This window comes from Plectrocnemia conspersa, unplaced genomic scaffold (assembly GCF_051122295.1).
Source record: "Plectrocnemia conspersa isolate PC_06_02 unplaced genomic scaffold, ASM5112229v1 ptg000006l, whole genome shotgun sequence".
In the NCBI taxonomy this organism is placed as follows: Eukaryota; Metazoa; Arthropoda; class Insecta; order Trichoptera; family Polycentropodidae; genus Plectrocnemia; species Plectrocnemia conspersa.
In genome coordinates, this window is record NW_028277170.1 from 7,460,137 (window position 1) to 7,708,274 (window position 248,138).

Genomic DNA, 248,138 nt, shown 5'->3' on the forward strand with positions numbered 1-248,138 from the left:
AATATTATGAATTATTTAATTCCACTTTTTGAGATTCAAGAAGATATATAATAATATTAATTGAATTGTTATGTAAAATAAAACCACGTTTTCCAAGTAATTATGAACTTTATAAAGATACTAAAAATAAACATATTTTTTTTATAAGCTCCACAATTTTTAATCTTAATAGACTTTAATAATATTGTCTTTTAATAATATGTACTTGAATTCATGTTCAAGATTATATTTTACTTTTTATAAATATAAGTTTGAAATGTAATATCGTAATTCTGAGAAGTTTTAATCAAATGCAGTCGGTGAACTTTCCTAGAGCAGTTAAACAGTTACCGCTTGATGATAATACAGTTGAAAATAATTAATCATATATTTTAATATATTTGCAAATAGTTAGTAAGTACCTTGAAATTAGCGATAAAATTAGATGAGGCATCGCATTGGTATATAAAAATGTTTCTGAATCATTTCATTGCACGTGTATTGTTCATCACCAATTTTTATAAGCTTGTTATTTTATTATTTCAGACATATTTGTTATAAAACTAAAATTTATGTCATCAGTCTCAAACATATATGTATTTCAATTTAGATGATGACTGGAGGTCTTATTACTTTATCGGCAAATTTGTTGTAGCTGATTCCACAATATTATCAAATCCACATAAAAAAATACTGAGCATATACTCGTAATTTCTTAAATAATAATATCTCTTCTGAAATTCTCGTATTAAATTAGTAGTTTTTTGCGCATATTTAAAAAAATGTTTTCTGTCATTATTGACTTTATGTAGTAATATTAACTATACTTTTATAAAGTCTTAATTTTGTTTGAATGCTTTTATATTTTAATAACAATCTGTAATCAATTTGATTTCACTTTAAAGCTGCTTATTGATTTCGTTTATTTCCATTGTGATGTCTCTATGAAAACATTAATCCAAGATCCATTGTTCATCGTATAATTCGTTCTGGTAATTTTCAGTATTAAAAATTTGCCTCTCTTCAAATTACAAATCTTTTCAAGCATTTTCCGCGACTTAATTTTAAGTCAAAAAGTACGTTGTACTCAGATTTCAGTTCTTAAACATATCAACAGATTATTTTTTATTGCGGTAACTAGTTCAACAAAAATTGACGTATCATGATTTATATTAAAAAAAGGGCACATACATTTTTAAAGTGAAAAAAACAATGAAAAAAGAAAAGCTTTGAAGATTTAGAGTATTCTGTTATAGCATTTTTATGCTCAAGAATATAGCTTTTTTATATTTTTTTCGGTAGTTGTATCTTTCAAACTCATAACATATAAAAAAATTTCAGTCACATTTATTTCAATACCTTATATTCTTCCGGAGCAATTTCTTCTGCTGCAGCAATAATTCTTTGATGTATTCAACATCCAAAAATCAACTAATTTTTTCCCTAATAATATGTGATATTTGCTTGTAAAATTATAGAAAATTGTGAAAAGGAATAAGCTAGTTGGTAAAAAAAATAGAGCTCGGTATCATGTAAATTTGGTACATTGTCCAAAATAAAATTAAAGGTATTTGTTATGTTTTTTTATTGTCTATTATTTCAATCTAGACATTTTATGGTTATTTTCCGTTTCCAACGAAACGTTTCATACTTTAAGAATTAACCAAAAATAAAGACAAAGATCGCTCGACAATATTGAAAATACATTAAGGTAATTAAGGATCATAAGCTTGGAAGTGACGAAAGTAACAATTTACGAAAATAGGAGTCTAGCACAGTGACTGGTAACCTTGGGCTATAGAGCCGCATGTAAGTTATAATTTTATTTGTTGAAAATAGATATATAATATATCTTATCTAGATGGGTCGACTGCTAATGTCTACGGATTGATAGCTAATTGCTTTGAATTCCATATGAACCCTATTAGTTTTCAATTTATAATGTGATTGAATAAGCAAAATTAATAATTATTATTTAATTTTAATTCCGATCACAGATTAAATTTTCGTTGATGTTTATAATCTTTTTATAAGCTTTTAAAAGTGACATCTAATATTAGGATTTTTATGACAACATTGTTTATCTTTGCTGGTGTCCCATACTCAGAATTATTCTTGATTAAATAACTATTGAATATTTATTACATTTTTTTCATGCATTTTCGTATAAATTGTTTATTTGGTAAAAATATGTATAGCAAAAGACGTATTAAGGTACCAACGGCCAAAGTTCGACTGATTTAAATTTATTAAAAAACGACATTTATTTCCGAAAAACCTAATAAATTGATTGTAAGCTGTATTACTAGTTAATTAATCATGTCAATAATTTACAAACATTGATTTTAATATGAGGTCTCGCTAATTATATTTTCCTACAACGAAAGATTAATATTAAATAAATGTTATATTTGGTACAGAGTAGATTTTCGTCTGCAAAGTTCATTCTACTCGATTTTTTTGATAGCCTGCCATTTTAAATTTAAATGTTAAAAATCGATGTCTAATTGTTAAACAACAGTATGTTACTTAAATAAAAATACGATGGATGTTTGAAAACATACTCACCTTGTAACATTTGAGGAATATTGTATTCAGTGAATAATATTACTGTTTTCGTGACATGGCATAGTTTACCTAGCGTAATTCGTAACTGCTTATGAAATGATTTTTTAAGCAAAGAGATATGTTGTACAAGAATATTGTTAATTCAAACAGTATCAAGTAATGTCTATGATTAATAATTTAGTGAGAAAAGTCTAATTCATTGTCAAGTTGTCACTGATGAATTTATGTTTTTATAGGTTATTATTTAGTTACAATATCAAACAATATACTTTTGGAAATCATATGACCATAGAATCATAAAAACTCTTTTTAAGTATAACTAAATGGTTTCAAGTGACCATATTACAAAGTAAATACAATTGTTAAAATTATTGTAAGTTATGATATTAACAAAAACATTTTTTGGAAACATATTTTTTAAATATTAATTGACAAATAAATGTCGACCACTGGTTGGGTTGCTTAGGTGAGAAAATGTGTCTGTGGGTCGCTTCTATACGAGGAGGGGCTATAGTATGGGGCAATGTAGGAGTAAGAACCATTGTTATTTATGTTCCCCTTTGTGGTGGTTCTATTCCCAAACGCGTAACATTATTGCAATACTAACTCATACAGCTGGCCGCATTGCTTTGTTTAGCTTACCGTAGCTCGTAGCTCGTAGATCAACAAGAGTGGTGTGAAAAATATTAGTGATTAAATCAAAGATTTGAGTGATAAAAAGTTTATCGATTCATTTTGCTTAAAGGCTGACTTTAATATATTTTTATTTCACAATTCTATTTATAATTTTAATATCAACGGCTTTAATCCAAAGTGCTAAGCTTTTTCTAATTGCCTTAAGATATTTCATAAAATAATGCATATGTATATGTATTTATAAATACATTTTTTTATTGTTTTAAAACGTTTATTTTAAAAGAAAATGTTATTTGACAAACATTCAATTATATATAATATTTGTAGTGATCTATAATTATTTTTATTTTTGCAATTTTGTTATTAGGTACAATACAAAAAAATATATTATATAATAAAACGTTGGTTTTTATAATTAAATATAAAACAAACAATAATATTTTATTATTAATGTGGAAAAAAAATAAAAAAAGAAGAGATGGAACTTATAATATTAAGTGCTAATTTAAATACATTTAGCTGAAAATCTAAGACTATTGCTGTGTTATTAAGTCTCTAGAGCAGTGGTTTTTAATCGGGGGTGCCCGCACCCCTGGGGGTGCGGGAAGGTATATTGGAGGTGCGGGAGAAGCCCGTAACAATATAAATTATTAAATATCATTTATTAAATTTTTGTTAATGAAATATTTTAAAACTACAGTACTCACCACAATAACGCGAAAGTCGGGACCGCGTTATTCGGGTATTGAAGCTCGTACAAAAACTAGTGTTATGGGTTTTTCGCAAAAAATAAATATGTGAATGAAATATTTCGTTGCTATGCATGCGATCACCGACACATACATAGGCAGTCGTTGATCATTGTTACATCGGGCGCGTATTGGCAAAATGTGCCGATTACTAGCACACACGAGGACATAATAAGTGCGAACGAAGTTAGGTAGATCTCTCCAACAAAAGATAGTGATGCTGGGGGACCATCAGTAGCTTCAGACCAGGAAACCAACCGCGGTCGTCCAGACCCAGGTTGTTACTGGAAGCGGACTATCGGTCCTGTCGATGGGAAACATGTGCTCAAGTGCTAGGGTCGCTAATGAGCCGAATTTGGCTTACCCACGACCTGAGGAAGCGGGTGAGAGCACCCAGGACTGTCGTCCTCCTTTCTTACTCTCTACCTAAGTCTACTATTGTTTCTGTGTCATCGGCAGTTTGTCGAGAAACCTCTTGAAACAAACACGTTTACGCATTTAAACATCCGATTATGAACATTACTACCTATTTAATACATTATTAATTGGTCAGTGACTCGAGCCGAATAGGATACATTGATAATACAAACGTAAGAATTTTTCTCACTAATTTGAAATAATATTTTGTTATTTTTTTTAAACGTTATTTCTAAATAATTTAATTGATTATTGTGAACCCTACTATGTAAAAAAATGCCAATAGAACGACAAGTATGCTGCTTATGGATTCACTTGTAAAACAGAAAAATATGGTACGCAACAACCTTAATCCATCTTATGTTCCATAATATTTTCAAACTGCAATCTCAAGCCATCAAAATTATTAGAGCATTTCAACCATCTGCATGGTGGTGAAGGTGTGCATAGCATGAACAGTTTGAAGTCAAAAAAAGCTCGATTTGATACCAGTGGTACTATCTTAAAATTATGCGAGCCAGAAATTCAAAAGCCCTTGTTAGAAGCGTCCTATCAAGTGGCATATCTGTGTGCAAAGAAAAGAAAACCTCACACGATCGCTGAGGAATTAATAAAACCCTGTGCATTAATAATAGCTAAAACTGTATTAGATTCTGATATAATTCGATCGCGAATTCAAGATCTCAGTGAAGATATTTTACTGCAAATAATAAGACATAAAAGTCAGTCCACTAAAAGTAAGCATACAACTTGATAAGTCAACTGATGTTGATAATTGCAGCCAGCTTTTGGTATTTGTGCGATATGTAAAAGAAATGATATAAGAATTTCTATTTTGTGAGCCACTGGAGTTGACTTCGAGAAGAATTGATGTTTTCAATTATATCAAAGATTTTTTTCTAAAATATCAATTACCAATGAATATTATTGCCTCAATATGCACTGATGGGGCCCCAGAAATGTTAGGCAAAAATTCCGGATTTTTTTCACACATGAAAAGAGAATTGCCGCAAGTTACACTAACGTATTGCATGTTGCATCATCATGCACTTGTGTCAAAAGCTTTGCCAGAAAGTTTAAATCAACACCTAATTACTGCAAATAATATAGTAAAATATATCCGTGAACGACCGCTAAATCATCACAATTTTCATTACTTTTGTGAAGAAATCGGTGCTGATCATACCGTGCTTCTATATCACACCGAAATACGATGGCTCTCTAAAGGCCGCATGCTTAACAGAGTTTTTAAATTGCGTGAAGAAATTATTCAGTTCCTGACTAGTCAAAACTGTGATTTAGTAAAAGATTTTGAGAGTAAGGATATAATTCTGAGTCTAGCCTACTTAACATATATATTTAGTTAATTTAATGAATTGAACATATCAATCCAAGGATTTGATAAAAAGAATATGATAATAGCTAGTGAAAAATTATCTTTATTTATTGGAAAACTAGAAATTTGGATACGTCGAGTTGAAAACGGGAATTTTGCAAACTTTTCCTTGCTCGATACAATTATTGTGGAAAATGAAAAAAATACAATTATACCTGACATTGCAATACATTTGAAACGATTGAGCGAATCATTCAATGGATATTTTTCTACTAGAAATATTATCAAAACTCAGAAATGGATACTGGATCCATTTCTATATAACCTAAATTCGATGGATGATAGTGATTTAAAAAAAGACAATCTTTTTGAAATGCGAGACAATGGACATATTCAAATGGAATTTGAACAATTAGAATTACAACAATTCTAGTGTACACAGTTAGAATGTTATCCACAGTTGGCGAAAGAAGCATTGCAGTCACTTCTACCATTTGCCACCACTATCTGTGGATTTTTATCGCTTTTGCATATAAAAACTAAAGCGAGAAATCGCTTAAATGCAAGCGATGATTTACGCGTGTCTCTTTAAAAAAAAGACTCGCTTCACAAATATTATAATGAACAAGCAACAGCGGCCTATCTATTGATAAAAATAATATTGTTTTGTATTTGATATATAAAATTCAATTTTTTTTAAATAAACATAAATTTCGCAAAAAATGTATTTTTATAAATTAAAAAATCGAAGCACATTTTTCAATGGGGTGCGGAGACCAATTTTCAGATTCAAGGGGGTGCGGCTCACTTAAAAGGTTAAGAAACACTGCCTAGAGCAATATGTGCTTTGGCATTTAGTGCTTATAGTGAAAATAACAATGTTCTGTAATTGTTGGTATTTGTAGGCTATTATATTATTTTTATATCTCTATTTTGATGTTTATATATTAAGATTTTATGTAATAAGCCCGCTTTTTATAATGAATACCAATGGCGGCCAGCTCTTTAGAGCAAAGTTTTAAAATGTGTATAAAATTTAAGCCCTGTTTACTATGAAGAGGCGATGGAAAAGTTTGTCTTGGTTTCATATATATATATATTACTTTGTTTAATACTGATTTTAATGTAAATATGTATTTAGGTAATTTAACGATTTTTATGTATATAAATTAATGTATTTTTAAATTTCAAACTATCATTCGTATCAAGTTAAAGAGAAACGGCCCGAGTAACTCGAACTGAAATATTACGCGATATCGAGTGTTTATTATTTAGTTCAAAAACATTGCTTTTACTTCTCAGTTATAAGCGTATTAGGCGTAACAGATAGTCTCAGATCTTATATTTGTACAATTTGTAAATCAAATTATCATGCAATTCCGTGTCGAAAGCCTTTTATTAATCTAATATTAAAAACCGTACTCTTTTTTTATATTTTACTAATTAGCTTGTCAAAATTGTAGGATCCTTATCAGGTTACTTTATCAGATGAATCTTGTTGCTTTTACTAATGGTTATCAAAATCACTTAAATTTTTAAAATTTGCCGCTGGAACGCGGACAACCAACTAATAAAAGTCAATCGGTAAAAATATTGGAACGCAGACAACCGATGTTTACTTTCTTAGACACTCGGATTTCAAAGCATCAGCACTTTGCAATAGATCTCCATCTTGGACTAATGATCTTTAACAAGAGGAGGCTGGCATTAGACCACCGCATAAGCCACCACTTATCTCTGCATCTCCTGTTTTGGTGACGCTCGCTATTAATTGTTTGCACAAAAATCGAATAATAAATAAAAAAGTTTGTCGTAAAAAATAAACATCCCTGACACGAAGGTCAGAACAAGAGCATTAATCTTCACCCGGTAGTCAGGTCGGCGACAAATAAAACGTTTTTTTATCTATTTTTTAATGAGCGTTTATATTTACTAAATATGAAGGAATGAGATGCTTCTGAATTTATTTAGTGGGGCATAACCATATTAATAAAATATTTGCTTCGAATATTGTACCTGCATGTGAAATACAATTAAAATTCTTACCCTCGAATGCAAACCTGTAATGAAATGCAAAGTACTGACTAACAACCATTTTTTGTTTACAAATAAGTTACACGAATTAGTAAAATACGATTATCTTATTTTTAATTTAGTTTAAGTTTAAGAAAAATACATAACCTTATAATTTTTTTATACGTTGTACGCTGGTCTAGACGATTCCAGTCGCACTAGACTGGCAATCCAGTTATTGGATTGGATCTAGTGCACTGTAGTGAAATGGTTACAATCCAGCACTGGATTCGATCGCTAGACTGGAATGTTACTGAAATAATGTTACGAGGCTTAATTTACTTAAGAAGAAGTCTGATTATAACATTGTTATACTCCCTTATTATTGTGGCGACCACACATATAGGAACATTTAAATGGGCGGTTGTCTCATTGCTAATGACCGTGACCAAAAACGTTCATTCATTAACAATAAGACAAACATCAAAGCACAAGAGGGATTTCTTTTGACCACACAACACGGGTCGTTAAGAGAATCTTATTTGTGACAAAACGGTACGGACGAAATCAATCACCACAATGCAAACCCTTTCCGAAGAATTTGAAAGTCTGGAGTCAAGAAAAAAACTGGCTTTCGAAATACACATACGATTTCTCGAATTCTAAGAATGCCACTGCAGCGATTGGCTAGAAGATCGATGCACAGCGTGCATTCCCCTAAGGGCCCATACGCACTGTCGGCTAGCCGCCGGCGACTAGGGACCGCCGGCTCAAAAACGCAGGTAGCTAGGCTAGGCGGCTAAGCCGAGCGACTCGAGGTCGGGTAGTACATTCGCGAAGAAATTGCAATATTAATTTTAAAGAGAAAAAAATATTATTTTATTTTCAATATAATATTGAATTTCCCTGTATGAAACGCTTTTTGTTTCCCAAATGCAATTATAAATGTATCTGTATTATGTTAATAAAATTAATTTAAATTGAGAAGCAAGAAATAATATAAAATAATTATACATATTATTTCACAATATTTTTTTTTCGTTATCAATATTCATATAAAATTATTGTAAACGATTCGGGATTCAATTTCTACGATGGGCGTTTCTGTGTCGAATCCATTTTTTGTGAATGATGTATAAGTTGCCTCGAAAGTCGCTCCTCGTGCGAATGCACTCATCTAAACCCATGCTTTTATAGGTTGCCGCGACAGGCAAGTCGCCTGTGCATCACCTCTGCGCAGGATCGCGCCTGACGCTCCGGCGACTCGGCGCCTGCGTGCGTATGCACCCATTTAAAACCATATAAAGTACAGTCGCCGGGCGGCTAGTCGCCGGCGGCTAGCTGACAGTGCGTATGGGCCCTAAAGGATTTAAGCCCGGACTCCGACGAGGAGAGGGCAGACGGTTCGAGATACGAGACGGCTGAGGCACGAGACAAGAGACGTCGATAGCAGAGCATGCGACGCAGACGACCAGAGAGCCAAGATCTACCAGCAGCCATCCGGAAGAACCAGCCACGCACCTTCACCGACAGACCTAAAGATCACACTCGCCGCACGCAGCCACAGATCCCTGAGACATCATCACCTGCACACCTTCATCGCGAAAAACATCACGCTGCAATCGTCCATATTCAAAATTGTAATTATAACTTAATAAACAATCTAATAGAATTCACTGAGGAGTCTCGTTGGCCGCGAGGTCAACCAGGGCTACGCCCCCTAAATTATTTTATTATCTAAAGACGTAATTTTAGGATCTCGTAGAAATCATTATTTGTAATTTTTCTAGAGATTTGTTCACCACTAAATCGCGTTTTTATAGCAAGTAAATTTTATAATTAATCTTTGATAAAGTTTTATGGTCTATTGAGATTTAGACTTAGTTTTATGATCTATAGAAAGCTGTTTATGTACTGAAAAGTTGTACTCCAAAGGCGACAACGTTGAACTTGTTGTAAGTAACCCTATACCATTTTAAATTAAAAGTTCGAGAACTTTTTAACCAGCCCTCGTATGCCAAGTTCCAGAGGTCATTACGCAGCGTTGCGAAAGAAAGTTTTGCGTGAAGCTTACTAGTCTAATTAACTTAATGTAACTATTACGAACGTGTACAATAATTTAGATACGGTCAACTTTCACTCCCACGTGTATACTTATGTTTTGTATTATATATTATTTACATTATTAAATGGCTCGGGGTTGCGTAACCTATTGTGCTATAAACTACGATTTGTACGCGTGGACAGACACCCTTGATACGTTTGGGAAAGATCTATACGGTTATTGTTGTGTTTTTGTTTTCCAGAAATACAGACCCTTCTGCCCTACGAATGGGCGATCTTAATTCCCTCCGTACGGTTAATTGAGTGGTCCGTTATTCCAGTCACGGTTGGCCGCAATCGTAAAGACGGCCATAATACTCTAAGAATTTATTTGTCATGCCGAAGCTATTCTCTCGTATATTCTATATAATATATTATAGTGTGTGCGTCGAAAAAGTACCGCCCAACACCTACACACGCGTATGTATTATATGAAACAGGACGATCCATTGGTAATTTACCATAAAATAATAATATAGGTAAGTGAAAACAATATTCGACGTTCATTTTATTAAATAGGTCGACACGCATGACAGAAACAATTCATATGTATTACATATATTATAGTATTCATAAACGCTTTTAAATAAAAATAAATCTGTAAATATGTAGATATTTTTTATATGTTATTAGAGTAATAAATATTTTACGTTACTAAATTAAAATAAGCCTTACTCTCCTTTTTATTTGCCATTGCTTATTTTATTTTATTTTAATTTATAATATTAAATATTTAATATTACAACTTCAATTTTATTTGGTGTATGTTTATGCATCAGTTCAAAAGATATTTTATCTTATTCAATTAGGGATGTAAAATAATCAAATATCATCGTCACTTGTTTCAGTAACTTGTGCGGTGTATATAACTGTACATATATGCTGATTGAAATGTAAGCAACCTTTTACAGTCAGCTCTCTCGTGTACAATTATTATCTCAGGGGTGACATCGATATTATTTTCAAGTGTAAAAACACTGAATGATATTTAGAGTCTGAATCCGGTGCCTACCCTTGACTAAGGCTATGTCTAATATTGGCGGTGTCGTGCTATTATTAGGGTTTTGCGTTAGTGGTTTATAATCTTATTTGTGTCATAAAAATGTCTAAACAGCTTTTTCACGGATTATTTTTTCTAGAATTAAAAATTCCAGTTCAAGTCACCTAAAATCGATTTGAAACAAGCTATCACGCTTGTTTTGAATCGTCACAGTTTTTTTTTTGAACCGCGAATTTTGTAGCTTGGTTATTATTACTATATGTTAATATTTATTATTTATTTTATTTTATTATTTTATTTAGCTTAATAGCTAATCTTTACATCTAACAAATTTACTAAACATATATAAAAAATACATAACAGAAATAAAAAATAAAAATATACAATAATAAAGTCTTAATATTATAATTTATTTCTATATGTACGAAGGTGTTTTTTTATTCCATTTATGAAACCCGTTATATTTTTGCTGTTTCGGATTTCTCTTGGAAGACTATTATATAAATCAAAACCGTACTCGTTTTCTTATACTTAATTATCTTTAAATTTTCTCTATTTCTAGTATTATATTTATGTACATCTTTATTTCTTATTAAATACTTATTAAAATATTCTGGTAACATATTATTTTCTAACTTATATATAAATACTAAAACATTCATACTCAATATTTCTTGAACATTCAACCATTCTAATCTATCAATCATACTTTTACAATTAGTTAATCTATTTTTATTTAAGATTACTCTCATTGCCCTATTTTGTAATTTTTGGATCATTTGTTTATTTAATTTATTTAACATATTTAATAGTGTTGCACAATAATTAAAATGGGGCAATATTATACTATTGTAAATTATTTTTTTTGTATTTATACCTAATATATTTCTTAATCTAAATAATAAACCTATTTTTCTACTAATTTTTTTTAATATGTAATTATTGTGGTGTTCTTTAAAATTTAATTTTGTATCAACAATTACTCCTAAATATTTTATATTATCCACTATTTCTATACTAGAGTTATTTATTACTATTTTTGTACTATTATCTAACACATTTTTATAATTAATAAACATACATTTAGTTTTATTCTCATTTAATTTAAGTACATTATTCTTTAACCATATTTCTAATATACTTAATTCATTATTTAAATTATTTACAATTTTTTTATTGTTATCACCTATGCAATACATTAATGTGTCATCCGCAAATAGATGAATTTTACATTTTTTCACGTTATTAACTATATCATTAATATACAAAACAAATAACAATGGTCCCAATTTAGACCCTTGTGGTACTCCATAAGACACTAATTTCTCTTCAGAATATACATTATTTATTTTAACTTTTTATTTTTTTTTATATAAGTAATTATTAAACCATCTTAAAACTATATCACTTATACCTATACTCTCCAATTTCTTTAACATTATTTTTCTGTCTATTGTTTCGAAGGCTCTCTTATATATTTAACTGACTTTGCTGCTTAAGGCAAAATCAAACGAGTAATGAGTTATGCTTTATATTATCAGAGAAATCAGTAAACCAGATTGTGGGTAATACTTGCTTTGTGGTACTGATTTAACTATTGAATTTTAAGATATTGGAAATAGACGCAGTATGTGGAAATTCATTTTTTTATGCATCTCTAGTACTAATAATTTATAATTATTTATCGGATAGTGTTAAATTAGAGCAATCAATTGGCATTATTCGTGAAAAAAATATATATTATTAGTTCAATTTTTTTTTTTATTATATTATATTTTCTGAATGTTTCGGAAATAATAAACTAAATAAAAGAATTCTTAACGATTCACCCTCTATGTATAAATCCCTACCTTTATTTCCTGCATGCAAAATGTACGACCTCATAGATATTGGCGAATGAATTTTCAAATAGGATATAAATGTCCCATCCGAATTTCCGTATTACGGAAACTGGCGGTGGCCGAATTTAAAAATATTTACATAGGCAATTTCGATTGTTATCTCAAAAGCCGGATTTTGTAAGGGTTGCGTGCGATTAAAATATTAGAATGTCACATATGAGATTGCGCATTTGATAGTTCAAATTTTGAATAAATTTATCATATATTTAGCCTAAAATCACATTCATGCTCCGACAGTTTTTTTGATTAAAAAAATATTTTGTATTGTCACAAGTATTCAAAATAAATAAAAATCAATATCATATTTATTAGTATTTTCACAAATGCGTACGCAAATACGTACATAAATTATGGTTATATAAACAAGCATAATGTGAGGTCGATTTTATAGATACAAGAAAGAACTATGTATGTAGTAAACAGCAAATAAATTTGTGAATTCAATAATGTGGTGAATAGGGTTAAAAATTCCACAGCTAAATTCAACGTCAAAGTGGGTTTTTAACTATGCAATGTGAGTCAAGCATTACCGAACATATTCAAAGTTTAAGAATTCTCATGAGTTTTAAGGGTACCTTGTTGAATAGCTATAAATATATGTATTCACAATATATATATGATATATCGAGCCAATACAATTTTTTTTTTAATAATGCTGTTAAAATAAACAGTAATTGTTTATTATATACTATCTAATTGTATAAATGGCAAATACACTTTTTGTTTCTTCAAAGCGAATAGTAACTTTTAAATAAATATGTAGTACGTGTTGATAGTGTATTATTTATGTATTTTGTAATAATGTGAACAATAAAATTTTCAAGATATAGTCGCTTCTTCAGTGCTAACCATTAAAATAACTGAGCACTCAGATCTTTAATATGCCTTCGAGAAGTTAAATCGAATTTGGCGTTCTTCTAGGCTTGATTTGCTTCCTGATTTAATTTTGAAGGGTTGCGAAGTATATTTTTCTGCTCTTTTGAAACATATTTTTGATTCGCACGACGACACGATTTCCTGATCCTTGGAAATGTACCAAAGTCATAAAAAATGTGATAAATTGTGCAAAGAACAATAGACCAGTCACAGTGATATAGCTCCTGCTTAATTGTTCAAATCAACATGGGTTTCGTACCACCCTTTCCATTGTTACTTACTTTGTTTTTTCTTTACTAAAAATGGTGACAAAATATCTTGATGGATGTCGTATATTCGGATTTTGGAAAGGCCTTAAACAAGGTTTGTCATGGGTAATTATGAAATAAATAGTTAAACCTTGATTGCTTGAATGATTTAAAGTATTGCATGATCGTAAACACTTTGTAACCTATGGCTCTTATTAATAACATAAAATCGGTAGTTACAAATTAAAGTTTTATTCTGTATTCAGTTGATTTAAAATTGTTTAAATGCATTTGATATCTTGCAGACTCTTTATCTCTGAAGGATATCAGGTTATCTCTGAAGGATATCTGTCTTTTAGTATCACAAACTACATAATTTTGCCTCGAGCTCAACGACGTGCCGTTACATTTTAAGTAGAATCCATTACTATTTGCCTCTTAGCTATACACCGTGAGAGTGTAACTCAATAATCTTATCAGAAACATAATCTGCGCAAAGTGCGCGGTAGCGGTAAATGTATTTTTAAAAAGAGACATTTATACATATTACAAGAATAATGTAATATGTATTTCATAAGTATTATTGCGCTGTCACCCGCAATTACATTATTTATGCTAAATACAATTTATCTAAAGAATAACATATTGCCTTTGGGTTAATAATACTATAGTTTAATATAACATTCATATAATAGTATACTTACAATGTTAAAATGTCGTACTATAAATATTAGAAAAAACTACATTTAATTAAAAAAAATATATTTTAGCTCATTTGAATTAATTAAAAATAATAATATTATATTTAGTGTTTTTATTTTACAAAAATATTTAAATTTCATTCATTTGTATGTCTAATTATTTTATTTTATTTATTAAATCTTCTGTTGTAACTTGACAGGCGTAAGCCCAATGCGTTACTATGGGAAAATATGTACCATCTGAGTGAGTCAATCAGACATAATGAACAAGCAAAAGCGCTTTTTTGTATAAATAAAAATTTGAGTGCCGCTGCCGGGGCTCGAACCCGCAACCTCAGAGTTAATAGTCAGATGATATGGACTACGCTATTCCGACCTTACTATAAACACCAAAAATGAGAATCATTGCTTAAAAAATAAATATCTTCTAGAGTAGTAGAGCATATAATCTGTGTTTCTTAATTTTTCTGTGTACAAATTCCATATTAACCTCTGATGTAAATATATTATTATTTACTATTTAACTTTTGTGTAGATTTCTGCTTTTAGCGCATTATAAATAAATATTTTTTTGCTAGCTGTTATTAGTAGGATCACATTTAATAGTTTCTGTATTAAAATTGTACCTTTTGTAACCATTTCACCTACACATATAGTAAAATATTAAAATTCGCATTTAAATTAGGTAGTGTGTGGTAAATATACCTTGATTGTAATCTGTAATACTTGCTTATAATTTATAAAAAAGATCTCACTGCTTTTATTTTGTCTGATGTCTCATTACTTACTTATTAGTTTTTAATAGTGTATCGGATAAAGTATTTTATTTGCAATAAATAAATTTATTTGTATGAAAATGAGGCTTTTGTGGATAAATTTTTGATGTGTCGAAGGAGACGTAATTCAGTTCTTTGAAATTCTCAGCAATTATTTCGTTATTATAATATATTTCATAAAATAATAATTTAAGCAGGGGCGCGGCAGCGCAGGGTCTGTGTGTCTCTGTGGGAAAGGTTTATTGGAGTTTTTATTTGGTAGAGAATATATTCATTAAACACGTTTTGAGAAAGAAGTACTTTTATTAATATAATTATAACAATAGTATATTTATGTAATATAATTGAATTTGAAATCATTTGTAACCGCCGACAAAGGAGCAAATTAATTTAAATGAAATATAGACATATAGTTATGTTAATCTTAGTTATTATTACATATCATATTAATGTTACTGCAATAGAAAGGTGATTGTCATAATATCCACATACATTCAGTACATATCAGAAAAATATAAAATTTTATTTTATTGATAAAGAAAACGAAATATTAAATGTTGTCAATAGTGATTATTTACTATTTTGCATGTGTGATCTACGGATACATTTATATTATATACATATTATATTGATCTTGGGATGAATATTAAACAGTCAAGAGTTAAAATCATTTTTCTATTTTGACAAGCAATAACCGGAGCAAAGAAAACGTACGATATATTATTAATCTCAGTATACTAACGGAAAACACAGGACAGAAAGTTTTTTTATGTATTAAGCGACGTGCTTTGCCAAATTATACTTTGTTAGTATAAAACTTCGGTTCAAGATAACATATACTTATATATTAAATATATTTTTACGCCGACCTATCTAATGTTCTTCAAATACTATATAATATTTTTTTTTATATTATATCGAGTAAGACATAAACACAAATATATTTCACGTTACATATAATCTTATTAAATAACATATACACACATATTATATAAATTATTATTCGAATTTGAAACTCTTTATAAAGTGATATGTCTTAAAAAATTAGCTTTAGATTTAATAATTATAAAAAAATATGTTATATTAACTATTTCATGTATTTTTTATAAAATCGTTATTTTATAATTGAGATCGACCACGCTGTCATTATAAGCAATACATTGTTTATATTTATTTTTTTAGTATTTAATTAGTACTTATATATTATCGTTACAACGGATATTTAAATCGTCTAAAACGATAATAATTGTTCTGGAAAATAATAAAAATAATAACAATAGAGCTACAAACGCGGTAACCCTGTTTGCCAGAATTTAATTTTATTCATGTTTTTTATTGATTAATAATCTTTACAGTGAAAAATCGATATATTATGTACGCTTAATAATAATTAATAAGACCAAAAATGTGTAAGTCGATGCTAATCATAAATAATAAAAAAATTAATTGAAATATAATTCGCAATGATGTTACAAATTGTAAAAATAGTTTGAAATCCCATTAGGCCCATTTATGACCTCTTCAGATAATATTTTTCAACGTATTACGTTATTTCAGAAACGATTTTTGATTAGGTTAAATAATTCTTTAATATGACTATATATTAAGTTTATTTCATTAGAGTTGATTAAATATTATAAATAATAATAAAATGACCCTCCATATTTCTATAAATCTTCGAAATTAAAATATAATAAAATCACATTGTATTTTATGCACATACATGCTATAAACGGATCCATTTCGGTTTTATTTGACTTTAACTCAATAATGGTTTACATTACACTGGCAAACACGCGCGTGTTGAATATCGAATAAATATTTTTATACATCTGGATAACGATAGATAAAAAGTATTTTAATATGTCTTTCATGAAAATGCTTTTACGTGCATATTTTTATTTTTAAATATAGTTGAAAGTAGAAAAGTTCTAAATGCTAATATATTCTCAAATGAATGAAATATTAGAAATACCCAAAAATAATGTTTTTTAAACGTACAGTTTTTAAAATATGTTGAGAAGTAAGCACGTATTTCAAGCTTTGTGTTGAACTACAAATTGGAGACGCTTGGTCTAACATATTGTCAAAAGAGAAAAACGTGGAGTAAAGAGTTGAGGTTGTGCTATTAATTTGATGTTATTTCAGTGGTATTGTGTGCATAGAATTTTAGGGTTTCTACTGGGAGCCGAATAAATACGAAAATGTACTCTCGCCAACTGGTTCAAATGAAAGGATGCCACCATGTACCCTTAGTTAGTAAATTCCATTGAATATGTGTTTTACCGTGAAGCCGCTACATACGGACAACTTTCATCTCTCGCTAGAATATATTGTGAGATGTGTGATTTTATTTTCTATATTTGCTATACCTAGCACTATTAAATTATTTGTAAAATCCCATAAATAACATAATCTCCAATGAAAAAAGTGCTCTCTTCATTTACATTAAAAAAATGCGCTTTACTTAATTTAATTAAATTATCAGGAAAATTTACAGTTGGTGTATGTTTAATGACAAAGAAAATTTAGAAACCATTTCACCTACATAATTACGGAAATAGGAGAAATTTGACCAATATTTTTTTTTTACGGCACTGCATATTGTATGAATTATATATAAAAAGAAATGCAACAGCTGCCACTAAAAATATTTATGAAATTTATAGCGGAATATTCAACGCAAGGCGTTGCTAAAAATGGTGAAATCTGGTACTTAAGATTTTATGGATGAGTCTTGATTTAGACCCCACAACTTGGGAAAAGTAATAAATCTATGAGCTGAAACTGAAGTATATGCAACGGTTATTATCGAATAATTATCAATTATAAAGTAAGTAAGTACCCAAAGATGTTGAAAAAATATTGACAAGAGCTAAAAAATAGTTTTTGCGTTCCTCATGAATTGTCCGATGACAACGAGGATCAACACATGTACTCTTTTACGGAAAAATAACAATTATCGCCAATAGTCTAAAATCAGATCACCTGTAATAAATAAATGTCCTTTACTTGATCATTACTAAGAAAACAGTGGCCATATTACGCAGAAGGGGCAATTACAACGCCTTAATCAGGATTACAACTTGAAAATGCTTTTCTTTATGTATGCGAGGATTCCAAAGATATGATGTGTAAAACAGTGAAAGAAAAAAGTAGTAAAATATTATTTTTTTATATTGTTACATTTAGTAAAAAGAAACTATCACTCGTAAATATGAAAAAAAATATTCTCCAACATCACAATACACTGCAAAAATTGACCCTTTCCGACTACCAAAGTGTTTCTTTTAATTAATCATTTTTTAAGAGAAAAATATTTAATTAACTAGCAAAAGTAAAATTCATTGTGTTATTTAAAGCCCAGAAAAATATTATTTTAGGTGAATGAAGGTTATATAAAACGATCAAAGATGTAAAATAAATCTATTTTGGGTACCCTTAATATATTTTTAAACTCAAAATTAATATTTCAGTATTTTTATTAAAAATACAATAACACGGATAATTATTTTCATGATTAAATTATATATGTATATTAACATTTTTATAGCTTGGTTACTCATTTATATTTTTCGAAATCGTTTAAAACCGATGCTAAATCAAATAAAAATGATGTTGTTATGGTGACATGTTTAATGTATATAAGTTGTATTTTTGTATGTGCAAATGTAAAATTATATGTGGAAAAATTACACGATGGTAGAACATTTCCGCCATTGTAAATATGTCACATCGGTCAAAATTTACGATCCATTTGTTATCGACACGTTCATAAAATTTATGACGCGTATACGCATTCACAGAATAGACAGTGGATGCGACTTTGCATTTATTGTTAAAATGGGCAATAAAAATAAATAATAAATAAGGACATAGCGTCAAAACAGGACGCATAAAAATAAATAAATAGGTATACGAACCAATTTCGATTAATCTCGTAATTCAAGAATTTTTTCTTAGAATTTAAAAAATATTATAATAATAATTTATATATTGTTTTATTTTATTTAATTATAATTAAAACGTTGCTAACTGTGATTTATAATTTTAAATTAACGATTATAATTTGACTTAATAGGTAGTTGAACGCAAATCCGCAAATGTTTACAAAACGTGCTTTGAATATTCCACAAAATGACCAGATTTTAATTCAATTATGGCTGATTTCGAATTGAAAAAATAACACAAATGAAGCATACATACACAAACATATATCGTTTTTCCACTGTAAAGCTTAATCTATTAAGGTTGTTAAAGGTGTTAAATAGTTTTCATTTATTTTAAATTTTAGATTTAAAAAACAGATACACATACATTTTTATTTATAAATTAACATCAATTTTTTTATCGTTGAAAATGTAGAAGACACATTTTTTATATAAATTTAAATATGAAACGTCATAGAAAATACGAGAGAAATTCTGAAGCTTATAACTAGTTTGAATTTTTAAATATATAATACTTTATTATAATAAATACCTTGTTTATAATGCATACACAAATAGTGTTTCGTAAAAAAGGTGGAAACTTTGAATGTAGATAGATAGAAAACACAAAAACACAACAATAACCTAGATTTTCATTAAACAAATATTTTTAACACTAAGTATATAGCTTACGTAATACAACATTTATATGTTTACAAAAAAGATTTGACACTGAATATTTTTTAAATATACATTCAAAATTACTACCTTTTATCTTTGAAACATTTTTATAACCACATATATTATATTTTAAGAATACCCAGAAAATATGGTTTAACATTTGTATGTATCTACTTTTTTTAATAACAATATTTTGTATAGATATTTCAAATATTATTTTTTTCTGAGTATCCCAAGACCGTGAATAAAATAATTTAGTTTAAACCTCATACGTTTCTAACATATTTAGCGTACTTCAGTATAGAAAGCATTGCTTGTACATCCGCCGTTGTCATCTGGTGAATCTGGGTGTTCTTCTGGTTCAGCTCCAGCTGTTCTCAAATCGTCTCTCACCTGTTAATAACATAAAAAAACGTTAATACTGTATACAACAAATATTTATTTATATATGTAATTAGATCTAAAATATTATTGGTTTCATCATTTAAACCACTTTCTACCCAAAATTGGTAAAATAAAATAAAAAGGCCAGTACAACTTGTCTAAGAATAAATAGGTTTATTCGTAAAAACAGTGGGAAATCTTTCAACTGTTAAAGTCACAAAAATTATTGAAACTATTTAACCATAATATTTATCTGATAATTATTCGGGTTTTCTTTGCTGCTCAGTGTTGCCATATAATGAACTTCCAGTCCAGCGCAAAAGCAATAAAAACGCTCGATTATCAAGCGTTTATATTATGACTTCTTATAACAATAATACGAGTGAGAATCAAATAAAGCACATATAAACCAAATTTTGCCTAATAAGAGAGCGCAAAAAACAATTATCCTTCTCAGAAGTAAAAAATTCACGTCAAAAGCAATAAAATAGTGTAAAATATTAAGCAAACTCGGCAAAAAAAAGTTTTAGAGCCAGCAAACTTGATGCTGTTTTAGCTTATCGATATACTTTTATTAAGAAAATGATTTTTTTTATAAAATATTTACTTAATATGTAATACATAATTAATATTATAAAATCCATACTATTGATAAGGTTAGAATAATTTATAGTTATCTGTAACGCACTATTATTTTATTTACATATTTATATTTATTTTATTGTTCATTAGTTTAGTCATACATTAATTTTATATCCTATACAATTCGAGTAATAATTATTTTAAAATTAATATTGGTCCATAAACCCTAATATAAATACATTGGTAAACTAACTAGGTTCTGTCATATTTCTCTTTATATATCTGTCTATCTAGTTACCGTCATCAACAACGTCAAACGAACTTGCCAGCCCTAATATATTCTGACGAAATTGCCACGGTCACGGACGACTATGGCGTCAAACTCGCAATTATACGCTAGCAATAATCTGTTAAACCCCAAACAAGTCTGTAATTAATTCTAACCAGCCACCGAAATAATTTAACCTATTCTCCGAACCAGTATTGATTTGCCCTCCTATTCTACTACAGTTCTCCATAATTGCTTGTCGCCTCATAGAACGTTGCATCGACAGACGATTCCGAAACATGTTTGATTTAATTTAATTTAGCTTTTAATTAAGTTTACCAAAGGCAAACATGTGTGACTGTAAATTAAATTTTAAATACTGCTATATTTTATTATTCCATTTAATCTAAGATAAATCGATAATGATATATCGGTATCAGAAACACAGGTATTTATAAATCCTATGTACTGCATACGTTAAGATATATACACCCATACCTCGCTTTACGGCCTAGATACGTTCCACGAAACTTGGCCGCTATATATAATATAGCCGCCGTATAACGAATCAATTATTCTAATACAAATTCATACATTTTCAATGGGATCAGTTCCAAATTTGTTAAATATGTAACATGGTTTATCATTTAAAATGCATTTTATCTTTTTATTTCATTTAAATCATAAATACATACATGACAAGTACATACATTTGTACATAAAATAATAACAGACTCCAAAAACCAAAAATAATCCATAAACAAAAATGAAACAACTTCATGTTACATAAAATATGTGTATGAATACATAAGTACATAATTTTTTTTAAAATGGCTTTAATCTGAAGACGATGAAGAAATGGTAACCTGCAGATCACTGTCGTTCTCATTTTTCGCTGGTAAGGATGGGCCTGGCTTAAAAAAATTGTCCAACGTTGTTTGTCTTGCCTTTTTGTCTCTTTCGTTCTTCAGTGATTAATAACAGCTAATGGCTGAGTTAATTCTTCGAGAAACTTTAGCGCTACGTTCGACGTCAGGATCGTTTTCAAGGAAGATGTTTATTCCTTGTTCGAAATAGGAAAAAGCTTTTGACAATTTTTTCGATGTTAGCTGTTTGGATACAACAGGCTCTGTATCTTCATCAAATGCCGGTTCTGCTTGCAACTGAATGAGTTCCTTATATGAAAGGGGTTCCCTATCAGCTTCAAGTAGACCAAGCACATCACGTTCGTTCAAACCTTCAAAGCCGAGATCATGTGCTAGATCCAAAATGTTTTGCCTAATTTCAGGAAGGCAATTAACTTCTACATCAGTACTTTTTACACATTCTGGCCATATTTTTTTCCAAACATGGTTCATTGTTGTTATAATTCCTTCCATGAATAACTGATGCTGTCAACAGCGTCCTTGACGTTATAGTTTTTCCAAAATGTTTTAATTGAAGATTTACCATCGGTTTCCCTTATAAGTTGTCGAAAAGTTTGGCGTAGGTAATATGCCTTAAAAGTGGCTATTGCACCCTGATTCATTGGTTGGATCAGAGCTGTTGTATTTTTCGGAAGGTACTCAATCATGACATCTTCAGATAGTTCGGATAAATTAGTAGGATGCCCTGGTGCATTATCCAAAATTAGCAAAGCCTTGATGCTTAAGTTATTGTCTCGCAAATATTTTTTCACTTCTGTGCAAAAGTGATTTTGGAACCAATCCTCTAAAGTAGCTTTAGTCATCCAAGCTTTCTTGTTGGATCTCCATATGACGGGTAATTGATTTTTATTTAGTCCTTTAAGAGGCCTTGGATTTTCGGACAAATATATTAAAAGTGGTTTTAGCTTAAAATCACCTGCGGTATTTGCACCAAGTAGCAAAGTTAATCGTTCTTTAGACACCTTATACCCAGGCGCAGATTTTTCGGTTTTTGAAATGTACTTTGAAATGTACTTCCAATAAAGCCCTGTTTCGTCTACGTTAAACACTTGTTCAGGTTTATAACCACCTCTTTCAATAATTCCATTTAAAATGTTGGGATATTCCTTAGATGCGGCCTCATCGGCGCTAGCTGCTTCACCTTTCATTTTAAAATTATGCAAATTAAATCTATTTTTAATTTTTTTAAAAAATCGACATCGAAAAAAAGTTTTTACATTTTAGGCCGTTAATCGAAAACGTGCCTTAATTGAAGAGGGCCGTTATAGCGAAAGACCGTATAAAGAGCGGCCGTATAGCGAGGTATGGGTGTATATACATATATCAGTAAAACAATTGGTATATTTGTATTTTGTCATCATTGTGATTCATTTTGAAAATAGCGAATAATTGATTTTCTCATCAGTATTTATTTATTAATTAATTTAACTTTAGCGATTACGCCGTAAGCCATTACATTATGCAAAGCACACAACAAGCACTTTGTAAGACTTTAATCGATTAATCAAAGGTTTGCGTAATGTGGAATTCGACTAAGTAAGCTGAGCTGTACAAAGTCAAGAGGAACAAAAATAAAATGTAACAAGGGGATACGTAAGTAATCAATTCAAGAGAATAAATAAATAACGATATAAGTTGCAATAAGATAAAATAAAAATATATCGCTTATGTATCATAAAAAGCTTATGGATTACAATTTTGACTATTTTTATAATTGGGTAAATTATATTGCCGATCATTTTTTCGGAAAACACTATATAATATTATTTTTGTGTATTTTACTGCTTCTCTATTCGAATTATATATCAAGCTAGTTAGATAAAACATTAAAGAATAATTGGCACGCTTTACATTGTTTTAATGTTGGGCTTATAACCTGCTTTTTTATTTTCTTGAAAAAATTGTATAGATTAACATGCTTCACGAAGCGTATCTGTAAATATATTACGATAATTAATCTCGGCTTTTATATGCTTATGTATAATACATACGTGTAGAAAATCTTGTAGAATGTAATCCTAAAATTAATGTCGTTTAATAATAAAACAAAAAATATATAACATTCTCTTACCTCTTGGTTATTTTTTAAATTATATATAGTGTAAAATGTTGTAGTATTTGATTCAAAACAATTCGATTAATTTTGCATTTTGATTTTTTTTAGTCCAGGAAGTGTTGCATCGATCGAAATAAATGGTAATCGGAAGGAGCAAGGTCTTGAGAATATGGTGGATGACGATTTTTTTAAGCATTTAGCGAATAACTTATGAATCACCTACGCCGTAGTTACTGATTTTCAAGAAGCTTACATAACATGTAATTTTGTATAAATGGTTCACTTTTAAGCTCATTTTTTTTTTGAAAATTGGAATATACTATAAAAAGTACGACCAAACAGACTGAAAAAATTTATTTTGCGTTTACTAAATATTTTTTAATTATAAAAAAAATAATTTTATTAAAATGAATATATTTATTTAAAGCTTAAAATAACCGTCATTGGTTAAGCCAACAGGCTAGTTAATATTAATATCGATTTGAGTTAAATAAGCCGTGTGCTGCGTCGATCCGCAAAGAAGTTAAACAGTGGGCTTTAGCAGCCGACCGAACCCCCGTCGGTAATTGTTCTTTCCAAAATTCATCAACCCCCCAAACCGTCGAACCTACCTACCGGCCACCTTCCAGATAAGGTACTGCCTCCTCCCGCTTCCGACCCGGACTCGACCCGTGCGTGGATTGCTAAATCAGACCCGGTGCTTGATGCTGTACTACTTGGCCATTGCTTATTTATATAGCGCTACAAACCGTTCCCTACCCCCCCTCTCTCTCTTGCTTCTTCTTTCTATACAATAATACAAATGTAAAGTAAAATGATGCTTATTTAAAACTATTTTTTTTGTTAAAAACCTTGTATATAAATGAAAAAAATCTAAGCGCATCATTAGCAAACTCGTAGAATTTGATTGCTACTATTAGACTTTCTGGATTAAAGTTCAAGCGCCGATGTATTTATGATCGTTTCCCTTTTACGCTTAAACGTAATAAACTTATTTTTTTATACATACTTTTACAATTTTTACTCTTTTTACATTAGTTGTACAATAATAAATAAATTGATGCTGATAGTGTGATTAGAATAAAAAAAATAGAATCCCCATTGTAAGAAAAAAAATGGACTTGTGAATTGGTATCCAAGAACGTGTCATTTAACACTTTTGGTTTATTTTCTGTAAAGATATGTGAAGTTGCTAATCTACGTTGATAAACCAGAGACGAGCCAACATTAACCGCGTTATTGCCAAAGTGGTCGAAAATTGGACTTCCAGATTGCGCTTTATTCGAGTCAGCCGCGGCGCCCATATGCTCGAAATCACATTTAAACACTAATGGGATCAAATTATCTTTCCAATAAAGCAAATAACATGGCCATTACCACGATTTGTATGTAATTTATTTAATATTTAAGTTCTATATTTCTAAAAAATACACCCTACTTGTTTAGCTAGTCGATCTTGATTTGGTTAAATTAAAATTTAGGAATAATATGCAAAGCAGTTGTGATAGACACCGCTTGCTTATAATACAGTTAAAATAAAAATTTATAATATATATGAAAATCTTTTTGCTTATTTAATTGTAATAGCTATACTTATTCAATTGCATATATGTCATAAAAAATATATACAAGATGATAGAAGATGTATGGTATTTTTCAATTCAATTAATAGAAAAGCTGTGTTTAATAAAAAGGTACGCACCAAAATGTTTGAAAAAAATAACATTAAAAACAATCTTTTAATAGCTAGGCCGGGTGGAAAGTTGTGTGAAGATAAGATAACTAAATACACATAATTTACTTATACTATTGTAAAGTATATTGGCTTTCTCGTGCAAAGGCGATTTAACAGGCTTTTGAACTTTAAGAGTAACAATAAATTTATTTAAATAAAAAAACAGTTAATTAAAGCTTTTAGATTTTTTTTTATTTAAATACATCAATGCAAAGACCACAATAGCAATTATAATTACAGACTAATTATATTTGTCTATATTTTCAAAATTTTTGCGGTACAAATATAATCGATTTTTTGCAGACATCTTGAACATATTGATTTGATCTAAAGTGATTCCAAGATTTTTAGCAAATATTTCCATAGAAAAAAACGTACCAGTAAAATGACATATTACGTCAATTAACGGCATAGAATTTTTATAGAGAATCTCAATCACTTGTTCAGGTGAAATGCATCTGAACAATTTTAAATATTAGCGTACAAGAAAAAACTGGAATTTGTGCTGCTGTATTTATGTCATTACTAAATAACGAGAATATCAGAAGGCTACTGCTATATTAAAACACATTTTAGCTCCACACTCCATAGAACAAATTAAATCCAAAGAAGAGAAAGCCCCTTAAATGGAATTTCAACGGTTTCCAGTAATCGTTAAGCCGAAAAGATGTTCATTGATTATACAATATTTTATCGGATCAAAGGGCTTGAAAGGGAAATTATTAAAACTAGATATATTTCCGAATGTAATATCTGCTTCTATTACGATGTAATGTATTAAATCCAAGACTAGCGAGGGGGGTACAGGGTACATTTAAATAATTGGTCGTAATATTCGAGTAAATAAATAGTATTTCTATACATTTCGTTAGATGCAAAAAATTAGGTGTAGTCTCTTTTACGTAGTTTCTAAAAATTAATTGTATCGGTTCATTTTTACCTACTTCTTAGGACTTAAATAGAATTATGGAAAACGTAGTTTAGAAACGCAAAGTGGTAAAGAGATATTAATTTCGATTTTAATCTGGATTCGTAAGATTATTAGGTTAAAAATTAAATTTTAATATAAAAAAAATAAAACTATTTTTTAGATAAAATAAAAAGACTTATAGAAAATAATTTACCTTTCCTAGAATTGTTTTTAATTTCGTGATTTAAATGTAAAAAAATGTACAAAAAAAATTCTAGTATTTTTTTTTTGCTAATTTGTAATTGGAAATTTAGACGTAAAAAAATATATGTAAAAATTAAACGTGTAGCAGCAGGTTGTTGGGGTTTTAAAATTAGATCGATATAGAATAATACAGTAAGTAAGCAAAGAGGACCGGCTTCTTTGGGGCCCTGATCATTTTTTATAAAATAAAAAAAATCGAAAATTTTCATCGATCAATCGATACATTAATAATTTTTGTATAAATAAAATAAATATTTAGAGAAAAATAACAAATCGTAAAAGTTGTCATCTTTGTTTGTTTCGTGTGCAATTATTATATGATGTAGACCGACCAAGAAGTATAAATTGTTTTATTGCAGAGTCTGAGTTTCTGAGTACCGGATCTCCGTTCTTTTATCTATTAGTTTATGACTTTTTACAATTCTTCATGGGTCACAGTGAAAAAAATATGAAATGGTTTATATTTTTTGTTTATACAAGAAAACGTACAAGTGTGCAAATTGTGTCTTTAAATAATATATATTTTAGATGTCAAGTAATAACAATTGGCACTCGGACCTGATTTTTCCTAAGTGGTCCTGATTTGCAGGTTTGAATAAATCACTATAATATCTTGCTGCTTTCAGTGCTAATAAAACAAATTTTAAAGAGAGAGAAAGAGTTTTTTTAATACATAAAATTTTGACATAAAAGGTTGCTTTGCTAATATTCTCCACAATACAGCTTCCACCGCCGCCGATGTTATCTCAATTACTGATAATTCAATGGTCCTTAAAAAAATAAAGTTGGTATCGATATATACATCTTAAAAACTTTTGCCAGTATTGAGATCATATATATATTATTAAACTGTTCCAATACGGAAGTCGATGGCTACTACTTCCAGCTGTTGGGCTGTTATTAAAATTGTAGGAGGCATTGAAAGATTTTTATTCTACAGAGGAAAATTCCCCAAAAGCTTTAACCGATTATTTTTGTAATCATTTATAAGAACTTTACACTATGTTTGTACACAAACGTAATAACTGTGATTGAAGTGAAAAGTGTTCTGGACGATACAAAGTTATAACTGACAACCATATTAAACAATACATATACAGAAAAGCAATTGAGGCAAATATCTAAGAAACTAAAGAAAGATAGAGTAATCATGTCAACACAATCCAATACATTTGACAAATGTATTGAAGAATTTTTTAACACTGCCATTCATTATTTGTCAAAATTTGACGGTTTTTAATTTTTCGTGTGTTTGGTTTTATTTTTAGTAATTGTGACTAATTGTCATATATTTTATATTGATCCTTCGAAAATACTTAAATGCATATGAGTCTGATCTTACCACTTAAAATTCACTTCTTTAGTAAAAGCTGGTTAAAAAAAATGTTGATACGCTTAGCAATACTATTCGATGATAGATTAAATATATTGTTTATAACTACTAAGGGTTGGGTTTTTATGCTGCGGTTATCAATGATTATTGATGATCTAGGTGTTCTCCTGATTTCTAATGTTCACTGTTGAAAGTTAACCCGTTGTCGTTCGCATTGCAACATTTCTAATTCATTATTAAAATCTACCATACAACTACCGAAACCAAGTACCTTCATTTAACCATAAAGAGCATAAAAAGGTTTTTTAATATATTTAAAAGAATGTAATTATTCTGTATATGCGATATATAAATATACATATATATCCTGTATATTTATAAAAAAAGCTTCGCTAACCCAGTTGTTTATAGTATTAAAATATTATATTTTGCTCGTTAGGACTAATCGACGTTTTTATAGTGTTCATGGCGAGTGCGAAGGCGTGGACTGATGGAAAATCGATGAGCATTTGAGTCGAATGGGCGAGTAGGCTTTAGAGGAGCTTTGCCCGGTCATCTGTTGAACTAATCCCATTTACCATCTGCATTATGGATGGCTATGCTAGGATAATGAGCGTTCAATCATATGTCGTATATGTAAATATATTTTAATTTTCACATTATTCATATGCAAATTGCGGGGTTTGAAAATCCTGAAAACAGGGTTTTAATAGTTTTTTAATATTTAAGATAATTTTGAAATTAAGTTCCTTTGATTTTAAAATAGTTTCACTTATAAATTTTTTTTCAAAGTATATACAAATAACGTACTTTTTACTAGAATAAATATGTATACATTTGTGTTTGTGTGTATACATATATACACATATTATTAGTATAATATAATATAATCATCTGAACTTGCCTCGATTTATTAAATACAAATGTAGTCTTGAAAAGTTGTTTCGTTTTATGATAGACATTCTCAAAAATCTCCATGTAGCTACGCGTAATTAAAACATAAATATTAAGAACGATAGTCGTTCGTTTGATAAATTGCCTGAATCGCTTCACCTGTTGCAAGGGGTTTTAACAATTATTCAGACCAAAATTGTCGGTTGTAAAATTTTGTCCCGGTCTCTTGAGACTTAATTACGATCATACCAAAGATTTGTAATTTTATTAACATATTAATCGAGCTACATAATTTGATTGTTAATCAAAATAGTATATCTACTAAATTGTAAATTGTGTTATCTAAAATAATATTTAAATATTAGATAATCTCGAAATGAACGTCGTTTTTATATTGAAAAAAACACTGTTTATTTTTATGTTAATGATATAAAATATTCTTCTAAAGATATTACATACTTGCATCTCTTAATTCATTTTTATATTCCATTAGTGAAAAATGCATTTTAAAATTTTTGCGTCTAGATAGTATTGCATTGATCAAAATAAGTTATAGTCGGAAGAAGCAAGGTCTGCAGAATAAATTAGATGAGAAAAAACTTTTAAGCCAAGTTCCTTGATTATGTCGATAGTCAATTTTGCCACACGCATTGAAGTGTTATAGATTTATTCGACTTCTATTGGCAAGTGAATGCCTTTTTTTAATTTTTCTCGTACAAACGACTCAGCTGATTACAATAGAAACTTACTGTAATTGCTTAGCATGATTAAATAGTTTTGCAATGCACTATTCTTTTGCAATTTCACCATTTTTTTTACAGTTTCGAGGCATCGAGGTAGGTTTTGCTACTTGCCTCTTGAAGAACCACAGACTTACGATAATTGTTATTATACAATACCCATTTCTCCTCTCCGCTTATCAAATGATCGTGAAAAGGTGAGATTGGTAGGTTCATTTTTATCAATGTTTATATTGTATTATGAATGAACCAATGAAAAATTTCTTTGTGCAATTTAATTTTTTAATATAAAGATGTTATATAAAAACGTCTTAAAATTTGCACAGTTTTCTTAGATGTTTTACCTTAAAAAATTATCAAAAAATCTAAATAATTAGGGATATGCGGATACGTGGCAAATTGTTTTTTGAACCCATACACATTGTCTCCAAACCCTTTTCTTAATGTGTCTATGCACTGTTGAACCGGACTGGTTAAGTGTCTCGGCCAACTGATGGATAATTTATGTAGGATCTGGTTCAATTTCTGCAGTTTATTATTGATATCATAATTTATCAATTGCATTTATTTAAACCATCTTTAACGTTTAACGGATATTTAAAGAATCACCTATCACTTTACACATGTTTTTATTAGCCGTATTTGACAATATTTCTTTTAGAAATTTATGTAGCATGCAATTTTGTGTCTACTGTTAAAACTTTAATTAAAATAAACTGGTATTAAAATTAATTATTTGATTATTACATATTAAATAAATACAAAAATAATGCTTATGAAATGCAAAGAAACATATATTATTGCTTTGTAGTTAAAAATTATACCATAAGTAGCATAGTCCCCAAAATTAACCTGAATCTGAATTTAAAGATTAAGAAACTAAAGAATGGTGTTTATATTTTTATACGGTGCTTGCTTAGTTAAAATTGAAAATTGGATATTGGAATCTTATATAGTATATTTTAAAATCATTAAATGGTCAATTTAATTCATATTTAGGGTTGATTTTCAATTATTCTAAATATCTGTTTATATATAGAGCGTTATTCAGACATACCTTTTCAGCCCTTTGCATGACCCTCAGTAGGTTAAGTCCAGCCAAATTTTTCAGTTCTTGCACACTCCATTGGCCGCTGCGAAGTAGTTCGGCAAACAATTCTGGATACTTTGAAACGTCTTCGAGACCTCTCGGAACCCTAAAAAAATGAAAAACGACTATGTTATTTCATACGAAATATTAGAAAATTTAGTGTAGAATATGGTCTTAAGATTTTGGTATCGGTAATACTACAGAAACAAATTAAAAAAATATATTACGGTATTATTACCATATCTATTTTATACCAATTACTTAAAATTATTAACTTAAATTACCTGTTAACGCCATCATAATCAGCACCTAATCCAACATGATCTGCACCAATCATACGTTTGATATAGTGAATGTGTTCTGTAACAATAAATAAATATGCTATTAATTATTATATGGTTAACATTGCAAAATGTTTTTAATAATAATGTATTCTGTAGCAATAAACAAGAATATTTTCTTATATTAAAATAAAATAATGCATTAAGTTTTAACACCTCATATTTATTAAAAAATATTAATATCTTATTATATAAATATTATTAAGTATCTTAATTTAAAATATTTGCGATAATGGTTCACGATATATGATATATAGTACAATTTATTTTGGATTATTTTTCTGAGATTATAATTTTATTTTATTTTAAATTAAAAATATAAGGTTATATTATGGCAAAACCTAATTTGTCGGTATTATTATTAGCAGTGTATATCGAAATTGTTTCGTAGTATGTTTTGAAGTGAAATTTAATTAATGTTTTCAAGTAAAATTAAATACACAACAAATATTATTAAACAACATATAACGGATGTCTATTTAAAACAACTTGTTTGAGCTCAAGTTTATTAAAACTTTGAGCACGAATTTCTAATTGCATTATGTGCATTTATAGTAGAGTTATGAAAGTGAGATTTGCATGTAGTTACTTTAGGAAACTCAGAGAGCACAATGCACATTTTGCATCATATTAGAAAAACAAAAAAGTTAAGACAAAAATGATTAGTTTTAATTTTATTATAAATAGGGTGCTGTATTATTTACCAGGAAGTAATTTAAAAAAAAATATGTGCATTTAAATAAAAAAATTGTTTCTGCATTTGTATAATTATTTAATATTTTGCTCAATTAAGTTGTACTTATATAAATACACTAATTAATATCTACTTCTTATTGATATAGAATATGCAATATTTTAATTGATATAAAATATCATATTTTAGACAATGCTTTGCTATTGTTAAAATATGAATATATGTATATTTTTTTCTGTTTCTTAATCTTCAGCTTTAGCATCACCTGAATATTTTATGAAAACAATAAAATGTAAAATATTAATACAATATTAATTTATTCGAATTAAATAAATTTATAATAATGAATTATTTACCTTCAAGATATAGGATGTTTTTAGTAATTCCATTTAGCGCATATACAAACAAATCGCTTGATTTTCCTACACATGAGCATGCAACGTATAATTGACCATGAGAATAACATGGATTCTCCAAATTCAATCGACATACTTGCTTTAATTAACCTTGTGATTTGTTAATTGTAATTGCAAAAGTCAGTTTAATTGTAAATTGCAATCGTTTGAATAGGAATGGATTATCAATTCAAGAATTCAATTGGATAATCTATTGCTTTATCTTGATTTATAACAGTATCTACTGATTTATGAGTATATGTTTCGCCTGGTAAAACATGTTGAATGATGATGTTAATAAGATTTACATCCACGTTTTGTGCAGCTATTATTGCACGCTCACTTAACCATTGGTGACTATTGTAATGTGTGATATATTAAAATAAATTTAGTATAAGTTTTAGTTTATTTTTACAATAATAAAAATAGCATTGTAATATTTTATTTTATTTTTATTAAATCTTCCGTTGTAACCTGATGTTTTACAAATTGAGTTAATCAATCAGACATAATACTTACAAGTAAGTATTAACCACCAGACTGAAAGTCTCAGCATAGGTTACATCTATTCCTCAAGGATCCAATTTGGGACCTCTGCTTTTTGTGTTATTTATTAATGACATAAATACAGCAATTAAAAATTCAAGTTTTCTTCTGTACGCAGATGATTTAAAATTATATAAATGCATTCGATCTGTTGCGGACTCCTTCTTTCTACAAAGTGATTTAGACTCTCTGTGGAGATGGGCTTCCGTTAACCGTTTGCCCTTTAGTGTCGGAAAGTGCCATACTGTGTCATTTTCTCGATCCCGTTCGCCATCAGCTTATTTCTACCATCTCGGTGGTAACATTTTGACTAGAGAAACTTCCATTAAAGATCTCGGAATCACTTTCGAGGGCAAATGGAGGTTCTCTCTACACATACACGACGTATGTGATAAATCTTCCAAGATGCTCGGCTTTGTTATGAGGAATGCCTTTCACTTTGACGATCCGTCAGTTATTCGCATCCTCTATGACACCTTAGTTCGTAGCATTCTTGAATCGGGATCTATAATTTGGAATCCTCGAATAGCCAAATATTCCCTTTTAGTAGAAAAAATTCAAAAAAGGTATTTAAGATACCTTTACGAAAGGACATTTGGTTATTATCCGTTCTTATATCCCAGCGCCTTTCTTTTAGGAGCGTTGGGATATGATTCGCTGAATTCTCGCAGAAAGCTGTATGTCGCTAAGCATTTTTTCAAACTACTAAAAGGTGCTGTCGACAATCCAGCTATTCTCGAGGAATTCCAGTTTTGGGTTCCGGAACATTTTCGAGAATCACGGTCGAGACCTCTTTTGATGGCAGTTAGGGCTAGGACATCCGCACTTGCCGACTCGCCTATAGCTGTGGCCATACGGCTCCTTAATACGCTGGCATTGAAAATTGATTTATTTAATGTTAGCTACGAGGATCTGATCCGGTTTATATCTTTTAATTTTAATATTTTATAATTTTTTTTGTTAAGTTTAAGTATTGTTATATTTATTTATATATATACGTTTTTTATGTTTTATAAATTTATAATTTGCTTTCGACCATCGTGGCGCATTGGGGTAACCTGTTAGGCCACGATGGTCTTAATTTAATCGAAAAAATAAAATAAATAAAAAATAAAAATCTATATTATTAATTAAAAAATATGATGTGCTATACAACTTATAATCAATAGATGTCACAGCAGCTGGGACCGATTTTTTTTAATAATTTTTATTAATAAAAATTTGAGTGCCGCTGTCGGGGCTTGAACCCGTGGCCTCAGAGTTACTAGTCTGAGACGTTACGGACTACGCTATATCGTCCTTAATTAAGATTAATAAAAATATTTATATATAAAAATAATAAATTTAAAGTATCTTTCAATATTTTTAATTTGATTCAATACAATATTTTTTTTATGAGCTGAAGTAGCTCATTATTAAAAATAATTAAATACCTAATATGCATGACTTAGTTCGACTTTAAATAATTATCACAATATTTATCCGTGAGATTACGATGATATAGGTAAACATAATTTGTGATGATGGATCGGAATTTTAATTATAAATTTATATGCGATTAATAAACACAATATTCCCACAATAGATATTTGCAAAAAAAAATCAATAAAATCCCATAAAAATTATTCCTTATATTAAAAAAAAATTGTACTTTTTTTGCCTTAACGTTGAAAACTCTCAAAAGACACGTATTATTTATTGTACTCGCCAAAAGTATGACTTTCGCTCTTTTTATGCTATATACGTAAGTATAGCAGCAAAAAAATATATATAGGTATTTTGTACACGTTGTGTTTTTTAGGATGGAAAAATACGTAGGTGGCATTAATTCCGAGCCATTGTTGTGCATATCTCGAATGTACTCTGTACTAGTGTTGAGCCTTGTTTTGGGATGTGTATTGGTTCGGTTGTTCAAATTCTGGCCTTATTCCAAAGCCCAACGTTGCTTATTTATCGTAGCTGACGTCAGCAATGTTTATCCTGAAAATAATTTATATTTTGCATAATATAAAGTCGATGGTTGCACAGTAGTTAATAAGTTTGTTTAGGCAATTTAATAATAACTTAGAGTAGTGTGATATGTACACTATATAATAACTAACAAATTAAATAAAATAATTTATCACGTAGATGTAATATATCTAATTAATTAGAGTATTGATTTTGTGCAATTAATTATTAAATTAATATTTTGATTTAAATTTATATATCAAAGCTAAAGAGAAAATTGTATTATCCATAATAAACAACGCATATGATAATATATGTAATTTAACTGAGTCAAAAATAAATATTAAATGTGTTATGAAAAATATGGTTTATTTAAAATCAATAAAAAGTCAGAATAAACTCAAGAATCATAATAAAATAAAAACAGTAGTTTCACTGTCAAACTAAATTTATTTATTTGCAATGGAGAACTAGCCTGAAGATAGTGTCATCAATTGCCGGGTAGTGACAACAGCGCCCATAACATTTGCATACACACTGCTTTAAAATATCACCAAACGGCACACCCGAGGTCTCGCAAAAATGAACTGCGAAAAAAATAAAGGTCTTCCCCCTTGGGGGATTTTTCCTTTTGTTTGAATTTCTTATTGTTCACAAGTCTCCGTTTACACGAATGTTGACCTGCTTCTTTTTTTTCATTTTTTCTCCCCCGTGCTACGCACGAGCCATACTAAGTTGTGTCAACTTTTTCGTGAATTTTTAACGAGGCGAGTCGTTATCAAGAAAAGGCTCGCTCTGAAATGTGTGACGCGATATGAATGTGTATGCCACGGTTTGTTTATATATAATATATGTATGTAGTAGGTGAACGGAAAACTACTATGCACTATACTATATGCAGATTAAATTATATAATCCATAGATATTTTTACGATCACTGTCATTTACAAGCATTATTATTGTTACTAAATATATTAATACGGGAGCTTATGTGGATATTAACTATATGGATTTAAAAAAATAATTAGACAAAGTTCGTGATCTCGGATTTTCCAATAATTTTATTTAGTAATTGGGTACGGTGATCTTTAGAGTAGGGTGCGCAAGTAAGTCAAGTAGCAATTACACTTTCGTAAGCATTTAATAAACGAGTAATTGACAGCGGCAATACTTTCGGATACTCTTTATTTATAAATGTATAGATTCAAGGTTACCTAAGCAAAACAATTTGTAGTTCCGCAGAATTTCAACCTGGGATTACTGTTGTTTATATTATTTATAAGCTAACTGTAAGGTTCGGTAATTAAACCACCCTTCCATTTAACAATTGGACCACCCAAGTCTAAATTGACTAAATCTCTTTCAGCAAAATTTACAAACGTGAAAATCCGAATATATAATTAAATTAAATTATAAATAAAGACTGGTCTCAAATACTTTAAAAAAGCTGTACGTTCTAATTTGTTAATAATAAAATTTTCCACTCTTTTAAAATTCAAGTGCAGGTTTTACTTTTAAGCTCATCACTTTACTGCAGTAAAGTACAGTGTCTCAGTAGCTGCTTTGCAGAAAGTTCATAAATTTGAAATTAATAGTGATTTAATTATTTATATTTAAAAAAAAAAATTTTTAGTGACAATATTTTTTATTTTCACCTTTGTTTGATGTAGAATGCATTTGATAAAATTACAATAATTGATCTTTAATAATCATCATCCACTAGCTTAGGTAATCTTACCTTCATCCAACCTTCAGTGATTTTATTAAACATGTGATGGTTGGTAAATAAGCAAGATATTGCTAATGTTGCTTTTTTTGCTTTATACAAATTTATGAAAAAATTTGCATTTTAGTGAAAATAGAAGTCAGTTTTTCAGTAATATTGAATTTGTTGTTAATTCTTCGAAATAAGTTGTGCCGTTGTGTTTTTATTTTAAAATAATATTGTTAAAAAATAAAGTAAGCAATATTATTTTAATTTATATAATAATATACGTTAATGTTATTAGCACTAGTATGATCGACTAATAATGATATGACAAAAATGGACCCTGGTGTTTTTTAATTTCTATCGTATCTGGGAGATTGAAATTTGCAATTATTTTATAATTATAATTCCGATCGATCATCACAGATTAGCTTTTCCTATTTTCAGGGATTATTATCGTTATGAATAATTCAAATTAAATAGGAAAGGGTCAACTATTATTAAATTAAATATATATCATTGACTTTCATACATTGATTTAAGTCTAATGTCTCACTGCTTAGTAGTTATTGATTGTATTTTTTTTGTAATGTTTTTTGCATTGCGTTTGCAACAAATGAATAAATAATTGTTATAGTCTTACAAACAAAATTTATTATTACATAATATTAGGAAAAACGACATAATAAAAATGGAAATTAATAAAAATATATATCAAGATCCTTATATAATAGCAGAAAAAATGAATACATATTACATTGAGAGCATAGAAGAAATTGTGAATTTAATACCAAGGATTAGTAATTTAGTACAATATAATAATAAAGCAATAATTGTAAAATTTAGTAAATTTAAATCAATATCATTAGATGATATTCATAACATAATATGTAAATTTAAAAAAGGAACTAGTACTGATGAACTAGATATAAATATAATTAAAGAAACATGGGAAATAATAGAAACTAAATTAAATTATTTAATAAATAAAGCACTCTCCTTAGGAGAAATGCCTGAAAATTTTAAGATTGCTACTATTGTACCTATACCTGAAATAAAAAATAGTAAAAAAATTGAAGAAATGAGACCAATTAACATGCTACCGTATATAGAAAAAATAATTGAAGAAGTAGTAATAAAACAATTAAAGGAATTTATTACTTCTCAAAACATAATATGTGAACAACAATCGGGATTCAGAGAAAAGCAGTCCACTGAAACTGCATTACAAGTAGTGATAAATGATTGGCTGTTGGCTAGGGATACAAACAATATCATTGGAGCAGTTTTCTTGGATTTCAAGAGAGCCTTCGAAACAATAGACAGAAAAATAATGTTAAAGAAATTGGAGAGTATAGGTATAAGCGATATAGTTTTAAGATGGTTTAATAATTACTTACATAAAAGAAAACAAAAGTTAAAATAAATAATGTATATTCTGAAGAGAAATTAGTGTCTTATGGAGTACCACAAGGGTCTAAATTGGGACCATTGTTATTTGTTTTGTATATTAATGATATAGTTAATAATGTGAAAAAATGTAAAATTCATCTATTTGCGGATGACACATTAATGTATTGCATAGGTGATAACATTAAAGAAATTGTAAATAATTTAAATAATGAATTAAGTATATTAGAAATATGGTTAAAGAATAATGTACTTAAATTAAATGAGAATAAAACTAAATGTATGTTTATTAATTATAAAAATGTGTTAGATAATAGTAGCAAAATAGTAATAAATACCTCTAGTATAGAAATAGTGGATAATATAAAATATTTAGGAGTAATTGTTGATACAAAATTAAATTTTAAAGAACATTGTAATTACATATTAAAAAAAATTAGTAGAAAAATAGGTTTTTTTATCTAGATTAAGAAATATATTAAGTATAAATACAAAAAAAAATTTACAATAGTGTAATATTGCCCTATTTCAATTATTGTGCAACACTATTAAATATGTTAAATAAATTAGATAAACAAATGTTGCAAAAATAACAAAATAGGGCAATGAGAGTAATCTTAAATAAAAATAGATTAACTAATTGTAAAAGTATGATTGATAGATTAGAATGGTTGAATGTTCAAGAAATATTGAGTATGAATGTTTTAGTATTTATATATAAGTTAGAAAATATTATCTTACCAGAATATTTTAATAAGTATTTAATAAGAAATAAAGATGTACATAAATATAATACTAGAAATAGAGAAAATTTAAAGATAATTAAGTATAAGAAAACGAGTACGGCTAGGGGAATTATGTGTGGAGGTTTTGATTTGTATAATAGTCTTCCAAGAGAAATCCGAAACAGCAAAAATATAACGGGTTTCATAAATGGAATAAAAAAACACCTTCGTACATATAGAAATAAATTATAATATTAAGTCTTTATTATTGTATATTTTTATTTTTTCTTTCTGTTATGTTTTTTTTATATATTTTTATATATGTTTACTAAATTTGTTAGATGTAAAGATGAGCTATTAAGCTACATAAATTAATAAAATAAATAAATAATAATAATAATAAAAACAATAAATCAAATATTACCCTGCGTCTAAATTTTATACGTAATGGAATATTCAAGCATTGTTTAAGTAAAGTGCGCTGCAATTTTCATCTAAATTAAATAACCATTTTTCGTTTCAAGTCACAGTTACTCGATTTTACGTTTATTCAATGCTTTTACTTAAAGCATATAATATATAAGCGTACGATTGTATACACACAGATGTTATATTATTTAATGAGCTCAAAGCCATCCTATTTTTGAAGCGCCCTTTAAAGTACTTCCGTAATTTTTCCACCATGCACACATGGAAACGTAAGAGCAATTTTTATTAAATAAGTATGCATAATCCTTGTTCATAATTCACTCTACTATTAATAGGTATATATTTTGATATTCATCTGACAACAAAACAGGTAATAGTTAGACAAAAATAATATTTACACATTATTTTGAATAAAAAAAAAAACATATATTAAAATTATTTTTTAACGGTTAAGTTATTATCGACTGTGTATATTATTAAATTTATAAATCTTATTAAAAAAACCCTATAGTAGTAATAAATCAAATGTATACATACATACGAGAATATAAATACATTGCGTAGGTGGGTATAAGAAGCGGCGCGAGTCAGAAATTCCACTTTTTATTTTGCCCTTGTATTGAGATTTTTTTCTTTCAAGGCATAAAGGGTTTAGTTAAATCCCGTTACCGTGGAAGTTACGAAGTGTTTCGAAAGGTTAATGTCGAAAAAATATCATTGTTTTATTCTCTTCTTAGATTCATAACACTTTGTGTATTGATTTTCACTTAAAAACATATTTCATGCTCACTTCACAGTTGTCGAAAAGTTGATTTATTTTTAGATGAATAAGTATGTTTCGCGTAATGGTAAATGGCAATATAAAAGTTTAACAGGCTTTTATATAAATCGTACCTAATTTGAATGTCTGAGAATAAAATTAGTTCTAATGTCCTCCATCAACTCTCGACTAATATCAACCTTGGTTTTTGTGGCAATTTATATAACTGAAATAATGAGGATATAAGGCAAAAGAAACACGACTCTTAGCTACTCAAGAAGGCAAATATGTTAAAGCTATATATTTATTTATGTTTATAGATATTTTTTTTATATTAAGTTGAGTTTCTCTTTTCTACGCTTCGCCAAAAATATATCCACAGTAGGTTACCATGAGACTACTTTATTTATCCTCGCACAAATTAGTAAAATCGTCGCGTCTTGAAAGAGTTGGTATCCAATGATAATAATCACCAATATTATGATATTTATCATAGGGTAAATAAGAAATCTTTTATACATATGTATCGAAAAGGCTAAAAATAATGAAAGACATTTAATCTTAAATCAATAAATTATTTAAATACCGGTTTTGCGATTATTTATTTTTTATATTAAATAATTAAATTGCTAGAAGATATACTTCATTAGAGTTATTGAACGTAATCGTTTCTAGTTTCATATTATTTATAATATATATATATAATATTTCTAGTACTCAATTTTCATTGAAATTTCTAACAAATATTTTTAATAGTTGGATAAACACGATTGCTTTGAAATGATGATTGCACTGTCGGTATATGTCAAACAAATACGATCCGTGTTTGGTTTACTCATATAACTATAACGAGGGGTCAAAGTCGAGTGAACAATAACGAGGGTGATGAACTAATGATAACAGTTCGACAATAGTATTAATGAGGCATCGACTGGTTCTAGACACATACGCTTCACTAACGCGTGAATATTATGTTTTGATAATGTAAATTCCATTCATTGATAATCTAAAACGTATTTAGTATTGTTGTTTTTGCAATTACACTGAATTACACGGAAAAGACTGAATTTGCACCCCTCCTATTGAAGTTTTGATAAATGTTCAGTTATTTGTAAAATAAACCAAATATACAAATATAATTTAAATTTTTATTAGTTATTTTAATCACACTATTAAATTGTCAAGAAAAATAAACTGAATTTAAATATGATGTCTCTGTTGAATATGTAATTTTAAATGTAAGATGCTGTATATAAATATAACAAAAAAGTATTTCGGTAATTAAATAGTAAAAGGTAAATTACTATTGCAGAGGCTCTCTTTATTATTTTAATATCACAAAACCACCCTTCTCTATAAAATTGTTTTCTATTATTTTTACTATAAGACTAATAAAAAGGACTAACAAAAAAACTCTTACGTAACGTAACGTATTATGAAAAATGTTTCATCTAGTAAACGCCAGAGCTTTCACTTTTTATCCAAAACACACGCACGCTGGATTGACAACCAGTTACTGTGCCATTACTGTCATAAAACTTACATTGTGAAAAAATATTTTCGGAGTGTTATGTCCCATTTCAATGTACCGCTCTCATTGCCTACTTAATCTTTAAATGGGTTTTGTGAAATAGAATAGCCAGAGAATTTTGCATGTAAGAAAATTGTGTGAGATATATATATTTATATTTCAAATGAAAGAATTAAATATTATCTTGAAATTCAAATGACAATAATATATCATACATGTAAAATTGTTATCGACGCTGAAATATGCAATTTCCCGATAACAACTGTTATTGCAGCGCTGATAGAAACAAAAATAACACACAATCGTATTTTCACGCGATTTATATGACTTGCATGCGCGAATGTATGTGTGTAAAAATTGTAAGTCTTGGCGTTCACTGATCTACAATGTGCAATGGAAAGCACGATCATCACTAATTGCTGCATCAAGTCGTATGACTATGCAAATTATTAGTTTTAAAATAAATAAAATTTCTAATTTTTGGAGAAATTAATGTATTAGGTTTTGAAAATAATAAACGTTATTTATAAAATAAACAGAAAATAATGTAATATTTTATCATAAATATTGTTTATTTTAGATGCTAGATATTTTTACTAAAATAAAATTAGTCGCGCAGCAAGAGATTTTATCAAACTTTTGGTTGCTTATTTTGCCGTGCAGCGAGCTTTAATTTATTTACTAAATTATCTGAATTGATCCAAATAATACGCCATATCTTAATATGTTCGTCTATAGGTGCCATACCGTAAAAGTTCAGCAGCTTTTTGAACGACTATACGTATTTTCAGATAGGCTAGATATTTGGCCTAGAGCGCTAATTCTATGTCTGTGCATGATTGGAAATGAAATTCTGTGAAATGTTATTGACGCTAACGAGGCCGATTTATATATTTGCTTGTGTAAAAACAAATATGTAATGGATTAATTTGCTTGTTTATCTACCCTGTTAGTAGCGAGATCAATGAAGTTGAAAATAAATAAAAATATATAATAAACGTCGGATAATATTTACCCATTTTAATTGGGGTTATGAATAATATTTGTATTGAAATATATTCTATTCAAATGTATTTGTAGAAATAAGAAAATAATGTATACTTTAATACAAAAAATATATTATATAATAAATTTCGTGACAACAATTAAAATTTATTACTTTAAAGTGATACAATATTTTGCTAAAACAACTGTATTTCCACTTAAGTTTTAAATAAAAAATAATTCATAAATCTGCTTTATTTTTTTTATACAAAAATTAAAATTTTTCTCATAATAATGGAGTATTGAATTTATACCTGTGCAATTGATTATGATTGAATTAATTTTTATTATTAATTTATTTTGGTATAAATCAAATTAGAAAGACACTTCTCAAAAAAAACAGCTCATTTGCAGGCATGTGTGCTATTGGTGATACAAAAAAGATAACAGTTGGAGAACTATAGAAAATTAAGCTCTTTAGTTAATTACTGGATGCAATCTTTCAATAATGTTAATTTTTAAAATGCATTTAAAAATCTTTTTTGGGATTTCAAAAACAAAAACAAAGTGTAAAATCTTAAAAATTTGTAGAACTAGCGCTATTTATTGAAATAGTAAATTATAGAACTGTTAAAATTGTCTTTTTCTGAGTAAAATGCAATATTATTTCTCTACAGAACGCTCTAAAAGATCATGAAATGGTAGATTTTATGATTTTAATATTTTGAATAGCCTTTCAGTTAAATAATTAACTTAGCTATTCTTACGTATGTAAAAAAATATTTTCATTGATAAACCATATAAAGAGCATTTTAAAAAACCAAATCACCGATGAGACGTGTCTGAAATTAATAACTACAAGTTACATACCAAAAATACAGTAAGTGTGCATATTTTTTAAAGTTTTAAAGAATGCGTGTTAATTGTGTTTGTTTCATATTCTGTAAAATATATATACCTTTTTAATTTTTATAAAATTTTTTTTTTTTAATATATTCACATTAGTTTTATGTGAGAAATATTTTTTACTTAATGTATAAATAATTGTAGCATGCTTTAAATTTCTATATAAAAATATATTTATAGCTTTAAGAACTACTCATATTTGACTCCTTTAGGTCCAAAAGTTTTCCGACTTCTGTCCTAGGGCAATTCGCTCACGCTCTGCAGCAAAATGATAATTTTTTCGTCTTTCGAGATATTTCATTAAAAATAAATTTAAAGGAATATTTTCAAATAGTTACCAACCGCAAGCAAGTAATGGTTTAAATACGCTTACCACACAGTCGCATTTAGAGTTGGGTAGTGAATGAGGTGACAAATTTCCAATTAACATTTAACATTGTTTGACGTTGTAAGTTTTATAAATTACTCAAGGATTTACTGCAAGGAATATTATTCACTTAATAATGGTTATATTATCGAGCTTTTGACAAGGATTTGCTTATTAAAAAGGTCAATGTTTTGATGTGAATGTGTTATAAATCAAATGTTCTCATTTTTTGCAAAATATGAAAGAAAATATTATGTGATGAAAAATGACGTAAATTAAACATGTATTACATATTTTAGATATCATAATAAAATTATCATATTATTTTTTTTTAATGAATAATTCGTGCAAACTAAAGTTAAGGCATTATTACGATGTTTTTTTTAATTTTTAAAATTTGACACTCGATAAACTTTATACTTTGCGATTGGATTTGATTTATTTGGCTTACTTGTATTTAGTTATACATAAAAAAACAATATGCATATTTTTGTCGCTTTTTGTCCCTCGTTTCATAGATTTATTTAGATAATATAACGTTGGACCATATGTCATGAACTTGTTGGCTGGAGCTTTAGTTGACTAGATCTTTTGTCGTATACGTATAGTCGTTGGACCAAAAGGTCTGAAAGCTTTTGTTGTTACACGACTCAAGGTATGGAAAACATCGATAAATGAGAAACACTAGGGTCTAGCGCCAGTATACTGCGCGCACAACTGCGTTGCAAGGATATTTAGCAATAGATACGAGGAGCTAAAACAATTCATGTCATTAAAAATACATATTTCTCAATTATGCAAAATTATATATTTTTAATACTAAAATATATTATGAAAGGTATTTAAAATTCGAATGAATTTTATTCACGCTCCTTTCTATGAAACATATTGGATACCTTTATTAACGTTTCAGTTTTTTATGCTTTATCCAATCACCTTTGTAACTTTGAAGCATAGAGGTCGTATAACGTTAACGTCAACGTAACGTGAAAGTGCATTCATATGAAAAGCGACAAACTAAAAAGTGAAAAAATATCAGTAGTGGCGGACTAAATAACGTTTTATTCGCCTTTTATGTATGATATGAGCTTTGCGTGCCTGACGAATAAAATAAAAACAACAGTCTAGTTTCCAGTGGAAGCAAGCTTCAAACTAATTGTAATTAAATTTACAGGCTTCAGGCCATAAATACAATAAGCGTACCGTGGCTACGTATAATTGTTGCTGGGTTAGGTAAACTTTTTAGAAACACTTTCTATACAATATTTGTGAATAGCAAATAAAAATGGTTAATTTATATTTACTCTAAAAATATAGGTACAGAGCAATTGCTTTTGCGGATAGTTTAATTTTTTAAGTACACTTGCGTTCTAATTAAATTGGAAATTTAAAGCAATAAAAAGTAAACCTGAAAAAATACATTAATTGCCGATTATACGGAAAAAAAAAAATTTAAAATACAATATCGCATGTCATATGAATTTCTGAATTTAAAAAAAAATAGTTGTACTAAAACCTATTACTGTAACTGTTAAAAAGTTATTTTGTGTGTATGATGGGATTGTAAGGGGATTGTGCATTATGAATATTTTATTGTGATTAGCCGTATTGTTTCCATAATGAACTAAATAAATAGACCTGCACTTCTCAAAAAAAGTCGAATAGTTTTATAAGACGAAAACACGCGTCTCCGTGTGGAAAAATTGAAACTTTTCTGGAAGGTTTTATCTTATCCACCTGACTATCATTGATTTTATTTGATGTAACACAAAAATATGCAGATAATGTTGAAGAGGGGCTATTGGAATATTTTGAATATAGAAGGAAATTATACTTGAATCAAAAATGTGATTTTTTTTGCTTTCATTAAAACAAATACATTAGTTTCTATATTACCTAATATAACAATGAATCGATTTTAATTTAGGTTGATACTTGAATATAAATGATTGTGAGTATGTTTTTATTGTAAAAATATTTATTTATATATTTAATGGCGACCGTCATTACCTACCTGATTATCCTTAATACACCATAATGGCCAAAAACTATAATAAAATAATTTAATAGATAAAAAAATAATTTGCGTTAATAATGTTATTATTTTTTTATCTCTTGGTAATATTATTTATATTTCAACGCCATATATATTTCACTATATTTTAAAATATTTTTATTTTAATTAAAATATATATAATCCGTTCTTTTTAAAACATATTTTTTTAACGCTAACCTCATTTTCTATATAGTAATAAAATCAGAAAACGAGCATAAACACTAATTATTTAAACATATGTGACAAAGGCAAAGCACACACATTGGCATTTTAATCCGCAGGTTTAGTCAAAATGTGGATGACACGTTCTTTAATCCTTAGGTTTAAGCCTAAATATACAAATGTGGTTCATGTAATTGGATGAGTATTGCTTTCAGTTAGATACACATATGTTTAAGTATTGTATATATACAAACTCTTCATAAGCGTGTAAGGTAATTGTGGATGTGACATTGCCTTATATTTAAGAAACAATAAAAAAAATATTTTGATTTAGTAAATTGCTTTTTATATTCTCAATAAATTAAGTTTTATGTGTTGCGTATGTATTATATGTACATTTTATATATATACATATATAGGTATTTGTTCAAAAACTTCTCGAACTTTATTGTGACGTGTATGTACATATGTATATATATATATATACACAGATTGCGTCAGAACCAGCTATTTAATAAGTATATTTTCGGCTGAAATATGAACTGTTTTAATTTATTCTGACAGCAAAATCAATGTATATTGTGACGATAAGTCGAAACAAATCTGTCGAGAGTAAATTAATTTTAAAAACGTCATACAATATGTATTATATAATAATATATACTATATTTATACATCTGAAAGGCAGTAAACTTTACTGCTACAATTAAAAACAATTAAAAGCCAAATCAAAACCTTTATGAATATGTATAATGTTACAGTGAATGTGAATTACCAGTGAAAATATATTTTCACTAACATTTGAATTATCGTAATTATTATATAATTTTTAGGCTTTTGCGAAATAAATTACACAACATTTAAACGCTTTTTTGAGTTTGCTGTCATGATTCACTGACATGTAATTACATTTAACAATTAATAAGCGTTTCTTAAATGATTTGCATGAATAAATTCAGTGACTTTTTAATTTAAAATATCCAATTTAAAAAAGCGTTTTAAACTCGCGGTAAATCTAATCTAAGAGTTTATCTTCAGCATCAACTTTTTTCATTAATCAAAGTTTTTAGGTATACATAGTTTAATTTTATATAAAAAAGTAAGTGCGTTTGATTATTGAGATTGAAAAAGTCCATTATTATTACGATTTTTGTATGTTTTTGGTAAAGCTATTAGATAAGACTTTTCATTTAAAAATTGTCTATTTTTAAAACTGATTATCGTTATCTGATAAAAAAATTCTGATTTTATTATGCACAATTTTCATTGTATTTAATGACAAGGAAAATGATAATCTTGTCAATTTTACGATCTTTCTTTCAAATAATATTATGATCACTTTAAGTTAATTTTCATCAATACGTCAATAGCTGAGCCTCAAATTTAGTTATTTTTACATTTATTTACAATACTTATTAGTATTTTTATTTATAATTAAATTAAATTGCCATAATTTCTTTATTACATCCAGCCTTTTAATACATAACATTTTAATATCTAACTTACTAGCCAAATTTATTCATTGAACGTATTTCAATTAGTACTGCACGTGCAGTCGGTTAATTTATAACACAATGTCGAGTTTATCGAGTTTCTCGAAGCTCGATAATGGACCGTATAAGTTGTGAAAGAGCCGAAGAGGACAAATGCAATTTGCACATCGGCTGGCTATATTTCAAGGTGTTGAAAGTCGATGGCGAGGTATAAAACTGTACGAAGGCGTGAAAATATATTATACCTAGTGAAGGTATAGCTATGTATGGGTATTAGGAGTTCTGTGTCGAGACAAAACGGGAATTTTCAGATTTTTCGCTGTCACAAGTCGGACATTTCAAAAAAATCTAGACTTAAATTTTTATATATTTATGTATATTTAATACTTTTAATAATATCTACATATTTCAAAACAACAAAATAATCCGTAAAGAAGCAGGTATCAAGCGGACAGTTAAAAATAATTAGATTTACCTTTCGACAAAAAATATTCGGAAGGAAACAAATAATGATTTATTGTGGAAAGGGATTTGTTTGTATGAACGATAAAACCTTTTGAGGTTATTTGTTAAGTACGATCACTTCAAACGATATTTTTTGCGAGTAATGAAAAGTACGTTTTTTATTGAATTTGGCTAATAACTAATAGTAAACATGAAAATGGTTATAAACCAGTAACATGTATATTATATATAATTAGTTTGTCATTAAAATTATTTATATTATTAAAATAAACTTATTTAAAAAAACGCAATGTTTGACCAGATTAGTTGAAATTATTTTTGTATTCCGCTAGAAAGAATTTTGCATAAAAAAATTAAAGTAGGAAATTCTTATGACGCAGCTTCATGCCTAATCAGTAATTGTTTGGGTGAAACGAATCGATAAAATACACTTTTCAAAATATTATTTTTAATGTGACACTAAATATGTTTATTATAATGGCTTCTTATTCTGCACATGTGTCTTACAAAGTGGAGTTATGACTCACATTTATCTTGTGAGATTGTTTGTCAACGCTATTTGTACTTTTATTATATGGAATGACCCAAATAGGTTTGTGATGTAATGGTTTTTGCGACAATAACTGCCATGGTTTTAATTAGATCTAGTGAAAATCTAGTTAATATCAGCTGTAACAATTATACAACATATTGTTTAATCTAAAAAAATTTTTTTTGTGAAATTTACACATTTTTATATACAAACTAAAATATTTTTTTAAAAGAAGCCATTTTAAACAATGTGGCAGGTCAGATTTGCTATAAAACTAGATATATTTAAAATATTCATGAATAAAATAGCACTTTATAATCAATAAGAAATTTGCCACAATTTGATTGTAGCAACCCTATACACGCCCATGACGCCCTCTTTTTTCGGATTAAATTTGAAAGACTGAAATAAATGTTTTATTTTACAAGTTAGTGATAAAGAAACTCAGAAGGTATTTAATAAAATATTGTGCAGATTGCAATAGCATCTAACATTTGTCAAACTAATTAACGAATCGCAGAAAAAGCATCTGAACACAAAAACGCGATAAAAATATACAATAAGAATTGTAGACCAAGTTTTTATATTTTTTTATTAGGACTTTGATCAAAATAGTTATTAAAAATTTATGGTAATGCACAATGCACATTTCATTAACAAAGAAGACAACGTAAAAATTACTTTTAACTCTAAGACAATAATTTAATTAAAATAACAATAAAAATATCAAAAAAGTGACAACTAATATAATAAATAATAAAATAAATTTAGTATTAAATTTAATATTAGCTAAAACATAATTAAACTGAGAATATAAACTAATATTACTTTATAAATTGAATATTTAAAACATACAAAGGTCGACCTTTCTTTGTATATATTTAGGACTGTATAATACAATTTGATACATGTATATAATATTATTATATTATACATATTATAAGCAAATTAACACGGAGAGAATATCTCTTTAGTTATATAGCAGGACATTTAAAAAAACATTAATCAATGCATTAATTAATATAAAAAACTAAGCGTTGTAAAATAAGCTGGTTTCGTTTGAATCTCAATATACTTAAAGTAATTGTTATGTGACTTATAAAATATGCCAATCAATTGATATATACGTATAAGTGACGCACAAAATAATCATTACGTTCTGTAAAATATGCGTATATATTTGGGGTTTACGTATCTCTGGCGAAACACCAAAGAAGGAACAAAGGTCTTTGTGCTGCATTGAAATTATTTATAAAAAGTCAAGGAATTGTTCAAGACCGTAAAATTAAGTTCAAATCCACCCTTGTAATTTGTAATGTTCAGGAGTCAGCGAGAAAGATATAGGTCTACAGTTTTTCTCAAGGGAGGAGCCCTATAACGAGTAAGGAACAATACGAACCCCTAGGGATTCGCCTAGAGAAGATAGGTTGACATGTTGTCTACACGTTTGGATTAAAATTATTCACAAGAGAATTGAAATCTATCTATATTATTATACGCTTTAAGTTCAGGTGTATAAATATACAAATAGAAATATTATTATATGAGTATCGGTTTATTTTTAATTATTTTATAGATTATGTTTATTTTGGTTTTGATGTATCTGATAAGTTCTTAAGCTATATTCGATATCTAATCGATATTATTTTAATTAAATTAAATGAAATACATTTTTTAAAAAACGTTAATTTTAATGCAAATATTAGATTTATAAATGTAATTTAAAATAAAAGTATAAACTAGCTTTGAAATAGCTTTAGAAGCAATTGCGCAAAAGCTGCTGTAAAAACAAATCATTGAGAAAGCGTATTTCAACCACCCCACACTGCAAAAATACACCTGACTCTTACGCGGTTTAATTGCTGTACTGAAATGTTTTCTTAAGAAGGAAATAATGAAGCTTCTTTGAGTATTCAACGCTGCTTTCAGACTTATTACGTACTAAGACAGTTGACACTTGCAATAATTGTAATTTGTGAACTAGGAAAGCCGCTGTTTACCGAGCAGTATCATTATTTACATCGGTCTTAAAGATGTTTGAAATTTTTTATTGTAAAGATTAGAACCAGAAATTTAAGAAAAGAGAGTAATTCGTTAATAGATTAAATGCAGAGTATAACGATAATATTGAAAGTGAATTAGAAATAAAGTTTGCGATGCAAATTTCCGGAAGTAAATCAATCATAGTTGTAGTCGTAGCTTTAATTAAGTCTGACTTTGGAAATTACTGCCACTTAAACAACTCAATACTTGAGTGCAGGGTTGTCCAGCCCACGGCCTGCGAGCTTCAAACGGCCCACAACACTCGTTCATATTAATATTATTAAAAATTATCTTATTATTAAAAATTTAAAAAAAATTAGCATGGCTTCTACATTATCTGTTAATCAAACGGGTGAAATAAAAAGTCTAAGTCGTTAAAAAAATAAAACGTTTTTTTTGCAATGAAATAAAACCTAATTTATAAAGGTATTATATTTGAATTATTTTAAAATTTATTAGGCTGCTTAAAAAATTAAAAAAATTTACGTCTCAAAAAAAAATTTAAAAAATTACTTCTGAATCACAAGTAAAGGCAATTTATGTGGTAGCAAATTTGATTTCTACTTAAAGTAAATCCGTTTACTTACTAAGTATGTTTTGCAACCAAAAATATTTTAATACTAAAATACAGCAAATTATCTTTCGCTTAAAATTGTGCGACCACACATATAGGCACATTTAAAAAGGCGATTGTTTCATTGTTAATGACCGTGACCAAAAACGTTCATTCATTAACAATGAGACAAATATCATGCCACAAAAGGGATTTATTTTGACCACACACAACACGGGTCGTTAAGAGAATCCCTTTTGTCACAATCATCACAATGCAAACCCTTTCCGAAGAATTCAAAACTCTGGAGCCAAGTAAAAACCTTGCTTTTGGAAACATAACATCCGATTAATCGAATTCTAAGAAGCCACTGCAGCAATTGGTCAGCTAGCGTGCATCCCTCTAAAGGAGATAAGCCCGGACTCCGACGAGGAGAGGGCAGACGGCTGAGGCACTAGACAAGAGACGTCACCAGACAGCAGAGCCAGTGACGACCAGAGAGTCAAGATCTACCAGCAGCCATCCGGAGGAACCAGCCACGCGCCCTCACCGATAAACCTGAAGATCACAACTGACACTAGCCGCACGCAGCCACAGAGACATCATCACCTGCACACCTTCATCGCGAAAAACGTCACGCCGTAATCGTCCATATTCAAAATTGTAATTATAACCTAATAAACAATATAACAGGATTCACCGAAGAATCTCATTGGCCACAATGTCAACCACCCCTAAGGCTATGCCCCCTAAAAAATAAAAATTGATGGTCGCAAAATATATATAAAGCAAAAGCTAGCCAAGTATACGTTAAACTAAACTCTCTGATGATTTCATCTGTACAGCAGGACAAATCCTAAAATCCTGATAACACGTGTTGCACTCCTATGTCGTCCCAAGTCACACGTGTCTGAATCTGTGTGCGTGTAATCGAAGGTCCAATCCGACGGGTCTAAGCCGCATCTGAGCCGATCAATTTTGTAAATCTGAATCCTCGCGTGAAACTACTCCCCTGAGGACTGTCCGAAAGCGTAAGCATTTTTCGAAAAACGACTCGAGCATTCCTTCAAGTGTAATATAATATGTTATATTAAATATTGTACACACACATTTTATGAACACGACTCAGATAACTCATTTCTAGGTTAAAAAAATTATCTTTACCACGCAATATAACATATTTATTTAAAATAAAATAAGACCATCGTAGCCGGTTACCCCAATGCGTCACGATGGTCAAAAATGAAATTTTGTAATATTGCAATACCCAAAAAAAAATTATTAAAAATATATGTAGATTTTTAGAGGCCCGCGAGTATTATTATTAGTTGAATTTCGGGATTCATTGTGATTTTCAGTTACATTTTTTTTATATTTCGGCTGTGATGCTACAGCCATGATCACGAGTTTTTCGTAACCATTACGGAAAATTCGTATATTCATATAAATCTTTGAGATATGACTAATTAAACAGTTTAATTTTACTGCTAACATTTAAAATCCTTACAATGGTGACTGCCTGACGTGATTTAAACATACGATAAGTAAACTCACTTAAATCTATGCAATACACAACAGCCAAATGAGCCAAAGAAAGAATAAATAACTGCCTACGTGTGTTTTCTGAATTAAAATCACTGATAAGGTCATGCAACAGCTTAAGCAACAGCTGGCATGCGAGATCCTCACACTACAATAAAATTAACGTATTACAAAATAAATTAGATTCCAATTAAAATTTTATAATTTATTTTCACATCGCGCGACGCAATTTTAAAAGCGCTGATAATAATCAAAACATCTATAGGCACATATACGCGACAAATTGCACGTGTGTACATTAAAAGTAAATATTTTTGGGTAAATAAATTAACGATGGACAAACTTTCGTTCAAAGTACTATCAAAATGATACTAATTATTATTCTAATATTATATTATCATAATGACTCAGATCGAGATAGGACACACTTTCGTTTAAAATGCTAATATTTTGCGAATGAAAGCAAAATCGACAATTTTGGCTAACCTAAAGCGTTCAGTTTTTTTTTTAAATCTGTATAATGAAAAATAAATAATCATAGGCATTGTTTACCAATAGATTATAATTATAATATTTGTCATCCATTATATTGTATTTTTTTAATAAAAATTAAAAAAAAGTTGTAATTATAAAACATAAGACTTGTCTGGCTTTATCTCATATATTATATTATCACTCGAGTATCGTCACAAGATTTTCTACAATGAATCAGTGGCATTGCCACCCGATATTTATTTAAATTGTGAATATATTAATATATAAATTATTTAAAATTGCTAGTGAAGGAGTACCATTGCAAATATGTTACATTGGTAACAATAAATATTTTGGACTAGGTTAGTCGAATAGTCACTAATTTTTTATTGTTTCGCTTTGTTTGCGTGTAGTGTATTTATTTATATACTGATGCTAGAAATTCTATATATTTACGGTAATTTAAATATAATATATATTTAAATGCTTACAAAAAAATATGTTAATAAATTATTTCAACAAAAAAAACGAGTTATTATATTATATTTTTTTTTAAAACAGTAGCATAATTTTTTTGTAAAAATGGAGCTTTTAATGATATGAAATTAAACGGCACTTTAATTTTCAAGTATATATCATACGACCCATTACAAGTATTTGTTAATCCATTATATTTTTTCCAAGCATACCGTCACTTAAAAAGCAATATCGCAGAATCCTCGCATTCTTTTACAACGGATTTTGCCTTCCTCGTCACCGCATATTCTCGGCATACGTTTAATTTGAGACATTTATGGAGTGTGTTCATAAAAAATAGCATATTTTTTACGCTATTCAACTAACCCGAGTGCCGAGAGTTTTTGGTAGAAAATTTACAGCGAGGAAAATTCTTTCGCTTTTGGCATTTGGCAAACTTTGTTATCTGGCAGTTTGTCAGGGGTGGCAGCAGCGAGCCCGTCAAAGGGCGCCGAGCCGGTGTCAGGGCTGAAACCCTTTTGTTCGTCGAAACGAATATTACGTTTCCATCGACAACAGCGGTGGGGGTTGGCGGGCGTTTTCAACCCCCAAGCGTCAACCCACTTTTACTACCCTTATCTCACACCACGATAAGGATCCCTTTGCCGACCGCGGAGGGTCGCTTCGTGAAAATTTCAACGATCGACGAGCGTCACTTCATACGGACGGGTTAAATGTTGTTCGTATTCTACCGCATCGAAGGCTTTACATCGCCTGAGGTAAACATATTTATTTGATAAATGGCTTATGCTTTGCTGTAATTATTTACAAAAAAAAGCAAATACCACATTTTAATCGGATTGCTTTTTCAAAATCTTGGTTCTATGTATAAATTTAATTTTACAAAATAAAGTTATATAGTGAACTAGATAATTGAATAACAAACCCTGGTATATTGACACATAATTAGCAAGGGGTATTATTAAAATATATACATACGCGTGTGAATCATCGAATGTATTCGCTTAACGATGCCATCAATATAGTTGCGCTGGCAAATTGTTTGTTTTTATTAACGATAAATTTTCGATCAAGCACACGTTTACGATATTCGCAAGGCTCTAATAGAGAATGGAGCTAGTCTCTCTCCCTCTTACTTTCCTTCTCTTTCTCTTTCTATCCCGCGCTAATACCTACTATTCCTTGAATGTTTGTTTCACAGATTAGTCAACTAACTCGTATATTATACCAATTAGCAAATGCAATGCTACGTATTTTTCCAAATAAATAAATTAGATTAGGTTAATAAAAACCTATAAATAAATACATGCAAAATTTTCTTTAATAAAGGGTATATCAATTTAATTAGGATATATATTAAAAAGATAGCTATAGGTTTTCATAAGAAATTTAATTTTCACATTGATACATAGTCGTATATTCTTTGAAAACTATTAACGCACTGGTTTATTTTTCACATAAGATTCGATCTCGTTTTTATCTATTTTTTTGCTATCTTTTAAGAATACATCTATTTATTTCAATCATGTTTTAAGAGTTATGTAGTTTATGTACTAGAATAATTAGAATACTAGCAGATTATGTTTGTTTTTCTTTAATGGTTAGAATAAAAAGTAGTTTAAATTAGAAGATTGAAGAAAACTTGACAGATTAGACTGAATTTTTTTATTATTATTTATTATTTTATTTTATTAATTTATTTAGCTTAATAGCTAATCTTTACATCTAACAAATTTAGTAAACATATATAAAAATATATAAAAAATACATAACAGAAAGAAAAAATAAAAATATACAATAATAAAGACTTAATATTATAATTTATTTCTATATGTACGAAGGTGTTTTTTATTCCATTTATGAAACCCGTTATATTTTTGCTGTTTCGGATTTCTCTTGGAAGACTATTATATAAATCAAAACCTCCGTACATAATTCCCCTAGCCGTACTCGTTTTCTTATACTTAATTATCTTTATATTTTCTCTATTTCTAGTATTATATTAATGTACATCTTTATTTCTTATTAAATACTAATTAAAATATTCTGGTAACATAATATTTTCTAACTTATATATAAATACTAAAACATTCATACTCAATATTTCTTGAACATTCAACCATTCTAATCTATCAATCATACTTTTACAATTAGTTAATCTATTTTTATTTGGGATTACTCTCATTGCCCTATTTTGTAATTTTTGCAACATTTGTTTGTCTAATTTATTAACCATATTTAATAGTGTTGCACAATAATTAAAATGGGGCAATATTATACTATTGTAAATTATTTTTTTTGTATTTATACTTAATATATTTCTTAATCTAGATAATAAACATATTTTTCTACTATTTTTTTTTAATATGTAATTACAATGTTCTTTAAAATTTAATTTTGTATCAACAATTACTCCTAAATATTTTATGTTATCCACTATTTCTATACTAGAGTTATTTATTACTATTTTGGTACTATTATCTAACACATTTTTTTAATTAATAAACATACATTTAGTTTTATTCTCATTTAATTTAAGTACATTATTCTTTAACCATATTTCTAATATACTTAATTCGTTATTTAAATTATTTACAATTTCTTTAATGTTATCACCTATGCAATACATTAATGTGTCATCCGCAAATAGATGAATTTTACATTTTTTCACGTTATTAACTATATCATTAATATACAAAACAAATAACAATGGTCCCAATTTAGACCCTTGTGGTACTCCATAAGACACTAATTTCTCTTCAGAATATACATTATTTATTTAAACTTTTTGTTTTCTTTTATATAAGTAATTATTAAACCATCTTAAAACTATATCACTTATACCTATACTCTCCAATTTCTTTAACATTATTTTTCTGTCTATTGTTTCGAAGGCTCTCTTGAAATCCAAAAAAACTGCTCCAATGATTTTGTTTGTATCCTTAGCCAACAGCCAATCATTTATCACTACTTGTAATGCAGTTTCAGTGGAATGCTTTTCTCTAAATCCCGATTGTTGTTCACATATTATGTTTTGAGAAGTAATAAATTCCTTTAATTGTTTGATTACTACTTCTTCTATTATTTTTTCTATACACGGTAGCATGTTGATTGGTCTCATTTCTTCAACTTTTTTATTATTTTTTATTTTAGGTATAGGTACAATAGTAGCAATCTTTAAATTTTCAGGCATTTCTCCTAAGGAGAGTGCTTTATTTATTAAATAATTTAATTTAGTTCCTATTATTTCCCATGTTTCTTTAATTATATTCATATCTAGTTCATCAGTACTAGTTCCTTTTTTAAATTTACATATTATGTTATGAATTTCATCTAATGATACTGATTTAAATTACTGCAGAAAAATAATTAAAAATATTTTTTTGTTCACATGTATTCTGAACTCATACGTTTTTCCACATAATTTTTAAGACGTTTACCAAAATTCACTTTAGTTTTTGTATATTTCATTGCATTATAATAAGGATTATGATCACTGCAAGAATACCAGTTAAAATAAACGCCAATCATTTTGTGTTTCCATATCGTCGATGAAGGGTGTTTAAAGTTTTTGGACAGTAAAGCGAATAACGTCTCGATTATAATAGAGCTGCTATACAAAATCTGCTGTCAGTTATCGTATATGTTTGATACAATACAGAAACCTATAGTTTTGAACGTAACAAAGAATTACAAAAGAATTGGTAATAAATCGAGCAAAGCCAATGAATTACAGTTTGTATATGCTAATACCTGCCACATTAAAAAAATCTTTGTTAATGGCTTTATGATCTGTTCTCTCAGTAATAATGCATATATTCTAAATATAAATTAAAATACCTATATTTAATTAGCTTTAAATCTAAGACTGCAACGAGTTGAGTTGAATACATGTTAAAAGATAAATGTTAGTATAAATAAATATAAAATATTATGTTAATTTTCGTAATAGTAGTAATAATCTCGCTTTTCCTTTACCATATTTTTCGGGCGATATAATTTGCCGACGAAGAAATATGTCGCCTGCGCAATAAAAACGAAGTCGAAACAATGAATTTTTATTTGCGTCGTTTTCTTGCCGAAAACACTGTTGTTGCGGCATTGGAATAGCACATGAAAGAATACGAACACTAAACAAACTCATATTTATATAATACAGACCGTAAACGTTTGTGTTTATACGACCGGAGTGTATAAGTATATATATATATATATATATACGTCATCAACATATCTGAGTCAAATTTTGGGTTTTAAGGCGTTTTTTGTAAGGTTTCTGCTTTAAAGTATTCTATAAAAAGGTTTGCTATGGTAAAAGCAGCACACCCACTGGGGCTTCTTGAATTTGTTTTTAAAATTCCTCTGTATAAATAATATGCGTAGTTCAGGCAAATTGTGTTTATTAACATTTAGTTGTTAATACAAGGGTTTTTGTAGTAGGAATATTAGTGAAATAATATCAAAACCTATTATTATATGTTCATCCAATTAATTTTTTTGATCGAGTGTTTTACATAAGATTCCGTTTTTTTAGATTAATATTTACCCTTTACTGAATGGTTGTCAACTATATATACCTCTGAGCAATTCATAAAAGTGTTTAATTACATAAGCACTTATGCGCGTTGAAAATGAAGCGTATTTCATCGCTTTAATAATGAAAGTACTAAGAAACAGGAAAGTTGTACCCGAATTTATTGAAGTGTAAATACGCATTTTCGAGCCGCGATTCATTTCATTGGCTCATTATCATATAATGGAGCCAACTTTTTGTATACTACGGACTAGGGCATCATAAATAGTGTGCAACATTAAAGTATTCTTAAAGTAGCTCGCATTTATCGAGTTGAAACCGAGCATTTATTTTGATTTATTGTGAGTCTCTGAAATGTGCATGATGAATTTCAAGTGCTTCTTGCTAATATTTTTACCGTAAGTGTGTCATGAAATTTTTGAGCATGCATAAAAATCGTTTTTATACAAAGAAATTAAGCAAAAAACAATGTTTTTATTAAAAATGCGATATAAATTAAATGCTTTTGTGGCGACCACACACATAGGCACATTTAAAAGGGCGATTGTCTCATTGTTAATGACCATGACCAAAAACGTTTATTCATTAACAATGAGACAGACATCTTGGTACAAGAAGGATTTCTTTTGACAACACACCTTTTGTGACAAAACAGTACGGAAGCAATCAATCACTACAATGCAAACCCTTTCCGAAGAATTCGAAAGACTGGAGCTAAGCAAAAAACTCGCTTTAAAAATACACATCCGATTTTTCGAATTCTAAGAAGCAACGATTGGTTAGGCGATCGATGCACAATTGCGATTATTCAGCTAGCGTGCATCCCCCTAAGAATATAAACCCGGACTCCGACGAGGAGAGGGCAGACGGTCAAAAGACGGCCCAAGACAGACGATCCGAGATACGAGACGGCTGAGACACGAGACAAGAGACGGCCCAGACAGCAGAGGCAGCGACGCAGACGACCAGAGAGCCAAGATCAACCAGCAGCCATCCTGAGGAACCAGCCACGCACCCTCACCGACCTCACAGAGCCCTGAGACATCATCACCTGCACACCTTAATCGCGAGAAACGTCACATCAAAATTGTTTTTATAAATTAATAAACAATCAAATCAATCACCGAAGAGTCTCATTGGCCGCGAGGTCAACCACCCCTAAAGTTTAAAAAGTTTTAACTAATTTAAAAACTGCAGTTATTTCCTAACAAATACATAAATACACCCAGTGTATGCCTGCAAACAATTATTCAGTTCATTGACCACATTTCCGAATGAGAGGTATGTGTTAATGAACAATGGCAAAGAAAATCAATGAAGAGTAAGCTTTCACAGCTATATTTAAATGCAGAATACACACCATAAAAAAGGTACTTATTGATGATATCCACGACTGGAAAAAGAGTAAAAGTTTATTTTAAAATTTTTAGGAGCTCTTCAAAGAGATTTTAAGATTTAAAATAAAACATTTTGAAACAACGACACCGTGTTTTATTGGAGCGTATTTAAATCGGAAACGTTTTGTGTAGGGTAAGGATTATTGGATTATCTTTTGCGCGCGCCAAGCCCTTATGTAGGTATAAGTATATCGAAATATAAATATAGATTTTTCGAGGGCCTATTTGCATTACCAATTGGATAAAAAAAGTTTCGGGCCCCTCGAAATAAATTCCAAGAGCTCTCCCAGGAGGGCAAGATATCATAAATAATTAACGAGATCAGGATACGATAATCATTTAAGATGGACCGTGTACTACAATGTTTAGATATGTTGTTTCAAAACTTGTTGATTTTATAACTAGTGCTAAGTTTGGACTTTTGAATATTGAGTAAGAGGATTGTTACGATGTAATTAAGCAAGCGTCCGCTAGAGAAGCTCCCCAAGGCACCGTGGCTTATACGGGCTTAACTTTCGTGACACAACAGGAGCGGAAGGGTTTCATCGAGGTAACGAGCTTCAGCATTCGGACTATTTAAAAAAACAACAAACTTTAGTATATACTACGTTTCAATTAAGAATGATGTCGACGACGATATGGATGAGTACAGGTTTTAGCTTAAATCATTGCGATCATCTATGTAAAATATAAAAAAATTTAAGAATTTTTTCAAATCAAAAGTGGTAGAGATTTTTAAACTTAGCATTAAAAATAATAATAAGTTTATGGAATTAAGTTACCTTTTTTATTATTGGTGGTTAAAAATCATATGCAATGTAATCTAAAAAACATTGAAGTAGTTTTGATAAATATATATTGCCAGTATTATATTTCTTACAAATATTAAACTGATTGTTAATTAAATCCAACGTTTGTAATGTTTTATAATACGTTCACATGATTTACCCTACCATCGCCCAGCTTCACCATCCCTGCCCGGTTTTAAATGCGTGCGACCATGAATAATTTATGGTGGGACGTTTACGGCTATTCCTGTCGCAGATGGGGCCGTTATCGATGATTATCACATCTCGGCGTCCTTCTCTCTGCTTTGCGAGATTGATGAATTGATAATGTTCGCCGGAAACCACTTTAAAGTTTCGACGCGTCACGTCACAATTTTCAACTTTTGACCTTTGCGTCATCCGATTACGAAATCGGCTTTGAAAGGTTTTTGTTCGATCTGCTAGTGAATCGCATTTGCTAGGGTTGTATTATTAAATATTCAAAAAGACGTATTCGCATCTAATGTGCTAATGTAATAAAATCTAATCTATAATTAGATTACCCCGAAATATATTTTTTTAATTTTAGTTTTAAAAGTCAGGCGTGCTTTGGCCGTTATTACACAAATATGTGTAGGTGCATATCTAGACTTTTCGATATTTAAAAAAATTAGACCCAAAAATTTACGATGGCAGAATTTTTACCAAGTAAACAATTTATACCAAATTAAATTAAAATCGGCAGCTAATGCCACTAAAAACATGTGTGAAGTGGTAAGAGATTCATTAGATAAGTGGTAGGAGATCATTAGACGCACTGTCAACTAAACTGAGCGACTTGACTTGAGCAGTACATTCGCGCAAAATGGACGACAAAGAAATTGCAATATTAATATTGCTACTTTAAAAAAAAAAAAAAATAATAACAAAATAAAATTAAGTGCATCCTTTATTGCTGTTTCAAGTCATCGTTACTATTTTTCTAAGAATATTTAAACCTATGAAATTGTAAATAGTATACATAAATAAACAGCGGATTTGTATAATAAGAAAAGTATGAAAAGATAACATTTAAACACAATAATATATATTTCTTTTTGCTACACAAAAATATGATTGCTTAATGTAATATTATAAATTATCAAAGATTTCGTTAACTTTTTAATCATTATATCCTTTGTTACCTGTAGCAAAATATGTTCTAAAAAGGATTTATTTAATAGTAATAATTAATTAGTATTTAAAGCTTATACCATAAACATTAAATTAAAAGTTTTGTTATATCTTTTCGTTCTTATTATTATTACCAAAATGCTGCTGTTTATTTCTAGGTAAAATTTTATGTAAATCTCCCACGAATATGTATATTCATTTTTAATTAAAATATTATTTTGACCTTTGTTAACAAAGCTTTTACGTCAAGTTGATTTACGGTATCTTATTTTATAAATAAAATTATATGTATTATATACGCGTCATATTTTTAGACACTAGTGGGCGTAATTTTTTTATGGATAATTGCCGTCGTAACAAAGCGATATCAAAATAGCGCACCCACATAAGTGCGGAAATAATATTAGTCTTTCTATTTAAAAAAAAAAACTAAAAATAATGATTGCAAAATATCATCTGTTTCTTAAACACAGTAAAAATAGTGAACTAATGATGAAATTAAAAATAGTAATTGTGGTGATATAATTAAAAATTATACATTTTATAAAATTATTTGTAAAATGAAAATAATAGTAAGAGCTCAATACAGTTTACTTTATAAAAATGTTAATTTATAAAATACTTAGATATTCTATATTTTTAAGCAGTTTTAAATAAAAGATACAGAAAATGTCAAAATTATAATTTATTAATTTAGACAAAATTTCTGTATTTTTAAATTAAATTTAAAATTTTTAGGACAAATTGCATAATTAGGAGCTAAGGTGTCTTGTATTTGCTTCACTGCTTAAGTGTTTCAAATCAAAAAAATACAATTGCACCTTAATTTATATATTTTGTATATTACATTTTTATATTAAATTACTATAACTTTATATTGCTAGTAAGCTAATCTATACTATAATCGTAATCAGAAATAAACAGTCTTAGAATATTTAAGTCGTTGGGTGTAGATTAAAAAATCTTAATTAAAAAAAAAAAAAAAAATTTTGAAACAACGTAAACGTAATATGCCAATTAAAAAATATCAGTAAAATTTCGTAATATATACACAAACGCTGTTGACACAATAATCCCGCAACCAAATTAAAGATTTGAAATACTTCAGGTGTCACAATATTTTGCCTTTCTTACTTATTGGTTGAAATATAAAATTAGTTGACATGTAAACCTTCCAATCAAATATACAAGTGACTTAAACAAGCCAGAACTTTAAAATAAATAGTCAGTGTAAAAAAAATTGCTTTGGTTTCGCGGTCTTGGTGATAAATATTTTTTTTAAAGTCATACCAGAAATGAATTTCAGAAATATAATTTTTAATTATATAACAAGATCTAAAATTGAACCCAACATATTAACACGAAAATGTATATTCAATTATAGTTCATTTTTACTTGATAATTTAATTTCATACCCACAACAAGAAACGAAATATCTACATGTATATTTTAATTTTTTATACATATAACGAAACATTTATCAGAACTATTTCTCGAAATGGGGGTGTGAAAATTCAGGCACACATACATTCATTAAAAAAATAGTGAAAATGTAAATCTAACCTTATATAAGCATAGCTTAGTTTTGTTGTGTGTAAGCTTTATTTTTATATTATTATAAATGATTTATTCTAAAGTTTGTATTATTTTTAAAATAAAAAAAAACAATGTGTATTAAACAAACATATTTAAAATATATGTATGCCTTTAGTGTTTTTACTAATAATAATATTTTAAAATTTATTAATCCACTATCACTAAGCAACTGTATAAAATAAATTAATAAAAATATTGCAAATCATTTTAAAAATCAATTAATATTTTAAAATAGTTTATAATATTCATTAACCATTTTTACATTTTTGATTTTTTCTACTTTCTTATTATTAATATAATAGTTTTTCTTAAAAACTACTACTATATTTTATTTAAATATACAATGTGTATGTAGTATATAAAATTCAAAGCTTTTATGACAATAGGATGGGTAATTTACATTGAAAGCTTTTCGCATGCACAAGTAGCAATTTCTATGTTCGATACCTGAGTACTGTAGAATTTTATCATAAATACATATGCAAAGTTCATAAATACCGTGACTGATATAATACATAAGTAAATGGCTTAGCATCTTATTAAGGGAGCGAAGAAAACCAGGGCTCTTTAGAGGGCTTTGGGGAAAAATTTACTTGGTAACGGTCTATGTATATTTAACAAGACTTTTCATTATTTATATATAATGTTTGGGCATAGTCAAAGAAAATCTTTATTGGATATAAAAATATTGTTTTAACAATAATAAAATTGTTATTAAAGATATAAACTGAAATTACTAAAATATGACCATATATAAACTAATAAATAGATTATATATTTTTAACCATTAAGCACTACTGTCTATTTGATATTCAAAAACTGAGACATTAAACAATGAGCTAACAAGTTGTTATTTATGTGTTTTTATAAGTTATTTACGTTACATAAATAACTTACATTATTTACGTTAAAATATTGAAAATAAAAATTGCTGTCATGATAAATAAAAACTAATATGTTTAGCAATGGCACAGGTAAAACAACTTTATGTTGTTATTTACGTTTGCTTAATTTTATTGCCATACATAACTTTTTTAATGCATTATTTTATTTACTTAAAAAATCGCATTAAAACTAAATTTTAAAGGAATTATATTTAATATAACGAAAGAAATGTGCCGTATACAAAAAAATAAAGATCTGGAAAAATCTTATGTCTCAACAACAACTATATAACAAAATTACTTTTAATTTATTAATAAAGATAAGTTATGTTGAAGCAAATGTAATTACCAAACAAAGCTAATTCGTTTACTGACAATGAATTTATTAAAGTATATTTTAAAAGCGTATCAAAAATAATCTGTCCTCATAATATACAGTCGTATTCTAGAAATTGAAAACTAATTTAATATTACCGAAAAGCTGACTTCCCTAGTTTCACTAAAGGGCAATTTTTCTTACAGATTTGTATATAGCAGAAACAGCAAAAATCACAAGATTTCGCTTTTTTTTCATTATAAGCATATAAAAAGTAAAATTTAAACAAAAATATTAGACAAGCATCTTTAAAATACTCTTTGCATCGCTAAACAGATATTGCTGCCTTAAATAGAAAAGTAATGATATAAAGAATATTATATTAAAAATTTGTATGTGATAAGTAGAATTATAATCAACTTATTAGTAAATTGGGTTAAACTGTTGTCAAAAATATATACTTCATTTTAAATGACACCCTTGAGGATTTTTTGTAAGGCGATTCAAAAGGTTTTACACCCTTACACTAATGGTTAAACGTATGTATAATTTTCACTAGAATAGTAAATAATTTAAGTACTGCTTTTTAAAAAAACGCGAGATTAAATCAGCAAAAAGTGAAAGAAAGTAGTTGTTTGATTATAAATAAGTTCTTTAAAATAAACATTTACAACATAAATATATATGTACGTATATATATGAATAAAATTCGTTTTGTAAAAAAAGAGTTGTTAATTTCTAAATACATTTTTTAGAAGCTTATAATTTTATAATGAGCAAAAAAGATATAAATTTATTATATTTATTGCAATTTAAAAAAAAATAAACCATCACACCATAATAACTTTTCGCGTTAAATAATTTAAAAATAAATTCCGAACTAACTAAACTTTTTGGGGCGCTGCTAAAAATTTAGATAAAAAAATCATTTTTGTGCCCTTCTCGGCCGTTTATTACAAACCCAATTATCTGCCGAGTTTGTACGCTATTAGTTAAAAATGTATCATGTCGTAAACATGGAAGTACCCACAAGCTCATCCCATTGTGTTATGCACAATATTATAGTACAAGCTTGCAAAATATTTTGAATACCATTAATAGTTCACCTCCTTCGGCTAAGCCTTGAGCCTTCGGGGCTAAGATTAACAGAAGAGAAGACTTAGAAACTTTGAGGTCAAACTAATGGAAGTCTTGTTAAATTTACAAGTTTTACCGATAACAGTGATACAGTGTGTTTGTGACGGGTTGTTTTTGATTATCAACGTCGTTTTCTTTACTATGAAATGTTATTTTAGACCTAATTATGTTTACAAGGATCTAAGATCAATTTTGCTGTGTAACAGCTTATTAATATTTTAACTGCTATAACAAAATGTAAAACCAATAAGATAATGATATATTACATCTACCTATATTTTAGAATCAAATATTTTGAATCAAGAGGTTAGTGACCGTGAAATGACTTGGACGAAACCCGTGCTTGCCGACAGTGTTTGTGGCTAAATATGTGAGAAAGTATATATATAGGAATAATATTATGAACCAAGTCCATTGAATCTGTTGCTAAATAAAAAAACCTCGTAACACGATACTTGTATCATTATACAGAATAATTGAGCGAACTAGGATGGAATCTTGTTAATCATCTTTTATTTAGCCCTGATCTAGCACTATGAAATTAATTTTTTTTAATGATCTTTAAAAATAAAAAGGCAAACTCTAATATTTTATTTATAAATAAAGTATAGAAAAGTTGCTTTAATCTGAGGTGAAGTGCCTTAATTATAGAAGTATACGTTTTAATATAATATTGTTTAAGAATCAGTAAGTACTTAGCCACGGAATCTATTTCAAGAAACCAATAACTAAGGTATAGCTAGTGCTAATACATGTACATCTGTAGTTTCACATCAACATAAGTGTCATATATTATACTAGTAGACCCATATGTAAATTAGCTGTGTATCTTATTACAATTCGTGCACACAACAAATGTAGAAGGAATGATCGTATCGATATTTCAAGTGATATATTATGTATCAACCCATTGACGTGGTTAAGGAAATACATTTCAACACAAGTTTAAGCTATCATACAGGCACAGTGTGTTCCAAGAAAATTTAGGAATTAAAATGCATTTTATTTCTAATATAAAAATAACTTTGCATTTGCCTATTTAATGATTTCAATGTTTTTATGTACATGAATTAAAACATCGTGTACTTGTATATAAATATTATAAAGATATTAATATATGTATATAAAAAAGTACGCTTTTGTAAATCGCATAGTAAGTTAAGTTAAACCAACGTAGACAAAAAGGTAAAATCAATCGACTTGATAAAATTGTCTTCAAAATCGTGTTCAATATTCTTTCTTTTATAACACGCTTTAAACTTGTTCTTCTGGTTCGTTTACTCTCAATAAATGCTAATGCAAGAAGAAATGTCGAAGAAAATAATACATCAAAAAGAAAAATCTTTAATGCTCAGCCGACAGTAATGTATTTAAACGAATACTGATTTACAATACAATACTTTGTGGTTTTTAATATTTAATGTTAAATCTAATTTGTGCATAAAATACGTTGGTATTACTAACATTAAAACATTACTTTTAGATTTTATATATGGATCAAGGATAAAAGATCGTAACTGATATTTATTTTAAAAATGAGTAAAAATTAAAGGTTATAAAAAGGTTTAATACACATATTCTAAGGTGTTAAAATATGATTACTCTAGCTTTTATTATTAGGAGTCTACTTTGACTATAAGCTCTGCTAAATATGGTAATGTTGTGTAAGATAAGAGTATGGATTTTATATATTATACTAATATGTAATTTTAATCTTATTTTTTGAAAATGTCATATTAACTATTATTGTTAAAAACATGTTTTAAGCATACCAAAAATTAATAATACTTTACTAGTTCTTGGACTTTTAATATGAATGTAAGATCGAGAAGAAATGATACTTTTTTAAATGAGACCATTTGAATCCACTTTGTCGCTAAATTACATCATGTCAACAAGTCGTGGTTATAATTATTTTCAAGCTTGGTTAGTTCTATTATCGTTTTTATATTAATACAAAGAAAAAATTACGGAACGGATTTGCTGTATTTTGTGTTCTTGACATTGGACAAGAAATTGAAAACATAATATGCAACACAGATTATTAACGACATTTATGGAGAAGTATCTAGGATTTAAAAATACCATGGGTGGTTTAAAACAATTAAAAATAGTGATATGGGATTGAAAAACAAATCTAAATCAGAAAGACTTCTAAAAAACCAATAAATAATTATCAATAAAATCTATACCTCATCTGTAAAATATTTGGGTCCCGCACAAACTTTTCCTGACAGCTTTCAAAAAGCAATAAACTATCTCTATTGTTCACATATGAAACTGAATTATTTCTGAGAAGGATTGTAACTCGTGATTAGTAATGGTTCTTACACAACAATCCGAAGAAGAAAAAGTATTAAAAAACGTAACATATTGTGTTTTAGTCACATGATTTATCCGGACGAATATTTTTGCACTATATTTTATCGTTAATACAATGGAAAATTAGGGTCAATATATGATCTTTGTCGATAAGCAGCCAAGTTTGTTCAAAGGCAAACCTGCCACTATCGATCAATCGATCAATCATTCGGCGAAGCAAGTCAAGTTTAAAATACATACAATATATACAGTTGCCGTTGTGACACGTTGCGTCAATAAAACGCGGAAAATTAACAAAGACCTCATAATATAATTTAATATAATAAGTTGGTAGCGAACTCTAAATCATTTTAATGGTTTCGTGCTTTTGCACCCTCGACCTAACCCCTCCCTTCCCTTTACCCCATTACCTCAACCCAGCGGCGATCCATCTGTGTCTTATTTCGGATCTCTTCATTTTTGGGGTACGCTTTTCGTTATACACATGTATAAAATAAACGTAAATCTAATTATAGATACCTATGTACATATATATGAAAGTTAAGGTAAATGAGCCTTTGATTTAAATTCAAACAGTGCACACAAGAGTTCATCTTGTAAAAATACCCAAAATAATATTAATTAATTAATAGACAAGACCAGCAAAATCAAGAAATGACAGATCCACTAATGTTATTAATCGTGAATAAAAAAATACAAATGTGCTTATTTCAAATAATGTTATAAAAAAAGCACTTCACATTTTACTTTTATTACATAGAACGTATATTATGGAAATGACGCAATGATCCTGACTGACACATTTAAATGCAAAAATGGATTTATTCTCACAATTTCATTTATTCGTAGCGATTTGCGGTTTCCATTTTCAATTTATTGCTTGTCTCTTGCAAGTGTTATGTCAGTTACTCTCAATATAAGTTTTTTACTGAATTTCCTTTTTCTCGTTAAAACTAACACCGACAAAGATACATTTTTACATATAATATATAAAATGTCTGACGTATAATAATAATATATATATATATATATATATATATATATATATATATATATATATATATATATATATATATATATATATATATATATATATATATATATATATATATATATATATAAATGTTAATAATAAAATACATTATTAAAATATAAATATATACAACGGCTAAAGAAAGTTATTAGATTATATTTTTTGCTTAAGCAAAGTTCGCAGAATATCATGCTTACGACTCGTCTTATGCTAAATAATATACCTACGCCATTATAGATAATATAATTAAATAATTTGTTTTAAACAAAGCTTAAAAAATATAGAAAAAATACACAGTATTGGAAAAATATCAAATTAAATAATTATAACAATCTACACACATTTATTTTCGCATAGTATTAATATACGACGTATATATTTATTATTACTGTTACAAATCAACCTTTTAACTTACGAAAAAATCATAAACATACTAAGGTATATATTCATAATTTTTTTCGCAGAGAATTATTATTCCGTCTACGATAAACCATCTTTAGCTGCCGATCACAATGGAGACAATCCGACTTTACGATTTAGCTGATCGATATTTTATACATAAAGTACGATTTTGAAAAGCTCAGATAACGAAATTTCACAGGACCGAGCTCCATTCTCGACATTATATTAAATGGCTGGCAAGTTGATCTCTTTGCTCGGCTTTGATACATTTGTCGCTTGAAACTTCATCGTTTCCTGATTCGTGGATATGTATTAAAGTCATTTCAAACTTCACAACGCGCAATAAATAGTGTATCGAAAACTTTAGAAAGGTCGCCGTTCGTTCAATACCTGCTAAGTTGTTTAATATGTCTACAAACACTGTCGGAAAACGCAAGTGGACCAACAATGCGGTTTTCGTCTGCGTGGTTATATGGTCACTAACCTCCTGTGGTTTCCGAAGGCAATAAAAAAATGTCTAGATTATGAAATAAAGGTCAGTATAATCTATACTGACTTTCAAAAAGCATTCGACAAAGTTTATCGTGAGCTATTTCTTCTGCAGTTAAGCAAATTCGATTTCGTGAACGGTCGTGTTAATTTTTTTTAATGTGTATTTCGCTCATTATAGAGTATCACAAGGATCCAATTTTTATCCTCTATCAGTGACATACGTAGCGTCCTCAAAAATAACATTATTATCTGGATTTATAAAGAAGTACTTCTTGTTGTTAAAAGAAAAATCTCCCAATTTATTTTTGCTTGGTAAAATCAATTGCATTTTCAAAGTGGTGTCTACTCAATAAAACCTTTCTGGAAGTTACTAAGAAATGGTGTTAAGAATCCGTCAATGCTCAGCGGCTTTCAGCTGCGAAATTTAGATCCTTTACAGCAGGTATGAGCAACCTATTCTCGTCTGGGGCTGGATTGCCATTCTTTCTTCAAAATATACATCCACACATACTACCATCAAGGCATTTTATAACGTGTGGGGTAGTAAGTAGAGTCTCCAATTACTCGAACCATTAACTACTCGAGTATCGAATATTAAAATTTTAAAATACTCGAGTACTCGAGTACTTTCGAGTATTTACCAAATGTACCAAAATAGCTATTATTCAAATTCGTGCATATATATATATAAATAAATAAAATAATTAGTATGGTAATTTTTACAATTATTTTAACTTCACGAACATACTTTTTAAAAACAATAATGCAAAAAGTGTCTCGAATTTAATATTTCTGCTAACCTTTGGTTTTATTATTCCCGTTATGGAAAAACCCCTTTCCGTTGCTGTTGATGTTGGTCTTATTGTCATTAACGCGTTGGATAAGGCTTCTAATTTATATCTGTTCGCTTTTTATAGATATACAATTTTTTGAACTCTCTTTTTATGTTCTATTCTTTCATTCCCTTCTCTGCTTTTCTCTTATTTCCTTCGACTATTGACAAAATAGCATTTTGTAATTCTTCTTGAATAGATTTTTTTTCTTAACAATATACAATATTCTACTCCTTCTGATTAATGCGAAGAATTTAAATCTATATTCTTCGAAGATGTATTTGGGTGAATCCCTTTCACTCTAGAGCTAAACGGTTCGCAAATAACTGACTTTACTTTAAATGCCTTTAAAACACACAATTGTTTTGATTTATATTTTAAGCTGAGGGATCAGTATAAACAATTTACTACACTTCACGCTACAACTGCATGGTCATAAAACCTAAAAAAAATTTTTTTGATATTTAATATTGTTCATTGCCATAAATTAGATAAGTCGGGACTGTCGAACAGAAAACACAAAAGAAATTTCTCCGTCGTACCCACTAACATAGCCGACGACCGGAACTATGCAACTATGGAACTATGAAAAAATTATACCTGATAGTAACCGCTCTAACTCGGGACTTCGGGCATAAACGCCAAATAAAAGCAAAACGTTAACCTTTACCGGACCGAGTTAAAGTAATTTTTGTTTCTGAAATATTTCAAAATTTTTTAATTTCGAGTATTAATCGAGTAATTTTCATAATACTCGATTATCAAGTACTTGAAAAATAGACAAGTATACTCGAGTATCGAGTACTCGATTACTCGAATTGGAGACTCTAGTAGTAAGTGAGCATCGTATGTAAAAAATACAGTGATCTCTTTACGCCAAACTAATATGGGTGATGAACCTCACAGTTATGGCTATCTGAATCTTACGGTGGAAGGCTTAATCTTTTTCTAAGATTTTATGAATCATGCCTAAAGGCTTAGCGGGAAATCATCCCAGCATATTCCATTGAATGGTGTAACTTGAGAAGACGTTGTGTAAATAAGTATTTTGAATTATCCAGCTATTCATACATCATTAGATAAAGGTGAATTTATAAAAGAATATGTCTACGGGCTTTATCGGGCCATAATTGTATCTGCCGTGTCACAACCCTCTCCTCATTGGAGATCAGCCTTAAGTATTAAGGGTTGCAAAGCTCGCTGACAAATCACAAACATGCAGCGATCATCACAAATGTTGCACTCGTTTCTTCATACAATGAAAAGTGTATACGACTCTAGAAAATATCATTATTTGATTGACATCTTTTTGAGGCGAATTGTGCAACGGGAATATTGTGGCCTTACGATACTTTTTGTATTCCGGTGATATGTTGTTTCCCGTGACTGTTTCACAACAAAGTCATGTTCTTTCAATGCATCGGAGAATAATTGCGTGTTATTTAAGTGAACCCTTTTTATCTAAGCGTAACGAGGGCTTTTGTGTGGTCCCATCCCAGCCTAATTCATCCATAATATTACGAATGATCATCATTGGTCGTGGTCATTAACGCGTATGTTAAATAAAACTTGTTTAAATAATGGTGCTAATGACGCATGGCAGATATCTGTCAAGTCATTATGGTCAGATTTGTAATAAAAAATTAAATAAAAATTTTATTTAAGTTTTAGTGAACCATTTAATGTTTTTCATGAAGTTGATCTTAAGGATCTTATTAAATAAAATATATTTTGAAATTTGCAATATTTTAAGTACAACTTATAATTCACGGAATTCTAGTATATTATTTGTTCTGTTTATAAATTAAAATATATTAATATGTTAATGAATTAAAATTTAAATCTGTTTGCTGCTACACGTGATATGAAGTTATGATGCTAGTATGTGTATAAAAGTTTGAGAAGCGATGCGCTGAACCATTTTTGATCCGCGTCAAGACGTCAGGTTTAATCTCCGGTGAAATCCTCGGTGCGCCGCGCAAAAATAATGGCGATCGTGAACAGAAAATGTATTTACAGAATCCACCTTCTTGCGGCCGCCCTTTTGTGGGGTCAGCCTAGATGGGTCCGTTTCAATGGTTAACAAAGGCGACCGCCGCACTCACATCAAACATACCGGGCCTTTATAAGCGTGACCCTCGCGGAAAATTTATCCTTCACGCATTTGGCAATATTTCCAGTCAAGTGTGGAACCCGTGGGATTAATTAAAGCCTAACAGGGATCAAAATTCCTCTTTTTTAGAGGTGGCGTGCGAATTTATGGCCCGGAGGCCGGTAATTGAAAAAGCGTACGGGCGAATTTGTTAATTAAAACGAAGCCTACCTTTGATTTTTTTGGATTAGGCATTTTTTTATTAAAAAACATTTTTTCGGCCATATTTGCATACAGAAATAAAAATCAGTAACGAAATTTTTAATATCTAAATATTTAAAAAATTGAATAATACTCCGTATTTAAAAAAATATTATTCTATAAATATATATTAATAATTTTGTCAAAGTGCATTTCAAGTAGTAATAAATGATTATTTGATAGCCGAAGATACAAATATGATAAAATAATACTGTTTTGATAATATGAGCTCTTGAATATAATGTCGAGCAATAATGACTTAGAAATCTTGCAAACGATAATATTTAAAAATCGTGCAGAGAGCCTAGTATTGAACAATAGCCACTACAACTTTCAAAAATCGGTATTAATTATTAATTAAATATAAATTTGTCATATAAAAAGACATTTTTTTTAAATAAGCATTAAAGCATAGATTAGAAATTATTTTACAGTGACGGTAAAGTTCAAGAATTACTAAAATTATTCATTAAGTCTATTATTTAACTTTCGTACAATATTTTCAACAGATTACCACTGATGTATTTTCAGCTATCTTTTCATCAAGAGGTGTAGCTGAAAAATCGATATTTTTTATAATATACTTTTTGTAACAGCTTTTAAACATTGTTTTATTTTTAAATCAAATCAAAAGTCAAACTTATATAACGTTATTATATAAATATCGAAACTTAGTTAACAATTAATATTACCATAATTGTTCTTGATGAATTATTTGTTTTAGCTAAATTTATTTACAATTTTGTAAGAGTAAATGCATGTTTATTTTAATTAATGAAATTTGTATAAACATATAAATCTGTTTTATTTCATCTATAGGTCAATGAAGGTGATCAACTTTTAGTGGGTCACGAAAAACACCGCACATTTTTGATATATAACAAAGTCATCTATGCCTTATTGTTTTACAATTTAATAAAAAAAATATTGTAAAGAAAAATGTATAATTAAAATTAGGATAAAAGAGAATTATAGTGATATCATCCAGTTTGTAATCCGATTATGATTACGTTTTAAATACACTCGAATAATAATCAAGTTACCTAGAATTGAACGTTACAGGAGTAGATACGTAAAAAATAAGTTTAGTATTTTTTACATTCAAAAGACTTATTAAAAATAAAAGCTCAAAAGATTAAGCTTAAGATTATTTTAATATAAGACAATAATAAAACTCTAAGTTTTCCCTCTAAAAAAATTTTTCATTAAAGCACTGAGTCACAGAGATGCTACAATGCTCCCTTATTTAGCTTTTTTTAATAATAATAATAATGTATCACTAGAAATGTATTACATATAGAGCAACAAATAAAAATGACAGCTTTACCGTGCCAGTCTTTTTAAATTTCTTGCTCAGATGATTTGATTATTATCTGGAAAGAAATGACAACATTGAATGATATACAAATAATTGCTTAATCTTGGTTAAAAATATAACCTATAACACTAATTTGATCATAAAGAAAGATTCTTTCTAACATAAAAATATATGTATTACACTCTAAAGAGATGGTATATATTAATGGAATATTTAAAATAATCTGAAAATGTGAGTTGGAAAAACATCATTGAATGCTTTGTTTGTAATCAAAATTATCTGTGTTTTTAATACTTAAATGATGCATATATCACTTCTAATGTTACTTAAACAGAATAAGGGAGTGATTGTAAGATACAGGGGTGTAACAACTATGTTGAATGGGCAAGCAGCGCATGCGGCCCAAGAGGATTGTCAAATATGTATATGTTAATAACCCAAGACAATCCATTCATACAAAACGGAAAATTTAAATAAAGTCTTGCCTCAAGTTTTACATGATATATCTTCTGAAATGCTGTTTCGTTATATATTTTTAATGATTATGCATATCCAGAATTCAATACGCTTTATAAATTGAATCCGGTGAGTCATCGACTTCCAGTCATTTTATGACATTCCATTTTAAAACGTTTTAACGACAGGTCGGTATTTTTTTCTGCCTCACATCTCTTTTTATCAATTTCCTGTTTCAGTCAATCGTTGTTTATATTAAAATTAAAATAAATTAAATTGATTAATTATGGTGGTTTGAAATGTTATGTATTACTGAGATCTAAGAAAAATTTGACTATTGACATTAAATGACACAGTTCTTTCCAAAATCACATTGAGGCAATTTTACGATCGGTCAAGGTATCGAAGAGCAAATTCATTACAATGCAAATTTTTGGAAACGCTTGCTCCGTATAACATTAATGTTGGCAAAGAACGCTTTGGCTTTCCGAGACCACCGAAAAGATAATTATTCTGGAAATCTATTGAGCCTAGTTCAATTATTCGCAAATTATTGCTTCGTTATGAAACATATAATATATATGTCGTCTGGTTCGATAAAATATTGAAAAAAAAATCAAAATGATATTATACATTTCCTAGGAGATTATTTACAGAAGGAACTAATTACAAAGATTAATTAATTTTATGCTTTAATATTGAATACGATACAAGACATTAAAAAAACAGATCAATTAAGTATCGTTATACGCCGTATACATATAATTAGAAAGGAAAACCAACAACCAGAATAATTACAAATTAACAAACAATTTTATGATTTTTTAAGTTATAAGATCAGCAGAAAGAATTACAAAGCAAGTAATAAAGTTACTTAATAACATAAATAATCCAGTCGAGAAGTGCCATAACCAGGATTAAGATGGTGCTAACTAGAGATTGCAATACTAGTAGAACCGATACCGACAGTACCGGTATTGGGATAAAAATTGACATTCGGTAATACCGGCATTAAAAAATGAAATAATAATAATAAGAAAAATACATTATATAAAATCCGTACATCTTATTTGCTAAAAACGATATATCCATGCATTGTAATTATGAAATACATATTCCTTGAAAGCAAAAACGTAGAATAAAATAATGTTAATTGTAGGTGATTAACATAAGTATTTTTATCGGGGTAAGATATTAAAGTGGAATAATGTTATTCGTTTTAGTCCTAAAACGCCGAAATTTTAGTCCTCCTACCTATGCAAAAAAATCACAGGCCGATATTTCAGTGCAAATTAAAAAAATAATAATTTAACATGATCGATATTTTTGTATATGTGCAACGTGTCAGCATAAAATAAATATATTTGCTATTTCTCAGGTAAATCTAACGGTACAATTCCCAGTATTTATATTATATAACAGAGAAATGACCACGCCTATTTTTTATGATATGGATGGCTGGCGAAGTGAAAACAAATGCTGATTCCTTCTACTATTTGTAAATTTTTTCTTGCATTCAGACACTCCACAGAATATTTATCACTAAATATTGTTGTAAGTAATAGCAATAAGTAAGTCTCAATAAATTATATCCATCAGAGAATATATGTGCAAAAAAAAAAAGATTTGGTGCTCGAATTAAAAAAAAAATATAATTAATGAATTGAAATATTAAATATATCAAAATAATAGTTGCCGGGGTATACGAATGCTTTGGTTTGGTTTATAATACAAGCTCTACATGAGCTAATCATGAGAGCTCTACTCGGAATATTTTTACGGTATACCGGTATTGAAAATACAGGTATTATGGCAATCTCTAGCGCTAACGTAATGATCGGTGTTTATAGTAGATAACAAACAAGAATTAGCAATATCCAATCTAATGCAGAGTAAGTACATTGCGCTACTCATCGTTTTAATTAATTAATGATAGCCTGAATATTTGCAGAGAAATTTCGTTATTTTTTGCAGCTCTCCAGAGAATATATAAATTCTTCGGAAATAGTATTAAAAGGTGTGATCTTCTTTCCAAATAGATAACAGTTCATATTGGCAGTACATTTGCTATATAATGTAATTATTTAAACACATATTAAAATTAATTTTAAATCTACAGAAAGAAAAAAGAGAGAAGAAGCCTTTAGAATAAAAAAAAATGTAGAGTTAGACGAAGCGACTGAGTGTTAAATCGTATTAAAAGCAATATAAACAATATGATAAGTTCATATGAAAAAATAAAAGACTTGAAGTGGGGGCTGGATAATTACCATATGATACTTTTAAGAACTGAGTTTCAATTATCATTTTAAAAAAGAAGAGTAATTATTTAAAATTGAAGCATTTTATTACATTATTTATAGTACAAAAAATAAACGTTTTATGCAAACAATTAAAAAATGTTTTTTTGCAACCTAATAAAATTGTTAAAATGTCAGATGTGGATATTGTAAATCAGTGCTCAATGTCAAAAATGTTAATGGACCAAATAAAATTTTAAATATTTAAAGTGATAAGATTATTAGGAAATGGTCTTTATTTAACGACGTCGATAAAACAGTGTATTTACTTATTGATTTCAAAGTATAATTGTTTGGAAAGCAAATTCTCTCAAGTGTATACAACTACTTTATTATTTTTTACTTTGTCAGATAAAATAGCAAAATAAAATGAATTATAGATTTTTAAATAAATTTAATTAAGTTACCTAAACTTAGTAAACTTAGTTCTGCATGATGAAGATTACAAAATTTCATTGCAAGACTTAATTGCAGAATTTGCAGATGTAAAGAAGAGGGATAAGGACATTTAAATCCTGTAAATTTATTCATTTAAATTTTGTAACAAAAAATAGTAATGATCTTTGCTAACTTTAACGCCACTATGAAGGTAGCAAACATTACATTATTCACAAGACGGCTTTGAAACTTTTATATCGACTAAAAAGAGTTCGAATTTAACAGATGTAATAGCCCTCAGAAAATATTCGGATTTAATAGCTCTTACTGATTTATAAAAAAATAATAAGAGATTCTCAAAAGAAAATAAGAATCATAATTTTTTAAATAAATAAAATAATATTTGTATTGTAAATATATTTGACAGATTATTTTAAAACTTATTCGCGTTTTTAAATTATCAATGCTCTTCCCCTTAGCATTAGCTCAGATAATCAAGAGTATGCTGTATATTAAATTTTTCAACCTTGAGAATGATAAAAATGCGAGATCAAAATTCCCTGTTATTATATAAATCGCCCAGCACTAGAGATGTATTGCGTAATGACGCTAATCATAATACGCTTATATTTCCTTTATTACGTGTATATTAACGCGTTCAACACTCGAGAAGTAATTGTTTTTCGATTGCGGATTATTTTGTCGTCGTTGTACACAATAATTAAATGCGTATGGCAATTTTGTGGCTCTGGGTAAACTCGAGGTTCGATTTGAACACTTTCCAATTGATAAGGGAACGCTCAGTGAAGAAAGAGAGAGAAGTGTATTGATTTATGCGGGACGCTCACCAGAATTACTTTGGAACTTTAGAAGAACTAGGGGTATTTATGCGCGAGGGGATAATAGCATGTAGAAAGAAAATCGCTTAGTCCGTAAAGTACCCTACGGTATATTTTTTTTTATATGCACTACGAAGGTACTCAAGATCACTTTGGAAAGTTTGGCGACAACAAACGTTAGATACGGTCGGATTATTCCGCTTTAAATGTGTATGAATATAAAAAGGGTCGTCAAAGTTTGTTAGGGACAACTTTTTTTGATTAAGTATTAGTGGTCAAAGTTGTTTTTAAGAATCATTGATAAATCCTACGCTAAACCTAACATTACATTTTTAAGTTTATTAACAAAAATAATGCATATAAATATTATTTTATTATAGCAATATCCAACTACCTTTTTTACAAAAAAAACTTAATAGTTCGTCGACCAGATTCGTAAACTAATTTAAAAAAATATTGCGCTTTTTAAAGTTGCATACTATCTTACGTGGGATTTTTATTTACGAATTTTCAACTAACATGAATTATATGTATCGAATGCATTTATTTGGATGGTCAATATGAGTGAACTTTTATAAAATTCGAAACTTGCAGCTGTTCAGCTGAAATAAATAAGTGGCATGTATATTTGATATAGACCATTTGCGCTTGGCATTTTCCGGGTATTTGAAGTGCCTCAACTTATGTTACCGTTTGTTTTCATACAGCATCGACTTTCGAGTTAAAACCAATAAAAACAATATTTTTTAATGCTTATAAAGTTTTATAGTACTAATTGAACATACGCATCAAGGGATTTAGTGCCATGAACACCATGCCCATAGTACCCTAATATTTTTTGATTGTAAATATATTTGTAAGAATATTATTTAAAACAATAAATAGACCTTCTAAAATAATAAGTTTTTCTCGTTCACATTTTCTTAGAATTGTGCACACATACTTCAGGTCTTAAACATATTTCATTGTTTAAATAATCAAGCAATGCAATTGGTTCACCAGCATTCGCATATGTGATTCACCAGAGCTGTCCCGAATCAAGAATATAAGTGTGACGCTCTGTAATATTAGCAGACGATTACACGATTTGAGAGAAGACGATCACACAAGTCAAAATTAAGTGATCAAATAATTCAAGATGGAAGCCAACTAGACCAGCAGATATTTCGACACGAAATTTTTAATGTATACGTTTTCATTTTTCATTAAATTGTATTATATTTTTATACTCATGCAGAATTACGATTATAAATAATAATAAAAAATAAATAAAAAAATATATAAGTGAATCACTTTTCTTCAGGCTATTCGATCAGCACGTTAGTAAATTACACTTAATTACAATAAACTGTTATTTTCTGTAAAGTCTTCTTTAGCATTAAAACCTGATTATCCATCCATAAACATTTCGAATGTTTTCTTACTCGTATTCATTAATACAACTTACAATTTATTTAATAAAGATATCATATCGTCTTTAAAATATTTTTGCTTTTATGTCAATCGATTAAAAAACAAGTGTGCAATTTACACTTGGAATCATATAAAATATTATTGTACGATTTATTTTCTAAAAAACATGAATTAAAGATTATCATATCATATAGTATATCGATCACAAATTTTCATTTACGCAATTAAAACTTTAATTTATTAATTGCAATGGATACGCTGAGCAAGCGTAAAATGATCCGACAGAATTAATTACGCAATACCAGGCCATTTTGGATAATTTGCCGTCTGATTGAATGTTATCTGTAACAAATTTTCAGTGAAATATAATTTAAATGACGATAACTCAGCGGTCAATGGCTTAATGAGAAGCCCTTGAATATGAGGGCGTCCGATAAAAAAGAACGAGGGTTACAGGTTCGGTAACATTTTTAAACTCGTTTGGATCGACTGTTTATTTTAAAACTATAATTGAAAAAAAATATATTTTTTTCGATTTTACAATAACAATGATTTTTTATTATGTAATTCAGAATTATTTTGCCAAGCAGTTGATTGTTATACTATTTTACAGTTAGTCAACGATTCCCAAATGATTTCTAATTAAATGGTACTTTTATTGTTTGAACATTCCATCTTTTAAAGTAGTTAACTTTGAACTGTTAAGTAGTAAGCAGGTATTTTTAAACCTTTGTACTGTGGCCTCAGTTGATCTTTGTTTAATGATATAAAATACCCCTTTACCTAATCGGGGTATAATGGGAGAAATTTCTCCTCTAGAACAATATCTACGAACTGCATAAATTTCAGATAAAAATAAATGCAACAGCTGCTACAAAAATATAATCATGCAATTTATAGTGACATGTTAGATGTGAGACAATGCCAAAGATGGTTTAAAAATTTAATATGGTATTTTTGATGTTATATATAAACCTTGTAGTGGATTACACAAAAATCATTAAAAAAAGCAAAGATATTAAAAAAAAGTTGGATTTCTCGGGAATTTTCCGATAGCTTTAGAGCATCGAGGATCAGTACTTTTTGCATAAAAATAACAAATAAACGAAAAATGGGTCATTTATTCGAACGTCACTAAAATAACAAAATCTATCTCACGCAGAAAGAGCAATTCTAACAACTAAATCCAGATTGCACCTTTAAAATGCTTCTCTTTATGTATGGTGTATTTACATCATAATAAAGTGGTAAAACAAGGACGGATTAGAAAGAAATCCTGCCTAGTAATAAATTAAAATAACAAAAATTTATACGCAAAGCACTTAAGATTAAAATTAAAAGCAGTAATTGTGTTTTTTACCTGAGAAATATTAATTTAACAAGAATCAATATAAATAATAATTAATGTATCTATAAATGTAGTGTTTAACGTTTATTCTACAAATATATAAATAAACGAATTTAAGAAATTAACAGCTTGCTAATTACACTTAAAAGTCAAATATGCCCCGCGGAATTGTAAAGGTCGCCGACCTCTGTTGAGGCATATTTGGCTTTCATGCCTCAATAGGATATCGACCCTTATTCTATGATACCACGCAATTAGGGATTATTAAATTTTCTAAGAAATTCCCTTCATAATTATTTTAATAATAATAATATGAAAATCTTATTGAAACATATATTCTTATACTCAAGACTTGATATTTGTAAACTAACAACATGGATTATTTTATAATCACATTTTAATTAATTTAATAAAAGCCCAATTACTTTCTGCAATAAAACGCTACTGTAAATACTAATCCATTATAGATTTAAAATTGCGGGTTTTATTTATATTAGGTAACCACAACATAATTGTGATTTTTTTAATGAAAAAAATTTTTTTATGGATTAAAAATATTATTTTCTTCTTCGGCTATAACTTTCGCAAACCTCTCGGTGTATTATTTAATTTTATTAGCATAAAATGTTTGAAGCTTTGATTTAAAATATTTCGATAGCTCCTTTTGCACATCAATTTTTTTTCGTTGAGGAAATGTTACATCGATCGAACTAAATAATATTTGGAAAGAGCAAGGTCTGTAAAATAATATGGATAAGATATTTTTACAGCCAAGTTCCTGGATTTTGTTGAGAAGCAATTTCACATCCAAGATTATTCTATTTTTAAACGATATTTAACATTTTTTATATAATATCTAATGAATCCTCAACCACTTTACAATTTTTTTTTAAATTAGTATATTATATACAACATGCAATTTTGTATAAACTGTTAGCATCGTTAATTTTAGAGGAAATTTTATTTTTAAATATCGGAATGTGGGGTGCAAATGTGCACCAACATTAATATAACAAAATACCTACTCTGCCAAACACGACTGATTATTAAAACTAAAATTTAAAAAACCTTGCTAAACCTAAAATTTATTAAGCCTTGATTAAGCAGATAAATTTCAATCACAATAATAGCATTATTAATACGAAAGATAAATTAGATCTTAATATTTCTTACGATTAAGGCTTTTAGACATTTGGATCTTCGTTAATTATAACATTAAAATCTAGTCTTTATATTCTGGCACGCCAACATAATAATACAGTATCGAAATACAATGAATGTTTTACAAATTTAACAGAGCTGTAACGAAGCACTTAATAAAATTTCGTATTCCATCAGGCATCGCGCAAATACTCTATTGAAAAAACAACAATTAGCGTGTCACGAGCTCAGTACCCAAAAGTTTTTTTTCTAATTAAGGGATTTCTAGTCAAAAGACATATAATTTTATGTAACATTTTGCCAATTTGGAATTAAATATAAATGTTAATCAAATGATTTATCTATGTTTATTGTAATGTTAAGACCGTAGCAATATGTACCCAAAATTATTATTTCATTTATATATGGATACATGTATTTTAAATTTAGATTGATATATCTTGTAGAAAAATAACTAGTGGCGTAATTTAATTACAGTAGTGCGACTTTGATAAAGTCAAGTTTTTTTTCACAATTTCGTAATATCCTCCGTAGATTTTAGCGATTTAAAAAATGGTAAATTGAAACATCAATATGTACAAATAGAACGTTATAGTAAAAATGGAACAAATAAATAGAATAAAATTGGCCATCGTTGTGAAAGCAACGCAAGACTACAATATATACCCAATTCGTGCTCTGGAATAATTTATTTTATTCAATGAAAAGAAGCGCACCTTTTTGTAGCAAGTTGCAAAGTATTGCTCTTATTTTAAATTATCTGGAATATTTTAACTGGCGTTTTTTATATTTTTTTGTCTTTAAAGATAATTTTTCTAATGGTCGGGTAAAGTTAAAAAAACCCTGTACTAAAAATATAATATATTCTAACATGGGATGTAAGCTTTAGTAATGACTTATCACAAAATCATCATAATTCATCAATAGGACCTAGAGATGAAAATAAGAGCTTCAGAAAAAATGAAACGTCATCGATAGCGAGCGCTAATGGGTTAACTGGGTTGCAAAACTTTCTTTTAAAAGTTCGCCACATGTGTATTATGTATATGTACAAAAATATATTGTACATATATATATATATTGGCGACGCGTTTCGCATCGTCGGTTTTTCTGCGAGTCTGTCATATGACAACTTCAGATAACGTATTGACGAATACTCATTTTGGTTATTTATGTCTTTCTCGTTTCTTTTCGTCTTTCTCCTCTCGCGTCGTTTAACATTATTTCAGCTGACACTACGAGAAAGAGGATTGTTTTTTACGTTTACATTTACACTAAAAAACACCAATGATCATCGTATTTTTTTTCTTATTACGAAATTATCATATCGCCTAGTATAACTTGAATTGTTGCATCATTATTTTTTAATTACACGTACAATTTTTTATCGTAGTCTCCGATACATGGAATTAGTGCATTAGTGTGGTTTCGCAAAATATTTTTCTAGTATTTTTTAGTATGAAAATGCCAATGATCTTAGGCTTTTTTTAAGATAAGTATAAAGAAGTGTATTATATCATATTTTTAATGATACGCAATTTGGAAAAAATAGTATTACTAGATCTGAATAATTATTTGTATATACAGATTTTTGGGTTTACTGCGCTTTTACTTATAAATATTGGTCTAAGGGCCGCAATGGCAGCAAGCAAAGTTTAATTTAATTTGGGAGTCCAGGTTATAAGTCTCGATTTCTATTCTACCTAAATGCCCTGTTTACTTTGTCGACGAAAAGATTGTCCACGTTTCGTAAACATAATTGCCTCAGTATTATTCTATTTATTTTTAAGTGTCTACCTCTTGAAACCTTTGTAATTTATTAGCGATTATTTTAATAGCGTAGGCATACAAACATAAACGCGTATTTAAATTTTGAGATATCGTTCGTATATAAGATAAAAAAAAAGTTTCCAACAAACGTTCCCTAAGGAATTTCAGCTGGAATTTGACGCAAGTGTTTATTATTTAACATCATGGCTCCTATAATTGTATTAGGCATATATTTATATAGTTTGTAAAGTAAACCGTGTCGAAAGTCTTTTCTATATCTAACATTAACAACCCTATATTTTTTTCAATTGTAAAATGAGCGCATATATGCTCAGTAAAACTTATGTTTTGTCGAATGATTTCCACGGAAGCTTAACATTTTTTAAATATTTTACTAAATTACGGTAATAAACTAATGTGGCGATAGCTATTTGGAATCGTAGGATCCTTATCGGATGAATTGTAGCGGTTTTCGAAATGGTAGGGAATTATATAAAAGATAAGCAAACAGGTCTTAACGTATTTAAGAAAAATAATCAACTAATGTCAAATTTTACATATTTATTTTATAATATAAAATTCAATCAAGACAGAATATTTAAATTTTTATCGTACTAATTGCTGTATATTATCATCTAAGATGAAAAAAATATATTTTGAGACATTCAATATTATTTTTGTGTACTATATATAACAGCTGACTTTCAAGGACTATAAAAAGTGTTTGGAAAAACGATCTTGGTTCGAGAGTATTTGCTCTTTTTTCCCTTGCTCTACCGATATTTTTTCTTCGGATTAGCACCTGTTCGATCAATGGAACACTTTTTAAACGTATATGTTTAAATAAAAAATCTAAGCGTCTCTCTCGAATTTGGTTTTAAATATTAGTATTGTTAACTAAATAAGTATTTTTTGTATTTTAAAAATTACGCAACTAAGCATAAGAATATAAATTAACAATGAACATTTTGGCCCCACAAATATTATAAAAATACTAAAGAACTTATTTCCTAGATAGTTCTATTTTTAAATAATATTATACAATTGCGAAATTGCCAATATTAATTTAACGAAATATTTTTGATACTACAAAGGTACGATACATAAAATATTTCAATATCAAATTTAGTAATTTATCAATTTAAAATTGTTCAGCGTTTTAGTTTTAACTTACTTTTTAGCTAATATTACCAGTTAAGATAACTGATATAAATTAATGTTTAAACCTTTTTAACAACTAATGATAAAAGTATAAGACGTCGGTTAATATTCGTGTATGTAATAACGATGTTGTAATAACTTAAAATAATACATATAGCACTACTTTTAAGTAACATGGAATAATTATATTTCGACAATTAAAAATAAATAAAACTTTTTTTAAGTTTTAATTGCATTAATCAATAGCAAAAAAATATAATAAACCTTAAATTATATTTAATTTTAATATAAAATGTGAATTTTTAGAATGAAAAGTTCGTTTGATATATTACAGAAATGTTTTACGCAATTAAAAATGAATGATCTTGATCCTTAACTGACATAAAAGATAAATTTATCATTTTCGGTTTTAAATCACAAATTACAGCATTAAGGCAGTAAAATTAAAACTTTAACTAAAAATGTCTAGATTGGTGTATGCATTTATATTTTTACTTGCATCCTGACTTTTAAAACAGTTTTAGTACTTTCACCATAAGCTATTGTATGTAATATATATTGTATTAAAGCTTTTAACGTATTACATTAAAAGCTGAACGTCATATTGATACACATATCACATTGAATAAACAATACAAATGTAGTCAATAAGGATAAAGATACATATGCAAATTAAATTTCAACTCGCTTTGTATGGAGCATGGGAGCCACGTATGCGAACAAAGTTGCCTCATTTTAATATAGTGCTGTATGTATTTTATGCTGCATATAATATATACATAACAAGACAGTTTTCAAATGCATCCAGGTGTACTTGATTTCGTATTTGCTTACCTGCGACATCTGCTAGAGTTGCGTTATCGCTGCATTTCACGAACGGTGGGTAGAAATTCACCATGATGATACTACCGCTGTCTCTCTGCAAATTAAATTTAATTTAATAACACAGTTAATTGACAAATACAAATCGTATGTATTTACTATAATATACTATAATATTGAATGCTAAATATATAGATTTTACGTCTAACCATTAATTTAAAACTGGGATTAAATTGAAGGTTAAATGGAAAAAAAAAAATTTTAATTAAAATTAAACGGCGTTTCTTTCTTAAGATTTTGAATTTGGACAATTTGAATGATCTTTTTATAAAAAAACTTTGTTTCATAAAACTTACTGTATGTGCATTATAATAATAAAAAATGAGCATTAAATAAATGCATAGAAGAAATTAAAAGATTGCCAATGTACTAGTTTTTTTAAGTATCGTATGTAAACATTTACTAGGCATTGAAAATGAGATTTAAATTAAACAATAGCAATGAAAACTTTTCGGTCGTAAATGTTCAATTTACGCAAAATCTGTATCGGCTTTTTCAAAATACGATAAGGCATAAATGATAATTCAGAATACGAACACCACATGTGTGACTATCCTAGAATTTTTCGGCATCGATTCTAAATAAGAATTCGTTATAGTGTAATATTTATATAAACCGATTTAGGATAATATATAAGATTTTTTTTAACAAAATCTCAAAGCACTAATTAATTTTTAATTATGAAATTTTGAATGGAAAGAATTATGAAAACTACATTTGTTAGAATATACTATTTAAAACGTAATTAATATTTTTTGCTCCTCAGAAAGAGTCTGTTAAAGATCAAGTTTCATAAAAGCATGTTAACATGCATCAGGCTGTACGAGCAAGTCCCCAAAAAGCGTGTTAATCGGCGCTTTAAGTGTTTAAAAATTATAATTGGTTTCGTTTTTCTTCTGAACAAGTTAGGTTCAAACATATGACTGAAATTTATAGATCAAAGAAATTTTGTCATTTCATCAAGAGCAATAAAGCTTTTTAATATACACTTAACCGTAAAAGTCAAAACGCGATATTGCGTAATATAATAATAAAGCAAATCTCAGGCGAAGCCGTGTAATAATATAAATAATATAAATTTATAATTTAAAGTTATAATTAGAAACACAGAGCAATTTTATATTTTAAAAAATCCATAATTTTATTTCATAGTTAAAAAAATGTTCTCATAGCTAATAATATTAATGTAATTTAAGATTGTATGGATATACATATAAATATACATGTTTAGTTTGTCGTAATTAGGGATTCTGAAGTCTCGGGTTTTTTCGATTGCCGGGACTCGAGACCCAAATTTTTAAAGTCCCAGGAATTCCCGGGACTCGAGACTTTGATTATTTTTCGTATAATCATGAAAAAAAATTGAATTATTATTATTAACTTTTTATTATAAACTTTAATTAATTTATTATTATTAACTTATATTATTTGTGTTATAGGTACGATAGGTGAAAATTAATTGAAACAATTTAAAAACACTTTATTCGATATTTATTTAAATTTAATTTATTACAATTTTTTTAATCGAAATATTTATATCAATATTAAGTTAAAACCTTTACTTTTGTAAGGAAAAATATGTTTTTAAAAACACCAAGGCGTTTAATGATGAATCACATAGCCTGTTCCTGGTTTTTGTGGCAAATATTCCAGATGTAGAAAAAACTCTCTTGCTTTCTGTAGATGTTGGTTTATTTGTAAGCAATGATTTGAATAAAAGCTCTAGATTCGGAGTTCGCTTGATAGTTGAATCTAATATCTGAAACTCCTTTTTAAAGTTGATTTTTTTATTTCTAGTCGTTGAAATATTTTGATGGTTCGTGCGACAGAGTTGTATTGATTTCAAATATTCTTTTTAAAAGGAAATTAACAATAATTTCGGAAGTTAATAAAGTGGCATCTCGACGACTTAGAGCTTCAACTGCCAGTTTTATAGGAGTGAGTACTTAACAAATATTTTCCAATACGTGAATGTTCGATTCATTCCAAATTTGGCCGATGCCAAGATCAATTAATGATTTTCTAAGGCAATTTCGAAATTTCAACTTTCAAAATCTTGAGATCATGGGTAATAAGGAATTCCACCTTGTCTTCATATCGAGACATAAATTAAGCTCGACATCAAATTAGCTCTTTACATATTTTTGTAAAATTGCACTTTGGAAAGTCTCGAGTCCCGGGTTATTAATTTTTAAATTCCCGGGACTCAAGACAGCACAAAATCTTTAAATTCTCGAGAATAAATTCCCGGGTTGTCTTGACACAGAATCCCTAGTCGTAATCACTTATATCTTACAAAAGTATTGTTTTTACCGGACCAACAGCATGGGTTTGGTTTTGCTCGTTCTGCTGTTACTAGTCTTTTACTAAAACCGTAAATAAATCTCTCGTTATGGGAATTCAAATAGCCGTCGTATATAATGATTTTAAGAAGGCGTTCGACAAGGTTTGTCATAAGTTAAAAATAAAATATTTGAGCCTTGATTTCCTGGATAATCCCGGATAAAATGAGCAATCCTAGACAGTTATAACAGAAATAAATATGTTAGTAATTTATTTGTGTGTCTTAGATCTTTAAAGAGCCGCGGACTTAATAGTTTAGGTACTAAATTTTAGTAAAAGTAGTTTACTCACATATTAATTGCACCTAATTCTAGTCCATATTGAAGCACCTTACCTTAATCTACGTACATAACATAACTATTAAATTTGTGCATTCGATACGCTATATCGCATTCAGTACCTTATGCTTAATAGTCGATCGTGTTTCAAGCAAGTTTTCGTATGTTTGTTTGTGACACATTACAAATTGGTTTGAAAGCAAATGGATCGAATTTGAAAAAGCTCGCGCACCGTCGAATAAAACAATCTATTATTTTGGAGCTCACGTAAAATAGCGCAACTTGTGTTTTTTTAAAGTTAATATATTATACATTCAAAAATTTATTTATATATATATATATATATACATAAACATGTGCAGCTATTTACATATAACATATATATAACATACATATATTACAGTGCAGAGACCACAAACGACTTTCACAGGACCCATATAAATTGCTTTTAATTTATTTATAAATTAAAAAGTACTTAAATCACATGAGTAAATCGTTAGTGATTTTTGTAAATTGAATACTGTTGAATAAATTAAAATTTTGTATGGCAATTTTTTTACATTGGCCTATAAAAAAAATTAAACTAAGATGTTAAATCGAAGTTTTGAGAAGGTTTCTCGAGTTACTTTAAATATACATAAAATAAAATTTATTCATATAGTAAGTACTATATTTCTAGTCATATGTGTATTACGATAAAAAATAAAAATAGAATGCGATGGCAAAGCTATTTTTGAATGCGATGAGTTCTTGGTAGCGTTGCCATACGCTTCCTTCAAATCGATTGAGAGTGTTGTGCTTTGTTGTACCATGTTGCAGTGTGCCTTTTAGGTTCCGGAAATGTATTTTATTAATAATTTACCATTGATAATATTGAAATATTGTGAATAAAGTTTTCAATAGTATAAAAGTTTGAATGAACTAATATAAAATTGTGTTTTATATATACGAAACGTAAACAAGCTTTATTACTACCTTTCTAAGGTGCACAGTGTATAATTCTTAAACTTACACTTACACTACAAATTTATTTTAATTAAACACATTAAATGACTTGCTGTCATTGCGGCCTTTATACTGATATCTAATATAAAGAGCGCGCATATTACAAAAAAATAAAAATATTATGATCCATTTCAATATATGCCTGTTCTATGTGCAGTAACATCAGTAGTTATTTTTTTTCTAAATTAAAGTATTTTGAAAAAAGCTTTAAAAACAAATATCAACAATCAAAAGTAGTACACAAATATAATTCGCGTAGCCAAACTAACCTATAAATATTTTTAACAAAAAACCGAGTCTTAATGTTATGCCCAGAATCACAAATGCAAGGTTATTAAGAGCAATCTTTATGTGACACTTGTAAAGCTTAAATTTAGCCGGTATTTGGCAACTAATTTTCTAGCGTGGTCCGTCTCAAAAATATTTCAGTTTTCAATACCCGACTGCATGTCATTAATCAATAGGAGAAAGATCAACAGACCTAAATAACATTCCAGCAATAATCCACAACAAGAAAAATACTCGCATTTTTAAAATAAATATAGCTGACAGTCTTATTAACTACATTTAAGATTACTTTAAGATGCCACCGTCAGTATGTGAGCTATGTAAATCGTCACTGATTAGTTTTTCGCTCATCTGGACTACCACAGGGATACATACTGGTTCCCTTGCTTTTTTAGATCTACATTATCAACGTAATGCGACAATAACTCGAAATATTTATTATATACTGATGACCTATAAGCACAAATTCAGATTTGCTCTCTTTATAAAAATTCATTAAATCGCTATTTAACTGCGCAATGGAATTCTCTTATAACTTAGGCGGAGGTGTTTAAAGCAAAAATGACTTGGAAATGACGTTCGAGCAGAGATGGAGATTTTTTATGCACATCGCCAAAATTTGGAATAAGGCGATGATGATGCTCCACTTCACCAAGTTATTGCCAATACGAACCGCTAGTTTACAATGTTCTCGAATATGACTGCATTGGAATCCCAGATAAATAAGGTACTTAAGGTATTTAACATATATGGATCTACAAGTACGAGTCACAATAGTGATTTTTTCTAAGAACTTTGGATGAACTTTGAAAAGCATTTTATAAAGTTGCTTAAGTTTTAATTTAAGGCGTTTCTGAAAGAATCGCGATCGCGTCTTTTAATTTTTCCTGTTCCAAGCTTTCTTAAAAAGCTTGCTCAATAATATTTTCGGCGATAACGATGAACTAGAAAAAAATATGAGAAATGGTGCTCACTATTTTAGGCGTGCACAATGTTTTTTTTTACGTATTTATATAAGCATATGTTTAAGTTAACGTATTATATATGTATGTAAAATGTTGAACAAAACTTCGGAAAATTAATATCGTCATAATGATCAGAGTTGTAATAAAAAAATAAAAATACAATTTCAGAAAGAGCTGACAAAATCTTTTGAAAAAGTAAAGATACATTTTTTCCGAAGAAGAACATCGTCAAATATTATTTAAACGTCGATCTGGATTTTGCTTAGTTACTGTGAAACGATGCTGAAGAATATTATATTATTCGTATACTTAAGCATGCCAAAAGTGATTATGAATATAGTATTATACTTGTTGAGAATTATATCGAACAATGTAGTCGAAGGTACAGTGGTTTGTCTAAAATTTCGATAAACGATTTATCACTCTTTATGTGAATCGAGGTGACTTTTGTATATATTCACGAATTCTGTGAAAGCATCAACAATGTCCTTATAGTAGTCAAAAGTTTTTCCATCGCGATGCATCACTGTCGATGTAGATTACGCAAACCGTTTAAAATTGTGATTAAAAAATTACAATTTTATTTAGAAAAAAAGACTGAATTTTGTGATATTCTGAGGTGGGATTAAAGTGTAAAAAAATTATAATTTTTTAGGGAAATTAATTATTGGTATTTGATAATGTGCTTATTTAATTTCACATGTAAAAAAAGCAATTAAATACAGTATTTAATAAATTTGTTGGTTATAAAGCTAACTATGAATATTTTTTTCAATATAAATATATTGTAGATACATATTTTAACACGCTGTTGACAATGTTTGATTCAGTTTTAAAGCACATAACATTTACAATTTGCATGCGAACTTATTAAAGCATCACCTCCAATCGAGTTTTAAGTATAATAACCTTAACAAACTATAATAAAACAATACAGGAATAAATAAATAAATAAAAAATCAAAAATATAATGAATAATTGAAGAATTATACGATGCATCAATTTTTTTTACATGCTCTCAGCAAATTTATTATTTATTTATTTTATTAATTTATTTAGCTTAATAGCTAATCTTTACATCTAACAAATTTAGTAAATACATATAAAAATATATAAAAAAACACATAACAGAAAGAAAAAATAAAAATATACAATAATAAAGTCTTAATATTATAATTTATTTCTATATGTACAAAGGTGTTTTTTTATTCCATTTATAAAACCCGTTATATTTTTGCTGTTTTGGATTTCTCTTGGAAGACTATTATATAAATCAAAACCTCCGTACATAATTCCCCTAGCCGTACTCGTTTTCTTATACTTAATTATCTTTAAATTTTCTCTATTTCTAGTATTATATTTATGTACATCTTTATTTCTTATTAAATACTTATTAAAATATTTTGGTAACATATTATTTTCTAACTTATATATAAATACTAAAACATTCATACTCAATATTTCTTGAACATTCAACCATTCTAATCTATCAATCATACTTTTACAATTAGTTAATCTATTTTTATTTATGATTACTCTCATTGCCCTATTTTGTAATTTTTGCAACATTTGTTTATCTAATTTATTTAACATATTTAATAGTGTTGCACAATAATTAAAATGGGGCAATATTATATTATTGTAAATATTTTTTTTTGTATTTATACTTAATATATTTCTTATTCTAGATAATAAACCTATTTTTCTACTAATTTTTTTAATATGTAATTACAATGTTCTTTAAAATTTAATCTTGTATCAACAATTACTCCTAAATATTTTATATTATCCACTATTTCTATACTAGAGTTATTTATTACTATTTTGGTACTATTATCTAACACATTTTTATAAATAATAAACATAAATTTAGTTTTATTCTCATTTAATTTAAGTACATTATTTTTTAACCATATTTCTAATATACTTAATTCATTATTTAAATTATTTACAATTTCTTTAATGCTATCACCTATGCAATACATTAATGTGTCATCCGCAAATAGATGAATTCTACATTTTTTTACGTTATTAACTATATCATTAATATACAAAACAAATAACAATGGTCCCAATTTAGACCCTTGTGGTACTCCATAAGACACTAATTTCTCTTCAGAATATACATTATTTATTTTAACTTTTTGTTTTCTTTTATTTACGTAATTATTAAATCATCTTAAAACTATATCATTATTAATTATTAACAAAATAATTAATAATGATATAACATTATAATTATTAACAAAATTCATTTGCATAAAATAGTCAAAACTGTTTTATATGTAAAACAGCAATATTATTTAATGGATATAATTTTTTTTTAACTGTTCTCCTATCAAATTATATAAAATGTCACTGCAGGTTCACAATTTTATAATACAATATATTAATCAATTTTTCTCAACCGTTGTTCCGTAGAAATATTATTGTGGTCCGAAAATATTTAGCGTCCATTTTAAAATGTTATGCTAATAATTCTATAAAAATCATTAAAATCTATGCCCCATGCAAATAATCTTTCAACATTCTTTAATACAATAGTAGTTTTAATACTATTCTCCAATCAAGATAATAGTAGTAGAGACATCAAAAATATTCAAATCATGATTACATCCAGTTCAGAAGAGAAAAGAAAACGAAATCATAAATAACAAAATAAACATTGCTAGGCAATTTAATAAAAAAATATTAAAAGTATGGTTTTGCTATAACTCCTAGAAGAAACTGAGAAACCTTCGAAACTTCTTCGTCATTTGAATTAAAAGCACAGTGATTTCATGGATAAGACACTGATTTTTTATATTAAGATTACACGACAGGTATACAATGTTGGGAAACACTGCTACAAAATTATGTATCACAATAAGCTAATGAGTGCAGTTTATATTTAAAAAAATACCTTTAAAATTAAACAGTTTATAAATCATCTGTATACCTGACATTTTAATATTTTTGTGATATGTACACACGTCTAGTTTTTAATCTATTTTTTATACAATAATTGTTTTAAATGTTCTTTTAAAATAAAAAAACCCACATCAATTATTTTCTGTTTATTGTCAATTTTTTTGTCTAATTATTATTTAGGAATTCATTATCTGAAAAATAGTTATAATAACATATATTTTCTTATTAATGTTTCATTCTTGTAAATTAATACTTATTAATTTTACAGGGAAAAAGATTTTAAGCAAATATTTATTACAACTTGAAATTGGGAATAAGTATTATAAATGCTACAACTATCGCAGAGACCCATCGATAACATTAAACCCCGAGACGGTATTTCGAGAGATACATTATTTGGTGACCCAGAAAAATATTGCAGCATTTGTCAACATCAACCACACGATTCTTTAGCGTCCAATTAAACTCGGTCTAGTTAAGAAAGGACATATCTAACAACTGGATTAAGGGTTACTGCGAGAAAATCAATAAAGTTAACAACATAGATTCGTCATGGTTTACATTAAAATGCATTATTCTGAGTTCAACACAAACACAAAAAAAATACTTCAATTAAAGTTTGTTAAGAATAATATTAAATGGTAAATTAATAATTTTAATCTATATTAGTAACAGATTACATTTTAACATAATATTTTTGCGAAAAGAACAGCTCTTAGCTTCAAAAGTATTGATTCTCAATTCTTATATGTAAATAAAAATTGATACAATAATAAAACAGTATGATTTTAAAATATATAATTTTATATAAATTTAGAACCGACATCAGAATATTATTTACGTTTTATAAATGACGAGCATTACTTGTTTCAATCAATATAAAAGTCGATTTAAGTATTTGTCAACTTAAAAGATGATTATTGAATTGACAAGAATTTACTTATTACCCAGTTTTTAAATTCACTTAATCATCAAGTTAATGCACATTTTAAATGATAAATGCCAATATTGATATTTACGTTAGGTTGTTAATAATATAAAGAAAGCCACAATACTATATAAATTACTTATTTTATTATTTTATTTTTTATTTTAATAATTTATTTAGCTTAATAGCTAATCTTTACATCTAACAAATTTAGTAAACATATATAAAAATATATAAAAAATACATAACAGAAAGAAAAAATAAAAATATACAATAATAAAGTCTTAATATTATAATTTATTTCTATATGTACGAAGGTGTTTTTTTATTCCATTTATGAAACCCTTTATATTTTTGCTGTTTCGGATTTCTCTTGGAAGACTATTATATAAATCAAAACCTCCGTACATAATTCCCCTAGCCGTACTCGTTTTCTTATACTTAATTATCTTTAAATTTTCTCTATTTCTAGTATTATATTTATGTACATCTTTATTTCTTATTAAATACTTATTAAAATATTTTGGTAATATATTATTTTCTAACTTATATATAAATACTAAAACATTCATACTCAATATTTCTTGAACATTCAACCATTCTAATCTATCAATCATACTTTTACAATTAGTTAATCTATTTTTATTTAAAATTACTCTCATTGCCCTATTTTGTAATTTTTGCAACATTTGTTTATCTAATTTATTTAACATATTTAATAGTGTTGCACAATAATTTCAACGCTTTTAACATAAAATTAATTAATAAAATTATATTTTTCTATTTTATGAAACGTTTTTAATACTTGCGTTTTATTATTAAAATTTTTGCTTTATATGGAAATACAAATATATTTGAAAGGGAAAGAGAAACGGAGTATTATTAAAACTATTCAACCCTTGTCTACTTTTTTGATAGCTAGTGTTTAGTTTATTGCAAATTGAATTCGCCTGTATATGACAGGACAATTAATATAGACTAAAATGATTTGTAAAGGGTAACAACGGTCGTTTAATGTTTATCCATGATCATTTATTCATAATAATAATAATAAATACAACGAGTAATTTTTGGTTGTAATATTAATTATTATTTTCAAACGTCTTAATCTAAATAATAGTACAATATTATAAGATGCCACGAAATTATAAAACAATATTATAGTGCTTTTGAATCAAAATTAATAAGAAATTAAGATCTTTATTTAAGAAAATCTATTCTTACGAAACCAATAAGTGGCAGCCAGCCAAAAGAGCGTGAATAAAATAAGCGCTGTCATATGAGCGCTGTCATATGAGCGCTGCATTATAAGCGCTGCTTCATAAGAGCGTTTACCAAAGTAGCGCTGTAACAAAAATGTCTTGCGGGCCATATACCTGCCCTATAACTGTACGCATTCATTGCAAGTCGAGTCAATAATTATTTGTCAATTTAATGAAACATTACAGAACAAATCTAAAGATAAACTCAAAATCAGCGTTTCATTTTAGTATAAAATATATGTATATCGTTCGTATGGGGATGATACTTGAGTATGTACGTAATAATTAATAAATACTCTAAATACTCTAAATACTTGAGTATGTACGTAATAATTAATAATCTTGTGAATTTTTATTCTTTGTAAATTTTTCACAATTTACATATATTTTGTATAACTAATTCCTAAAATATTCATTACTTGATTTTCTTTAAGTATTTTTGCGCTCTAATGACGTGCTCTCTTTTGTCAAACGCTCATATGACTGTCTGCGCCTTTGACGCACGCTATTTTGTTACAGTGCTACTTTAGTAAGCGCTTATAAGGCCGAGCTTTTTTGACGCAAGCCCATTTTGGGCGTGCGTCAAAAAAGCGTTGCCGAATAAGTACTATTAATATGTATAAAAAAAAAAATTTAATTTAAATTAATAAATATGAATAAACATGGTATAATAAATTATATTTTAAAATTATACTTTTTTTGTAAAATTATGTGAATAAAATATGTAAAAAATATTCTTAATTATTATTATTTCACGATAGAGTTTCAATTGGCATTGTTTTAAATCAATACACAATACACAAAAGCAGTTAGTAAGTAAGGAAAACTATATAACGAAAGACAACCGACCCTTGCTAAAGATTACCGAACGATTAAGGCTGTTAGACATGGCCGGGTCCTCGTTCATTACGCCATTGAAAATTCAGTCTTTGAACTCTGAAACGCGAGCATAATAATACGGTATCGAAATACATTATTAAATGTTTTAGCAATTTGGCAAAGCCGTAACGGAACACTAACCGTAATTCCGTATTCCATCTCGGCGCCGTGCGAATACCCTAAGCTCAGCTGGGACCGAGAAAACAACCATTTGCGTGTCACGAGCTCGTTGTCTCAAAGTTTTTGTGCTAATTGAGCGATTTCGTGCCAAGTGACGTACAATTTTATGTGACGTGTGACTAATTCGGTGTTGAAATGAATAAAACTGGTTTATTTAATTAGGTACATCATAGTGTTGGAAAACGTATCCGGAACATTTAACAGAAAGTTATATTAAAATCTGAATGCGAGTTTAATAATAGGTGCATGTAGACATTAATATAATAAATTTATGATACAAATTTTAATTGAAAAGTTTAATATCTGTTACAGATAGTGACTATCAAACTGTTTTATTTTAAGTACTAAAATATATCTTATTTATCGGTTATATTGTAATGAATCGGAGTGTCCAATATTATATACATTTAGACAAAAAAGTGTTAAGAGTCGCATATAGAATTTAATATTACATATTACAAATGGTTGATTACAACTTTACTTTTCACACAAAAAATAATAACAGATTCTTAATGTGAACACAACTTTTTTATCTGGTATAATAATAAAAGTAGTAATGCAGTGTTTTAAAGATGATTGTTTCAATTAATAAGATACGCCATAATAAATACATATTCTTAGAGTACATTTTTTTTATTACGCAGTTATATTATCACTTGAATAAATAATAAAAAAAAATGATTAACTTTTGAAAATAATGTTATTAAAATGGCACAACACACTGTTAGAGACAATCTCTGAAGTTTTGTATAGCTCACTTTCACATATCGCGGGGTATGGCGTTAACTTCTTTAATAATCCGCTGCCTTAGCTCTGCTAGGGTGTGAGGGCAATGTTTAAACACCATTTACTTCAGATATCCCCGAAGAAACAAATGTCAAATCTGGTGACCGCGCAGGTCACCCCACATAATCCCTCAGAGAGACATTTCTATCAAAACATTGAGTGATGTGTGAGACATGACCCCATCCTATTGAAAACAAAAGTCCCCCACATTTTCCTACGTTTTTATAATTGAACCGTATAGGAAGTTGAGTTGACGTCGGTGCCTGGACGCGCACGATGGCGTCGGCGTATCAATACGTCCTCTGATTGAAATTTTCGAGCTTAGATTGGCAAACGACAAATATTAGCTATCGGTGTATGTTATGCGGTAACTTTCTCGGTTGACCGTTAATAAATTAATTACTGCTTGTGAATTCCTAATTAACTAATTCTAGCAGCATTAAATTAAATTGGTCTTAAGCGCTTAAGAATAGCTATATATATATATATACCTTAATATCACATAGTATTTGATTTAAAATAATAATCAATAACGCGAGTCAATTTTTTTGTATATTTGACTGTTCAATTGCTTTTAGAACCATTAGTATAATTACAGTTTACCAGGCAAATCGTTGCTCGTATCTGTTTGTGCCATTTGCATTCTCACCTTTATCGAATATCATGAAACGTACTATAAATTAGCGCTTTTTCAAAATATTTGTGTATGAGTGTATTACATTAATTAAAAAATAATATTTTATGTATAAAAATAGTTTTTATATAATATATTTTTTTCTTTAAATTAATCGAATTTCAATGGGCAATTGTACAGCACACTGTATTCACGTTTTATTTCACATAATGTATACCTCACGTCGTAAAATAATTTTAAAACGTTAAGCTGAATATACCGTTGCTAATTCGAGCTCTTTTTTATCGCAGCTTAAAAGCAATTAATTACAAAGTAAATTACTCGGAAAGCTTTTTTTAGGAAAAAAAGAGCGCATTCTATCAACAGTCGCTCATCTCCCGTCGCTCGGGGGCACAGAATCCGTTAGGCATTTGAAATATATTATATATGTATCTGTATAATAAATAACAGACAGTTAGGGAGCGTAAGGTAAAAATTAAGTATTTTCGTTTGTAAGGGAAAATGTAAATATTTCATTTAACTTGATAAACTCAAATTAAGTTTGTTGTTATTTAGAAATTAAAAACATTGAATCAATATACTGTAAAAAAAAAATTATAAAAAATGTTATATATATTAAGCAGTGGTTCTAAATAAACTTTGTAATTAAGGGCAAGCTACAGTAAATTTTGATTGAGAAATTTATAAAAAATAATATATAAAATGTATGTTAAGAAATCTATATGTTTTTATCCAAAATTGTCACGTGTTCTATATAGTCTATATAAAGCTTCATTAGTGCTTTACATATGGATAGCCATCTCACATCATTATGTAATAAAAATGTGTTATGTTCACTACTTATTTCATCGCACTTTTAAATGAAATGAAGTGTTTAAGACTTTCCAAAGCTTATCATTTGTACTGTTCCATCAAGAATATTTTTAAATTTATAGATTTTTTTGGCACTAGTGCCTATACAAAATACAATGCCTCTTATAGATACTTGATACAAGTCCCTTCATCTTTCCTACTTTTACTTGAGCACCATCTATACGAATATCAATTAGGGCATTCGAACTGGGTATAACCGGAACCGGGTACCCGGGTACCCGTTGTGTTTTTCATGGAACCGAAAACCGGGTAATTTTTTACGGGTATCCGGTTAATTTCATATTTTTTTCCATTACTTCAAATTAAATGGAAGAGCCGAATCGGCGTTCTTAAACGACTAACGTCTTTGAATGACAAAAAAAGGGATAGCACTTAGCGGCCTATAGATTTCGACATACATAGATAAGGATTATTTTGAAAGGATGCAGTTGTAAATAAAAATAAATTTTAATGCGTTGTTGGGTGAAAATATAACACATTAGATTCGTTAGTGTTTTTAAAATACAACTTTTTACAAAAAGAACATCACTAAAATAAGCTTTGTTTCTCTACCTACATATAATACCTATAATAAATACAATTATTTAATTTATTTTATAATTTTAATAAAATTTATTACCTTGGTATTTTTCATGTGCAATTTGTATTATTATTGCTAAATATGTGCTAAAATAAATATTTCGGTTTTGTACTGTTACACATGTATGTAGTATGTAAGTATATGTATATATTATATGTACCTAACGATGGAATGTAAAAATATTTTGATTAATAATTACATAATATATTGATTTTATTTCAATACCTTATTTTTTTTTAAAATGATATGAATTATTAAAGTAAAATTAAATATATCATGTCATATTTAATTAAAGATTCAAATATAATAAAAATTAGACTCTTAACGGCTTACAAAAATTACCCGGAACCGAACCGGGTACCCGGTTATTTCCTGGGAAATACCCGTAGAACCGGGTAATGAATTTAGCCGGGTATTTGGATGCCCTAATATCAATACACATTTCCAAACCTATCTCACGTTTTATAATGTAGTAATTTATACAGTTGAATATATCTTTCTTTCTGTTTTTTAAAGTATAGATGCGCACACGAGTATCTTTTTGCAAAATAAAATTTAAATGTCAATATAAAATTCTGGAATTGACATATTAGATAACAAGTTTATTACACCTTCCTGAAATTTGCATTCATTACTTAACAAACATTTTTAACGCCGGCTTATTTTTTAGGTATTTGCCAACCATTTGGAAAACCGCTAAAATTCATCTGATAAAAAAACTTGATAAGAATCCTACAATTCCGATTAGTTATCGCTTCATCAGATTATTGGCGTTATTTCGTAAAATATTAAACAACATAATTGAGGAATAAAATTTGGCTTCTGCAAAAATCACACGAAAACATATCAAACTAATATTTTGACGGAGCATAAATGCGTTAATTTTAATATGGAAAAGTGTGTGAGTCTCATAATGTTAGATATGATTGATTCATCATTGCTATGCCTAATATGCTCATACATGAGAAGTAAAGGCTATGTTTTTTAATTTTAAGAAAGTTTTTTGGAACTTAGCTCTGAAGGACTGGCCGCCATTCAATCCTTGGACCGATATTTAATAAGAAGAGCACACTAGGTATACATTTTTTTTTTAATCTATAAATAATTAATAAGACTCATTTCAACATATGCCAGTCCTATATGTAGTAATATTATTTTTTTTCTAAATTGCACGGCATTCAAAATAAAGCTATAGAAAAATATGTAATACATATTTTTATACTAATATATAATAAATTTTTTTTTCCTATACTTATTAATAATTTATATAGACATAATTAATAATTTATATAGATTTAATACTTGTGGTATCCATTATGTCTGATTGACTTATCTAATTGATGCAGATTAACCCCGTTGTAACATAGTGTAATTTTTACACTAATTTATATTTTCAAAAGTATACAAGCATAAAGTAATGTGAAAAATTAGCAAATAGTTTCATTTCATATTTCGATCATTCAGACAACACACACTTGTGAAATATATTATATTCACGCAGACTTGCTTTATCTAGATTTTAGACGGCGGTATGTTGAATACTTAACACGTATTTTCAAGCTTTTAATCAGATTTATGCACAAATTTATCAACGCGGCCAACCGATTTAACTGTCTTAACAACTGTCAACAGACTAATGACAGTTGGTTGTCGCAGCTGTTGGTCGGAATCGTGCAGCCAAACCAAAACTATATACTCTATCTCTTTCATGCGCACCGGGTACGAAATAATAGTCTTTCTTTATGACTCGCCTGTTATTAACGTAACGTGTTTGAATTTCATTCGTAAATTACCTATTAACACCAGTGCTACGCGAACAAAATAATTAAGGAAGCCTTGCTTTAGAGATAAAGTAACTACATTAAAAGGCTTACTGTCATTTGGAATGTATATGAAACAATATCTAATCCATAAAAATGTCTCATGTACTTAATTTATAATGCTACACCCCTAGTACTAAAATTAGAATTTTAATCAACGAAGTGTCATGAAATTTAGATAAAATACATAGATACGTCAAAAAAGTTTTAATAAAGAAAATAGGTATGAGTATATTTTCTCAGTTTATAAAGTTGTATAGTGTCGCGTTTAAGTGCCCGTCTTGTAAGCCGCGCTATGGCCACCCCTGCTATATAATATATGTAGAGATGAAAAAAGTGGGTCACGGGGTCCGAGATAAATGAAGAAAAGCACGAAAGCAAATAAATGGGGGAAAACCGGTAACGTAAATTGGGACAAAACGATACGCGCGACAGTTTTCGAACGGGATATCGCTGGTCCTAAATCCCGACGGGTTGGACATAAAAATTATCACAAACTTCCGGGAGCCGTTTCGAGGTCGAATAATACGCATCAGGCGTTGGAAACCTTTTTGCGAGAGCGCACCTGAGACGATAATACAACGCGAGCTTGTTTATTGATATTCGTTAGGTCCGAAAACCAGCATCGGTACCTACAGGATAGCCAAAAAGCTGTTATTTATGCTATAAAAAGATTAAAACATGTTATAAAACCACCCTTTATATATAGATATAACAACTATACCATCACTGTAATAGGTATATTATTTTTTTATTTTTAATAATACATATTTTACTAAATATTCTGAATGAAATAAATAGCTCATTATAAGATAATCTGATTAAAAAAATCTGATCGATTGAAATTAAAATTACATTATAATCACTAATTCTGATCTTCCAGACTAGTAGATAAACTAGATTCACGCGTCCATATGGGATTCGGACGCAGGTATTTTAATTTATTATTCAAAAGTTGCCGACCACCTTGTTGATAAGTTCAAAGTATCCCTCCCAGTCCTTAAGTGCACAAAACACTGCTTTCATCCCTGTCCACAGGCGTATATTAAGCAACCATAACATTTTTTTCTTCCAATCCATTTTTAACTCATTTTTTTCCATTATTTAGATATAAAGAAGCTCATATTTTTGACCTCAAATCATGAGTTGAAGGCACTCAATATTGGTTGAAAAGAGTTCTCGATCGCGGCCTAGCATGAAGAGGATTCGGTCATTGAAGACTCTTTTATTCCATGTAACTTTAAGAAAATATTTGACCCTTGCGATATTATCTCTATCTAATAACCCACAGGGAGCTTGCTTATTTATAACCATAAATTTTGTTTTATTATTATTTTATATTATTTTCTTGAAAATTCATTATTTACACAATCCAGGAACCGAAAGTCATCAATGGTCTCAACATTGGCATGTCAAATATTGGTAGTTGTCTCCCAGTATATTTATTTTGTTGCTGGAGTGCTTCTTTGATTATGGTTTTGTATAAATTAAAAAGAGTAGGAAAAATAACACATTTCAGTCTGAAAGCGCCCTGAATGCTTATTACTGCAGAGTTTTAAGAAGTCTTATATATCTGTCATCTGTGTCAATATAACTTAAGTCCTCTATAAGATATTTTTCCTTTCTTAAAATCTATAAAGTAAATTTTAACAAGTTTACAAACTACGAAACATCTCTGAAGTAACGTCTGTATCGTTATTTAGTTGGCATTATATAATAAATTTTAGCTACGTGATTAAACAAAGCTCAACATTTTTTTAACAATATTAATTTATTAAAAAATATTTTTAATTAAGATAAAATAGAAATTTCGCTTACACTAACATACAAAAAAATACTGTCAAACATTAACAGGCAGCCCTCGACTTTCGCACAATTCGCTATTTTGCACATTTAAAAAAAAATTAATTATAAACATGAAAAACTTCAACGTTGATACAAACAAAAAGAAATCAAAGACTCATAAACTTCACACGATTCGAGACAAAGATGGAAATTATTAGACGTTCTGATAGCAGTGAATCTTTTGCTTCAATCGTACGTTCGTATGATACAAACAGGTCTACGATATGTTCAATTTTGCAAAATAAAAATATAATTAAGAAATACGTTCAAAAGTGTGCAAATTACAGATATATTTCCACAATCTTTAAAGATACGTTTCCAAAAAAACATGGATGAAAAGAAAAAATCTTTGTCATCATGGATCGATGTCAAACTCTTAGTATTTCAATTATTCAAGCAAAAGCTCTTAGTTTGTACAAAGATTGGAAGAATAAATTAAAAAAAGATTTTAACACGGTTTTTCAAGCAAGTAACGGTTGATTTTACAATTTTAAAATGAGGTATTCTTTTCATAATATTAAATTTACTGCAGAATCGGCTAATGTGGATAAAGATGCTGCAAAGAAATTTATTTCCTAATCATCCAAAATTATTGAAGATGGGGAATATTCCTCTAGCCAAATATTTAATGTAGATTAAACAGGTTTATTTTGGTAAACTCATTAACAATGAAAAATATGAATAAAACCTTCACATCTTGACAATTTTTTAAATATTATGGAAGATTGTGATCCCAACGGAGAACGCATATCGCAAGTGCGTAGGGCGATCAATAAAGACAGCATGTTATAAATTACTATATGAAGAAAATAAAAAGAATAGTGGAAAACAGTTAACTCTTGATAACTTTTCAAAGAAAACTCCCGCAAACCCCACTTAAACATGTCTCTTAAACGCCTTTTAAATATCTTATATTAACTTGATAAATAAATATTTTAAAATACACACAATTTCAATTTTTTTTACTTCTCTCTACTTTTGAACATTCAACATTCACACACATTTTCAGCAACCAATTATGTGCGAAAGTCGAGGACCGCCTATAAATATAATAATGTTAAGATTTTATTGATATATTAACAAAGAATCGTTTAATTTAATTTGGAACTTAATTTCCCTTCAAGGTGGCATATGCTTTGAATAATATGATTTGCAAGAATATATTTAGTAATAACAGTCTTTGGGAGCTTTCTGACTAAAACTGAAAATTTGAAGAAAGAAAGCAGTAAAAGTGATACTATATATATACTAAAAAAGCACATAAAGTATTACTGCTTTTTACAATATATTGTTTAATGTACGGGTCAAGGTTTGCAACTCTAATTATATCAAAACATAATTACAATGTTATTTCAACTCTAATTGAATATGAAACCACGTAATTTTGCCGTCAGCCAATTTGTTTGATGATTGCCCAATTACACTTGTATTCAAAATATTATTAGCCTGTAAACGAGCTGGGATTAATTAGTTAACGTATTATAACCATCGATACTATTTTCCTGTGTTTCTGGTAATCGATTTATATTCGTGCAAACTACCGCTTGACATTGTTGTCAGGGAATATTATTGTTAGATAGAGTGGTAGATATATACATATATAATATTATATTAGAAATACTAAAATATTTTAGAAATAACTAGGTATAATAATATTAAACAGAAGTGTGGGTTTATAGAATAATTATCACTACAAAAAAACCCTTGGTGTTTATTTTACAATTAGCTAATATAAAATATTAAATTAATAATAACTTAATAATGGATTTATTAAAAAGGAAATGAGTTTTATATTGATTTTTAAAACATTGTACAACGAATAAAGTTATTCAAGATAAAAATTTTGCTTACACTAATATACAAAATTTAACGTCAAACGTAATACGTTTTAAGATAATTTTTTGTAGGTTAGTGTAAGCATAGTAAGTACATATTGTATATTATACACTATAATTGAAATTTGTGATATATTAAGTTATCCCAAATTGAATGTCGTTTATTATCAATTCAAGTTTTAAAAGCTAGTAATGATTTGGCAGTTGCTACCTGAGTACGTGCATATCAAGACTCTATATTAGGCCACAAAATTTAGGATGGCAGAATTGTTATAAGTTAACAATTTATAAAAAACATTCATGGTAAGAAAATATACAACCACGGCTACTACAAACATTTGTTAAGTAGTGGGTGATTTATTGGATATCCGTAAATTTCAAAGATAATTTGAAAAATATCGAACGGAAAATTACGTTATCAAGAATAGTCCTGCATGTGCGAGAACAACATGATAGTATTGGGTGCAAATCATATTCAAACTATCCATCGACTAGCCAAGCAACTAATACATAGGTGAGGCGAACGAGACACTTGCATCAGGTGAACGATGAAAAGGGCGTCAAATTTGTCAATTGGCCTGAAGTCAGTCAATTGAAAAAAATTTAAAATCGTTAGAAAATTTGTAAGTTTATCAATTTCATTTTCTTAACAATAATTATATATTGAGTGCTCTTAGTGGCACGTTTGATTAGCAGGTAACAAAAAACGTCGAGTATCTTTTTGATCTCAAATTCAAACATGCTGCTAAGAGTATCATAAATATCATAAATTTAAAATCAACGGTTTTGAACCCATCCGTAAATTGGATTCACAAAAGCCCTATTTTTTCATTTAAATCATTATTTGAATACACATATTATTCAAAACCATCCCTTCCACGCAAAAATTCTAGGAACAAAAAGCTTGAAAAATTATATTTACTATCCTTTTCACGCCCTTGTTGATCGCTGTTTCGCGTAACAGGAATTTTGACGAGCGTACATATTAAACTAAAGTGTATTTGTCGTGTTTCGTTTTGATATTTGAAGTTTGTATATAAGTGAAATTTATTCGGTATATAAGTAAAATAATTTCTACGGTTGTCTGCACAACAGAAGTTACAACAAGTGTACATACATTATTTACCTTAAGTGATTTTTTTTGTTCTGAAGTTTTTATAAAGCGTAAGTTTTCAGAAAATTATTTTTTGAATCAAAACAGACTAGCAAGTACTTCAAATATTACACATTATACAAAAGCTTCACTAATCGAGGATCGAGAAAAGTTGGCCTATCAGAGCCTATCACTTTATCTCTGGCGCAAAGAATGTTCACAATTTTACTATTGTTAAATCTGGAGATATCCTTCTTTCACCCTCACACATTAAGTTGGGTTTTGTCAAAAGCTTGTCTAAAGATAGAGATGAGAAAGTACCTGAAGAAAAAGTTTTTCAGGATCAGCGATACAAAAATAAAAGAAGGAATCGTAGGAACGTAGTCAAAAACTTTCTCGGAAACTATATCAGCATTGTGTCAGAAATTCTCACGGCCTTTAAATATATGGTATGTATTAAATTTTTGAAAATCCATTTTCTACACTCTCATCTTGATTTCTTCCCCAAAAATTTTGGTGATATCAATGACGAGCACGAAGAGCGCTTTTATCAGGATATTGCGGCTATGGAGAAGCAGTACCAATGAAAATGAAGCCCATCTATCCTAGCTGACTATTGCTGAACAAATTCATTGTAATTGGCTTATTAAAAAAAACTATTCTGTGTTATATGCCTTATTTTTATTACCGAAAAAAATAAAATTCTGATATTTGTAATCAAAATTTAGGGTTTAAAGATGAGAAGAATTGAAACAGAATTTCCGTTCATAAGAATTCTGCATCTCATCGTGACGCACATATTCAACGGAAATGTTGTGATTTTATAGACGATGCAAAAAGCAATACAGATAAGAAAATAAGATTGGTAAAATATTTTACGTGTTGAGTTAGATTTGATTTAATTTTGTTTAAAAATTTACTTTTAAGAAGTACGCAATAAAATTTTGGTGAACCTAATTTATCTAATAGAACCAATAAGCCGATATTATTTCGAGACATACATCTAATCATAAAAAGGGGTCTGTTTTTTATTTGTCTAATATAATTCAAGACGAATTATTATTAAAGAATCGAAATACTTCTTTAATGCTTGACTGTATACCTAATATATCGCATCGCAGCAATTTATTCGATATGTAGTTATTATTGACACGTTTATTACCATTAAAAAAAGCTCTATAGATTAGTGCATAGATTAGGAAAGCTTAGAGACAATGTGGATGGATTCTATATAAATTATGCGAAGAAAACAAGTTGGCATGTATTCACATATTCCAAGACCTTCTGAATCGCTTGGATCGTTTGAACGAAGAAGTAAAAAGAAACTGCACTTGTCAACAAAAGTTAAATAGTTTCACAACACTCCATAAAATCATGGAACTTGGGTGGAAGGTTTTTTATCATCCACCTTTTTCTTTAAATCTTGTTCTTTTCGACTACCATTAATTTCGATCGATGGAGAACTTTTTAGACAGAAATAAATATAAAATGCAGTTGATGTAAAAAGAGGGCTATCGGAATATTTTAAATCGAATCCTCTATATTATAACAACGCTATTTATAAAATGACTGGTTAGTAAAAAAGGGTTATATCTTTGGAGAAAAAAATATTTTGCATCGATATAATATAAATAAACATTTAAATTTGATTTTTTAGTTAGAAACCTCAATTACAATGTTTCAAATATTTAATAAAAATATCTGTGAAACTATACTACTATTTAAAAAGTGAAAAAAAGTGACTTACCACAGATTTGATGATGTCATCGGGCACGTTTCTATTATGCGGACACAGGGAGTAAACTGACGAATGGCTAAAGATAACCGGAGCCTTGGACATTTTGATAACAGCTCTGCTGGTGTTGGCACTAACGTGACTAAGATCGATTAACATTCCCAGTCTGTTCATTTCACGCACTACTTTCTGAAAAAATAAAACTAGTTTATGTGATATTCATTAAAAATAATATATTTTCGTTAAATTTTTAATTATAAACAACGCATAATCACATTCGCCGCTAAAATCGCAATTATTATTTTTGTATATATTGCACAATATTTTTTTATCAATTAAATATATAAAGCTAAAATTAAATAATTTTTTTAGGTGCAATAAAATACGCGTATTTTTTTAACGTAATATTTTACGTGAGAAAACCTATTATTTTACTAGATGGGGTTATTTCGCGTTTTTTCCTTCTTTCACCATTTCATATCCTTATTATTTATTCCGCGTGTTTTATTCATGAGTTCCTTATGAAGACCTTTGACTTGAGCCAACCCTGGAGGGCAATGCCGTTTCATAAAGACCAACTTCACGTAAAACATAAGTTATACGTATTTTATACAAAATGTATAAAAATCGATTCTGAATCTGTGGGTCCCCTACCGCATTCGATGGAAAAAATATTTGTATGATATATATTTATACAGGATGTAGACAAACACAATCTCAAATAAAGTAATAATGATATAATCGCCACTTAAGAGATATATTTTAAAAGTACTTAACAGAATATACTTTTATTTTATTTTACGGATCTTATAGAAAAAAGTATCTACAGTGTTAGTAAATTAAAATATACTATAATTATACAAATTATAAAAAAATAAATAATATATTTAATTATATTACTTATTTTTTATCCACTTAATGGCGTTTTTATCTACTTTATTATACCCCAACATGCGTTGTATATTAAAAATAAAGATAATTTTGTGTTAAATATTTTGCAAGACGTAAGTTTTTAAGCCAGACAAGTTACGTCTGGCCTTAAAAGATATTACACAAGACGCAGAATTCAAGGTGAGCTCTAATTTGAAGCCTTACATAATTTAATTTCCACGTGCCGATTAAATCTGTGATCCGCTCAAAATAAAATACTAAATATAATTTGGGTACAAAACGTGGTATTTATCGTAGTTCTATAATAAACAATTGCTATAATACAATCCTTAAATAGTCAACATGGCAAAAATGAATGTAAGTTTGTAGTAAACGTTTGATTGTTTTTTATTATTTAATAAAAATCTCTATATTAATTTTGCTTCACCAGAAAAAATATTGAGTTATTATATCTATAAACTGTTAATTGACTAAATTATATTATGGTAGCTAAGTTCAAATTTTAATAAAATTAGCCTAATAAAATATTTTCAAAATACTTATATAAGCTAACATTGCACATATTAAAATACTTCTTTAATCAATCAGCTGTTATGGATAGGTTTTCACAATGCATCATGATGACCATTATAAAAACAATAATTTAATAATTTAAGATTTTACTTAATATTATAGTGAACATATAAAACTGAGCATTATCTCAAAAAAACTTTTTCAGCTCTACATCTATTTGTTTCGAGGACCAGAGTGGCAGTTATGGATAATTCGTGATCATGGCTGGAGAATCGCAGCCTAAATACAGAAAGAAAGTAAGTGAAATATATAAATACATTTAGTATTTTTCGGTTTTTTATATACGTAATTAATGTTTATTTTATATGGGTTTTAATATAATACGTAATTATTTTGAAACGCGAGTAAGTAAACATAATTATTGTAAAACAGGTCGCAAAAAATATTACGTAAAAACCTTTTCGTGGATAAAAAAGTTAATGGCCATTCGTATATTATTTTTTTAATTTAAAATTAAGTATAAAAAAATCAAATGGATATTTACAATATAGGTTTTTAAATATAAATGACTATTGGTAAAAATACTATTAAAAAATAAATTAAAAATGTATTGCTCATCCTGTAAAATATTATCAAAATATGTTTGTCCTCCCTTACATATTACTATAATCCCAGCTATTATATCAATATGAAACCATATTATATTTATTTTATAACACCTGTCGCCGTACGTTCACCCCAATATTGTTCTACAATAGCAGCGGTATAAAAAAATAGCTCTTTGCAGTTCTAGATTTTTTCTGGGTCTTTTCCTTATCTGTTTACAAAGCTCTTCTATCCAAAGAGTCATTTTATTAAAAACTTTATTACGAATTTGTATACACAGCGTTATCATATTAAATTTGAACATAAATATGCGATGCGCTTCCGCTTTTGCAATTATACACATATTGAATCGCAATAAGGTCATTTACCATATAAACATAAATTAAATACGTTTTGTAATGAAAAAATAAATATAACTGCTTACCTCTCCAAAAGGACTTAACCCCATAAGATTTGGCTTGTCTCCGGAAGAATCGGCCCTGAAATGTAAAAGCTTGATCTTGTGGATTTTCTTGTGCAATGCTTAGGGCGTTTGCTTAGTATTTGTAAATGTATATATTTGTACATTTTTTTAGAATATTACCAGGGAGTATTACAGGTGTGTGTTAGTGTTAGATATCGAACGCCTAGCTCGTAAAATGTACGGAGTACTCCTAGAGAGTTACCAATGCTGTGTCCTCCCTCTACGCCTATCAAAGATGCTATTTTCTTTGGACGAGCCCCATGAGCTTCCAGAATATCTGCAAAAAAAAATTAATATTGAAATTTAATATTTTGTTTAAAGTATACTAGTTTAAATATTACATCAAATAAAAAATATATTTTTTTTGAAAAAAAAAATTTTTAGGAACCGTGTTTGTAAATTTGATTTAATATCTGAAAACTCCTAATTTTAAGTAAAATAAATAATTCATTTTTATATTCATACATATTTTACTCTCTAATTACACATATATGTTACGCTATTAAGTTTAATTAGTGACATTTTATTATTATGTATTTAATCCTAATGTTTTTTTTTTAATTTTTTTTATTTTTATATAAATAAAAAAACAATGCTTAGCATGAACTTTAATGCAAATAAATTTAAGCAATTCTATTATTGTACAGTTATTCACAATAAAATATTGGAGAGTAATATAACAGTTTTATATTTTGAATCAGATTTTCAAAACGTGTGTCATAAATTACTGATTTTTAGAAATGCACAAAAGTCACCCTTTTTTATAAAAGGTGAAAAATTGTGCATTAATAATTTATGTCGAAAAAATTATCCATAGATGGACCAACAATATAGGTTTCGTCCTGCCCGTTTCACGGTTACTATTTTTCACCAAAACGGTGTGAATCTCTCGATGCGAGAATTCAAGTAAACGTCGTATATACGGATTTTGAGAAGACCTTTGACAAGGTTTGTGATGGGTTAATATTAAAAAATATATTGGACCTTGGTTGCTCGGATGATTTAACTCGGTTATTCTCGAGTTATTTGAGCGATTGCAGACAGTTCGTAACCCATAGCGGCCGTTTGTCAAAAGAATATTTTATCCCTTTGAGGGTTTCTCAGGGCTCAGTAAATTTAGATATTCGATATATATTTTCAGATCGACGGAAAAGAAAGAAGGCAAAATATAACGGAGAATCAACAACAACACCAGCTAAATTATATTAATATAATGCCTAGGATGATCCAATTCAAATTTGCTGTGTTAGCAGCACTGCTGTCAATACTCAAAGTCAAATGTTAATGTGCTGCAATATATTTTCAAAATGGATTGCTTAACCACCTCTCAACGTGTTAATTTGTTCAATTATCCTACATGGATTACAATTCTATACGAACTGTGAGGTTAATGTCAATAGTGAGCGTTATAGGCGCATGATAACCGATTATTTTTGGCAGATGATGTTGAATACATGTGGATTCAAAAAGAAGGCGCAACTTACATTTTGTTGACATCAACTGGCCGCCAAGATCATGCGAATATACGCGGTTGAATTTTTTTTTTTTGATTTATAGATGCTAAGATTCGTATCTACCCTGACGAGCATTTAAAAAGCAGCATCCACCAAATTAAAGCCGACATACGCCCCGAAATGTACAAAAAAAGAATCGAAAGTATCGGCTGCTGAAAAAGGTCCAGAGGCGGCCATTTAATTGACATTATTTTTCATAATTAATATAATACGTATAATGCTCAATTAATAAATAAAAATACAAAGATATTCATTAATTTGAGTTTTTGTTTAAACGTTTGGAAACTTAATTTGGATCACCCTTTATTTAATGTCTTAAATTGTATTAACGCTAATTTTTTAAATAGATTTGATGCAGAAAAATAAATAAATAACACTTACCACTCTATTTATTCGGCTAATTACTTCATATTTATAGTAAATAATGCGTGTAAATAATTAATTACTTAAATTTTATTAATTTGTTACATTTGTTTATAGTAATTTATTCGTTGCTATGCGCATTTATTTTTAATAAAATAATATGTGTTTATTGAACGCGACCATTGCCGGTTGTTCATTTGTTGGTTCAAACATTTTTATTATTTGATTATTTTATTTAAATATCATATGTATTTGATTTATATTCACTGATTTATATTTGATATATAGTTGATAGCTGTGTTAAATTTATTTTTATATTGAATTTCTGCTTATTATTAATATTATTGATATTTGTAGATAATTTTACATACGCAAGAAATTATATAACGATGTTAAAAAATATGTAAATATATTTTTTGTCATGGGGTCCGAAATCATTATTTTGACCTGTGTTTGCTCTCGGTGACCCTGCCTGTTAAAACCTGGACGTTAGTCTAGTTCTTATAATTTAATTTTTTTTATTTATTATTAATTTTTTATATATTTTTTTGTGTATTAAGAAAATAAAATGTAAATTTGTTTGAGCATTGAGATACAATTAAGTTTCCTGTGAGGTTACGTCGGCTTTTATTTAATTTTAATAAATAGATAGATTATTGCAAGAAAGCAATGTAAAGTCAACGAGTTTCTACTCTTTTAAGATAATCATATCGGTGTTTTTGAAACTCAAAAGTTAGACTATCAAACGTGCGGGAAACTTGGATAATTAGTAAAAATAAAGTAAAATTTTCAGTCCATCTACAATAGTTAGCGAGATGGGGCAAATCCGAGTCAAAGCGTTTTAAATCTCGCGCTGGAATGAGAGAGTTTGTGAAACTTTCACAGGCGAAATTAAGATCGAACAAATGCAGCTTTTCAAACCTTTTAAATACAAAACTTTTATCAAAACGTTTTTTTCATACCTCAAATAATAAAAAATTCGTTAAGGTTACCTGTAGATTTACAATGATGTCAGTGGTTACAGTTAAATATGATTTTAATGTTACTAGTTATTAGCTATTTTAATAAAAATCAGAATAAAAATGTGTTTAGCCACTAGAGCATATAGTGTTATGGAATTTTGTGAGGTTAGTGTGGATATGCCAAATATTTTTATAATAGTTTATAGTATGAAAATAACACTGGTATTTGTAGGCTATGAAAATGTATTATATATTGTTTTTAAAGCTTTATTTTTCATGACTTATATTACAAGACTCCACTACGGGTAAGAATATCATAAAAATATTTTATTTTTTATAGTATTTGCGCTCTTTATAATAAATATCGATCTTAAAGCCGCATAGTAAACTTTTAGAGAGAAGTTCTAAAATGTGTTTGGTAAATTTTAAAGCGTGGAGTCTAGGTGTAAGCCCAGGTATTTAACGGTAGATTTGCATTTTACGTTACCGTCCTGTTAAATTTGAAGAGGCGGTGAAAAAGCTTGTCTACATTTTATAAATATATTTGACTCTGTTTTTTCAGGTTAATTTTAATTTTCTGCCTCTCAAAATATATATTTCTGTAATTTATTTACGATTGATTTTATACGGCAAGCACTCGTTAAAATAGCTGTGTCAACAACGTATTTTTAATTTTGCGATATCATTTGTATACCAGGTAAAGAGAAACGGCCCGAACAATGTGGATTATCTGGAATTATACGCGGTATCGATTGTTCATTATTATGTGAAAAAACTTACCTTTTTTTATCTATGAGAGTATTATTATAGTTTTATATTTATACTGTTTGTAAAATAACATTAAAAGGACCGTATTTCTTTAATGTTAAAATTAGTTAATACATATATTATATCTCGCTACATTTTTTTTTGTTATTATCACAATTATGTACATTATATCAAACGTGAGATGATTTTATATGATCTCATTAAGTATCTACGTGATCAAAATATATAAATTAAAATATGGTGCAATCGTTTATCACACATAAAAATATATTATTACACAGACAAACTAATACAAATTTACTGTCATTTTATGTAAATTATTCCTTAAAATTTCATAAGCAATCCTTTGGCTAAATTAATTTATTTAACGTTATAACCTATATAATGTATGACTTGAATACTGAAAGCAAATAGTTAATTTCTCGCAACGCTATTCTATGTAATGCGAATATTCCTCTCTGTATATTTTATGTAACATTCTATATATTAATTAACCCATGAATTTTTATAAAATATTCGCCTAAAATAAAATCAACAATGTATATTTTGATACTGTATTATTTAATTATATAATAATACTAAAAAAAACTATTTGGTACAAATCTACATTTTCTAAAACAATTGTTTGCTTAAAAATTCAATTAAAACATCAGCAATCTCTTACTAAATTAATTTTAAAATAATAAATTAAATGTTTTACAATATTAATTCAATGACTTTAGTAGAAGAACACTTGGTCTTTCTTTGTTAATCAGTGAAAGAATTAGGTAATGTATGAATAGATTTTTTTTATTTTATAAATAAATCTATATACATTTATTTAAAAGGCATTACTTACTTATATTTTGTTTTTAAAAGAGTTTCAGCAATTCCAACCCATTTTCAGTTAAATTGACAATAAATATGTATGAAATAATTCAAGGTGAAGAAAAAAAAATATTATATGTATTAGGAGGTGTATAGTACGATGTCATTTATTTTTCATATTAAACATTTATCTACCATATTAATTTTTAAAATAAATACAATCGTCTGAAAAAAAAAGCTTTAATTTTTTTTAACAAGTATCGCAATACTACATTGTTTTTCGTTTTTTCAAATTTTATTGAGTATATAATTTGAATAAAGTAATCAAAATATTTGAGAATCTTCTATGAAAAAATGTTATACATATTTAATAATTTTCATATTTATATTACTCTAAAAAAATATTTTGACTAATGTGTATTATGTAAGTATATTATTTATTTAATTTTATTCCAGCTGTATATGTTGGTACATTGCGTAGGTTTATAATTGCTCTTATTTGTTACAAATACTCAAGGTGGTGAAATCAGATCAAGCAAACAGATTAATTATTATCTTTACTGTCGTTTGAAATCCGCATAACTTATCGTGCTCGGTTTTTCTAGATTAAAATTCATCATAATCGTAAATCGCTACGTAACAAAAAAGCTCCACTATTCGATTGTAACTTAACATGCATTCTACCCAATAGTTAGAGAAAATTATTAAAATGACAGTTAAGGTTTGTTTTATGTTATTTAAGTTTAATAATATATTTTTAAATATTCGACACAAAAATCATGTCACTCTCAACACTGACTCGTCGCACTGGAATTTCAATATATGCGCGTTGTTGTTAGGTTAATTTGTTTCCACTGAAAGTATTCGAGTTTTTTCAGGCTCCAGGACAGGCAATAAAATATAGGAAAATTATTATTTTTCCGGCACATTTTCCGCAAGCGCGTTCGTGTTGACATTACACAGTGGCACAGACGCACCAGCATTTGAATTTTTCATTTCCACCGTGCCTTGCGACGCCACTGTGGGGAAAAGTGTGAGGTGGTGGACGGGGCGTTAAGTAGGGGTAGCTTTAAGGGCCTTCACACAGTATTACTTCCGACTAGTCAATTTTTTTCTTATAATCAGATTCTTATTTAAATAGTTATTTATTTAAGGATCGTATTCAAAAAATAATAAAAGTTACACGCAAATTACATAAAAAATAAAAAGTTAAATACGAGTATATATTATACACTAATATTAGCTCAATATAAAATAAATAATATTTTTTTAAATATTTGATTCAATATTGATTTTTTATTTTAATACATGTGCAAAACACATTGAAAACAGTATATGTTTAAAAATACCAACTTGACATTTGGAATTCACAGTTGAACCCGCTTCAGAGACGCCCATAGAAGATCTCTCATAACTTGGACTCATAAGTTCCTATAAACTTCGACAAAGCGGGATTGACCGAATTGAAGAGCATCAAGGATCGCAGAAGCCGCCGCTTCTCTCTTCGCATAGCAGATCATCGTTCGGATTCTAAAATTGCTCGCTCTAAAATTGACGCGCTCACGAAATACTAACACATATAAACTGTACGTGACAATTAGAGTCTCCAATTCGAGTAATCGAGTACTCGATACTCGAGTATTTTTGTCTATTTTTCAAGTACTTGATAATCGAGTATTTTGAAAATTACTCGATTAATACTCGAAATTAAAAAATTTTGAAATATTTCAGAAACAAAAATAACTTTAACTCGGTCCGGTAAAGGTTAACGTCTTGCTTTTATTTGGCGTTTATGCCCGAAGTCCCGAGTTAGAGCGGTTACTATCAGGTATAATTTTTTCATAGTTCCATAGTTGCATAGTTCCGGTCGTCGGCTATGTTAGTGGGTACGACGGAGAAAATTCTTTTGTGTTTTCTGTTCGACAGTCCTGACTTATCTAATTTATGGCAATGAACAATAAGAAATATCAACAAAATTTTTTTTTAGGTTTTATGACTATGCAGTTGTAGCGTAAAGTGTTGTAAATTGTTTATACTGATCCCTCAGCTTAAAATATAAATCAAAACAATTGTGTGTTTTAAAGGCATTTAAAGTAAAGTCAGTTCTTTGCGAACCGTTTAGCTCTAGAGTGAAAGGGATTCACCCAAATACATCTTCGAAGGATATATATTTAAATTCTTCGCATTAATCAGAAAGAGTAGAATATTGTATATTGTTAAGAAAAAAATCTATTCAAGAAGAATAACAAAATGCTATTTTTTCTATAGTCGAAGGAAATAAGAGAAAAGCAGAGAAGGGAATGAAAGAAGAGAACATAAAAAGAGAGTTCAAAAAATGTTATATCTATAAAAAGCGAACAGATATAAATTAGAAGCCTTATCCAACGCGTAAATGACAATAAGACCAACATCAACAGCAACGAAAAGGGTTTTTTCCATAACGGGAATAATAAAACCAAAGGTTAGCAGTAATATTAAATTCGAGACACTTTTTGCATTATTGTTTTTAAAAAATATGTTCGTGAAGTTAAAATAATTGTAAAAGTTAACATACTAGTATTTTATTTATTTATTTATATGTGCACGAATTTGAATAATAGCTATTTTGGTACATTTGGTAAATACTCGAAAGTACTCGAGTACTCGAGTATTTTAAAATTTTAATATTCGATACTCGAGTAGTTGATGGTTCGAGTAATTTTAGACTCTAGTGACAATCTCAATTGTATCACAAAAATACACCCTTGATATGAAGGTAAGAAAAAACATTCAGAACTCTTCTCCTACCCATAAAGCTCCTGGTTGACCCAGAGGACAAATCGTAGTAACTTTCCGTTGGAATTGACAAATATAAGTTTGTACAATAGCAAAGAAGGAAGAATCGCGTATTGAATACGATGTGCTGGGGGCTATGCCTCTCAAGTCGGTCAACACCTGAAAAAAAATATCCAACTGGACCGATGAACAAAATTATATTATATCTCTTTACTTTTTATATAATAGTCTATTATATACGTAACCTAATTTATAACCTTAGTTTATATTTATAGAATAGATAAGTTGTGTGTATGACTGATTAATAAAAACCATTTTGGACACTTACTTACAATACTGAATTGCAGTACTATCAATTGCATGAATCGGATCGAATCGAAGGACGGAACTTTGTCGTCAGATAATCCCAAAAAGTATGCTGTAAGTCTAATATACAACATAATATCGACCTCTGACGTATTATACATATATAATATAATAATATCTGCGGAGCCGCAAACATTCCGCGACTGCCAGGCAACATAAGGCGGTTGTAAATTCGGCCTTTTACGGTGCGCCGAAGAAAGCGCTATATGTGTGTAGCCGATTCCGGGCTTAAAACTTTACCTGAAAGCACAATTCCCGTATTGCACCTAGGGTGTAAAGTTTTACTTGGCATTTTTTGTATATGAGGTGGGCTGAGGCGAAAAAAAATGATTTGTACGAGAGAGGTTCTGTAATTTTTCAACCCTTCATTGGAGCTGTGGATTTATTTTTAAAAAAATATTTTTTTTCCGTAAAAAAACATTCTCTGTCTTGTAAATTATAATTATATATTTAATGTAATTGAAATGTTAAAGTTTTATTTTAAAAACGTATGTGGTATAAATTTATTCGTATTGTGCTATATAATATATTATCTCGACATCTATACAAATGGATCTCTATTAGAATAATCAGTATAAAATAGTGACATATGTACAATTTTGCTCATAGTAAAATAAACATTTATTTGATTAAAATACGAAATATTATTTAACTACCAAATTATTATGTTTCAACGTTTATATCATATAAGTATATTAAATGTACTGTAATTTTATGGATTATTTCTGCCATTTGGGAATAGCTTAACAATGCGCCGCATTAATATTCATATTTTATAATGATAATATATATATATACATAATTCATTATCAAAGGCTAAAATACAAATTAAAACAAACAGAAAGCATGGACGTTTCTATATTTTGTTAAAGCTTTTATTTTGCGGATTATTTTAGGGATAGTTTTATAAAAACCTACACATCCCGATTTAGACTATCGGAAAGATTTGACAAATGGTACATATTTTTATGTGTATGTGCGCTGCATAATTAATCAATCTTAAATAAATATGCCATAGTCTTATTCTTCGAATCTTGGAATAAAAAATCTGACGTTGGAATTAAGAACCTCGCTTTCAGGTGCAGCAAAATTGCTGTGCCTAAAAACTAGGCACAGCATGCTAAAAATAAATAAAGTAGTATTATTAAGGTAAAATTATTCGAATTTTTTTTTGTATTTTGTATTTTTTCTTTATGATAATCCTAAATAACCTTGCTCGAATATTCATATGGAGTAATCATATTAATTTAGGTACTTAAAAATCATGTATCAGTATTATTATTTAACAATAATTAGCTATATGAAAAAACTGTGGATTTGCGTAACATTTATATAATAAAAATGAGATTCTCAATGCTTTGCATAGTATTTTTTTTTAAATTTGCCATTTGAAGTTGACATTTGCCATATCTGGTTAGCAAATGTAGCCTCATTAATCCCCAGTCTCTCTGGCGAAACACGTAAGGGACATAATACTAACTTTTTTAATTTTTGTAAACGTAAAATATGCGAAGCACACAGTTTTTAACAAAGGAACGCATTAGAGGTATTACCTTTTTCCATATTTAAATTTTTCACCACCGCAGAATTGCTCAGAAAGAGCGAACCCTTACATTTTAATTATTTATTACCGATGCCCGCAACGAAAAATCTATTTCTGAACACAAAGGAGATCGGATAAAAGCAAACATGTAATATTAATGGAATGGACGCGAAAAAATTGAAATAAAAAATAAATCTGTATATAAAATCAAGTTTCTCTCTTGACTGTCTGGTATTACATTTTATTTTATATTTTAGTAAAATTCTGCGTATTTATTTTATAAATGTAATAATAAGGCTAAGCAGCTAAGCTCTTATGCGTTATATATCTTAATACCGCCATATGATATACTTAAAAGTAGGTGTTATATAGTAGGTTTACCAAGGGATTATTTATGCCAATACAGAATTAACCGATTTACATGATTCTATTATTACGATGCTCCAAAGCCATAGCGACTTAATTATATGATAATCAATCAAAACGATATACATTTGTGAGGTAAGGGATTGTAAAATATGAGTGGATCGATTAAATTATAATAACAACAAATTTAGTTTTTCTAAGAAAACGATCAGCGATTATATTTTCTCTTTATATCAATTGTTTTGAATCTCCAACGAATTTTATAAATATTTTTCTCGTGTTAATAATTTTGAAACCCTATATTTGACACACAATTAGGAGCATAATACTAGTGATATTTTATTTTTATTTTTTATTACAAAGCTTTGGCAGGTTTTAGTGGTTATTTTTATTGTTTTAATCAAACTATTTTTTTAATCTGCTAATGTAAATTACCTAGTGTCAAATTGTAAAATATAATTAAAAATTTAAAAAATATATAAAATATATTACAAAATGAAAAGTATGTATGTAAAAAAACAGTTTTATAAACTCATACGTCCGTATTTAGTTATATATATGTGTTAATATTTTTTTTTATAAAAACAGACTATTCACAGTTGCTCAAAAGTTAAGACAGTTTTTTTAAGGGATTTATCTAAAACTCCTGTATTTTCCAAGAGTACTTAAGAACAACTTAAAAACTTTATTTCTTACTTTCTTCAGATATTTTAATAAAATTTTCATATACACCTCTTCGAATTCTATTATTATAATCAAATTGTGTATTTAGCAGGTGTGTAGATAAAACAATGTACACATAGCGGTGATTACACATTTCAAAATTTTAGTGACCTTCTTGTCTTGTCAGAAATTCATTGAATACTTTACGATGTTTGGACTGCGAGGCGGTTTAACCGGCTTGTTCCTGCCGGAAGTTTTCCCCTCCGCGGAAATCCAAACCTTTCCTCCCCCGGGTATCCGCTCGCTCCAGGTCGAGGTCGTACACCAGTTTCCAGGGAAAATTTCCCTTTAATTAAGTAACGCGTGGCTCTCTAAGGCTTCTTCTTTCCCCGATTCTCAAATAATTAGTTTGCGCCAGGCCAAGCATTGGTATGCGCGTTGTTTTTAATGCATGGGTAATATTTTTTCTCGTCCTTTTACTGTGGGTGAAAGGTGCTACTAGAATGGGTAGTATTATATATAAAAAAAAACAGTTATTCTATAAAAAAACAACAAATTAGTGATCCATAAATCCAGAAAATGCACGGTTGAAAAATACAACCGCAATATATTATCAATTAAAACTATTTATTTTAGAATCAAAAGATATATTCACAATTGTATATCAACAATATCCTCAAATAAAAATTTATAAGTACTTAAACTATCCAAAAAAATGCAAGGTCATTGTTTACATTAGTTTTAAATGATGTATAATTATTATTCTGCAAAATTATATACATTTATTATTTTAATAATAAAAAAATATATTTACTTTACAAAGCTTTATTTAAAAAATCTTCTTCGCTTAATAAATAAACAATTATAAAATGTAGTTAATTTACTTTAAAAAATCGTATTTGTGAATATATACATATGGCTCTCAAACATTGTTCACTCATATCTGATTTTTTTGTTCCAATATTTTACCGATCTCTGGTCTAGGTTATTTAAAAGCTTTAGTTTGGTTGTATGCTGTGTAATACTTTTAAACCAAAATTAAGAATTATCCGGACTTATTTTATGTACATAAAAATAATATGTTGTACTAAAATATAAATTTCTATAATTGTATAAATTTTCGCATGAGTTGGTCCAGGTGATACCTATCTATCTAGCCTTGTATCCACAGTAGTATCTACGCGTACTGTTATTCATTTCGCAAGAGCGGTATCAAACTTTCACATCCCTGGGGCAACATAACCATTGTTTGTGCTCGGTTATCAATTCGCGATGAACACACTAAATCATTTAGAAAAAATAACTAACATATTAAACACGAGTGAAACATTTTAAGATAATATTTGAATTTAATCCATACACATTTCAATAATGCATTTAGATAAAGATTATTTTTTACCACAGCAATGTAGTCTCCATAAACATGGTTGCAATATTTTTTATAAAACACAATAGAAGTCATTTTTATAAAACACAATAAAAATATCTGGAAACGACATGAACAATATTTAAAAAAAAATCCTAGTAAAAGCTACGCTTAGTTGACGATGAAAAAAACTTCAAGAAGTTTTCATTGCAAAAGCAAGTCTTATCGAAAGTTAAAAAAAATGTCGGTCGATATTACCGGAATGCGAAAAATAAATACAGCTATAGCAATTAAACGACATTGGAATTAAAAATATCAAGATATGTAAGCAGTATATTTTTTTTTTAAAGTCTCATGCCTCAAGTGTGTCATAAGGCATCGAGCTTTAAATTTTTATAAAAAAATAATTGTAACGCTAAAATCATGTTACATTGGTTTAATTGTTATTAAGGAATTTAATAAAAAAATTCGAGATTTTCAGTATGCTGTTTAGTATACTCAAATAATTTAAAATCTTTCTGTAGTTGAGATGTCTAATAATGGATATACATATATGCATTTCCATAGTTAAGCATTTTTTTAAGTTGAGGTAATGAAGCAAGTAGTCTTGTCACTAGCGCTTTGCTTAAAAATGTAATCATAGATTGTGCGCGTTTTAGAAAAGAAAATATTCTTTAATAAATTTAAAAATAATTCTAAAAAACCGTAAACCGAGTCAAAAGGGCGTTTTTTTATTACCAAATAAACGGTTAATCGGTTTCAGTTTTAACCAGTTTAGAAGCCCTGCGTTGTATAATATATATCGCTGATGTCGTTTGTTGCCCAAATATCGAGGTAAAGACTATATACCTGGCTCTTTCAAACTCACGCTCTTTGTTGGTACAGGTAAGCGGATTTAGCAGTCCAAGGAGACGTCAATGTTCTTCTTTGTAAAGAGGTAAAGAAAGTGATATTTTCGTGTCATTTTTTGTTTCGCTAAGACACACGTTATTTTTATTTGCTCTTCTGTCGGACTAGTAAAGGATACTGTAGTCCGAAAAGTCATTCATTGTTGTTTAACGTTTTCTTAGTATAGGTGAAGTAAAATCTTCTGTGTTGGTCACCTCACATATACATACATCTATGCATGCTATATTTATTTGCTTTCGGTCAGTGGTATGAGCAAGGAGTCTGCAGCGCGATGATTCATCGGTACTTTCGTCGGTAAAGCACAGTCGTAATACGCTTTCAATTGTTCACTTCCTGGAAATACGCTATTTTCGATTGCCGATTTGTGCTACAAAGTAGTTCTGTACAGACTGCGTCATCGTGTCGTATTGTCGTTTACGTACTGATATATATTTAGGATATATTTAGGATATTTCTTTCTATTTCCGATTTTTAATTTTAATTTTTAGTTTTTTTTTTGCATTTAAAATCATTATTAGTTTCAGATGTATTTGCGCAAAACATGATTGTAATCAGCTCTTCGGATGATTTTAAAATAAATTAATATCAATATGATAATCTAGAATACACTGTATATTTTATTTATTTTTTTAATGTTGTGTACTTTTCATTTATATGCATTATATTTTTTATTTCATTTTTGTACAATATCAGACATGCAGAATATACGTAAATAATTTTCTCTAAGCGTAATTGCAACATTCAAAAGGAAACATGCCTTTAACAAATTTTGAATTATCGAGATCCTGCTAATAGCCATTGAAAAGTCAGCTAACTTTAACGAGGTTTCAAGCCTTGAGGGCCCAAGCCACGAGAATGACGATCTTCTACTACCGAAATTACTTTATAGAATGTGAAAATTCTCTTATCAGTAATCCCAGAATGTTTCGTTGATTCGTAAGCTTTAAAATACGTTGTGCCCTTGGGGCACCAGTGACTGGGTTTCTATTACTCAGATTACAATTAATGAAATAAAACGTTTATTTTAAGGGTTTTTTCTGTAAATATTTTACTCGGTTTTTTGCAGTGTCGTAGATAAGAGTCTCAAAAACGATTTCTCTTAAAATTCGCATTGAATACGGTAAGTCAGGATTTTATGCCACGAAATCTAAAACTGCAGCTTTCTTTTCGAAGCCAACAGTTGATCATCATCCTTTGGTTGACACCCACCGGCGACGTTTTTATTGCCTAGTGTGTTTTTGACATTTTCTCGGCTCTATATAATTTGTGTGCTAAATGTGACAGACATTTTTTTATTTATTTAGGAATAAGACTACTAAGTACGAAGTCAAACAGTTTTTACATTTTTGTGACGTTGGTGACATTTTTTGATTATTTATATATTTTTTGTGGATATCATTTTAAATTATAATTGAATCAAGTCCCATTGCTATTATATTTAATATTGCCTCTTCTCAAAAATCTGATTTAAATATTAACGACAGTGTCAATGAGCAAACAATATATCAAATTAGTAACATTAGTAAAATTTGTCATGTAATAAAAGTTCTGGACCTCAAGTTAGTGAAATAGTAGAAACAAATTAAATCGCAAATATAAGAATTTCAAACGTGACATTATCTGCAAAATCAATATGGAATAACTGGACAGAAATTAATCTTGATGAGATGAAAACGCTTCTTGGAGTCATTGGATGCTGTATGTTGTAGCAGATAAAACTGTCAACCCGTATTTAAAAACCTTAAATATTATGTACCTGGTTCAAATATCGTCATCAACAAATCACTTGTAAAATTTAAAGGTAAAATAAATTTTGTTACTAATAAGCCCAAAAAACCTTTAAAATGAAGAATTCGTCTATTTGTATTACCTGATTCGAAAGGATAAGAATGATTTAATTTTTTGCTTTATTTCGGAAACGTTACATTCAAACTATCATATTACAACTAATATTGTTTTAGCCTTGTTAATTAATATAAAATAATCATTACTGTATGTATCTGGTTTTTACATGAATACTGACTAGGGATTCCAATCCCGGGCCAAAATTTTGATCCCGGGATTTCGGTATTGCAATTAGTCGATCCCGGGATCCCGGGACCAGTCCCGGGATAATTTTCATGCTATTTTATCGATAAAAATAATTTAAAATGAATAATACAATATATTTTTACATCTGTTTTTTATAACGTACAATGTATAAAGTACGTATAATTTTAGTCTTGGACTTAAAATAGAAAATAATATAATAAAAATAAAAAAGGGAAGGTCTTATATATTTATTTGAGAAGATAAATAATGAACTTTTGACAATGTATGTACATATGTACATTCATAGACACAATTCATGGAAAACATTATTTTGAATAAAACTCACGAAGTAACATCAAAGCATCTAGTGTTTTATCATTTAGCCTTGATCTGATTTTGGTTCCTAAGCAGCCTGCTGCTAAAAAAGCACGTTCAGACTCACAGCCTCAAAGATTCACAGATGACACGTGCAACTCGCGCAAGTTTGTACACGAAATATAACGATGTTGTCAATAATAATTCGATTGTGCTTGATAATCAACCAATCCGAAAAATTCGGGATTATGTTTTATAATCCCGGGACTCATCGGGTATTGAAAATCGTTCGGGATCCCGGGATCCCGGGATTCGGGATCCCGGGATTGGAATCCCTAATACTGACAGATACTATACTAATTTAGAGAGATCTTTTAAAAAGTATTTTTAATTGTACTGGAATGGTTATTAAAAAATGAGATAATTGTATTTGTAGAAATCAAGAAGCAATGATTTTAGCGTGGATGGATAAACGAATTGTAACAATTGTAATTAGATTCCAATTAAATGCAAGTAAGCGAGAATAATTTGAGGAGGCTTGGTTGAAAAAGTGGCTAGGGTATATCGCAATATATCGCAGATCAGTATGTATTTTTTTATAGTTTTCTCAAAAAAACATTAAAATGGTAGCGAAAACAATTTTTTTAAGTTAGAAGCAAGTACGATCAAAATTTATATTTTATGTAAAGAAAATGCGGTGGTAAACAATTATTTAAAAACAATGTAAAAATCATATAAAATGTGAAAATATTTGTCAATAAACACCTTGTATCTATGTAAACTAACATTCTCATTAATGTCCGCTTCCAAGGAAAACATAATTTATGTTTTTGATGACGCCTTCCCATAAGTAACAAATATAAGAAAAGGATATTATCGAACAACAAAGAATTGTAGCCAATAAACAATAGTTTATAGCCTTGTACCTAAACGGTGGAACGCATAATAGGGTAGGCATAAATAGCTTGGTAAAACGCATTTTACAGTTTCGAACAATAAATTTCACATATTTTACAAATTTATTGTCATAAATAATGAAAGATAAGTAAAATTCATAATTTAGCACTGCCTAGTAAATAACTTAATCACAAATATTTAAATTTAATGCGCATATGTAAAATTCCAAATCCATAAATATTTTTTAATAAATGGTCACCATGCTATATTTTAGAGTAGTCATTGATTACATTAAGAAAATTAAAAAAAAATATTTAAAAATAGTAGGTATTAAATCTTCGCTTTTGAGTTTAATTTTTTTATTTATAAAAAGTTTTATTTAAATCGTTTAATTTCAATTTTAATTTTTAATAAAAAGCAATGCGCATGTTGATAATTTTTTTTTGGGTAAAATCACTGACACTTTTACGGATTATTTTTACTCCAAATATGAATATTCATCCTACGCTCTCGATATCAATAGAGGCAATCAAAATTCACGATCCAACTGACCGAATATATTAGTCATGGGACTGTCAGGGTTGTTCATGTTTTTCACTGAAAACTTTATTTTTTCCTGTTTCGTGGAAACATGCAAAAGCCACGAGCTACAAAAAATGTAATAAACCGTTTATAAAAGACTTTATTGATGCCATACACGCGGCTATCGAATATATCATAATGTTTGTTGTATGCTTTAGAGTATTTGCATAAATGCGGTTTCACTGTATTTACATAAGACCTGGGATGATATTTGATTAGAATCATAACTTTTTTGTCATGTAACGCAGTGGAATTGCATTCCGGCACCTTTTTTATGTTTCACTAGCAATTATTACTGAATGCATTTAGAAATATTTCAATCAAACTACCACTAAACGAAAGAGAAATGATTCATTGATTTCGTAAGCATATTTTAAAAAAATATTGCGTTTGATAATGGGTGTTTTTTTAGAGGTTCAGAACTTTTAAATGAAATAATATACATAAAAATCACGCTAAAGGCCATGGTATAAGCTTTATGGTAAAGATCATTTTATGTTACTAGTGTTTAAATATTATTTCAGGCATATATAAGCCGCGGCTGTCTCAAATAAAAGATTTGGAGCAGATGAGGCCGTATATCATAAATAAAGCGGCGAATGTTGGCTTCCCTGTCATTATCGTCTTTGGTTTATCGGTGTAGACTAGCCACTTCACATATCCCCACATAAAATAATCCAAAGTTGTTAAATCACAAGATCTTGGAGGCCAATTCACAGGACCAATATGCAAAATTATGCGCTCATCGAATGTTTCCTTCAATAAATTGCTTGTGGCGCGCGCTGACTGGCATGTTGCGCTTCTTTTTCAAACCAATGCTCTTCAACATTATTGCCATTTAATTGGGGAACGAAAAATGCAGTAAACATTAATCTATAGTGCTCTCCATTGATTGCAATCATTTTTGAAGAAATACGGAGTAGCCCTTAAAGCACATCAAACAGTGACTTTTTGTGGATTTAAAGGCGTCTCAATAGCGACTTGCGGATCTTATTCAATGCAAATTCTGCAATTTTTGTTGACGTATCCATTAAACCAAAAATGAAAGTCATCGCTTAACAAAATTTTGTCGTGAAAATGAGGATCAAGAAGAACCTCGTTTTGCCCTATTCTCGGACATACGACACACACGATGGTCAAGGAGTTTTAATTCTTGCAAGAGCTGGATCTTGTAAGCTCGTAAACCAAGATATTTTTGCAAAATATTTCATAAAGTGGATGAACACAGCTCTAATTTCTATGCATGATGGCGAATCGACTCATTCGGGTCCTCCTCAATACGCGCAATGGTGCGCAATGTACGACGTCTCTGCGGATGCGTATTACCTATTAAAGTATGCGTGCTTGCTTGGATGGACGTTTATGTTGACCGTTAATTAAGTTACTCGAACTGAATCACGATTTTCGAAATAAATTTGCACAATTTACTAGTGTTGTTCTGGCGTATGTCTATTCATGGTGAAATGGCAAACCAAACTTAGCACAAATCAGCTGTCAGCTGGCAGATTGGCTGTCGTTAAAAAAACACACCTCTAAAAAAAACTATAATTTTTATGTGATACAACATTATCAAGAGAACATAATACATTAGAACGTCGTTCTTATATTTAAAATTAATTTATAATATGATGTTTTTAAAAAACTATATAATATTATTTTTATGCGAAATGCATTGGATTAGGAGCACATGATACAAAAAGATGTTATAATCAAGAAAATTAATATTATATATAAAATTATATTTATGCTATGGTTATCACAGTAATTGGTGTCAGATAATAAATAACGTTTATAATAAACAATAATTTGCTTACGATAAAGCATACGCTGTTTTAATATGTTCATAATTAATTGGTTCAAAAACACAATGATTAAAAGCAGGTAATACTTTTTTAATTAAAATCGTAACTAGCATTAATGGAAATAATTAGATTTTTAATGATCAATGGTTAGTAAATATAAATAGTATGCGACAAAAATAAGAACCACTAAATCGTACAATTTATATGATATTTTACATTTAATCTACAGCTGTATGTATTTGTACGTTTAACTTAAGATTTGGCATGCTTAAAATAAATAAAAAAATAAAATAAATTTTGTTTAATTTTTTATGCGCTTCGTAGCGTAGAAAAAGCTGCTTTAAATTTAATTTAAATTATATTTGAATATAATTTTCTTCGTAAAAAGCTTGAATCCGGCACCTTTTTGTTTAAAAAAGATCCCTGCTTAGAATAATATATAAAATAACTTGCACTACATTTACACTATATGGAAAATTTAACAAACCTCAAAGGGTGAAAATTTTGCTCAACACCATGTGTGATTTAGCGATCAATGACATAATAATTTTAGATGGTGATTGAACCCATGGGATAAGTGGTCGCTTATTCTAAAACATATAGTCATTGTTTAAATTATACTGCGTAGGAAAATTTTTTTTAAAAAATGATTTAAAATCAGCGAGAACTTTTTAATATGAATATCGATATCGTATCTTTGTAGCAACGAAGTGTCGTATTACCGAACAACACCCATGTGACACCCTCGGGCCAAGCTTGCGAAACGCTGATTGAAAAAATACTCACGCGACGATATAAAAACACATCCATACAAAAAAGAAAAAAGGATGGGAACAAACGGAACGAATCCCGCAGCGGCGTCAAACTAGAAAACGTGATCGATTGCCGTCTCTAAGGTGAAACGGTTGTTGAGCGGGCGACGTACAGGGTGTTAAGGAAAGAGGTGCCGAGACGCGCCTGTCAAGTGAAATAGTGAAGGATATATTGCCTAGAAACGTGGCGGTCGCGATGAGTCATTATGTCGTGCTCACATTGCGTTATGTATACATAGATTTATTTTAGCCACTTCCTATTTTAAATGAATCTCTTAGCAAATCTTAAAATAATTATTGAAAACATTCAATATTTAAGGTTTGATTTTAATTTTACCCATGATAAATTCACATAATATCACATTACAGATTTTGATCTAAAATGATTTCCGTGTAAGTAAAAATCATTTATTAAAACTAAATTGAGACCATTGTGATCTAACAGGTTACCCAAATGCATCATGATGGGCAAAAATAAAAATAAAAATAAAACAATACATTGTATTATTACAATACAATATAAAATTATACCAAAATTAAATGATATGAACCGGACCAGCTCTTCGTAGTTGACATTACATTGTTAAAAAAAGCGCAAGTTGCTTATGACAGTCCTGGTGACGTTGAAAAGTAAAACATTTCATTTCAGTCATTTTATGAATACCATTAAAGTTTTAATAATTTTAAACATTTCTTTATAGATGGTTATATATACTTAAACAGTCTTGTAATACCATTTTAAATAATAAATGAGATTTTTTATGAGAGATTCCTAGGAAGGCCGTGAATTAGAATTTTTTTAAATAAGGTATTTGATTGTTCAATAATGTTTGTTGTCGATGGTGAGTGATCACATATTTTTAAAAATTTGTATTAGTGTTTTCATAGTGGATTTAAGCTGAGGAAAATTTAGAAAAAAATAAAAGGGTTGGAGGCTGGATTCAAGGTAAATCCCGCGGCGACCGCGTGCTTGATTTTAGTGCTTCCAAACCGGATTTGGCCCGCGGGGTGTATGTTGGAGAACCCTATTTTATATCATTAAAATTACACAAAAAAACAAATATAATATTATTTATTTTAATAAAATGCAAATCAATGATTTAAAAAAAGGGTTTGGGATTTTTTGCCTACGTAAGGCCAAATTGTATGGTAGTAAACGGTTAATATAATTCACGTTAAAAAATATTTACTTTAAATCAGGGGCTTATATTCAGGGTGTGCTAGGTGTGCGGCGCACACCCGCAAAACCATCTAAAATATAAATTTAGAAATTTAGAAAATTTAGGGCGTAAAGCGACATCATTTTGCATACAGTAGTATGTAAAATTATAAAATTTTAATATGCAGTGTATAGTATGCATTGGTATTTGTCATTCGCTCTGAACGTTTTCGCGCGAGCGATCGTTTTGGAACAACACATATAACGCGCCGACTTTGCGCGCGGCCGCCGACTAAAGTAAATTGTTCCGAGATTTAACGGCTGAAGTCGATCTGTCGGCTGGCAGCGCTCAGTGGTAAAATTGGTCTCGAATTTAGTGCGCGTACTTCAAAAACTCTTGCGTCCGTCGCTGCTTTTTTATTACATTATATCACAATAACAGGTCACTCATTTTTTATATTTTGGCGTAAAATAGTTTATTATCTAATTTACGTATGATCAATATTTAATTTTCTATTCTAGATTATATTTTTTTATTTACCCCAATAATGATGAAGAATACGGTTGAAGATATTCTGAATAATCCATTTTCAAAAAGAAGTTATGAAATTAAATTGAAGATAATCAAAATTGCCAAACCACGTCCACCTCTTCCCAATTTATTTATGAAGCATAAAGACAATAAATGTGAATATACAAGACATTTTTCATTTTCATCACATGAACGAACTGAGTGGTTAACAGAAAAAAGAGCGCAGTCACACGTTCAATCATTTTTTTATCTCAAAATGTTTGGAAAACAACGAATTGAAGTCATGATTGACGCTCAACGTAAAGCTAATATAAGTCAACATAATGAACAAGTTCATAAAAATAGAGAAATATGAAAAGGAATGATTGACGCAGTAGTATATCTAGGAAAACAAGAACAACCTTTTCGAGGCCACGATGAATCCTGTAATTCACTAAACAAAGGAAATTACCTTGAATTTTTAAATGCACTTCGAGAATACGATTCTGTTTTGGATACTCATTTAAATACTGCAACGGTGTTTCGTGGTACTTCCGCATCCATACAGAATGACATAATTGAAGCGAATGGTGATGTTATTAAAGATCATATTAAGGAAGAAGTAAATTCAGAAAATTTTGTCGCTATTATTCTTGACGAAACTTCAGATATAATGACGAACTCACAGCTCTCGACAGTTTTGCGTTTTGTTTATGAAGGTAAAGTTTACGAGCGGTTTTTTGGCTTTACAGACGTTAGCTCTGATAAAACAGCCGATGGCTTATTTTGCCACGTTGAAAATATAATTGAAGAATTTCAAATTCAAGAAAAATTAGTTGGATAGACTTATGATGGGGCGAGTGTAATGAGTGGGCATATTAATGGTTTGCAAGCCAAAGTACTCGAAGTTTATCCATTGGCCATTTTTACACACTGCTATGCTCATATGTTGAATTTAACATTACAACAAGGTCTTTCCAATATAAAAGTGTGCAAATCATTCTTTCAAACTTTAAATGGATTGTCTGCATTCTTTTCGAAATCTTCCAAACGAATAAATGCTTTACAAGAGTTTGTAGGTAGAAAACTTCCTTCTGTTACACCTACAAGATGGAATTACTTATCACGATTAAGTAACACAGTGCAAAAATACATAAATGAATTTACGGACTTTTTTCGAGACGTCGTGAAAAATTGTGAACTATGGCACCCCGACACTGTAATAAAAGCACGAGGTTTTCTTAGCTTTTTGGAAGATTTTGAAACAAGAAAACTTCTCCACATATTTTCAAACCTTTTTGGAAAAACTGATGTGTTATACAACATTTTACAATCCAAATCTTTTGACATATTATATTGCTGTAAGAAAGTTACCGAAATTTTGCAACAACTCAGACATGAACAGGAAAATAATTATGAAACATTATGGGATTCTTATGTAACGGAAGAAAATTATCCAAGACTGAGTAATGGATTGCTTGTTGAAGAAAAGCACGCGTTTAGCCAACTATTTAATACAATAGTTGATAATATATGTAAGCAAATTGAATACCGTTTTTCTTCAATGTCCAAATTGGAATATTTTCACCTTCTGGAGAAAGAAAAATATGAGCAATATAAAGGAAAATTTCCAAAGGAATTACTTACCAAACTGCAACAATTCTATGGAACATTATTTGATTATATAAGTTTAAAAAATGAGCTTGCTGTTCTTTATCATTTACCTGAATTTGCAGAGAAATCTGTTCATGAGCTTGTACAATTTATGAACACAAATAATCTTGAGTCAGGTTTTCAGGAAATAGATAAATTAGGCAAACTAATATTAACTCTTCCAAGCAGTACTGCTTCAACAGAACGTTCATTTTCTGCTCTGAAACGAATTAATAATTGTTATCGAAGTACCCAAGGCCAAGAAAGGCTATGTGGCCTTAGCTTGATTTCAATAGAAAAAGGGATCCTTATGGATATTAAAAAGAAGAGCACTTTTTATGACAGCGTGATAGAAAAATTTATGATTAAAGAAAGAAGATTAGATTTTATATATAAATAATTATAAGTTTATGTTTATTGGAAATTTGATATAATAATATTTTAGATTAGGTTTCATGTTTATTTATTTATTTATATATGGAAAAAAGCTGTAAGGCAGTTTAGGCATGCAAAAACCTCGGCTAATAAAAATGAGAAAATGTACGTTTTTTTATTTTTTTATAGCACACCCAATATTAACACCCACCGTAAGCCACTGCTTTAAATACGTATAAATTATAACTTTAGGTATCTCTTTAACATGGAAAATGCATACAAACAACTACAAACTATTAATTAAAGCACTCTAAATCAAGTCACAAATTAATTAAAAGTATCCTTGAAAATGTCAATTGAAGCATCTATTCAAATTATAAATTATTCATATTCAGTCAAATCAAACAACGTACAAAAATTATTTTGCTATAATCAAGCTTCTTCAGATAAATAAACGACTGCATCAAATCGTTATGAAAGTTGGTATCACCAAATATCAATAGATAAAAAATTACGTTTTACTAACATTTAAACGGTTTGAACGACATTAACCTCAATTTTCATACGTACAAGTATATATAACAAGTTCATATGTAAAACGTACCTAGGTACGTTTTAAACGTTCAGTCAAATGTAACATATATGTGCATTAAATCGGAAGTAATGATATGTTTATGTAATATAAAAGAAAAAACTCACTTTTCGGCCTCGGAGCCCGTCGCCGGGAATTCAAAATTTGAAGATTGTTTTATGATTGCTTATCTAATTTGATCAATGTATTCTTCTAATCTTTAACACATTATTTATATATTTAATTTTTATAGTTATAACACACCTAGTTATTTATATTCAGTTAAATGACTAATTAATGAAAATTATTGTCGCGTAGCAAAATTTTATTATTAAATAATAATTATTTAAAACTGTTGTCACGGTAATGTCAGCCATCTTGTTTTATATTTGAATGCTTATTTTTTATTGGTCGAAACAATAGAACGCATTACCGTCGCCGCGAAAATCAATCGGAGCAAATTCAAATTTTATTATTATTATTATAATTGAATATATTTCCTTTGTTTACGTGTATATTATACATCGTTCATACAAAGCTATACGATTTACAAAGTAGCATATTGAGCATATAATGTTTTATTTTAAAGCGTGCGCGTACGGATGCGAAAGCGGCTTAGAACAATTATATATAAGATTTTTACTTTAAGACTTTTTTTTTAAATCTCATCATGTAGTATTCATCCAGAGGAACGCGTGGGAAGGCTTGGAAATGTTCTTAAAAAAATACAAAACTACTTAAAATTCATATTACAATTTCGATGACTACCTAAGAAGTTTTTTTCAACATGAAAAAAAAAACTTTTTGATTAAATACAATGAAATTGTATTTATATGTCGGCATATTTGTCAATCCAATTAGCAAATTTCTTAAAATTAATGGATTATATAATAAATAAAAATGTAATTTTTCTGCAAAATGTTTTTGATTTTAATCTACCACAGCAAGCCTAACTAATTTAATCCTGAACCGCACCTACTAATTTTATAGAAATAAAACGATAACGATTTATTAATAATAAACTAACTTAAAAGTACTAAAAAACAATTTTTGACATATCTCACTGGTATTGCGATATTTTGATATATCGAAGCTTTATTTTCTGCTAAAATACTCGGACGTGATGAGTATAGATCTCTGACAGCTTTTCACATAAATTTGATGCTTCACCTTTTTAACGAATCCAATACATATTGTATACAATTCAACAACACGATTGCGATCGTTCCGTTTCTGACGTGTAGTTAAAAAGTAAATTCGAATTTAAAAACCCTTGTTGTGGTAGATATGTAGGTGACCTTTTCACTCGGTATTGTATGTATTGCGTAGGTTTGTAGATATGTGTGTGTGTCTCTGGAAATTACTGGCAATTAAAACGGGTCCATGCACCGAAGCCGAACGAGGAATATAAATCATTCGTTATATCCATAGACTTTCCCGGCAGGGAATTGCACGACCCGTACGATCCCTACGGGTCGTGTTCAATTTTGGATTTGATAGCGTTGATTCAATTGCTTAATTTTATGTAATGGAGAACTAATGACAAGCGTTTAATTTAGACAAATTCTCTTTTTTTAATGAATCGTCTTGAAGATTGTAAAGTAATTTCATACAAATAAAGTGCCTCGAAACATAAAAAGGTACTGGTATTAATTTTATCCACAGAGAGAAATATTCTATATTATTATGCATAACTATGCTTCAAATTACATCAAAGTATGTTTAGTTAATTAGCAGCATGATTAGTTTTTGGATTAGTGGTACTTATATTAAATAGTAATCAATCATACTACAGAAAACTTATCTAATAAGAACCTAAATTTGAAAAAAATATGAAAACTAAAGCAAACCCCCAAACATAAAAGTAAATTAAATCAGGCTGAAAAAATGCTTAAAAATTCATATTGTGACGACAGCGAAGAAATAGTGTTTTAGCCAAAATAAAATATCGAAAAATATATATTTTTAAACAATTTACTGCTAAATCAATGTCTATTGTAAAAAATCTAGAATTAATATGCTTTAAGCCGAATGTGTGTAGCCTAGGGCTAAAACATCTGTTGAACAATTAAAAAATTAAAAAGATTGGTTGGTCAATGAGTTGAGGAGAGAGAGAACGTCAGCTTAGTAGGCTATGGTTGCAGAAACCTTTTGTATGGTTGTTTCTTTGACATCCTGAACATTGGGTAAATGGTCACTGATATACTACATAAAAACCGAACCTTCATATATATTTTTATTTTTTGAAACGATTTATATCAAAACGCCTGGTTGTATTTTTTTCAGTCTGCCATTATTTTTTCTATATAAATGCATGATATATATATATATATATATATATATACATATTTTTTACGTATATATAGTATACGTATACTTGTTCAATTTGAGTTCTGAATATAATCTGAGATAGCGTGAGAAAAAATTGAGAATTATCTATTTTCAAGCTTAAAGTTTTTAACTACGCGTGAGAAAAGTTGTAAGCTAAAAAATATGTTTATGTAAATATTTATAAACTTCATCGCATTGGCATAGAGACCCAGGTATAGGTATCGCAAAAAAGTTGTTTACTTGCAAAGTTGCGAACACGTTGCGGTGGTCTGGCTGGGATTCGAATTGTTAATTTGGATTTAGCATCGGCCAAGTTTTCCATAACAGTATTCGTTGCTTAATTACCCATTCTCCCCTTCTCTGAGACAAAACGACAAATTCACCATACAGCCAGAAGCAGAACTAAAACCAGAAACTGGCCCCTCTAATTAAATGTAGCCCGTGGCGTAAAGCAGGATTTCTCCGGTTCGGTATCGGCGATTTAAAATTCGCACAATGCGCCGACTAAGAAAATTTTTGCATGAAATCATGGCGAAGTTTTCGAATAGCACGAAATGATTCATTGCCGCTGGCGACGAGACGTAATAAGCGAGGATCGTGGGCGAAATTTTAAAATTGGACGCCCCTTGGCAAAAAACGACTCTGTAATTCATATTGAATGTGCAAATATTTTAATATAAAATGTAATCTGACTTTTCATCAAATATTGATATAGTTTTAAAGCTTAAAATTGAAATAATTTTATTTTATTATATTATATTTAGGAGTAATTGTTGATACAAAATTAAATTTTAAAGAACATTGTAATTACATATTAAAAAAAATTAGTAGAAAAATAGGTTTATTATCTAGATTAAGAAATATATTAAGTATTAATACAAAAAAAAATTTACAATAGAATAATATTGCCCCATTTTAATTATTGTGCAACACTGTTAAATATGTTAAATAAACTAGATAAACAAATGTTGCAAAATTTACAAAATAGGGCAATGAGAGTAATCTTAAATAAAAATAGATTAACTAATTGTAAAAGTATGATTGATAGATTAGAATGGTTGAATGTTCAAGAAATATTGAGTATGAATGTTTTAGTATTTATATATAAGTTAGAAAATAATATGTTACCAAAATATTTGAATAAGTATTTAATAAGAAATAAAGATGTACATAAATATAATACTAGAAATAGAGAAAATTTAAAGATAATTAAGTATAAGAAAACGAGTACGGCTAGGGGAATTATGTACGGAGGTTTTGATTTATATAATAGTCTTCCAAGAGAAATCCGAAACAGCAAAAATATAACGGGCTTCATAAATGGAATAAAAAAACACCTTCGTACATATAGAAATAAATTATAATATTAAGACTTTATTATTGTATATTTTTATTTTTTCTTTCTGTTATGTGTTTTTTATATATTTTTATATGTGTTTACTAAATTTGTTAGATGTAAAGATTAGCTATTAAGCTAAATAAATGAATAAAATAAATAAATAATAAATATTATTTATAAAATAGTTGCTTATGTAAAAAACTCCTTCGATTTTATACATAAAATTATAGTAAACGGTTGTGTAAACACATTATTAAGAAACATATTATGGAGCTAACAAAAAATTTGTCTCGTGAAGGAGCACCTATGGGTTAGTAATAGCTAATCTTTTGATAGAATATTTGAAAACAGAGGCCCTAGAAAAATCGCTTAAAAAACCGAAAGTTAAGTTTGGTTAAGATATGTCGATAATTTTTTGCATTGTGGTCCTACCGAAGAGAGAATTTGGATTTGTTGCTTAATTTTCTCAATACACAACATCTGAATATAAAATTGACAATAAAACTTGAAGAAAATTGGCAACTACCTTTCCTGGACACACTAATGATAAAAAAAGAAGACAGCTCTCTAGGCCACACAGTAATCCTAAAAAATACGCACACTAACAGATATCTACATGCGAATTCCCAACACCATCCGGCACAGATTAAATCAGGAGCAACCTCTCTATTCAATATATTGACTAAGAATATATTGACGCTGAACTCCAAACCGTGAAAATCGCACTTTAATCAAATGGTTTCAGAAAAGAAAATTTAAAGACAACAGAAAAAAAAACATTTTTTTTTCTTAAATTACATAGAATATGCACGTCTTCCTTTACATAGGACATGCACATTACTTCTACATTCTTGTTCGGAACAGCCAGCTCAAACAGCATCTATTTAGTATACTAATAAGAAGTGGCTCAAATAAAATCACTGAGGAACTCCTTTTATTTTATACAAAATAATTAGTAAATTATTTAACGAAAATATGTTAAAAGTAAATACATATAAGTATGTATTTTCTCTAATTCTTTATATCTATCAATAAACATTTCACATTATAAAAATTAAACAATCGTAAAAATTTTTTTATTTGCACCCCAATTACAGAATTTCCCTTTTAGTGAAGCGTAAAAACACGAGGAACAATTACAACCCGAGCCGCATAAATATGTATTACGCAAAAAAAGTGTAAGCACACATACATACGCACATTATATATGAGATTAATCCACTTATTTCTAGCTGTAAACAGAGCAGTTGATTTACGAGACTCGGCTTGAAAATAAACATTATGTACAAGTATATCTCTTGAGCAATGTATCGCCGCAGGCATTGCTTTGCTTTGCTTTTCTTGGTACTTTTTGCAAATAGCGATATTTTTTCATTGTTTCTCTTTCTCGCTCATTGGTCGGGCCCCTCCTCATGCATAACAATTTAAATTCTTTCCCATAAATCTGAAATTAATTTCAGATTTGATCCTACAAAGAAACGTAAAGGTGCTGCTCCCTCTCTTTATATTCATTGTTTTTCTTTTCTTTTCCCTTTTGCTAAAAATCATCATATTTTTCAACCCTCATAAAAAAAGTATTGGAAAAGCATATTTTACCTAATATAATTCAACATTAATAAAAAAAACTACGTATATTAAGCAAACAAAAACAAATTCAGGTAAGACTGCTTTAACTTAATATAAATTAGGCTATAAATATTCATAATATCCTTATGCATATATTCATTATTAATATAAAAATATGTATGTATATATTATAATTTGTTGGTTTGCACTAAAAATCAACATAAAATGTATATATTTATATGTATATATGTATATTATTTCAGCTAAATATTACTCATGATAAAAAAATATTTTGTACGTTTCTCTATTTATATTTTTTATGTATAATACTTTTATTATACATCCCTCTTTCTTTTTGATCTTTAAAGTTAAAAAACTGTAACTTTGTAAATCAGTTAAATACTTAGTGGATTTTTCTTAATAATACATTTTTATCTATTACATATTTTATTTGTAGACGTCGTATATACGGATTTTGAGAAGGTCTTTGACAATATTTATTATAGGCTAATAGTTAATTTTTTTTATCCAAATGTTACCAGTTAATGAATGCATTGTATTGATTTTCTTTTATATTATTTAATCTAATTGTTTTTGTGAATATTTTATTTATGTATTTGGTTACAATTTAAATAAAAATATTTTTGCTAAGCTTAAAGATCCTTAGCTACCCTTTGAATGAAAACAACGGTCTTTGTATAAAGCGTGACAATGGCACGCAAATATTGATCTACATGATAAAAAAATACTGTTGATTTATTTTCAAAGATTGATTCTTAATGCGCCATTGTTTGAATTACGTTTCCATTTGAGAGTGATTTATAAATCGCCTTCGAAATTGAATATACGTAATGTAATACACTTATAATCTATAATATATTTCCTGGCAGTATTTGTTCAAATGTTTGTTTTATGTTTCTTACACTGTATTTTGTATTAAGAAACGCTTTTAGCACGTTCTTCAAATATAATAATTACACAATAAAATAAATAATATATACTTTTATTTTTATTAATATTCTATCCTAATTATCTTAACAATAAATTGTATCAAAAAATAAAAATTACTGAAGCAATATAACTGATCATAATACGATTATTCATTAGTGATTTATAAAGTGTCAATGAATAAGAATTCACGATTATAAAAGTCTGCTCAGATACGTGGATTGGTGTATTTTATAATCCATTGTGTATTTCAAAAAATATATTTTTATTCCGATGCATTGTGCTATGTATGATCGATAAAAAGCTATAAGTGTTGAATAGAGTAAATGCTTAGAAGCGTTTAATAATACGATACGTTGAAGAGGGTCTTTTTGGGTTATAAAATTGAAAAAAGGGTTCACTTATACATGCTTAGCGTATCCATTTTATATTTGATGTTTCTTCAACACTCAATGATGATAATGTCATATACACGATCTGAATACAAATATTCAACATTCCAAACCATATATTTTTTGTTATCAAAAAGCTTTTGTATGTTTAGAATTTATATTATATCTATGTATTTTATTATACAAACAATGACTATTTCACTTATTTCAAATGGCGAGTATTTGCCCTCACTTCATCGAATTTTTCAGCTGTGTTTTATTTGCAATGTAGATTTAATAGAGATTTTATTGTAAATATTGCTAACCATCATTTGGGCTGTGAAATATTATATACATCGAAATTATAAAATTGCTTAGCAGTGTGTATTTATTTGGTGGTTTTAAAACGAGTAATTTGATTTAATCAGGTTGCCAACTACCGCTCTCGAAATTCCAATTATTAGTAATCCGCGTGAATTTTATCACTATATAGTTTCCAACGGTATTTGAATGCACAATTTGGTGTTAATTTAATCCTATTAATTAAATAAATAGTAAATTCACAGTGGTCGATGGGAGTTCATAGAACTTTACAGTTATTATTGATCTCTCAGACACTAGCGTTGAAAATGTATTGTCGTTATCCAGATTGAATTTTAGATAGAATTTGTCAATCAAAGGGAAAACCAATCTCGATCCTCAGTAATGCTTAGTAACACGTTTTGCAATCGAGGTTTGGAAAGCTTAATGAATTTTGCTACAATATTGATCGAATACCCACTAATCATATTTATAACAGACTACAGCATACTAATACCTAAAGTGTTCACTGGTTGAACATATAACATTAATACGGCAACGTCACTTATGAGCGCGGACAAATGGGCGTGCGTCAAAAGAGCGCTGCCTTATAAGCGCTGCGTCATAAGAGCGTTTACCAAAGTAGCGCTGTAACAAAATAGCGTGCGTCAAATGCGCAGACAGCCATATGAGCGTTTGACAAAAGAGAGCACGTCATTAGAGCGCAAAAATACTTGGAGAAAATCAAGTAATGAATATTTTAGGAATTAGGTATACAAAATATATGTAAATTGTGAGAAATTTCAAAAAATAAAAATTCACATAGGTGGTAAAATTAGTATTTTGTGTGCCAGGGCGTAATGACAATTAAAATAATTAGTCAATTAAAACATTATTATTTATTAATTATTACGTACATACTCGAGTATGGCTCCCCATCCCAATACGTACGATATACATGTATTTTTACTAAAATGAAACGCTGATTTTGAATTTATCATTACATTTGTTCTGTAATGTTTCATTAAATTGACAAATAATTATCAACTCGACTTGGCAGGTATACAAAGGTCGTCGGACCTTTTTTTTCATTTATTTTAGACAACTACATTTTATCGTGAAAGTCGAAAACAAGCACAATATAAATTTTAAGTGTAAGATAAAAAAAATAATCTGAAAATAAATGTGATTGCAAAGGGGTAAAACATTAATTTTGCTAAATTCATTTTAATCATATTATATAATTATCAAAAAGGAAGTAACCTATGATTTTTTAAATACCTAATTGTAACACTTTACAAAAAAAATTCACCGCTGTCCAGGTGCATAACAATGCATGACATTGGTGAATGATACGGACGGTACGCAATTGTTTAAAATTATTTTTACGATATTAAAACTAAAGTAGTAATTGGTGAATCAGTATGATTTTTTTTAAATACTTTTTTAGTCTGATATTTAGTTTTAATGTGTTATTCCTAGAGACTAATTTTTCGCGATTACGATAAAAGTATTTTTTTGTGAATTTCGTGCTTTGTCCATTTCAAAACGGGTAGTATTTATACAAATAGAACAGTTAGAAAAAAATAGTAATCTGTGTAATATTCTAATATTTTGTCCGGGTCTTTGCCTTTTTACTTGGCTATCGATATCATATTTTTTTCCCTTATATTACGTATTTGTTAAGCTTCAAAAACTACTTGGCGGCACGCACATTTAGAAACTGTTATAGATTAAATTGTTATCTATAAAGAAGATTAATCCTTATAGATAGTTGTAGTCATTCGTGGTATTTTTTTTTATACTATTCAAAGACGCAACGAAACTTTTTGCGAACGTTTTCAGTCAAAATTCAAAAGTATACTGAGCGCTATTATATTTATATATAACTAGCCTATTTAGATTTAAATAGATAACTGTAAAATGCAATTTTTGTGAATTACTAAAGTTTATTCTCACACTAATTTCCAAGGCTCAAAACATAAAACAATTTCGCGATAAGGGCCAAATCCACGATAAACATTTATCAGCGCTATTTCTTGGTTATTATATTTATTTATCCAGTTTAAAATAGATAACGGTAAAATATGCGATTCTTGGAAATTCCAAAAGATTGTTCTCACAGTAATTTATAAGTCGCAAAATATAATAAAATCGCGTAAAGGGCAAACTCCACGATAAACACTTATCAGCGCTAGTTCTATATTCTTATATTTATATATATAACTATCCTATCTAATTTAAAATAGATAACTGTAAAATATCCGATTTTTGGAAATTCCAAAAGTTTGTTCTCACAGTAGTTTCCAAAGCTCAAAACATAAAAAAAATTCGCGTAAGGGCCCACTATAAATATTTATCAGGTAGGTATTTATATTAAAAATACCGACTTAAGCCTAAGTGTTTTATGATATCGGGTAACTCTCTTAAATTCTTGAATAAAAAAATCAAACTGTTTAAGTGATATTTTATAATTAATAAGCACAAATAATAAGTAAATATTTACATATATCTTATGTATGTATATTATATTTTGTTTAGACCGAATAATGTTTTCATCTTTCAATTCTTTTCTAAAAAATATTACTTATATTTTCGTATGTACGTATATGTATATATATATATATATATATATATATATATATATATATATATATATATATATATATATATATATATATATATATATATATATATATATATATATATATATATATATATATATATATATATATATATATATATATATATATATATATATATATATATATATATATATTTTAATATTTATTAAATTATGTTAATTATTTAATTAATTATAAGATCATGATTTGCATCACATTTATTTGTAATGCATTTTTATTGTATCGCCCAAAAGACCATCGCCCATTTTGACCGATTGAATTGTCTCTATAGTATGTATGTATACTAAACACAATAATTCATTAAAATACTAAATTAACCTAAATTTTCGATATACAAACATATGTCATATGTGTATGATTAATGAAATATATTATATAATATTCGTACTCAGTCGTTATTCCAGATAGAGTGTAGTCGTATAAAATATATACCCAAGAACCAACCAACTGTTTATCGTCAAATAGCAAAAAAAAGGTCTATACCTGCCCTAAACTATATGCATTCATTGCAGGTAGAGTAGATATATATTTGTCAATTTAATGAAACACTACCGAACAAATCTAATGATAGATTTAAAATCAGCGACTCATTTTAGTACAAAATATATGTATATCGTACGTATGGGGATGGGAAGCCATACTTTCGAATGTACGTAATAATTAATAAATAATAATGTTTTCATTGACTAATCATTTTAATCGTCATTACGCTCTGGCACATAAAATACTAATTTTACCGCCTATATCTTGTGAATTTTAATTCTTTGTAAATTTCTCACAATTTACTTATATTTTATATACCTAATTCCTAAAATATTCATTACTTGATATTCTCTAAGTATTTTTGCGCTCTTATGACGTGCGCTCTTTTTTAAAGCGCTCATATGACTCTCTGCGCATTTGACGCACGCTATTTTGTTACAGCGCTACTTTGGTCAACGCTCTTATGACGCAGCGCTTATAATGCAGCGCTTATATGACGGCGCTCATTTGACGCACGCTCTTTTGACCGGCTGCCCATTAATACATACATACATATATATAGAAAATATTCGGAAAGTATATTAATTTTTCACGCAGTAGACATCAATATAATTGGTGATTTTTAAAACAAGTTTCTTGATATTCCCTAATTATAAGATCAAGCGAAGCGATTTTTTTCTTATTTGCATTTATTTATTTATCAAGACCGCTACTTATTCCTGCTTTAAATTCATGACACCATTTTGCTTGCTTATAACATCTTGTCATAAATAGGAAAAAGTCAGCACCAGTGTATCCTTACTAAATTACTAAACGAATTTGTTAGGATTTAAGTCGATAATATGATTTATTTTTGTGAAAATAATAAGATGATGTTTCCATCTTTATTGAATAGTAAATGTAGCTGTTTATGCAATGTTCGATAAAATTATGTTTTTTCATAAAATTATTAGTGATGTTGCACCATATCAACAGTTTCGCTTCAATCTACTTAACCGAAGCTGTTGCTCGCAACAGCCCAGGTAGGAGATCGTGCCTAGCTTCAATTCATGCAGTGTAATAAAACTATATAAGAGTCGTATTTTTTAATTTTATAAAAATCTTGATTTTTAAGTGTAACATTTCTGCCAATGAATCTTGCTTTATTACGCAACGTCACACGTACTCTATGAAACCAGTAGTATTACCAAACAAATTAAACAAGCTTTACTGCCGTTTCTGCAATTTTTTTCTGTCAGTATATACCCTGCACATTATGAATGTATACATATATGTATACAAAATTTAGTTTGCGAGTTAGTATAATATTGGTTTATCGTCACAAATGATCATACATAATTAAAATATATACGCACGTATGTGGTTTAACATAATACGTGTACATTTGAAGTGTAAATCCTACGCGTTACATAATATATATATATATCATACAAACAAATATATACAATATATTTGATATCTGAAAACAAATCCTAATTTTAGCACCGTTCACTATTTCTTGCTGCGTTATAAAACCGAGATGTTTCTACAAAATATTATTTAAACCCAAATATTTTTCGCTTACAAAAAATGTGCTTCTTTATTAGGCTGCTCAAAAAATCAAAATTTAATGTTAAAATCATAATATAATGTTAAAAAATAATATTAGTAATTGACATACAAATATTTTTTTGCTTTAGCATATGATATACGAGTAGTATATAGACTAAACTTGAAAAACTTGTTCAGAAAAGGTTTCTAGCCATTTCATTGAATTTAATGACAATACTTATACGAAGTGCATGCTCTTTGTGAGTTAAAAATAATGTTACATCTGGAGTGTGAGCCATTAAAGATATTTATTTATTTTTAACGTTATGTTTATTTCATAACAACATAACGTTACAAATATTAATATTAAAATAATAAAATATCTATTATCAATATTTTATTTTTATATTATTAAAAATTCACACTAAATGGTATATGATAGCATTGAATATTAAACATAAAAAAATAATTATGTTGCACGCCTAACATCCCACGTATTTTTTTACAGCCAATCAAAGCTATCGCCGAAGACATCCTTGTATTTGAAATATTAAAAGCACGAAATATATACTTCAACCTTGATTTTATCTTTGCTCTTGAAATGCATAAAACGACGCAAATGAAAACCGTGTTGTTGATTCACTAGTGTTTGCCGACAATTACTGTTGATTTGTAAAAAAATTATTAAATAATTTTGAACGTGTCAAAGAAACGGTGATTGGTCTAAAGTTTTCAATACACAATTTATAGCTCATTTTGTGGATCGGAAGGACTTTCGTACATCTCCACGAATCAGGAAATCTCAAGCGATAAATTTTAAATGTATCGAAGGGGAGAAAGTAGATTTACCTGACACCCCTTCAATATAAACTTAGGAATGAAGTCCGGTATTGTGGAACTATGCGATTTGAGTTTATCAAACCGTACTGATGTCTAAAATGTTTTATTTATTTAAGTCTAAAACGAACTACCAGTGAGGTCGAATTGCCTCTATTGCGACTGGGAGCTGAAGATGATTCGTCATAGATGGAATAAAAATATAATAATAATAACTATTGTTATTTTTTTTATTAAAAGATAGCGTATTGTGTTGATGCCAAGTCATAATACAATAAAAAATAAAATAAAAAACTACTTCAGTAAATTAAATATATTTGGTGAAGGAAAATTTACAAATTTGACGATATAATACGAAACGGTTGAATAGCTTCATTAGATATATTTGAGACCTGCTTCCGCTTAAAATATCGCAACAAGTTATACAAGTAAAAGTTATGAATGTAAGGCTTTGTATTTATATAATACTTGTTTGATTTTAATTAGTGGTGTTCATAGCCTTGTAGAGCAAAAACAACAGTAATAATAAATAAATAAAAGAGGCAACAGTATTGCAAAAAGCAAATTAGATGTGTCACGCAACTATTTATTATGTAATTAAAATATATAAACGTATATAACTTGGTATATAAATATATATTAAATAAATTTAGTAAGATTAAATCATTCAGACAACGTTAAAATGGCACAATTCTTAAGAAATCAACTATGATTTAGCACTAGAATATTATATATTTGCTGCAAATATATAAAAAATACTTTTTCTAGTCATTTATTAAAAAGCGTTGAAAATATAAGAATCATAATAAAAAGGGGTTTTCTCAAAATTATATGAAAAATTAGCTTACAGTTCTGAATGAATCTCTAAGGATTGCAATTGCATTATTATTATTTTAACTAATTAACCGATTCTCTATGTTCATTGATTCACAAAACCAAAGTATTCGAATACCCGGCAACTATTGTTTCAATGTATTAAATATTTTTAATATAAATTATTTTAATTAAAATTTTTTTTTGAAAATACAGTCGCCAAATCTTTCTTCTTTTTGAACAATAAATCGTTGATCGACCTCTTGTGGATGCTTCATAAATTTTTATACCAGTGGCCACAGCACCAATTGCCAATTTATTTCAATAAAATATATTACTCCTTATTTTTTTTCAGTTACGATTATCCGAAAGAACCTGATGGGAAAGGATCATGTAGAAAATTGTACATATGTTTGTTTAAAATGCAACAGATTATAAAAAAAAATATTTATATAATTGATAATTTTTTTATCATTATTTGATTGATGTAATGGTGTATACAACGCAGCACAAAACCGGACTATAGATACACTTGACTCCACTACGCCTCGATGCTTGGACTACGCTCCACAGGCACTCCAGAACCACGGTATATATTTTTTCAAGTATCCACCTCAAAAAATATATACCGACCAAACTACGTACAATCCATATACTTCATTAAAATTATCAAAATTAAAATTTATAAAATATGTGAAGCTTAACACATATTTTCATACTTTTACTACTCAATATCTAGACTACTCATAAGTTTAGATGACTCTTATCTTACCTTACAACATTATTATTCCTTAATATTCTAAATCACATTTATAAACTAGTAATAAAAAAAGTATGATAACTCTAATATCATCCATTTCAACATTTATTTAAAAATGTACATCACAAAGGCGTGTAATAAATAAAAGACGCCTATGTACATGAGGAGCACGATACAGCACTTATAACGTTTAATGGCGAATCATTTCCTAGTTCGCTTATAATGCATTTAATATCGTCAGTGAAATAATATATAGGGTATATGTAGGGTGTGCTGTAATGTGCGCCCGCGGGATATTACGACACCCCATTTTTAGAGAAAAGAGAAGAGGCGGAAAAGAGACGAAAAGCATTAACATACGAGCAAAAAGACAAGACAGACAGACACCGCCGGGTATGCGAGGGGTCGCGGAGAGGAAGGGATGGCAAAAAGAGAGAGATAGAAAGAGGTGGGGGAGTGGGACGGGGGAGAAAAAGATAATTTTCATCTCGCTAGAAGCACTCTGCTGCCAATTTTCCCGGCTCCGCGTTTACCCCACGATTAATGACCCGGCGGGTGCGCAGGGTACCCGTTGCGGGTCACGTGTCACTAGTGCTTTAGAGAATTATATATTTTTTCAACCTCAACTTTTAAAATGTATGCAGACACGCATATGAGCCATACAATGGTTTCACGTGATGTGTTTTTCTCACTTGTGTTGGAGATAAAAGATTGCCACGCTTTTTTGTTTTCATAGTAGGATTTTTATACAAGCAAGTGTCTGACTATATCTTAAAATGGTAATTGGATTAAAATTCAGCGAGAAAAATAAGCACATAAAAAAATCACATACGTTAAAAGAGAAAAACAATTTATTTAAAAATATATTGATTAAAAATTTTACATGTTTTTCAAATATTGTATGTTAAAATCAACATTCTTACACGAGATATATACAGTTTCATCTAATAAAGTTATAATATTTTCTTAAAGGAACATAACATCATGTATTGCCATCTCAAATGTACATGCTACTCAACCCATGGCAGTGAAGTCAGTAATACATACCGCTACCAATTAGGTAATCCCGAAATGAATGTCGTTTTTTTAATGAAATCACTTATAAATGTTTTTTCATTTGTTTTATTGCTTAAAACTATAATATCCTATTAAAAATATAACCTACTCTCACCTTAGCATAAAATGGCTTTGATTCAAAATATTCCGGTAATGCATTTTCAAATCGTCTGAATTTTAGTTTTTATCCGTCTAAGAAATGTTAAATAAATTAAAATAAATGGTAGTCAGAAAGAGCAAGGTCTGGAAAATTAGGTGGATGAGATAAAACCTTCCTGATTTTATCGAAAAATTTTATTCGCCAAATGGAAACGCTATTCGACTTCTGTTGACAAGGGCAGGCTTTTTTAATTTATTTGTGCAAACGATTCAGTTGAAAACAATAAAACCTTGCTGTTATTGTTTAGCCATGTTTAAGAATTTCGTAATACAAAATATCTCTGCAATTCTATAATACATACACATTTTTTACATTGAGTCTGGGCCTTAATGTAAGAATTGCTATTTAATCTTTAAATAATCAATGCCTTCTAAGATGAATATTGTAATACAACACCTATTTATCAAATGATTGAAAAAAGCAACTCAGCTTCAAGATTAAAAATCTCTTGAGATATTCAGATACGCGCTGACTTGTTTTTTTTTTGCTCAATTTTACACATTGTCTTCAAAGCCTCAAAATCTTCCCAATATATTTATGCATTCTTGAATTTAATGGCTTTAGTTTTGCCTAGCTGATTTATATTTTAAGTAGGATTTGTTTCATTTATATTTTTCTTGTCTACTACATCTATGCCTATTCATTATTGTAATTTGCTGTTTTGATATTTTAAATCATATTTTACATTAAAATATATATAATTAATCACATACTACTTCACAAATGTTTTTAGTGGTGGTAGTAGCTGATTTTTTTTTTAATAAATTTATATATCATGCATATTCATCTGAATTGCTCATTTAATATAAAAAATTTCATCATAAATTTGCGTCCCAATATGCTTGCTCGGAGTGGAGTTACACGATTGATACTATTTTTTTTATCAAAAATAATATATATCACACTTTTTTATACTTATATATGTAATAAAAAACTTCACGATATGCCACAAATAGCAACAATCATAGAACATTGTCATTTTTATACTATAAAATATTTCGGGGACTACGATTATATTTTAATATAAGCTCACAATGAGTACATATTGCCTTGGAGGCTAACATGTTAATAGTTTTATGCTTTACGTATTAATATTTCCAGATATTTTGTCAAATATTCTTAAATGAACACCTTATCGGTTGTTTCTGATTTATTTATTTTCTTACTAATATTGTAAAAGTTTTTTTGTTGTACGTATTAACGTTTTATTTATTATTGTAGCAAAATAAAAATATCTTATCATTAAAGTTATATGTAAACATTAAAACTTAAATTAATATAATTTTTATAAAAAAGTTCAGCAGAATAAAAGCCGAGACCAGAGAATATTATTAGTATGTACAAAAAATCCTAAATAATTTGTTATTGTTAATGTTAGGCAGTCTTTATTGTGTTCTGCTTAAAATACATGACTGACTTTAATTAAATTTATTGCATTATGCTTGCAATATAATTATTAATACTATATTTTCTCACGCATAAGAAATAGAGAACATAAGTGTGAGGCAAATGAGCGAGGGTGTGAAAAGCAGCAGATGTTTGAGCAATAAACATATGCGTTATCTACAACTGTCGGACAATTTAGAAGATTTAGCGAAGGAGAGTTACAAGGAGGTTTATAAATAGTACTTATTACGTTTTACCATATGTACAAAGTTGAGTTTTGGAAAAGCCTTATACGTCTCAGATAATTTACAACGAAACAAATACGATCCGACTAATTTGTTTACGTCCCGAAATAACGGCAAGAGCTTCGGAAACGAATTGAATTAACTAAACTTACTAACCTTTCATCGAATTAGAAAAGTAGGTGAAATTAACCAAATCGATCAATTAATGTAACTTGTGACGTTAAAAAAAATAACGTTAAGCTTTCAGAAGAAGTGAAACTTTTTACGCCAAATTTAAGCAAAACTTTTTTCTTATGTATCACATATACAGTGATTTATACGTTTAAAATGCTAAATTGTTATGGAACGTATAAACGCAGAGTCGTAATATTTTTTAACTTTTTTATGGAAACATTTAAACGTTTTATGCGGTTAAAATTGTTTTACATTAATTTGATTCTGATGTCGGGGCGGTTTAAGAAAAGAATGCTATTATAAAACAACGGTAAAATCCTCCAAAAATATTAATTTGACTAATATTATCTGTGATGTAAGTAGTAATGAAAAACATAAATATTTTGTTTTAAACTTATTTTATGTCAGCTATAAATCATTATTAATTTACAACAAGAATATTTTCAGAACGTCAAAATTGAATTGGTTAAAAAAATCGCATTAAAGCCTACTTAATATATTTTTCCAGTCACGGTAGATTACTTAACTTTTAATTTCGTAATATGCAATAATTTCAAGTTATAAATTTAAAGAATGGAACTGATCATTTAAATTTATGACTATAATTAATACGAAATCGATGACTTAAAATGTAAATTGTAAATATCGTAGGAAAAACCAAAAATTGTGTGGTTTACTTTATTTTATTAAAATATTATACTTTATCTATCATTTATTTCTATATAGAAAATCATAATTTTATTTATAGAAGAAATTTAAAAATATAAATTCTAAGTTAAGATACAGAATTTTGTGATGCGAAAAGCGAGTGACTTGATTATTATAGTCACTCTTAATGTTTTATATGACACATTGGTGCTTACTATATTAAAATAAGGATCAGTATTAATAATCTTAGTCAAATTAAATTGCTTAGAGTAAATAGATATTTTCCGCCGAATTAAGCCGTAAGCTTGAACTAGTAGTTGAGAGAGTCGCACAATGTCTCTTAAAAATGTACATAGAAAATATATTTTCCTTTTGTCCTTGCGTGTTTTTCATTCCGACGTGAAATATCTTAGTTCTTTGTGCATTATTCTACTCTCAACCACACATGCAATTTACTGCTTATTTTTTCAAAGAACCTGTGTGAAAGGCATCCGTTATTTTTGCTTAAGAAAAATATACATTTGCCTTCTTCATTAAAATCTTTACTTGGAAACTTTTTAGTAAGTATATGATTAAAATAACACATCTAATTTTATTATAGAACACTTTGCAGCAGGTTCTATAAAAAAATCTAAAGATAATTTTATCTATTTTTTATATTTTAAATACGTTTATAGACATACTAATTATATAAAATATGCATATAACCATTTTCATGATTAAAATTAGTTATTAGCTAGATTTAATTAAAAATAAGAATATAAAACAAGACGTTTGTGTACATTTCATTAAATTAGAGAACTGGAATTATGAATATATTGTCTTAATCCTCTAAAGCAAATTATTCTTTGGCATTTTGTGCTCGTATTTAAATTTTATTTTAATCGTAGTCACCGATACACGAGATTAATTGGTTAGTGTGGTTTCGCGAGATATTTTTATTTACACATTAAATATTTTAGATACGTAGTAGAACCCATTAAATAAGATTAATTATCAAGACTTGATCTAATTAATTTATTTCAGTGGATTTTTTCACATAATCAGAATTTCAAGTGAGCTCACTATGTTAATTGCTTAACTATCTATCACTGGCATTTGTATAACATTTTTATGCGTTTGCAAGTGGGTATAATTTCATGTTCACCAGCTAGCATTTAATACTTATCTTAATTAGTTTTTTTATCTGGCCTCAATGTTCTTAATCTATACAATATCAAATGCGTTTATCCCACTCTTTATCAAACTTGATCAGAACCACCAACAACAACAGCAATTTATGGAACATTTAATTTAGCAATGAAATATGGCCGTTGCGCGTTTCGAGCCACAGATTGTGTTGAAATCTCTAGCGGGCGATATGTTCCGTTCCATGAAGCAGGCCTTTCAAGAAGACCCTCACACCCGAAAAACTAACAGCATACATCATCATTTCGTCCAGTTCTTGCTAAATTTTCCAAGAGTCACGTTCCTTGCAAGTTTCCACGGTACATGCCTCTTCCTTGCCGCATCTTCCCGCATGAAATTTCCTCTCCAACTGACGATCCCTCGGGTAATACATCCCGTTTGATATCAACGTTCAAAGTCAAAAATAAGGCTTCGGACCAAAGGACTCCGCCATTACCGTTAATGGATTATAATACACAAAAGAAGTGCTACTAAAAGAAAAATATTCCGCGACGTCAACTCGACATGAAGCTTTTGAGTAGCTGCATTTTTTTACCTTTACCTTATTTATCATATAAATCGAACATTTTTCGTACGCGATACTTTATGCCAAGTCTTCTTTGTAGGAAATAGACAAAGAGTTTATTTTAACTACTATATATAGATTTAAACATAATGGTATAATAATATGATTTAAAATATTTTATAAGAACACACAACCCTTAACCTTTAAACAAGCTAAATATAATTGTTATTTAAATAATAAAATAATAAGTAGAATAAAAATATTTTAATACGTTAATTAAAATCATTATGTATAACTAGATTTTCATCACAAATATATACATAACTCAAAGTACAAGCATATTCTATTAACATACATAAACATAGATATTAAATATGAAAACACTCGGCATATTGATTCTAAATATATAACACTCAATTGTAGAAAATTAATAAACATTAATCAGATAGAAAATAATAATATTTATCGTCTCATAGAAAAAAATAGAAAAACCATATAAGATTAAATAATTCAAAAATATAAAAATATATAGAATTAACAATAAAAAACAAATCGAAAAAAATTGACACTCTTGATAGACACAAAGAAAAAATACTACTATACTTAAGTGATAAAAAAATAAATAGATTATGTACAAGAAAACATAGAGCATCCATAACCATAAATTAAATAAAAAAATTCTTGAAACGTGACCTTACATATTAAAGTCTGAGGTAAATTATGCCATAAAAAATCGAAAAACAACCGGACCTAATTCGATTCCATTAGATTTTAGAAAAAGCAAAGACAAGGAAAAATTGAACATCTTCAATAAATTTCCTTTTATTTTAATAAAATACTTCACAACTAATTTCAATCGACATTTATTTTCTTACCAAAAACAAGGAATGTGTACAGCGACTTTAGACTTATTATCAAGTCACTCGCTGAAAATTATGTTAAAAAATATACAAGGAAAAATACACAAATGTTGCGAATAAGATATTAGCAGGGAAGAAATCTTATCTGTGGCGTAAGTTATATTCCAATACAGAGATAATTGTATTTTTTTCCTAATTGTTTCAATTTAAACTCTGAAACCATATTCAAAGAAGCACTTCAGGGACAAAAATGAATAAAAATCGGTTTGACAATTAACAATATTCTTTATGCTAATAACAAGGCAATATTTTCTGAGACCGTTGACGATTATCAAAGATTTCTGAATGGTGTAAATAAAGAATATATAGAAAAGGGCCTATGAATAAACATCGATAAAACAAAATTTATGGTTATAAGCAAGCTCCCTATGGGCCCGGTAAGCTTATCATTAGACGGAGATAAAATTGAGAGGGTAAAGCATTTCAAATACCTGGGCAGCTGGGTATATATCGAAATGAACCCCGACGAAAAGATTTAAGTCCGCATCAATATTTCTAAAAGCTAGGTTTTAGAATTTAAAGTTGGTCTCACAAACAAGTACTTACATATTCAGACCAGAATTAAATTCATTAAGTACTATGTCTGGTCAGTGCTAATACACGAATGCAAGACATGGACAGACTTCGAAAAATTTTTTCTACCATCAAACAGTGGAATTTAGAGTACCTCGAACACATGATTTGAAGTCCAGATTATGAGAAAAATTAATGGTTAAAAATGGTAAATAACAGCCGAATAAGTGTTTTGTGCAGCTAAGGACCAAGAGGGATATTTGGAATTAATCAACAAGGGGGTCGCCAATGTCTAACTTAATATAATGGGTAAATTGTGGTTTAATCTTATGCTGTTTTTTTAATTTTAGATTGTTGGCACACAACTTTGAATTACCGTATTATATTTAACTTCATAGTGTGAAAACTTTTGATGTTAAATAGAATGAAAGTGGCGACCAATTCACATCACTAACTCGGGATATAACGCGGCTTGGAAATCTGACTCGTAATAACTATATTGTTTCTTGGGCTTTGTTACATGTACCTCAACCCTGTTAAAATCACAAAATTAAACCACAACGTTGTCAGAGTTATATAATACACATCGTATTTTACATATTTTGAGCACATACTTTTTTTAAAGGTTTTGTCTATTATATTAAAACATAGATGTAAATCTAATGTTTAGAAATGTGAAGGTCATGAATGCATTTTAACACGAGATGTTTTTAATATTTATAGACATAAAAAACTACCATTTCTTACTAAGAATATACACTTTTAAAGTGGATAAAGTAAAAAAAAACAATTAAAGGAATTTATTACTTCTCATAACATAATATGTGAACAACAATCGGGATTCAGAAAAAAGCATTCCACTGAAACTGCATTACAAGTAGTGATAAATGATTGGCTGTTGGCTAAGGATACAAACAAAATCATTGGAGCAGTTTTCTTGCATTTCAAGAGAGCCTTCGAAACAATAGACAGAAAAATAATGTTAAAGAAATTGGAGAGTATAGGTATGAGTGATATAGTTTTAAGATGGTTTAATAATTACTTATATAAAAGAAAACAAAAAGTTAAAATAAATAATGTATATTCTGAAGAGAAATTAGTGTCTTATGGAGTACCACAAGGGTCTAAATTGGGACCATTGTTATTTGTTTTGTATATTAATGATAAAAAAAATTTACAATAGTATAATATTGCCCCATTTTAATTATTGTGCAACACTGTTAAATATGTTAAATAAATTAGATAAACAAATGTTGCAAAAATTACAAAATAGGGCAATGAGAGTAATCTTAAATAAAAATAGATTAACTAATTGTAAAAGTATGATTGATAGATTAGAATGGTTGAATGTTCAAGAAATATTGAGTATGAATGTTTTAGTATTTATATATAAGTTAGAAAATAATATGTTACCAGAATATTTTAATAAGTATTTAATAAGAAATAAAGATGTACATAAATATAATACTAGAAATAGAGAAAATTTAAAGATAATTAAGTATAAGAAAACGAGTACGGTTTTGATTTATATAATAGTCTTCCAAGAGAAATCCGAAACAGCAAAAATATAACGGGTTTCATAAATGGAATAAAAAAACACCTTCGTACATATAGAAATAAATTATAATATTAAGACTTTATTATTGTATATTTTTATTTTTTCTTTCTGTTATGTATTTTTTATATATTTTTATATATGTTTACTAAATTTGTTAGATGTAAAGATTAGCTATTAAGCTAAATAAATTAATAAAATAAAATAAATAATAAAATAAATAAGTTTTAAGATAATAAAACCTAAGCATCAAATAAGAATAATAAAATATTGGTTAAAAAATATCACAGTAAGTTTATAAATAATAATAACATTACCAATAGTATATTTTTGACAAGTTTTCTTAACTTAATCATAGATAGCATACTTAAAAACATATCTATAGCAAATTTTACATTTACGTGATTAAAAAAATAGTTATATTACACTTTCAACTAAATTTTAATCAAAATTATTTGTTAGTTGGAGCTCTAAATAATAATATGTTAGTTGAGTTCTTTCATTTAAAAAAACAACTTGTATTATTGTGGATAAAATATATATATTTTAGCCATTTTTAGGTATTTTGTAATATCATATTGTAACTGAATAAAAATTCGTCAATAATTCATTCTGTATGCCAAAATAATAAATACTTTTGTATGGTATTTTAATTGTTAGATTTATTTATTTAGTAGATGTATTTACTTGAGTTTATTATAAGTTAAATGAAAATTCTTCTAATGTGGTCCATTTAAAGTTTATAGCTACATAAATTGAAAATCATCCTTCAGACCTTTGCCCAACATTTACACACCCACACTCGGACAATATCCCAAAATTTACATAATATGTACATTGTCAATATTTGATGAATCGCATTAAAATCGGACCTTCGTCGCGTATGCGACTAACGTGTGATTTATTATGGGTTTCGTTTGCAGAGTTTACATTTAAACTGTCAGTTAACTCCTCTCGAGATTAGTAACTAATTTGAGTATCGACTTTCGTTTTATCTATTTTCACAGTTTGTTGTAAGTATCTAGTTAATCTCGTTTATAATTCAGAGGAAAAGTTATCCAGGGCCACAACTATGCGGCTATATATATATATAATATATGTGTGAGGCAATCTATGTGAATGCCTAGAGTGCTGATTTATGGCTATGCGCATCAAGGTGAAAATACTCGTTAATATATGAAGTCAGCCAACCAACACACATGCAGAATGGAAGTAACTATTCATGAGCAATTAATAATAAATATGTATCAGAAAAATGCTTATGATAGTGGCTGTGTTATTTCTTAATAAATTTCAATAAAGTTAATGTTTTACTTTATCTTTACAAATATATTTTAAAAACATCAAACATTAATATTTTCAAGCTTCTATAAAAATAACATTAACTATGAAATAATGTAAATATTACATAAATATTGTGTATTATCTCTTACTCTATACATCATTAAGGAAAAAAATATAGAATATATGAATTAACAAATAATATAGTAAGCAAATTTATACGTACAGCTATCATTGTGATATCTGAAACTTTGTTTTGTAGAATCTCGAAGTTTTGAAAGTTTCAGAGCGTGAACTTGTATCACTAATTTTCCATGTTCATACTACTTTAAATCGAAAGATGCAAAGGAATATATTTTGTTGTTATCAACAGTAAAAACTTTTATAATTTAAATCTCTACTATAGCACATGTAGAGTTCGAGTATTATTATATTTTAAATTAAATTACTTTTAATAATATATTTTTATACATTATTTTATATATCAGGTCCGGCCAACAAGTGGATCTCGAACATACGTATCGAAATATTAACAAATTGGACAACCCTGCTATATATGATACATACACATCAGATTTCCATTTTTCATAAAAATATTTTTTATAAAAAAATATTTCATACGTTGTTCATTAGCACGTCATTTATTTATTTTTCGCCTGCAATGGAGAAATGCTGTCAAATCAAATAAACATGATACGAAATTGCTTTCCTTTTTAAAATTTTCATATTAGATTTATTTTGACGTCCGTCTAAATACGGTATACAGAAAATTAAAAAAGTATTTCTCTCTGAATATGCGCGTTTTTATTTTCGTTAGAAAACGAAATAAAAATTTGCGTGCTCTTGACACGTCTGATATTTGTTTTGAAAAGCAAAATATATTTTTCTGATAAAACTTTTTTCCGGGCGTAATTTTGCAGGTAAATATATCGACATAAATTTCTAATAGATGTCTTGAACTGATTGAAAGACGCGATATAAAATGTTTACCGATTATGGCCGTCGCAATATTTAGGAGAGAGAAAGAAAGTATCTATAACTTTTTTTATTTATCAGTTGAACTACTTTAAATATGTTAACTGGAGAATCGACAATAAGTGGTAAAAATATATATATTCATTGATATGTCGCAACGCTAAAAAGTTTTTAAAAAAATTAGCGACTTTCTTCATAATATTTTTTTCAAAAAATTGTAAAACTAAATGCATATTAGTGCTTCACAAATTTTAATTAAATATTAGTTATAAAAAGTTAGGCTTGCATATATTAATCAGGAATTTTTCGTTACAACATAAATAAACGCATTTATTAAATCGAAAATCACACCAGATTTTAAATAAACTTATTATTACTAGGCGTCGTCGGAAGAACGATAATTTGTCCACGAAAATTTGTAATGTAGAAAATCACACCATATAAAATACCATAATCACAAAATTAGAATTTTTAAAAGCTTAAATACCACTAAAAAGATTAGAGTACGCTTGGGATAAAGATTCCGGTTTGTTATTGTGTGCGTGAACTGTGTGGCTCAAAACAATTTCGCTCAGAATATTTTTTTTTTATTTTAAAAGAAAATATATGTTTATTTAACATACATACATTTGAGCTAAGTTGGAAATTTCAACGGTCAATTAAAAATATAATATATAATCGAAGAAACCAGACATTGATATCATTAATTAAATATTTGCAAAATTCAAAATCTTTCACTAGTCAAAAAAATAATGAAGTCTTTAACTATTCTTCAAAAGCAAAAATATATAAAATGGGGAAAGAAATTATTCGCAGATTGTTTAATGACTCGACGACTCTATTAAATCATTAGAATCCATTTAATAAATTAAAAAACTATCATTGGCGCAACGATAAGAATAATAACTTTTTTAAGCCTTTCAGAGAATAGTGTAAAAAAACCAACAACGTACGGATTAATGGAAAAATAATTAAAATATTTTAATCCAAAGGTAAGAGAACGAATAACTTACAGTGTATATTTGAAGCCTTGATATCAATTAACCCAGATATCCCCAAGAAATTTTGTTCTCTTAAAATTTCATTTATAAATAAAAAACAGTGGCACGAGTTTAGTGACCGACCCATGGGACAGTGGGCTTATCTGGGTTTAAGCAATATTATCACAAAATTATTTAAAATAAGTCACTAGAGAAGATCGAACTTCTGTGCCACACTGCACTTTAATGACGAATACTAGCGTTGACGAATCAGCGACTGTCCTTAAAAGAGAAAGCGAGACAACGAAGTACACGCTGCATCGCTTCTCCCTCTCATATACATGTACACGCACACAATAACAAACCGGCATCCTTATCCCGAGCGTACTCTACAGTCCTCAATAGTCATGTTTGTGTGCTTTGGCCCATTTCAGCCGCTTTTTCCTCATAGCTATCGTGAGGGAAGGTTTTTTAGCAGGACGATGACCCATGAGGTTCTTCTCAATCAATCTCATCTGGACTGTTCCTCTGGAGACTTTGATGCCTTTTTAGGAAGTGCATAATCGCAATAAATAGTTGTCGGAAAGGGAAAGGCTTGGAGAATATGGTGGATAAAATAAAACCTTCCAGGCAAGTTTCTTGATCTTATCAAAATTAAATTTCGCCATATGGGGAAGCGCATTGTCGTGCTCTAGGACTATTTTAGCTTTTACGACCATTGTTGTCATATAATCCCTGTTTCTTATCTCCGGTTATTAAATGATCGAAAAAATGCTACTCAGTTCCAAAATATTTTGAGATATGTTGATACGCATCGATTCGTGTGAAACCCATACACCTTAAACCAAGCTCTACCGATTTTGTTAATGTCAGCTAATTTGCATTTATTTCTACAGCCAGGACATCATCGTCTATCTTTGCTAGGCTCCCACATCCATGACTATTTCATTATTTACAATTTTTCTAATAAATCACTTCACAAACGTTTTTAGTGGCTGTAGTTGCCAAACTTTTTTAAAGAACTTCATATAACTCGTAATGTGGAGATGTACACCAACAAGAACATAATAAAATATTTACTCAAATATCAACGGTAAAGCATGACTGAGTGCTAAAACTTAAATAAGGTTACCTAATAATATTTACAATTTGTTATATATTATGAGACTGAATAAATATATCTTTTATATAATATATGTTATTAAGACATATTAAATAAACTCATGATTGATTGATGCTTCATAAATATAGTATACGTATTTCATACATATATAGTAATATTTTTATTTTGATAGAATAATAGATTATTATTAATAAAAAATATTTGTCAAAAGACTAGATTCTAGTATACGTCGTTTTATATTACTTTTACAAAATGGATAAAATTCCTTCAATTATTATAAAATTTAATGTTAGAGCTGGTATGTCTATCGCTTAGAATTTTATAGCGTCATTTCGTTCTGGTGTGATACAAATAAAAACGCCATAACCATGTTTTTTTATCATCTTAAACGAAAATATAAGTCGTTAAGTTGTATGAAATAATCAAGCATCTACTTTTACGAATGAATGAGTGTGAAATATTTTTTATATCTTTAAAATACCCGTAAAAATATATATATGTTCTTCGGCATATTCTCCCCTAATTCGACTTATTTTGTTGGCGTAAATAGTTATATTAAAGCAATAAAAAACGTGCTTTTCTTAAATTAGATATAATGTCTGTGGTACTTACCATTCACAGATGTTGCAAATTGAAAATGCTGAGGATATTTTTCGACGAATCTCTTTATAACGTCGATTTGCTCTAACGTTAACTGAACGGCGTCTTTATCCTGGGATGCGCAGGGAACAAATGCTGACCAGAACTATAACAAAAAATATAAAATTAAAACAGAAATATTTTTACAAATATAATTAGCAATTTTTGTACTATTTATATACATATATATCATAAGAACGGTAAGAATTATTTTTTTAGCTTTATATTTCTTAAAAATTTAAACTTTTTTTTGTACAAATCTTATCATTAAGACATGACATTTTTTATGGTCATTTTACAAACAATAATTCTACCATTTAATATAAAAATAACAAAAACACCGCCCATTCGCAACTTTAAAAGTGCTTCATTGAGTAGATGTTAAGCCAAGAATTCAATTAATTGTATCCCAAAGCTCCTAGCAATAAGGCATTTGGATACAAATACGTATACAACCCGTACTCCCTCTAATAATTTTATTTTGAATTTTCTCCAGCAAAGTAAATAATAATAATGCCCAACATTTCATTAAATGAAGACGTTGCCAATTTGCTTGAAAATACAGTTTAAGACGACTTGAAAATGTTCAAGAAAGTTTAGTTAATTTCTAATTCATTCATCTGCAGAAAGATGTAAATTATTTATGGAAGTGAGCTTTCGAAAACCGATTCAATGTTACGAAAAGCCACACAATTTAATTTTCAATATTTTTCTCGATGTCTATTCATTAAAGGGAAAAATTTATAGAGCTATTTGCTTACTTTTGTAAAAATATAAAAAAACAGTTTTATATAAATAGTAATTATACTAATTTAAATAGACCAATTTGTCAAACAGAAGGATATTAGTAATTCAATTTAAATCATTATATTATATGAATAATACAAAACTATGTCATTGCATAAACAACATAATTTCAAAGTTTAACAAACATTCTCTAGTTCGTGTTGCATTAAGATAATTTATTTATAAAGTTTATATTATATACTGTTGTTCAATATAACATGCATTGTTGTACTCATAAAAGCTCTTGTATTATTTTCTTATAATATTGCAAACTTCAAACACAAAGTGTCTTTCTATATATGTTATAATAGTTTATGCATGTCAATTTTAGCAAAATAATGCATTATCTCATTCTATAAAATATCTTTACAAAAATTGTTTTTTAATGAGAACTGCTTTTTTATTCTGTAACTTTTAAAAATATAAATTCTAAGGATGTGTAAGTGTGCTGTGCTTATTATCGTGTGTATTATTCTGTCATTGATTTATATGGCTACTCTTCAGAGTGTTCTTGAAGTTTTGCTTTAGCGTTTTATATTTTTTATACACTATATATATTTATATATCTTTCGTTGCTCACCAATTTAATACGTTTCACTTTTTCGTACCTTACCAGAGATTAGGTACATTCCCTGCCTCCTGAAATCGCTCGATTCGGTCTCCTGGCGTTTTCCTTTTTACCCGTGACAGTTTGCAATCAGGAATTTATAAAAAATCCCAAACGTCCCGGGGCGTTTTGTTTAGCCACCGCGATTCGATAAAAAGGGCTTTGTTCCTTTTGTGTGGGAGTTATTAATTTCAAACGCCGAGGGCCTCTATAGACTTATTCGATTGTGCGGATTTCTTTCGTGGAGGGCGTCAGCTCAAATTAGAGCCTCGGAGATTAACCGCAGTTATTTTTTCTTAATCGCCTATAAGTAAGGTCGAAGTGATTGTGACGCTTTACAATTTTCCAATTTTAAAGCCCGGTGAAGGTTTTATTGGAAAAGTACCTACATAAAGCTGGCGGCAGTACTTATTACAAACGGTCGCTTGGAGCTTGAAAATCAATGGTACCCTTGAGTTTGTACCACTCGCAATTTACACCGCAATGTTATATTGTAATACTACCATTTCCTCCTGGGTTCACATATCATAATTTCAAAACTCTCATTTTATTTTACCATCAAAATATAATGCTATTTATTTTTCTTAATCTGCAATATGTTTCTAGTGAGGAGGCTTTATGTCAAACTGAATTAGATTTTGGAGGGAGAAGAAATAAGTCCAGATCGACTTCAGTATTACCTGTATATGATAAACCTGCCTCGTCATTTTTTCGTGGTACTGAAATCATACATCAATAATGTGAATTTTTCAGTAAAGCATGGTGATCACATAACAGTAATTTTAAAATTAATTACATAGACAATGATATAATTTTAAGGAGTATAGGTTCGAGGGTTCAGTATCTGAAATGTAGATACACAACGCATTTCTTTGCATTTGTCACCGACCGTTCAGGTTTGTACAGGTAATTTTAAAAAGTAAGCATTCTAGGGTTAAATATATGTGATTATATGTCGTATTATGATGTCTGCTCAAATAAAATAAAAATGCTTTGATATTGCTAAACAATAAACATGGTGAATCATGCAAGCATTACTCGACTTATTTTTTCGGTCAATTAATTAAAATAATAATACTTCTGTCAATACTGGTAATACCGGTCTTGGATGTTTTTCATATTTTAATATCACTTATTAGTGTACTTCCGTAATACTTAACAAATCAAGAAAAGCGCAATAATTAATATTAAAAAATTGTAATTATAAAAATAAACGCGGGTTTTTCAAACCTTTCGCACAAATGTAATGTTTTATACAAAACGTATACTGTATAGTTCTCTTCCTTTCATCGCATCCATGTTTTACCATACATTAAGTGATTTTCCCTTTATATATTCTCCATATAGTATGTATATTGAATAGATGCGGACTACTTTTGAACATGAAAGGATTTTAAACAAGAATCTTTAAATGTAAAGTAATATTTTATATGGAATTTTTAAATCTTTTATGGTACAACATTTACTACTTATGTCAATGATTTAATTACATCTCAATCTTCGATGAGTTTAAGGTAGAAAACTAAACTTTATAAGTATATGTACATTCATCAAGTTGTAGTTGCTTTGAAAAATCAAAAATCGCATTCTCGACATCGCACTCTACAAACAAAGATCTAAGAGTGATGTTTCACACCCGCAATGACATATGGATGTGAAACTTAAACACTTGGAAAACTTTGGTGGGTTACAAGAGCGACGACCAAATCGATCTTGCGGTAGAGTTGTTTAAAACTATAAATTGTGACGTCTAGTTTAAAAGTTTTATCAGAATCGTCAAAAGACACTCACCTGTGCTCCCATCATTCCAGCGCGAAGGCGAGGTAGGTCTGTATGAGAATATTTTGACTTGGACCAAGGTTCCACGATGGTCAGGTCTTGATTTAGTTCAAAGTCGTTAATTTCGTTTCTCAAGAACTTGCGGCAGTTCCACGGCAAATCGTTGTGGCTAAAAAAATAATAAAAGTTATATTTAGAATTAAATTGGATTGGATGTGTATTTAAATAAATACTTTGTTTCATAAAATTAATTGTTAGTGCATTAAGGTATATCTAAGATTTTTTTTATCTTTGAAAATGGATTCATTGCAGAGAGTTAATCAGATGATGTTTACTGTTCCTTTAGTTTTGCTTTATTGCTTTTGAAATCTTTTGTTGCGTAATTAATCTAGATTTTAATTCTTGCAACTTATTTTTTTTAAATTTATAGGAAACCTAAATTTAAATTTAACATGTTATAATGGTGTTCCAAATTTTCTTGTCGCCACATATCAAACAGCAACATTTCCCTTCAACAATGAAACTATACGTTGTGAAGGCTTCAACTACCTGCACAATTTGTTATAATTTAGATGTCTTTCTAACGACAGTTTCGAAACGTTTTCAAGAATCGCGATCGCGTCCTCTTCTGATGCTAGAAATAAGACGTCTGCCGATTCATCTATGTCTGTCACCAATTGGTTCCTTAATTACACCTTGACCTATTTAGAGTATAAAACTACTATTGATTACAACAAATATATTTTCTACATAAAATTAAATGACCAGTGGTATTAAGAGCATAGTTATCTTTAATTTTATTCGTGTCAGGGAGAACGGAATTCATGATTTTAATATAATAATAATACCGATTGATTTTCACAAATTAAATTATGGCTAAATATCGTAATAAATATTAAAAATAAATCAAGCTAGTGACATTTATTGATTGTAAGTTGTAATAATAATTAATAATTAATAAAATAAATGGCAATGATTTCAGTCTAGTGTCTCACTAATTACTTGGTAGTAGTTAGTTATGTTTATTTTACTGAAACGCGTTGATTTAATGCCTCTCATGTTGCAATAAATAAATATAATAATTTAACGGTAAAATTATTAATTTAAATCCATATCTTAAAACGTAAGATAAATTACTAAAATTATTTGTAGACAAAAAAAATAATTAATATACAGCAGCAAAAATTTTAATAGTATAATGGTTTAGTATAATTAATAATTTAGTGAAAATTAGACCTTAAAAACTTTTTAAACCCATAATAATTAATAAAATAAAATAAAATTAATTTAATATATAAAATGATATTTAACAATGGGAACATTTAAAAAAATTGTAATATCATACAACTCAAATCTGTAATATTATAGTTTTGCCATACAAAAAATCACATATTTTGATATTGCTTTTTTCAGCCCACGGTTTTTTTATTTTTTACGCTTTTCTTCTCATATAGTTGTCATACAAAGATATAAAAGATCGACGCAGAAATACCTACATCGTGTACTTTTAAAATAAGAAATTCTTCTCGAATAAAATGGCTTACTCTTACTCTTGAATGTTGTATTATAAAAAATAAATTTGATATGTTTTGGTACATCCATTCTAGGAATACTTTTAACATGTTATATTTTATAAAGGCTTCTTTTAAAACTTACATTTTCATTAATGAAACCTTTTGCGTCATTTTGTAGCGCCACGTTTCAAAGCATACAAGGCTATTCATGCATTCTACGGGGAATGTTCATGTCTCACATTCACATTTTATACAAATAAAAGAACCAACCAGAAGACATAACAATGCAGTTTTCGAAGTCACCCGCAGAGCAAACATTTTTCATTTTAACAAATGCGCCTCTGGCCATCACAAACCCAACTCGTATTTCTTTTCCTTGAAAGACATTATTACTTATACGAGTCCGACAAAATATTTTATAAACTTTGATTATTTTCTGTATCAAACTGTTTGAAATTTTATCTAGGTAAAATAAATAAAAATGGTAATTCGAACAATATTACTCAGCGTTAAATATTGTTTTTAATTTGCAATTAGATGGTGATCCTTATTGAATTGCTTGGGATGGCTTAAGTTAAAATATAAAAGGTGCTAATTTTTAATCTATAATTTAAAAATTCTATACCTCTTCTAAATATTATATTATTGATAAAAAATTGTATTGAAAATGACACTGAACAATTATATTATGGAACATTGTTCAATCAGCATATTGATACATTTGACGTTGTGCATTATCGATTCAATTAGCATTAGTTCTTAGTTTAACAATACATTTTCACTACAAACATATTTGGTATAATCGTTTTTATTGAGGGTTCTGGTACATCCTAATAATATAAATAAATGAGATAAATTATTGTCTGTAGCGGAATATATTGCATCATAAGTAGCCGTAAAAAGCTTTACGTTTACGACGCCAAAAAGAAAACATTTCTTAAAAATTTGATCTACTTTTCATTGTTTTGAATTGTGGTTCAATAAAGAATAAATCGTCAGAGTATCACACATTTTTAGCGCTTTAAAGAAACCCACCTATTTGCCAGGTACTAGGACAGTTTTTAGCCACGCCAATTGAAATCTCCATAGCAAATCCTAGATCATGCATTAATTTAAGAAAGACCATAATCGAAGTCATCTGAGACTAAAACCCCTTTTTATAATAAGACAAAGCTATAAATTATTATTATTATATGTTAATATGTATATATATATATATACATACAGCCTTGGCCATAATAATAGGGCACCCTTTAAAATAACCGAAATATTTTAGCATGTAATTATAAAGACTAAATCATTTGTCGTTTTTTAATTTTTTATTTCTTTGGCCTTTTTTCATTATATTTTTCTGTAATTTATTTTTAATATTATATATACATTTAAAAATGGCATATAAAACGCAATTGAAGTAAAGCTAAAAGGGCGAATATAATTTTGAATTGAAATAAAATTATGCAAATGCTTTGAAATGGTTCTTATAAATCAAAACCAAAACCGGACAATCTTAGTTCGTGAGTACCTTAAAAATCGTCAAAAAATGTCTTCAAAGCTAGCTGCTGAAATCTCTGGACAGTTAGTAGAAGGCTCATCCATGTGAGACTCAGAGGTTGTAACGCCCGAAACAAACTGTGGCTTTCAGCAATAAATAAAACTCGATGGTTAGAGTGGGCCCGAAAACACCGAGATTGGACATGTAAAAATTGCGCGAAAGTCATTTGGTCCGAAGAATCCAACTTTGAGGTAATTTTAAAATATTAATAATTAATATTAAAAAAAGATTAGAAACTGAAATTTCTAAAGCAATATTTTTTTATAATAATCATACTTTTTTCAATATTTTTTTTGCTTTTAGGGACCCCTGATACGTGGGTCCAAGAATCGAAGAAGAATATCTAGCTGAAAGCGTAGTATCCAAAGTCAAATATTGTGGTAAAAGTGAAATGACAGCAGCAGCGGTAAGAAACCTATATACTTGCGAGGGTAGTGTGAATAGTGTCATTTATAATTCAATGTTGAAATACACTTTAATGGATTCCTACAGGAAAATATTTCCATGCACAGACCATCCGATTCCAGCAAGACAATGCCATACATCGCGAAAAAGCAGGGGTTAATTTGCGTCGAAAAGTTTGACGCTTTTAGAATTACTTGCATATAGAGCATTTATAGGCAAAATTAAAAGAAAAGGTTACCCAACGCAATTGTAAATCCAAAATTGAGTTGCGAGAAAAATTTCAGATGGAATGGAAAAAATCCATCTGCAAGTCATTAATTGACAGTATGCCAAAAAGGGATGCAATGTGGGTGTGTGCGTGCGTACGTGTATGTGTGTGTTTATATATATACATATATAAACAAAATGATTAAGTTTTGTCGTATTTTATAACGGATGTAAATCGGAGTAAGTTTTGTATATCTTCAGTTCATTGTGTAAACATCAGAATCAGCGTTCCAACATTTCCTCATACGCGTTGCATTCAGCTCATTCCTTTGGCAATGTAAAACTTTAGGTTAAAATAAACAGAGGGCACCGAGAGTTTTGCTACAGTGTTGGCACGATAATAGAAAACTTTTACAAACGAGCTGGCATTATGCAAACACATACACACCTTTCTGTGATTTATAATAAGCGCTTATTTAGTGATTTATAATTATTGAAGATGATTTACAGATTGTAAAAACTAAATGAAAAATATGTGTTTTACATTCCTTTACTTTTTAATTGTATATGCAAGGGTGGCGTAATTATAATCTGACCCTTGCTCTATTCTTAAAATGTACTAATTTTGACAAATGTGACGTGAAAAAATCTGAAACACAATCAATGTATTTTTTGTATTGATGTATGTATAATTGAAATAAAGGAAATACAGATACGCTCTAGTGCATCGTATAGTTTGAATATCCGCAATCACATAGTTACAGAATCATCTACTCCACTACGTAGCACTGTATGCTGTGATTGTTGGTCAATCGATGACTAATTTGCCATTGGTTCGTTGGTCGCTTATAGAGCATACGCGACGTTCTGTTTATAATCTGTATATATTATTTCAGCATGCGAAACAATGCAATACTAATATAATATAATATAATATATGTACATTGATCGTACGTACATTTGATTAGTTAATTATTTTATTTGAACGTTTAAAAAGTGAGTAGAATCAAATACAAAAAATAAAAAAAATAGTGGAATGTATGACTCGATTAATTAAAGCAGCAATAATAGCAAGTAAGATGGTTTAGGTATTTTAACTTTTTTTTTCAAATTAAATTAATTTTAATTTTGTATTTTTTTTTTGTATTGTATTGATGAAAATATTTAAGGAAAAGTGCTGGTCTAAAACTTTTACGCGGTACTGATATATACATTTATATGAAAATTCAAAAATAGTAAATATTTAACTAGCTCCAACTATTCATAAAAAAAGTTTACAGCTTTGCGCTCCGAAAATTGCGTCGCAAATGTAGTTTGAAGATTTTCCTAACGAGTTTCTCGTGTAACGACCGCTCGTTCATATTGAACATGTATATCAATAGTAAATTTCTGCTCAGTAATCGCTTTAAAGTTTTAAAGTTAACCGTATATAATATGCATTAGTCGTAGTTAACTTAATTGAGACGATTAGCACAGGAAGATATTGAAGTGGCTTTACCAAATTTGACGAATAATACAATAGTGAATAAATGATTTTGTAATAGCAACTATAACGTTAAATTTCAGTACGGTAGTGAATTAAAACTAATGACAATATTTCAAAATTAAAACAGTTGACGAATTTATAGTTAGCATAACAACGTTATTCCATAGTACTATCTAATCCAATACAGTTAAAATATATTAAAAATCTTCTTACAAAGAAAAGTGGTATTTCCCTACATATTATCTCTTTGCAAATATTTAATAAGTCTGGGGATTTAAATTCACAATCATTATTTTTTAATAGATCCTCACTTAATATTTTAGCAAATTTTAGAATTATTAAAAAATTAAGTTGAAAATTAATATGTTAACAAATCCTTTGGTTAGTTCAATGAAAAGGGTAAGTAAGGGTTCCATGTTTGTTTTAGTTTAGGGTCCTACTATACTTAAACCCGACCTTCAACATACTCTACGTAATAAATTGATAGAATTAAATATAATATATAATATTTAATAAAAATTAAAGCAAATTAAAATTTAAAAATAGTCGTATGAAATATATTTAATATAGAGTAAAATAATTTACCTCTTTCTTAATACAAGATTTTTATATCAAGCATTGACGTACTAAATACTTTTTTAAAAATGCTTAACTATACTTTTATATATATATACACACACACACACACACACACACACACACACTCACACGAGACATCAATAAAACTTTTTAATATCATTCTAAATATATTTTATAATATAATTTTAAACATTTCCATACTAGTGTGAATCCCATAATACGAAGGGATTTTAACGAAACTAGAAAGATATAGCTATCCGTATGTATAGTGAAAAATCGTTGATTTTTGATTCTGGAAAATTCTGTAAGATAATAAAATCAAAGCGAAACGGCTACTCCTCACTCTCGTTAATAAGCTAGAACAACAATTTTAAATGCTATAAATAAATTGCTGACGAGTTAGCTAAATATTGTCAAACCGTGTTTTATAACACTAAGTCACATTCAGATTTTACTTCTAATTACGATGAGACAGTAATATTTTTGTCAATCCAAAATTCAATTGAGTTGACATAGACTACGGATCTGAAGTCTATTTTTTTTCAGGATTTCTCCAGATTTTATTTCAGACATTTTGAAAGGATCCAAGTCTCGTCTTTTGCACCCTCTTCGATTATTATTTAATTTAATTTTGAAATCTTTCTGTTTCCAGAGTTGTGAAAGTGTTTTAAGTTCACCCCGATTCATAAAATAACTGACAATTTGCGTATCGATAATTACAGGCTTGCTTTCAGCAGCTGTTCAAGTGTTTGAATATATGTGTAATCATTGTTGGTGTATACTTTTTAACCAGCAATTTTAGTTGAATCATTGTCATTAATCTATACCTACATATTTTGAACAGAAATTGTTCCAATCAATCACGATTAACTTATCTATAAAAATATCTAATTTAGAATTTTCTGAAGGTCTTATAAATCTATTCTCAAATTACTTAGTCGATAGATACATTTGTCAAGTATGAAAACTTATTTTCAGAACGATATAATAAATCTACTGGAGTACTAATATTATTCTATATTTGAAGTAGAATAATAAAAAATATAAATTTATTTCAGTCGTTCGATTCAGACACAAAAAAAGTGGACAACAAAGTATTCTTTACACTTATTTATAAGCGACTTTAAAGTACTTATTTATGTACAATAATTTAAAATATTTCTTAAATATCTCTTAAAGCTCGATCGATAGCCAACCTAATCAGTCATATTGTTGTATAAACTATAAAAACAACTCAGAACTTGGTAAAAAATCATATCAAATAAATACGAAAGGGCAAAAATAATATATAAAATAAATTAAAACAAAATAAAAAATATTTTGAGGGGTTTTAAAGACATAGCAACCGCCATAGTTTTTATTAGATATTTATAAAAAAAGCATTTGTGACGACTAAGTTTGCTAAGCACCTGATTCTGCCATCTTGTTTTAAAACAGAGATTGTTAAAAATAATAGATTTATAATATTCTGCTCATAAAAATGTGAAAATATTTTTTCAGATAATTTATAATTATATATTTATTAATTTTTTTTTAGATCATTTTTGTGTTTTTTTACTAGCCGGATTTTGAAACAATACGGCTGAGTAATTTACAAAATCAACTTATTAAGAAGTTTGATGGTGATCTGAATAAAACTGAGACAGTTATTGTGTCAAAAAATGTTATATTCTAACCCTAAGTGTGTCATTCCAGGGCAGGGTTAACAAAATAGACATAAAAATTGTCTTATAAAGACAGAAAAGTGATACGCGAAATTCTCTTTATTTGTTAAATTCATACGCAATACACAGCAATCTCACAATAAAAAATGCAAAATGAGCATAATTTCACTCTGTAAGACACATTTTGCAAAAGTATGCAGAATGAAAATCCATATCAATAAACATATTTTGTATCACATCAAAAGTCATTTCAAACCATATTTATATGGCTACCAACAAAGCACCTTTATACTCGTGTGTAATATTGTTACGTGGTGTATTGTTTTGCAATATTCAATAAACATGACTTATACATATGTATACTCATTATTAGTAACTTTTTTATATTTCCAACAATAATATAATTGAAAATATTACAACATGAAAACTTTACTTATTGCGTATTTTGTCGATACAAATGTTAAACATTATAAGCATTTATATCAATAATGCTTACATTCAATTTTAAAGAGGCTTTTCCACCCATACATTTTTATTAACAAAAACTTATTATATTTATTCAACCTAATATTACAATTTAAAATAATCAGATCATGTGGGTCACTAGAGTTGAAAGTATCATACATTTTTTTGACTCACTGTTAGCTGTTCAATTGAGATTTACAAATAAAAATATTCGTCAGACGAAAAGTATTCTACAAAGTCACTCCAAAACCAATATCGGAAGACCTATACTTTGACTCGGAAAGAGCAAACTAGATAGGATTCCGGGGCGTGCAAAATCAAAATCGGATTCGTTACCTGCCCTTACTTTGTCTCACCTTTAATGAGCGACGTTCGTGTTTGCTTTCGAGCGTGTACGGTTCGTTAGTCCGTCAGACATTTCCACGCCTCACTTTCTCTTCAACCATTACACAGCAGTGCAGTCTACTTTATATGATTTTTATATTTTAAACTCTCACATTAATCTTTTCTAGGATTTAAAATGTTTTTATCCTAGAAAAATATGCTTAGTTTATCAAGTATGCATTTTAACAAGAAAGTGTTTTACCGTGAAGTATTTGTAATTGCCTCATATTAAAATGTAGTAAAACACGAAATGATGTTTAAGATTTTTCAAAGCATGTTTTCTAACATTTTTTTAATAAAATACAATAGATTAAATTCGTATTTTAAACTTTGATTTTAGCAATATACACAAAATTATTGAAACGCGTTTTTTTGATATGAAATTGTGTTTTTTTATAAATGATATTTTTTATTAATTTTGTATTTGTTATTGTAATTTTATTTTTGCTAGCATGTATAGTTTTAATGTTCCTCATAATACTCTCTAGACATCTGCATTAAATTTTATGTTCCTCTACAAAGTAACACTAGTAACACTAGGATCGCAACGTGTAATTTATACATCGGGAGAGAGAATCTATTTATTGTGCATATCTTATACATGCTCTTTGTATCCTTTGACCCACTGTTGAATATTAGACAAAGTAGATTTATTTCAGTGCACCATATTAAAATTATATGAGATATTTTGTGTGATGGTGTTGTTCATAGTTGAAATTGTTATAATTTACGCTGTGAATGTCTAATCCTTAATAACAGGTATAACAAGGGATAAATAGCAAAAATTGAATCAATTAATCTGGGTCAAAGACAATAGATAAATTGTATGATTAAGAAATGTTAAATCATTTGTCAAAGTATCTAACGATTGTGTCATCTGATATGAATTTCAATGATGTAAGATATAAATCAATGGTACTTAAATAAGAGGTTTTGACCCAATATAAAGCGAGAAGGGGAGGAACGTGCTAAATTATGGCGGTTGCTAAAATTTTCCTACATCTGCAGGCTTACGAAATTTATGTAGTAAAGGGGCATGATAGGGGTTGCGAAAGTTTTAATAATCCTTAAATAAATCCTAATACATATTCATATAATATACATACACATTTATATACAAATATATATTATATTCATGATAAGTCTCTGTGTTTTTTATTGTAGTGTCTGGAATTTTCACTGAGAATATCTTCCAGCATCACCAGAAAAAGATTTGTATTATGGTTCACCATTTTTAATTATCGTACAACATTAGAGTTTAATTTGCCTTTTACTATTAAAATATACATCAAATAAATAACGTTTACATATCAAATATGCTTTGCGGTTAGAAGTGTACTAAAATGGTTATCGATTTCGTTTTTTTTCACATTTTAATTATTATTTGCACAAACACATAAATTATTTTAATCACATGAGCTAACCAGAACGTAATTTACCGAAAATATTTTTCAGCATCATCATCACGTTTTCTTAACTAAAATAAAACACCAAATTTGTGCGATGGTGCTCATCTATTTTAGATGTGTACTATCACTTTTTTTATAAACTTAATTTTATAGTGGTTATCTGACGCATTGGAAAAATTTATAAAATCACGATGGTCGAATTTGTATTACAAATAAAATAAAATAAGATTGAATAAATATTCTCACCCATCAATAAGCGGCACTTCAGCTAATATTTGATGTGCCGTTTCCAATCGCTCTCTATCAGACGCTGCAGTAGTCAAAACGAGAAGTCCAGCTGTCAAGGTCCATAAGCTGACGCCCATGATTAATCTTCTAGGTACAAAATCTATAAAAAAAAATCGTAGTTAAAGCACATACAATTTTATAAACATAAATATTCTATATACAAAATACAATAGTTTTTTCTTAAAGCGAGGAGGGGGGTACTAAAATACGATGCAATTAGCTCACAAAAATTCTCATTTGCAATTATCACTAGATCTGTCTAGAACCAGTATAATATAATATATAAAGTGACACTTGGTAGCAGATAGGAAGAGTCACTATAGAGATGCCACGGAGTCACAGCAGCAGAAACAAGCCAAGAAACTGCATCGTCATGAGAGATGAGCATTGCGACTGATCGTAGCTGCTTCACGAAATCACAGCCGACAATAATACAACTCGACGCGCCAGCAAAGACTCTCCGATTCACAAAATCCAGCATTTCAATTCAACCGCCGCCTGTTAATGGCATCTTCATTTCTCTATTATTGTGATAATTTTAATATGTTTATAAATTAAACTGTTAACAGATTATCCGGCGTCTCTTTATAACGAGAATAAATGTTATAAACAAAAAATAAAAACTGATTGTATATGCCAAATTAAGCAGCTTAATATATATTATGATAAGAATTTAATATTGATATTTTTTTAAGAAAGAATGTTACTACACATTTCATGACGCATTAAATTTTATTGGAAACAGCGCAATTTGTATTACACATCTATATTTATATAGTAATGCTAAAAAATGTCGCTAAATTGCTTTCACCCCTTTGAATTAGGTTCCAGTCGAGGGATTATTAAACGAAATAAGATTTTTAAGATGCAAAGTAGCCCGCTTTCGCAAATAGCTTTGAATACTTGGTACGCGCGCCCTTTAATGTGATTTCGAAAAGGAAAATATTTAATTTTCGTTCGGACCGACCCTTTGAGCTCAAAGAAAATCGAAATTTAAATTTTTAGATGTACAATATATTGAAAGTGTGTTTACAGATATGTATTTAGCATTTTTTGCTGCCTTAATCTTGAAAAAAACTCACTAATGCTTTTCAAAGTTTTGTTCATTAAAATAATCCAATCTTCTTATTATATAAACCGCTTAGGAATTTGTACTTGTATATTTATATTTGCGAGTAATTAATTACACAATTGTGTATTTAATTTGCAGTAATATATTTATGTAATATGTGCCGCTAAAAATCAATAATCCTTATTCCGTTATTTTGCATTTAATTTAACCCAACTGATTAGTTCTTCTGTGAAATACGCGTTAATCCAAATCTAATTTCGCACCGTATATTAAGCAAGATTAATTACAGGTCGTGATTTTAGGACTCAAAGGAATTTTAATATATCTCACGATAAATAATATATATAGTATATGTAGGCACATTAAAGAAAAATGAGAGCTTACAATATTATAAAGGTACGTAATGAAAATTATCTAATTGCAAAAGCTAGTTCATAAATAAGTTAAACAAAATAAGATCAAATGAGACGGACGAAAAAAATAATAGATTAAAAAAGCGATTTTATATAATCGGTGTAATACCTATTATTATTTTTTAATATTTATTAGTAGTGCCAAATAAACATAAGCATTTTATACGCATGTCAAAGATGAAACGCATCGTTTACGAACACACAAAACAAAGTAGAAATCTCATCAGACAGAATAATGAAACTTAAAAAGATATACAGCATCGATTTAAAGGGGACTTAAATAATTGTAAATATATTTTGATTTATCTTGATAAAAATACTGATGTAACATCAAATGCTCGGTTGGCCAATATTGCTACATTCTGATCACAATGAAAGAAGGGTTGATAAAGTTAGAATCAGTGTCAATAAGTACATTAGGAAACGAGATTTGTAAGGTTGTTATAAAAATTTAATATAAAAACAGAACTTAAAATTACAATGTTTTGATAAAAGTATTGACATTATGTTTAAATACATAAGATCCTTTGAAAGTAAACTTATTTTTTTAAGCGAGGTGTAGAGATAAAAAATTATAAATATTTCGAAAAGACCAGCACAGCTATAAAAAACAAAAATAATAGCAGAACATTATAAACTCTTTACTTGATCGGTTTGGCGAAAGGTTAAATAATTTAATTGCCTGAATCAGACAATTTAAATATTTAAGTATACGGATGTAGTAGTCTATTATACTTTGAAATTAAGTGGTTTCCTATGGATGCCAATTGATGATTCGAAGATGCAACTTGCATAATTCTAAGACATCATCTGCGCTCAAGAGTTGTCGACTCAAACTTTAGAAACGTTTGGAAAATTAAGAAGAGTGCTACTACAAACAAGAAATTTGTTGTGCTTAGAACCAATTACTAGACACTTTTAACACCCTGAAAAATCTAGCGATGCTTCTACTCAGACTTTTTCCCTCTACGTACTTTTGTACGCAAGGCGGTAAATATGATTGAAATCGATAAAAAAAACGACTTAAAGTATACGAAATACAAACATTTATTTAAAGATTTAGCAAATCAAATTCAGCAATAAAAAATCACTAACGGAAAAAATATTTGTTTTTGCTATTTTAATAAATTAATATATCAAAAAAATAACTTGATTTTGGCACCCGAGGTAAGCTAGGTTTTTTCTGAATTTTGATACACCGAGCTCAAAAGGTTCACCATCACTGATATAGAGTGTATACATTATAAAAAAATCATATATGAGGCGTTGAAAACTGAATATATTGAGAGCCATCACAACAAATTCATGTTCCGAGTTAATCAATTTAAATCTATTCTATTAAATATTCCATCCGTCATAGTGTAACTACAATGCTAGATTATTTATTACTAATATATTCTATAATATATATTTCTCTATGTTTCTCTTTAAGGTATGAGGATTAGTATTATTATATGTTCTATTAAAGCGGCCCCAAATATTACAAGCGCCTCATATACTTATAACATACATACATGAAACATCTTTGGATTAAATAGTTTACTTCGCTATTGCCATAAAAATATTAGTATAGAATAACGGTTATTAACAAACACAATTGTTAGATCTATCTATAGGTCATATTCTTAAAATGTTACACGTGTGAAAGATAATTCACTATAACAAATATAATATTATCGTCTGGTATGTGATTTTTCTGTGTCCTTAAGAACCCTTTAATTTAATTATATTATTTTATACAAGTCATTGTTTTAAGTGAGTGGTCGATTTTCACACAGTGTAAAACAGAATGTTATTGAAATAAGTAAGTAATGCACTAGATATTCTCTCTCTATATCACCATCCGGCAACGCTGGTCATTCAGGCAGTAGTTGGTTTTATTGTTGAAGTGCTTAAAGTTAACATGCATTGTTATGATTTATATTCACTTTTATATCCATTTAAATATGAATATACTTTTACGTGAAAAACGTTTGACGTCACGGACAGATGATGACGAACCCAGTACGAACAGTTTTGTAAAAAAGCAAAGAGGATAGTGAAAAGGAAGAACAATGAACGCTGCATTGATATGAATTTTCATTGTGCTGTGATAAACGGATTCAAAACCACAATGCATCATTCGAGCAGAAAAGTTTACAAATAATATACATTTTAAATAAAGAGCCCTAAATTCGGGAGTTTTTGGAATACTAAAGTATTCAGAAATGGGATCGTAATATGAATCTTTATTATATTACACTAAAGTATGTTGGCTATCCCGAGGCAAAGTTTTAGCTACAAAATTGTTTGAGCTTCGCTATGAGGTGCGTAAGTTTCTTTTGGATCAAAATATGCTCAAACTATACCAGCTTTTCGAATATAATAACTGGATAGTAAAACTTGCATACATTGCTGATATATTGGAGCATCTGAATAAATTAAATTAAAATTTATTTGCCGTGCTCCGACAAATATGGGTTAAAAAAATGTAAACTTACGACGAGGCTCTTTATAAATGTACTAAAACACATACCAGACCATGATTGAAAACAAGCATATAATTGTGAGCTTAGCTAAACAACACTTAACATTGCTGCAAAAAAAAGTAAATACTATTTTCATTAAAATAATACGAAGCAATCGTTATTCTTTTGCAACCAATGCAGTGAATTCTACAGAATCATTTTCCCTGAAAATTCGAGGGTAATTTATTGAATTGCGGAACGACGGGACGCTAAAACTTTACTTTAGCGAAGTTCAATTGGATGTTTTCTGGATTACAGACAACGCTATCGCATATTTTCTACCATGTTTGACGACATAGTCATGTGAACAAAGTTTTTTATCTCTGGCGTTAATTAAAAACGATAAGCGGTCGTACATAAAATGTTTTGAACAAGAACTTCGGAGTACAAATACAAATATAATATAAGACGTTTATTAAAATAAGCTCTAGTATCGCATTAATTAGTCATTATATTATAATTTTTAAATGTAATGATTATGAAATAAATAAAACATATTGTTGTTTAGCGATAAAGTAAGACTTAAATATAAACACATATGTGGATATAGTTACGTATGTATTTAAATAATATATAAGCTAATACAAAATTTGTATTTCTAATTATTTATTACTTCTCAAAACATAATATGTGAACAACAATCGGGATTCAGAGAAAAGCATTCCACTGAAACTGCATTACAAGTAGTGATAAATGATTGGCTGTTGGCTAAGGATACAAACAAAATCATTAGAGCAGTTTTCTTGGATTTCAAGAGAGCCTTCGAAACAATAGACAGAAAAATAATGTTAAAGAAATTGGAGAGTATAGGTATAAGTGATATAGTTTTAAGATGGTTTAATAATTACTTATATAAAAGAAAACAAAAAGTTAAAATAAATAATGTATATTCTGAAGAGAAATTAGTGTCTTATGGAGTACCACAAGGGTCTAAATTGGGACCATTGTTATTTGTTTTGTATATTAATGATATAGTTAATAACGTGAAAAAATGTAAAATTCATCTATTTGCGGATGACACATTAATGTATTGCATAGGTGATAACATTAAAGAAATTGTAAATAATTTAAATAATGAATTAAGTATATTAGAAATATGGTTAAAGAATAATGTACATAAAACTAAATGTATGTTTATTAATTATAAAAATGTGTTAGATAATAGTACCAAAATAGTAATAAATAACTCTAGTATAGAAATAGTGGATAATATAAAATATTTAGGAGTAATTGTTGATACAAAATTAAATTTTAAAGAACATTGTAATTACATATTAAAAAAAATTAGTAGAAAAATAGGTTTATTATCTAGATTAAGAAATATATTAAGTATAAATACAAAAAAAATAATTTACAATAGTATAATATTGCCCCATTTTAATTATTGTGCAACACTATTAAATATGTTAAATAAATTAGACAAACAAATGTTGCAAAAATTACAAAATAGGGCAATGAGAGTAATCTTAAATAAAAATAGATTAACTAATTGTAAAAGTATGTTTGATAGATTAGAATGGTTGAATGTTGAAGAAATATTGAGTATGAATGTTTTAGTATTTATATATAAGTTAGAAAATAATATGTTACCAGAATATTTTAATAAGTATTTAATAAGAAATAAAGATGTACATAAATATAATACTAGAAATAGAGAAAATTTAAAGATAATTAGGTATAAGAAAACGAATACGGCTAGGGGAGTTATGTACGGAGGTTTTGATTTATATAATAGTCTTCCAAGAGAAACCCGAAACAGCAAAAATATAACGGGTTTCATAAATGGAATAAAAAAACACCTTCGTACATATAGAAATAAATTATAATATTAAGTCTTTATTATTGTATATTTTTATTTTTTCTTTCTGTTATTTTTTTATATATATTTTTTATATATGTTTACTAAATTTGTTAGATGTAAAGATTAGCTATTAAGCTAAATAAATTAATAAAATAAAAATAAATAAATAAATAATTATATGTATATATTTATATACTTTTTATGTACTGTAGAATTCCAATAAAATCTTTAGTGTGCTGTGAGCGAGAAAATTTTACAGATCACTGCTTCAAACTACTGAAGGGTGTTGTCGACAAAAAAATATTCTCGAGAATCATCTTCTGATGTCCGTTACAGCCAGAACGTCCGCACTAGCCGACTCGCCTATGGCTTTAGCCATCCGTCTCTCTAATACGCTGGCATTGCACATTTAACTGTTTAATGTCAGCTACAAAGAGTATCTTATACTCTCATGATATGAGCGTTCATGCCAGTATCTTATCCGCGGATAAGAGGCCGTCTACTGGTCTCTTCAAATGTCTGCTAGGTGACTGCCGGTGACTGCCATACACTTTCATCACAAATACATATTTATCCTTGCGTGTTATATATAAGGGAACCCTTTAGTTTTAGTCGTAACGAGAGCCTTTGTGCAATCGCACTATTGTTAAATAATCACTTTTGATCACAGTAATTACACGAGTTTCAAGAATAATGTATCCCATAAACGAGAGCCTGTGTGGTATCCACAATAATATATATTGTTTTTTGACCATCGTGACGTGGCTCAGGATGTACCTGATTAAATTTAAATAAATAAATAATAACAGATTTATTTTATATTAACAGATAATTCATTGGTAAATAGTTGACAAAAGATAATTTCTATAAATAGAGAATATTTTGATTAATAAAATAATAGCGTTTAAATCTCACTAAAAAATGAATACTTATTTTATAAAAAATAATAGTAACAGGTAAGAACATTTTACTAAAATTAAAATCCTGGATTCCTTAAATATATATTTATTTATTTTAATTATTTTTAAATGAAAAAATATAAAGAAATAAGACATTTTTTGTTAAATTTTGAAGTCAGTAAAAACTGTCATTGAGAAAGTTGCTAGTTTTTTATCGTAATATTGCTTAGAATTTCAAAGCATAAGTTGAGCCTATTTTTTTTATGTAAAAGTATTTTTATTTTAAAGTATAAAATTTTTTTCATCCCACCCTTTTGATTTTCCGAAAAACTAAATTGTTCTGTGTAACACGGGTTAAACTACTCTGAACATCTCCCACCTAAGTAACATTTCTATACACAATATATCAAATTTCCAACACCAAATTTTGAACCACCTAATAGCAGTCAAATGCGGGAGGTATTGTTAAGGAGACATCTGAATATGTTCGACGTTTAAAATCAATATCAGGTATATTTAATTTACCTACTTAGCGCATTATATTTAGGATCATGAAAATAATCAAACTACATAAATAAATTATGCAGTGACCAAACGATAATATTTATGTAGAAATTCTTACGTCATATTTTATTTTAAATCAACGTACCATATTCGCCAATAGAACGTTAATGCGTATTTGCTTTATATATCTAAAATATACCATAAAAATACAGATTTTCCGATTCATTGTTTTTTTAGGTCCATTCTGTACTTTCGATTACGTGCATATGTATATGTAAGTATGTATATGTACATGTGCATACATCATTTGGTCGTTAGGCTGCTTTATCAGTTTTACACGGTAACTTCGGGCGAAGGGAAACATCAGATGGCTACCGGCAAGCTAGGGTCGGGAAGTGATCTTAACAGAGCGCGGCCATAAAATGATAAAGCGTGTCAGCACAGGCTAACAGCTTTCGTGTTTATGCTTTTTACAACCAGCCAACTTTCTGGGTCGAAAGTAACGCAACCAGCTTTCTGCGAATATGAAACTCCTTCCATTAGTGGACACACATGTGTAATAAAACTTTCAAAACCTCTCCTCTTAGGACCTCTTACACGCGTGCACGGTTATGTATACCTTGAAAATTTCAATTTGAAATTTTACTAAATTCGGCTTTTATAATTTTAAATAGTGAAAATTTAAAACGCATATTAAATATGTGTAAAAAAATGTCAATAAATTGGTTTTATTATCCTACCACTACAATTTTTGAAAATAATTGTTTTGAACTCAAATTGGCACTTAGAACTCAACAAGAAAGTCATTTTAACTTTTACATACCTTGCATCTCTATCGTACACAATACAATACAAATGGTTTTGTTTGCCACATTTGCGGTATTGCATTCACTTCATTCATATAATAAACAAAGGCTTAAATTAACTTTACTTACAACGGTTTTATTTATTGTAAATTCTATTTATTATTCTCCAGCTAAACTTACACTGAATACATAGTTAATGGTGTTTGTTGAAAAAAGTTATTTAAGCATTTAAACACAAAATTGTTGCAAGCTTTATAAAACTACAGACTTATACATCTACGCACTTTTATAATAGGTTATCTCGAAATGAATGTCACTTCTTAATAAAAATAAATTTTATGTTAGCTATGCGGTTGATACTTGAGTACGTATTTTGTTGGTGACCGGATTATTGCGCAAACGAAAATTCAGAGCATAGATGATTGTCAATTTTACTTTTAATTCCAACTGTTTTATATTCTTCTCTATTTTTAAGTGAAAACTTGTATAAAATTATGAAATGTATGTGTAGCAAACATGTTTTTTTTTAAATTAAAATCATATTGAAATCTGTGATATATACAGACATTATTTTTTACGTATTCTTAAATAAATGTATATTGATCATCTATGATCGGAATCTTCGCTGTGCGCAATTTTTATTCGCTCAATAGTCACATGTATAAATAATATGATAATATTTTTTTACGGCTACTAAACATTATATGATCCTTTATTTTTGATAGTGGTATAAGTATATTTATTCATACATTGAGATATTTTAAGGTTCGCATTTGAATAAACCTATATATAGTTTTTAGAACCCTAAACCATTTAAATTTTAATGTGTAATAATGATTAATCAAAATGATTGAATTAGCTACAAATATATTATTGCTTTTTCAATAAATAACAAATTATGAAAAATATAAGCAATGGCAATTTAAAATTTATATTTTTAAAAAAGCTAGTTTTTCTAAAATATATTTTTTAATGTAAAAAATAATAATTAAAATAAACAAGTATAAAAAATAAATAACCTAAAATAACTGATAATAACACACAAATTAATATTTCAATCTTATTTCTCATTTACACTTTGAGATATGTAAGGCAGTAAACTCATCAATTATGATGATTACGAATGGACTGATTTAATAAAATATCATTTTAGAGTTCAACTTCTTATGATCATATTATGAGCATATTGTGTTCGTTGACTGTGTGATATTAAATATAAAAAGAGTATATTATTATCTGACTATAACTACCATTAAGTATTTTTTTTCAAAAATCCACTTATACCACATTCAAAAAAAACAACGATCCATAAATATAAATGATTCTTTAAGAAATTCAATAGAGAAATTAATGGATGTGGGAGACCAGTAAAGATACACGATGATGTCCTGGCTGCAGAAATGGAAGCAAATCCTACTCAAACTATCAGCTGGCCGAGTCACTTCTAGAAGAAAAAAGAAACAAAATGCCGACGATCAGAATATCTGGAATCAAAGTCTCTAATATATTGTACTAATGGACTAGATCTTTACAAGGCAATTATATTTTGAATTATTAAAATAGAAATAAACATTCAAAGGCGATTTTTTGATTCATTAAAAAAGCATATCAGAAAAACCTAACATACAATTACAATTGCCATAAATTTATTTAAAAGCTATTGTTATTGTAAAATATATTCAAATTGATTTACTAAGAACGTTAAAGTTTATTTTCTAATAGCAATAAAAATCTGGCCGTAAGATAGTAAACAGGCATTAACAGTAAGGGTGAGTAAATAGTGATCTAACTTCAGTTTCTAAGCTTTTTAAAAATCAAACGTTCGTTTAAAAAAATCCGAACTTTAAAAAAAACATAACACATATTTAAAGATATCTCTAGATTTTTTTTAATAATCAGAAACTGAAGTTGGATCATCTTTCATGTAATCGATTGCTTTAATAAAGTTTTTACTAATGCATCAACCTAGATTTTACGCCAAAGCTACGAATCATGAAGATGAGAATCAAATCGAAAATATACCTTTATATGAGTATTTGCGCCCCCACACCCCCATAATCGCTCTTATATTTGTTCTTACGATTTCTCTTATCTCAAAAATACACATATAAGCTCGAATTCTATTATACATGAAAAAAATTTAACCACGTTATAGTAATATGAGGCGGAGATGAAACACTCGAGAAATGTTGAGTCGGTGACCGGAAAAATCGAACGAAGTTCTAGTTAGATCCTAGTAAAAAAAGAGATAATAAGCGCTTGGTTTACTTAAGTGGTCAAAGGAAAACTTTTTCTGTAAACAGGATGTGTGTAGATATCAAACATCGATTCTTAATATAATACGCGTGAGTGTTCCATAAAAACATAATATATATTTTAAATTTACTATTAAATCCTGTATATCTACTATGGTTATATTAGCTATTAATTAAATTGCTTTCATGAACTTTAAATTTGAGCTATAGAATTACATTATAAAGGGCAATAATAGAAAATGTTATTACTACAAAAACAGCAAAATGGTTTCATATATTGATGAAGTTTGCTCGTTGAACTATATACTTTTAATTGCCGTGAACGTTTTAGTATAAATATTGCTTTAAAAATGTATTTATTAAAATGCGACTAATATGACTTTACAAATGTGTGATAATAATCGAATACAAACGTAACACAATTTAACGAAAGATTAAACGTAAAATATGATTATTGAATACTAAGAATATAATAAATAAATCGGACTAGATCAATGTTTATTGTAATTAAAGCTAAAAAGATTGAACTTAATAATTTATAAGTGTATTTTAATTACAATTAATCAATTTTGTTGTTTATTAGTCTCATTTATATTTTTTTTTCTTTACTCTAGAAAATAGTTATAAATTAGCAGCTTGTACTGAATTTTAAAATATGAATTGACCCGTATTAAGCCATTTAGCTTATTTTTATAGCTAGAAATTTTCAAGAACAGTGTTATTGACCGATTCAGTCATTTAAAGAAACGCTCGGAAATATACAACTTTCAATGAGAATTAACCGAACTAAAAACTAAAACTATTGATGAAAAGGCGCTGAATAAAGGAAAATTTTTCAACCATTTAGCTTCACATGGGCTTTTAATTGAGATACTTGTTCCAAAATGACTGTAGATAAAAATGTTACTTTTTATTATGAAGTTGTTCCAATCCATGACGCATTGGAACAACCTGGTGATTATAAAAACAAGTTTTATTTACCATCTTCCTAACCCGTTAATCTCAAGAATCGGTGATTACGACAAAAACAAACTCAAATTTAAATATAAACACAAAATGCCAAAGCACATCTTGCTCTGACGCATAAATTTTATCTATTAATTTAACAGCTCCAGGTCCACGAGTTTTATATTAAAAATATATATTTATAATTTATATTTTTTTTTTTTTTTTTTTTGTTTAAGGTGTTTATGTACTTTGACCTAAACTTAACGTATTTTATGTTCTTTTATTATTCTTATTTTTGTAATTCCTCTTAATTTAGCTAATCAATCGTAAATTGTGATAATGGTAATTAACCAGCAACCAATGAAATGTAAATATATATGTTTATAAAAAAATGTATTATTTAATTATGTAATAAACAAAAAATTAAAAATTAAAAATTTACCATCTTAAACATATCGATTCATACATACACTATTTAACATACATATTAATAAAGATTAATATTTTTACATTAAATTATATTCATTTATAAAATATTAAAAAAAAAAAAAATTATGATACACACCTAAAATAGATGCGCATCATTTCACAAATAGCTTTCCACCTACTTAAAAACCTAGATAGATCGCGCAAGAGAAACGTTCTTAAGCGCTGACTTCTGGCCGCGACGAGCAATAATAAGGGATGCGATCGCAACTGTATGATCTACTCTAGTTCGCAGCTTAGAAACTTCAAAAAGTGCTATTGCGTAGAGCAATAAATTGTATCCCAATGATTCAAGAAAGAAGCACAAAAATACATGTACAAATACGAAATCCTTCCTTTTAATTCTCTCCAGTTAATAAGAAAACAGAACAATATACTAGAACGCTACAAACTAGCGTATGATTAGGGATTTTAATACCGGTAGTACCGATACCAGTAATTAATTATCAAAGTAAATTGCGTATTTTTAAATAAAGCCAAACATCTTAAAAGACTATATATAATAATCAAAATATTGAGAGAATACTTTAGTAATAATCTCTTCAGCCAGTTAATTTTCACCTAGGTAATAAGGAAACTCCACTGGCAATAACTATCTGGAAAACGACACGATATGACACTTTCCAATTCTGAAAGGTAAACGGTTGTCAGCAGCCCATTTCAACAAGGAATCCAGATCGGTATGCAAAGACAACGAGTGGGAAATCGTTCGGACGCTTTTGGAACACATTCAATTTTTTTAAGTTTTAATACTCATTTATATATCGTTTATGAATAAAAGTAACAACCGAAATTTTCTATTTTAACACTGCGGAATTCCAGAAGGGTTGAAATACAATTTGAAGTAGCCACTATAACTCACGAATTGATGGCGATACCATAAAACTTCTAAATAACTAAATGAGATTTTTATAAAATCCGAGGTTCAAGAGTTATCGCAGCAAAATTCTGCAAAAACCTCTGTCAAAGGCTTTACACAATACATAAAGATTGTATCCGCTTGAACTTCCGTATCAATGGATTAAGTCACCATCGTGGAAAACGATAAAAGGTTGGTAAACGTAGACCGTGCTGGATGAAAACCATGCTGTTGGTTCACTTACATTCTCAGACAGAGGTAGTAAATATATCTAGATAATTATTTTAAATAATTTAGCCGGCACAGAGAGAACTGCAATTGAAATGAAAATTGCAATGTTTAAAATATTGTTTATATAATAGATAAATCAAATATGCCCATTAGAGGAGCAGCCAGGCAGATTCCATTACATATAAAATAAAATCAGTGTAATATTTAAATAATAAATTTGACTCCCCTTATATTCCAATGTGTGATTATTAAAATGCTTTAATTTTTTAATCCAAAGCTCTAGTATTTAAATGCTATATTATAATAACCAATTACAATAAAACAGAATTTTAAATATTATATATAATTAACATTTTGTACACAATTCATACAGGAGATGTTTCATCGTTGCTTATATAAATGATTTATGAAGCATGTCTCCACAGCGAATTTAAATCATCTCTTAGAGGTAAGTAATTTATGTTCGTTTTAATGAATATTTTCTAATCATAAGTATTACATTTCATTAAATCGTCCAAGTAAAAAAACTATTGCGTTTTATAATAGTTTATGAACAGATTATGTGAAAATAGTTTTGAATACAGAGGGTTTTAAAAATCCGAGCTGATCTATATTTTATAATTTATGTGTACAAAAAATAAAGTCTACGTACGTTTTATATGATTTTGTTTATGTATATGTGAAATTCTCGTAGGCACATCTGCGTCTGAAGAGTCCAGTCGTCTCCTAAGCGCACTCTGCATTCCGGACGTTATAGCTGGACCAGGGCTAACGAGAAGATGTCAGTCTCAGTCTTCAACAATTCTATGTCTATAGTCAAAATCGCTTCTTTTGGTTTCGAGTTCATACGAACTCTCGTGTATCCAAGTAAAGTCTTGAACGTAAGTAGATAGAAAATTTTTCACAGAAAGATTGCTCACACGAAAGTTATTCACAAAGCAACTTGCTCACACGAAAATTGGTCACAAATCGATCGCTCTCAAGGTAATTTCTCGTACGAATATTTCTCACACGGAATATCACTCACACAGTTTAAGGAAATGCGATTTTTTTTATTTAATTTCAGTATTAACAGAAAACAAATGAATAAAAAATTCGATTGATTTAAAAGAGTTATTAATTAATATTCACACACTTTTTTTAAATAATATAATCTGGTTTTACAAAACAAATTTTCAGATTGAATACTAAAGTGGCAATTGGGTATAATTGATTTGAAAATCGGAAGCATAGTAATTTTTGCTAAACATAAAATATCAATGAACGATGATAGATTTAAACCTCAATTATATGTATAATATCTGATTGTTAAAAAATAAATAAAGGCAAAATATTGCAATGTATTTAATTATTATATAGGAAGTATGTTTTTTTAACTCATGCAATAAATCGTAACTACGCTGGAAAGTGTTTCAGCGCAATCGCTATATTTCTTACGCGAATATTTTTCTATTTGCAATGTTTGAATACGTAAGTAAATAAATAATACTCCCAAATTTATAAATAAATTAATAAACAACAGCAAACGTTTTAATATATCGTAAAGAAAAATATTGTAATTTTAAATAAAATACATACTGAATTAATCTATAAAAGAAGCGTATATATATAGACATGTAAAATCCAAAATATCTCAAATTACTGATATTAGAATAATAATTAATAACCACCTTATTAACCAATATTAAAATTAAGAATTAATTAATTCAATATTAAATTGTTAATAATGTAAAAAAGCATGTTATTTAATTTTAGAATTAACAGGACACAAAATGAAAAATAATCAATTGATTAAAAATACTATTTTTTTAATGTTTTAGTATTTCCTCGAATAATATACATATATTCTACAAAAAAAGGATGTCCACGCAAAATAAAAATAATATACTTTCAATTGAATGTTTTTATTGGAACAAAATATTTTTGAAGAAAAAACTATAAATATTAACAACATGTATGTGTAAGCCCCAGCATATGTAAATCTAAATACTTAATACTTCATTAAATTTAAACAATTATTTACGGTACAAAAAGTACATACATCACATTCAATTAAAATTATAAAATAGATTAGCTAGACGCCGCAAGTATATCAATTTATTTTCCGTCTGGTAGTATTCACTCACAACACTTAGTCTTTCATGTTTAGAATGTTATGTCTCTATTAAACCCGATCTTACATTCGAGAATGTCAATCGATGGCATGTGAGATCGCGTTGCAGCTCATCGAACAGATACCATACGCTTTTTTAAACCTATTTTGCCATCACGTTTTTTTTATGTATTTTTGTTTTAATTCATCAGCCCCTTATGAATGTCTCAATTATTTGTAGGCGATGAAGGTGTATTGAAATTAAATAACTCTAAAGCCTCGTGAGTAATGCTCCGTATGAGCAATATTCATATGAGGTCGATTTTTGATCAATTTTCGTGTGAGCAAGTTGCTTTATATTAATAATCCGCGTGAGCAATTTTTTTGTGACCAGTTTCCATGTGAACAATAGTCCGTTCACCGATTAAATTTATCAATAACCGTTTGTTTTCTTATTGTAATTTAAAGCGGTGTTTTGAAATCTTACACAACGCCTGCCGTGTCGTAAAACTGATGGATTGATTTATGACGCTTTTAACGCGTGAAAAATTGCGTTGTCATGGTCAATTTAAAGAAAAATTTATATCTCTTTGTTTTTAATTTACCGATAGACGTTAATGGGCGCTATAAATTGCTGATAATTCTCGATTGAGCTCTAAAATTATTTTCTAGATTAAATGATATTTTTAACACGCTTATCAATTTTATTGTATCTTTCAGTGGTTTTATATAATAAAAAAAATGTGACTAACATAGGTCCATGGTGATCGCTGTCATTGCGGCCTTAAAATTAATATTTAAGAGAAAAAGTAATATGAAGTAACAGTAATTTATTTTTTATAAGTAAAGCGATCTAAATATTAAATTACATTATTATAATCTCACAAATAAATATTATAAAAATGTTACACAAAATAAAATAATAATAATGAGTACGACAAGACCAAACTTAAATTAAAGTTTAAGCATACAATGCATAGACACTTCCTGCTTTTTTATTTATATGATAAATGCAATATAAAATCTAAAGATTATGACAATATTTTAATTATATAGATTTATCAAAGGTGAAAAGTGCTGTCAGAATAAAACTTCCCATGTATGTTAATAAATTAAAACAAACCTATTTCCTCAACTCTTCTTGTCTTGTACAATAAAAGAACCGTTTATTTACATAAAAGTAAACGCCAAAGGCAATTAAGTGTCTTGGTTTTAATACAGAATAAATTAACTCGTTTAAATATTTATAAATTTTCTTTTAGCAAGGATAAATGCTTTTATAATTGTTATTTGAAGCTAAACAATAATTTAAAATAAGAACATGAGATTGTTTGCTTAACCAATAATAATATATAGCTATTTTTTTTATTAAAATGGCTTTTATATTATCTCTTAATAAAAGTAGTGAAATAAAAAATATATGATAAAAAGCGTTTCCTAAAAAAGTCGGACGACTATTTTTAGTTTAAAAATGAACATGTGTAATTTCCATCCAATTTTATTAATTTACAAGAAATGTGACTTATCAACAACTATTTAGAAAAATGCTTTTTCATTCGTTAGTAAAGGCAAGATATGTGGTAGGAAGTTTAATTTCTGACTATGAATTTAGCTGAAATAATTTGTTCTAAGAACATATAGGTATTAATTATTCCTTAATGTTACAAATACGGCACAACTTATTTCGAAGTATTGACAACGAATATTTTATTATCGAATAACTCACTTTCTTCGTTTTATTAGTCAGGGAAGTTTTTTCGCAGATTTGTATGAAGCAGAATCAGTAATTAGCAAGATTAAGTTTAATCATCACATGTTTGATATACTCACTGATGATTAAATAAACGAAAGTTGACGATGATACAAAAAAGATTGATAATTTCCATTCAATAGCAATAAAGCGTAGACATTAACAAAATAAATTTAATAAAAATCGAAAAGATTAAAACACTATTACCGAATTTTCTGGAAACTAGCTACGGAGACATTGCATATTTCACTGCAGTAAAGCGATTAAGTCATAAACTTAAAAGGATAACTTGCACTAAAATACAAAAATTGTTGCTATATCATTTCTAGTGGATATCAGTACTTATTTAAATTAACTGAACATATGTACATCTTTAAGAGCAATATCAGTAAATGAATTGAATGTTTCAAACAACGTTGGCATTTAAAATTAAACCTAAAGCATGTCTATATAAAAATAATAACAGTAGCTTAATTTCATTTAAAACAGTGTCTGAAAAAAAGACACATAAACATCAAAAAATATGGGGCTTCAATTAATATTGTATCACATGCTTTTGAAAGTAGATTTTAAAATTTCAGAAAACTTATATTTGCTACTATATTCTTATTTGATATTGGCACATTACCTGCGAACTAACAGATATAATGTATAGATTTGAAATCAGATATGTAGTTTTAAGAAATAATTATTTCTGTGTCTTTATTAGTCTTTATAACTACATAATGAAAAATATTTTGCACTCTAAGAATATGCCTTGTTTATGACGCTCTTTTTGAGAGTACGTTTATTTATATTATTATATAGTATTAAGCATAGAAAAAATAAAATTAAAATAACTAAAAAGTAAAATTGTAAAAGGCACATTGGGAATGTGGGTTACATCGTAGAAATTCTATAACCAATATAAATGTAAGAAACACTAAAATATACGTCTTTATTAACTAAAGATAAATATATATATTTCATTTAATGTGAGCATTATCCAACAGTATAAAGTAATACAGTCTTAAGAAAAAAATAAGTTTTGCTAGTTTTGTTAATCTATTTTACCAAATTATTATTTTGGCATTCATTGTTCTACAAATATATATCTTTGTAAAATAAGAACTCACGCACTTTTTCAGAAAAATGTATTCATTCATGATAATAAAATATGCAAGTATTTACAGCTTTAAGTAGAGTAGCAAAAAATAAAAAACGTGTATTTCTTTACCTTAATTTCAAACTATATTCAAGTGAAACTTGAATTAAAAATAAATTTGCGTAGTTTTAGCTTTTCTAGTGAAAGTGAATTTTCATCACACGCAACGATTTATACAAACAGACCGCATAGTAAAAGTGAGACTTACGCGACGTGCCGATTCTCATCGCATACGGACCGCAGAACCGCACGCAGCATCTAGTGGCATGCATGCTTGCTCGAACGCCACGCGCCAAGTGCCAAGAAAAACTCAACTCGCGTCCGCGTCCGCGGTATTGAGCGTCCGCACTAACCACCGGTTGCTATCGGTTATGCGCGCGAGGCAGAGTACGGCAACAGTTGCCCGGCGGTGCGGGCCGCGCGCAGCCTCCGCGAAGAGCCCCGGCCTTCTGAAGGGCCTGAGAACCAACGGACCCCCACCACGCGTGCCTATTTGTTGGGACGCGCGTGTGCGGGTGCGTTTGTTGGGGGGCGCGCGCGCCCGCGTGAAGGCGTGCAAACAAAACCGGAGTCGAGATTCCCGATTTGTAAAGATTGATTCCCGATTTGCCGAATAAATCGGATCTTATGCGTAGACGTCGACTTTTATTTTTTGCACACGGGAGCAAATAAGATTCGTTATTATGTGCATAAGTAGTCCGTAACCTTTTTTTACTTACCCATCGGCAGCCAGTTTTCCTAAATCATTTTTTTCAACCCCAGTAAAGTAGCGAAGAGCTGGCATCTAAACAGTCGCCAGGGACGCCGGTGGTACAAAGACGCCCTTGAGCACCATTTAGATGTTTTTTTTAGTGTTATCACACAAATTTAGATGTCTTAATCCGACGTATGCAGTCGTAACGACTGTTAGCTGTGTAGCTGCGATTCCACATGTAAAACCGTTTTAAATGAATAAGCTTGCCAAATCATTCTTCCTTTAAAATCTCAATAACCCTCAGAAATCCAAAGACTTGTATGTATGTCATGTCGAAAATAATGTAATTTATTTTCCATTTCATTCGATTTAATTAAGATTCATTCGATTCTCAAATATTGTCGTAATATTGTTATAAAATGTCTTATTGCTTTTGAGGTGAATTTAGTGGCGTAGCTAGGGTATGTGGCGCCCGGGGCAATCCTTAAAGTTGCTGCCCCACCCATACATTTTTTTGCAGGGTCATAAAATCAGCATTTCTTAGAATAATAAATTTATTATTGTTAAGGTGTTGCTATTCGTAGATTTACATAAATTTTAATTTATTCAGGGTTAAGAACCAGACTAGACGATTCCATCGTGAATATGCCGCCCCCAAGCAAGTGCCGCCCGGGGCGGCCCGCCTACTCCGCCCCACCATAGCTACGCCACTGGGTGGATTCTAAACAAAAACTTACAGAAAAATTGTCATTTAATGAAATAGTATGAATCTTAATTAAATAGAAATATTAAAAATAACGATCACTGACTAACCAACGTCCTTGAAAAAAATTTTCGCCTGATTTTTAACTATATGAATATTCAAATAATCGTTTGCACTATATTAAATTAAATTTGAAAAAAATCTTCAAATACTTGAATCCAATATTCATGCTGCATAATGCACCTTTATTTTGTTTCAAAATGCGAAACAATGAAACACTTCTTCAAAACAAAAAAAAGCTTTTACGCCTTCGAAAAATATTTGTGAGTAAAAAATTTATCAGCCGTACCTACTATGACTGAAATTTTCAGAATTCGTTTGTTGAACGAAACTAAATTTTGGAAAGGCTTACTATTTAATATCGTTTAACGCTTATCTCAAAAACATGTGTGTGTCGCAAATTAGTGCGAAGTTCGCGTTACGTTTTTGTATTTGTTGTTCCAATACACAAAGATTTTATTTCAATCAGTTTAATAATTTAATCGCGATTAATTTATTTCTAGTTATTTAATATATAAGGAAAACAAACGCCTTTATGTATATAACATTTATTTCAAACATCATTGCTTATAAACGGTATGCAGGAAGAAGAACGTGCATTGTGGGATAGTAGGTGGGTCATTGAAAAATCAGTCACGATGGATCGTTTCACGGGAGCCCAACGAGCGTTCCGTGTAAAACATTTTTACAAAAATGGCGATTCATTTACGTTTGTTAGACGTTTATTTCGAGCTGAGTCCGGATTGCACGACATAAATCAGTGTCCCAGTGATTGTGCGATTAGGTCGTAGGTCAGAAAATTGGAGGCTACGGATTCCACCTTTAATCAAAAGACTGCGGGACGTCTCAGATCAACGAGAACCGAGGAACAGGTAAATGAAGTTGGAGCTTCTGTGCTATGGAATCCTGGATCATCAACTCTCTGAGCTTGCAATGTTACGAACATCTTCATGGCATATTTTGAAAAAATACCTTAAATTGTACCCTTTTTTTCAGACGCAACTCATTTTCATTTAAATGAACACGTTAATAAGCAAAATTGTTGATTTTGGGCCCAGGAAAATCCCAAATCAAAACTTCAAATGCCTCTATATTCTCCAAAAGTTACAGTTTGGACAGACATTTTAGCTCAGGAGATTATTTATCCCAATTTATTCGTAACCGGTACATAGCAATGATACATATTTTTTTTCTTAACGGAATTGCAAGCATTTGAAGCCAACAACAAAAGGACATGGTTTTAACAAAATGGTGCTACATGCCACGAATCTTTGGCTGTCGTAAATGAAATGTTTGCAGGAAAACTCATTTCGCGTCGAGGTGTTATCCATGGCCTCCCAGGAGTCCTGATTTGACTCCTACTGACTTTTTTCTCTGGGGATACTAAAAAAGTCAGGTTTACATCAACAAACCACCTACGACAATCCAATTGAAAAATACTATTCAAGAACAAATGGCTGCTATTCCACGCGCAATGTGCCAGCGAATTGAACAATGTTTGCAACGCGATGGTGCATATGGTTATTTTTAAGATATGATATTTCTGAAGGTTTATATTAATATTAATTAAAAAACATACGATAAGATTTATAGTTTTTCTTAAATAATTTATTCCAAACCGCTCGTCTTCATGGCGCACCCAGTGTATACAATAACTTCGATAAAATTATGTATGTAAAATATTCCATCAACTTTACTGTATTAATTCAATCTCAACTGATCTTGTGATTTAAGAAAGATGAAATGACGCACCTGGTTCAAAAGTATATAATAATAAATTAAATATTTTTATTTTGCCGCCCTCACTAATCACTAATTTTTACAGCGTTGTATTATGCCTATTTTATAAAATTTAGCGACTATTAATCAAAATAATTAATAATAATCAATATTTTAATCAATCATATTTTATAGCTGTTTGCACTAATTGGTTAAGTAAATCGTTATTGTAAAAATAATATTTCTCTTAATTAACGAGTGAAAGTGATAATATCAAGTGAGATTGTGCCTGTGAGTCTAAATCATATACATGTATTTATTGACAATGACGATGATAAACCTGAAAGAAACGCTTCTGAATTATCTCAATGCAATAGGGTGAATATTAATCGTAGCGATGACATTTTGAAACAACGACCATTTTTCATGAACGATTCAAGCCAAAAATACCAAAAGATTTTCAGGTGCGTGTCAACTTCAATAAATTGTTCTTCAGTGATAAATTAATTTAAATTATATGAAGTAAAAAAATAACTTTGTAAAAATTAAAAAGTCGTGTTGATTATATAAATAAAAGCGTTTTTTTGAGTCATTAATTCATATAAAATCGATTAATTTAAAATCATATTTATAAAGCTCATTTTAAAAGACAGAGCTTTTACAGATTTTTTGGATAAAAAAATTAAAGAGAGGATCACATATCTTCAGTATTTAAACAATAACTTCCATGACTTTAATTTCGAATCGTAAAAGCAATTGCCAATAATAAAAATAGAATATGAGTCATTAAATACGATCTTCAAAAACCACATGAGTGTACATACATACATAAGAAATACATGCGTATATTTCTGCTGATTTGCAAAGCTTTCTTTAAGTATTTTGCCCCCTATTTTGGGTATATAACGTCGCAAGGATTAAATCGCAAAATTATTTTTTTAATCGGGATTAGTCTTACATTTTTAATGCCGAAGGATATCATATTTGTACAGACATATATTGTATACTTACCTGTTAAATACGATTATATTACTTGCTGATAATTTACTTTTGAAAAAATGCTATTTAACTAGTACAAATATGTCCAACAGGAAAGGGTTTCACACAAGCACTAAAAAAACACGAAAGGAAAAAGTTGTAACATATACACAGATGAACAAATAATAATATTGTAGTATATGTATGGAAGGACCAGAAAATCGTCAGCATGTGCTCTACGTGTGACTAGGCAAATATATACTATTTCCATATAGCAAATGCCTATATTATGTAAAAAAATACTAGTGAAATTTTTCAAAACGTGTAATTTTTTGATAAATATCATACGATAAACTTATTTAACTAAACAGATAATAATTAGATATATTAAAGTAGTTGTATTATATTACAAATATAAATAAATGTAATGTTTCATACATAATAATAAAAACAATTATTTACGTGTCATTAAAAATAAATATAATTATGAGTTTTATTATAGACAGGGCTCTGACTTATCTTAACTCACCTAAAAGAAAGGCGCTATAATATAAGAAAAGATAATAACCAAATATCTTCTTATGGAGGTATTTCAAAAACCTTTTCTGAAGTTTTTCGATTAAGAAGGAGTATTTGCTTATACGGGTTTCCAAATTATATATCCTGGTTCAAGAATGCTGCCAACTAAAGTGCCATTGAGGACACGAATAACTAACAGATCGTCAAAGTGAAATGTGTTCCTCATACAAAACCCAGCATCTTAAAAGATTAATTGCTGTCGTCGTTTATGTGTAAAGAGAATCTCCACTTGCTCTTAAAAATGATTCCGGGATTTTTACTAAAAGTTTTTCTAGGAAAAATGTTCCATCGAGCTCGTGGAAATAATCTTATGGTGAATGGGATCGATAAAATGAAAATGAGAAGGAATTCACAACAAATCGAATGCATTTAAGCAATTTTAAATCATCTGTATTCAGAAGAAAACCAAAATTTTGCAAGTAATGTATTTATGTCATTAATAAATATCAGAGAGCCCATGTTGTGCCCTTGAGGAACAACTGAGGTCCGATAATTTTGTTATAATAACTTTTTTGTTACAAGCATTGTCGAACGCTTTTTAAAAATCCGTATATACGACGTCTACTTGAATTCCCGCATCAAAAAATTTTGTCACCTTTTTTTAAAGACAAGGTTAGTATATGTGAGATATTTATATTCCTTAATATCACCCAAATGATATTCAATATAGACATGAAATACTGAGCACTCATTAAAAAATATTTTATATTTCTATTTATCTAATGTTTGTTTCTTGATTGTTTATTAAGAATCACTGACAATCAATATTTTTTATCTTTATACTTTACGGTCATTAAAAATAGATCATTGAGCTTCTGAATTTTGACTTGCCCTCCCAACGCTTCAGAGTAACTACTGTAAAATTAGTGTTAGTAGGTCGCTTTTATTGGCGATGGCGTTGGGTATTCAATTTAATCATCCATAATGGCATATCGTTAATCCCAATGAACATTTTCAGAACCAGCTCTCACCTGCATTAATGATCACGAAATGAACCACTATACTATGTATGTTGTGAAATATTACGAAATCAATCAATATAGCTGAATATTAAATTTAATTTTAAATCAAAATACAAAATTTGATCCTTATACCATTGATAAAAATTATTATGGGGTGAGAAAAATAAATTAGTTTTAGCTATACAACTATAACTAAAAATAATTTAGTTTTATATTAGGTATATATTAATTCCAGTTATATAAGTAAAGACGCTCAACTCGTGCTTTATATAGTATTTACAGCTATTTAACAAAACATTTTATTTTCAAGATATCAGAAAAAAATAGTATTTATACGGTTGATTATATTTTCAAAGAAGAAGGATTGAAAGCAATGCTTCGGCGTATTCACCGATGGTGCACCTGTAATTGACAAGGCTTTTGTGGAAGAGTTAAAGAGGTGAATCCGAGGATTAAAATTAATCTTACTTTAATAAATCAGTCGACTGAATTGAACACTGTTCAAATCAAATCATATAATTGAAGTAATCAATTTTCATAAATCAATGGCTTTTAATTTAATGTTTTCCTTAACACTTAATATATTACTATAAAGTCAGGTGGCTGTTTCGCAGAAAAGTAATACAGCGATTATTACACAGAATTGCCCTCTGGTAATAATATTATCCTATTCAAAGTGGATTCTTTACATAACCTATCTTTCAGATATTTTTAAATTAATTTACATTTTTATTGAAAAATCTTAAGTTAAAATATGCTTCTAACGTAAGCTAAAATTATGAAAAAAAGGATGTTAAATAAAAGAAACATATGCCTTTTCCGACCTCCAATGAACTTAATAAATGCGATAGCTTTAACTTTTTAACGTTCTTATGGTGATCTTTTAATTTGTGATTAATAACGCAAATGGTTGAAAACTCTCCACAAAACAAATCCAATTACACGCACAAATCTTCGTATTTGGCCATTGCGGTGAGAGTAGGTTGGCAAAGAAACATCACCCAGTCCAGAGGTCGACAAAGTGCGGCTCCGGAGCCGCATGCGGCTCTTTGGCCCCTTAAGTGCGGCTCTGGCAAAAACATCAACGGGCATTCGCACCAGATTTAAAAAACAAGGAAATATGGAGCTCTAAATTCGAACGTCTTTGTGTTGATTTGGAAAATTATAATAAAGGTTGTAATGTACATATTTGACTCTTTCGCTAATAAGTTTGCCGACCAGTGACCCAGTCAAACCAAACGTATGTGTATAAGCGCATATCATTAGGAGCTCGCTTCCGCCAGCACTTCCATTTGGAATTTACTTCCGAAAAAAACTTTCACCAGCTACTGCCGACCTGAAACACGAGAGTTCGTTCTACGTTACGCCGACCATTGTTAGAAGAATAAGAAAACAGTTGCTTCTCTCTTCATGTCAACGTCCAAAATCCAGAACTCAACCAGATTACTTATTTATAATAAACATATAGATTATGCATGATACAAAATTGTTGCACAATATAATTTTTAACAAAATAATTTTCCAGTATATTAAACTAATCACCCTGAGGTCACACGATAATAATTATATTTTTTTATAAACTTTAATTTTATTAAAATAGTGACTTGTTAAAATCTTGATTATTTAATAATAAATACTTATAATATAACATATTGTAAATAAATATTTTTTTTTTCCTTTGCCATTTGATCATTTTACTTATTGAAATATCTAACGTGTTTGTTTTCTCGACGAAAACATTTTAATAATACATGTACGTATTCATGAAGCAGAAATACAATATTGCGAAAATATTTACACAATTTAACAATAACAGGTGGATTGTTTTTTTTTCTTTCTAGCTTGATATAAAAAGATCTATTTCGTTCGACGTGTGTCCGTTGTTGACACAATATGAAATATAATATAATATATTTATTTATTATATTTTTTTGTAATGCAAACAGTATCAAAAAGAAAATAATATCAATATCATATACTTTTGTACATTTACATAGTTATACATATAGTATGTATAGCATAAATAAATAAATATAGTATTTATAAATATTTTTACGATTGATCGGTGATCAATTAAAATTTTAAGCTATTTTTTTTAATTTTATATTGTTCTGAAAGATCTTTTTTACACTGATTACGAAGCATTAAGCGGCAAAGTTCTAATATTAAAAAGGATTTCCGCAACTGTTTACTTTTTTGTTTGCTTTCCCTGCCAACAAACAATATTTAACGGTAACAAATAATGCATAAGCCCTTTTTGAAACATATAATATAAAACTCGTAAAGTAACTCGATTCCCCCGTCTGTAAAATCTGAGACATATTCAACTATTTATTTATGTCTATTTAAAATTGGCCATCTACGTATCTGTATTATATAATATTATATAATGCATGTGTATGTAGAATATATTTATACCGTAAGCAATTGATTGTTTATTTCCAACGCTATGATAATTATGCGATAAAATAAATTAATATAAATAATAATTTTATTTATTAGAACGACATCCTATTACGTTATGCGCTCCGTATCGTATGTGCTCAGAATAAAAAAAATATATATGATAGTATTAGTAAATAATATTTATAATTTAATTTAAATTAACAAAACGACATCTAAACGAGTTATGTTCCCTTGGCAATTGTAAGCAAAAACAAACAATATAATTTCAGTAAATATATTAAAGTTTAATTTAAATTATTAAAATGTGGGGGGGAACAATCTACAGTAGGGCAAAATAATTAATGAGTCCATATCGATAAATTTTTATTTTATTTTTCAAAGAGTTTAAAATACAGAAACCATGTCACTCTCCCTCCATTAAGCCCTATCGAGACTCGAGCCACGAGCCGCTGAGGACACACCAGAGCGCATGACAATGAGGCGCCGCCGAGACGCTACCACCGGTAAAAGCCACTATTACCAAAGTTAAATACTAGCTCAAAGCAGGTTGGGGCCAACCAGATTTAAGCAATAGCTACTATCAGACAGGCTGGTTAAATCCGGGTGCCATAGAGTTTCTACCGACCACCTAAAACACGCAGCACAACCTTAAGCCGACGAAAGGGTACCCGAACGCCTTAGACTCACGCAGATTCTTTGACCCGCGACAGAGCCATTCAGTAGCCCCCGGGAAAGAGACAACCCCATCACGAAAGGTTTGTTTCAGTACCGTAGACCTACGGCATCTACCGAGCTCCACGCAACTGGATGGAAGATAATAAGATATGAATAAACATCATTTACAACATTGTCAGAGAGTAAAAATTTTACATTTTTTAAACTTTAGAATAAGTAGTGTACAGAAAAGTATCGGATCATATGAGAAAACATTTCGTTCACTTCGTGATCTGGTACTTTTGTGATATTTTTCACTCGTTAGCCACTCTGGAATGCCTCTTCATATTAAACTACGAAAGCAAAGGTTATAAAATACATATTTATTTGTTAAATAATCGTATGATTTATTATTTTTAATAAATATTATTTTGAAATTATTAATATATAAATTATTTAAATTAAACTTCAATTGGAAAAAAATATGTTGCCATTGCTACACTTAATAAAATAAAACAGACAATTTGAACCAGTATTAATTTTTAATTTAGTTAAAACAAACGTTGCAGTGCGATGGCAATTACTGTAATTGAGACTAATTTGATTGATGGTATTTCTATACAAACGTTTGATTCAAGTGAATGAATTGCATTTCAAAATAGCTGCTATTTAGTTTTAATTACGAATACCACACAATCATCCTATTACCTCTAACTTGACAATAGATACGTAATTAAAATTTAATTTATACTAGCGTTACCATCATTAGTTACGGTTTCAGAAAGTCAACCCATGAAATATTTGTCATAAATAATTATATACATATATTAATATTGTACAATACTTATAGTTATATGGTTACTATTGACAATCTTTGAAAAAACATATAGTGAAGTTGGACAAATAAAAGTTTTCTTATAAATTTTCACAATGCGTGCTACTTCCGATAACAATAAATCTCATATCGATGAAAAAATAGTATAAATCAAAATTCTTAAGCAACAAAATAAATGTGACTATCAAATACTTTCAATAAAGCAATATACGAAACTGAGTCAAATTAAAACATAAAAAAATCTTATACCGTATTGTATTGAGTAAAAACATTGTTTTTACCAACACAAGTTCGTGAATACCTCTAGCAGAATATCTGTGCAGCCATTTGTGCACCGCTTACTGCATCTTTTTGTTGTACTTAAACCGCTTACGTCTTACATCGGGAAATAAAATGAAGGCATATTTCAGTTTACTGACTTATAAAATATATATAAGCTATTTCACAATAACAAAATATTAAGAAAATAGCATTTTTTAATTAATTAAATTGTCAATTACACTGAAATATATTGGTACTTATTTGCCAGTAAATTACTGTAAGTCATTTTATCCCAAAGGTCTTAGCAGACTATTAGTTAAATATAAAAAATAAGGTAAACTAAAAATAAATGAATAATAATATACCCCTAACATGATGATGGCGGTCGATCGTCATGTGTAATATTGGTAAATAGTGACAGAAAACTTAGCTATCTTTAACGGAGATAAGGACAATTTGTCTATTCACAAGCGCAATTATACCGAAATTAATTTATGTGACCCTGGTGATCTGGACCTATTTAGGATCGGTAAATGTCTATTTTTACAATTAATTTGTGAATATAGTTATATTTTGAAATAATCAAAATGAGATAAAGATATACACTATGTAAGTTTTAGTTTAATTCCATGGATCAAATCTAATATTAATGGATCACCAAGCAGAAATTTTAAGAAAAAACTGTCATTGAATCATTGCTTAAAAAAACAATAAGCTTGTTTTTGTAGCAACTTATAATACATAAACCAAAGTAAAGAGACTCTTAAAACTAGTTATCGCAGAGACGTACAAACTTTCGTTCACTACCAGCTTACGTGGTGGAGATACAGCAGGCTCACACGGCCGTTTATACAAAGCAGTACAAGGAGGCTACTTTTGCATCCATACCAAAACCACTACCAGCGCCAGCACAACCTCCGGAAACATTACCAACCCGTGCAATTAGGCTCCTGGAAAAGCACTGGATCTTCAATACCAGAAAAATACATGCGCCATAATGTATGGCCCATAGCATTAAAATGAAGCGCAAAAAGTGGCATAGGCGTAATTTTGCGTTGATCGAGTGCATCGAGTCAGGACCGGCCAGAAAATATTCAGCTCCCCGGCCTCTAAAAATTTTTATTTTTTGAACCTAAAATAGATAATCTCAGAATAACGAACAAATATTTCCTAGGTGACTTTTTTAGTTCTCGCATCATCTATAAATAACCAAAATTCCCAAATTACTTTTTTGTCAGTTGGACGGTGCTGCTTGTGCTTATACAAACTTTTAACATCGTGTTAAAAATAATCAAATGGCACCTTTTTTGAAATAATTGGCGCCCCGGGCGATCGTACAGCCCGCCCCTCGATTCAGCTCTGCATCGAGTATATTAATATTTACATTTAGTAAATAAATCTGTGTAAAATTTAAATAAATATTAAAACAATAGTGGCTGGGTTCAAATATATCAGTATTTATTTATATACTAGAAAAAGGGGACATGTTTTTGAAATGTAAAAAATTTAAACACAATAATTTATTTATATAAATAAATGTTTTTATTTTAAATCTATGTATAAATATATATTTATAAATATTTATTTTTAGCAATAATAATAACAACAAAACACTGGCTGAAAAATACAGCAAACGAGTGCTGTTAAATAGTGTCATGAAAACTAGTTTTGATTAAAATTCTTTAAAGATAATATCACGTTAGTAAACTAACAACCAACGTCAAATAAACGGTGAACTGGTAGATTAAATATTTTATGGTATGGTATGTATTATTTTGTGGAAATTTTTATGGCCAAAAGATATAGTTATGGCCAAAAAATGAGAGTCTGCGTTTTGTCAAATTAGCTGTCAGATATGTTCGTTAAAATAAGCTGAATCGTTTGAAAATGGTATCTTGTGAGTAAACTAATAACGATGATTAAATAAACATTGAATCAATTGATTATATTGTTATAGTTTATTTTATCATATTGCTATTTTTATCGTTTTAACTCCTATGAAACGGTTTTGAAATGTAATAACTTTACTAAAATCTAATATTGGCAACCTCCCAATCTTATTAAAACAATTTATAATAAATAGCTGTTTCTAGTTATACACAAGAAAAAAAGTCTGATCTCATAGGTCAAGATAATCTTGTAATTCTGGTTTAGTTTTTCGTAAATTGATCTATTTTGTGTTAATGAACTCATTTTAGCCCACCTGAATAAATTTATCAGCATGGCGAAATTACAATTTACCTATTTTAACATATAATTCTATATTCTTATCAGCTCACTATTATGTAAAACTATTATTGTGCATAATGTACAACTAGTTAGAATGTCATTACGTGTCGAACTATGCAGAGTAAACAAGTTTTACACTTGTATTGTAATTGTGAGATTTGCATTTGACTAATATGTGATTGTCCTATAATTTATTAATACAATATCTTTTCCTAGAACTTTTTTATATTATTTCTTTTTACTTTCAGGTTATAAAAGAACAACTCAAAAATTTTAAAATGAAGCACCACACCACAATGCGCCACAATATAAGGATTTATTTTTAAAGCAATTAGTCAAATATCACAATACAATGAAGATTTTGAAGGCAGTACGCTCTACTATTTATAGTGGCATAATCAGAGGATTGCCTTGAACAAGTAGGTTTTTCAAAATATTACACATATTGATGAAAATATGTAAGAACTCTAGTAACATCATTAAGAATATGTTCTTCGCAGAATTTTTTGATAGCCGAGCTGAATATGCAGTACATAAAAGATGATACCATGAACATATTAAGAAAAGTTCCTGAACCAAATAATTACTTTTGGGTGATCTAAAGTCAAAAAGGTATATGAACAAGCTAGAAATTTGTATATCAGGTTGTTCCATAAGTCTGCGTTTTTTAGGTGCGGGTTAAATGAGTTAAAAATTAAAACGTTGAATACTTTTGCTAAATTATATATCCTCCCTACAATTATTATCTACATGTTAGTAAAAAAATGTATATTTGATTCGAAAAATATTGTATTTTGGAAACAATTCAATCTTTAATGTCGTTTTTTATATTCATTTTTGTAAAATATTTTTTTCTGCCTAAAAGCTGTTGCAGGGATATAAATAGATGATAATCGTTTAGAGCATTGTTTGAAGAATACGGTAGGTGAGAAAGGAGTTCCCAAGAAAATTCATTGATCTTTTCTATCGCCTTCTTGGATACACAAGGTCTTTTTTATGGTCTAAGTCGCTTTTAAACGAATTAGCTGAGCACACAGTTTGTCTTAATTGTCTGACTATAATCCAATAACTCATAAATAATTATGCCCTACATAACCCACCAAATGCATAACATTATCTTATTGGGGTGTAATTCTGTTCTCGGGGCTGGAATTGGAAGTTGATTGGCATCCAACCACTGCCCTTTTATGTCGCGTGTTTAAATAAAGAATCCACTTTTCATCTTTAGTAACATTTCGACTCAAAAATTAATCTTTCTATTCTAGAATCATCAATTATTAGCATATTGAGATTCGCTGCGTGAGATTTTCATCTGATAATTTATGAGATACTCATTTTCTGCAAATTAGAACCATTCCTAACTTTCTAAATATTTGTGACTTGATGTAGGCAACACATTCAGCTTTCGTGCTAGCTTCTGTATCGTTAATCTTGGACCTGCTTTGATGGCAAGCCTAATATCCTTAAGGCTATTTTACATTATGCTAGTCGAGGATGCCAGCGACTTAAACGCTTAACACCAGTCACTGGAGAAGCCAATGCGCCACTAGCATGCCTGCAGAACAAATATTTTTGTTTTATTGGCACGCCAGCTCCCCCTTCCACAACACTACCGTACTGACGCAAGGCGAATAGCGCTTTTTTTGCAACAATAATTCTTTAAGTTGCTGGCACTGTGTAAACGGTAAGGCGCCAGTGACCCCAACTGGCATTCCAGTCCACTGGCACTTCAACTTCCAACTGGCAGCGTGTAAATCAGTCCTTACTAACAACCCATAAATACTACTCGCCCTTACGTAGATATTCAAGGTCAAAATTCCCAGAACAAAATTTTTAAAACCACATTTGACACTTTATAAATTTAATAGCATCCCTGCCCATTGCATTAGGGATGTTTTTAACTGCTATTGTTGCCTTATGACCGAGTTGAAAGTATCTAAATAAAAAATATCACGTTACTAAATAACGTCATTGATATGACTACTGTAAACAAACACTAAAAGAATTGTGTTATTATCGGTTATTTATAAAAAGCTTAAAATTTTGCAAATGTAAGAAAGAAAAACGCAAAGACCAATAGGACAATCTAATATGTTGAAATTTTGATAATAATTTGTGCCTTAATATATGTTGTTTTACTAATATTGACTATTAAATTAATTTCAGTAACAGCCTAAGCAGCGTCTATAGATTCAGAGATAATAAACGGGACCAATCTTCACAAACACCATATAATACAGGCAGTGAACTGACTATTATTCACATGGCAACTGGTCACGCGAACATTGGTCACGTGAACATTGATCACAGAAAGATTGTTCACGTGGTCTATTGCTCACGCGAACATTGGTCATAAGGCAACTTGTTAACACAAAAATTGGTCACAAATCGATCGCCCACAATGCGATTGCTCATATGAATATTGCTCGCACGATTTAAGGAAAGGAAAGGAAAGTTATTTTTTAATATGTGTTTTATTTTAAAGTTTTTTCTTTACAATATCTTGAAATGTTTGCTCTATTGTTTATTTATTTATTTATAAATTTTGAAAAACTATTTATATACTTTAGTAATTTAATATATATATATATAATATTAACAAAATACAATCATATATAATATTCCAGATATACAATCACATATTTTAATCACTGTAAAATCTCGTCTATTAGATAACATTCAAGAAACTACACATGTATAAGCTGGCCATTGGCTGATATATTGCAAGTCATCGCTCAGAGCGGAACGATCAAGGTGAATTTTTCTTGATGCAATAATGGTTTTAATTTCTTTTGTTTATATACCTTGCTGTATACAACAATTTATTTACTACCCTAAATATTATCACTATATGGCACAAAAACGTAAAAATCAAAAACTCAAGAGCCCATGACTGAAGTTTTAGGAAAATTATAAAATTAATAAAAACTCAAATATTTGTGTGAATATTGTGTTTAGATTTCAATTATTGTACTACATAGTTTTTATGTTCATAATTATTTTTTAGAAGCCATGAGCGAGCAATAAGATGACCTTACATAAAAATGGAACCAAACTTATTCAGCTAAATAACTACCTGCAACACAATCATTATCACGCGATCGTCGTGAATGATAGTAGTCCCAAATATCAATAGATAAAAAATACGTTTTATTAGCATTTATATGGTTTGATCGACATTAAATTTCGATCCTATGTACTAAGTATATATTACATGTTCACGTGTGAAACATATCTGGCTTATTTGTAATTCGAATAATTATATTCAACCATGTCTAACGAATATACGCATTAAATTAAAACCAATGATAAATTCTATGTATTGCAAATCAAAAAACTTACTTTTTGGTCTCGGAGCCCTTCGATGGAACTTGAAATTTGAACATTTTATAACAACGATTTTTTATAACTGTTAATATAGTTTAATCAGTGTATACTTCTAATCCTTACACGCACTATGTATATATTTCACTTTCATAGCTCAAACGCACTTAGTTAATTTACAATCCAAATATTTATATTCAGTCAAATGGAACAACACATAAAAAATTGATGAAAATTATTGTAACGTTGTAAAATCAATAAAAACTGTTGTCACGCTGCTGTCAGCCAGTTTGATTTATATTTAAATGCTTATTTCTCATTGGTCGACAGACAGAGCCTCCAAACAAAAACAAAAGAATTTATTACCGGGGGCAATTTTTATTTTTATTAATTATAATTAAATATTTTTTCTTTGTGTGTATTATTATACACCATTTTCATACAGAGTGATACGATTAATATATTTACAAATTGAAAGATATTATTAACAGAGTAACAATTTGAAGCGAAAGCGGCTTAGAACAGTTATATATAGATTTTTTATATTTGTTGTATATAGTTTTATCTGTACAGATTTTTGAGTCTGACGGCTAATAAACATGCGAGTGAATTGTTGAGATCTTGACTGCCTGAGACCTTGGACGGTAAAGAAACTATCGGAGAGCTCATCTGTATACAAACATTACATTCGATCTTTCTCATTGTAAGTCTGGTTAGGTTTATGAGCTCGTTTGATACTTCAAACTCTGCCATCACCTCAAAGAGTTTACTTCTATTGATATTACCATACTCTGCTTTGAAGTCCACAAATACATTATAGTAGGCTCACTATACGTCCCGATTTTACACCAATGGTCCCAGTTTCACAAAATTTCTGAGATGACTATTTTTTATTTTAGCTCTCACCAGCATCCTGCATTCCAAGTGCATCTCAGCATCCCAAAATGTAAAAATTTCCAAAATGACCTTTTTCACTTACCTTTATAAATATTCTCGAGTTAGCATCCTGGCTCGCCAAGCCTAAAATAGCTCTTCACAAAATAGTTTGCAAACCCCTGGACTAGAGGACGGTACCAAAACCTAATGATCAACATACTTGTACTGAGAGTGTTACTACATGATCCATTACTTAAACCACTGCCGTTACCGGTAATAGGGCCCTACGAGTCCAACCCAATGGGTGGCATCCAGCTTTTTAGGGCCAAATGAGCGAGATCCACCCCCCGTAGTACTACGTTATTTGTTAGAGTCTCAGTAGTGTTTCTCCTGAGTGTTATTGGGAAACGCTTTCCTGTTGCTTAGCTTTTGCATAGCATTAGCGTTGCATGTCCCTGCATTTCTATGCTTCATCCTTGAACATCACTTTCGTGATGCCTCAGTTCCAGTTTCGACTCCTGGTCCCTAAGGGCCGGGCCCTTATTAGCCTGCTGGTTTGAAATGCAGTGCTTTGCTCGTCATTGATAGTCCAAAGGACGCTACCTCGGTTGGGTGTTCACAGAGTTAACTTCCTCTTAAGAGCTTGGGGTTTTTCAAGCTCAAAAGAGGTCCCTCACTCTCCCACACTGTTAACGGGAACTCCAGCGTGTGGTCGACTGGCGCCGAACATACTTGTACTCCAGAAAGTTTATTTAACAAAACTAGTGCCGAATAATTATACGAAGATTTATTTATTCGCTAACTTGCGTCTGATTTGGTCCCTTGCAATTGAATTCTAGATTTTATAAAGCTATCCATTTCATCATTATTCATAATTAAGAAAGATATTGCAAGTTTGGGTTTACGCCCCTAATATTAGCTCTAAAGCACACGATACGTATATACGTTCGAAATATTTATAGAAATTAAAATCATTACTATATTTTTTATATTTATCAGTTAATCGGAGTAATGATAAGTATATCGATCGTATATCGACCACCGAGACGATGGGCTTGCCGCCACCGATCACGTGACCCAGGAAGTACCCGGCGCCTTCTGCGAGCCGCCCGAGTCTACACTGGTTCGACAACGCTTGGTGGAGACTGCCTCCTCGCGCCTACTGGAGCCCTATACGCGCCTTCAGAAGCGGCGCCCATGGAGCCATAGAAGAAGAGCCGGGCCCCCACCTACAAATACGCGGCAAGCTGTCATCGGATAATTCAGCACGCGCGCGGCAAGCGGCCGGATAACCGAGACCTGCGCCGCCGCAACGATATCCGCGCCACCTGTCTTCGCTTTCCGCCACACCATACGTCACGACTTTGTTACCTTTGTGCTTCCAACATTTAATTTTTTTTATTTTTTAAACCAGCTTCACTGACCTCACCAAGTGTAGAGTTGTAACGCCAACCCCCCACCCTTTCTCTTTATAGCTGAATTTCGCAATTGTAAATTACTACGAAGGGGGGTGTAGGGGGCTTTTTTATATTTATAAAGATTTTGTTATGGCCAAAACTGGGCGGCACTCTGGTAACACTGACGTGACAGATTCTTCTCGTAGCGACTCTGGCGGGCTCGCACGCCGTAGCGCGATGCACTCGTATAAACATGTAATTATAAATCGTCAATAAAAGTACTACTGCAGCAGCTCAATCTGTGTATAATTGCCAACCATCAGATTAGTTTTTCGGCTTCTAATTGGCTTCAAAAGTCACACTATTTGACGTAAAATCTCACAATTTTTTTTAACAACTAGCATTTGTTCCTATTTATCTTTATAATATTTCTCGTTTAAATTGTGTTTAGTCGTCTTATATTAAATAAATATTGCACTAAAAAAATGTTTTTTACTATTGTTGGTTGAGAATATTTAGCGTTAATTTTCACACAATATACTAATAAATAGTAAGATCTAAAAGAATTACACTTAAAGTTATAAACCATCAAATAAACAACTCATTTAATAATATGCTGACAACGCTGACAAAACGGCGGCAGGAGGAACTTATTTGTTTTGGTGATGCAAAGGAAAAATGTCTCTTTTATAACTTTTTTAAAACAAATGCAATACAAATTTGAAGTGGCGAATGTGTGTTTACCACACGTTCGCCAAAGTGCTGACTGGACGTGATTAAATAACCTTTTCAACCGGTCAAGTCGGTGAACACATCAACGAACTCCAATATTCATTTATTCGTGGATATAAATATTTTAGTGCATTCAGGGTTAAGAACCACACTAGACGATCCCATCGCAAATATGCCGCCCCCAAGCAAGTGCCGCCCGGGCGCCCCCCCCCCCCTTCCCAACCATAGCTATGCCATTGAATCAGGCCCAGAAGAATGTCCCGTCATCAATTTCTCAAAGCCATGGTTAAGATCTGACGTTCAGTTTCCTTCACGATCTATACTGAAAATAATGTACAAGAAGAATAAATTGACTTAGCGAAAGGTGAAAAAGATTCGTCAAAAACAGAACGCCTATTGTCATCTAGAGAGGTGAAACTTTACCAGCGGAACGAGGTGAAATTAGCAACCAAATACTATCCAAGCACAGGAACAACCTGTAACTGAATTTCTTGAGTCTCCTGAAAAACTATTAACATATTAGTAGGGTTGTTTTAGAAACGTAACATCCACTTACTTCAGATTTGGCAATTATACGCCCGTTCTTATCTTTTGCTTAAAGAACTTGCCTTGGAAGATATATGTGATATCAAAACATCGTCTTAGATAATAAACCCATTATCGGAGGTCGCAACGTCAGCAAATGAGTCGAGCTGAATGAAATTTTTATTATAATAAAATTATTGATAAATATACTATTGGACATATTTATAAGGTGAATAAATTTCTAACACAAGCAACTCACGTGATAATAAAATATCACAGACACCCTTATTAAGGGATAACGTGTTAGGAACACATAACATACAAGAATATACCTTATTATATTTAAATGATATATATATATATATATATATATATATATATATATATATATATATATATATATCTTAGCTAAATTATTATATACTATAGTTTTTATTTACTGTCGTCACTTGCGACTTCCACCGTTTTTTTACCAATAGCGTATTAATACTTAGGGCCGAAATAGCGTACCCTACGAACTACGCTATTTCGGCCCTAAGTATTGTACCTAGTTGGTATTTTTTTAATTATATCAAACTAAATCAAATTCTTAAGGTTCGACTGATTAGGAGCACATAATGCAAAAGATATAATTATGATAATTTAAATTAAACTATTCAATAATAATTTATAATTATAAATGTGCCCATAATCTATATGTATATTTCTATCTTGATTGATTGAGGAAAATAAATATGATAGTAAATTGACCTTAATAAAATCTTAAAATATTAAGAATGCAATTTTATTGTAAATCAACTTGCCGTCATATGAAAAACAAATTTGAATATAAAAAGTGCACATATTTTATTTTTAGTTGAATGTTGCTCTCGAAATTAACTCGGGAGGATCATAGTAATACATATGCACTTATGTATTTTAAACATTCTCTTGAAGAATGGGATAAATGGGTTATTTAGAGTAACTTCTGTACTTTTTAACCCGGCTCATGAATGTATAACCTCTCTAATGATACAAAAATATGTTTTCCGGGTGGCTTTTTTAAATCTAAATCATTGTTGTCACTACTGATGATAACGATACGAGCTAATGCGTGTTGTTTGGCACGTGTCTCGAATATCATTATTTATTTATTTATTTAAATTAAATTAGAACCAATATGACCCAACAGGTTGTATCAATGTGTCACGATTGTAAAAAATCAATAAATAGTATTATCACAATACACAAAAAAATAACAATAAAATATTGAAATTTAATAATACGAACCAGGTTAGCTCCTCGTAGCTGACATTATGTTAGTCAATGAGCAATGCCAGCGTATAAGGAGCCAGATGGCGACAGCCATAAGCAAGTCGGCTAGTGTGGACGTAATCGTGAAAACCCAAAACTGAAATTCTTCGAGCATAGTTTGATTGCCAACAACATCCTTCAATGATTTTAAGAAATGCTTAGCAACATACAACTTTGTGCGAGTGTTCAGCAAATCGTATCCCAACGCTCCTAAAAGAAAGACGCTGGGATACAAGAATGAATAATAACCAAATATTTTATAAAGCTATCCTAAGAACCTATTTTAACTGGATTAGAAATATTTGGTTATTCGTAGATACTAGTCTCTCGTGTTTGTTGTTATTTGTTCTCGGTCTCGGTCTGGTTGCTCGCCATCTCGAATTGTGTGCTCTTCTGCTCTCAATGTGTATGATTGTCCATTAATCGTGGACATTCCACATCTTACACCAATGTTTTGCTTTCAGTAGATCTGTATTATATATCAGGGATAATACTAAGCATGCTTACAATGTTTTATGGTAAATATGGTTGTTTAAACATGACGAAATAATGTATGATACATTTTCATAGCACGGGGAAAGCCAAAATTCTACTTAAAAAAAAGACTATATTTATGCTTATGTTTATTATCGTGATACATTAATTTAAAATATATAGTATCAAGTGTCATGGGGTTAAATAAATAAATAATGTGATATACATAGGGCTACCATACAATCATTGATGATAACAAAGACTGTAACTAACCAAGGCAGGAAATTTTTCTTTTAGTATATATAATAGTAATTTTACAATAAATTTTACACATCGAGACAAGTAGGCCTTTACTGAATTAAACTTATGGTAGCTCTATTATATCTATAATATTTATATACAAACAACATATGTATATGTAGATATATGTATATTTAAATAAATAAACGTTTACAATTATTCACAGCCAGCTTTAATAGTTATAATGGCTGCTCAATTGTAAAACATAAAATAACTTTACTTTTAAATTTGAATTTATATACTATATGTATATTTCAACAATTAATAAATATAATAAAAAGAATTTCAATGCTCTTTTTTGTAATTTATATTATTATATCACAAGTCGGATTGAATCGATAGGTTTATATATAATTTTTATATATTTAAATTGATCTTTTCTAAATAAATTATTATTATTCTCAAAAAAATATATAATATACAAATTGACACAGTTTTAAGTTATATGATGTTGATTTATTTAGTGATTTATAATTGGTAAATAAAATCTGTGTTTCTATAAAATCAAAATGTATATATTGCACAGTAAATTATAAATAAATTCGTGTGCCTATTGTTCAATCAGTGAAATGATATGCTTGATTTTTAATACATTCTAGATAATCAAAAAGGTGTCTGAGCTATGAATTCCTAAACACATTTTTAGTAACTGTATTTTTCCACTTTGCATAATTTGTCTTGCAATATCCATTATTTTAAAATGTTTCTCAACTTATATGTTGACATACATTGGTGGCAAAGCTATTTGGTCCGTTGCATGTCATTAAAACATTTACAATTTGTGATAACTAAATTAATTTACCCAAAGCCATTTCGAGGGTTCCTGGCACCTACCCCTTAATAATATGAATGAAATCTATCAACAATCCAAAACCACTACTGAGTGAAAACTGCGTGTAAATGAAATAATTTTATGACATAACGGCCATAGATTGTCTATTAAGATATGTATTTACATTATTGACCTTAATACTTTGTATCAGAATTAATTGCAAGAACACTATAAATTTAAGGTAATAGTTATGTGGTACATATGTTATTTCTAATTGTACAATAAATAACTGTATTAGTGTAAATCATATGAGACCATAAAGTAAATAAGGTCAAGTGAATACCTTAAAAATTCGCACCTTATCAATCTATCTTTGTCGGATAGCGAATATTAGAGATACTGCGCTTAATAAAACACTAACATTCTTAAACAATCAAAGAAAATTATCTTCAAACACCTAATATTCTGAACGCCTCATATAATTTGATATTTTACAGTTTCTGTCTAGAGACAGGATTAAAATATTAGTTTCGCATTTTCATTGAAACATAGTATATGGAATAATTTATGAAATTGCACGAATAGATAACCTTTTTTAGCTATTCGACTGTTATTTAATATTAATCTGAATCTTAAAAATAAAAAAGAGACTAATGTGAAGCCAACCACTCTTTGCATGTTTTTTCAATTAAAAAATAGACAAGGCAATCTATATATTTTTTTATATAAGTTTCTTCCACTTCCTTGATAACTGTGAAAAATTGTTCTCACTAGAATAAGGCTTTTGTCCCTTAAGTTAATAGTAATAAAACATATGCCTTAAAATAAATTTAAAAGTTTTTTGTATAAATTATTAGGCATCGAGTAAAATTTTTTTGAGTATCAGATATATTCTGGGGGCCACTAATGAGGCTACCGAAATCAGCAGTGGCCAAATTAAATAAGAGCCTTTATTATATCTCTAATTAATATAATGTAGGTCATAATAGAAAACTTTTATAGAGCATTGAAAATCCTCGAAATAGCCCTGCATATAACATACATATATACATAGAGGATAAATATCCCATTATACTTTTTATTTAGACTACATACATATTATATATACTCAATTTGTAATAAAAGACGTGCCTTTAAAAATATATTTCAAATAATCGTTTTGTCTTGTTTGAAGGATTTTGCGTTTATTGTTTCTTTCCTAAAACCGTGTCCTTGTCATAGATATAGCTGTTTTCTTGTTGTTTCTGTATTCACCTCAAACTATCTACTTTTTAACTGTGGTTGGTTGCTGAGCTGGTGTAGCAGGAGTCGGTTCGTCCAAAAACAATGGATTTTTGACTTCCATCTCGCCGGTCTGTAAATTGAAACATTTAAGATTAAGTTACATAGTTGTAATACAAATATGTTTATAACTATAAGTATAAACATTTAAATTGAATAAGCTATGTATTAGTTATTATTAGAGGTACCCAGCATTAATGATACTCAGATAGGAATTTTTAGTATTTTTGATTATTCTTTCAATATAATATAATTTTCATCGATTTTATAACCTTATTTTTTTTTATGCGCTACTGAATTAAAACAATCAAAAGGAGCCGATTTTACTTATTCTATTTAATTTAATATTTTTCCCTTAAAAAATGTTTCATTGAAAGTCTGATGAATATGGGTGCTGCAATAAAACTTCCCAACCTAGGTTACAGATTTTATTCCTAGTTAATCTAGCAGTGTGTTGTTATAATACACATGTTGAAGAATATTATTTACCTATTCACTAAAGAAGGTCTCTTTTCACTTGATGCAATATTTTATTGAGTTAAAAATCTACTATCTATACACTTCTTCCTTTACTGCTTTACCTTGTTATAACAATTCCTTTGGAATCCCACCATACACAAACAAAATCATTTTTGCGATGCAACCCGGATTTAGTGGTTGGGTTCGCTCTTTTTGTGTAAGAAAGCCACTGTTTTTCTCAATGACATTTGAATAAATGACCTGTTTTTTGTCACAAGCTAATTTTTATTCTTATGTTGATCCTCGTTGTTTTGTAATGATAAGACAGTTCCAGATGGGACAGAAAAATTATAGCAAAAATATATGTATAAAAAAAAACGATCTAAAATAATGAATCTGAACTAAATAACAGTTGTTTGAGATGTATGTTCTGATGTATTTCATATGTAAGTTCCTTCAGCCCTTTTTATACATACAATAAAGGAGCGAAACATTGCCTTTAAAAGCACCCACTTTCTAGGTAGAATTTTCACAATAAACATTAATATTCAAAGACACAGATTGTAGTTTTTTGACGCGGCTCCGTTTGTGTCAAAATTTGTTTGCAAATTATTGTTGACTTTATTGCTTTTTGAACACTTAAAAAATATTACAAATGAGAGGAAATATTCAACGAATGTAAATTAGTAGCAATAAATTTAGGTATTCGATCTGAATTTTCAGATCGAATATCTAAGGAAGAAGCAAAGAAATAACGAAAAATCAGTATATAAATTTAATGTTTATATAGATTGTTTTATCAGTAATTTGACAACTGGATTAAAATTCATTCAGTTTCATGTGGTTATTCCAAAAGAAAATCTATAAAGTCTAGAATCTATCCCGAAAATATTTTTTTAAATATTGGTAGTTAGTTGGTACTAAAACTCGGTTCATTGCTGAAGTTCTTGTTGTATAGTCGGGGTGAATCAAAACTGGAAGTTATTAGCATTTTATACACATGACTAGAGTCTCCAATTCGAGTAATCGAGTACTCGATACTCGAGTATTTTAGTTTATTTTTCAAGTACTTGATAATCGAGTATTTTGAAAATTACTCGATTAATACTCGAAATTAAAAAAATTTGAAATATTTCAGAAACAAAAATAACTTTAACTCGGTCCGGTAAAGGCTAACGTCTTGCTTTTATTTGGCGTTTATGCCCGAAGTCCCGAGTTAGAGCAGTTACTATCAGGTATAATTTTTTCATAGTTCCATAGTTGCATAGTTCCGGTCGTCGGCTATGTTAGTGGGTACGACGGAGAAATTTCTTTTGTGTTTTCTGTTCGACAGTCCCGACTTATCTAATTTATGGCAATGAACAATATGAAATATTAACAAAATTTTTTTTAGGTTTTATGACTATACAGTTGTAGCGTAAAGTGTTGTAAATTGTTTATACTGATCCTTTAGCTTAAAATAGAAATCAAAACAATTGTGTGTTTTAAAGGCATTTAAAGTAAAGTCAGTTCTTTGCGAACCGTTTAGCTCTAGAGTGAAAGGGATTCACCCAAATACATCTTCGAAGGATATAGATTTAAATTTTTCGCATTAATCAGAAGGAGTAGAATATTGTATATTGTTAAGAAAAAAAATCTATTCAAGAAGAATTACAAAATGCTATTTTGTCAATAGTCGAAGGAAATAAGAGAAAAGCAGATAAGGGAATGAAAGAAGAGAACATAAAAAGAGAGTTCAAAAAATTTTATATCTATAAAAAGCGAACAGATATAAATTAGAAGCCTTATCCAACGCGTTAATGACAATAAGACCAACATCAACAGCAACGGAAAGGGTTTTTTCCATAACGGGAATAATAAAACCAAAGGTTAGCAGTAATATTAAATTCGAGACACTTTTTGCATTATTGTTTTTAAAAAGTATGTTCGTGAAGTTAAAATAATTGTAAAAATTAACATACTAAGTATTTTATTTATTTATTTATATGTGCACGAATTTGAATAATAGCTATTTTGGTACATTTGGTAAATACTCGAAAGTACTCGAGTACTCGAGTATTTTAAAATTTTAATATTCGATACTCGAGTAGTTGATGGTTCGAGTAATTGGAGACTCTACACATGACCCTTCCAGAGGGAAGTTTATGGCTCGTCCACTTTTACTGTCACCAGCAATTACTTGTCTGGATGTGACCATTGCGTTTGTGGATCGCCACTTTAATTAAAAAATTGCGATGAAAACCATTTTGCGATTTATGACCGAGTCGTGCTCATGCGGTGAAGACATTCTGAGCTGTCGGCGAATTGTTTTTTAAATATATTGCATTCGTATCGATTTAGAACGCATTGTTATGCATTCCTAACAATAAAACATAATGTTTTTATTAAGATTTCGAAAACATATTGTGATGCTTGATCTGTTGTCATGTGTGCTGAGCCTTTGTTTTTATGACAGGTACTCTAAAAGCTCTATCGGTCGGTATGACAAAAGGTCTAATGCCCTTTCGGCCCCCATGGAATATTAGCGTAAGATTTAGATTCTCACGATCGGTGCGTAAATTTGCTTAAAAGCTTTTTTATCTTGAATATTTGAGACATATTGCTTTAATGCCTTCATTGTATGTTAGTTATGCCTGGTATATTTGTTAAATCAACTGTCACCAATGTAATTTGATAGATTTCAGGGTGATCCGATTGATAAACCCGACACATTGTCAGCTTGTGGAATTGTGACCTCCAGACGTTCTTTTCACAAATAATTCAACAAAGTATTTTATGAGTGTTCAAACAGTTGTTTTTAAATTAATTTTGTTTTTTAATTGTATTTAAAATTGTATTATATGCTAATTAAATCAATAAACATAATCCATATATTTTATAACTACCAAATTAATTTGATATTAAAAATCGAAACTTTCTAACACTAAATGTCTAAAAGAACTGAAAAGTTAGCATTAAATAAATATTAATAATCCGGTTTTTTACATCAAAAATATATAGCTGGTTTTAAAAGGAAATTTACTGATGTGTTAAAAAATACCAACCGTCGCAAATCCTGGACACTCGTATACTGTGTAATCTCCTTCGTCATTTTCATCTTCAGACTCAGCGTCTGATACGGAGCCGTGTCTTTCAGGAATACCTCCTCCACCACGGCTATAAGAAGAATCAAAATGTTATAAAATGCATTTATAATAGAAACAACAACACGCAGCCAAAGTTATAGGTAGATTAATATGTACCGGACAAACGCTTAGCAAATCATTTATATAACAGTGTATGCTTAATTGCGCATAGCAATATATTGTAATTCATAGCTAACCTCTCCATGGCAATGATTTGCTGCTTTTGATGTTGGTAGTGATACATTTGGGCGGAGTGGGCCAACTGGCGGTCGCCAGAAGGAGTCACTTCTGTGTTAGGACCAGTTATACCATAGGCTGGATATTCAACGTCCACTGCTGCCTTAGACTTTTTTCGCATCCTGTGTAATATAAACATTAATTTAAGGCTCTTTCATAATTCTAACTTACTATTGTTTCGAAATCATTGGACTTTGGGAAAAAAAACAAAAGAACGATATATACAGATTTTAAAAAGGCGTTTAAAAAATTCTTTATATTCAAATTACTTGACCGATAGATATCAATTCGATAATTATAAAAACTTATTTTTAGAACGATACAGTAACATGGGCCATTGCTATTTTTATTGTTCAATAATGACATAGAGATGGCAATGAATTGCTCAATTTTTTTATGCGAACGGCTTGAAAATTATAAAGAGATTCCCTTAACCTGCAGACGAATCTCAATTATATATGGAAGTGATTGCGTTTTATTGTCATTATATGTCACACAATTTCATTTTCAAAATTCACAATGCCGGTGGAATACTCCTACTATTCTAGACATGCCTTTTTACTAAGGATGTTAGTGTGACGTTTGAGAAGCACTGAAAATTTAGCGTGCATGTTGCAGAGCCTCACAATTTAATAAAGTTAAATAATTCTCAAGATAAAAAGATGCTCTATTTTATCTCGAGAAATCCGCGCTACCTTAAGAATACTTTGTAGTATAGCGCACTCTTTATGATGCCAAGTCAGAAGCTGCCTCTATTATATATATTATATTTCAGGCATAATGAAACAATCTAATAAATTGCGGCTTGAAAAAGTACGGAAGAGCCTTCAATTGCTTCATCGTGTCCCTCTTAATGTCAGGAATGGTGGCAAAATGTTTTTCTTTTATCACGGTTTTTATTTTTGAAAAGAGTTAAAAGTCTCATGGTGCTAAGTCCTGAGAGTAAAGTGGATGTGGAGGGCCAGAAACCTTTTTTTCGGCCAAAAAATTGCGGTTTCAGAAGCGAGGTATAGCACAATGTGTTGTCGTAATGAAGGAGGAAGCCATTGGCCCATTTATCTGGTCTCTTTCTCCGTACATCGTTTTGCAAGCTTTGCAGTTCGCTCTTGTAATATTTGGAGCTTACAGTGTTTTCTCTTGGAACAAACTTTGATCGCACTATGCTCTTACTATCGAAAGAAAAACAATAAGGATAAAGTTGAGGATCAACTTTCACTGGCGTGCCTTCTTAGGGCGAGGAGAGTCACTCGTTATCCATTGGTCATAGCCATACACCCAACTTTCATCTCCAGTTATAATTTTGACCATGAAGTCCAGATCTGCATCAAAACGATCCTTAAATTCCGTACAAACTGACACACGATTTTCCTTTTGTTCGTCAGTCAAAAGTTTGGGAACAAATTTCGCATTCACTATTTTTTAAATGGACAATTTCACTTATTTCAGCTATCCTTGAAATTAATTAATAATACTTTGTATTTCTGAAAAAGCTCAGATTATATGTACTTACGTGTACCACCCTATAACGAAAGCTCCGATGGCTACAGTGGCAGCTGCTGTAATACCAGCCACCATGGCGTATATGTAAATTAAGTACACGTTCGAGTTTTCTTCGTATCCTGGAGAGTTCTTAAGGGCTTGTTGGATGACATGCTGGTGTTTCGGCGACGTGGGCACAAGAGATGTGGGAATGTCGCGATCGCTTCCAAATTTGCCACTATAATGAGTTCTGAAAAAAGCTTATATTTTATATTTTATTTTCTTAAGCAAGATTCGAAAACGCTTAAACACGTGTGAACTTGAATGCTGTATAGTAAGTCGAATAAATATTTATTACCTGTAATTAACTGGCTCCTGCTGAACATCTCCAGCAATTATCTTGTTGATCTTAGTGGCAGCCAAGTTTGGGTTTTGCCTCTGTTGACGAGGCTCTTCAAAAACGTCGTATACGTCGTTTGAAACTCTTGGCTCGCTGTAGGCTGTTTTCTTAGAAGCCATTTCTTTAACAGCTCTTTTTAAATCTAAGAACAATTCAAATTATCAATATTTAAAATTGCACGGATTCAATTAGACGTCGAGCTGTAACAGGGGATGCAAAGAAAGTAGCGGCGGTTTATGGGGTCTTCGATTGGTTGAAGTTAGATCGGCCCTTGTATAATACATACTTCTGATGCCTTGAAGTTCAAAGTAGATGTTCTAGAACAGGAGCTCCTAACCTTTTTGTACCTTAGAGCACATTCTAAAATATCGGTAAGGCGGCGGGCATCACCTTATTTTTCAAAGCAAATTTATTGTAGTTAAAAAGTAGTACACAAAAAAAAGGTGCTTGTTTAGAATGATGGCGCCACGCTCAAAACGCAATGGTTATGTACTCTCCGCTGCGTCACATTGTTGGTTTGGTCTTAAAAGCTACGTAAGCGGCCAATAATTTTTATTTTTGACGTTAAAATATATTTTTATTCTTTAAAATCAGATAAATATATCGTTATATTTGAATTCCCATTAATCGATGCACTCCAATAAAGGGTGCGGCGATTTTATTTTTATTATATATATAAAAAAAAATATTATTATTTTTTTTTATATATATATATATATATATATATATATATAATAAAAAACCTAAATAAGATAATTATAAAATTATTCTACAAAATTAAAACACATATATGAAAATGAAACCATAAAAACTATACAATTTTTTTTAATACATACATATAACATGAGATTTTCTTATCTTATTATTATTGCGTCAACTCTACTTTCTTAATAGCACTTGAGTATTATATAAATAATATCTGCGTTACTCATTATTTGAAAACTTAGATCACATGAATCATACTCCAATCACTCCTCAATATTTTCTCTATCAATACATTGACATAGTTAAGATATTTCACTTGCTTCAGGCTAGATAGAATCCAAAAAATCACTTTCTACATTTGGTAGAATTTTCCTCCACGATCGAAAACAATACAAAGACGCAGACAAGAACGAAAGCTATGGAAGCTATCGACAGGGATCCCAAACATAATAAATCTATCCAAACAATTTTTAAGACATAACAAATTAAATAATATTGGCGGGCGCATAAATATCAGTCCGCAAGCACAGGGTTGGTAATCCCTGTTCTAGAGTATGGTGCATATGACCCCTTCTATATAAAATTATATTTTTCGTCCATTTAGGGTGGAACGGTCAAAAACAAAAGTATGGCAAGTCTTTCAAAACATATTGCCGTTGGATGCTAGAGCAGATTATTAACGGCCGTTTAGATGGAAATGCGACAAATATGTTTAATCTTTCTGATTTATGGCAGATACACTGGCCTAATCTGCAAAAAAAATTAAAACCCGTTTTTTAATATCACATGCCGAAACGTAAGAGCTGACCACCCAAGAACTAATATATCTACATCGCTATATAAGAAATCTCACCTCAGCATACGTAAAAAGAAGCTAAGAAACTTTTCACTTTAATTAAGATTGGGCATATCTGTTAAATATGGAAAACAGTGCAAAATTTCGTGTAAAAGCACCACCCAATTAAGACCGTAGCAGTGAGAGCAATGAATCTATTAAATGAAAATACAATGTAACATTTTTGCCGAATTGTCAAAAGAAGGCAAGAAAGAAAGTATCATTTGATTGGTTCCCAGTTTCACGAAAATAAAAAGGTTTCATTTGGCTATTAATGATCAACTACTTAACGCATTATGAACACGTGCATTTTAGCATAGCAAAAAATATATAATTCCAAGTTTCTGATCCTTGAATCTCAAGTGCATCCTTTCGGCCACGAGTTTCAAAATCCGTTTACTTTATAGTTAAAATAGATAAAATATGCATTTAATTTTATGACTTAGTGTTTTTTATTTTCGTCGCATATCTTATTATTTTCGTCATTGCTAGTCACGATTTTTTTTAGAAAAATAGATTACCTGCTTTCTATAATCGTTTTAATTAACCAATTAATTATGAATATGTAATTAAAACAGCGTATGCCTTATCGTAAACTAATTATTGTTTATTATTAACGTTTTTTATTATCTGACACTTATTACTGCGATAAATATACCATAAATATAATTTTATATATAATAATAATTTTATTCATTATAACATCTTTTAGTATCATGCGCTCCTAATACAATGCATTTTGCATAAAAATAATATAATTGAGTTTCATAAAACATAATATTAAAAATTAATTTTAATTATCGAAACGATATACTAATGTATTATGTACTCCTGATAATGTTGTGTCACAGCAAAAAATTGTAGTAAATATTTTTTTCAGAGATTTGTTTTTGAACACTTTTTCCAACGACAGCCAATTTGTTAGCTGACAGCTAATTTGTGCTTTATTAATTTTCATCGAAAAATTTGTTTATAAATTCTCAGGGTGCTTATTTTTAAATAATATAGGAAAAGTAGCAAACATGAGACATCTTTTGCAAAATTTATATATTTCAAAAACAAAATATATTTTTTTACAAATGTTTCTGACAGTAGGTAATAAACATTAAAAAAAATACTACATATTAAGGATAATTTTTAATTGATTGTTTTTAAAATTGGCAACACTTTTTCCAGCGACAGCCAATTTGACAGTTGACAGCTGATTTGTGCTCAGTTTGGTTTGCCATTTCACCATGAATAGACTTACGCCAGAATAACGCTTACAAATCGTGCAATTTTTTCCGAAAATTGTGGTTCAGTTCGCGAAACTTACGGTCGACATAAACGTCCGTGATAACACGCATCCGCAGTAACGTCGTACAGTGCGCACCGTAACGTTGTTTCTGTTGTGGAGCGTGCATAGCAATTGAGGCTGTGTTTATCCACTTTATGGAAAATTTTGCGAAAAGAGCTCGGCTTAAGTGCAAGAATAATCGCTTGACAATCGTATGCGTTGTACATTCGCTGAATGGGCCGAAAACTAGATTACTCTTGACCCTCATTTTCACCACAAAATTTTATTCAGTGATGAGGCTCATTCTTCATTGAATGGCTACGTCAACAAGCAAAATTTCCGCATTTGGAGTGAAGAAAATCCACAAGCCATTATTGAGACACCGTTACATCCACAGAAGTCACTGTTTGGTGTGTTTTATGGGTTGGTGGAATCATTGGTTCATATATTTTCAAAAATGATGCTGGCTAGAACATTACAGTTTATGGAGAGTGCCGTAGATCCATGATTACTGACCCAAATTGAATAACAGTAATGCGGAAGAGCTTCGGTTTTAACAAGATGATGCAGCATATAACGCAGGGCGCGCCACAATAAATTTATTAAAAAAATCATTCGATGAGCGCATAATTTTGCGTAATGAACCTATGAAATGCCCTCCAAGGTCATGTGATTTAACACCTATAGATCATTTTCTGTAAAGATATGTCAATTTGATAGTCTACACCGATAAACCAGAGACAATGGACGACTTAGAAGCCAACATTTGTCGCGTTATTTTTAGAGTGGAACTGTGAAGTTATGCGTTAATCCTTAAGTCAAATTATAGAAAAAGAAGTGGTTTTGTTGAAAACCCGTCCATGACATTTATACTATGTTGCCCGTGCATTAACAGAAGTGCACGCTGATACGTGTGTTCAATAATATGTTTACCAAAAAGGCAGTGTTTCTAACTATGTAAAAAAATCTTATATTTGTATTATTTATTTTGCCTCACATGTGTGATTACAAAAAATAGTAAATCGACTAAAGAAGAATCTTAAAACGTAGATATAAGTACGCAAGTGCACTCACCTGACTTCGATCCGTCCACCTGTTGATAGTACCTCGGATCAACAGGCGGTACAGCAAAAGGGTTCGGCTCCCCTGGGAGGTTGACAGGTGGCGGCATGTCGTAGAAGAACTCAGGCAACATATTATAGTCAAACTGTTGCTCGTTGTCGTATGTGGCGACGTCGCGCAGGTCGTAACGGCCCTTAGGTTCATTTCTGAAGGGAATTTGGATTCTAGTGGGACTCGTATCGTACGACGGTATATTATGTTCTTTAAGGGGAATTTCATCATTGGCCTGAACCAAGGGCTTTGGTTGCATCATTCTGGGATGGTCGTAGGCCCTTGGATAACTTCCGGATGCATAGGCGGGTAAGAATTTTCCACTCTTCAATATTTCTTTCAGCTCATCCGGCAGTGCGTATTCGTCTGGAGGTACTCCAATTTCTAAAGAAAAAAAATCAATAAATAACGTCGTCCATTAAATAGCACATTATAAAAAATGCATAAATTTTTAATATACTTTGAAAATTTAATTAATACAAATGCCTTCAAGATAAGTACATTTTAAATGATTTATGAAATAAGTTATTGTATCCACTACACCAGGCATACATTACAATATTGATAAAAAAAACAATACATAAATGAGTGAGTACTGACACCCCAACCTTTAACCTAAGCAATAGGTATATATGATAGTTACATGCGTTCAAATAACACGCGTGTTTGTGTTTTGTAACCTTAAATCGACCTGCTGCTATGCTTGGTTATCCTATATTAACCCTTTAATTATTTATTTATTGTATTATATTTATTAATGACGCAAATTCAGTGCTTCTCAACATTGTAGTATATGTTTTTTATTCATGTCTCAAATTAATCAACTTATGATTATTTTATTTACTTATATATTAGAGTAAATTCTGATTTATTGATAAATAAATTTAATGCTTCTAAACATTTTAGTTTTTTATTCACATAATGAAATAATGATTTATTGTAACGAAGGATTTATGTATTTGCTATAAAATCTTTCGTTGTTATATGTAAAATATTATTTACTTATGATATTTTTCGGCATATAAGTACAAATATGTTGCACGTGTTATTCCTAGAAAAATTTAGAATCATCTTCTCGGGTTGATTTTATTTGTTAAAGGTATCAGTTTGTCTTTTGACTTTAGCCAAATAAGTTATTCTCGTACTTACGGTTCTCGTCGCTGTAAATTATAAACGGTAGATTTAGGACTTAATATTTAATATATCGAACTGAAATTTTAAATATTTATCGTACACAATATGAACATTATCATTTTTTATTGTTAATTATTTTAGCCTGTGATGGATAAAAATCAATGTATCCCTTGTCCAAAAAATCTCTTGTAAGGGGTAAAGCATAAGTGGATTGGAAAAATACTTTGAAAGAATTCATCGAATTCACGTCAACAAAAAAACTCAAGAATCGACTGATATATAATGCTCAAAAAGTGCGAAGAGAAACAAAATAAGTCAGCCATCATTATCAAATTACGTTAAAAGAAAAACACTTTCTAAAATTATCGCCCGGCTAGTTGCTGAAAATGGTATTTCTGTCAAACCTATTACAAGTAATGCTTTTATTAGTGATTCTATCGAACACTTCATCTAGCCCAGAGGTGGCCAGCCTTTTGTATACCATGCGCCAATTTTTTCACAGACAAGTTCAGATGCGCCATACAACTCAAGCACTTTTTTTTATCTTCTTTCGTTCACATTTTGGGTTGTAAAATAAAGATAGGAGTAGGAACTGCTTCGCTTATGGGAGAAAAAGGAATAACTCAATCACGGAATTCAATTAATTAATTTACGTAATTTTAAAAGCACACGTTTATTAGAGCACAAATTTACAATAGTAAGAAATAATCACATGGGCGAGAGGGTGATCGCTGTTCAAATTCTAATTAGTTTTTCGCGACCCTGTTTTGCTTTTTACTAATTTCATTTATTAAAAGGCTTGTTCACACCTGTATGCGGTTCCAAAGCGACATATATAACTTTTTGCATATTTTCTTAGCTCTGGGAAATGTTCACTAAGTAATGAATGCCAGAAATTAATAATGTCAGACGCATTTTGATCCGGGAAAAACTTATCAAATTTAATTTTTAAGAAGGAATTTGATTTTAAATCAATCAATTCCATTTGCATGTTACAAAGCATCTGCATTTTATTTTGTTCACTTACTGAAAATGGCTTTATAAATGAGAGCATACAGTTTTCTTCTTTAGCAAAATCACGAAACCACTTTCAAATGACTCTTGCAAAATCTTGATTTTGTCAATATATTTGGTCAAATTGCTATTACCCGCAGCACGTTCACTCTGCTCTTTTAAGTGTGAAAATTGATTTTAATCCTCATTTTGTAACTGGGAGATAAACATTTTTAATTTGATTTTAAATAAACTAATGCTATTTACTCAGCTAGAAAAGAATGTAGTTTTATATTTAGATCATTAAGATGGCTAGTAATGTCAACTAAAAATGCCAAATCAAATAGCCAGTATAATAAAGTTCTTTCATCAGGTAGTTCATTTTCCTTTACCGAAAAATTAGAAACGGCATTTTTCAATTTCCAAAATCTACTCAGAATCGGACCTGTAGAAAGCAAGCACACTTCACATTGAAGGATAAGTTCACCATATTCCCAATCTAGCAATTCACAGTATTCTCTGAATTCTCGTCTGTTTAATCCTCTTGCTCTAATTTTATTCACACATTTCACAACCGGTAACATAACATGTTTTATATTTAAAGTTTTCCCACACAATGCCTCTTGGTGTATAATTCAGTGATATTTTAATACAGGACGTTATAAAAAGTTTTCAAGCAAAGTTGTAAATCCAGAAACTCCATCAGTACAGGCACTGATGAGTTTACTATAATCGAATTTTAGATTTTCTATGCATAATTTTACTTTTTCAAATATGTCTGTTCTTCTTGTTTTACCATGCAATGACTTCAGACTAGCAAGTTCTTCAAATATATTAAAATTATCAATAATTCCTCTTATAAAAATGTTTAACTAGGCAACATCACATATGTCCATTGATTCATCCAAAGCTAGCGAAAAGAAAGTACAAGAATGAACAACATCTCCCAATTGCTGATCTACGTCCTTTCTTTCTAAAACTTTGGATAAATATTTGGAGACAAGATTTAACAATTTCTTCTCCTAAAGAAAAAATGCTTCTTTTTTTTGCCAATGCTAAAGCAATTTTATATGATGCTTCTGTCGTCGCCAAGTCTTCACAACCTACTTTAAGAAATATATTTTGTCTTTTTTCTGATTTTTTCCTTTTTCTTAGTTACATATTCTTTTCGTAACTCAGACTCAAGAACAAGCTTCATTTTTTCTTCTATATTAGTCTGATGCTGTGTTTGATAGTGTCTCTGAAGATCATGCCTTCTATTATATGAAAGAGTACTTTCACAAACAATGCAAAACGGTTTTCCTGATGAATTTGCTATAAATAGCTATTCATTTTCCAACTTTTCATTGAAATCGCACTTACTATCACTATCTTGGCTTCTTTTCTTCATTTTCTTTTGCATTATAACAGATAACAGGAATTTATAAAAAACATTGAAAAGTATATAACTCTAAAAAGTTGAAAAAGAACAAATAGATCCAATGTACGTAAGTCATATTACACAGAATATCAACTATGTGGGATTTTAATTCTATATATTGCTCTGCTTCGACAATTGTTATACATATTTATTCTTGAATCTGTCTTTTAATCACTCAATACAAAAACCACGCTAGTACACCTAACACTCGCAAAAACTCCGCTTCAAACTCCACGCCACGGTGGCTCACTCAGAATTAACTGACAAGCACGTTGTGTGTTGCTAGTGCGCAGTGCTTGCGAACGTTTGAGTGGGAACGCACAATGGCAACACCTATAGCAGCGGTTCTGAACTGGTGCATCGCGAAAAAAAATATGAAAAGCCGAAAAATCCGCATAAAGTTGGACATTACCGAAGGCTGAATGAATTGAATTAAGGGGACTTGAGTTAAATATGGAGTCAGTTATGACGCCTATTTCAAAAGCATAAGTGGCGCAAGAATGCAATGCGCCACTTGTGATCATCCAATGCGCCACGTTTGGCGCATGCGCCACGGGCTGGCCACCACTGATCTAGCCGTTATACCGTGCAGAAATTTAAAATAAAAAAACGTTTGAAACCGAGCTTTAATAAGGCTTTAAACGAGACTAAAAAAATAATAAAATTATTTCGAAAAAGACCAACAAAAGGAAAAATTCCACAAAAATATGAAAAGAGCGATTAGAGGCTGAGATTAATTTATATCTCGACATAAAGACAATGTGGAATTCCTTAATTTCTATAATGAAAAGAATTCCTTAATTCCCATCAGACAATATTTAATCTTGACTTAGGATATACTTGGAGTGAATCGAACATTCGTGTATTGGAAAATATTTAGTTAAGTACTCGCTCCTATAAAACTTAAAATAATAAATTTCCTTTTAAAAAAATATTTGAAATTAACACAATTTTATCGCACAAAATGTTTGCACCTTTTAAAACCAAATCAAAGAAAAACATTTGATACATTTTTTACGAAATCCCGATCATGCAGTCAATACAACTAATTTTTCAAGTTGATCCAAAAAAGTATATTTATAAAATGGTGAAGAATTATCGGCAAGTATTTTTTCCAATGTAGAAAGAAAATGCCGATTGCCATTTCAGTAACATGTCAATCGAAGAAGAATTAAACAATGCATTATTGAATATATCAGAATATTACAACGTGGGAAAAAATTGATATTCCATTCAAAAGAAGTTTCAGATTTTAGATTCGAATGGAAAGCGGGTTCGTAATCATTGCTTACAATTAAATAAATAACTACAATTAAAACTAAATATTTATTACAAGAACTAGGAATAGGCTATTTGATTCGTCCGTAAATGCTTTGATGTTTTTAAAAACTAATTTTCCCATGCAAAAGTAAAATATCGTATTTTTTATGATCAATATAATAATTTCGCTTCTAAAATTTGTATAGTGCATATCCATTAAACAAATATCTGATGAAAATATTTTTAATTTGTTTCAATAAATTTTTACCTAAAATATTTATATACCTTTTTTTTCACAGATAATATACAGGTTAATTTTTTATGATTTAAACGAAAAATAATTAGTCTCGAGTCTCTTCAAAAAATTGCGTCTTGAGTTCCGGTAATTGAAAAAACCCAAGACTTCAGAATCCCTGATCTGAGAATATGTTCGGTTTGATCTCCCTCAATGATTATTACTGCTGATTGATTACAATAAGAAGTCATTTAGCTCAATAAAACTTTTCGCAAAATGTATGAAGCAAACGTAAACAAGATTACGAACCTCGTAACATCTCTAAAGTAGCATCTGAATTCAGAAAAGTATTGCAACCGTCTTCGCAACAGAAAATCCATTGATTGATATATTAACAGTGAATCCAATGAATAAGGCATCAGGATATTCATTCTCCGATTAATAATACAATATATTTTGTATATCAATATATATTCGAAGATATGAAAGGATGTGTTGCGGCGAATGTTTGACGGGCAACAACTACATTATGGGATTGTATTAATAGTTTCCAACGATCCCTTTTTTGGATGCGACTTTGATTTGCTCCTCAGCACAATGAATCATTTCAGTGCCTCTTTTAATCAAAATTTCTGAGCCAGGAATATTTATATACCGATGTACCCTAATTCTATTACCCTCATCTTATTTTTTGTTGGCTGCCTCATTTATTTTACTGTGCAAATGTGTTAGTTTTATTCAATATATTTATGCTGAAAGATTACAAAATTCAAAACAATGAAGTATTAGAAACATGAAGCAGTAATTAAGGGTGTAGTTATTAAATATGCATGTCAAGGACATATTTTATAAAATATATTGTAAAAACACTAGAAGAAAAAATGATATAATTTTAAAACCGCGGTAATATTATTTTATATAATAATAATTTATTTTGTGAGTAATGAATTTATAGATTTAGTTATAAAACATATATAATATAAAAATATACTAGATTTATATGAATAATTAAATTCAATGTATTTTTCAAAGCATATTCCAATTAAAATGTACATAGTAGGTAAATATGTATGTTCATGGCTATTGACGTCAGAGGTAAAAAATAACAACGAATTGTTTTATATATTTTTTTTTTTTCACTATTGTATAACATTAATTACTTTTAAACAAATTTTATATAATATATTTTCTCTGTGTTTCACTTTCTTGCTCCCACGTACTTTTTTAAAGACACAATATATTTTTTATGTTATTACGTAAAATCAATTAAGCTAGAAAAATAATTATGAATATATACAAAATCACTGATTAAAAATCATGTAGTATGTACTAATAAAGATATTGTAGAAAAATAGTACAGAAACACAATGCTGCTCGAACACCGAAGGGTTATCAACTATGTCTTTGAGCAATTTAAAAATTATTTAATTACATAAAAACATCTACGAATTATCAATGAAACGTATGCCAAAAAAATTACAAAACAGGAAGAGATAGTACCCGTATTTTTTCTAATATAAATTCCGAAAGAATTTACACTGTATCTGTTTGAGCCGCAATTCATTGAACTGATTCATCACGCTTGAGAAAATATAATGGAGTCAGCTTCTAGTATGCTGCGGACTAAGGCATCATACGAAGTGCATACAATATTCCTAAAATAGTGTGCATATATAAATATAAAACATCTTTATCGATCTGCTGTGTCTCTGCAATGTACACTTTAAATTTTCAGTGGTCCTCGAACGTTGCACTAAGAACCTTAGTAAAGAAAATACTGTTTAGGATATACATTCTGCCGGCATACCTTGAAAATTAAATTGTGTGATATGACGCTGAGTGACAATCGGTTATCGAAAGCTATCCATAAATATTTGAGATCATTCTGCAAGTTATGGGAATCCAAAATCAACTTAGCAATGTTCAAGTCGTTCGTATACAATACAAAAATAAGCGATGTCATTATTAAAAAATAAAAAACAGCAATGTACCCAAGTTGGATCCTGAGTTTTTAAACTGATATCTATCGGTCAAATCTAAGAATACCTTAATAAAACCTTCAGCAAACTCGAAACATTCATGTTCTTAAATAATGTATAAAGCATAAATGCAAAGCGTTAAAAAAATTCGTTACATAAAATCGATCGTCAAAGTATAAACGCCCTACAATATATATTTTATTTACATAACACGGAGTGGTTGCCAATTAGTGCAGTAAATAGAGCAACTGAAACGATCGTAACAAAATAACAACTCGACATATTTCAGCCGTTTAATTAATTATTGGTAAAAGCAGTGTTACACAAAATGGAGCAAGATGAATAAATAAACAATAAAACCGTTATTTGCAGTAGTTACTCTGAACCCATTCAACGCATTTATCATTCATGATACACTAGACATTTAATCATTAATTGATTACCTAATAAATATTTAAGGTTTCCTCCGCTATTTTATATTAAGAAATTTAAAGATTTTTATATCTTATTTGAACGGTGGACTATTAAAATCAGTTCAATTTTACAATTATTATTTAGCCTTTTTTATTATTGTAAAAATATGGTTTCATGTGTGATGCAATAAAAACACATATTATTGTTTTATATTTTAGGTGTTACACAAAGCTGAAATGTATCATTATAAACACACAAACATATTATCTGAAGCAAGTATTCTAAATTTGTGGCTATTTGAGACTCAGGATACTTTAAGGGTGTCACAAATGAAAATGACGTAAAAGAAGGTTACCGAGAGAAATATAGTAAGAAGAAAACAGAGAAATGAAGAAGAAGAAAAAATAGAGAAATAAAATCACATTGCTTCTGGAAGAGGAAATACTAAAGTTAAAAAACTGGTTTATGATGTACCTCTCGTGATGTTGCTTTTATGACAGATAGATGGAGAAGATTTATTGAACACATTTATTGAGCAATATATTGAGTTACGAACCGTACTTTTGAATTATTAACAAGAACCACAATTTAGATTCACTGGCTTTTACAGCCTTCATAATAATTTACGGATATCTGCGTTCTGTCAATGACACGTCAACGGTATATGAGACCGACTCTTATTACTATTTACTGAGACCTGTCGTAGCCATACATATCAACTAATTTCTGGTAATGAAGCGCATTCACGAATATTTCCAAAACGATAAAAATTCTATAATGCGTAGCATATTGCTCAATAATCCACAAATACGATACACTGCAACTAAGTTATATAAATAAACTAAATATTAATTTAGCAAATTTAATAAAATGTATTAAATCGATAAAATTCTAAATTTGCCTTATGGTATATTAAACTTGTTACAACAGTAACTCCCACATCGGTATTAAAAACTTTGATCTTTGAAAATATTTTAAAAGTAGTAGTAAGAAACATATTTTATTATAATTTTTATCTAATATGAAACATCTATTATTTTTAATAATTACTGTAAGATACATATATTCATTTTTGTCTGAACTATAAATTTTAAGTGTAGTTCAAATAATTTTATAAATAAAATAATTTATATCATTGACCTGTTATATTTCTAATAATTACACTCATATTCTTAATCGTTTCAATTACCGCTAGATTCTTATAATTAAAAATATACGTGAATAAAATATGTGTTCATTGTAAAATATATACTCAAATGGTAATAGGTGCACAAACGCTAACACTCGTTTTACATTGATACTACACAAAACTCATTTCCTTTTAAAATTGATAAGAATCGTTTAGCCGACGTTTTACACGTTTGTGGTAAGTATTTATATCATATTTTACACAAGTAAATTATAATATCAACTTATTAGTAATTAGTTATAATTAGGATCTTTTTAGTGATGAACACATTTTTTTTATTTCAATTTAAAAATCAATTAAATACACTAGCTTATCTCTTAATTGTATATTTTTTTGAAGATAAAATTAAAAGCAGGGCTGTATGTTTTTTTACTATATTAAATAATTTAATTGTGGTCATTAGATTAGAATCTAACAAGTTATTAAATTGATTCAAACTAAATATATTAGCCACGAAAGCCCTTGAATTTTATCATGTAACAATATTTATTTGTATTTACCGTTTGTTCATAATCATCAATAAAATTTTAAGAAATTTGCCCAATTAATATTTAATATAAACCAAAGTGGCTAAAATATTTACAATATAAATATGACTAAATTTTTTAATAAATTTTATAGTAATACACGCAAATTTTCTAAATAATAAAATCTACAGTAAATCAGAGCATATTCTTACAAAAAAAAAGTAATTTAACCTCTGTGATAATTTAATAATATTTATATATTTATATGACACCTTAAAAATTGTATTATATTAATAACTAGAAAAAATATATTGAAGATCACTATATTAAAAAAATATTAAAAATTGTGACACAAGCTACATAATTTACTTCTAAATTATTTGTATATTATAAAATAAAAATTATTTTATATTCTTATTCTCAAATACATACAAATTCGTCCCATAGCGCCTACGTCCTCTTAAATATTTATGTGTTAGCTGGCTATATTATTTAATTTTTATATGTCACTTCAAATATCTTATATTTTATAATTGTATTATTTGATATAATTTAATCTCTTATTTAGTATATTTTATTGTATTCTAAGTATAGATTTACTAAGAGTTGAAATCAGGTCGCCTATCGACTATTCATTAAGCACACTTTAAGCAATTATGTTTAAAAGGGGATTGACATCTTTCAATCTCTTTGATTAATAAGTAATGCCAGGATTGTATTAATTAATCTCTGCGAGAATGTTCATACTGTTAATTTAACAGTACAATTACTCACATATTTTTTCGGGAGTCTTGTAAAAAAAATCGAATAAAACTCTAGCATAGATTAAAAGCTAATCCATATTGTTTTTTATCGTAGGAAAAGAAAAAGGTTTTTTCCGCTTTTAGAATTTGGGTATTTTTAAAATCAATCACAACACTTTGATAATGTTATATTTGTCAGAAAGTTTGAGATATTTCTGTGGAACTTTATTCCAAGCAAGATCGCTTTCTTAGAAATTTGTCCCGACCTATTATTTGTAATTTTTTAATTTGTGTGCAACAATTGCGATCATCACTTACGGTTTACATATGTTAGTTATACATGATTTTTCTTAATCTATAAAAAAGTTTTCTCATTGTTAAGTCCCATTTTAACATAGAATAACTATTTTTAAACTCCGTATTTGTATATCATATTCCACAACTAGCTTTTTCGCCGGGGCTTATGATTTTTTGTTTTTGACCATTTTTAGATCTGCTGATTAAATCCCTTCATTATGTAGTTAAATTGTTGAACAACAGGGTAATTCAATTTATAAACCCAAAAAATATATAGCTAAATTGATACAGAGTAACCACAGTTTACCATTATTTTGATTTATCAGAAACAAAAATAGCGACGATAACTTTTTAGACTGAAATTCTGTACAGGACAATGCGTTCTTTAAGGTTTTCATACTTCAGCCTTAAGCTTCAATATGTATTAAACGAATATTTTTGTATCATAAGTTAGAATCTACTCGTCTAAAATCAAACTCAAGTTTTGAATGCAACGAAGATCAATACAAATAATGATTAGAAACCATTTTTTAAGGTACTAAGTATAGATTATGTATTATTATTCGCTATGTTTCTAATAAATATTATAAAAAGTAATAATATGCATAACTGTAATGTTAATTTCTTTAATTTATTCTAGCAATAAATTTATTTAAAAAATATTAAAATTCCTAAAAAAGAAATTATTTGCGATAAGAAAAGAGACAATTTAAACATCCTGTAACGCCCTATATATGAGATGCATATTTTCAGAATAAAAAAAAAATACTAAAATCTATGCATTTGTGTTAATTCTAAGATGCATGGTTCAAAGTGGATTATATGTATAATATATAGAGTAATCCAGAGATGAATGTCGTTTTTTTTTAATTTAAGTTCTTAAATTCAGTCGTATTTTGGCCGTTGCTATCTAAGTATGTATTTTGTTATACATATTTATGTATAATATAATACATACTAAGTATATATATACATATTAATATTATGTCATGGAATTTACGATGTCAAAATGTTTATCAACAAAATTGCATGTTATATGAATTTCTTTTAAAAAACGGCCACATAGTTTGTAAAATGTAAATGAGTCATTAAATATTACGATATCATAATTTTCGAAAATTACAATAGTCTTAGATGTGGAAGACCAAGAAAGATAAACGATGATATCCTGGCTGTAGAAATGGAACCTAATCATACTTAAAACTATCCATCAGTTGGATGTGACACTAAACCAATACGATTCACATAGAGTATTAGGAATTCCACAAGAATTGAGCGAAGAAAACAAATAAGCGTGGATCCGCTTAACCCAAGTAGAGATTGCAATAATACCGAAATTTTCAATAGATAAAAATCAGAATTGACATTAATAATATTTTATTTATTTTAACAAAAAATAAACCGAGAATGATTTACCGTGGTTATTGTATCGTTACTCATTTTAGCAAAACCAAAGCATTTGAATACCATAGCAATTATTTTTTTGATATATTAATTATTTTAATAACACATTATTTCAATTAAAACACTTTCTTTAATAATAAAAAAAAATATTTTCAAAAATTCTGGTGCAAATCTTTTATTTGGAATAATACATATTGGACAACATCGTCTTTGACAAAATATCTTTTATTTCGACTGATTTTGAATGCTACCTATGTTTTTATACTACTCGCGAATATTTTTTAATAAAATATATTACTCGTTATTTTTGATCAGTTACGATTATCCGAAAAAACCTTATGTACGTAAAAAATTATAAACCTGTTTGTTCAAAATGCGACATATTTATATGATTGTGATATTTTTGTGATTTATTTATATTATTTTATTTTGCTATTTATGTATTTAATAATAATTTTAGAATATTTATTTACGAACGATTTATCTCTCGTATACTTATTTATTTTTATTACCCAACATCATTTAAATGTGAGTTATAAATATATAAATATTATAAAAAAAAAAATACGTATATACTACATAATCCTTTTAGCCTCATACAATTTGGCCTAACGTTTGTATGTGAAGTTTTTTTACATAATTAGGTTTTTAAAAATAAAATATATATTTTTCATACATATTTACTTGAAAAAAAGAATCATAAAGCGAGTTGGATTAAAATACACCCATCGACACATTTTAATAATTATTTATTTTAATAACACCCTATCTTTATATGGTAACAGAAAAAATAACATGGCATTATTTTCGAATGAAACTGGTATTTCTTAAAAAGAAAACATTCATTTTACCCAATTAATTCAAATACGTTTTTTGTTTAAATATGGATTTTAAAAATTACTTATTGCTAATATTATGTCGGCTGTTTCGGTTAAAGTATGTAAGAAATGAGATATAATTGTACAAATAGATCGAATTTCGTGTATGCGATATGCGTTTTTATTTTCACTTTGCCAGCCATCCCTATCAAAAAAAAGGCGCGGTCATTTCTCTGTTATATCAAAAAAAATACTGAAAACTGCTAGGTATTGTTAGGTTTGCCTGATATAAGGTAAATATATTCCTTTTATTTTGACACGTCGCGCATATACAACAATACTAAAATATATTTAATTAAAAAAATTTGCGGTGAAATATCGGCTGGTTGGAATTTTTGCATAGAGAGAGTGGATTGATATTTCGGCCTTTTTAAACTAAGAGGGATAATGTTATTTTACTTTGATATCCTATCCCGATGAAACTACGATTTTGCTTGCGAGCAATATTGCATCGTCATATTCGTAGTTCTAAGTAATGGAAATATCGTTTTTAACAAATAATATGTACAGGTTTAAAAAAATAATAAAAAATATTTACCGAAGGTAAATTTTTTCAATCCCTAATCTCAAGAGCTTCTGGATTTTGAAGCTGAGCCGCCTTATGGGTGTTTTACTATAACAATCGCCGTAGAATACAGTGGTTATCCAAATTACAAGTAGAAAAACTTTACTCAAAATCTGTACATAATGTAATAAAAGTTATTTTTTGTGCATTGTAGGAGGAAGTAAAAAAAGTCTGCACTTGTTGACAGAAGTCGAATAGATAACATTTTGCAACTAGTCTCCAAAATGTTATGCTAATAGAATTAAAAAATGACCGAGAGGATGGGAAAGGTTATGTCTTAAAAAAACGACATTAATTTCGGGTTTACCTAATAATATTAACGTAAAATCGGTTAAAATCTTGCACAGAGTAATTTGCTACAATTCTCGATATCTTTCTGAATTGAAACTAGTATACGTCACGGTTGAAACGTAAACATATTGTATCACATATGTATAAAATCCCTATACGTATATCATCAAACATTATGTCGATCCCTAGGCTTAGGCAGGATACGTAAAATAAAGTAAATTGGCGCCTTAATGGTTCAACGTGAGTCAATTATACAAAGACAACGTAAACATATTGTATCGCATAACAGCCCCTTGAAACGATCAGGTGAACTTGCGTACATACGCCGTTAATCGCGCACACGTTGCGGTAAACATCTGTTGATTATGCGGGTGTCCGTGTGGGGCTGCGCTTCGCGTGTGCCATGTCAGATTTCAGCGATATCAGATTTTCATTACCTTGGAAGTATTCGAGATCGCCAAAGACGGTCGCGAGCAGTGCAGCAGCGAACAGCAGCGATATCTTGACGGCCATGGCTCCGTCTAGTCGACACCCATGTGTTTGTGACTACTAAAACAGAGGGCAGGCTGCAGGACGCGTCTGGCTTGCACGAGGCGCGAATCAATACTGACGACGAGCGCGTCGCGGCTCCCGCCCTTTATCAGCGAGCGGTTGGGAATAACGCCTGTGTGTGTATACCCGAGTATACCCCGTTCGTGAGGTCTAGGCGGGGCTAAAGTATACTGCAAAGTTAATGAGTTTTACAAACTTCTGACGACTGTCACAGTAATCCCTCAACTCAGCAACATCGATTACTAACATAAATTATCAATGGTAAAAATGTAATTACAGGAAGAGGGTGAGACAAAGTTGAGTGAGTATTTCAATCATGTATCATTCATTTTTCTCGAAACACTTGTTTATAAACTGTTTATTTTTATATAATATAGGAAAAGTACCGAATATGAGACATATCTTTTGCAAAATCAATATTATATATTTCAGAAACAAAATATATTTTTTACAATAGTTAATAAACATTTATAAAAAATACTACATATAAAGGGTGTTTTTAGAGGTTTGTTTTTTAAATTTACAACACATTTTCCAGCGACAGCTGATTTGTGCTCATCTTGGTTTGCTATTTCACCATGATATAAGAATTTAAAAAATATATTTCGAAAATCGTGGATCAGTTCGCTAAACCTACCATGTGCTTTGCCCATTTTACGGTCGATATAAACGTCCATTCGAGCAAGTAATTCGAATAGCCATGGTTCGTTTTCGCACCAGGCATTCTCTAATTCAGTGAGCAACACATCTTCCACTTTTGAACTAACATAACCATACGGTAGGAGTTGACAACCAGTTACTGTGATATTACATATATATTATTTTTTATTTATTTTGTGCGAAATGGACCGAAATATTTATTTTTATATCCGGGTGTAACACAGAAATAAGCATTGAATTGAGCATTGCCGCTTTAACAAAAAAAAGTGAGACAATGAATATTCTTAGGCACAATAATAGGAACTAAATTGAATTATTTAATAAATAAAGCACTCTCCTTAGGAGAAATGCCTGAAAATTTAAAGATTGCTACTATTGTACCTATACCTAAAATAAAAAATAGTAAAAAAGTTGAAGAAATGAGACCAATCAACATGCTACCGTGTATAGAAAAAATAATAGAAGAAGTAGTAATCAAACAATTTAAGGAATTTATTAATTCTCAAAACATAATATGTGAACAACAATCGGGATTCAGAGAAAAACATTCCACTGAAACTGCATTACAAGTAGTGATAAATGATTGGTTGTTGGCTAAGGATACAAACAAAATCATTGGAGCAGTTTTCTTGTATTTCAAGAGACAGAAAAATAATGTTAAGAAAGTTGGAGAATATAGGTATAAGTTATATAGTTTTAAGATGGTTTAATAATTACTTACATAAAAGAAAACAAAAAGTTATGATAAATTATGAATATTCTGAAGAAAAATTAGTGTCTTATGGAGTACCACAAGGGTGTAAATTGGGACCATTGTTATTTGTTTTGTATATTAATGATATAGTTAATAACGTAAAAAAATGTATAATTCATCTATTTGCGGATGACATATAAATGTATTGCATAAGTGATAACATTAAAGAAATTGTAAATAATTTAAATAATGAATTAAGTATATAAGAAATATGGTTAAAGAATAATGTACTTAAATTAAATGAGAATAAAACTTAATGTATGTTTAATAATTATAAAAATTTGTTAGATGATAATATCAAAATAGTAATAATTAACTCTAGTATAGAAATAGTGGATAATATAAAATATTTAGGAGTAATTGTTGATACATAATTAAATTTTAAAGAACATTGTAATTACATATTAAAAAAAATTAGTAGAAAAATAGGTTTATTATCTAGAATAAGAAATATATTAAGTATAAATACAAAAAAAAAATATTTACAATAGTATAATATTGCTCCATTATAATTATTGTGCAACAATATTAAATATGTTAAATAAATTAGACAAACAAATGTTGCAAAAATTACAAAATAGGGCAATGAAAGTAATCTTAAATAAAAATAGATTAACTAGTTGTAAAAGTATGATTGATAGATTAGAATGCTTGAATGTGTAAGAAATATTGAGTTTGAATGTTTTAGTATTTATATATAAGTTAGAAAATAATATTTTACCAGAATATTTTAATAAGTATTTAATAAGAAATAGAGATGTACATAAATATAATACTAGAAATAGAGAAAATTTAAAGATAGTTAAGTATAAGAAAACGAGTACGGCTAGGGTAGTTATGTACGGAGGTTTTGATTTGTATAATAGTGTTCCAAGAATAATCCAAAAAAGCAAAAATATACCGGGTTTCCTAAATGGAATTAAAAAACACCTTCGTACATATAGAAATAAATTATAATATTAAGTCTTATTAGTGTATATTTTTATATATTTTTTTTTATATATATTTATATACATAAATTTGTTTGATGTAAAGATAAGCTATTAAGCTAAATAAATTAATAAATAAATAAATATAACATGTATCACAAAAAGAATGCCGATGCACTATTACAGTACAATTTTGTTATGTATCAGTTAATTGCAAACTGTCTTTAGATTCTGTACATTCACAATCTTTCTTAGTGACTTTTTAAAAATTTAAAATGAACTACATCATTAAAAAGAAATGTCAAGAAAACTGCCCAAAGGAGGTTTTCTTGACATTATGTTATTATAATTTGTTTGGATTTTTTTATTTTTATTAGCTAAAATTTTTATTCATTATAAGATAAAATATGGATTTACCAATATCATACGGAATGAAATAATTCTTCCCTAATGCGTCAATTGTCATCGAAAGTTCGATGCAAATAATTCGACGAAACCTTCATTATTTAAAAAAAACACCTGTTAATATTTCATCCTGGATTGGCAAACGAAGACACCGATTCCTTTAAGCAACAGGAATCTATTTCAAGCAGGAATATAAGTGAATCTGATATGATTAAACTATCATATATCCTTTCGAACATTATTACTAAATGCCAAGTATCATACAGAATGGGAATAGATTTAGTAAAACCCTCAATTTTAGACGCTATCGATGTAGGTTTTGGCGAACCTTCTTTAACACATCAATTTTCTTATTTTGCCCTTTCGACTTCTACAGTTTCACAGCGCATTAATACTCTTTCATATGCCATTGAAAGTCCATTAATCGATAAATTAAAAGCAAGTCGATTATTTGTCCTTCAAATTACGCCTAGATTGAACTAGTTATTAAAGATAAAATAATGCATCTGATGTGTAAATAAGATATTGCTTGATTCTGTACAAAATAAAGTTAATTGTATAGCGATCCTTTGCATCAGACACGAATTTGATGTCCTGCCTTGATCTTTGATCCTAATGTTTTATATTGCTGATTGTTTGATTATCGATGATTGTTGAATTAAAGTGTGGGGATGTGATTGATAGTTGGCGGGTTAAAATAGCTTGTGGCATTTGTGTTTCTGGGATATGGTGTTTGGGTACTGTAAGTGAGATTACCTTCGAACTCGAACTAACTCTTCACTCCAAGAACATCTTCGCTAAGCGGCCTCCTTCAACCTCGGACTTATGCCTCGCTTCCTGTGCATGCAATCACCCCCAGGACACGCACTCAAGGACAAGAAGAAGATATTCATAAGTCCCAGTGTACAATTCGCTGTAAAAATATCGATAATACCGGTTATAAATTAATAAAAAAATAATATCCGCAAAAATAATAATGTGGCGCCTTTCCTCGATGGAATAAAGAAACACCTGCGTACACTAAAAAATAAATTATAAAAATAAGCTTTTTTATATTCTGTTTGTGTTTATATAATGTTTTGATAAAATTTGTTCAGTGTAAATACCATTAGCTAACTAATTTAATAAAATAAAAGAATAAATAGTATATGTTTCCATTATAGAGGCTTTATTGTAAGCTTCTCTGAATAATCTGCATACAATATTGTTTGAAATAACTCTAACTGGGTTGCTTCTTAACTAATTTTTAATGGCTTGTGCATTTTATGAGTTGTGTGTTGTGGCAAACAAACTATAGCCACATGGTTTTGCCGAGACAATTCGATAAAATTAACAAAACTGGGTCAACTTCTGAAGGCTTTGTGAAATGTATACGTTTAAACTATTTAAAAAAATGACTACTTGGATCCATCGTCCAAAACTCCACCATTTCCGTTTCTAATGAATCGCTTTGAACATATTTCCGGCTTATCGTTGTTTCATTTTCAATAACCCTTCGGGATTTCTGTCATATTTTATGTATCTTTCGATTGTTCCCTTTAAAAATCTAGAAACATTTTTCACTGTTTTAACATCAAGTAACATAAAATCATTGATCAACGAAAATTATATATAATATATAATAAAATGCTATTGTCTAAATATTTGGTTTCTAAAAATCACATTTAAGTATCGTGTCCGTACTATCGATACTATCTTATATTAGGAACTAACCTGAAAATTGATAAATGTGTATGTACACGAGAATCTGTCCAATTTATTAATAGAATTTATATTAAAACCGGTGAATAAATCAATATCTGAGATTATTAAAATATCTTGCAATATACATATATTTACCTTGACCAAGGTAATTCTTCTTTAAACATTCAATACAAATAATTACAAAATCCAAATTCTACAAAACGCGACACACACCTTCAATCGATGACGCCTGGAGGCCGACTGAGTGTATCGGCTTATTTTTTAAACAATGCGATTCTGTGTTTTCAGATATTGTCTTAGAAACCAATCTCATATACGATACCTTTCACTCATTTAGTTTGAATTAAGTAAATATTTTACAAACTTTTTAGTAGTCTTGTTTGCGTTTGAAGAATCAAGACTCCAAAGATCGAGTTGAACTTTCGATTCCGGACGTCGTAACTGGACCAGAGATGACGTGTAGAGGGAAGCGTCTGCTGGTCGGTCTTATCGTCGACGGTCAGCGTAGCTTTAGTGAAAGTTCGAATGAATTATTATATATATATATATATATTTATTTATTTAAATTAAATAAGACCATCGTCATAAAATCTAACCTTAATACGTCACGTTCGTCAAAAAATACATTATATTTTTAAAATAAAAAAAAATCATAAACTAATAAAACTAAACGATTGGACCAGCTCCTCGTTTTATTCTTGACATTATATTAATCAATAAGCAATGCTAGATCATTAAGGAAGCGGACGGTAATATCCATAGCCAACCTTAAGGTATCTCAAGAAAAATTTCTGAACTTTTTCGAATAAATGAAAAAAAATGATTATTTAGGGATTATAAATTATAGATTCCAAGTTAATAATACTGCGACCTAAATGTTGTAGAGAGCACTTGCTCTTAAAAATAATTCAGAAATCTTTAGTGGAAGTTTCTCTAGCAACAATTACCACCGAGATTGTAGGAATAATCTGATGCCGAACTATGGCACCTTCTGACTCTTAAGGACAGATGGTTTACGGAAACCCATCTCTAGTGGTTACCAAACTTTTCAAATACTACGCCTTATATTAAAAAAGCAATCTTGCCGCTCCCCAGATTTCATGAAAAAATTCAGGCTCATTTTTCAACATTAAAAAATAAAATTTTCATCGATTAAAATTTTTCTTTGCTAGAAATACATGAGAATACCTTTTTGACACGTAGTTTTGAATTGAACAAATATTTATATACTACGTTAGTGATTTTAAGAAAGTAAAGTTGCCTCAATAATAATACGATAAGGAAATTTCATGTTACATATATGAATGTATTTAAAAAAAATTGAATAGTTTTTATGTTTTCTTTTTCATGTAGGTATGTATTTTAATTTTGTAGAATAAATATATTAAATTTATAATTATTGTATTTTTTTTTATTAAATATAAAAAAAAAATTGGGCGCTAACGTTGGCGAGCTTAAATCGCCGCACCACCAAACGTTGTAGTAAAAATCGGTGGAACTCTACTTTTATTATTTCTAAGGCGACCTACATATGTGTTTGTAAACCATTCTAAAATTGCTTCTAACTCATTAAATAAATGGTTCTCCAGTTCAAAAATAGCATGTATTATATATTATTCTGGAACGTGAGCAAGCTTATTAATTATATTCGAAATTAAAGCGAATTGTGCATCAGAATTGTATACAGAGAAAAGATTTCATTATGCTAAATGCTTTCGTAAATTTACGCAAATATTGATGAATTAAAATTTCATAATCAATATTTATGTTTTTAGGATTTTCCTTGGCTCCGCATAGCTTCCCGTGTGCAAGCTAATTTTTTGCCGATCCCTTATTTCGTTAAAATAAATTTTAGGAAAATAGAAAAATACTCATATTTCATGTAGAATAGGATGAACAAATATATAATTTTAAAACGTATTTTATGTATAAAATTCAGTTTATTTATTGAATATTTATATATACATATAATAGGAAATAACAAAAATAATCCTTTTATATGCTTTTAAAGACGCGAATTCGTCAATTAGTTCTGATAAGTCTATACTTTCTGATATATTATGTTCAATGGAATTTAGTGCTCTAAGCTGCTTAGGTTTTTCTGAGACAACGTAGATCAGAGAAAATTCTTAATTCATTTAAGTTTTGAAAAACTTTCGCCAGTGGCAACGGAAACTGGCAGTGTTAAAAAAATCTAAGGGCTATAGTTTAATTTGGAAAACATGCTTTTATTATGTAGTATTTGTAAAGGAATCGGGAAAAATTTCCTGATAAGACAGTATATCATTTAATAACTATGATACCATCTAGATTTTTTTTCGACATGTTTGTTTTGTCTGACTGGAATCTTACAATATTTGTTTAAGGTAGCATTATCCATTATTTTAAAATTATACAGAAACCTAAATAAAAATTCACTTACATTTGCCAATTCAAATTGTTTTATATGGCTATTTTACTTTTCACTTCAAAACATCAAAAACTGTACATTTCCTTTAGAACGTATTTTTATGCAATTTACAATGTGTGATGAAAGGATTGTCATACCAATTAAAAGAAGACGAGATAAGGCGGTACGTTATTTAAGATATTAACTTCTAGAAGGACAAGAATAAAGTCAAATAGAAATTTTAAGGAGCATTTTTGCGAAACCGTGCAATGAAATTTGTGTGGCGAATAAGGACGCAATTTCTAAGAAACAGAAATACGTCGATTTGGATGTCTTCAAAAGCATGAGATTTTGGTACTAATTGCATCCAAGAAAATATAAATTAAGCAAAAAAATACCGATTAGGAAAACTTGAGAGTAACCTTACGCATATTCTAATGTATGTTTGTTTCAAATTATAATCACTGAATAAGATTTAATTGTTAATTTCCTAAATATTATTTTTTTTCACAATGGTTTCGTATATTGGATATTAAGATTTTGTTGAATCAGTCGCCTACTAGAAATTGGTCGCCCACGTACCTCGTACGTGTTCACTCCCCGCCAGGACCTGACCTCGCTCCATATTACATAGATATCACCACAATTTTTATAAATTTATTTTAGAATATCTATTTCTACTGATGTTAAACGTTAATTGAATTAGGGTTATAAATGTTTATGCGAATATTATAAAATAAAATATAAGTAAATACCGCATAATATTCTTCTAATTGAAAGGTACAATAAGTATTATTTTAATTAATGCTTTTAAGCACTATGGGCATCATGATTTTCGTAATCATAAGCCATGGATTTATCGTTTTCAATAAATAAAATGTACGGGTTTGAAAAAAATAGATTTTTAAAATTAACGTGTGGTTTTATATTTTTTAGTTTTTGTTTAAATTATTACCAGATTTATTTAACACGTTACTTAGCTTTTTGAGATGAGAGGGCTTTCGCATCGTACTTTGTCGATGTTGGGGTCATCATCTTAGGCGTAATTTTGACCTTATCTCAGCCGCCGCAGACTCGTGTGTGGCGTCGTCTTTAATACGATCTTGTGTTCCCTTAGTAACAAACAAAATGAAAAATAAAAATTTTTCAGTTTGTTTGTTACTAAGGAAACAACATGTTCATTACTTTTCGAATTCATTTGTTTACGTTAACACTTTTTCTAGCAACAGACAATTTAACAGCTGACAGCTAATTTGGTTTGTCATTTCCTCATGAATATATAGAATATATAGTACAAATATATTTCAAAAATTGAGGTTCAATTCGCGAAACTTACCGTGCGTAAAAATAAAATATAAAATAAATATTATAAAAATATAATAAAATATAAAATAAATATAATAAAATAAAATATAATAATATATAATATAATAAAAAATAAAATAATTATAAAATAAATAATATAATAAAAAAATATAATAATATAATAAAAAATAAAATAAATATAAAATATAAAATAAGTAATTCGAATAACCATGGATCGTTTTTGCATCACGCATACTTTAATTGATAATACGCATCCGCAGAGACGTCGTACAGTGCAAAGCGAAGAAGTTGTTTCTGCTGTGTAGCCTAGTATGGAGGAGGACCCGGATGAGTCGATTTCAATACAGCAATTGTAGCTGTGTTTATCCACTTTATGGAAGATTTTGTGAAAATATCTTGGTTTATGAGCTTACAAGAAACAGCTGGCACAAAAATTAATGCCGCTTGACAATCATGTGCGTCGTACGTTCGGTGAATGGGCCGAAAACAAATTGCTTTTGATCCTCGTTTTCACCACAAAATTTTGTTCAGCGATGAGGCTCTTTTTCGTTGAATGGCTACGTCAACAAGCAAAATTTCCACATTTGAAGTGCAGGAAATACATTATTGAGAAGCATATTAAATCTACAAAAAGTCACTGTTTAGCGTGCTTTATGTTCAGGTGTGCTTTCTGTATCTAACATATCTATGAAACTCAATTTGTCATTTAAAGTTACTTATGATTAAATGGATCAGATTTGTAATTTTTTTGATAATATGAGCCTGAATCACCAAGTTTCAAATTGGTTATACTCGGATGGTGCAAGAGAAACACCACTGCGTTTTATTAAACCCAAAACTTAAAATCAATATTTTATGATATTATTAAAATCTATTTTACAACCATTTTAGTTTAATATGAAATATGGAATTATTTTTTAACTCAAATAATTATTTTATTTTAATTGTATATATATTGTGTATAATTGTATTTTTTAAAGACACTGAATCGAAATTTATTTTGCCCTCTAGCGAGAACGGCACAAACTATTTTGCTCACACAAAAGTATATCGTGTTCAGGTTTATAATTATTAATTTTTCGTAGTAAAATTGTAGGTGAACATTTTGCATATTTATTTATCCAATATTTCTAAATTTTAGAGGCTTTCACTTGCAAAGTTATTTATGGTTTAATTTAAAATTGTATTTTTTTATATACAAAATTAAATATTTTTAATAAGTACGTATTTCTAAAATTAAAGTAAAAAAATTGAGTATTTATACTAATATAATTTTTATTTTAATTGAATAACGGTCTCACATATATATTTTTTTTTATAGTTTCATAAACATGACAATACATAAATCTTTAGCGAGTAAACATTTTTATTATTATAATAAGACATAACATAATTTTATTCATGTTACTAATATCTATATTTCACAAATATTTTTTAATTTAACAAATAGGTTTAAAATTTATACAATAATAATATTTAAACTTTAAATCATAAGTTTAAGATCCATAGGAAAGAGCTACTTTTTATTTGTATATGATTTCTAGATCCATATACATATGCATATATTGTCATATTACCA

At 29.0% G+C, this 248,138-nt stretch overlaps 2 protein-coding genes and 1 long non-coding RNA gene across 5 annotated transcripts; 1 reads left to right on the forward strand and 2 right to left on the reverse strand.

Moving 5' to 3' along the window:
• Positions 1–19,966: 19,966 nt before the first annotated feature.
• LOC148234141 (dipeptidase 1-like) lies at positions 19,967–192,319 on the reverse strand. The gene is made up of 11 exons (XM_088187289.1): positions 192,097–192,319; positions 174,080–174,221; positions 164,181–164,337; positions 160,970–161,102; positions 110,736–110,892; positions 110,577–110,631; positions 108,155–108,331; positions 85,856–85,940; positions 31,380–31,455; positions 31,063–31,201; positions 19,967–20,306 (listed from the first exon to the last, which is right to left on the reverse strand). Exons 1-11 carry the CDS (start codon positions 192,158–192,160, stop codon positions 20,199–20,201), a joined length of 1,293 nt encoding a protein of 430 aa, XP_088043415.1. The 5' UTR covers positions 192,161–192,319; the 3' UTR covers positions 19,967–20,198.
• An 11,219-nt stretch (positions 192,320–203,538) lies between these two features.
• LOC148234142 (uncharacterized) lies at positions 203,539–210,051 on the forward strand. 3 transcript variants are annotated; one of them, XR_015810140.1, is made up of 6 exons: positions 203,539–203,636; positions 204,217–204,387; positions 204,469–204,580; positions 206,135–206,422; positions 206,641–206,722; positions 206,976–207,571. It is a non-coding gene; the product is annotated as an uncharacterized LOC148234142 (long non-coding RNA). The 3 variants fall into 3 exon arrangements; XR_015810139.1 differs by lacking the exon at positions 206,976–207,571 and adding an exon at positions 209,168–210,051 and having other exon boundaries at positions 203,542–203,636; XR_015810141.1 differs by having other exon boundaries at positions 203,554–203,636; positions 206,979–207,571.
• A 4,657-nt stretch (positions 210,052–214,708) lies between these two features.
• LOC148234143 (uncharacterized) lies at positions 214,709–238,499 on the reverse strand. Its single transcript, XM_088188299.1, has 7 exons — positions 238,278–238,499; positions 224,533–224,955; positions 220,601–220,784; positions 220,274–220,492; positions 218,724–218,885; positions 218,446–218,557; positions 214,709–215,015 (listed from the first exon to the last, which is right to left on the reverse strand). The coding sequence occupies exons 1-7, from the start codon at positions 238,351–238,353 to the stop codon at positions 214,926–214,928; spliced, it is 1,266 nt and encodes a 421-aa protein (XP_088044425.1). The 5' UTR covers positions 238,354–238,499; the 3' UTR covers positions 214,709–214,925.
• Between the last annotated feature and the right edge of the window lie 9,639 nt (positions 238,500–248,138).

Bases quoted from the DNA above. Each gene is read 5' to 3' on its own strand.
- LOC148234143 (XM_088188299.1), bottom strand. From the start codon at position 238,353: ATGGCCGTCAAGATATCGCTGCTGTTCGCTGCTGCACTGCTCGCGACC. The intron at 224,956-238,277 runs GTAATGAAAATC...TTTTTTCTTTAG, and splicing joins CGATCTCGAATACTTCCAAG to AAATTGGAGTACCTCCAGAC. The intron at 215,016-218,445 runs GTTGGTATTTTT...TTCAATTTACAG, and splicing joins AGTGTCCAGGATTTGCGACG to ACCGGCGAGATGGAAGTCAA.
- LOC148234141 (XM_088187289.1), bottom strand. From the start codon at position 192,160: ATGCATGCCACTAGATGCTGCGTGCGGTTCTGCGGTCCGTATGCGATG. The intron at 31,202-31,379 runs GTAATTTAAGTT...TCATTTTTTTAG, and splicing joins GATTATGATGGCGTTAACAG to GGTTCCGAGAGGTCTCGAAG. The intron at 20,307-31,062 runs GTATGTCTGAAT...TGTTATTAACAG, and splicing joins TCATGCAAAGGGCTGAAAAG to GTGAGAGACGATTTGAGAAC.